The sequence below is a fragment of the Salmo salar genome, chromosome ssa07 (assembly GCF_905237065.1).
Source record: "Salmo salar chromosome ssa07, Ssal_v3.1, whole genome shotgun sequence".
Classification (NCBI taxonomy): Eukaryota; Metazoa; Chordata; class Actinopteri; order Salmoniformes; family Salmonidae; genus Salmo; species Salmo salar.
The window spans coordinates 10619817-10838861 of record NC_059448.1 but is presented as its reverse complement, the minus strand read 5'-3'; the positions used below and the strand labels follow the sequence as shown (position 1 = coordinate 10838861).

Genomic DNA, 219045 nt, shown 5'->3' with positions numbered 1-219045 from the left:
TTCAATATTCCTTTGAGCATGGTGAAGTTATTAATTATGTTTTGGATGGTGTATCAATACACTCAGTCACGACAACGATACAGGCGTTCTTCCTAACTCAGTTTCCGGAGACATTGGAAACTGCTCAGGGATTTCACCATGAGGCCAATGGTGACATTAAAACAGTTACAGAGTTTAATGGCTGTGATAGGAGAAAACAGAGGATGGATCAACAACATTGTAGTTACACCTGTCGTGTCTTTGGGGTACCATTAAACTGAAGACATGTTTATCAATTAACTACCTGTAATTATTATCACGCGATTAAACTGATTAATCGTTTAATTGTAATTAACTAGGAGATCGGGGCACCAAGGAAAATATTCAGATTACAAAGTTATAATTTTCCTAATATAACTTTGCTGTATTATAATATAGGACGATTATCTTCTGGTTTAAATGGTGTATTTTACCTCGTGTTCAGTCTCATTCCAAACGTCGTAAATTGTTGTATCTGCACGAACCCAGTCTTTACTAAAATCATCCATACATCAATTGTCTTAAAATCATTTATTTACTACAATAAGTAATTAACAGAAAACATACAAACAGTAATTATCGTCACAAAGGATTGGTATAGTAATGTGCGCTAATGGCTAACAGGCATGGCTGGTCTGTTAGACAATGGGTCATAAACGGTCAGCTGAGAAGGTACACAGAGTTCATTAATATTAACAATTGACAATTGAAGGCTCGCTCATTCGGGAACAATTGCAATCAATATATATTTACGCTCATGTGTCGTCGTTCTTTGTTGGAGCGTCGTTCTGTGGAGAATTTTGTCTCTCTCTCTCTCTCGGTTAGAATGGATCTTTCAAAGCGACATTCATTAATGTCGTCATAGAATGGATGTTTCGTTGGTCTTCGCGTTCGATGATATAATTTACTTAGCTGCAGACTAATAATGAATATCAAAGACTTGTTCTTATTCTGTCGGTCTCTATAGTCTAAAAGTTAACCACGTGGTGTAGTTCACTTTCAGTAGAGGAATTGGATGGTAAAACCTATTGGCCATGGAGTGGAGGCCTGGTCTAAAGAAATGTAAATCAGGGTGGGTTTTATAGAGACCCTTGAACAGGCTTGTCAAATGACGCCTGGTCCTGTCTGTGTCCCTTGGGGGCGTGCCGATGGCTGAGTGAAGCTTGGTACAGAAATCCAGTTCTATCACATTAACATCAGTACATAGCATCTCAATGTATTACAAATAGCTTTATCCTTATTAATACATTTTATACAACCATTATGATGCAAGTCTCAAGCTGAGGCTATTATATAAACAGTTTTATGGTAATATGGCTATATTGTCTCTTCTGAGTATCACAAAATTGTACCAAGCGGACCAGTTCGTAGCTGGATTCTTCACCAATCTTCCATACCTTCTCCAGAACACACATGTCGCTCGGTTCTCCAATTCTATGAGTTGGAAGAATTTCCTTTGTCTCTCTATGAAACATGTGGTAGGAGATTCTCCTCTTAGGGTTTTTACAACCCTTTCACACAGGGCCTGGGTTGGGGGGGAAGGTAGGTTGGGGGATGGTACAAAGGGGAGGGGGTCAACTGTCCTTCCTGTACCCAAAGAGGCCAACGTCATGACACACCACAATACTAACCTAAATGACAGAGTGAAAAGAAGGAAGCCAGTACAAAATATTCCAAAACATACATTCTGTTTGTAAATAAATGTGGTAAAGCAATTAACTTTTTTTTCCTGAATACAAAGTGTTATGTTTGGGGCAAATCCAATAGACACATTACTGAGTACCACTCTCCATTTTTTCAAGCATAATGGCAGCTGCATCATGTTATGGGTATGCATGTAATCGTTATGGACTGGGTAGTTTTCAGGATAAAAAAGAAACGGAATGGAACTAAGCACAGGCAAAATCCTAGAGGAAAACCTGGTTCTGTCTGCTTTCCAGCAGACACGGTGTCACGCCCTAACCATAGAGAGCCCTCTGGGTTCTCTATGGTATATAAGTCAGAGCGTGACTAGGGGGGTTTCTAGCATTTGTATTTCTATGTTGGTGGTTTGTATGGTTCCCAATTAGAGACAGCTAGTAATCGTTACCTCTAATTGGGGATCATATTTAGGTTGCCCTTTTTCCCACCTGCGTTTATGGGATACTGTTTGTGTTAGTGTTTTGTTGCACTACGGCTTTCACGGTCGGGTTATGTTTATTGTTTTTATGTAGTTTCACTGTGAAATAAAGTATGTGGAACTCAACTCACGCTGCGCCTTGGTCCGCTCATTACGACGAACGTGACAGAATATCCCACCAACGCAGGACCAAGCAGCGTGTTATGGAGGTAAAGGAGTTTTGGACATGGGAGGAAATCCTAGGAGGATGCGAGACCCTTCCTTGGAGGGAATCGCCAAGGAAGATGGAAGGACAACGACAACGCCGGGGTCCGCGGCCACAGAAACCCCAAGATTGTTTTGGGGGGTGGGGGGGGGGGCACAAGGGGTGGTCGGCTGAGTAGAGAAGAGAGCCAGAGACCGCCTGGCAATCGATAGAGGAGTTTAATGAGGGATACCGGAGAGAGGTGTTGGGAAGGAGTATGCTGCAGCGCAGGCGTGCTGAAGAGCGTGTCTTCAGTCCGGTGCCACCTGTGTCGGCTCCACGCACCAGGCCTCCAGTACGCCTGCCCAGTCCGGTACGTTCTGTGCCGGCTCCCCGCACCTACCCTGAAGAACGTGTCTTCAGTCCGCTGCCACAGACACCCCAATAATTTTTGGAGGGGGGGCACAAGGGGCTGTCGGTCGAGCCGAGGAGAGAGTCAGAGACCGTTGGGGAGGCAATGGAGCTGTTGGAGGAGAGAGAAAGGAGGGAAATGTTAGTTAGGTGTGTTCTGCACCGCATTTGCCCTGAAGAGCGTGTCATCAGTCCGGTGCCACCTGTGCCGGCTCCACGCACCAGGCCTCCAGTGCGCCTCCCCAGCCTGGTACATCCTGTGCCTCCCCGCCCTCGTCCACCAATGTATGTGTACGGTCCGGAGACTCCAGAGACGGTCTACAGCCCGAAACCTCCAGCGACGGTTCACAGTCCAGAGCTTCCAGCGACGGTTCACAGTCCAAAGCTTCCAGCGAAGGTTCACCGTCTGGAGATTCCAGCGACAGTTCACAGTCCGGAGCTTCCAGCGACGGTTCACAGTCCGGAGCTTCCAGCGACGGTTCACAGTCCGGAGCTTCCAGCGACGGTCAACGGCCCGGAGCCTCCAGCGACGGTCAACGGCCCGGAGCCTCCAGCGACGGTCCACAGTCCAGGCATGGCGTCCAGTCCTGCTCCATGGCTGGATCCTTCCTCTGCGCCGGTGCCCAGTCCAGGCATGGCGTCCAGTCCCGCTCCATGGCCGGAGCCTTCCTCTGCTCAGGTGCTCAGTCCAGGCCCAGCGTCCAGTCCTGCTCCATGGCCGGAGCCTTCCTCTGCTTCGGTGCTCAGTCCGGGCATGGCGTTCAGCCCGGCTTCAGGACCAGATCCACGGTCTGAGCGGGGGCTACGTCCCGCACCGGAGCCGCCACCGATGCTAGTTGCCCACCCTAACCCTCCCCATCTAGGTTCAGGCTTTTGCGGTCGGAGTCCGCACCGTTGGGGGGGGGTACTGTCATGCCCTAACCATAGAGAGCACTCTGGGTTCTCTATAGTGTATAGGTCAGAGCGTGACTAGGGGGGTTTCTAGCGTTTGCATTTCTATGTTGGTGGTTTGTATGGTTCCCTATTAGAGGCAGCTGGTAATCGTTACCTCTAATTGGGGATCATATTTAGGTTGCCCTTTTTCCCACCTGTGTTTGTGGGATATTGTTTGTGTTAGTGTTTTGTTGCACTACGGCTTTCACGGTCGGGTTATGTTTATTGTTTTTTTGTAGTTTCACTGTGAAATAAAGTATGTGGAACTCAACTCACGCTGCGCCTTGGTCCGCTCATTACGACGAACGTGACACACTGGGAGATTAATTCACCGTTCAGCAGGACAATAAACTAAAACACAAGGCCAAATCTACACTGGAATTGCTTACCAAAAAGACACTGAATGTTCAAAGTGGCCGAATTACAGTTTTGACTTAAATCTACTTGAAAATGTATGGTAAGACCTGACAATGGTTGTCTAGCAATGACCAACAACCAATTTGACAAAACTTGAAGAATTTAGAAAAGAATAATGGGGAAATGTTGCACAATCCAGGTGTGGAAAACTCTTAGAGACTTACCCAGAAACACTCCCAGCTGTAATTGCTGCCAAAGGTGCTTCTACAAAGTATGGACTCAGGGGTGTGAATCCTTAATAAATGAGCAAACATTTAAAAAAATGTTTTTATGGGGTATGTGTAGATGGTTAATTTTATTCAGGCTGTAACACAACACAATGTGGAATAAGTCCAAGGGTGTGAATACTTTCTGAAGCCTCTCTATATAGTGTTTAGGCTACTATATTATGTCACATCGGGGCCATCTGGGAAAACGGCTTCATAAGTATTCACTCTTCAGAGTTTTCCTCACGTCAGCCTTGGAGAGCGGAATCACATGGTTGTCCAGAGCAACGAGAGTCTTCCAGGTTAGTTCAGTGTTGTCCACCTCGAAGCATAAAATGTATTATGCTTGTCTGGGAGCGAAGCCTCAATGGACATCACACGGCTGGATTTTCCTCTGTAGTCCGTAATAGCCGGTAATCCTTGCCGCATGCGCCACACGTCTTAGTTGTCATACTCTGATTCCAGTTTGAGTCTATATTTTATTTGATCTTTTTGTGTCCCTAATGGATTTTCGGAGCTCGCTCCTGCTTGCCTTGTACACATCAATGTCACCGGTGATGAATGCTGCAGTACGGGCCGTCAGCACGGATCTCACTGTTAATCCAGGTGTAACGCTCTGGCCATAGAGAGGGGTTTTTTGTTCTTTATTTTGGTTAGGCCAGGGTGTTACATTGGGTGGGCGTTCTATGTTCTTTTTCTAGGTTTTGTATTTCTTTGTTTTGGACCGTGTGTGGCTCCCAATCAGGCACAGCTGAAGTTCGTTGTTGTTGATTGGGAGTCACACATAAGGAGCATGTGTTTCCTTTGGGTTTTGTGGGGGATTGTTTCTGTTTAGTGTTTTGCACCTGACAGGACTGTTTGGCTGTCGGTTTCCTTGTTTTGTTTGAATAGTGTTCTGGCTGTAATTAAATTGAAAGATGAACACTAACTCCGCTGCGTATTGGTCCACTTTCTTGGACGATGACTTCTCTGTTTCGTCTGACGAAGAAGACAGCCGTTACACCAGGATTTTTGGTTGGGGTATGTCCGGATTGTTATTGTAAGTTCAACATCAACATATTTCCTGATGAAACCTTTGACTGATGATGTCTAATCCATTGATGCTAAAGGATGAGTCCTGGGTGGATGAGTCTTTGAACATATTCCAATCAATACCATCAAAGCAATCCTGCAGCATTGAGTCCACCTCCTCCATTCAGTGCCTCACTATTCTCTCTGTTGGCTGGTCCTCTTGAGTAGCTGTTTGTAGGCGTGGAGTAGGAACAGAGATATGTGATCTGATTGGCCGAAGTGGGTGTTGGGGAGGATTGTTGCGGATGTTTATGTAAACATGGTCTAGTACACGTAGCTCTCGTGTGGGACAGGCTTATGATATTTTGGAAGGACTCGTTTTAGGTTTGCCTAGATTAAATATCCTGCGACGATAAATACTGCTTCTGGGTGAGAGGATTCTTGCTGGCTAATGGTCTCATACAGTCCGCTGAGTACCACCGTGGTGTTGGCTTGTGGCGGTATGTAAACATTGGTGTTGATAACAAACGTGAATTCCCTCGGCAGATAGTAGGCCCGGCATTTTAACATCCGAAACTCTAGATTGCGTGAGCAGGAACTTGAGATCACTTCCACATCATTACACCAAGAAGAGAAAGCTCCTCCCCTTACTCTTGCCATAGGCTGCTGTTCGATCCATGAGAAAAATGGAGAACCCATCTTTCAGTGTAGTTTCCGTCAGCCATGTTAACTTGAAGACAAAAACACAGCATTCCTTGATGTCTCGTTGTGATGTTAGCCGCACTCTGAGTTCATCCACTTTATTATCCCGTGATCGGACATTAGCCAGAATAATACCAGGAAGAGAAGGATGTTTTGCCTGACGTTTCAGCCTCGCTCGGAAGCCTGCTTTTCTTTCTCTTCTTAGCTGGCGCTTGCTTCGGTCATGTTGATCGTGTGATCACATAGCAGTTAAACCCGTTGTACAGGGGCGCTTGCTTCGGTCGCCTCGATCGTGTGATCACATAACAGTTAAACCCGTTGTACAGGGGCGCTTGCTTCGTTCATCTCGATCGTGTGATCCAGATGGCCAGAAGAGTTTGTCAGTTGTAGGAAATTTGAACAAAAGCGTCTTAACGAAGAAATACACATCAAATAGCCAAGTGGAGAGGGAGCCGGCATCATACGTTTAAATATGGAGGAATACAATTGGTTGTCTTTCATTCAGATATAAAAGGTACATGTGCAAATATACAGCACATTTGGACCCAGAAGATGGTACATGAAAGCACGATGCAACAGTGTCTAACTGTTGTGTGGTTGTAAACGTACCCTCAGGTTGCGTATTGGTTTCAAGTGGATGGTGAGGGCGTTTTCTGGGTACCTCTCTGCTGACCGGCTTCTACTGCAGTGGGACTGAATCCTGGGTTACGATTCACTGGAGATAGCTGCAGGTATGGCAGCCCTCATAGAGATATGTAATCACATATTAATAACACAATACACTTTGTGACAGTGCATTCTAGTGTTAAAAGTTAGTTCACTAGTTGCTACATAATTATTTAGATGTGTGTTATATGGTATTATCAAAGGGCTGCATTTGGCCTTAGCTGAGGTGAATGTGCCTTTCACTGATGATGAGAGGGGGGGAGAGGGGGTGGGTGACTCTCTGGTTCCAGCTCGGTCCCCTCACCACCCACCCACTGGGACGCAAGCAGGCACCCCCTCCCTCTCTCTCTCACACACGCGTGCGCACAGGGAACACACACACACACACACACACACACACACACACACACACTGGCCTCCACTCTGGCCTGGGGTGACTCAAATAGCCCGACTCCCAACCAGCACCAGTAACCCAGTCTTTTGCATGCACATGCCCTAAAAACGCTGAGTGGTCATTTCAAACCTCCTGCCCCTCAACACCCTGCTGCCCGCCCTATCCCCCAATAGCCCTGAAATGCTCACGGGTCTGTATAGAGGTTGTGTGTGTGTCTATGTGTGTGCATGAAAGAGTGAGTGTCAGATAGTCCATTAAGTGTTGTTAAATGACTTTTAATTGTATTTTTACAGACGACACGAAAACATACAAAGAACACATGTATTGAGCATTACTAAGATCCCGATCTGTACGAGCCATGAATCCACTTAAGACAGACCTTACACTGTTTCCCCATTTGACTGACAGCCATAGTAAACCTTAAACCAGGTGAACCTCCCACTGTCCCTTCTTGCCTCCCCCCTCCAGAATGTGACACACAGGCATCAGGTTGACCTAATGCTAAGATGCTGGCCCACAATATTTCCTAATTTACCACCTGATCCACTGGAGAAGGTATCATAACATGGCTTCTTATTTTTAGAGTCAGAGCCGAGGGCCTGAAATATTAGACCCTTTCTGTAAATCCCAAAAGGCCAGTGCAGGGGGAACAGCCTATTCCCTGCATGAAGCATGCGAAAAGGCAATCTGCAGCACAACAGTGTTTTTAAAAATGTGCCCCTAAAAAGAGTTTCTGAAGAGACTTTATTACATGGAACTTTTTCACTGGTTGGTTTGTGTGAGTTTGCTGTTGGTCAGAGAGTGTGTGTCTGTGTTTTGACAAAATGGCTGCTGACTAACGTGTGTTCTCTTTGACGACCACCCTCACCACAGGCTGTCCTCGCTGACCTTTCAACTATGAAGGTCATGCCCCTCATTCAGATCTTTCTGTTCGCCAATGTCATCTGAAGACGTGTGTGTGTGTGTGTGTGTGTGTGTGTGTGTGTGTGTGTGTGTGTGTGGGGGGAGGGGGCATGTTTCCATGCCAGCGATCATCCGTCAGTCAGAGATGCCAACCACACCTTGTATGAAACAGCAAAAAAAGACCTCTGAAACCGTGTATATTCATCCTGCCATATTCCTTCGACTGGGTCAAAGTTGCATTTCTGCATGCTACAGAAATAGTTATTGACATGTACCATATTATTAGATATATTATACAGTATGTAAGTCTAGCCCTCAGATAAGCTAAGCTAACCTAACCTCCTTAAGCTATGCCCTCTAAGTAAGATGATACATACAGTATGCCAAATTCTTGGAACCAGCTTGAGGAGTCCAATGAAAGATGGACTGCATGGAACAGTATTGTATTGGGTTGTAATTGGCATTGTGAGAGAGGACAGTGGTAGCTATCTACAGTGTGACCATTGATAAGTGTTAATGAAACACTGATAAGTGTTTAAATGGGGTCTTAAAAGTCCTATTTTAGTGAAGCGCACCCTACAATAATAATCCTGTGTTTGGAGCAGATGGGAAGCTGCCGTGTGCCGGTTAACTCAAACGAATTATATCAGTTAATTATCTAGGCCTTAATTACATTTCTTAATAATTAATAGGTCTTAATTAATAATTCTTAAACTAATATTATGTTTGTTTTTAATATGCAAGATATTATAATAAGACATGACTTGTGTTTATAAGTATTCCAATACTACGAGTTTTTGTCTCAGTATTGTTTGATACATAAAACAATTATGTTGTAAAAAATGTTTTATGGATTTCTTGAATTATTGCATTCACATTCTATATTTAAGCTATAAGGCATGAGGGGGTGTGGTATATGGCCAATATACCACAGCTAAGGGCTGTTCTTAGGCACGAAGCATCGTGGACTGCCTGGACACAGCCCTTAGCCGTGGTATATTGGCCATATACCAAAACCCCCCGAGGTGCCTTACTGCTATTATTTAAAAAAATATATATATCTTTAACCAGGCAAATTCTTATTTTCAATGACGGCCTAGGAACAGTGGGTTAGCTGCCTTGTTCAGGGGCAGAACAACAGATTTGTACCTTGTCAGCTCGGGGATTCAATCCACCAACCTTTCAGTTACAAGTCCAACGCTCTAACCACTAGGCTACCTGCCACCCCAACATAATTAGAGCAGTAAAAATAAAGATATAACATATGGCTCCAGGATCTCTGTTTGGCAGCCTCCTTCCATTCTGCCACAGCAGTAGCATACTCCATCGTCCAACATAATTTAATGTCAGTCTTCTTATTGGATAGGGTAAATATTTGGACGTGGCGTACTGTACTTTGGCCGCTCACTAGAGCATTGAGCCTGAGGAGTCAGTAGGCAGAATCAGTAATTGACAGCAGCACTGAGCGACTACACATGATCCTCCCCCAGTACACCCGAGCATCTGCGCTGCCTTCCCCCATCCATTCTGTACGCTCCTATCCAATTATGCTGCTCTTCTTTTTACTGCCCTCCTTCTCTCCCTCATTCCTTCTTCCATCTTTCCCTCTCTCATGCTGGTTGATGTGGTCTGGTCATGCCTGCTACATCTGCTACCTGTCTAACCCAGACTCCCACGGCCTTTCCTGCTTATCGCCGCCCTCCCCGGGGGCCGCTGGCTTCCCCTTTGGTTTCCCTTCGTCCCACCCTTCGATCTCCCTGCACTGGACAAGACACCACCTTTGGCTCCTCGCAACAGCGCCCCTTTTGGTTGAAACGATGCACTGCAGGAGCGATGTGCCATGATGACTGTCATTCCATCCGTCATCACTCTGGCTCTTCCCGTTGTTGAAAGAGTACATGTAGATGGCTCTATCAGGTTGCCTGTCTCACTCACTGAGGCACTCTCAATATAAAATGTGCAAGTACGGTCCAGTTGACAGTAATGATACAGATTTGGGAATCGTGGGCCAAATATATTCATTTCAATGTCAAACAAGCAGAGGGGCGGACAGGGACTAGAAATCGGCCATGGAATTTCTATCACGCGGTCCATTTTTTTCCTTGAGGCCCCCATAATTAGCTAGATTATTTTGCCTGCCTAGACAAAACAAGTTAGACTGGCCCATTGGGCTAACAATGAATCTGCCCATCTGGCATTTGCCCGAAATGTCAGATGGCCAGTAAGCCCCTGAAGAAGCGTCTAAGAAAGCATATTGGCATACATTTTAATTTGTTTTAGGCTATAACATAAAAATGTAGCCTATAATTTGCCACTGTTTGAATTTACAGAAGCCTATATGCATGAGTTCGAATTTACAGAAACCTATATGCATATGAGTCATTACTATTAGTCTAATGAAATGTATAGCCTAAATGGGGATATATTAGTCTACTGTAGCCTGGCTAACAATTTTCTTAAGACCATGAATGCATACTTCCCACTGGGCACACACTGGTTTAATCAACGTTGTGTCCATGTCATTTCAACGTGGAATAGACATTGAATTGACTTCTGTGCCCAAATGGGTTTATGGGCTACTGCATTAAAATCGGTCTCCTAATTTCATTTTTTAAATGTTTTAATTAAATCCGCTGTCATCTGACAGCTAATACTATGATTTGATTTTGTTGCCAATAGGCTACATTACCTCTTGTGGGTTTTTTCTCCAAACCCAGTTGTTACAGACCTGATTGTTTATTAACTAAGTATCTATTAGCATCGTGTGTGCAAGATTTTGGTTGGAGTGAAAATGTACAGGATGACTCGCCGAAAACAGGGTTAGAGAGCTCGGGGCTACAGAAATGCTGGCCAATTCATGTTTGATCTATACAGGCTGATCTGTACATGTATGAGACCCTTTCCCCCCGCGTGTTAAAAAGTGGCAAAGGGTGTCTCGATGAACCAATCACACTCTGCCATGTTGGACAGTCTGACCAATGACAGCGCTCAGCAAGGAGGAAACCGTAGATGATTCGATAGGTGTCGCACGATGGGAAGCAAAACAAAAAAGGAAGTGGCGGATGAACCTCGTCAAGGTGGCGAGAAAGCACAAGTTTATGAGAGTTCCTCTGCTTTGAAGGCAATTGAACATAGGGACAAGCCCCGGCGGGGAAGTGAGTCTTTGGCGTGGGCTTCCGCAGTGTTCAGAACACGACACTATGTAGCCGCCAAACCCACACGGCCAATTGTTACTATGTAGCCTAGCATATTATCCCCGCGTAAAAAAAACTCCTCCACACGTCAGGGAGAGAATAGGCGAGTTCGTTTTGAATCTGCCGGTGCCCCGGGTGAACGGAGTTTACTTATTTTAGACGATTCCATTCGTCCTAAAGAGAGAGATACCATGCCGGGGCAGCTTGCAATGCAAAACGAACTCGCTCAATACATTTGCTGTGGCTGATGTCAAGTGACCGACTTCCGCCCCATGTCTTCAGTTCTGCATCAACCGGCAAGCAGTTGAGATACGACGCCAGCGGAGGTAGACGGACAGATGTTGTCAAACGAAGGAATGGAAACCTGACATTAACTTTGAATAGGAAAAGAGAGTAAACGTCGTCGTGGACGCGGTGGTGAAACTGGAGGGAATAGGACGACAGGGAGAAACTGATGAATACGTTTCATTTGAGGAGGCGGACCCCTGACTGCGTCTTCGATATGCTGAAAGCAGGCCCGGTGTGTTCATACTGTATGTGGAAGTACAGATAGGCTACTGTTTTAACTGTATTCAATCATGAGGATCGGATACATTGTACTTTAAACCGCGTTGGATACACCGCATACTATTTCCTGGCAGCGAGCTAGAGCCAATTTATTTGGTCGTGTGTTTTTTTCAGATAGAAGATACCATATTCTACCCATTTGCACTTTTTTTCTGTGGAAGTTGACTTTAAAGTAGAGTATGCTACCGGTTTGTCTCATAGAGCTGGCTTTAAATCGTTCTATAAGATCTGAGTAACGCAGGAGGGGAATCGCCTGAGGTCTAGCCTACTTCATGCCACGCACTGGAGTAGGCCTATCATTTTTGGATGGAGTTTTGAAGTATTATGGCCTAATTTTTGACGTTGCGAACACTTGAATTAGATAATAATTTTTGTAGATAGGCCAAGCCTATTCATTGTCATTATCTATAGCCTATATATATATATATATATACAACTAGTGGAGCATTTCTAAACACCAACAGCTCCTAGTCTATTTCGCTGTTATCTATTCATATGTGGTATTTATCTAAACACAGCGGGTTTTTTTTAAAGGTGATGCATTTTATCTAACTGTCGTCTGACGTTTCATTCTTGTGGCTCGACATATTCGAATATTTATATCCCAAACGCAATTCTCCAGGTACTCTTGGCACCTGGCTGAATCCTTGGAGAAAGCTTTCCATTTCGGAATAGACATTATTTTTGTATTTATTCTCTCTTCACACGGAAAATAATTAGTGGCTTCCCCCACGATGAGTTACTTCTACCAAGCAGTGCTTCTATTGCTACGTGGACTCGTCATCTCTGCGGTACTGGGATTGGAAAGCAGTTACTCAGCCGATCTGTCGACCCGTGCTTCTAATGCCGCAATTGTAGCCACTACAGGTAAGTGTGCCAATTCAAGATACACTGTTAACCGATTATTCACGCGTGTTTATCGCTTCGCATTCTCACATAATGCCACCCTGACGCACAGTCCTTCTGAGAGACTGATGGTAAGCGGGAGTTGTGTCTACGTAGGCAGTCCCCCCCCCCACCCCAGCTAGCAGGTTGTAACGGGCTAATGTGATGCTTCTAGTGGTGTAGTTGTGCATGGAGAAGTCGGTATACTCTAATTTTGCCAAAACATTTCTAAAAGCCCGCCCGGCAAGGAAAGGCTTGGAACCAAAAGTGTTCTACCTGGAACAAAAAGGTTCTTCAAAGGGTTCTCTTATTGGGACAGCCAGAGAAACCTTTTAGGTTCTAGATAGCACCTTTTTTCTAAGAGTGCAACCCAATCTGTACTGTATAGGCTAATAGTATAGGCCTAATATTGAAATGGATAAATGAGGCTGTCTGCTCATTCACAGGATTTCCCATTGTTTTCAGGTTTTTGCTCTGTCACACTGTTTTAATAGGAAGAACATCCAACTTTGTTGTTTTAAGTCCACAACAATGCTTAAACCACCTCAGACAACTCTAAAGGCATTTTCACATGGTATTGTTCTTAGTCCCAGGCTATCTTGTGCTCCCGAGTAGCGCAGCGGTCTATGGCACTGCATCTCAGTGCTTGAGGCGTCACTACACCCTGGTTCGAATCCAGGCTGTATGACAACCGGACGTGATTAGGAGTCCCATAGGGCGGCGCACAATTGGCCCTGCGTCGTCCGGGTTTGGCCGATGTAGGCCGTCATTGTAAATAAGAATTTGTTCTTAACTGACATGAAGGTTAAATTATTTATTTTTTGCCCCAGGTTAGACTGGCCCTGGGCCAGCTTAGCCTGTGTTCACACAAACATTTATTTACCCTGGACTAATCTTTAGCCCTGGGCTAAGGATTCACACGTATATTCCAAAGCCCTGGGCTAACTGACAAGCACAACATGCAGCCAACATTCTATCTCTGTCACGCACCAACGTTATAAGCAATAAGACAGTTATTAACACTTTTTTTCCCCCTCTTGCTTCTGGATTAGCATTTGATTTCCAACAGTGATGGTTTGTATAAACGTTACTGTCTAACCTCGGAAACAATGTTTCACTTTTGAAGTTCGAGCTCGCCCCTGTACAGAGAATGCTGTGCAGTGCACAAACGATACATCAACTTTTCGGATTCAGGCGAAATCATGCAATAAGTATTATTTTGGATATATCCAATTAAATGTCAATATAAAAGCTATGGAAACAGAGGAAAATGTTGCTTTTGCTGTCCTTCGAGCTGCAGAGTTTGGGGGAGGTTCTACTCATGTTCAGTTTGAGAGGGAGAGTGTGAATATGAGGAGGACCAGAGGTAAGCTTGTTACTGCTTGAATTGATTTGAATAAAAACAATATGTTTCGTTGCCCATGATGAAGCTATTTATGAGAGTTACTGACCTCACAATAAGCCATATTCAAGTAATTTATATCTTCCATCACTATGATGCGGCAGCTGCGGAGATGGACAGTTCATGGGTGCTGAAAGTAGGCTAATTCGAGAAGATTTATTCATTTAACCTGTTAGTGATCCCTTCGCGCGCCAATCCCTTTAGCGGGATCGATTTGACAACATGCAGTGAAATTGCAGAGCGCCAAATTTCTACAGAAATATCAATATTCAAGATAACCGAAAATATAACTGTAATACATCAAAATAAAGCTTATCCTCCTGTTAATCCAGCCGCAGTGTCAGATTTCAAAAAGGCTTTACGGCGAAAGCAGACCATGCTATTATCTGAGGACAGCGCCCCGCATACAAACACATGAAAATCATTTTCAACCAGGTAGGTGGCGACACGATAAAAACAACGTGAAGTGCGTTCCAGTTCACGTGCACCAAACAGTAGAATCCATCTGGAGTGACACTCACTAGAACAGCCGTACTTCTTCATTTCTCAAAAGAAAAAAACATCAACCAATTTCTAAAGACAGTTGACATCTTGTGGAAGCCATAGGAACTGCAACCAGGTTCCTATTAAATGGGACTTACTATGACCTCAATTTCTTTTCCCCTGGATGGTTTGTCCTCGGGGTTTCGCCTTCCAAATCAGTTCTGTTATACTCACAGACATTATTCTAACAGTTTTAGAAACTGCAGAGTGTTTTCTATCCAAATCTACCAATTATATGCATATCCTAGCTTCTGGGCCTGAGTAACAGGCAGTTTACTTTGGGAATGCTTTTCATCCGGATGTGAAAATACTGCCTCCTATCCCTAAGAAGTTTTAATTTGACTTTAGGCTACTAACAACAAGAGGGCTTTGCGTTGGAGCCTATTTTTTCTTATTCAAGAAATAAGAGGTAAGCCTACCTGTTTGATATACAACATTATAGTCGACTATCCATAGACTTTGTCAGCCAATTCATTCAATCACGTGCACCTCTTCAATAGCTCAGTGTCAGTGAAGAGCTTTGTGTGTTAAGTTAAAACCAGGGCTTGCATTGAGGGGTGTATGTGAGGGTATTGTGGGTTTTGTTCAAGAAAATGTCTAAAAGCATAGGCATACCCTTTGTTAGATTAAAATAAAACAAAAAATATTGGACCTGATTTATATAAAGCAATCTATAACGACGCTTTAGTCCCCAATGCTTTGAACTAGAAAAAAGCTGTAAAATGTCGGTGCGGGGCGGCAGGTAGCCTAGTGGTTAGAGCGTAGTGCCAGTAACCTTAAGGTTGCTGGATCAAATCCCCAAGCTGACATGGTAAAAATCCGTCGTTCTGCCCCTGAACAAGGCACTGTTCCCCGGTAGGCCATCATTGTAAATAAGAATTTGTTCTTAACTGACGTCCCTAGTTAAATAAAAGTTAAATGTAAAGAAAAAAAAAGTGTGACTCCAGTTATGGGATATCTTTGGTTTGTCTCTGACATTTGGACCTTCAATAGCCGAGGAGGCATTTTTTTATTTTTTTTTAGAACTTTGCTTGGGAAGTAGTGTGATTCTGTCACTATCAATTGACGTTCGACATTTCAATAGGCTATTAAACAACATACTAACTCTAAATGTGACCTGTTTAAAGAAGCTAGGTGTATGTCGCAAGTCACTACTTCACAGGAGAGGCATTTTATATATATATATATATTTTTTTTAAATGTCTTTTTAATCAAAATGCATTTTTTTGGGCTGAAATACCTTCTGGAACATGTGAACTTTCAAGTGCCTTAATAACAAATATGCCATTTGTAAATATGAATAAAATTGTTCAATCACGAGCCTTGTTGGTTTAGCCACAGAAAAAGTCAGGAACCTTCCCGCTAGCTGTGATTGGATGAGAGAGTGCATGGGCTGGACCTACACCTTTTCTGGATTGGTCTGCCATGTAGCGTGCTTCTGTCTATTACATTAGCTGCTCAGTATGTGTAGATAATCTTTGCTACCGCAGCTTTTTTAAAAGATATAATGTTAGCTATGGAGAACTGCAAAAGTGTTTCTACTGCTCTCAACATCATTGCTGCCCTAAATTCAGCAGGTGCTATCGACAAAGATCAGTGGGAATAAGTTGTGATGGACAACTTTCTGCACACGGTCAGTGTAAACCAGAGTGACTTGACACAACAGTCCAAACAAGCTGTAGCTAGCTACAAACAACGCAAAAGACAGGCTGCTATGAATCGTTCATCCATGTATATGGGTAAGAGTCTAGCTACATTTTCAGATATTATACGTTAAAAATGTTCTGTCGTGTTTATTGCAAGTTAAAGCGTACTGTTACCTAGCTAGCGAACGTTAGTTTGCTGGCTCGCTTGCTAACGTTACGTGTATGATCTGTGTACTAATATTATTAGTATCTCAGAAATACATTTGCATTGCTAGTTATAGCCTATTGTTAGCTAGCTAGTTAACATTGAACCAAGTTGGTTAGCTTTAGCTACATGCTGATTCATACTACAGCATTTTATGCATGTGGCTAGCTATGACAATCCGTTTGTACTGTAGCTATGGGTTGGGATTATGGTTTATTGTTTAGCTAGCTAGCTATCTACATGTCTAAACAAAAGTCTCCACTTTGCCAGATAATTACATGACCCATTAAGTTAGCCAGATATGTCTGGGGGTGATTACAACCATCTATTGTATTTCATGAACATGTGTACATGTCTAGATAATAGTAACCCATGCACTTAGCTAGATGTGGCTGGGGGGTGGTTAGCTATAGCATTTATTTCACATGACCCATCAATTTAGACCAGTGTGTCGGGGTAAGCATAATCTAATAATTATAAAATGTCTGGACACTTTCTGGTTTTGATATTGCTATTATGCAAATGTGCACTTAACCATTTCACTGTACCGTTTACACCTGTAACCTTTGCATGTGACAAATAAACATATTTTATTTGATATAGTGTGTGTTTACCAGAGACGGTAATGTGAAGAAAAACATGACCTGCACCAAAGTCAGATTAGGATATAGGCCAAGGACTAGATAAAGTGTATTTTTACCTGGAGTTTTTCCTTATTGTAGGCTACTACTTTCAAAACCTTTTAATCTTGAAATGTTTGGTTGTTTACTACACTACCTTACTCACTCTGTTTAGCACATGGCCTCAGAGGAATTCTTAAAGAGATGGGTGGGGCTAAGGCTTAAGAGGGTGTGAACAATGCCAAATAGGTGTAGACAAAGAAAGGCTCTTCAGTAGGTGTAACAACATTTTCAAGGGCCATTTTCTCAAAGTGGCGTTACAAGTTTATCTACTTTCAAAGCAGAATTACTTTCCCATTGTTCCTCATTTGTAGTGTATGATATACTATTTTGTAGCTCTGAGTCTCTACTCTTATCCAATTTAAAAAAAATAAAACATTTTCAGGCCGAATCGAGGCGGTCGGTCCCAAATCAGTCAGGATCAAGCCAGGTAGCCTGAAAAGGAACGAAAATGAATTGTTCATGGCTATTGCCTGTCATTTAAGAAATAAATTGACGGATTTGTGACATGCTGACAGGAGCACTCAGGATTTCAACAACTCATCAACAACAGCACTTCAACATGCCTATATATTTCACATTCAGGATGTAAAAAATGTATAATGAAACAAAAAATCCCTTATTAGGCTATACATTAATTCTACAGTGCATTTAAATTCACGTTCAGAAACAAGCCTTTGGCCAGTCTTTGGTTTGAGGATCATGTGGTGAGCTATGCATGCCTAGTTTGTTAATTTAGGCTAGCAGCTGCTCTTATATCCCCATAACCTAATCACAGTCAACACATCTATTTTGTAACAACAATATCATGGAATAAAATAGAATAATTTAGAAAATGATAGTTTCCCAAATGAAAAAAGGTCACTGCATATAGACCTACCTGCTGTGTTAAACAACTAATGGCTTTTTATCCAATTCATTGTTGATCAGATGCTTCGGTTGTAACTGTTTTTGTTGTGCTCCATTTGTTCAGTTGATAGACACTTTTATCACCGTTCTAAACCTAGACTATCCTGTTTTTTAAAACAACATCCTGTATAGAAATCAAAAGGTCTCCGGTGCTGCAGCATGCGCTCATTCGTTGTCATGCTCTGTTGTGGTATTAAGAAATATTCTGCTTATCTCCAGTCATGTAAAACGACGTAGAATTGAGTAAAATGAGTCTATAAAAGGCTTTTTTTTTTTTCTCAGACCGCAAATAAGATGTTAGGTTCATGCAGTTCTTTTATTATAATATTTATATTTTCGTCCACAACCTCCTGGCTACTTTTCCATGTAATGCTTACAAAATAAAGACCAGTTTCTAAAACTGCATCTCTAAGGCTCTGGTCTGTCCTGGGAGTGAGGGTAAACGGTAGGCATGTTCTCTGCTATCAACTAATAATGAAAACAAAGTGTTCTTTCTAGTGTTCAGGTAGAGTCGTGTACAATATATATTTTACTGAAGGTAAGGCCATCCATTTTCATTTCAGAGGTTTGATTTTTCTCCAGGTATCCCTCATTATAAATAACATTTATAACACTTGGCAAAGTGAGAAGATTTTAGCCAGCCTGCGTAGTCACAATTTTTGTTAGGCATAGCGACCAATGTTTCTGCATGAATGAAAGTGTTTTGTTTTTTATCCTCAGATGGAAGGATGAAATGGTATGTTACGCTATTTATCAAAATAAGGTGCAGAACGTCTTGCAGCATATGGAAATGAAGTGACAGGGCAGATTTTGTGATTGGACAGTGAGCATTCTAGGTGTTGTTCTTGACCCTGTTTCACACTGGCAATGTGTTTCTGGGGCTAACCCTGAAAAGTCGTTGCTAACCCTGCTCCGGAACAGGGCCAGCTAGCCCACTTTAGAATGTGCAAGTGTGAACACTCGCTTAGCCCCGGGCTAAAATCTCCCTTATCCTAGGGCTAAGGAGGCCCCTAGCCCCGGGCTAAAATCTCCCTTATCCTAGGGCTAAGGAGGCCCCTAGCCCCGGGCTAAAATCTCCCTTATCCTAGGGCTAAGGAGGCTCCTAGCCCCGGGCTAAAATCTCCCTTATCCTAGGGCTAAGGAGGCTCTTAGCCCTGTGCTAAGGTTCAGTGTGAACGCATAAAGACATTTTGATTTTTGAGTGTAGTTACCCTTTAATTCAAGTGTTCAGGCACCTAGCACTGTTTGGTTCACAGTGTTTCTGTAGCACACATGGAGATGGAGTTTGCAAAAAAATAAAAATAAATGGCCACTGGATTCTGCCAGGTATTCATAGGCTACTTTGTAGCTAGTTATCATTTCATTGAGAAGTTTTTTGGGAAAGGCTTTCCATCTACCAGAAGACAGTTAGCTCTGTCATTACCATCTCAATATTTTTCCTGTTTCTAATTTGTTTGAAACCCTGACGTTTTACTTCATATTGAGGCATGTCTTACCTTGCTTCAAAGTAGCTGAGCCAAAATCACACCATTTAGAAATGTTGAGGGAAATGTTTTATGAACACTTCCTCATATGCGCTCTCCAGTATTGTTTTTCTTATTAGCTTTCTTTCATTGTCTAGCAGCCAAAGGCATTATCCTTGTCATATTAGCTCACCGTTATCGGTGTTGGAACTGTAGATCTTTCAACATTTCTAATGAATGTTGCCATCTCTGTCCATGAAATCGCTCGCATGTGCGTTTTTAGAACTGTGTTTTTTTCCCCCGCAAATTGCATTTTGGAACATTTGCGTGTAGGCAAACCGCCATGTGCACGTCGCTGCGTTTAAAATGTGAAGAAATAATGGTTTATCAACATTTAAGCTAAATATTGTGATCTGTTCCATCAGCCTTATTCATGTATATGGTCTATACCTCCACGGCACTATTTTGATACGCATGAGTGGGGATTAAGAAGTGAATATACACGCTGTCTACTGGGAAAAAGGTTGGGTGTAGTGCAGAGAATTTTCATCCAACGTTAAAGTGGCACTCGGGTCTCCTTTTTCTTTCACCTCATATAACACCTGATTTACTTAACTTTGTTTACTTCTCTATTGGTCGATGACATCACAACTTCCCATCAGGCCAAGTCCTTAACCATGACATGCAGGACTTTGGAGTCATGAGTAACTGCATACGTGGAGTGTGTCTGAAAGTGGGCATTGTGAAATAAGTGGGAGGATCAACACAAGTGGGTGTATGGAAACCTAACAGGTAACTGGGCAGATTGGTATGCATTATCTATTGTTTTTGATGGTAGACCTACATTATGATCAAATAGCCACAGTAGCATACTTGGCCACTGTTAAAACTAACTTAAAGCAGCTACAGCCTCAGTGTTCACAGTAAATGAGCGCTGGAAGTTGCACAGAATTTTCACAACGTTGAAGTTTGTGCTCAGCAGACCTGAAATTTGCTCAGTGCCCGGAGGGAATATGGCTGGTAACCCAGTATCAGGTCTAGATTGGGTTTTACAGCGGTGATGATGACGGGGGTTTGGTTTACGCCCACACAGGACAGGAGCCTGTAGGATCAGTGAGGGACAAGCAGGCAGCTCAACAAAAGGCTGTGCGACTGGGATGGGCATGGCCGTGTAGACCCCATAACCCCCAACCCCATGCCATAAATGGCTCAAACACTTTCAACCCTGTCACTTTCACACACGTCTTTATGTAAATGGGAAGGCAGATTAGGTAGTAACTGCTTATAGATGAAACATGCTCACTGGGCATGTCTTATAGATGAAACATGCTCACTGGGCATGTCTTATAGATGAAACATGCTCACTGGGCATGTCTTATAGATGAAACATGCTCACTGGGCATGTCTTATAGATGAAACATGCTCACTGGGTATGTCTTATAGATGAAACATGCTCACTGGGCATGTCTTATAGATGAAACATGCTCACTGGGCATGTCTTATAGATGAAACATGCTCACTGGGCATGTCTTATAGATGAAACATGCTCACTGGGTATGTCTTATAGATGAAACATGCTCACTGGGTATGTCTTATAGATGAAACATGCTCACTGGGTATGTCTTATAGATGAAACATGCTCACTGGGCATGTCTTATAGATGAAACATGCTCACTGGGCATGTCTTATAGATGAAACATGCTCACTGGGCATGTCTTATAGATGAAACATGCTCACTGGGCATGTCTTATAGATGAAACATGCTCACTGGGCATGTCTTATAGATGAAACATGCTCACTGGGCATGTCTTATAGATGAAACATGCTCACTGGGTATGTCTTATAGATGAAACATGCTCACTGGGCATGTCTTATAGATGAAACATGCTCACTGGGTATGTCTTATAGATGAAACATGCTCACTGGGTATGTCTTATAGATGAAACATGCTCACTGGGTATGTCTTATAGATGAAACATGCTCACTGGGTTTCACTTTTGGCACATGATTTTGAATCGTGATAGAAGTGGTCTGTGGAAGCCTCTACCATTCATGAAGTATACCCTGAACAGCATCAGAAGTGAAATGGAGCCGTATTTGGAGGCATGTCAAAATAAAGACCTGCAAGCATCAAGTGCTCTTCTCCACTGAATGGCATGAAGGTTGTCAGGTCTATTGAAAGTGCACTGGCTTGCCACACAGCTTTTAAAAATCTAAATAAATATTTGGTTGAAAGTGTTCAGGCTCCTGTGAAATATTGTGTGTTGTTATAAGCAGAATGGTTGTAGACCTACGACACAGACAGACCCAGTGTGGTTGAATATGGGTTCGACAGTAGGCATTAGAAGCCTGCTTCTCCTGTCATCCTTATCCAGAGCAAATAGATAAGGCCTCCATAAACAAGGCTCACTTTAGGTGACTTGTGTACTCAGCTGGGTATTAGCTAATGTATACGAGGTTACCTGCCCAGATATAAAGGCTCTTCTAGACATTTCCCCATTGGCTCTTAGTTGACAATAATCTGTGATGAAATAAGAGATGAAAAACACTAATTTCTGCAGAACTTCCACTTCCCGCAGTTGAAATATTTATAGACAATAATTATTCAAATGTAAAACTAGGCCATGAAATGTGTAAAAAAAGATATAAAAAATGTTTAGCCCACACTTGAAAGATAAGCCTATAAACCCAGTCTCAAAGTTTAAAACATCTCTCCTCTGTAATATCTGTTTAAGCTATTTGTGAAATAAATAAATGTACGTTTTAAAACGACAAAACCATGCCTTTAAAAAAAAGTGATATCTTAATTAAGGTGAAAGCATGCTTGTCTTTTCCACGACATCAACTGTGGAAAGGGATTTCTAACAGCATGGGAGTCAGGAGGACTGTCCGCTTTTCCTCCCAGTGGGCCTTGTACTGACCACAGGAGGTTGGTGACACTTTGATTAGGGAGGACAGACTCATGGTAATGGCTGAAGTGGAATGCTATCAAATACATCAAACTCGTGGTTTCCATGTGTTTGATCCTATTCCATTTGTTCTGTTCCAGCCATTATTATGAGCTGTCCTCCCCTCAGAAGCCTCCTGTGATGCTGATGGTGGCCTGCTGTGTGTGTGTGTGTGTGTGTCAAATTAAATGTATTGGTCGCTTACACACATTTAGCAGATGTTATCGCTCGTGTAGTGAAATGTTGTGTTCCTTCCTGTCTCCAACAATACAAAACAATACACGCAAATCCCAACAATAAAAATAAAGGAATTAAGAAGTATATGTAATAGTCCGCAATATATTTACAGTATATGATGTGTATAGACGTTATCTACAGTATGAATAGAAATGGTGTGTACAGCAGTAGTTATATAGGATGATGTGTATAGACAGTAGTTATATAGGATGGTGTGTATAGACAGTAGTTATATAGGATGGTGTGTATAGACAGTAGTTATATAGGATGGTGTGTATAGACAGTAGTTATATAGGATGGTGTGTATAGACAGTAGTTATATAGGATGGTGTGTATAGACAGTAGTTATATAGGATGGTGTGTATAGACAGTAGTTATATAGGATGGTGTGTATAGACAGTAGTTATATAGGATGATGTGTATAGACAGTAGTTATATAGGATGATGTGTATAGACAGTAGTTATATAGGATGATGTGTATAGACAGTAGTTATATAGGATGGTGTGTATAGACAGTAGTTATATTGGATGGTGTGTCTAGACAGTATGGACAGTAGTTATATAGGATGGTGTGTATAGACAGTAGTTATATAGGATGGTGTGTCTAGACAGTATGGACAGTAGTTATATAGGATGGTGTGTATAGACAGTAGTTATATAGGATGGTGTGTATAGACAGTATGGACAGTAGTTATATAGGATGATGTGTATAGACAGTAGTTATATAGGATGATGTGTATAGACAGTAGTTATACAGGATGGTGTGTATAGACAGTAGTTATATTAGGATGGTGTGTATGGACAGTAGTTATATTAGGATGGTGTGTATGGACAGTAGTTATATAGGATGGTGTGTATAGAAAGTAGTTATACAGGATGGTGTGTATAGACAGTGTGGACAGTAGTTATATAGGATGGTGTGTAAAGACAGTAGTTATATAGGATGGTGTGTGTAGACAGTAGTTATATAGGATGGTGTGTATAGACACTATGGACAGTATATGAATAGAAAAGGTATGCAGTAGTTATAGTACCTTCAGAAAGTATTCACATCCTTTCACTTTTTGTTGTGTTAAAGCCTGTATCAAAATGTATTAAATGCTGATTTTCTTTTTTGGTCAGTGGCCTACGCACAATACTCGATTAATGTCAAAGTGGGATTATGTTTTTTGAAATTTTAACAAATGAATTCAATATTTTAAAGCTGAAATGTCTTGAGTGAATAAGTATTCAACTCTTTTTGTTATGGCAAGTCTAAATAATTTCAGGGGTAAAAATGTGCTTAACAAGTCACATAATAAGTTGCATGGACTCACTCTGTTTGCAATAATGGTGTTTATGCTGATTTCTTTTCAATGACTACCTCACAGCTGTACCCCACACATACAAACATCTATAAGGTCCCTCAGTCAAGCAGTGAATTTCATACACTGGTTAAACCAACAAATCAAATGTTATTGGTCACATACACATGGTTAGCAGATGTTATTGCGTGTGTAGCGAAATGCTTGTGCTTCTAGTTCCGACAGTGCCGCAGTATCTAACAATTCCTCAACAAGTACCTAATACACACTGATCTAGTAAAGGAATGGAAAAACCACGGAGACCAGAGGTTTTCTATTGCCTCGCAAAGAAGGGCATCTATTGGAACATAGATTTTTTTTTAAAAGCAGACATTGAATATCCGTTTGAGTATTGTGAAGTTATTAATTAAACTTTGGATGGTGTATCAATACACCCAGTCACTACAAAGATACAGGCGTCCTTCCTAACTCAGTTGACGGAGAGGAAGGAAACCACTCAGGGATTTCACCATGAGGTCAATGGTGACTTTAAAACAGTTACAGAGTATGGACAGTAGTTATATAGGATGGTGTGTAGCCTAGTGGTTAGAGCGTTGGGCTAGTAACCGAAAAGTTGCAAGTTCGAATCCCCGAGCTGACAAGGTACAAATCTGTCGTTCTGCCCCTCATCAAGGCAGTTAACCTGTTAGGGCTAGGGGGCAGTATTGACACGGCTGGATAAAAAACATACCCGATTTAATCTGGTTACCACTCCTACCCAGTAACTAGAATATGCATATACTTATTACATATGGATAGAAAACACCCTACATTTTCTAAAACTGTTTGAATGGTGTCTGTGAGTATAACAGAACTCAAATGGCAGGTCAAAACCTGAGAGATTCCTTTACAGGAAGTGGCCTGTCTGACCATTTGTTGAACTTCTTTTCCATCTCTATCATTTACTAAGGATCTCTGCTCTAACGTGACACTTCCCACGTCGTCCATAGGCGCTCAGAGCCCGGGAAAAAACAGAATGTCGTCATTCCAGCCCCAGGCTGAAACACATTATCGCCTTTCTCAAGTGGCCGATCAAGGGACACTGGGCTTAGGCGCGTGACCCGACCGCCCCCGCCTTTGGGATTTTTTCCTCTGTTTGCCGAAAAGGAGATTCCCTGTCGGAATATTATCGCTTTTCTACGAGAAAAATGTCGTAAAAATTGATTTTAAACAGCGGTTGACATGCTTCGAAGTACGGTAATGGAATATTTAGAATTTTATTGTCACGAATTGCGCCATGCGCGCGACACTTCTTTACTATTTCGGATAGTGTCTGGAACGCACGAACAAAACGCCGCTATTCGGATATAACGATGGATTATTTTGGACCAAACCAACATTTGTCATTGAAGTAGCAGTCCTGGGTGTGCATTCTGACGAAGACAACAAAAGGTAATCAAACTTTTATAATAGTAAATATGATTATGGTGAGTGCTAAACTTGCCGGGTGTCTAAATAGCGAGCCCGTGATGCCTGGGCTATGTACTTAGAATATTGCAAAATGTGCTTTCACCAAAAAGCTATTTTAAAATCGGACATATCGAGTGCATAGAGGAGGTCTGTATCTATAATTCTTAAAATAATTGTTATGCTTTTTGTGAACGTTTATCGTGAGTAATTTAGTAAAATGTTAGCGAATTCCCGGAAGTTTGCGGGGGTATGCTAGTTCTGAACGTCACATGCTAATGTAAAAAGCTGGTTTTTGATATAAATATGAACTTGATTGAACAAAACATGCATGTATTGTATAACATAATGTCCTAGGGTTGTCATCTGATGAAGATCATCAAAGGTGAGTGCTGCATTTAGCTGTCTTCTGGGTTTTGGTGACATTATATGCTGGCTTGAAAAATGGGTGTCTGATTATTTCTGGCTTGGTACTCTGCTGACATAATCTAATGTTTTGCTTTCGTTGTAAAGCCTTTTTGAAATCGGACAGTGTGGTTAGATTAACGAGAGTCTTGTCTTTAAATAGCTGTAAAGTAGTCATATGTTTGAGAAATTGAAGTAATAGGATTTTTAACGTTTTGAAAATCGCGCCACAGGCTGCCAGTGGCTGTTACGCAAGCGTCCCACCTAGCCCATAGAGGTTAACCCACTGTTCCTAGGCTGTTATTGAAAATAAGAATTTGTTCTTAATTAACTGACTAGTCCAACGCTCTAACCACCTGCTTTACATTGCACTCCACGAGGAGCCTGCCTGTTACGCGAATGCAGTAAGAAGCCAAGGTAAGTTGCTAGCTAGCATTAAACTTATCTTATAAAAAACAATCAATCAATCATAATCACTAGTTAACTACACATGGTTGATGATAATACTAGTTTATCTAGCCTGTCCTGCGTTGCATATAATCACTTAGGTACACGTTGCTCCAACCATAAACATCAATGCCTTTCTTAAAATCAATACACAAGTATATATTTTTAAACCAGCATATTTAGTTAATATTGCCTGCTAACATGAATTTCTTTTAACTAGGGAGAATGTGTCACTTCTCTTGCAAACAGAGTCAGGGTATATGCAGCAGTTTGGGCCGCCTGGCTCGTTGCGAACAGTGAAGACTATTTCTTCCTAACAAAGACAGCCGACTTCGCCGAACGGGGGATGATTTAACAAAAGCGCATTTGCGAAAAAAGCACAATCGTTGCACGACTGTACCTAACCATAAATATCAATGCCTTTCTTAAAATCAAAACACAGAAGTATATATTTTTAAACCTGCATATTTATCTAAAAGAAATCCAGGTTAGCAGGCAATATTAACCAGGTGAAATTGTCATTTTATGGACAGTCCAAATCAACAAAGCTTGAAGAATTTCTGAAAGAATCTTATGCAAATATTGTTCAATCCAGGTGTGCAAAGCTCTTAGACTTACCCAGAAAGACTCACACCGTTAGTCACTGATTCTAACATGTATTGCCTTAGGGGTGTGAATACTTATGTAAGTGAGATATTTCTGTATGTCATTTTCAATACATTTGCAAACATTTCTAAAAACACGTTTTCATTTTGTCACGATGGGGTATTGTGTTTAGATGAGTGAGATAAAAAGTCAATGTAATCCATTTTGAATTCAGGCTGTAAAACAACAAAATGTGGAATAAGTCAAGGGGTATGAATACTTTCTGAAGGCATATAGGATGATCATTGACTAGAAAACCCAAACTAAAAATAGACATGAATAAATATCAGAACCAGCAAGGAGTCTGTAATGTATGTAAGGGGGTGTGTGGACAGTATATGAATAGAAAAGGTGCGTACAGCAGTAGTTATATAGGATGAGCCTTGACTAGAATACCCACGGACCCCCCCACACCCCACGCCAATCCCACCCCAACAACCAGAACAGTATCAGTTATCTACGTTTGACAAGTAGTATGAAGCTGCGGATTGGATTATTGCTTCTTCAACCTTTTTTGTAATGTATTCCCTGTGAATCTGGTGATGTTTTTTTCCCCTGTGATGTTTCGCAGTTCAAGGAAACTAAGATGGTTGAGAATTGAAGTTTGATGTGGTTATTATTAGGGTTACTAGTGTGCTAGAACTAATGATCACATGGACCGTCAGACCAAGCGAGGTTAGAGGATATGTCACGGAGCTAGCTCATGTGCTTTTATACATGGTGGGCCTACTGACATGTCTTACCACTTGGTCATTTTTATGGTTGACCATAGTGGTTTTCTGTGGTTAGTCAGTGTAAAGAGGCCTTTCTGGGATGTTCATATAGGATAGTGGTGGGTAGCTCATGCTGCACCTGCTGAATGAATGTGGTTGTTATATGGAAGTTCCACAACAGTCTAACTCTAAGAACTTGTTACAGTGGTGGAAAAAAGTATTTGATCCCCTGCTGATTTTGTACGTTTGCACACTGATAAAGAAAGGATCAGTCTATAATTTTAATGGTAGGTTTATTTGAACAGTGAGAGACAGAATAACAACAAAAATATCCAGAATAACGCATGTCAAAAATGTTATAAATTGATTTGCATTTTAATGAGGGAAATAAGTATTTGACCCCCTCTCAATCAGAAAGATTTCTGGCTCCCAGGTGTCTTTTATACAGGTAACGAGCTGAGATTAGGAGAACACTCTTAAAGGGAGTGCGCCTAATCTCAGCTTGTTACCTGTAAAAAAGACACCTGTCCACAGAAACAATCAATCAGATTCCAAACTCTCCACCATGGTCAAGACCAAAGAGCTCTCCAAGGATGTCAGGGACAAGATTGTAGACCTACACAAGGCTGGAATGGGCTACAAGACCATCGCCAAGCAGCTTGGTGAGAAGGTGACAACATTTGGTGCGATTATTCACAAATGGAAGAAACACAAAAGAACTGTCAATATCCCTCGGCCTGGGGCTCCATGCAAGATCTCACCTCGTGGATTTGCAATGATCATGAGAACGGTGAGGAATCAGCCCAGAACTACACGGGAGGATCTTGTCAATGATCTCAAGGCAGCTGGGACTATAGTCACCAAGAAAACAACTGGTAACACACTACGCCGTGAAGGACTGAAATCCTGCAGCGCCCGCAAGGTCCCCCTGCTCAAGAAAGCACATATACATGCCCGTCTGAAGTTTGCCAATGAACATCTGAATGATTCAGAGGAAAACTGGGTGAAAGTGTTGTGGTCAGATGAGACCAAAATGGAGCTCTTTGGCATCAACTCAACTCGCCGTGTTTGGAGGAGGAGGAATGCTGCCTATGACCCCAAGAACACCATCTCCACCGTCAAACATGGAGGTGGAAACATTATGCTTTGGGGGTGTTTTTCTGCTAAGGGGACAGGACAACTTCACCGCATCAAAGGGACGATGGACGGGGCCATGTACCGTCAAATCTTGGGTGAGAACCTCCTTCCCTCAGCCAGGGCATTGAAAATGGGTCGTGGATGGGTATTCCAGCATGACAATGATCCAAAACACACGTTGCCAAACGTCAGCCTCGAAACCTTAATGACTTGGAGAAAATCTGCAAAGAGGAGTGGGACAAAATCCCTCCTGAGATGTGTGCAAACCTGGTGGCCAACTACAAGAAACGTCTGACCTCTGTGATTGCCAACAAGGGTTTTGCCACCAAGTACTAAGTCATGTTTTGCAGAGGGGTCAAATACTTATTTCCCTCATTAAAATACAAATTATTTTATAACATTTTTGAAATGCGTTTTTCTGGATTTTTTTGTTGTTATTCTGCCTCTCACTGTTCAAATAAACCTACCATTAAAATTATAGACTGATCATTTCTTTGTCAGTGGGCAAATGTACAAAATCAGCAGGGGATCAAATACTTTTTTCCCCCACTGTATATGAGAAACCTCGCAATTAAGCACAACTCAGCAAATGTTTGAAGTTTATGGTGAAACTGGTGGACAAATGAGCATATACTGTACAGTACCTTCAGATAAGAGGAGAGAGGGGGTATAAGGGGGTGAGTGAATCTCTAAAGGTGGTTGGTGGCTGGGGCTTGCTTGAGTGACAATGGGTGTTTCTCAATTTGCAATGGGTGTTTCTCAAAAGTGGTCAACCGCGTTATCTTGAGTACGTTCTTGTGAGGACGAGTGTGTGGAGAATGCATAAAACAATACATTCGAGAAGCACTCACACTTCCCCTACTGTATTAGCTCACTCTTGATGCATTCACTGAACCGTCTTCCTGCCAGGACAGCAATGGCAATAGAAACAAAACAAGATGTAAACAAAGCAACTATTTTACTTCATAACTATCAGCTAGCTATATGTGAATCGTTATGTAGCTAACCAGCTAGTGAAACAGGCAAAAATGACCTAAAACAAATATTATGCAAGATGCATGTCAATTTTTCGTGGGTAGCTAGCTACCAATTCTTTGTGGCTAAAGGAAAGTGCTAGTAGCTAGCCAGTTATCCCTATTGACTTATTATGGACTTGCTATCTACGGTACGTAGGCAGGTAAACATGCCAAAATTAACACGGAATGTATTTATTAACGTATCAAGATAAAATATTCTAGTCAGGCAACATATGAGATGTGAATAGGCTACATTTCATTTCGAGGTCGGAGTGTATTTTCTCTCGCTTTAGCTCAAATAATAACTGCCGTTTTTACGTGGTTGAGTCCTATTTCTTTGCATACTTCACGTTGAAGCTTGCGTCGACGCATGATTTCAAATGTGTACAAACGGAGTACACATTCGACAAGTGCCCTCCGTGCTCCGTTTCAAATACTTTGATTTGGACTCATCCTCCGACCCTCCGATGCTGCAATTTGCGTGCTCAGAGCACGGTAGTGTGCATTTTGAGAAACACCCAATGTCTATGTGGACTTCCTCACATTTTAATGAAATGCCGCTGTTTATTTAACTTGTTTAGTCTTTCAACAAAGGCCTTGCCTCTTTCTCCCAGAGTGGAACACAGTGTTCTGAAATGATGTCTGGAAGATGACAGTCCTTACGAGAGAAGTAACTTTTTACATAAGCTTTCATTGGACTCCGAGAAATTCCTGTATTTACTGTAACAGGTTTTATGAGTGGGTTACTCAAAGATGGATGTTTAGAACATTTTGAAGAGGCTGAAATATTTTTTTGGCTATTTTTACAGTGTTCGTCCCTCAACGTTGTTAGTAACAGCCCACTAAAAGCCTGTGAGTTTGGAGAAAACCCACTCTCTCTATTGCTCTGTTATGAAGCTAAGTGCACAGCGTCCATCTCAGCATTGATATGGTTATCTCTCTGAACAGAGCGGGAATTAATGAGGTGATTTGTTTGAAAGGAAGGTGAGCATTTGCCTCTCCCCTAGGGCTTGTTGACTCGGACTCTGAAGTTCGGTGGAAGGAATTGGAATTCAGGATTTGCATTTTTAGGGACTCTCATTTTCTTCTTAGTTTCTTTGGCTGTCCTTTTTTCTTTTTCGACCAAAACCAGGTATTATCTGCTGCTGCAGGGTCAGGGGTGAATTTCAGGGTTCCACGTGACAGCGCGACCGTCAAGTGGACCGCCTCACAATTCTGTGGCTCTATGTATTTTATCTCCTTTACTGTTTCAGCAAACAAACCCATTCTGACTCTACAGAGAGGAACACACAGTTCTCAAGTCATCCATCCAGAGGAAACTAACACTTCAAACGGAATGAACATTCAGTTCAACCGAACAATGATATCAAATACATAAAAAAACGGACCTTGCCAAAGAACTCAACAGTCAAGCCACCAACCCAAACACTTTTAAACTTTAAACAGAGATTCCTTCTCCAAACTAATGTCTTGAACAACCCCTTGTCTCAATTTCCATACTGAATGCACTTATTGTTAGTCACTCTGGATAAGGGTATCTGCTAAATGACAAGATTACATACTGTAACCCTGCCCTGACCACAGAGTCCATCCACTGAGAGTTTCTTCTCTTAGGTCTTAGGTAAGGTTGGTGGGACTGTGACGTAGGCCCAGAGTTTCACGTCACTCCGTCAGACTGTGTTCTGCTGACCCTAGGCAGCTGATTCTGACCTCCATCAGGGGCTTCGGGGGTAGAGAGCCACCCTATTAGGGACAGACTCCAAGCCCAATGGAACCAGGGTGTATTTATAACCAATGTTCCCTCTAAGCTGCACGCTTGCGTGTGTGTGCAGCTCCCCGGGACTGCTGTGCAGAAGCAATATCAGCGTGTGCTGAGAACCACGAGATTGGACTCCTCTCAACGTTCTAGAGATTTCCCCGCTAACACTATCAACGTTTCTCTTCACTGTGGAAATTGCGATCGAATCAACGCAATATTAGCCACTTTCAATGCAACGTACCGAAACTAAACGAACTATGCAAGACTCAGTATGCAAAACTAACTATACAAGATATTTTTGTTGTAGGCAGAAGGCTTCGGAGTAGGATTGCATTGACTGGCACCACTCAGGCATGTGCTCTACACAGACCGAGAAAGCGAGAGCTACATGAAGTGTCATGTGCACTTGTGTTCATATCCTTTGCGAGTGAGTGAATTATTAGCCCAGTTATAGGTCATTTGTAGTCAGCAATGGGGGAGGGATTTTGCTTCCAAAAGAGCACAAAACGTGTGCATTTCTTATGGAGCCAGATTGCTGCCAAAAGGTTAAACATATGTATCGTTAGGATCGTAAAAAAATCCATATGTAAATAGTTAGGATCGTAAGAAAAACCATGCGTGAAACTTGAAACGTAACAGTTAAATTACATCTGTAGACGTACAAACCCTATAAATGAACACTTAACATTCAATTCTTACTGCATGCCTCCAGAAGGGCATCTTCTGAGGCTGAGGGGGGCTTTTCTGAAGGAGCATGGGGCTGCATGGAGATCACAAGCTATTCAACTGGGCAGCAGTACCGCGACGGCGGGAATAGCCTATCCGGAGACTACCAAAGACCACTGCAACAGAGTTATTGTAAAGTGTGGGAATAAGATTATGCCAGACTTAGCCTACGTTTAACCTCTCCCTTGTTCATTTCAATGTCTATATGTTCATGACCCGATTCATATCAAAATATTATATAAAACAAATATTTTGAGTGGCAAAGACTCCAGTGGGGTCATACATAATTCATAGATTCAACAAACATCTATTATTATGCTGATTCTTTATTCACGGTAGATACTACTGATTATGATTCATTATTCCTGGTAAATACTGCTGGTTATGATTCATTATTCCTGGTAGATACTGTTGGTTATGATCCATTATTCCTGGTAGATACTGCTGGTTATGATCCATTATTCCTGGTAGATACTGTTGGTTATGATCCATTATTCCTGGTAGATACTGCTGGTTATGATCCATTATTCCTGGTAGATACTGTTGGTTATAATCCATTATTCCTGGTAGATGCATCTAAAAAGGATGTTTACCGATTGTTAGGAAAACTTGAAATCGGCCCTAATAAATCGACCATGCCGATCGGTCGACCTCTAGTTTTGGGTGACAAGCCACATTTCTGTTGCGCCTTCTTCACCACACTGTCTGTGTGGGTGGACCATTTAAGATTGTCTGTGATGTATTCGCCCAGGAACTGACAACTTTCCACCTTCTCCACTGCTGTCCCTAGAGGTCAATGTTGTTCTCTGAGGCTGTCCGCGTGATCAAAACAATCTTGAAGCGTGGCTTCGGATTGGAAAGACCAGCGTTGAGTGGTTGTATGTTCACAGATTGAATTTTACATTTCATGTTTCATGCATGGCTTTTCTTATGATCCTAACAATTTCCGTATAGATTTTCTCAGGATCCTAACGGTTGAACCTTTTGGCAGCTATCTGGCTCCAAAATTTCTAGACATCTTTGAAAAGCTAGTCAGATGAAGTGCTTTTTTTGGTCTTAAAGGGGCAGTGTTGTATTTTGTAGGTAGGCTTGATTAAGTTAAGTAGCCAATGGGCAGAGGGTAGCATAATTTGTCTGATTCTCTGTAATAATGTAATGGGAAAAATGATGATTTTATTTTGTAAAGTGGTTTCTTACATTAAAAAACACATTTCCAGTCACCACCTTGTCTGAAGGACAAGTGGCTAAACAGGTTGATGTCCAGCCCTGCATTTCTCATGGAATGTAGTCCTACATTGAACACCACACATTGGCTGCGACTGTAGGCTGAATGATAGAACAGCTATTTCCATGTTAAAATGTTATGGGATGTATTTTCTCCACTGTTTTTGATGGTAGGCCTCTGGTAGACCTACATTATGATCAAATAGCCACAGTAGCCTACTTGGCCACTGTTAAAACTAACTTAAAGCAGCTACAGCCTCAGTGTTCACAGTAAATGAGCGCTGGAAGTTGCACAGAATTTTCACAACGTTGAAGTTTGCGCTCAGCTGACCTGAACATTTTTCAGTGATGAAAACAATTGTTTCTAACCCCGGTAATTTCTTTCCGATAAGAGAGCAGCTTTGCGTATTCCTTTCCACGGTCCGTCATTAAGTGTGCCAGCAGTATCCGGGTCGGGATGCATGGCTGACCCGACGATGATACGGACGCAGGCTCCGAGTGTTCCTCATAGCTGGGCTCTGGTATCACTACCGCGGGGCCTACTCGGCTTTCAACCTCGCTCGCCGGCCCCAGAACTAATTGGACTTTAATGGCTTACTTTGGGCCGATCTGTTTCTAATCACTCAACACTCTGCCATCAGGACAGCTTTAAATGAGACAGGACTATGTGCTTAAACATATCATTAACATGTACTGTAATGTATAATTAATATGAACTTTAATGTGTAACTAACATGTACTTTAATGTATAACTAACATGGTATTTGTTAAGCATTGATCACATTTGTAGGGCTTTAAGGGATATTGGCTATCTGAAATAGAATGTACTTGCTCTACAATATCATTGATATAGAATGCATTTGATAAAAGTGTAATCGATAATGGCATTGGCCATCCTCTCATAATAGAGGTCACATGTAAATACACTGAGTATCTCTCAGTCCCCACCTGTCGCCCAGTGTCTGGCCCCATGTGTCTGGGTCAGCCTGTCCTTTCCCATGGTGTCTCCATCAGACCATGAGGAATGACATCCTCACTCTGGTGCAACACTGCCCCGTTGAGACACCAGGTGATTTTGAGTCGTTAACCACCATTTGGTCATCGAACTGCCACCCGTTTCTTTGACGGTTGTATTCTGTATTCTGTCATGTCATGATATATTGTGGACTACATACGTGATGCATTCAGTGTTTAGTTTACTAACAACAGTCAAAATATGGATGCTAGATATGTAAAACTGTAAATGTTTTGAACTCTTTACGCGCTTATATTTACAGTATTTACACATAAACCAATGCACCATTATTATCTTCTAATAACTTTCTGGTACTCCTTCTTCCTGACAGTAAAGTAGAAACCACGACCAGCCTCCCACTGGTTGCTTAAGTGACCCCTGGATTTAGGTCACCAGCTGTACTGTACTCCACTTCCTGCTGTGAGTGGCCTGTTAGCAACAGTCAGAGCAGAGGAAACTGGCCTCTCAGCCGGCCGGCTGTCAGACAGGCCGACCCACAGGGCTTTTGTTGTTCCACGTCGCAAGGTGTTGATCCCCGAGCTGGTGTCTGCTCGGCTCCTGTCTGTCTCTCTGTCTCTCTGTCTCTCTGTCTCTCTGTCTCTCTGTCTTCCTTTGTGATGCAGATCTGTTCTCTGAAGGACACACTCATTGACTGGCATGTAAACACACACTTGTACAAGCTGTCAGTATTTGTTTTGATGGTGTGGGACACATGTTATGTAAATACTGAGATATACACATGAATGTATTTCACATGGTGTGGCATGACTATGTACGTACACTCAAACACACACACATAGGGGTGGCACAATTATTGTAGAACTGCGTAAAAAATAAAAACGACCTCATGAAGCTGGTTGCCAAGAGTGCGCAAAGCTGTCATCAAGGCAAAGGGTGGCTACTTTGAAGAATCTGAAATATATTTTGATTTGTTTAACACTTTTTTGGTTACATGACTCCATATGTGTTATTTCATAGTTTTGATGTCTTCACTATTATTCTACAATGTAGAAAATAGTAAAAATAACGTGTGTGTGTGTGTGTGTGTGTGTGTGTGTGTGTGTGTGTGTGTGTGTGTGTGTGTGTGTGTGTGTGTGTGTGTGTGTGTGTGTGTGTGTGTGTGTGTGTGTGTGTGTGTGTTTTGGAACGGAACAGCTGACCGAAGACGGGACGGCCCGACATTCGTGCGGTTGAGTCTGCTTCCGCGATAATATAGACTCTTGACGACGTGATGAAACTTTGTTTCCCCTTGCTGAAACAAGAAAGCTGTTGTAGTAAACAGTGAATAGAACGGGCTTGGAACCTTGAACACTGGCAATATGACTGGTAAACTCATGGCTGCAATGGCTGCCTGGTACTGTGATGCAGTCATTTCCATGGTAATGTAGAATGTTCATTCAAATGATAACTGATGTGGCTCATGCAATGGAAGGTCTTTTTTTGTAATGTCAGTTGAATCAACAAATCACAGCACATATTGATGGGTACACTTCCTGATTTTACATCCTGCTTTGCTCCTACAGTATGGGTACAGTCCACCCATTACGCTCTCATTGACTTGAATACGGACACCGTTCTATTCATTCTATTTCTATGGCAGCAGATACAGTCAGGAGCGGAGGAAAGGAGAAAATAAATAAACACAAAATTCTCTTTTTTTTTTTTTGGCCATTCGGATGGTTGTTATGGAGACCGGAGTCATTTGGCTGGCCAATTACCATCATCCAAAATTCCATCACATCCCATCAGACACATGCACACGACACACACGTGTCTGAGAGATAGGGGTCATAGTGGTAGCTGAAGTAAAATAAGGAGGGGATTGTGGCATGTTAATACGGAGTACAGGAACAACCCACTGTGAAGGGGTGGCGTGTTGGATGATGGCTTCATGATGACATGTCCTTCACTGTGACATGTTACTCTTGGCAGCCAGTCTTCTCATTGTGACATTACAGGCATATTTATCAATCCTAGACCAGTGACCAGGCCTCTCTTGCAGAAGAGATTTCTATCTCAATGAGACTAACCTGGATAAACACTGCAGCTGTAGAGACATATTGTAGTCTCCATTTTTCTTTTTGAATGTGTGAAGAAGAAAGCTACAGGAAGCCATTGACATCTCGCTGCTGGTGTTGCCACGCTACATATAGAGCGGGTGTGAAAAGAAACACAACACCCTACACTAACTTCACTGCTGTCTGCTGTCAACAATATTGCACAAATGGAACTCTCTTCAACCCTACAAGGGCAGAGTGTTTTGACTTCCACCAGCTCGCCATGCAAATCCAGTCAAATGACAACGGCTGTGAACATCTGGATGGGAGAGAAGAGGAGAGGTTCTGGTATGCAGGTTAGGCCATGGATGTTAAGGAATGGGGGGGTTAGAGTGGCGTGATGAATCACACTTGGTCCTCCAATACCAACAAGACCAAAGAGATGTGCATAGACTTCACGAAGAACCTACCTCTGCAACCTCTATCAGAGGTCAGACGATAGAGATCGTAGAGGAATCTGTAAATGTACAGACCTGATCTACAGAAATAGTCAACAGAGATCTTTAATGTTGACTGTACTACATTGACTCTGTTTTTACAAATCTTTCATTTGAGAATATTAAAACTTTTTGTGTTTGTTTGTTTGTTTGTTGGTTTGGCAATCCCACCGTCAGCCAGAGAAATATGCTGAGAAGGATTGTCACCACAGCAAGCAAGGTACAAGGAGTCAAACAGACAGGCTTGAATGAGATCTTTAAGGTCAGGGCCTTCAGCAAGGCTCACAAAATCATTTTTGACCAAAGCCACCCCCTGTACCCGGACTTTGAACTCCTCCCCTCGGTTTGCAGGTATGTATAGGTCCCCCCTGGCAGGAAAAGCACAACTAGATAATAATTTGTGCCAGGTGTGATATCCCTCATAAACAGCCCGGGCTAATGTTCCTATTGACCCAGTGAGGCCAGCAGGCTAGTCTTTTTAATGTATTTTTATTGCTATGTAACTTGGGAATTTTGTATTGTCAATCTGTTTTCTGCTGTGTATAAACGGCACTTTAATGTGTACATGATACTGCAACAAAATGTCCACATGGGGACAAAGTCGGTTAAGTTAGGTAGAATGTTGGATGGGGATAGCAGTGCCCTCTGATTTCAGGGACTTTCCCTTGGCAGGAGGATGTGGTGGGGTCGGCGTGTAGGGGAACGAGGCGACCGGGTGCAGATTTCTTAGGCATGCTCTCTGCCCTGGCTTCTCTGTAGCTCATATAACTCAGCTATGCATAATCACTCACTCTCCAAGACTAAGCATAAACTCTCACTCCCACACGCGGGGAGACAGAGAGGTGGACTGATGTTTTGTTATGTGTCTCTGGCATACAGTTAGTTGCATGTTGAACGCGTTAGGGATTCTATACACGTTTTCTAAGGACTGCTCTCTCACTCAGTCAACGATGAGAGGTGTGTGAAAGAGATGATGTTCCCTCAAGTCAAGGCCCACAACTACATCCAGACTCTATAGCAGTGTGGGTTCCACCCTTTAGAACTGCTGTGGGCTCGGATTCCTGTGTCACCACATAAACAATCCACTCAACCATTCAACAATGCCGTTGTCTGACTGTGGGAAGTGCTAGCAATCTATCGAGTACATCAAATACATGTGTCCTGCTGACTAACAGTAGATACTTTTGGTCATGTAGTGTATGTGGACACCTGCTCGTCGAACATCTCATTCCAAAATCATGGGCATTAATATGGAGTTGTTCCCCCCCTTTGCTGCTATAACAGCCTCCACACTTCTGGGAAGGCTTTCCACTAGATGTTAGTACATTGCTGTGGGGACTTGCTTCCATTCAGCCACAAGCATTAGTGAGGTCGGGCACTGATGTTGGGCGAGTAGGCCTGGCTCGCAGTCCGCATTCCAATTCATCACAAAGGTATTTTGATGGGGTTGTGGTCAGGGCTCTGTCCAGGCCAGTCAAGTTCTTCCACACTGATCTTGACAAGCCATTTCTGTATGGACCTTGCTTTGTTTAGATGGCATTGTCATGCTGAAACAGGAAAGTGCCTTCCTCAAACTGTTGCCACAAAGTTGGAAGCACAGAATCGTCTAGAATGTCATTGTATACTGTAGCGTTAATATTTCCCTTCACTGGAACCTAGGTGGCCTAGCCCGAACCATGAAAAACAGCCCCAGACCATTATTGGCGCTATGCATTGGGGCAGGTTGCGTTCTCCTGGCATCTGCCAAATACAGATTTGTCTGTCGGACTGCCAGATGTCAAAGCGTGATTCATCACTCCACAGAATGCATTTCCACTGCTCTGGAGTCCAATGGTGGTGAGCTTTACACCACTCCAGCCGACACTTGGCATTGCGCATGGTGATCTGTGCGGCTGCTCGGCCATGGAAACCCATTTCATGAAGTTCCCGACAAACAGTTTTTGTGCTGATGTTGCTTCCAGAGGCAGTTTGGAGCTTGGTCGTGAGTGTTGTAACCGAGGACAGACAATTTATTATGCGCTTCAGCACTTCGTGGGACCGTCCTGTGAGCTTTTGTTGCCTACCACTTCGCGGCTGAGCCATTGTTGCGCCTAGACATTTCCACTTCACAATAACAGCACTTACAGTTGACTGGGGCAGTTCTAGCAGGACGGAAATTTGACGAACTTACTTGTTGGAAAGGTGGCATCCTATGACGGGGCCACGTTGAAATTCACTGAGCTCTTCAGTTAGGCCATTCTACTGACAACATTTGTCTATGGAGATTGCATGGTGGTGTGGTCAATTTTATACACTTGTCAGCAGTGAGTGTGGCTGAAATGGCAGAATCCACTAATTTGAAGGGGGGTCCACATACTTTTGTGTATGTATGGATGGATGTATGTATGTCTGTCTTTTGACCACTTCCTCTTAGCTACATTTTGTATTGTCTTCTAGAAAGGGGGAGGAGGAAGTAGACTGGTTCCAAGGCGATTGAAAGGTCACTCAAACCCATTTCGTAACGTGGCGTTGTGGATTAAGTTGGCGGCCGAGGGTGGTAATCCATTTCAGCGCTAGAAAACAGTGGTGTGTGTCCGGGCGAAACAGGTGTGTTCTCAAGAGCTGCTTAGCCACCCCCTTGATCACTGTCTAAAACTGACTGTGGCTATTATTACACATCGAAGGAGACCCAGTAGCACTGAAAAGAATTGCCTTTAATTTAGCTTTTTCTGCCTCCCTTGACTCTTTCAAAAGGCAATGGGGTCATGTAGGCCTATGTAGGTTATGGGTTCAGTTTTTCCATCAGCACCTCATTTGTAAGGGCTACGTTTCACTTACAGTACAGTAGCTACTGCTTTCCTCTCTGTGCCCTCACTGCTGTCTCTTCCACTTATTGAGCGATCGGTCTGGTAACCTTCACAAGTGTGGTGATGCTAATAGCCTGTTTCATGTCACTTGACGGCTTGACATTTTGTCTCTCAGATTCCGCCTGTGGCGTTGGAGGCGTCTGTTTCATGTTTGTCCTTGGCATCAAATGGATGAGAGAGATGTAGGTCTTCACATCACGTGCGTAAAGAGTCACCACATTTTGCCCATGAAGCTTTGTAAATGGTACAGATGCAATTCTGAGGTAAGGTACAGTAGAAAATGAATAAAAAAAGTTTCTAATTTTAGTGTACCGTGGAATGCTGGCACCAGCTGCAGCGTTGAAGAAGCATCAGATTCACAGGAAGAGTCAGTTCTTTATTAAACAGGAAGTTCATCCAAGGTGACAGACGTGAGACAAACCAGTAGTCGTCTTCTTACTGGCTGTCGATATGGCCGGGTGCTCTGCTGTTTCTCAGGACATCTAAGCCTGGAGGTTCCCATTAAAGTCCAGCGAAGAGGAGATTATATGCTGAAATAACATTGAAAGTAGTGCTGGGTACAAAGACACACAACTTAACTCTCGTCCACCCTGCTGCTGCTTACAGGAAAAGGACATCAATATGTCAATTTGTAATTTGGGTGTACTAACCCTTTAAGACTTAACCTCTCAAAGCCATGGAACATTTTAAAGTTGCATGCAATTAAAAAAAAATCTATATATTCATTCAGGCATCACAGTTATATCTTATTATAAACTGGGTGTTAAGAGCAGTGAATGCTGATTGGTTGACAGCCGTGGTATCACAAAACATGTATTTTTACTGCTCTAATTATGTTGGTAACCAGTTTATAATAGCAATAAGGCACCTCGGGGGTTTGTGGTATAAGGCCAATATACCACGACTAAGGGCTGTATCCAGGCACTCTGCGTTGTCGTGATTAAGAACAGCCCTTAGCCGTGGTATATTGGCCATATACCACACCCCTCAGGCCTTATTGCTTAAATATAGAGTTTAGTATTTATTTGCTTATTAGTGGGCAGTATCAACTGGTGTGTGTGTGTGTGTGTGTTGGCTGCCTTGCTCACTGGACTGTTTGTGTTATTATACTACCCAGGTTAATGGGTCCAATGTGGAGGGACTGTTTGTGTTGTTATACTACCCAGGTTAATGGGTCTAATGTGGAGGGACTGTTTGTGTTGGTCTACTACCCAGGTTAATGGGTCCAATGTGGAGGGACTGTTTGTGTTGGTCTACTACCCAGGTTAATGGGTCCAATGTGGAGGGACTGTTTGTGTTGGTCTACTACCCAGGTTAATGGGTCCAATGTGGAGGGACTGTTTGTGTTGGTCTACTACCCAGGTTAATGGGTCCAATGTGGAGGGACTGTTTGTGTTATTATACTACCCAGGTTAATGGGTCCAATGTGGAGGGACTGTTTGTGTTATTATACTACCCAGGTTAATGGGTCCAATGTGGAGGGACTGTTTGTGTTGGTCTACTACCCAGGTTAATGGGTCCAATAAGTACTGGTGGAGGGACTGTTTGAGCTGTCTCTCTCTCTCTCAGCTTCATCACACAGACGTGTGTCACAGTTATAGTCTTCCCCACATTAAACACAGACGTGTGTCACAGTTATAGTCTTCCCCACATTAAACACAGACGTGTGTCACAGTTATAGTCTTCCCCACATTAAACACAGACGTGTGTCACAGTTATAGTCTTCCCCACATTAAACACAGACGTGTGTCACAGTTATAGTCTTCCCTACATTAAACACAGACGTGTGTCACAGTTATAGTCTTCCCTACATTAAACACAGACGTGTGTCACAGTTATAGTCTTCCCTACATTAAACACAGACGTGTGTCATAGTCATAGGGTGCGTTCTCGCAGATAACTTTTGTCAAGTCCGTGACCATCGTCTTTCACCGCCTTTCAAACTGTGTTGTATTATGGGGATGAAAATTGTCCGACTTGCGCCTAAAAGGCGACTGTATGATCTTTAAAAAAATCCTGTGATCAAAGGTCGTGAAGTTTTGAGTTCAGTCGACTGCAAGTTTCTGCAGTTGGTCTTTACCAGCTTCATCCTGCAGCCAAAACCTGCATTGTGGTAGGCTCTATTGTCAATCAATCATCAGCAGCTACTCTTCCTGGGGTTTATTATGGATCCCCATTAGTTCCTGCCAAGGCAGCAGCTACTCTTCCTGGGGTTTATTATGGATCCCCATTAGTTCCTGCCAAGGCAGCAGCTAGTCTTCCTGGGGTTTATTATGGATCCCCATTAGTTCCTGCCAAGGCAGCAGCTACTCTTCCTGGGGTTTATTATGGATCCCCATTAGTTCCTGCCAAGGCAGCAGCTACTCTTCCTGGGGTTTATTATGGATCCCCATTAATTCCTGCCAAGGCAGCAGCTACTCTCCCTGGGGTTTATTATGGATCCCCATTAGTTCCTGCCAAGGCAGCAGCTACTCTTCCTGGGGTTTATTATGGATCCCCATTAGTTCCTGCCAAGGCAGCAGCTAGTCTTCCTGGGGTTTATTATGGATCCCCATTAGTTCCTGCCAAGGCAGCAGCTACTCTTCCTGGGGTTTATTATGGATCCCCATTAGTTCCTGCCAAGGCAGCAGCTACTCTTCCTGGGGTTTATTATGGATCCCCATTAATTCCTGCCAAGGCAGCAGCTACTCTCCCTGGGGTTTATTATGGATCCCCATTAGTTCCTGCCAAGGCAGCAGCTACTCTTCCTGGGGTTTATTATGGATCCCCATTAGTTCCTGCCAAGGCAGCAGCTACTCTTCCTGGGGTTTATTATGGATCCCCATTAGTTCCTGCCAAGGCAGCAGCTACTCTTCCTGGGGTTTATTATGGATCCCCATTAGTTCCTGCCAAGGCAGCAGCTACTCTTCCTGGGGTTTATTATGGATCCCCATTAGTTCCTGCCAAGGCAGCAGCTACTCTTCCTGGGGTTTATTATGGATCCCCATTAGTTCCTGCCAAGGCAGCAGCTACTCTTCCTGGGGTTTATTATGGATCCCCATTAGTTCCTGCCAAGGCAGCAGCTACTCTTCCTGGGGTTTATTATGGATCCCCATTAGTTCCTGCCAAGGCAGCAGCTACTCTTCCTGGGGTTTATTATGGATCCCCATTAGTTCCTGCCAAGGCAGCAGCTACTCTTCCTGGGGTTTATTATGGATCCCCATTAGTTCCTGCCAAGGCAGCAGCTACTCTCCTGGGGTTTATTATGGATCCCCATTAGTTCCTGCCAAAGCAGCAGCTACTCTTCCTGGGGTTTATTATGGATCTCCATTAGTTCCTGCCAAGGCAGCAGCTACTCTTCCTGGGGTTTATTATGGATCCCCATTAGTTCCTGCCAAGGCAGCAGCTACTCTTCCTGGGGTTTATTATGGATCTCCATTAGTTCCTGCCAAGGCAGCAGCTACTCTTCCTGGGGTTTATTATGGATCCCCATTAGTTCCTGCCAAGGCAGCAGCTACTCTTCCTGGGGTTTATTATGGATCCCCATTAGTTCCTGCCAAGGCAGCAGCTACTCTTCCTGGGGTTTATTGTGGGTTTACAATATTTGTCTTTTTATAATTTGGTCAGATATACTTGGATGTGTAGTGTTAGTCATGACATGCCAGCCACAAACGCTAAGTTTGCTAAAGTAGTTGGCAATGTCAGTGGGTTTTGACACTGAATTGGAAACAATTGGCTTTGCATGTGTTGCTTTCTGTCACGTCACCGTTACAATGGTTATTACTATGTAGTTAAGTAATATTCTACATCATATTTTTCAGTTTGGTCTGGTGGTTGATAAAATATCAATAACAGAGCAGTGGGGACATCGTATGGACCAGTGGCTGGAAACACCATGCCATTGCTGTGGTCTCATTGGTACTGTAGTCTAAGACAGTGGTCACCAACCTTTTCTGAGTCAAGATCACTTTCGCAGTCAAAAAGCAAGCCGAGATCTACAGCTCAGATTTGTTTAAAAACATGATTTTTTTTTTACGTTAACCTAATAAAAACAGTTCTGTAGGAATGAGGTTTGTGCAGTAGGCCTAATACATTATCACAGCATGTTGGCTATATGCTTGGCCTGCCAATATTGTTCTTCTCAGACATTATATTTCAAAACTCGAGCTTTGATAACAAAATAAATCCGTTGGTATAGCACTTGCGAGGCCCAGCTGAGCATAAATTGAAATAATTTGCAAATAATTACCTATTTTATTTTACTGGATTGATGGTCATGGTGCTTTCAAGAAAACTGGGTACTTGGAAAGAACGAGGTCAAATTATGACATCAGTGACCTTCAGGTTGGAAAGTCGGAGCTCTAGAAAGATGCCAGAGTTTCTGAGTTGGATAACAGTTCAAAACTATTTTCCCCAGTCAGATCTCGTTTTTTCAGAGGGCCCAGTTGGCTTGAACACACTGAATTCGGAAGTGGGAGATTTCCAAGTTACCATTTGTTTTGAACACAGCATTAGCCTTAGCGGAGAGAGAGAGAGATCAGCAGAGGGTCCGCCTCTCACGGCCTCTGCTCTCTCCTTGCTTTCCACTGGTGAGACTGACCAGAGAGGGACGAGTCTTCCACCTGATGGTGAACCTCGAGTCACACAAGTACATGTTTTTCCTGTGACCAGAGAAAGTGAAATACTCCTCGATATTCAAATAGACATGACGAGCTGCTAATAATAATAAAAAGGCAGGGTTATTCATACACTTGGCTACTCATTCATTGCAGCTGCAGTGCGAATGGAAGTAGAGAGAAGAACATTTTGTGTGTTGAATCAAAACAGTGTTGACTCACTCAGTTATTTTCTTTTTTCTCGGACAGTTTTTCTCTGGTCATGGTTTTTAATGTTAGTCGTGGAAGGTGTAGGTAGGCATGGTGATTTGAGCTATCCGATTGGCAAGCGCAGTAGGCACACTCGATTGAGCCACCTATCTCCTGGTCCGCAGGGAAGGGAAGGTGGGGTTTGTGTTTTCAGATAAAAGGGTTCAGAATGGGAGCAGGGCTTCTGAGTCAAGTGCACCTACCGCCAGCAGCGCAACACGAACCAAAGAAGGAGCGCAAGCCTTTATTCTGATCTCAAAGTTGTCCTGTGTAGCTCTGTTGGTAGCGGATGGTGTTTGCAATGCCAGGGTTGTGGGTTGGATTCCCACGGGGGACCAGTATTAAAATGTATCCACTCACTACTGTAAGTTGCTCTGGGTAAGAGCAGCTGCTAAAGGACGTGAATGTAAATGCCATCGACCGGTTGGTGACCTCTGTTCTAAGGGGTCACTGAAGAGGAGTAGAATAGTAGCCTGGTTCCATATGTGTTTGTGCCATCTTGCCAACTCCTATATGAGAATGGTGTGACAATGATCGTAGGAGTTAGCAAGGTAACACAAACACATCTGGAACCGGGCTAGCATTATCACCCTCTGCATTAGCATTCATTATCATTCAAGGCTAGCATTATCACCCTCGGCATTAGCATTCAAGGCTAGCATTATCACCCTCGGCATTAGCATTCAAGGCTAGCATTATCACCCTCTGCCTTAGCATTCAAGGCTAGCATTATCACCCTCTGGCATTAGCATTCAAGGCTAGCATTAACACCCTCTGCATTAGTATTCAAGGCTAGGATTATCACCCTCTGCATAGCATTCAAGACTAGCATTATTACCTTCTGCATTAGCATTCAAGGCTAGCATTATCACCTCTGCATTAGTATTCAAGGCTAGCATTATCATCCTCTGCATTAGCATTCAAGGCTAGCATTATAACCCTCTGCATTAGCATTCAATGTTGTTTCTCATGAGTTCATAAGGAGAGGAGTCTGGCTCTTTGCTGCTTCACAAGGCTCTTCCTCCCCTAGGCCATGAGACACATGAGGAAACCGTTAGGCTCAGACCAGTGCTAAGTGTGTATACTCTGTTCTCTCTCTGTGTACTCTCTCTCTGTTTGTACTCGACTCTCTCTATCTTTGTGTGTATTCTCTCTGTGTGTACTCTCTCTCTGTTCTCTCTCTCTGTTCTCTCTGTTCTCTCTATTCTCTCTCTTCTCTCTCTCTCTCTCTCTCTCTCTGTTCTCTCTCTCTCTCTCTGTGTACTCTCTTTCTCTGTGTACAGTCGTGGCCAAAGGTTTTGAGAATGACACAAATATGAATTTTCACAAAGTCTGCTGCCTCAGTTTGTATGATGGCAATTTGCATACTCCAGAATGTTATGAAGAGTGATCAGAGGTATTGCAATTAATTGTGAAGTCCCTCTTTTGCCATGCAAATAAACTGAATCCCAAAAAACATTTCCAATGCATTTCAGCCCTGCCACAAAAGGACCAGCTGACATCATGTCAGTGTTTCTCTCGTTAACACAGGTGTGAGGGTTGACGAGGACAAGGCTGGAGATCACTCTGTCATGCTGATTGAGTTCGAATAACAGACTGGAAGCTTCAAAAGGAGGGTGGTGCTTGGAATCATTGTTCTTCCTCTGTCAACCACGGTTACCTGCAAGGAAACACGTGCCGTCATCATTGGTTTGCACAAAAAGGGCATCACAGGTAAGTATATTGCTGCCAGTAAGATCGCACCTAAATCAACCATTTATCAGATCATCAAGAACTTCAAGGAGAGCGGTTCAATTGTTGTGAAGAAGGCTTCAGGGCACCCAAGAAATTCCAGCAAGCGCCAGGACCGTCTCCTAAAGTTGATTCAGCTGCGGGATCTGGGAACCACCAGTACAGAGCTCAGGAATGGCAGCAGGCAGATGTGAGTGCATCTGCATGCACAGTGAGGCAAAGACTTTTGGAGGGTGGCCTGGTGTCAAGAAGGGCAGCAAAGTAGCCACTTCTCTCCAGGAAAAACATCAGGGGCAGACTGATATTCTGCAAAAGGTACAGGGATTGGACTGCTGAGGACTGGGGTAAAGTCATTTTCTCTGATGAATCCCCTTTCCGATTGTTTGGGGCATCCGGAAAAAAGCTTGTCCAGAGAATACAAGGTGAGTGCTACCATCAGTCCTGTGTCATGCCAACAGTAAAGCATCCTGAGACCATTCATGTGTGGGCTGCTTCTCATCCAAGGGTGTGGGTTCCTTCACAATTTTGCCTAAGAACACAGCCATGAATAAAGAATGGTACCAACACATCCTCCGAGAGCAACTTCTCGCAACCATCCAGGAACAGTTTGGTGATGAACAATGCCTTTTCCAACATGATGGAACACCTTGCCATAAGGCAAAAGTGATAACTAAGTGGCTCGGGGAACAAAACATCAATATTTTGGGTCCATGGCCAGGAAACTCCCCAGACCTTAATCCCATTGAGAACTTGCGGTCAATCCTCAAGAGGCGGGTGGACAAACAAAAACCCACAAATTCTGACAAACTCCAAGCATTGATTAAGCAAGAATGGGCTGCCATCAGTCAGGATGTGGCCCAGAAGTTAATTGACAGCATGCCAGGGCGGATTGCAGATGTCTTGAAAAAGAAGGGTCAACACTGCAAATATTGACTCTTTGCATCAACTTCATATAATTGTCAATAAAAGCCTTTGACACTTATGAAATGCTTGTAATTATACTTCAGTATTCCATAGTAACATCTGACAAAAATCTCTAAAGACACTGAGGCAGCAGACTTTGTGAAAATGTATATTTGTGTCATTCTCAAAGCTTTTGGCCATGACTGTACTCTCTCGCTCTCTCTATGTGTACTCTCTCTCTCTTTGTACTCTCTGTGTGTACTCTCACTCTCTCTCTGTGTGTACTCTCTCTCTGTGTGTACTCTCTCTCTGTGTACTCTCTCTGTGTGCGCTCTCTCTCTCTCTCTCTGTGTGCGCTCTCTCTCTCTCTCTCTGTGTGCGCTCTCTCTCTCTCTCTCTCTCTGTGTGCGCTCTCTCTCTCTCTCTCTGTGTGCACTCTCTCTCTCTCTGTGTGCGCTCTCTCTCTCTCTGTGTGCTCTCTCTCTCTCTGTGTGCTCTCTCTCTCTCTCTGTGTGCGCTCTCTCTCTCTCTCTCTCTGTGTGTGCGCTCTCTCTTGATCTCTCTCTGTGTTCTCTCTCTAGCTCTCACTCTGTCTCTGTGTACTTTCTCTTTTTTTTTGCTGCCCGGCTGGCTGCACACAACACATCCCATGTTCCGTCGTTGATCCAAGCATTCCAGGGACGCCAGGCCATGAGGAGTGTCTCCTTTTCTGGAAGTTTTTGGATCGGGAGGCCTCGTGTGCTGCCTGGTTGCGTTTAGCTTAATTTCCCCCCTCTCTCTCCTTTGTTTTTGCCCATCTAGGCAGATGTTGATGAGATTTATAAGGCTCCCCATTAGCGACAGCTTGTCTTACTGCGGTCCAACAGATAACAAAAAATACATTTTTACATTTTATTCAACTGGGGTTGTGTTGGCTGATAGGCGGTGGGACTGGGGTTGTGTTGGCTGATAGGCGGTGGGACTGGGGTTGTGTTGGCTGATAGGCGGTGGGACTGGGGTTGTGTTGGCTGATAGGCGGTGGGACTGGGGTTGTGTTGGCTGATAGGCGGTAGGACTGGGGTCGTGTTGGCTGATAGTCGGTGGGACTGGGGTTGTGTTGGCTGATAGTCGGTGGGACTGGGGTCGTGTTGGCTGGTGGTGGGAGGTTGATACATTGTGGGACTGGGGTCGTGTTGGCTGGTGGTGGAAGGTTGATAGATGGTGGACTGGGGTTGTGTTGGCTGGTGGTGGAAGGTTGATAGATGGTGGACTGGGGTTGTGTTGGCTGATAGATGGTGGACTGGGGTTGTGTTGGCTGGTGGTGGAAGGTTGATAGATGGTGGACTGGGGTTGTGTTGGCTGGTGGTGGAAGGTTGATAGATGGTGGACTGGGGTTGTGTTGGCTGGTGGTGGGAGGTTGATAGATGGTGGACTGGGGTTGTGTTGGCTGGTGGTGGGAGGTTGATAGATGGTGGACTGGGGTTGTGTTGGCTGGTGGTGGAAGGTTGATAGATGGTGGACTGGGGTTGTGTTGGCTGGTGGTGGAAGGTTGATAGATGGTGGACTGGGGTTGTGTTGGCTGGTGGTGGAAGGTTGATAGATGGTGGACTGGGGTTGTGTTGGCTGGTGGTGGGAGGTTGATAGATGGTGGAGTGGGGTTGTGTTGGCTGGTGGTGGAAGGTTGATAGATGGTGGACTGGGGTTGTGTTGGCTGGTGGTGGAAGGTTGATAGATGGTGGACTGGGGTTGTGTTGGCTGGTGGTGGAAGGTTGATAGATGGTGGACTGGGGTTGTGTTGTCTGGTGGTGGGAGGTTGATAGATGGTGGACTGGGGTTGTGTTGGCTGGTGGTGGAAGGTTGATAGATGGTGGACTGGGGTTGTGTTGGCTGGTGGTGGGAGGTTGATAGATGGTGGACTGGGGTTGTGTTGGCTGGTGGTGGGAGGTTGATAGATGGTGGACTGGGGTTGTGTTGGCTGGTGGTGGAAGGTTGATAGATGGTGGACTGGGGTTGTGTTGGCTGATGGTGGAAGGTTGATAGATGGTGGACTGGGGTTGTGTTGGCTGGTGGTGGGAGGTTGATAGATGGTGGACTGGGGTTGTGTTGGCTGGTGGTGGGAGGTTGATAGATGGTGGACTGGGGTTGTGTTGGCTGGTGGTGGGAGGTTGATAGATGGTGGACTGGGGTTGTGTTGGCTGGTGGTGGGAGGTTGATAGATGGTGGACTGAGGTGAAGAGACTCCTATATCACATCATGTTCTTTGGTACAAAACTTAGACTCACATGTAGCTTGTTAGCAGCTTGTAGGTTAACTTCAGTACAGGATGTTCCAGTGTTTCAACAGAGCACATTCAGACCCAAACTTCTGTAACAGCCTGTGTCAGCCTCAGCCAATCCCCTTTCTATGCAGAGGTGTGTGTGTGTGTGTGTGTGTGTGCCAGTGATTGGCAGGGCTTGTGTTTTCCAGGAGAAACTTTATCCTTTTGACTCTGTATGGGCGGCACTTGCGAAATGTGGCTTCTGTTTGCACCCGTGTGAATTTCAAAGTGTTGACCCCTGTTTTGGGAAGCAGTGTGTGTGGCGCCCCAGTACTGCGCACAATTACCATATAACAGACCGCCATGAAAATAAAATATCCTCCATAATCATTAAATAAATACAGATTCTAGACGTGACGCTTGGCATTCAGGCCAGAGAGTTCAATCTTGGTTTCATCAGACCAGAGAATCTTGTTTCTCATGGTCTGAGAGTCTTTAGGTGCCTTTTGGCAAACTCCAAGATGGCTGTCATGTGCCTTTTACGGAGGAGTGGCTTCCGTCTGGCCACTCTACCATAAAGGCCTGATTGGTGGAGTGCTGCAGAGATGGTTGTCCTTCTGGAAGGTTCTCCCTTCTCCACAGAGGAACTCTGGAGCTCTGTCAGAGTGACCATCAGGTTCTTGGTCACCTCCCTGACCAAGGCCCTTCTCCCCCGATTGCTCAGTTTTGCCCGGCGGCCAGCTCTAGGAAGAGTCTTGGTGGTTCCAAAGTTCTTCCGTATAAGAATGATGGAGGCCACTGTGTTCTTGGGGACCTTCAACGCTGCAGAAATGTTTTGGTACCCTTCCCCAGATCTGTGCCTCGACACAATCTTGTCTCTGAGCTCTACAGACAATTCCTTCGACCTTATGGCTTGGTCTTTGCTCTGACATGCACTGTCAACTGTGGGACCTGATATAGACAGGTGTGTGCCTTTCCAAATCATGTCCAATCAAGTCAATTTACCACAGGTGGACTCCAATCAAGTTGTAGAAACATCTCAAGGATGATCAATGGAAACAGGATGCAACTGAGCTCAATCTCATTGCAAATTGTCTGAATACTTATGTAAATGTATTTCTGTTTTTTATTTATAATAAATTAGCAAAAATGTCTAAACCTATTTTCGCTTTGTCATTATGGGTATTGTGATGTCATTATGGGGTATTGTGTGTAGATTGCTGAGAATTTTAGAATAAGGCTGTACCGTAACAAAATGTGGAAAAAGTCGAGGGGTCATGGTTACTTTCCGAATGCTGTGTGTGTGTTTGTGTTTGTGTTTGTGTGTGTGTGTGTGTGTGTGTGTGTGTGTGTGTGTGTGTGTGTGTGTGTGTGTGTGTAATGAATAGAACGGACTCGGAATCTCTAATCCTGGCAATTTGACTGGTAAACTCACAGGTACGCTCACAATGGCTGCCTAGTATTGTGATGCAATAATTTTCATGCTAATGTAGAATGTTCATTCAAATGATGTTAACTGATGCAGTGGAATGTATTTTTTGTATTTTCAGTTGAGTTGAATCAACAAATCACAGCATTATTGATGGGTTCACTTCCTGATTTTACTTCCTGCTTTGATCCTATGGGTACAGTCCACCCATTATGCTATCATTGACTTTGATTGACTATTCATTCTATTTCTATGGCAGCACATGCAGTCAGGAGCGGATGAGAAAAGAAAATGTGGGTCTTTAAAAAAAAAAAAAGCTATTTGAACGGTTATTACGGTGACCACGGTCATTTGGCTGGCCAATAAACATCATCCAGAATTCCATAACCATCACAGCCATAACCACAATCCCAGCTGCTTTTGTATCAGTTCAGTGAAGATTCTGCTGTAATACCACACGTCTGACAATTACTTTCGCCATGCCTCAAGGCACCATGGGTAGGAGAGTGTCCAGTTGTCACCGTTGCCACGCCGCCTCACTAACTCAAATTTGGACTCCCGTCAAACAGAAACCAAAATGTTGGCGGCAGTTCAATCATAACAAAAACTGACAGCCGGGCGAATAAACATTAGCTGTGTATTTAGACGGGGAATCAAGATACATTTCCTCACTGGCATTTCATTATTAAGGAACTTAACACAGGGACATTGAAATCTTTAACACGTTTAACAATGTGCTTTTTTGTTCCACTTATCAAGTACTGTCAAGTCCAACTTCAGTTTTATGGCCTCTGGATTTGGCTGAGTTTCTTTGGAAAATATTTCAGTTTGAAGTAATTGGAACTCAAAGAGAAACAAAGTCTGTGTGTTCCTGTGGAAGACCAGTGTCAGGTGTTTGTTCCTGTGGAAGACCAGTGTCAGGTGTTTGTGTTCCTGTGGTGATAAGTGGAAGACCAGTGTCAGGTGTTTGTGTTCCTGTGGTGATAAGTGGAACACCAGTGTCAGGTGTTTGTTCCTGTGGAAGACCAGTGTCAGGTGTTTGTTCCTGTGGTGATAAGTGGAAGACCAGTGTCAGGTGTTTGTTCCTGTGGAAGACCAGTGTCAGGTGTTTGTTCCTGTGGTGCTAAGTGGAAGACCAGTGTCAGGTGTTTGTTCCTGTGGAAGACCAGTGTCTGGTGTTTGTTCCTGTGGAAGACCAGTGTCAGGTGTTTGTTCCTGTGGAAGACCAGTGTCAGGTGTTTGTTCCTGTGGAAGACCAGTGTCAGGTGTTTGTTCCTGTGGAACACCAGTGTCAGGTGTTTGTTCCTGTGGAAGACCAGTGTCAGGTGTTTGTTCCTGTGGTGCTAAGTGGAAGACCAGTGTCAGGTGTTTGTGTTCCTGTGGTGCTAAGTGGAAGACCAGTGTCAGGTGTTTGTTCCTGTGGAAGACCAGTGTCAGGTGTTTGTTCCTGTGGTGCTAAGTGGAAGACCAGTGTCAGGTGTTTGTGTTCCTTAAGTGGAAGACCAGTGTCAGGTGTTTGTGTTCCTGTGGTGCTAAGTGGAAGACCAGTGTCAGGTGTGTGTTCCTGTGGTGCTAAGTGGAAGACCAGTGTCAGGTGTTTGTGTTCCTGTGGTGCTAAGTGGAAGACCAGTGTCAGGTGTTTGTTCCTGTGGTGCTAAGTGGAAGACCAGTGTCAGGTGTTTGTTCCTGTGGTGATAAGTGGAAGACCAGTGTCAGGTGTTTGTTCCTGTGGAAGACCAGTGTCAGGTGTTTGTTCCTGCGGAAGACCAGTGTCAGGTGTTTGTTCCTGTGGAAGACCAGTGTCAGGTGTTTGTGTTCCTGTGGTGCTAAGTGGAAGACCAGTGTCAGGTGTTTGTGTTCCTGTGGTGCTAAGTGGAAGACCAGTGTCAGGTGTTTGTTCCTGTGGAAGACCAGTGTCTGGTGTTTGTTCCTGTGGAAGACCAGTGTCAGGTGTTTGTTCCTGTGGAAGACCAGTGTCAGGTGTTTGTTCCTGTGGAACACCAGTGTCAGGTGTTTGTTCCTGTGGAAGACCAGTGTCAGGTGTTTGTTCCTGTGGAAGACCAGTGTCAGGTGTTTGTTCCTGTGGTGCTAAGTGGAAGACCAGTGTCAGGTGTTTGTGTTCCTGTGGTGCTAAGTGGAAGACCAGTGTCAGGTGTTTGTGTTCCTGTGGTGCTAAGTGGAAGACCAGTGTCAGGTGTTTGTGTTCCTGTGGTGCTAAGTGGAAGACCAGTGTCAGGTGTTTGTTCCTGTGGTGCCTAAGTGGAAGACCAGTGTCAGGTGTTTGTTCCTGTGGAAGACCAGTGTCAGGTGTGTGTTCCTGTGGAAGACCAGTGTCAGGTGTTTGTTCCTGTGGAAGACCAGTGTCAGGTGTTTGTTCCTGTGGAAGACCAGTGTCAGGTGTTTGTTCCTGTGGTGCTAAGTGGAAGACCAGTGTCAGGTGTTTGTGTTCCTGTGGTGCTAAGTGGAAGACCAGTGTCAGGTGTTTGTGTTCCTTGGTGCAGTGGAACACCAGTGTCAGGTGTTTGTTCCTGTGGAAGACCAGTGTCAGGTGTTTGTTCCTGTGGTGCTAAGTGGAAGACCAGTGTCAGGTGTTTGTGTTCCTGTGGTGCTAAGTGGAAGACCAGTGTCAGGTGTTTGTTCCTGTGGTGATAAGTGGAAGACCAGTGTCAGGTGTTTGTGTTCCTGTGGTGCTAAGTGGAAGACCAGTGTCAGGTGTTTGTTCCTGTGGTGCTAAGTGGAAGACCAGTGTCAGGTGTTTGTTCCTGTGGAAGACCAGTGTCAGGTGTTTGTTCCTGTGGTGATAAGTGGAAGACCAGTGTCAGGTGTGTGTGTTCCTGTGGTGCTAAGTGGAAGACCAGTGTCAGGTGTTTGTTCCTGTGGTGATAAGTGGAAGACCAGTGTCAGGTGTTTGTTCCTGTGGTGATAAGTGGAAGACCAGTGTCAGGTGTTTGTTCCTGTGGTGCTAAGTGGAAGACCAGTGTCAGGTGTTTGTTCCTGTGGAAGACCAGTGTCAGGTGTTTGTTCCTGTGGTGCTGAGTGGAAGACCAGTGTCAGGTGTTTGTTCCTGTGGTGCTAAGTGGAAGACCAGTGTCAGGTGTTTGTTCCTGTGGTGCTAAGTGGAAGACCAGTGTCAGGTGTTTGTTCCTGTGGAAGACCAGTGTCAGATGTTTGTTCCTGTGGTGCTAAGTGGAAGACCAGTGTCAGGTGTTTGTTCCTGTGGAAGACCAGTGTCAGGTGTTTGTGTTCCTGTGGTGCTAAGTGGAAGACCAGTGTCAGGTGTTTGTGTTCCTGTGGTGCTAAGTGGAAGACCAGTGTCAGGTGTTTGTTCCTGTGGAAGACCAGTGTCAGGTGTTTGTTCCTGTGGAAGACCAGTGTCAGATGTTTGTTCCTGTGGTGCTAAGTGGAAGACCAGTGTCAGGTGTTTGTTCCTGTGGTGCTAAGTGGAAGACCAGTGTCAGGTGTTTGTTCCTGTGGAAGACCAGTGTCAGGTGTTTGTTCCTGTGGAAGACCAGTGTCAGATGTTTGTTCCTGTGGTGCTAAGTGGAAGACCAGTGTCAGGTGTTTGTTCCTGTGGTGCTAAGTGGAAGACCAGTGTCAGGTGTTTGTTCCTGTGGTGCTAAGTGGAAGACCAGTGTCAGGTGTTTGTTCCTGTGGAAGACCAGTGTCAGGTGTTTGTTCCTGTGGAAGACCAGTGTCAGGTGTTTGTTCCTGTGGAAGACCAGTGTCAGGTGTTTGTTCCTGTGGAACACCAGTGTCAGGTGTTTGTTCCTGTGGAAGACCAGTGTCAGGTGTTTGTTCCTGTGGTGCTAAGTGGAAGACCAGTGTCAGGTGTTTGTGTTCCTGTGGTGATAAGTGGAAGACCAGTGTCAGGTGTGTGTTCCTGTGGTGATAAGTGCTAAGTGGAAGGCCAGCGTTTAATTTGACACATGCCCCTCTGGATTTTAAGCGCTTGTGCAAGTTGAGTGACAGCCATACATTTGTGAAATTTTACTCTCTCGCGCTCCCCGCTCTCTCTCGTGCTCCCATTTTTCTCTCTCGCTCCCCGCTCTCTCTCCCCCCTCTCTCTCTCCCCTCTCTCTCTCCTGCTCTCCTCCCCCTTTCTCTCCCCACTCTCTCTCTCTCCTCTCTCTCAATCTCCTCTCTGTCTCTTGGTTCCAGCTAGCCTACAGTTAACGACTAGCTGGCTAATGAAATGTGTCTTAATAGCTGTGCTGAGGACCTGAAATAGTAGACCCTTGAGAATCGTTATTTACTGTTCTTTAAGAGTGGCTGGCCTGTCCAGTTGAGTTATGACACTGCCATATGGTTACTGTTGAGAAGGAGCTAGTTTGTTCCAAGTTGGCGTCACGCCTCTTGTATACATGCGCTCACATGCTATTGTTGCCTTGATACTGTAGGATGTGTTGACACTGTAGGGGGTGTTGATACTGTAAGATGTGTTGATACAGTAGGGGGATGTTGATACAGTAGGGGGGTGTTGATACTGTAGGATGTGTTGATACTGTAGGATGTGTTGATACTGTAGGATGTGTTGATACAGTAGGGGGTGTTGATACAGTAGGGGGTGTTGATACTGTAGGGGGTGTTGATACTGTAGGATAGGTTGATACAGTAGGATGTGTTGATACTGTAGGATGTGTTGATACTGTAGGATGTGTTGATACAGTAGGGGGGTGTTGATACTGTAGGATGTGTTGATACTGTAGGATGTGTTGATACTGTAGGGGGGTGTTGATACTGTAGGATGTGCTGATACTGTAGCATGTGCTGATACTGTAGCATGTGTTGATACTGTAGGATGTGTTGATACAGTAGGGGGTGTTGATACAGTAGGGGGTGTTGATACAGTAGGGGGTGTTGATACAGTAGGATAGGTTGATACAGTAGGATGTGTTGATACTGTAGGATGTGTTGATACTGTAGGGGGGTGTTGATACAGTAGGATGTGTTGATACAGTAGGATGTGTTGATACAGTAGGGGGTGTTGATACAGTAGGATGTGTTGATACAGTAGGATGTGTTGATACAGTAGGTGGGTGTTGATACAGTAGGTGGGTGTTGATACTGTAGGATGTGTTGATACTGTAGGGGGTTTGTTGATACTGTAGGGGGTTTGTTGATACAGTAGGGGGGTGTTGATACAGTAGGGGGGTGTTGATACAGTAGGGGGGTGTTGATACTGCAGGATGTGTTGATACTGTAGGGGGGTGTTGATACTGTAGGATGTGTTGATACTGTAGGGGGGTGTTGATACAGTAGGATGTGTTGATACAGTAGGATGTGTTGATACAGTAGGGGCTGTTGATACAGTAGGATGTGTTGATACAGTAGGTGGGTGTTGATACTGTAGGATGTGTTGATACTGTAGGGGGTTTGTTGATACTGTAGGGGGTTTGTTGATACAGTAGGGGGGTGTTGATACAGTAGGGGGGTGTTGATACAGTAGGGGAGTGTTGATACTGCAGGATGTGTTGATACTGTAGGGGGGTGTTGATACTGTAGGATGTGTTGATACAGTAGGGGGGTGTTGATACTGTAGGAGGTGTTGATACAGTAGGATGTGTTGATACTGTAGGATGTGTTGATACTGTAGAATGTGTTGATACTGTAGGATGTGTTGATACTGTAGGGGGGTGTTGATACTGTAGGGGGGTGTTGATACTGTAGGGGGTGGTGATACAGTAGGGGTGTAGATACTAGGATGTGTTGATACTGTAGGATGTGTTGATACTGTAGGATGTATTGATACTGTAGGGGGGTGTTGATACAGTAGGGGGGTGTTGATACTGTAGGATGTGTAGATACTGTAGGGGGGTGTTGATACTGTAGGGGGTGTTGATACTGTAGGGGGTGTTGATACTGTAGGATGTGTTGATACTGTAGGGGGGTGTTGATACAGTTCGGGGGGTGTTGATACAGTTCGGGGGGTGTTGATACAGTTCGGGGGGTGTTGATACTGTAGGGGGGGTGTTGATACTGTAGGGGGTGTTGATACTGTAGGGGGTGTTGATACTGTAGGGGGGTGTTGATACTGTAGGGGGGTGTTGATACTGTAGGGGGGTGTTGATACAGTTCAGGGGTGTTGATACAGTTCGGGGGTGTTGATACAGTTCGGGGGGTGTTGATACTGTAGGGGGGTGTTGATACTGTAGGGGGGTGTTGATACTGTAGGGGGTGTTGATACTGTAGGGGGTGGTGATACAGTAGGGGTGTAGATACTAGGATGTGTTGATACTGTAGGAGGTGTTGATACTGTAGGATGTATTGATACTGTAGGAGGTGTTGATACAGTTCGGGGGGTGTTGATACTGTAGGGGGTGTTGATACTGTAGGATGTGTTGATACTGTAGGATGTGTTGATACTGTAGGATGTGTTGATACTGTAGGAGGTGTTGATACAGTTCAGGGGGTGTTGACACTGTAGGGGGTGTTGATACTGTAAGATGTGTTGATACAGTAGGGGGATGTTGATACAGTAGGGGGGTGTTGATACTGTAGGATGTGTTGATACTGTAGGATGTGTTGATACTGTAGGATGTGTTGATACTGTAGGATGTGTTGATACAGTAGGGGGTGTTGATACAGTAGGGGGTGTTGATACTGTAGGGGGTGTTGATACTGTAGGATAGGTTGATACAGTAGGATGTGTTGATACTGTAGGATGTGTTGATACTGTAGGATGTGTTGATACAGTAGGGGGGTGTTGATACTGTAGGATGTGTTGATACTGTAGGATGTGTTGATACTGTAGGATGTGCTGATACTGTAGCATGTGCTGATACTGTAGCATGTGTTGATACTGTAGGATGTGTTGATACAGTAGGGGGTGTTGATACAGTAGGGGGTGTTGATACAGTAGGGGGTGTTGATACAGTAGGATAGGTTGATACAGTAGGATGTGTTGATACTGTAGGATGTGTTGATACTGTAGGGGGGTGTTGATACAGTAGGATGTGTTGATACAGTAGGATGTGTTGATACAGTAGGGGGTGTTGATACAGTAGGATGTGTTGATACAGTAGGATGTGTTGATACAGTAGGTGGGTGTTGATACAGTAGGTGGGTGTTGATACTGTAGGATGTGTTGATACTGTAGGGGGTTTGTTGATACTGTAGGGGGTTTGTTGATACAGTAGGGGGGTGTTGATACAGTAGGGGGGTGTTGATACAGTAGGGGGGTGTTGATACTGCAGGATGTGTTGATACTGTAGGGGGGTGTTGATACTGTAGGATGTGTTGATACTGTAGGGGGGTGTTGATACAGTAGGATGTGTTGATACAGTAGGATGTGTTGATACAGTAGGGGGTGTTGATACAGTAGGATGTGTTGATACAGTAGGATGTGTTGATACAGTAGGTGGGTGTTGATACTGTAGGATGTGTTGATACTGTAGGGGGTTTGTTGATACTGTAGGGGGTTTGTTGATACAGTAGGGGGTGTTGATACAGTAGGGGGGTGTTGATACAGTAGGGGGGTGTTGATACTGCAGGATGTGTTGATACTGTAGGGGGTGTTGATACTGTAGGATGTGTTGATACAGTAGGGGGGTGTTGATACTGTAGGAGGTGTTGATACAGTAGGATGTGTTGATACTGTAGGATGTGTTGATACTGTAGAATGTGTTGATACTGTAGGATGTGTTGATACTGTAGGGGGGTGTTGATACTGTAGGGGGGTGTTGATACTGTAGGGGTGGTGATACAGTAGGGGTGTAGATACTAGGATGTGTTGATACTGTAGGATGTGTTGATACTGTAGGATGTATTGATACTGTAGGGGGGTGTTGATACAGTAGGGGGGTGTTGATACTGTAGGATGTGTAGATACTGTAGGGGGGTGTTGATACTGTAGGGGGTGTTGATACTGTAGGGGGTGTTGATACTGTAGGGGGTGTTGATACTGTAGGATGTGTTGATACTGTAGGGGGGTGTTGATACAGTTCGGGGGGTGTTGATACAGTTCGGGGGGTGTTGATACTGTAGGGGGGTGTTGATACTGTAGGGGGTGTTGATACTGTAGGGGGTGTTGTTACTGTAGGGGGTGTTGATACAGTTCGGGGGGTGTTGATACTGTAGGATGTGTTGATACTGTAGAATGTGTTGATACTGTAGGATGTGTTGATACTGTAGGGGGGGTGTTGATACTGTAGGGGGGTGTTCATACTGTAGGGGGTGGTGATACAGTAGGGGTGTAGATACTAGGATGTGTTGATACTGTAGGATGTGTTGATACTGTAGGATGTATTGATACTGTAGGGGGGTGTTGATAGAGTAGGGGGGTGTTGATACTGTAGGATGTGTAGATACTGTAGGGGGGTGTTGATACTGTAGGGGGTGTTGATACTGTAGGGGGTGTTGATACTGTAGGGGGTGTTGATACTGTAGGATGTGTTGATACTGTAGGGGGTGTTGATACTGTAGGGGGGTGTTGATACTGTAGGAGGTGTTGATACTGTAGGGGGTGTTGATACTGTAGGGGGCTGTTGATACTGTAGGGGGGGTGTTGATACAGTTCGGGGGTGTTGATACAGTTCGGGGGGTGTTGATACTGTAGGGGGGGTGTTGATACTGTAGGGGGTGTTGATACTGTAGGGGGTGTTGATACTGTAGGGGGTGTTGATACTGTAGGGGGTGTTGATACAGTAGGAGGTGTTGATACTGTAGGGGGGTGTTGATACAGTTCGGGGGGTGTTGATACAGTTCGGGGGGTGTTGATACAGTTCGGGGGGTGTTGATACTGTAGGGGGGGTGTTGATACTGTAGGGGGGGTGTTGATACTGTAGGGGGGGTGTTGATACTGTAGGGGGTGTTGATACTGTAGGGGGTGGTGATACAGTAGGGGTGTAGATACTAGGATGTGTTGATACTGTAGGAGGTGTTGATACTGTAGGATGTATTGATACTGTAGGAGGTGTTGATACAGTTCGGGGGGTGTTGATACTGTAGGGGGTGTTGATACTGTAGGATGTGTTGATACTGTAGGATGTGTTGATACTGTAGGATGTGTTGATACTGTAGGAGGTGTTGATACAGTTCGGGGGGTGTTGATACTGTAGGGGGTGTTGTTTTCCCAGTCCTCAGTTTGGTTTAGACCCCCTGCTTCATCTCTGCAGAACCTCCTGATCCTTACATTACTGTAGATCCAATATTGAGTTAAGGGATCAGAATGTGTTAACATAATGCGGTGATGTGTTTGAAAGTGTTCACGTACAGTTGAGAGTAAAGTAACATGTCCTCATTGGATAATGCTAGCTTGTCAATGAATGAAGCCACAGGGATTTCTGGTGAATAGTGAAATCTTTGGCCAGGGAGGAGGTCCTGGTGTGAAAGCCAGACCCATGTGTCTGCTGTAGCTGGGTAGACTCATGGCATTTTAGGGTAGCACGGCGTGTCTTTTTCTAGGTTACATGAGACTGTGTGTGTGTGACCTGACGGGTAGGAGGTCCCTTGTATTGCATGTGAGGTAATATTTGTCTGTTTCAGCATATGGCCTTTGACCTCTTTTCTCTCCTCTGACTACCACGTAACCTACACCAACCACCGGAACCCACCAGAACCCACAACCACACGCAGATCCAGTTCCCCTGCCCATAGGGACCCAGCGTCCCCGGTGTCTGTGTGTGCATGCTTGTGTGTGTGTGTGTGTGTGTGTGTGTGTGTGTGTGTGTGTGTGTGTGTGTGTGTGTATGCGAGTGATCTGTGCCTAAGGACAACTACAGAATGAGAAATAGAATGCTTTTTCAGTTAATTACTAGGTCCCAGTTAGTAACTCTGGTATTAGCTGTCTGAGTAGATGTGGTGGTTACTTACTACTGCTACTCTCTGCTTCAGCTCTTTGACGTTGATGTTTTTTTACCTTCTTATAAAGAGGTGTATTTTGATGTGCTGACTATAGCTGTTCTCTCTGTTTTGGTGGTTTATTTATATACATGGGGAGGGGAATTAGAGTGTCATGTTGATAACTTCAATAATTGATATTGTCGTTAACCTCTTGGGGCTAGGTGGGACGCTAGCGTGCCACCCGTGGTGCACTCCATCAACAGCAGGTGCATTTCAAGAGCGGCAAATTTGAATCCAAATAAATGTCAAAATTCAAATTTTTCAAAAATACAACTATGTTACACCATTTGAAAGACAAACATCTCCTTAATCTAACCACGTTTTACGATTTCAAAAAGGTTTTACGGCGAAAGCATAAATTTAGAGTATGTTAGGACAGTACATTTACAAGAGTTGTGTGTAATGTTTTGTCAAGTCAAAGACAGGGTCACCAAAACCATAAAACCAGCTAAAATGATACACTAACCTTTTACAATCTCCATCAGATGACACTCCTAGGACATTATGTTAGACAATGCATGCATTTTTAGTTCTATCAAGTTGATATTTATATCCAAAAACAGCGTTTTACTATGGCATTGATGTTGAGGAAATCGTTTCCCTCCAATAACCGGCAGTCAAGTCAGCGTCACAAATTAAATAATTAAAATTAGAAAACATTGGTAAAATATTATATTGTCATTTAAAGAATTATAGATTTACATCTTTTGAACGCAATCAACTTGCCAGATTTAAAAATAACCTTACTGGGAAATCACACTTTGCAATAATCTGAGCACTGTGCCCAGAAAAATACGCGTTGCGATACAGACTAGACGTCATGTTGGGGAGATCTAAAATCGAAAATACTATGTAAATAATCCATTACCTTTGATTCTCTTCATCAGATGTCACTTCCAGGTATCACAGGTCCATAACGAATGTAGTTTTGTTCAAAAAAGCTCATCATTTATGTCCAAAAATCTCCGTCTCGTTAGCACATGATGTAAGCCAGCCGGACTTCTCGTCATGAACGAGGGGGAAAAAATATATTTCCGTTCGTTCAAACATGTCAAACGTTGTATAGCATAAATCATTAGGGCCTTTTTAACCAGAACATGAATAATATTCAAGGTGGACGAATGCATAGTCTTTTATAACGTATTGGAACGAGGGTACCCAACATGAAGTAGCGCGCCAGGTGTCTAATGGGACATCACCGTTCCATGGCTCTTGTTCGGTCAGATCTCCCTCCAGAAGACTCAAAACACTTTGTAAAGGCTGGTGACATCTAGTGGAAGCAATAGGAAGTGCCAAAATATTCCTAAACCCCTGTGTTTTTCAATGGGATAGGTTTAAAGTCAATACAACACATCAGGTATCCACTTCCTGTCAGAAAATGTCTCAGGGTTTTGCCTGCCAAATGAGTTCTGTTATACTCACAGACACCATTCAAACAGTTTTGGAAACTTTAGAGTGTTTTCTATCCATATATAATAAGTATATGCATATTCTAGTTACTGGGTAGGATTAGTAACCAGATTAAATCGGGTACATTTTTTTTATCCAGACGTGCAAATACTGCCCCCTAGACCCAACAGGTTAAGGTAAGGAGAACCGATACATTGTATCAGTTAGAAGGCAACAAGATAACACCAGGGACAACAAACGCAACACCAATGACAACAAATGGCGCCAGCATCCAACACACATCTCACATGAATGGAAAACCTCTCTTGTTTATGTCATCTCGAAATAGACTTCCTCCTTTATTTCCATTCATCTTGCCACCCACTCACCCAGAATGCTTTGTGACCCTGCGAGCGCTGAGTTTATAGATTTTTCCTGTGAATCCAGCGACGGCACACCACCAGACGACCGCCACACACAGGAAGTTGTCTTCATAACCAACGTGTCCTCATAAACCCCCAAACAGATGTGTCGTCGTCAAACCCACATACACTTTCAAATTTGACTCAGTGTTTCACACCTTTTACAAACTGCACCAGAACCAGTTGTACCAGCTCCGTCAGCAATACTTAATACATTCAGATGTTTTCATATGCATCCAGGACATCTTTCTTCAGAAGTGCAGATGGGACATTTTACTGCAGATGTTTAGCATAGTTTCATATTAGCAGTAGATCTGCTGTAGTTGTGACAGGACTTCACAGGACTACAGTACACATTTGCTCTGAAACAAGCTGTTTCCTTCATGTTGTGAGTTTGTTCGCGTGAGAGAGAGAGGGAGAAGTTCCATTGTTGAGGTTTTGCAAGATAAGCCAACTGGTTTCCAGGGCCTATTTTTAGCTCAAATTTGACCCCTTTTGGGCCGTATTTTGACAGGTGTATTTATTAAGCATGAGTCCCCGGAACACAGCGTCACCACGGATCACTTCACTTCCTGTCACATGGGTCATTGTAGGGTCAAAACGTCACACACATACATACACTCGCGCACTGAGAATGTGACACCCACACACACACTGAAAATATGACATCTGAGAGGAAGGGAATGGGAAGGTGACTTTTGTTTTCCTGAATTGCAGCAGGTGGCCTACCCAAGTTCCATTGTTCTTTTCCAAGACTTTTGATAATAACTTAAAACACTCTTCTCCAATTGGGCTCAACTAAAACAAAATAGTAGTATTACTGTACAAGGTCCTCAGGCTTTATGTCTTCTGTACAGCGATAAAACATGAACCTTCATCACCATCTCTTTCCTCGGGTGGACAACATGACATGTCTTTGTAGAATGGATGTGCTGTAAAAAGTGGTGAGGGAGTTGGACTTGAGACCTGACCAATGGTTGTTGTCACACTGATGCAATACGGAATGCACTTAGCTAGAAGTTGTGCTTAAGATAGCATCTATTTGGCTACCTGGTGATATGTAAATATGTAGATTTCTGTGATGGAGGACGCCTGCTAAGCAAATGCATTATATGACCTTTGTAAACATCATTTAGATATGCTAATGCTCCTTCCAAAAAGTTTTGTCTTCATGACAAGTTGCATTTCATTATTTAGCTGCATTACTTTGATTATAATGTCAATGATTTACTGAACATATTTTATATTTTTTCTCCAATTAAGCGATATCGTCCAGTCACGCACCCTTGCAAATAGTTTTGCCAAGTAACATGGGTTTCTTACCCAGTGTCCTCTCACCTGAACTTAGCCGGGGCTGTGGTCCAATCAAAAGTCTCCGTTAGCTATTGCGTTGCTGCTTGGCAATGTGGCAGCTAACGTGTCAAGTCTTGTTTCAGTAAACAGATCCTACATTTAAAAAATAATCTTACCCTGCCTACGCAGTCTACACTTACTTTGAACTTCGACTTTCTAACCTAAGCAATATGTTACTAATGGTGTGCATTTTATTTTACCTTCATACATCTTGTCTCATCGCTGCAACCCCCCAACGGGCTCAGGAGAGGCGACGTTGGAATCATGCGTCCTCCGAAACATGACCCGCCTTACCGAGCTCTTCAACACCCGCCAGTTTAACCCGGAATCCAGCCGCACCAATGTGTCGGAGGAAACACTGTTCAACTGGCGACCGGGGGTCAGCCTGCAGGAGTCGCTAGGGCGTGATGGGCCAAGTAAACCCTCCCCTAACTCGAACAACGATGGGCCAATTGTGCGCCGTCTTATGGGACTCACAGCCGGGTGTGACACAGCCTGGGAATGAACCTGGGGTCTGTAGTAATGGCTCTAGCACTGTGATGCAGTGCCTTAGACCTCTGCTTCACTCAGGAGGCCCCATTTTACCTTTAATTTAACAGGGAGTCGCAAGGATTCCTGTGTCTTAAAATTACCAACAAATTACACATTGGAAATACACACACAAACAAAACAGACAATACAAAAAAAAACTATCACATTCATCAGCAAAGAGGTCCTCAATCAACACTCTGAACTGCCGAAAGGCACCAATACATCCATTTGTAGGGAACTCTGAAAATTGCACACCATGTATGGAACAAAGAAACTGAAGGTATACAGTGGAAATGCCCAGATATTTGTAAGCATGGACATGATCAATGTGGGTACCATCCAAGGTACATATGCTTAAATCATTAGAATAATTTTTGTGTGCGCAAGAAAACATTTACTTTGTTTTACCCGCATTCAATACTAATTTAAGGCCTAAGGTTTTCTGTAAAACAATGAAAGCAGACTGGAATACACAACAGTATCATCCACATACAGGTTCAGATTAATGTTATTGACAGACAAGCCAATATTGTTAATGTATAAAGTAAAAAGTACTGGACCCAGAACTGACCCCTGTGGGACACCTTTTGTTATATTCAGAAAACTTGATTTAACACCATCCGTAGACATGCATTGAGTTCGATCTGTCAAGTAGTTTCTAAACCAGTTGCATGCACCCTGGTCTAGGCCAGTTGAAGAAATCCTCTGAATTAGCAATGAGTGATCAACAGTATCGAAGTCCTTTGACAAGTCTATGAAGAGGGCAGCACAATGATGCCTTTTATCCATACAGTTAACTACATCATTTATAACATAGGGACGCAGCAGAGATAGTGCTATGACCTGGTCTAAAGCCAGACTGATGAACATTCAGAATACAATTCATAGATGAGAAGGATCTTAGCTGAGAATTAATCAAGAATTCTACACTGAACAAAAATATAAATGCAATTTTGCAACAGTTTCAAAGATTTTACTGCGTTACAGTTCATATAAGGAAATCAGTCAATTGAAATGAATTAAGCCCTGTCCTATGGATTTCACATGACTGGGAATGCAGATATGCATCTGGTCAAAGATACTTTTTTTTTTATTAAGTAGGGGAGTGGATCAGAACACCAGTCAGTATCTGGTGTGACCACCATTTGACTCATGCAGCACGACACATCTCCTTGGCATAGAGTTGATCACGCTGTTGATTGTGGCCTGGTGAATGTTGTCTCACTGCTCCTCTTCAATGTCTGTGCAAAGTTGATGGATTTTGGCAGGAACTGGAACACACTGTTGTAGACATTGATCCAGAGCATCCCAAACCTGCTCAATGGGTGACATGTCTGGTGAGTATAAAGGCCACGGAAGAACAGGGACATTTTCAGCTTCCAGGAATTGTGTACAGATCCTGGCGACATGGGGCTCAGCATTATCATCCTGACACATGAGGTGATGGAGGCGGATAAATTGCATAACAATGGGCCTCGCTCGTCACAGTATCTCTGTGCATTCAAATTGCCATCGAATAAAATGCAATTCATCCATGAAGAGCACACTTCTCCAGCGTGCCAGTGGCCATCGAAGGTCAACATTTGCCCACTGAAATTGATTACGATACCAAACTGTAGTCCAGTCAAGACCCTGGTGAGGACAACGAGCATGCAGATGAGCTTCTCTGAGACGGTTTCCAGTTTGTCCTGAAATTCTTTGGTTGTGCAAAACCCACAGTTTCATTAGCTGTCCGGGTGGCTTGTGAAGAAGCCAGGTGTGGAAGTCGGATTTAAACACATTTTAGAGAAAAAAGCTTTTTTGTGTGTATTCAATATTTCTGGGATCTTTTATTTCAGCTCATGAAACATGGGAGCAACACTTTACGTGTTGATGCAGTGTTTACGTTTCTGTGTTATTGTGTATTGTTCAACAGATAATGCCTTACTCATTGTATCCAGTGGAATATTGTTTAAAGAGAGAGTGTCTTATTCTATAGATCCCAGCTGGTTTGACACTGCACTCACTAGCCTGTCTGTCCTGACTAACAGTCTGGTTTAGAGTAATGACTGGTCCATGTGCAGTATACACTACATTATCAGCTGTGTGTAGGTTGTCAGCTGTGCATGTGTCTGCTCACAGTGTGTGTGTGCACTTTTGTGTGGTTATAGTGAATACGTAGGCATGCTTTTGTGAGTGTATGTGTTCCATTGGACTGTATAGATAATGTGTGTGGCACTCGCTCAGACAGTTTGGCGCAAGCCCAGCTCACACTGTCCTTTTGAAAGGGATACAGTGGCTTGCGAAAGTATTCACCCCCCTTGGCATATTTCCTATTTTGTTGCCTCACAACCTGCAATTAAAATAGTTATTTTTTTTGGGGGGGGGTTGTTGTATCATTTGATTTACACAACATGCCTACCACTTTGAAGATGCAAAATATTTTGTATTGTGAAACAAACAAGAAAAGACAAAAAAACTGAACTTGGGCGTGCATAACTATTCACCCCCCCAAAGTCAATACTTTGTAGAGCCACCTTTAGCAGCAATTACAACTGTCTCTTGGGGTATGTCTCTATAAGCTTGGCACATCGAGCTACTGGGATTTTTGAACATTCTTCAGGGCAAAACTGCTCCAGCTCCTTCAAGTTGGATGGGTTCCTGCTGGTGTACAGCAATCTTTAAGTCATACCACAGATTCTCAATTGGATTGAGGTCTGGGGTTTGACTAGGCCATTCCAAGACATTTAAATGTTTCCCCTTAAACCACTCGCGTGTTGCTTTAGCAGTATGCTTAGGGTCATTGTCCTGCCCCATCCCAGTCTCAAATCTCTGGAAGACTGAAACATGTTTCCCTCAAGAATATCCCTGTATTTAGAGCCATCCATCATTCCTTCAATTCTGACCAGTTTCCCAGTCCCTGCAGATGAAAAACATCCCTACAGCATGATGCTTCCACCACCATGCTTCACTGTGGGGATGGGGTACTCTGGGTGATGAGAGGTGTTGGGTTTGTGCCAGACATAGCGTTTTCCTTGATGGCCAAAAATCTAAATTTTTGTCTCATCTGACCAGAGTACCTTCTTCCATATGTTTGGGGAGTCTCCCACATGCCTTTTGACAAACACCAAACGTGTTTGCTTTTTTTTCCTTTAACCTCTTACATCTAGACGTTCCGCTAGCGGAACACCTGCTCCAATATCCAATGATGGGTGTGGCGCGAAATACAAACTCCTATAAAATCCGAAAACTTCCATTTTTGAAACGTATGACTATTTTACAGCATTTTAAAGACAAGACTCTCGTTAATCTAACCACACTGTCCGAGTTCAAAAAGGCTTTACAGCGAAAGCAAAACATTAGATTATGTCAGCAGAGTACCCAGCCAGAAATAATCAGACACCCATTTTTCAAGCTAGCATATAATGTCACAAAAAACAAAACCACAGCTAAATGCAGCACTAACCTTTGATGATCTTCATCAGATGACAACCCTAGGACATTATGTTATACAGTGCATGCATGTTTTGTTCAATCAAGTTCATATTTATATAAAAAAACAGCTTTTTTACATTAGCATGTGACATTCAGAACTAGCATACCCCCCGCAAACATCCGGTGAATTTACTAAATTACTCACGATAAACGTTCACAAAAAACATAATTATTTTAAGAATTATAGATACAGAACTCCTCTATGTACTCGATATGTCCGATTTTAAAATAGCTTTTCGGTGAAAGCACATTTTGCAATATTCTCAGTAGATAGCCCAGCCATCACGGCTAGCCATTTAGACACCGACCAAGTTTAGCCCTGACCAAACTCCGATTTACTATTACAAAAGTTTGATTACCTTTGTTGTCTTCGTCAGAATGCACTCCCAGGACTGCTACTTCAATAACAAATGTTGGTTTGGTCCAAAATAATCCATCGTTATATCCAAATAGCGGCGTTTTGTTCGTGCGTTCAAGACACTATCCGAAGTGTAAATAAGGGTCACGAGCATGGCGCAATTCATGACAAAAGATTTCTAAATATTCCATTACCGTACTTCGAAGCATGTCAACCGCTGTTTAAAATCAATTTTTATGCAATTTTTCTCGTAAAAAAGCGATAATATTCCGACCGGGAATCTGCGTTTAGGTAAACAGACGAAAGAAAACAAAGCATTCTGTCGACGCGGCACGAGCCTGAGTCTCACAGTACTGTAACCAGCCACTACCCAAACGCGATACTTTTTTTCAGCCAGAGCCTGCAAAGCCACGATTCAGCTTTTTGCCGCCTTCTGAGAGCCCATGGGAGCCGTAGGAAGTGTCACGTAACAGCAGAGATCCTCTGTAATGGATAGAGATAATCAAGAAGGGCAAGAAATTGTCAGACAGGCCACTTCCTGCATGGAATCTTCTCAGGTTTTGGCCTGCCAAATGAGTTCTGTTATACTCACAGACACCATTCAAACAGTTTTAGAAACTTTGGAGTGTTTTCTATCCAAAGCTAATAATTATATGCATATTCTAGTTTCTGGGCAGGAGTAATAATCAGATTAAATCGGGTACGTTTTTTTATCCGGCTGTGAAAATACTGCCCCCTAGCAATAACAGGTTAAGCAATGGCTTTTTTTCTGGCCACTTTTCCATAAAGCCCAGCTCTGTGGAGTGTACGGCTTAAAGTGGTCCTATGGACAGATACTCCAATCTCCGCTGTGGAGCTTTGCAGCTCCTTCAGGGTTATCTTTGGTCTCTTTGTTGTCTCTCTGATTAATGTCCTCATTGCCTGGTCTGTGAGTTTTGGTGGGCGGCCCTCTCTTGACAGGTTTGTTGTGGTGCCATATTCTTTCAATTTTTTAATAATGGATTTAATGGTGCTCTGTGGGATGTTCAAAGTTTTGGATATTTTTTTAGAATCCAACCCTGATCTGTACTTCTTGACAACTTTGTCCCTGACCTGTTTGGAGAGCTCCTTTGTCTTCATGGTGCCGCTTGCTTAGTGGTGTTGCAGACTCTGGGGCCTTCCAGACCAGGTGTGTGTATATGATGAGATCATGTGGCAGATCATGTGACACTTAGATTGCACACAGGTGGACTTCATTTAACTAATTATGTGACTTCTGAAGGTAATTAGTTGCACCAGATCTTATTTAGGGGCTTCATAGCAAAGGGAGTGAAAACATATGCACACACCACTTTTCAGTTTTAATTTTTTTGAATATTTTTAAACAAGTTTTTTTTTTTTTTCACTTCACCAATTTTGACTATTTTGTGTATGTCCATTACATGAAATCCAAATAAAAAATCGATTTAAATTACAGGTTGTAATGCAACAAAATAGGGAAAACGCTAAGGCAGATTGCAAGGCACTGTAGGCTGTACTGTTGGACTCATCTGCTGTAGGATTCTCTAGAGCACAAATGAAAACAATGTGGCCTCTTGGGATGTGAGTGGAATATCATACCAGACTGTAAAATGGAAACATTGCTGGAAGAGGGTATCTCAGAAGTGATGTTTTTGACAGGATACAATAGTGCCCATGCTGATTTTTTTCTTTATTTAACTAGGCAAGTCAGTTAAGAACAAATTCTTATTTTCAATGACAGCCTAGGAACAGTGGATTAACTGCCTTGTTCAGGGGCAGAACGACAGATTTGTACCTTGTCAGCTCAGGGATATGAACTTGCAACCTTTCGGTTACTCGTCCAATGCTCTAACCACTAGGCTATGCTGCCGCCCCAATGACACAGTTTTGCTCTCTGATGCTGTTAAATGTCTTCAATACAATCTCTAGAATGAAGTTTGAAAATTGCAGACACTCATTTTCTGAGACGTACTGTTTTTTGCGACTTGGAGTGACGTGGCCTTGTGGTACAGCCATATTCACCCATTCCATTTGCATAGCACAGTGTTTTTAAAAACAGATCATGTCAAATAAATATGTACATAATAAATTATGTAAATCTGTCTGGACGTGAATTGTGAACATCTGTCAACGTCTTGCCAAATGGATGTTTATAGATGTGATTATACCATGGCATTATGGAATTCTCATTTTTGATTGGCTTGAAGGGCATTCTAGAGCGTTCATTATTTCCTTACAGAGCACGGTTTATCTGCACGGTCAAATTCAATGGCTATAGTTCATTCTTATATGTTCTATATTTGAGCTGCTTTTGAAAGCAAAAGTGAAATGTGGCATTGTTGAATTAGATTGTCCTAATAGCAAGCTAGGACTGATGGTTTGGTTAGCTAAACGAGCAAGTCTGTGTTTGGTTATCAAGACAACTACTGTATCTATCTAGTCAACTCGCTAGCTACTTCAGTGGATGTTGAACACATTTCTAGTGCCAAATTAACACATTTCTGGCGGAAAATGTGTTAAAATATAACCATGGTATAACAGGGATAATCAAATAGGGGTTCTATGCGTTCTCTGGAAAATAATGCGGAAGGTAATTTCCACCATTTCCACGTCATTAATTATTTTGCATAAAACGCATAGGCCCTCGTTGATTATCCCTTACTTAATACACAAGACTTGACGCCTGCGACCTTTAACCTGAGTATGACATTTAACATTTGATCTTTGAACTCTCTCTCCAGACCCCTGTCTGACAGTGATGCCTCCATGCATGGGTGACGCAGACCGTTTCAGCCTGGAGGCCCTCCGGGTCATTCACAAACAGCTGGATGACGACAATGACGGGGGAATCGAGGTCAACGAGAGTGTAGAGGTGAGTAATACTAAAACTGGATTAGTCTATGTATGTGACATTCGAATGTGATCATTTGTGATACCAAGTCATTGGTGTTATCAAGTCATGTATGTGACCTGCTTATTTCTGTTACAAATCATGTGTGTAATTTGGTCATTGGTGTTATGAAGTCATCTCTGTTACGAAGTCACTGGTGTTATCAAGTCGTCATTGTTCCCTGGTCATTTCTGTTTTCCAAGTTATTTATTTTTTTATGATATTGTTTTGAGTATGCATTGTTAAGGTGGGAATGCTTTGTGGCTTTAAAGGTTGACCTGAACTTGGCCTTAAAGCCTTACAGCCTCATAAACAACGCCATAAACTAATGGAATAATGTTTGCAAGCCATTATCAGCTTAGGAAGCTAGTGGAGAGATAGTGGAGATAAGAGAGGGAGAGATAATTATAATATGATGGGCCTTTCTCAGTGTGATTGACAGTAAGACCACCATGACCTGGTCTGACCTATAACCTTTCGTAATCAGCACCCTCTTAGTTGAATAAAAAAACGCATTTATTGTGTGTGTGCTTACACATTTGTGTTTGTGTGCCCATGCATGTGTAGGATGACGGAGCAAGGTATTTCCCTGCCACTTTATAAGGGTAAAGAGAAGCTGCGTAAAAGCCCATGTTTATGGCCCCAGTAGGATTTGATAGCTCTTCTGGAGTGCACGGAGGCAAAGAGTTGCCCATTCTGCCAAGACATGAGCTGTCCTCGGATCAGCCCTTAAGAGGACGGTTGTAGTGCCACTAGAGATCCCCAGTGGTGTACGACTAGGTGTAGGGGGAAGTTGCACCTAGATGCTGATCTTGGGTGATTTCCATTTTTTCCATTTTCTCCGCTAATGGTTAAGGTTAGGATTTGGGGAGGGGATTTTGATCTTACAGTGAGGGAAAAAAGTATTTGATCCCCTGCTGATTTTGTACGTTTGCCCACTGATAAAGAAATGATCAGTCTATAATTTTAATGGTAGGTTTATTTGAACAGTGAGAGACAGAATAACAACAAAAGAATCCAGAAAAACGCATGTCAAAAATGTTATAAAATGATTTGCATTTTAACGAAGGAAATAAATATTTGACCCCTCTGCAACACATGACTTAGTACTTGGTGGCAGAACCCTTGTTGGCAATCACAGAGGTCAGACGTTGCTTGTAGTTGGCCATCAGGTTTGCACACATCTCAGGAGGGATTTTGTCCCACTCCTCTTTGCAGATTTTCTCCAAGTCATTAAGGTTTCGAGGCTGACGTTTGGCAACTCGAACCTTCAGCTCCTTCCACATATTTTCTACGGGATTAAGATCTGGAGACTGGCTAGGCCACTCCAGGACCTTAATGTGCTTCTTCTTGAGCCACTCCTTTGTTGCCTTGGCTGTGTGTTTTGGGTCATTGTCATGCTGGAATACCCATCCACGACCCATTTTCAATGCCCTGGCTGAGGGAAGGAGGTTCTCACCCAAGATTTGACGGTACATGGCCCCGTCCATCGTCCCTTTGATGCGGTGAAGTTGTCCTGTCCCCTTAGCAGAAAAACACCCCCAAAGCATAATGTTTCCACCTCCATGTTTGACGGTGGAGATGGTGTTCTTGGGGTCATAGGCAGCATTCCTCCTCCTCCAAACACGGCGAGTTGAGTTGATGCCAAAGAGCTCCATTTTGGTCTCATCTGACCACAACACTTTCACCCAGTTGTCCTCTGAATCATTCAGATGTTCATTGGCAAACTTCAGACGGGCATGTATATGTGCTTTCTTGAGCAGGGGGACCTTGCGGGCGCTGCAGGATTTCAGTCCTTCACGGCGTAGTGTGTTACCAGTTGTTTTCTTGGTGACATCGTCCCAGTTGCCTTGAGATCATTGACCAGATCCTCCCATGTAGGTCTGGGCTGATTCCTCACCGTTCTCATGATCATTGCAACTCCACGAGGTGAGATCTTGCATGGAGCCCCAGGCCGAGGGAGATTGACAGTTCTTTTGTGTTTCTTCCATTTGCGAATAATCGCACCAACTGTTGTCACCTTCTCACCAAGCTGCTTGGCGATGGTCTTGTAGCCCATTCCAGCCTTGTGTAGGTCTACAATCTTGTCCCTGACATCCTTGGAGAGCTCTTTGGTCTTGGCCATGGTGGAGAGTTTGGAATCTGATTGATTGATTGCTTTTGTGGACAGGTGTCTTTTATACAGGTAACGAGCTGAGATTAGGAGCACACTCTTAAAGGGAGTGCTCCTAATCTCAGTTTGTTACCTGTATAAAAGACACCTGGGAGCCAGAAATCTTTCTGATTGAGAGGGGGTCAAATACTTATTTCGCTCATTAAAATACAATCAATTTATAAATGTTTTTACATGCGTTTTTCTGGAATTTTTTGTTGTTATTCTGTCTCTCACTGTTCAAATAAACCTACCATTAAAATTATAGACTGATCATTTCTTTGTCAGTGGGCAAACGTACAAAATCAGCAGGGGATCAAATACTTTTTTCCCTCACTGTACATCTGTACCCCAAGCGAAACTTGACCCTGGAATGTGTGACTATTCCCAGGGAGATTGGATTGACACTCTCAGGCCTACATGTGACATGGTCTGCTCTTTTCTGTTCATGCTGCGTTAGAAGCCTAACCGTCTTAGAAAATTCACCCAATTTATACACTGAGTGCACAAAACATTAAGAACACCTGCTCTTTCCATGACATAGACCGACCAGGTGAAAGCTATGATCCCTTATTGATGTCAGTTGTTAGATGAAGGGGAGGAGAACGGTTAAAGAAGGTTTTTTAATCCTTGAAACATGGATTGTGTATGTGTGCCATTCAGAGGGTGAATAGACACAAGATTGAAGTGCCTTTAAACAGGGTATGGTAGTAGGTGCCAGGCGCACCAGTTTGTGCCAAGAACTGCAATGCTGCTGGATTTGTCACTCTCAACAGTTTCCAGTGTGCATCAAGAATGGTCCACCACCCAAAGGACATCCAGACAACTTGACACTACTGTGGGAAGCATTGGAGTCAACATGGACCAGCATCCCCGTGGAACGCTTTCAACACCTTGTAGAGTCCATGCCCCAACGAATTGAGGCTGTTCTGAGGGAAGAAGGGGGGGTTTTCCTAATGTTTAGTATACTCAGTGTATATACATAATTCCCAATAACTTGTTTGACACGCTTTGTTTGATTATTTTATTATTGATGAAAAATTGTGTTAAGGGTTAAATGCCTTTTTGGGAGTTTGTTATAAAATTTGGTGAAGTAGGTGTTGACGGTGACAGGGTTGACGGGGTTGAGGATACAAGGGTTGGGGAAAGGGGGCCACTTTAGGGATGTCCTCACCCCCTGTCACACAAATCTTGGCCCACCTCCACCCATAATGTGGGAGTGACACCAGCGTTTCCCCTCTACTTCTCTTACACACACACACTCACGCACACAACCTCAATCTCTCTTCCTGGCAGTAGGGAGGTAACGGGTGATAGTGATGCGGTAACGGGGTTGACAGTAACCTTGTCACAGAGGGACAGGGGACATAATATGGGGATTTGGACACCAGTAGTGAGGTGGCTCTAGTCTAGGGCTACTGGATAGTGACACCAGTAGTGAGGTGGTCCTAGTGTAGTGTAGGGCTACTGGATAGTGACACCAGTAGTGAGGTGGTTCTAGTGTAGTGTAGGGCTACTAGATAGTGACACCAGTAGTGAGGTGGTTCTAGTGTAGTGTAGGGCTACTGGATAGTGACACCAGTAGTGAGGTGGTTCTAGTGTAGTGTAGGGCTACTGGATAGTGACACCAGTAGTGAGGTGGTGCTAGTGTAGTGTAGGCTACTAGATAGTGACACCAGTAGTGAGGTGGTTCTAGTGTAGTGTAGGGCTACTGGATAGTGACACCAGTAGTGAGGTGGTTCTAGTGTAGTGTAGGGCTACTGGATAGTGACACCAGTAGTGAGGTGGTTCTAGTGTAGTCTAGGGCTACTGGATAGTGACACCAGTAGTGAGGTGGTTCTAGTGTAGTGTAGGGCTACTGGATAGTGACACCAGTAGTGAGGTGGTTCTAGTGTAGTATAGGGCTACTGGATAGTGACACCAGTAGTGAGGTGGTTCTAGTGTAGTGTAGGGCTACTGGATAGTGACACCAGTAGTGAGGTGGTTCTAGTCTAGGGCTACTGGATAGTGACACCAGTAGTGAGGTGGTCCTAGTGTAGTGTAGGGCTACTGGATAGTGACACCAGTAGTGAGGTGGTTCTAGTGTAGTGTAGGGCTACTGGATAGTGACACCAGTAGTGAGGTGGTTCTAGTCTAGGGCTACTGGATAGTGACACCAGTAGTGAGGTGGTTCTAGTGTAGTGTAGGGCTACTGGATAGTGACACCAGTAGTGAGGTGGTTCTAGTGTAGTGTAGGGCTACTGGATAGTGACACCAGTAGTGAGGTGGTCCTAGTGTAGTGTAGGGCTACTGTATAGTGACACCAGTAGTGAGGTGGTTCTAGTGTAGTGTAGGGCTACTGGATAGTGACACCAGTAGTGAGGTGGTTCTAGTGTAGTGTAGGGCTACTGGATAGTGACACCAGTAGTGAGGTGGTTCTAGTCTAGGGCTACTGGATAGTGACACCAGTAGTGAGGTGGTTCTAGTGTAGTGTAGGGCTACTGGATAGTGACACCAGTAGTGAGGTGGTCCTAGTGTAGTGTAGGGCTACTGGATAGTGACACCAGTAGTGAGGTGGTTCTAGTGTAGTGTAGGGCTACTGTATAGTGACACCAGTAGTGAGGTGGTCCTAGTGTAGTGTAGGGCTACTGGATAGTGACACCAGTAGTGAGGTGGTTCTAGTGTAGTGTAGGGCTACTGGATAGTGACACCAGTAGTGAGGTGGTTCTAGTGTAGTGCAGGGCTACTGGATAGTGACACCAGTAGTGAGGTGGTTCTAGTGTAGTGTAGGGCTACTGGATAGTGACACCAGTAGTGAGGTGGTCCTAGTGTAGTGTAGGGCTACTGGATAGTGACACCAGTAGTGAGGTGGTTCTAGTGTAGTGTAGGGCTACTGGATAGTGACACCAGTAGTGAGGTGGTTCTAGTGTAGTCTAGGGCTACTGGATAGTGACACCAGTAGTGAGGTGGTTCTAGTGTAGTGTAGGGCTACTGGAGAGTGACACCAGTAGTGAGGTGGTTCTAGTGTAATGTAGGGCTACTGGATAGTGACACCAGTAGTGAGGTGGTTCTAGTGTAGTCTAGGGCTACTGGATAGTGACACCAGTAGTGAGGTGGTCCTAGTGTAGTGTAGGGCTACTGGAGAGTGACACCAGTAGTGAGGTGGTTCTAGTGTAGTGTAGGGCTACTGGATAGTGACACCAGTAGTGAGGTGGTTCTAGTGTAGTCTAGGGCTACTGGATAGTGACACCAGTAGTGAGGTGGTCCTAGTGTTGTGTAGGGCTACTGGATAGTGACACCAGTAGTGAGGTGGTTCTAGTGTAGTCTAGGGCTACTGGATAGTGACACCAGTAGTGAGGTGGTTCTAGTGTAGTCTAGGGCTACTGGATAGTGACACCAGTAGTGAGGTGGTTCTAGTGTAGGGCTACTGGATAGTGACACCAGTAGTGAGGTGGTTCTAGTGTAGTGTAGGGCTACTGGATAGTGACACCAGTAGTGAGGTGGTTCTAGTGTAGTCTAGGGCTACTGGATAGTGACACCAGTGGTGAGGTGGTTCTAGTGTAGTGTAGGGCTACTGGATAGTGACACCAGTAGTGAGGTGGTTCTAATGTAGTGTAGGGCTACTAGATAGTGACACCAGTAGTGAGGTGGTCCTAGTGTTGTGTAGGGCTACTGGATAGTGGACCATCACCTGTTTGACTGAGAGCGAGTTGGACCTCAGTCAGAAAAGTTATTCGAGTAGATTAGCTATTTTTATAGATGTGGATTATTCATATTATGACCAATTTTCTTAATATTAAGTTACTTTATACTTCCGTTGGGGGTTGTTCTGCTTGCAGGGTGTATTGGGGGTTGTTCTGCTTGCAGGGTGTATTGGGGGTTGTTCTGCTTGCAGGGTGTATTGGGGGTTGTTCTGCTTGCAGGGTGTATTGGGGGTTGTTCTGCTTGCAGGGTGTATTGGGGGTTGTTCTGCTTGCAGGGTGTATTGGGGGTTGTTCTGCTTGCAGGGTGTATTGGGGTTGTTCTGCTTGCAGAGTGTATTGGGGGTTGTTCTGCTTGCAGGGTGTATTGGGGGTTGTTCTGCTTGCAGAGTGTATTGGGGGTTGTTCTGCTTGCAGGGTGTATTGGGGGTTGTTCTGCTTGCAGAGTGTATTGGGGGTTGTTCTGCTTGCAGGGTGTATTGGGGGTTGTTCTGCTTGCAGGGTGTATTGGGGGTTGTTCTGCTTGCAGGGTGTATTGGGGGTTGTTCTGCTTGCAGGGTGTATTGGGGGTTGTTCTGCTTGCAGGGTGTATTGGGGGTTGTTCTGCTTGCAGGGTGTATTGGGGGTTGTTCTGCTTGCAGGGTGTATTGGGGGTTGTTCTGCTTGCAGGGTGTATTGGGGGTTGTTCTGCTTGCAGGGTGTATTGGGGGTTGTTCTGCTTGCAGGGTGTATTGGGGTTGTTCTGCTTGCAGGGTGTATTGGGGGTTGTTCTGCTTGCAGGGTGTATTGGGGGTTGTTCTGCTTGCAGGGTGTATTGGGGGTTGTTCTGCTTGCAGGGTGTATTGGGGGTTGTTCTGCTTGCAGGGTGTATTGGGGGTTGTTCTGCTTGCAGGGTGTATTGGGGGTTGTTCTGCTTGCAGGGTGTATTGGGGGTTGTTCTGCTTGCAGGGTGTATTGGGGGTTGTTCTGCTTGCAGGGTGTATTGGGGGTTGTTCTGCTTGCAGGGTGTATTGGGGGTTGTTCTGCTTGCAGATTGTATTGGGGGTTGTTGGCTGGTCTCCAGTGTAAATCATAAGGGCTCTGTGGTAGCCATAGACATGCCTGGAAGCGTGCACACACACACACACACACACACACACACACACACACACACACACACACACACACAGGCATAATTTATTGAGGGAAGGATATTTCAGCGAGTTGTTGACATGTGCTACTGGTCACCATGGCTAGATATTCAGACCTCCTAAAAACACACACACTGCCCCCTGCCCCACCCAGCCCCTTCATCACACACACACTGCCCCCTGCCCCACCCAGCCCCTTCATCACACACACACTGCTCCCCTGCCCCACCCAGCCCCTTCATCACACACACACTGCCCCACCCAGCCCCTTCATCTCTCACACACACACTGCCCCCCTGCCCCACCCAGCCCCTTCATCTCACACACACACTGCCCCCTGCCTCACCCAGCCCCTTCATCTCTCTCACACACACTGCCCCCCTGCCCCACCCAGCCCCTTCATCTCTCACACACACTGCCCCCCTGCCCCACCCAGCCCCTTCATCTCTCTCACACACACTGCTCCCCTGCCCCACCCAGCCCCTTCATCTCTCACACACACTGCCCCCCTGCCTCACCCAGCCCCTTCATCTCTCACACACACTGCCCCCCTGCCCCACCCAGCCCTTTCATCACACACACACTGCTCCCCTGCCTCACCCAGCCCCTTCATCTCTCTCACACACACTGCTCCCCTCCCCTGCCCCACCCAGCCCCTTCATCACACACACAGACAGGGGAGCTTCAGTAGACCCCCTCATCCTCATCAAGGTGTTTTGGAAAGAGCTGAGGCCTGTTGCTGAGGAGTGGTGGGTCAGTCCCCGGGGACGACAGGTGTACTTCCTGTCTGCCCAGGAGACACTTTACAGGATCATGTTCCATCTATTTGATATGGCAGGAACAGAATCCACGTCACACCGGATGGGTCTCTGTGTGTCTCTGTGTGTCTGTGTCTGTCTGTCTGTCTGTCTGTCTGTCTGTCTGTCTGTCTGTCTGTCTGTCTGTCTGTCTGTCTGTCTGTCGCAGTAATCGATTTGCCCTTGATGAGTCATGGTTGACATCTTGAGAAAACACAGGTGTATGTCTATATATCAACACAGATGTCTTGAGGAGAGCAGTGAAAGCCTTGGAACGTTCCAGAAGGTTGACAGTGTTTAGGTGTCCCTGTCGATGGAGTGAGTGAATCGCTGCCCGTCCCAAAGACAGTCCAAACATTTCAACCCCATCACTTGGAATCAGAGCCGCAGGCCTGGGGAGAGTCTTCTTTCAGACTGCTGCACATTTGTCTGTCTGTCTCTGTCTCTGTCTCTGTCTCTGTCTCTTTCTCTGTCTCTGTGTCTGTCTGTCTACACATCCCTTTGAAGATAGTCTGTCATTATCTGGACATGGCTGGATAAGACACAGATTATAGTTATAATTCTGAATGTCTTGATCGAGAACAAGTTGCTGCTATACTCTGAACACGGGTCCAGGACAAGACAGGTTGGGGAAATCATGCTGCCAAAGAGATTAGATAGTGGTTTCCTCACTCGTTGGTTCTGCACTTTCCTCGTCAATGTCAAGTATTAAAGTGCAACGCTCGATGTTAGTAGTAGAAGTAGCAGCATCAGTAGTAGAAGGTGTAGCGGTAGTAGAAGTAGCAGCATCAGTAGTAGAAGTAGTAGTAGCGGTAGTAGCAGCATCAGTAGTAGAAGTAGTAGCGGTAGTAGCAGCATCAGTAGTAGTAGAAGTAGCGGTAGTAGTAGCAGTAGCAGCATCAGTAGTAGCAGTAGCAGCATCAGTAGTAGCAGTAGCAGTAGTAGCAGTAGTAGTAGCATCAGTAGTAGCAGTAGTAGTAGCATCAGTAGTAGCAGTAGCAGCATCAGTAGTAGCAGTAGCAGCATCAGTAGTAGCAGTAGTAGCAGTAGCAGTAGCAGCATCAGTAGTAGCAGTAGTAGCAGTAGCAGCATCAGTAGTAGTAGCAGTAGCAGCATCAGTAGTAGCAGTAGCAGCATCAGTAGTAGCAGTAGTAGCAGTAGCAGTAGCAGCATCAGTAGTAGCAGTAGTAGCAGTAGCAGCATCAGTAGTAGTAGCAGTAGCAGCATCAGTAGTAGCAGTAGTAGCGGTAGTAGCAGTAGCAGCATCAGTAGTAGCAGTAGTAGCGGTAGTAGCAGCATCAGTAGTAGCAGTAGTAGAAGTAGTAGCGGTAATAGCAGTAGTAGCAGCAGTAGTAGCAGTAGCAGCATCAGTAGTAGCAGTAGTAGCGGTAATAGCAGTAGCAGCATCAGTAGCAGCATCAGTAGTAGCAGCATCAGCATCAGTAGTAGCAGTAGTAGTAGTAGCAGTAGTAGCAGCAGTAGTAGCGGTGGTAGCAGTAGCAGCATCAGTAGTAGCAGTAGTAGCGGTAGTAGCAGTAGTAGCGGTAGTAGCAGTAGCAGCATCAGTAGTAGCGGTAGTAGCAGTAGCAGCATCAGTAGTAGCGGTAGTAGCAGTAGCAGCATCAGTAGTAGAAGTAGTAGCAGTAGTAGCAGTAGCAGCATCAGTAGTAGAAGTAGTAGCAGTAGTAGAAGTAGTAGCAGTACTAGTAGTAGCAGCATCAGTAGTAGCAGTAGTAGCAGCATCAGTAGTAGCAGTAGTAGCAGCATCAGTAGTAGCAGTAGCAGTAGCAACAGCAACAACAACAACATAGGTGGCAGTGGAAGCAGTAGAGGTAGTAGAAGCAGTTGCAGTAGCAACAGTAGAAGCAGCAGTTGAAGCAGCAGCAGTTGAAGCAGCAGCAGTTGAAGCAGCAGCAGTTGAAGCAGCAGCAGTAGGAGCAGCAGGAGCAGCAGCAGTAGGAGCAGTAGTAGAAGATTCCAGAAGTTCCGAGTGTGTTGTTTGAAAGGACAGGAGAGGCTCATGGGAAGACTCCTTCGACCCAACTGGAATCCAACTCAGACAACTAGCCCCTTTGTATTGTGTGCGTGCGTCCTGCACATTTCAGATAATGTCCTAGTCGTATGTCAGGTGACTCAGCTATTTTCAAAAACTCCCGTTGGATAACAACATCAATAGCAAACAAACTGAAGTTGTGCAACTTGTCAATGTGTTTGTTAACAAATAAACGTCCACTGTTTTAACTTTGTCATTGTGTTTGCTAGGAAACCAACTCAAGTGGAAATGGCAATAATTTCTCCAGACAGTTGTATAAGAAGATTCCGTAGATAGCAGCAATAGTAGTAATAGTAGCAGAAGAAGCAGTAGTAGTAGTAGTATAGGTGGCAGTGGAAGCAGTAGAAGTGGTGGTAGTAGAAGCAGTAGTGGTAGTAGGAGCAGCAGTAGGAACAGTTGCAGGAGCAGTAGTAGGAGCAGCAGGAGCAGTAGTAGGAGCAGCAGGAGCAGTAGTAGGAGCAGCAGGAGCAGTAGTAGGAGCAGCAGCAGTAGGAGCAGCAGCAGTAGCAGCAGCAGCAGCAGCAGCAGTAGGAGCAGCAGTTGGAGCAGTAATAGAAGCAGCAGTTGGAGCAGCAGTTGGAGCAGCAGTTGGAGCAGCAGTAGTAGAAGCAGCAGTAGAAGCAGCAGTAGGAGCAGCAGTTGGAACAGTAATAGAAGCAGCATTTGGAGCAGCAGTTGGAGCAGCAGTAGCAGTAGGAGCAGCAGTAGGAGCAGCAGTAGGAGCAGCAGTTGGAGCAGTAGTAGAAGCAGCAGTTGGAGCAGCAGTAGCAACAGTAGGAGCAGCAGTTGGAGCAGTAGTAGAAGCAACAGTTGGAGCAGCAGTAGCAACAGCAGGAGCAGCAGTTGGAGCAGCAGTAGCAGCAGCAGCAGTAGGAGCAGCAGTAGTAGGAGCAGTAGTAGAAGCAGCAGTAGCAACAGTAGTAGGAGCAGCAGCAGCAGGAGCAGCAGCAGTAGGAGCAGTAGTAGAAGATTCCAGAAGTTCCGAGTTTGTTGTTTGAAAGGACAGGAGAGGCTCATGGGAAGACTCCTTCGACCCAACTGGAATCCAACTCAGACAACTAGCCCCTTTGTATTGTGTGCGTGCGTCCTGCACATTTCAGATAATGTCCTAGTCGTATGTCAGGTGACTCAGCTATTTTCAAAAACTCCCGTTGGATAACAACATCAATAGCAAACAAACTGAAGTTGTGCAACTTGTCAATGTGTTTGTTAACAAATAAACGTCCACTGTTTTAACTTTGTCATTGTGTTTGCTAGGAAACCAACTCAAGTGGAAATGGCAATCATTTCTCTAGTTCAACCATTTAGGACAACTACAGCTGACGTACTGATAGATTTGACTAAAACACTGAATACTAACACTTCCACTTGTCTCACTAGCACTGACTTTACGGACAGTTCGTTTGAGTAAAGGTTTTACGTAATTCACATATCTAGCTACCTTGAGATAAAATCACAGGTAGTTGCTCTGGATAAGATCGTCTGCTAAATGACTAAACTATCTACAGTATCTATGACCCATATTCATTCCTGAAACATGAATAAGTAATTTATTCTCAGTATGGTAGATAGATATTGCCTTCCAGTCACTGATCTCAACCCACAGCAAGACAGCAAGACCACAAATTATCACAGCAATTAATACCGTAGACGGCCCAACCCACAAAACCCACACTGAGGACCACATTGTGCTAATCCTCAAAGGTAACCTCTGGTTTAGAACCACATGATTTAGCCTCTGTAGTCTTTATATCCTAACCTTTATGGTGTACAGCTCTGTTATTGGTCAATGCAAAAAACCTGAGTCAACATTTTCACTTCTAGCTCCACACCACACACACACACACACACGCTCCCTTCTCTCCTTCTAGCTCAACACAGAGCTTTGTAGCTATTGGTTAGTATGACAGTCACTGTTTAAAGCCCAGGTAAGGTGCAGAGTAGCAGTGCTTTATTATGGCGTAGCGACACTCGTGCCAAATCAACTCATGCTGTTCCCAAGGCGATTGGAGCTTTTTAAGGTTTTGTTGTGCTGCCCATACCTGTTTCCTTGGCAATGTCGGTTGGTGCTGTGGCTATTCAGGGGCTGCTGTGAGGGCTAGAGAAAGGCAGGTTGTTGATGGTAGGGTGTTATGGAGGAGATCTAGTGTACCAGAGAAAGACCTCCGGTGGTTAGGCTGCTATGTGGGAGGAGGACACAGTCTAGTCTGCTCAAACACCATATTCACAACACCTGTGGTCTGACCATAGAGACTGGAGGTTGACCGATTGGGATTTTTCAACGCCGATACAGATTATTGGAGGACCAAAAAAAGCTGATACCGATTAGTTGGCCGATTTTTATATATATTTGTAATAATGACAATTACAACAATACTGAATGAAAAATGAACCCTTTTATTTTAACTTAATATAATACATAAATAAAATCTATTTAGTCTCAAATAAATTATGAAACGTTCAATTTGGTTTAAATAATGCAAAAACACAGTGTTGGAGAAGAAAGTAAATGTGCAAATGTGCCATGTAAAAAAGATAACGTTTAAGTTCCTTGCTCAGAACATGAGAACATATGAAAGCTGGTGGTTCAATATTCCCAGTTAAGAAGTTTTAGGTTGTAGTTATTATAGGAATTATGACGCGTTAACTATTTCTCTCTATACCATTTGTATTTCATATACCTTAGACTATTGGATGTTCTTATAGGCACTTTATTATTTCCAGCCTAATCTCAGGAGTTGATAGGCTTGAAGTCATAAACAGCGCTGTGTAACAAGCATTGCTAAGAGCTGCTGGCAAACACAGTAAAGCGCTGTTTGAATGAATGCTTATGAGCCTGCTGCTGCCTACCATCGCTCAGTCAGACTGCTCTATCAAATATCAAATCATAGACTTAATTATAATAAACACACAGAAATCCGAGCCTTTGGTCATTAATATGGTCAAATCCGGAAACTATCATTTAGAAAACAAAACGTTTATTCTTTCAGTGAAATACGGAACCGTTCCGTATTTTGTCGAACGTGTGGCAACCCTAAATCTAAATTTTACTGTTACATTGCACAACCTTCAATGTTATGTCATAATTATGTAAAATTCTGGCAAATTAATTCCGGTCTTTGTTAGGAATAAACACTTCGCAACGAGCCAGGCGGCCCAAACTGTTGCATATACCCTGACTCTGCTTGCACTGAACGCAAGAGAAGTGACACAATTTCCCTAGTTAATATTGCCTGCGAACATGCATTTATTTTAACTAAATATGCAGTTTTAAAAATATATACTTCTGTGTATTGATTTTAAGAAAGGCATTGATGTTTATGGTTAGGTACATTTGTGCAACGAATGTGCTTTTTTCGCGAATGCGTTTTTGTTAAATCATCCCCCGTTTGGCGAAGGTGAAGTAGGCTGTGATTCGATGATAAATTAACAGGCACCGCATTGATTATATGCAACGCAGGACAAGCTAGTTAACCTAGTAATATCATCAACCATGTGTAGTTAACTAGTGATTATGTGAAGATTGATTGTTTTTTATAAGATAAGTTTAATGCTAGCTAGCAACGCACCTTGGTTCCTTGCAGCCACCAGGTCCTCTTGACGCTGCACTCGCGTAACAGGTGGTCAGCCTGCCATGCAGTTTCCTCATGGATTACAATGTAATTGGCCATAATTGGTGTACAAAAAGTCTGATTACCGATTGTTATGACAATTTGAAATCATCCCTAATTAATCGGCCAACTTCTAATAGAGACACAACTAATAGATCACACATCACACTGAGAGTCACGCCTGCTGGTATCCATGATTCTCTACAATGTCATAACTCTATACCTGTATTTAACTTCAGTTAGTTTATGTGCACACTGCGTCAGTTTTATTGCAGTCTGTAATGATAGAATAACCAGTAATATTAACCAAATGTCTTTTTGTTCTTGCAGTTTATTAGAGAAGATATGAAGCAACAACAAACCAACAAACACAGTAACCTTCACAGGGAGGACCAACACATCACTGTGGAGGAGCTGTGGAAGGGCTGGAAAACCTCAGAAGGTAGGAGAGAGATGGATGGAGGGAGGGAGGGATTGTTAAAAATAGGGAGGAAGGGAGAGAGGGTAAATCAAATCAAACGTTATTTGCCACATGCGCCGAATACAACAAGTGGAAACTTTAACGTGATACGCTTACTTACAAGCCCTTAACCAACAGTGCAGTTCAAGAAGAAGAAAATATTTACCAAGGTGTCTAAAATAAAAAGTAACACTAAGAATAACGAGGCTATATACAGGGGGCACCGGTACCGAGTCAGTGTGCAGGGGTACAGGCTAGTTCAGGTAATCTGTACATGTAGGTGGGTGGGGGCGAAGTGACTAACAGCGAGTAGCAGCAGTGTACAAGACGGGGGGGGTCAATGTAAATTGTCCAGTGGCGATTTTTATGAATTGTTCAGCAGTCTAATGGCTTGGATGGAAGGGAGAGGGGGTAAATGGAAGGGAGAGGGGGTAAATGGAAGGGAGAGGGGGTAAATGGAAGGGAGAGGGGGTAAATGAAAGGGAGAGGGGGTAAATGGAAGGGAGAGGGGGTAAATGGAAGGGAGGAAGGGAGAGGGGGTAAATGGAAGGGAGAGGGGATAAATGGAAGGGAGGAAGGGAGAGGGGGTAAATGGAAGAAGCAAATGTCAATTTCAGTCTCTCTGTCTGTAGTTCATAACTGGACGACGGAGGACACAGTGCAGTGGCTGAAGGAGTCTGTGGAGCTGCCTCAGTACGAGATGAGCTTCAGAGAGTTCCGGATCAATGGAAACACTCTGCCTCGGTGACTACATTATCACACGACACAAGACTGATGGGACACAGAATATCACAGATAGCAACAACATCCAGAACACCACTGAACTGAATCGTGTCTTCCTTGATGCGTAAACAGTGGGGATTTTGTGTGATGGTGAAGATAGCCTAGTGGTTAGAGCGTTGGACTAGTAACCGAAAGGTTGCAAGTTCAAATCCCTGAGCTGACAAGGTACAAATCTGTCATTCTGCCCCTGAACAGGCAGTTAACCCACTGTTCCTAGGCTGTCATTGTAAATAAGAATTGGTTCTTAACTGACTTGCCTAGTTAAATAAAGGTAAATAATATAGCTTTATCAAGATGTAGATATATTATGCTAAACGGTTTCAGGTTTAGTTTGAAAAGTTGAACTGCACATCATAAACACAGCTCAATTTGTTTCTCAGACCAATGCTTCCTTCTGCTGGATATGTGAGGTAGTGCAGGTGTAATGGGAAAGAAATGATTAAACATTACATTTTAGTCATTTAGCAGATGCTCTTATCCAGAGCGACTTACAGTAGTGAATGTATACATTTTTTTTTGTACTGGCCCCCCGTGGGAATCGAACCCACAACCCTGGCGTTGCACACACCATGCTCACCATGCTCTACCAACTGAGCCACAGGGAACACACACATAAGAGCCACACACACACACACACACACACACACACACACATAACATATGCCCACTTCGACTAACAAAACATCTCCCCACCCATGTAGTCAGATAGTCATGTTAGTGCAGTTTAGACATCCCAGTCAGCAGGCGATTATGCTATATCAAACCTTTAAATGATGCTATATCAAACCTTTAAATGATGCTATATCAAACCTTTAAATGATGCTATATCAAACCTTTAAATGATGCTATATCAAACCTTTAAATGATGCTATATCAAACCTTTAAATGATGCTATATCAAACCTTTAAATGATGCTATATCAAACCTTTAAATGATGCTATATCAAACCTTTAAATGGACTTGAACCTGTTTAGTTGGGACCAATAACACTGTCTTAATGACACGACGGGGAGAGTCAGAGCAGTTATATTAGAATCTCTTCAGGAATGAGACTCGCTGAGACTCCATGTACTCATGTATGGAATGACTACATGGGTTGAAGAGGAGGGTTGAAGGGGGTCATGGGTGTAGTTTTACCCCCCCCCGTACCTGTGGGGTGCTGACTCATTAAATGATGTCACAGCAGTGGATTGGGTGTCGCTGGCTGCCATGTTGTCTGATCTGGTTTAAGATGGTGGTGGTGGCACGAGTACACCAACATATTCAGACACACACAGGTGCTCATGGATACATACGCACACGCACACACTGACGCACAGAGGCGCTCACGCACACACACTGACACGCACACTGACACGCACACTGACACGCACACTGACACACACATGCACGCACACTGACACACACATGCACGCACACTGACACACACATGCACGCACACTGACACACACATGCACGCACACTGACACACACATGCACGCACACTGACACACACATGCACGCACACTGACACACACATGCACGAACACTGACACACACATGCACGAACACTGACACATGCACGCACACTGACACGCACACTGACACGCACACACACACACTGACACACACACTGACACACACACTAACACACACACTAACACACACACTAACACACAGTAACACACACACAGTAACACACACACTAACACACACACTAACACACAGTAACACACACACTAACACACAGTAACACACACACTAACACACACACTAACACACACACTAACACACACACACTAACACACACACAGTAACACACACACTGTAACACACACAGTAACACACACACTGTAACACACACACAGTAACACACACACAGTAACACACACAGTAACACACAGTAACACACACACTAACACACAGTAACACACACACTAACACACAGTAACACACACAAACACACAGTAACACACACACACTAACACACAGTAACACACACACTAACACACAGTAACACACACACTAACACACACACTAACACACAGTAACACACACACACTAACACACAGTAACACACACACACTAACACACAGTAACACACACACACTAACACACAGTAACACACACACTAACACACAGTAACACACACACTAACACACAGTAACACACACACTAACACACAGTAACACACACAGTAACACACACACTAACACACACACTAACACACACACTAACACACACAGTAACACACAGTAACACACACTAACACACACTAACACACACACTAACACACACACTAACACACACACTAACACACACACTAACACACACTAACACACACTAACACACACTAACACACACACTAACACACACACTAACACACACAGTAACACACAGTAACACACACTAACACACAGTAACACACACAGTAACACACACACTAACACACAGTAACACACACACTAACACACAGTAACACACACACTAACACACACTAACACACACACTAACACACAGTAACACACACACTAACACACAGTAACACACACACTAACACACAGTAACACACACACTAACACACAGTAACACACACACTAACACACAGTAACACACACACTAACACACACTAACACACACAGTAACACACACACTAACACACACTAACACACACACTAACACACACACTAACACACACACTAACACACACACTAACACACACACTAACACACACAGTAACACACACTAACACACACACTAACACACACTAACACACACACTAACACACACACTAACACACACACTAACACACACACTAACACACACTAACACACACACTAACACACACAGTAACACACACAGTAACACACACAGTAACACACACTAACACACACTAACACACACTAACACACACACTAACACACACACTAACACACACACTAACACACACACTAACACACACAGTAACACACAGTAACACACACAGTAACACACACACTAACACACAGTAACACACACACTAACACACAGTAACACACACACTAACACACACAGTAACACACACACTAACACACAGTAACACACACACTAACACACAGTAACACACACACTAACACACAGTAACACACACACACAGATACCAACGCCTGTTTAATACATGAATAAAGACAGACCTTGTCTTACTTGGTCATGTATCACCTGCTGTAGGTGGTTGATCAGAGTTCTATTCTAGTTCTCAGTGAAGGATATCGTTCTCAACACGTTTCATTTTCTCTCTGTTTCAGATTAGCGGCGAACGAACCGTCGTTTATGTCGGGTCAGCTAAAGATATTAGACCAGCGGCACAAACAGAAACTGAATCTAAAAGCACTTGACGCTGTGCTCTTCGGCCCTCCCTTACGTAAGTACAGTATACATACGTGTATATATATATGACAGTGTTTGGTGCCACTACGGGGGTGTCTGGGTAAAAACATAACCATGATTACTCATCATATGTCTCCTTCCATCAAGGAAATGATCAGCAATATTACTCTGATCTGCAGACCCATCTCTAGATTCACCAGGACCTTTTTACCAAACCATCAATCCAAAGATACCATACATACTATAGTATAGTTTTCCTGTAAGGTCAATAGGTCCGTAATGTTTTTTAACGTATGGGTGGTCATGGGAATTGAACCCACTATCATGGCATTGCAAGGCCCGTGCTCTACCAACTGAGCTGTGCTGGACCGCCAATAAACAATGTTACATTCCATCCCTCTCTCCCCCCAGGTCCGCAACACAACTGGTTGAAGGACTTTGTGTTGATGGTATCTATAGTGATCGGGGTGGGGGGCTGCTGGTTCGCTTACATCCAGAACAAGTCTTCCAGGGTCCACATGGGTCAGATGATGAAGGACTTGGAGAGCCTGCAGAGTGCTGAGCAGAGCCTCATGGACCTACAGGGACGGTACGTAACCTAGTAGTTTTTATTAAGGTTTTATAAAGGGTGTGTCTACTGTATATAGATGTTACAGGTATTGTACTGACCTCACTAGAACACCTAGCCACCTTGTTAAAAGATTCCTTGGTGTAACATCTTAGGCATTGGACTGGGCCCAGGGTTCGGGTATATTAAGTGAAGTTGGTTGTTTTTGGATAGTGAAGATGACCTTGTCAGGTTTTCATGGCTCTCCCCAGGTTGGAGAAGGCCCAGGAGGAGAACCGCACAGTGGCGGTGGAGAAGCAGAACCTGGAGCAGAAGATGAGAGACGAGATCAGCGGGGCCAAGAAGGAGTCGTACCGCCTCCGCGAGCTCCGCCAGGGGGCCGAGTGTGAGCTCAGCCGCCTCAAATACGCAGAGGAGGAGCTGGTGCAGGTAGGAACCATTGAGAGTGTGTTGCATGTCATTAAGGTTGCAAACCTACCAGTAATTTACCAAAGTTACCAGAATGTTAACAAATTTTGGTAACTAACAGGTAATTTATGGAAACCGGTCATTTATTTATTTTTATTTTTATTAGGATCCCCATTAGCTAACACCATAACGCTAGCTAATCTTCCTGTGGTCCAACACCAATTAACAAGACATTACAAACAACCACAATCAAGACTTCACAAACATTCAACAAGTAGATAATACAGACAATTAAAATACCTGACAGGAAACACATTTAACATTCAGTTGATGCTTTCTATTTCCTGTCCAGTCATATGGTCTATCACATTAGATGTTCTTTTATTTTTTTCTTGAAGGTGGATTTACTTTTTGCCTGAGTATGGATTGGTAAAAAGTTGCATTCAGCTATAGCTCTATATAAAACTGTAGATTTTTTTAGGCGATTTGTCCTTGGCTTGAGTTGTTTTACCTGCCTTGAATTTGCCTGTCTGGTTTGGTGGTTATGCGTGTTGCTAGTATGTACTAATTGGACTGAAAAATACTGTGTTTTTAATTTAAATATAACATTCTTAAAGAAAATCAGAAGACTAGATAGTTTTTTTTGTGAAGCCATGAGAGATTCTGATGCATTTTAGCAATATTCATTCTGTTAGAGCAATGAAGAGGTAATCTAACAGCCCTGTTTGGAGCCATTTGGAGCTTTTTTATATCTTTCTTTGCTGCAGATGACCATATAACCAGACAGTACTCTAAGTGTGATAGGACCAGGGATTGACCATATAACTGGACAGTACTCTAAGTGTGATAGGACCAGGGATTGACCATATAACCAGACAGTACTCTAAGTGTGATAGGACCAGGGATTGATCATATAACTGGACAGTACTCTAAGTGTGATAGGACCAGGGATTGACCATATAACCAGACAGTACTCTAAGTGTGATAGGACCAGGGATTGACCATATAACCAGACAGTACTCTAAGTGTGATAGGACCAGGGATTGACCATATAACTGGACAGTGCTCTAAGTGTGATTGGACCAGGGATTGAATCACATGATTCAGAATGCTAGATGTTACCTACTCTGAACATTTTCTTGTAACAGCAATTCCCTTACCCATCTTAATAACAATATTATCTATGTGTTCTGACCATGATAAAGCTGCATCCAACATGACACATAGAGGTTTGTTTTTTTTCACTTGCTCTACATGTATTCTATTCATCGACAAATTAATTTGGGTGTCATCAGCAGGCATATATCTTGAACCAAATACAATACATTTAGTTTTAGAAATGTTCAACACCAATTTGTTCATATCAACCCACTCAGACACCATTCTTAGTTCACTGCTCAGTACATCTGTTAGCTCATTACATTCTGATGCTGCACTATACATTGTAGAGTCATCAGCATACATGACCACTCTTGCTTTGTTCATTATTGAAGGTAAATCATTAGTAAAGATAGAGAAGTGGGCTTGGGCAGGTTCCTTGAGGAACACCACAATGTATATCTTTACTATTTGAAAGGCTACCGTTAAAGAACATGTTTTGCCTTCTCCTGGATAGATGGCTTTCCATCCAGGATAGAGCTGCATCCTTAAAACCATAACATTTGAGTTTTCCTAGTAACAGTTCATGATCAAATACATCAAATGCAGCACTGAAATCCAGCAACACTGAACCAACTAACTTCCTGTCATCCATACTCTTTAACCAATCATCTGTCATTTGGCCGTACTCGTAGAATGCCCTTCTTTGTATGCATGCTGGAAACCCGTTATCAGACCATTACATGAAAAATAATCCTTGATTTGTACAGATAACATTTTTTCCAACAGGCGGGGAAGCTTATAGGACGACTATTAGGACCAGTGAATGCAGATTTTTTTATCCTTAGGTAGTGGAATAACCTTTGTGTAACGGCCGTCGTTGAAGAGAGTAGACCAAGGCGCAACGTGGTTAGTGCTCATCATGAATTTATTAAAGATAGACCACTTTAAACAAAAAAAAGAAGAAACCGACAGCCAAACAGTTCTGTCAGGTGCAAAACACTAAACAGAAAATGAACTACCCACAAACCCCAAAGGAAAACAGGCTGCCTAAGTATGACTCCCAATCAGCGACAACGACGTACAGCTGTCCCTGATTGAGAGCCATACCAGGCCAAAACAAAGAAATACAAAGCATAGAAAAAAGGACATAGAATGCCCACCCAAATCACACCCTGACCAACCTAAATAGAGAAATAAAAAAGGCTCTCTCAGGTCAGGGCGTGACACTTTGACTCTTTCCAGACTTCTGGGCACACCCCATACATCAAGCACTTATTAAAAATATGAGAGATTGGTGTAGAAATTTGGTTAGCTGTAATAACTCTAAACAATTTGGCATCTAGATTATCTGTACCAGGTGACTTGTCATCCGAAAGAGACAACAGCATCCTTTCTACCTCTTCCCTTTCTACTTGAGGAAATTTGAACCTGCATTGCCTCTCCTTCATGATACAATCTTTTATAAGGGTATATGACATGGAGGCGTCAGTTGGAATCATAGCGTTCCTCAATTTGTCCACTTTGCCTGTAAAATATTAATTAAAGTAGTTTGCGATGTCATGTGGTTTTGTAATAAATATACCCTCTGATTCAACAAAAAGAGGCAGACATGTTTAAATTCCTACCCATAATTGTGTTTAACGTTCTCCACAGCTTTTTCCCATCACCCTTTACTTCATCAATTTGGTGCTGATAGAATCCCTTCTTCTTTCCTTTGTTTAGCTTGGTCACAAGAGTTCTTTATTTACAATAACTTTGCTTATCAAACAAAGTACCAGATTTATCTGCTACTTTTTTGGCATCATAACGTTGAATCATTACATTTCTCAGCTCATCATCAATCCATGGGGCACCATTTGACCTCAGTGCATTTTCTTAAAGGAGCGTGCTTATCAGCTATACTCATAAATAATTTCATAAACAAACTTAATGACATTTCAGGATCATCCTTACTACACACTTCTAACCATTGCACATTCTTAATCTCATCCACAAATGAGTCCTGATTGAACCATCTGTAGGACCTTGGGTAGATTACCGTAGGGCCAGCCTTTGGTATTTTAGTTTTCCTAGTGAGTGAGTCCTGATTGAACCCTCTGTAGGACCTTCAGTAGATTACCGTAGGGCCAGCCTTTGGTATTTTAGTTTTCCTAGTGAGTGAGTCCTGATTGAACCCTCTGTAGGACCTTCAGTAGATTACCGTAGGGCCAGCCTTTGGTATTTTAGTTTTCCTAGTGAGTGAGTCCTGATTGAACCCTCTGTAGGACCTTCAGTAGATTACCGTAGGGCCAGCCTTTGGTATTTTAGTTTTCCTAGTGAGTGAGTCCTGATTGAACCCTCTGTAGGACCTTCAGTAGATTACCGTAGGGCCAGCCTTTGGTATTTTAGTTTTCCTAGTGAGTGCAACCAAGTTATGATCACTGTAACCTAGTGCCACCGATACAGCTTTAGAACAATGTTCAGCCATGTTAGTAAAAATGTGATTGATATACAGTGGGGCAAAAAAGTATTTAGTCAGCCACCAATTGTGCAAGTTCTCCCACTTAAAAAGATGAGAGGCCTGTAATTTTCATCATAGGTACAACTCAACTATGACAGACAAAATGAGAAAAAAATGCAGAATATCACATTGTAGGATTTTTAATGAATTTATTTGCAAATTATGGTGGAAAATAAGTATTTGGTCACCTACAAACAAGCAAGATTTCTGGCTCTCACAGACCTGTAACTTCTTCTTTAAGAGGCTCCTCTGTCCTTCACTCGTTACCTGTATTAATGGCACCTGTTTGAACTTGTTATCAGTATAAAAGACACCTGTCCACAACCTCAAACAGTCACACTCCAAACTCCACTATGGCCAAGACCAAAGAGCTGTCAAAGGACACCAGAAACAAAATTGTAGACCTGCACCAGGCTGGGAAGACTGAATCTGCAATAGGTAAGCAGCTTGGTTTGAAGAAATCAACTGTGGGAGCAATTATTAGGAAATGGAAGACATACAAGACCACTGATAATCTCCCTCGGTCTGGGGCTCCACGCAAGATCTCACCCCGTGGGGTAAAAATGATCACAAGAACGGTGAGCAAAAATCCCAGAACCACACGGGGGGACCTAGTGAATGACCTGCAGAGAGCTGGGACCAAAGTAACAAAGCCTACCATCAGTAACACACTACGCCGCCAGGGACTCAAATCCTGCAGTGCCAGACGTGTCCCCCTGCTTAAGCCAGTACATGTCCAAGCCCGTCTGAAGTTTGCTAGAGAGCATTTAGATGATCCAGAAGAGGATTGGGAGAATGTCATATGGTCAGATGAAACCAAAATATAACTTTTTGGTAAAAACTCAACTTGTCGTGTTTGGAGGACAAAGAATGCTGAGTTGCATCCAAAGAACACCATACCTACTGTGAAGCATGGGGGTGGAAACATCATGCTTTGGGGCTGTTTTTCTGCAAAGGGACCAGGACGACTGATCCGTGTAAAGGAAAGAATGTATGCGGCCATGTATCGTGAGATTTTGAGTGAAAACCTCCTTCCATCAGCAAGGGCATTGAAGATGAAACGTGGCTGGGTCTTTCAGCATGACAATGATCCCAAACACACCGCCCGGGCAACGAAGGAGTGGCTTCGTAAGAAGCATTTCAAGGTCCTGGAGTGGCCTAGCCAGTCTCCAGATCTCAACCCCATAGAAAATCTTTGGAGGGAGTTGAAAGTCTGTGTTGCCCAGCGACAGCCCCAAAACATCACTGCTCTAGAGGAGATCTACATGGAGGAATGGGCCAAAATACCAGCAACAGTGTGTGAAAACCATGTGAAGACTTACAGAAAACGTTTGACCTGTGTCATTGCCAACAAAGGGTATATAACAAAGTATTGAGATAAACTTTTGTTATTGACCAAATACTTATTTTCCACCATAATTTGCAAATAAATTCATTAAAAATCCTACAAGGCCTCTCATCTTTTTAAGTGGGAGAACTTGCACAATTGGTGGCTGACTAAATACTTTTTTGCCCCACTGTAAGTTGATGATGTAATACCCAACCTATTAGTGAACGTTCTGGTTGGTAGTCATAACTTGGGTCAGGTTACATTCACTGGTAACAGAAATAACTTACTTTCTCTTTGGACAGTTTGTATTAAAAAAAATCCATATTCATATCTCCCAAAAAATATATTTCCCTATTTTCATCAGATACCTTATCCAACATTTCGCAAATGACATCAAGATATTTGACATCAGCACTAGGTGGCCTATAGCAGCAACCAACTACTATAGGTTTTAAATGTGTTAAATACACTTGTACCCATAGAGCCTCTATTCCATTCAACATTAAGTCCTTACGTTGTTTTACTGGAATATGAATCTGGATGTAAACTGCAACTCCACCTCCATATCTATTTCTGTCCCTCCTGAAAAAACTGTGTCCATGTATAGAGATCTCAGCATCCTCAAAAGAATAGTCCAAGTGAGTCTCTGATATTACCAATACATGAATATTGTTTGACTGCACTAGACAGCAAATTTCATAAATTCTGTTCCTTAAACTGCATATATTCAAGTGAGCAATTAACAGACCTTTCTTTGGTATATTTACAGTATTTACATGTCCAAACATGAATCAGTAGTTGGAATCTGAGAGAGAGAGATACTCAGTGTGTGTATGTGGGTAATGTATACTTCAATAACAGGTTTTTCTTATTTTTCATGTAAAATACTCATTTTGGTATAGTCTATGTGTCCATATTGTCCACGAGTTTTAGTGGATAGACCATTTGGTGAAAGAGAAAATAGCCTAATTTAATGAAAAAGCATATAATCAACATTTAGAAAGATTTTATAGAAATCAGATGCAACAATGTGGAGTGGCTTTATAGTTAGTTGCGTGATGACATCACGTCCCCCGAGTACCTTCAAAATTATTTGGCAAAAATAATTTATTCAAAGAATCCTCTTTTTCATCATCATTTGTCGCAAAAAAGAAAGTTAGACAAATAATAATCCATCCCTGCCAAACAGCTTTTTTTATCGTTCTTTAGAGCATTTCTCCGATCTGCTGTTTCCATTACACACGTCAAGATGTTTTTGTTTTGAGATATTGCCTTTGTCAATGGAAACCTGCCTAATTACATAATTAGCAATTAACTCTGCTACCCTTCCAACTATAGACTACTTCTGCCCCCAGTTTAGCCCCAAAACATTGACAACAAAAACATATAGACATAGTCAAATAGGTGTATAAAATATAAAGGATACTTCTTGCTGAAACCCTCATATTAAACACCAATGGTATTCACTAAGTTGATGTTTATATTTAAGATAATGTTTTAGAGCTTTGTCAATCTATTTTTCATATTTAAAACATCTTGTTTTATTATTTGATCTTTTACATGTTGTGAAAATGACCTAAAATCCTTGAAAGTTTCCGTACATCTGCTAGTTTACTGGTACATTTTCTCACCGGTAAAATTCCCTCCCTTTGAAACGCTATACAGAATACTGTCCCCCTGTGTAGCGTCAAATCCTGTCGCTCTGTGTCAAGTGAAATACTTCCCCCTAGTGGCGCATACAGTACAATGCAATCCCAATTACCATATGAATGCAGTGTGGAATTCAGATCATATGCTTACCACACATAGAATACTATTCCTCTGTGTATACTGGTATTCCACAGTAAAGCATTTGACATTGTTCCCCTGCGCATACCTTATGTGCAGTAACAGTACTGTCCCCACTTTTATGCCATGATACCGTTTTATTTCATACGCGTGCGACGCCTAAAGGTGTCCCCCCTCCTGTCTCCAGGTTCGTATGGCCCTGAAGCGGGCGGAGAAGGAGATGCAGACAGAGTGGTCGGTGCCAGACGCCCTACAGATGTGGCTACAACTCACCCACGAGGTGGAGGTCCAGTACTACAACATCAAGAAACACAGTGCGGAGCTACAGCTCACGGTCGCTAAGGAAGAGGTAACTTCCTGGAGAACAAATGACATCACTAAGACATCACTTCCTTTGAGAGAGTAGGAGCAGACTTTAGGGGGATTTTGGGGTGTAACAGGGTTTGGTCTCACATCTCACTGGGTTCTGAATTTGTAAACGAGTTAAGTGTTCAATTCTGAGGTGCAATTTGGAACAAGCGTTGCCCTTGTATAATTGAAAACTTACACGCACGCACGTAAGCACACACACAAGCATGCACACAGACACACGGACAGGCAGACGCACCCACACACACACACAAAGAAACAAAATTAAAGGTTTTTTTCCTAATGAGTTTTTTAATGACACAGCTAAATTACTTTTTAATTGCATTGTTTGTTTTTGCCTTTGTTTTTGCCTTTGCAGCGAGACTGACTCATCAGGGAATTTCAGAAGTCTATTAAACGCGGCGCTGTGACAGCACAAACCATGAGACACAGCAATATGTTGCTCTCATTAAAGTAGATGTGGCCCAATTTGAGGACTTATTGATAAACCTAGTCTCTGTAGTAAATTATATTGTATATCAGTCTGGATACCAGTCTGTTTCTTCTCTAGCCAACAGATATGTACAGTACCTTCAGAAAGTATTCATACCCCTTCACTTATTCCACATTTTGTTGTGTTACAGCCTGAATTCAAAAAATGTATTACTTTGACTTTGTATCTCACCCATCTACACACAATACCCCATAATGACAAAGTAAAAACATGTTTTTAGAAATGTTTGCAAATGTATTGAAATACAGAAATACAGTATCTCATTTACATAAGTATTCACACTTCTGAGTCAATACACGTTAGAATCACCTTTGGCAGCGATAACAGCTGTGAGTCTTTATGGGTAATTCTCGAAGAGCTTTGCGCACATGTATTAACAATTATTCAAGCTCTGTCGAGTTGGTTGTTGATCATTGCTAGCCAGTCATTTTCAAGTCAAGCCGATTTAAGACAAAAGTATAACTGGGCCACACAGGAACATTCAATGTTGTCTTGGTATGCAACTCCAGTGTATAATTGGCCTGGTGTTTCAGGTTTCCTTCCTCTCCGGAAACTGAGTTAGGAAGGACGCCTATATCGTTGTATTGATACCATCCATCCAAAGTGTAATTAATAACTTCACCATGCTCAAAGGGATATTCAGTGCCTGCTTTTTGAAATGTTTTACTCGTCTACCAATAGGTCCCCTTCTTTGCGAGGCATTGGAAAACCTTCTTAGTCTTGGTGGTTAAATCTGTTTGAAATTCACTGCTCGTCTGAGGGACCTTACAGATACTGTAATTGTATATGTAGGGAACAGAAATGAGGTAATCATAAAAAAATCATGTTAAACACTTTTATTGCACACAGAGTGAGTCCATGCAACTTATTTGACTTGTTAAGCACATTTTTACTCCTGAACATATTTAGGCTTGCCATAACGAAGGGGTTGAATACTTATTGACTCAAGATGTTTCAGCTTTTCATTTTTAATTAGTAAAAATGTCTAAAAAGATCATTCCACTTTGACATTATGGGCTTATTCTGTGTTGGCCAGTGACAAAACATCTCAGTTTAATCCATTGTAAATTCAGGCTGTAACATGACAAAATGTGGAAAAAGTCAAGGGGTGTGAATACTTTCTGAAGGCACTGTAGCAATGTTGAATTTATTCATGAACAGCTGCTACAATGGGCCGATTTTTGACAAGATAAGGCATGAACATGCATTGTAGCATAGAATGGAAATATTGAATGATAGTGGGGATAGTGGAGATCCGTCATATAGTGTTAGGTTCTAATTCTCAGAGTAAAAACTCAACCGACATTATGTAAGCTTCACCAAGTTTATTCTTCCCAGAGGGTCAATACAGCTGCATTAGACAAAAACATTTTCACACATGCACTGATATTTAACCCTTCCTCCTAGGCTGTCTCCTCCTACACATCTGTACAAACATTGTGTCTTTACTGCTCGGCAGGAAACTAAGTGATACGGGCCATAAACTTTTATTTCTCCGCTGACCTGACCTGATCTTGATGCCCCTTCATCACTAATCCATGTCTCTCTCCCCTTATCAATGCCTGCAATATGTGATCACTTCCCTGCACTCAATATTTCAATAAGACACCTGCCATAATGTAAATGTTATACATTACCCTCTCTCCCTCAGTGACATGAATAAGTATATTTCATATTCTCAGAACCCAACAGTGTCTATGTCTTTGTGTCAGGCAGAGAAAATCAAGAGAAAGAGGAGTAGTGTGTTTGGGACCCTTCACGTCGCTCACAGCTCATCACTGGACGAGGTGGACCACAAGATCCTAGAGGCCAAGTAAGAGAAGACGCATGTTCACCGTTCATTTACTCTGCTGTCAGGTCAGGGTGCTGTGCATTGTCACCCTGATCCGAATGTCTTTGTCCATTGAGCTGAATTGATGTGAGACGGTTGATGTGGAAAGGCTTGGGGATTTATGACAGATCTATTGCTTACTGACTGAGGCTAGCAGGATCCCCACATATGTCAAACTCTGCCTATCGGGTATACATATCTATTACAGTAACTTGTTGTCCATGCATTAGTGGTATCTGCTTCAAATATCAACACAGAAACCCAAGTGTCTGGATAAAGGCCAGTACTGCCAGAAGAGGTGGGTTCCTCTCTAGGTTTCTTCCTTCTAGGGAGATTCGCCACCGTGTCTCTACTTCTGCTTGCTCTTTGAGGTCTATGCCGGTTTGCTGTGAAAGCACATAGTGATAACTACTGGTATAAAAATGGCTTTCTAAATCCATTTGATTGTTTCCAGGAAGTCCCTGTCGGAGGTGACGGCCTGCCTGAGGGAGCGCCTCCACCGCTGGCAGCAGATGGAGAAGCTGTGCGGCTTCCCCCTGGTGCACAACGCTGGGCTGCCCAGCCTGACTGCCACCCTGTACTCAGACCACAGCTGGGTGGTCATGCCCCGCGTCTCCGTGCCCCCCTATCCCATCGCCGGCGGGGTGGACGACCTCGATGAGGACACGCCTCCAATCATTCCACAGTTAACCTGTAAGTGTGGAGGTTGTCATGGAAATGCAAAAATACTCCATTTAGAGTTGTAAAGTGACAGAGTGTATGGTCAGTATGACCTCAACAAGGCTCAAATAGATTTAAAATGTGTGTTTTTAATTTTTGTGTATTCAGTGTCCACTATGTATGATTATGATAGTAACCATACAAACCCCTCTCTCTGTTTTTTCCCAGCAGCCTCTATGATGCGGCCCCCTTTAACACGCAATAGCAGCATGTGCCGTTCCCGCCGGAGCCTCTACAGCACTTCAATGACGTCAGCCGACCCCGACCTGCTCTCCATGACCAGCTCACCCCTCTCCTATCATCCCGAGGGGGAAGAGGGATACATCTTCTTCATGGAGAGAAAGGGGTATGTTACCTTAAACCACTTCTGCCCTATTTTTGTGCGGGTCCGTTTATGATAATGCATTCAGAATAGAAACGGGAAAGGGAGATACCAAGTCAGTTGTATAACTTAACCTCTTGGGGCTATGTGGGACGCTAGCGTGCCACCCGTGGTGCACCCTATCAACAGCAGGTGCATTTCAAGAGCGGCAAATTTGAAACCAAATAAATGTCAAAATTCAAATTTTTCAAACATACAACTATCTTACACCCTTTGAAAGATAAACATCTCCTTAATCTAACCACGTTGTCCGATTTCAAAAAGGTTTTACGGCGAAAGCATAAAGTTAGATTATGTTAGGAGAGTACATTGACAATAGCTGTGTGTAATGTTTTGTCAATTCAAAGACAGGCGTCACCAAAACCATAAAAACGGCTAAAATGATGCACTAACCTTTTACAATCTCCATCAGATGACACTCCTAGGACATTATGTTAGACAATGCATGCATTTTTAGTTCTATCAAGTTCATATTTATATCCAAAAACAGCGTTTTACTATGGCGTTGATGTTCAGGAAATCGTTTCCCTTCAATAACCGGCAGTCAAGTCAGCACCACAAATTAAATAATTAAAATTAGAAAACATTGGTAAAATATTATATTGTCATTTAAAGAATTATAGATTTACATCTCTTGAATGCAATCGACTTGCCAGATTTAAAAATAACCTTACTGGGAAATCACACTTTGCAATAATCTGAGCACTGCGCCCAGAAAAATACGCTTTGCGATACAGACAAATGGCCATGTTGGAGAGATCTAAAATCGAAAATACTATGTAAATAATCCATTACCTTTGATTCTCTTCATCAGATGTCACTTCCAGGAATCCCAGGTCCATAACGAATGTAGTTTTGTTCAAAAAAGCTCATCATTTATGTCCAAAAAGCTCTGTGTTGTTAGCACATGATCTAAGCCCGCCGGACTTCACTTCATGAACGAGGGGAAAAAATATATTTACGTTCGTTCAAACATGTCAAACGTTGTATAGCATAAATCATTAGTGCCTTTTTTAACCAGAACATGAATAATATTCAAGGTGGACGAATGCATTCTCTTTTAAAACGTTTTGGAACGAGGGTACCCAACATGACCTCGCGCGCCAGAGTCTAATCGGCCATCACCGTTCCAAGGCTCTTGTTCGGTCAGATCTCATAGTAGAAGATTCAAAACACTTTGTAAAGGCTGGTGACATCTAGTGGAAGCAATAGGAAGTGCCAAAACATTAATCAACAACTGTGTGTTTCAATGGCATTGGCTTAAAGGTAATTCAACACATCAGGTATCCACTTCCTGTCAGAAAATGTCTCAGGGTTTTGCCTGCCAAATGAGTTCTGTTATACTCACAGACACCATTCAAACAGTTTTAGAAACTTTAGGGTGTTTTCTATCCATATATAATAAGTATATGCATATTCTAGTTACTGGGTAGGATTAGTAACCAGATTAAATCGGGTACGTTTTTTTATCCAGCCGTGAAAATACTGCCCCCTAGCCCCAAAAGGTTAATACATTCAACTGAAATGTGTCTTGTGCATCTAACCCAACCCCTCTGAATCAGAGGGGTCTGAATCGTTGAATATGTGCTGATATGACTTTCACTTTGCTTGCTCTCTGTTCTATCTCTTACTTTCTCTCTCTGCTGTCTCTCTCTACTGTCTCTCTCTGCTCTGTCTCTCTCTCTCTCTCTCTCTCTCTCTCTGCCGCTCTCTCTCTCTCTCTCTCTGCCGCTCTCTCTCTCTCTCTCTGCCGCTCTCTCTCTCTCTGCCACTCTCTGCCTCTCGCTCTGCCTCTCGCGCTCTGCTCTGTCTTTTTTTTTCTCTCTCTCGCTCTCTCTCTTGCTCTCGCTCTCTCTGTGTGTGTGTTCTGTCTCTTACTCTCTCTATCTCCCCCTCTCAGAGACAGGGATATTCAGGACACGTGTTCAGACACAGACTCTCTCAACTCCTCCATGGGGCGTAAACAGTCCTACACCAACCCCTGCACACCGGGCCCAGAGACCCCCTACCGCAAGATCTCCCGTGAGGAGCTGATGATGCTGAGCCAGCAGGAGCCTCAGTCTTATGTCCGAGACTCACCCCCTCCTCAAGGGGGATCTTCGGCCCCCTCCCCAGCCCTGGAGCACCACAGACACAAACACAAGGGTTCGCCCGACCTCACCCGTGGATCTATCCCAGAGTCCCACAGCATGTCCTTCGCCACTTCGTCGGCAGGCAATAAGGCCATGTACAACGGCATCCTGGAGAAGTCCTATAGCATGGGCCAGCTGCCCGCGAGCATGACAGGGGCAGGGGGGGTGGCGGTCGGGCGCTACCCGTCCCTCACCTCAATGGACAGTGAGGGCAGAGGGGTGGGGGCCAAGGAGCAGAAGCAACCGAGTACCTCCTCCCAGGACTCCAGTGGCAACGGAGACAAGGCCAAGAGGTCCTCGTCCAAAATCAAGAGCTTGTTCAAGAAGAAAAAATAGTCCTACACACATAGAGAGATTCTAGCCTTAATAAAAAATGGCTGTCATCAAAGGAAGCCACAACATTATTTTTGTTCCTTTTTTTTTCTTCCAAGATGGAATGTATCTCTGGCTGGACCCCTCAGACCTCTTCCAGATCGGTAGCCTTATTTTTCAATAATGCCTTTTTTTTTTCACTCATAGGGCGTTGCTGATGCATACCAGATCTTACAACACCTGGATAGGTATTTTACTTATCAGCTAACCACATCATATGTTGTAGCAATCTGTCAGTCGATGATGTGGCGCGCAAACATTGGTTGATGCATGCAACGTATGAGTAGGGGAACGCGACCATAGCCTCACATTTAAGCCTTCAAAGGTCACAGAAAAGTCAAAAGGTCAAGGGTCGTGCCAGCTGCCGTCGCCCAGGCAATCGTGAAGAGCATTAGCCTGGTCACTTCTCTTGTCTTCTCTTGTTCTTTTTGAGTTAAAGAACCAAAAAATAAATAACACTTGTTCTATCTGGAAACTGAGGGGGTTTACATGGTGGGCTTGTTAGCTTGACATCACTTCCTGTCTGACAGAGGCTCCTGAGCTCTGGACTCATTTCCTTTGAGAAATAAAAATCCTGCTGAGTTTGTTGCACTACTGCCTTCCTGGTTTCTGGGAAAGGACCGCCGCTGCGTGCGGAGTAAATATTGATGTGTAGAAGAGAATGATGTATGTATAGAGGCCTTGGGGAGATGCAACACGTGGTAGACTATTGCAGCCAGAACCAGTTGGTGCGTTTTCCAATGTCTCTCGTTATGGATTGTTCGATACACACACACACACACACACACACACACACACACACACAGAGTGAGGTTCGAAATTATTGACACCCTTGATGATGAGCAATAATGACTGTATAAAATAATTAATGAGCTATATTCTATTCTAAAAATAATTTTACTATACTAAACAAAATATAAACACAGCAATTTCTAAGATTTTACTGAGTTACAGTTAAGGAATTCTTATAAGGAATTGTCAATTTAAATAAATGCATTAGGCCCTAATTTCACATGATTGGGAAATACAGATATGAATCTGCTGGTCACAAATACCTTTAAAAAAATGTAGGGGTGTGGATCAGAAAACCTGTCAGTATCTGGTATGACCACCGTTTGACTCATGCATTGTGGCACATCTCCTTCGTATAGAGTTGATCAGGCTGTTGATTGTGGCCTGTGGAATGTTGTCCCACTCCTCTTCAATGGCTGTGCGAAGTTGCTGGATATTGGCGGGAACTGAAACACGTTATCGAACATGTCGATCCAGAGCATCCCAAACATGCTCAATGGAAGACATTTCTGGTGAGTATGCAAGCCATGGAAGAACTGGGACATTTTCACCTTCCAGAAATTGTGTACAGATCCTTGCGACATGGGGCCGGGCATTATCATGCTGAAACATGAGGTAATGGCTGCGGATGAATGACATGACAACGGGCCTTAGGATCTTGACACGGTATCTCTGTGCATTCAAATTGCCATCGATAAAATGCAATGTGTTCGTTGTCTGTAGCTTATGCCTGCCCATACCATAACCCCACCTCCATCATGGGGCACTCTGTTCACAACGTTGTTCTCAGAAAACCGCTCGCCCACACGACGCCATGCAACAGCTCTGGTGGACATTCCTGGACACCCCTAAAGTTTCTTATAAATAAATAGTCAAAAGTGTAGTATTTGGTCCCATATTCCTGCCACGTAACAACTACATCAAGCTTGTTACTCTACAAACTTGTTGGATGTATTTGCAGTTTATTTGGTTATTTCTCACTCTTTTTCTTTTTTTTCCCAGGAGAAATTAATGGTAATTAATGTATTCTGTCATTTTGGAGTCACTTCTCTTATAAATAAGAATATAATAATTTCTTAAAAACTTCTATTGAGTTTTGGTTCTGAACACTTAATGAGTCAAAGACGAACTCCACCCTACACATCCTCAATGTAACGTAACAATCAAAACGCTTTCATCCTATGATGTAATTCCTTTGAAGCATGCCTCTTTGAGTGACAAATACTGGAGAAAAAAGTCAAAGTAATTCACTGAAGACAGCATTGTTATAGAATATGTTTCTAAACATTTCTACATTAATGTGGATGCACAATTCTGAATTTTCCATAATCACGATACCAAGTGTTTAGAAACATATTCTATTTTAGCAATGAGGCCCGAGGGGGTGTGGTATATGGCCAATATACCACGGCTAAGGGCTGTTCTTAGGCACGATGCGATGTGGAGTGCCTGGATACAGCCCTTAGCCGTGGTATATTGGCCATATACCACAAACCCCCGAAGTGCCTTATTACTATTATAAACTGGTTACCAACGTAATTAGAGCAGTAAAAATACATGTTTTGTCATACCTGTGGTATACGGCTGTTAGCCAATCAGCATTCAGGGCTCGAACCACCTTGTTTATAATCTTATTTCTAATAAAAGTGACTCCAAAATGACAATACATTATTTACCAATCATTTCTACTGGGCACAAAATAATCTGAAACGCAACCAAAACAAACAGCAAATGCATCCAACAAGCTTGACGTAGTCGTTACGTGGCAGGAATATGGAACCAAATACAAAAATGTTGACTCATTTCTTTTTTATGAAGAATCTTTAGGGGTGCCAATAATTCTGACCCTTTTTGCGGGGAAAAAATAATTACTTGTTAAACAAAATCTAATTCGTATAAAAAAAGCATAATTTTCCTTTATTTATTTGTTTTTGCAATATTGCTCAGTGTTTGAATTATTTATTGCTCATCTTTATTGAGGTCAATAATGTCAGACCTCACTGTTTATACGCTTTGTTTTGACATTATTATGTTCTTGTAGATGTTTTGTAGACAATGTGATTTCTATTGGTGGGGGTTCACAAGGACTGACTGGTTTTTACTGAAGAGAGCTAAACAATATCCAGATTTGACCTGTACCCTTGTTACTTGTCGTTGTAAACTTTCGTAAGCTCTTCCCGAATATTTTACCATTACTTTCACCTGTTACCTCTCAACTTCCTTTTCCATCATTTACATACTCTATGATAGGGACTGGTCACTAGCAACATACATAGCAGGAGACAAGCTAAACCGAAGAGTAAAGTTAATTGTTGCTATTTTACGATATGCATTTGTAATATCAGAAGTCTGCAGATGTGACAAATTAGCTTTCATAGCACATCCCTACAGTCACCCATTTACCCCTACAGTCACCCATTTACCCCTACAGTCACCCATTTACCCCTACAGTCACCCATTTACCCCTACAGTCACCCATTTACCTCTACAGTCACCCATTTACCCCTAGTTACCCATTTACCCATCTACCCCTACCTTTACCCATCTACCCCTACCATTACCCATCTACCCCTACCGTCACCCATCTACCCCTACCGTCAACCATCTACCCCTACCGTCACCCATCTACCCCTACCATCACCCATCTACCCCTATCTTCCCATTTACCCTGTCTGTCCATCAAATCCCTGCCTCACCCCTGTCCCCTCTAAACCTCCCAGTCTGTCCATCAAATCCCTGCCTCACCCCTGTTCCCTCTAAACCTCCCTGTCTGTCCATCAAATCCCTGCCTCACCCCTGTTCCCTCTAAACCTCCCAGTCTGTCCATCAAATCCCTGCCTCACCCCTGTCCCCTCTAAACCTCCCTGTCTGTCCATCAAATCCCTGCCTCACCCCTGTCCCCTCTAAACCTCCCTGTCTGTCCATCAAATCCCTGCCTCAACCCCTGTCCCCTCTAAACCTCCCTGTCTGTCCATCAAATCCCTGCCTCACCCCTGTCCCCTCTAAACCTCCCAGTCTGTCCATCAAATCCCTGCCTCAAGCCCTGTCCCCTCTAAACCTCCCTGTCTGTCCATCAAATCCCTGCCTCACCCCTGTCCCCTCTAAACCTCCCTGTCTGTCCATCAAATCCCTGCCTCAAGCCCTGTCCTCTCTCATTGTTCTGTGTTTGCTCACCTCTGGGCCTATAGACTGAGTGCTCTGTTTCAAGGGTTCTCTGTTCTCACTGTGATTATACTGCCCTCACCCCTTCATCCCGGACAAGCCGTCATTACTGTCACATCATCCCTGTAACCCAAGACGGAGCTGATGTTGCTGCCTGGTACGGTGATGACGCGAATGGGATGACACAAAGGTTGTAGGTGGCGGCATTCCCGCCAGGAAGGAGAGTTCACGTGCTGTTACGGCACACGGACCCCAAAATAACGACTTATAGATGAGCAGAACATATGAATGTTTACGTGACTTTAGGGGATTTTTGAACATTTGGTGTGTGACTATTTGTATACCGTAGACAAATTAATAAAAAAACATTGCTGTCTTCAGTGAATTACTTTTTCCCAGTATTTGCCACCCAAAGACGCATTCTTTAAACAAATAACGTCACAGTATGAAAGCATATTTTATATTTACTTTACATTGAGGATGTGTAGGGTGGGGTTTGTCTTCGACGCGTTAGGTGTTCAGAACCAAAACTGACTCTGCATGGACGACTCACTCCCCACAGTGAAGAAACGTTTATGATTCCCAATTGTCTTCACAGGATAGTAGAAACAGAAGAAGAAGAAACAACATTTTGATGCTCCCGTTTGTCTTGAGAGTGGAGGAACAGTGACACGTCGAAGAAAGCAATGCATGATTGCTTTATCAATATGAATTGAATGTGATGAAAATTGAGCTGATGGTTCATCAATTCCACACACAGCAGGAAAGACCCGGGGCCGTCGGGCTCGGTGATGAATGTGTTGTTTGGCTGCCTCTGTACACAACATCCCAGCCTTCCACACATGTACACAAGCCCATTGGCTTGTCCCTCTCAGGGCGCAGTTCCAGAGACGACCACTGGGTTGCGGTAATATATTGGAGAAATCATAACTACTACCAAACACCTAAGGTGGTGCACCAGTGGAGGCTGGTGGGAGAATGGGCTCATTGTAATGGCTGGAATGGAATAAATGAAAAGGTATCAAACATATCCATTACATTGATTCTATTCCAGTCATTACAATGAGCCCATTCCCCCTAAAGCTCCTTCCACCAGCCGCCTCTGTGGCACATCATTTTACATTTTTACATTTTTAGTCATTTAGCAGACGCTCTTATCCAGAGCGACTTACAGTAGTGAATGCATACATTTCATTTCATTTTTTCTGTGCTGGCCCCCCGTGGGAATCGAACCCACAACCCTGGCGTTGCGAACACCATGTGTTGCAAACACCATGCTCTACCAACTGAGCTACAGGGAAGGCTATCATGTTTCTGCTGCAGGAGAGACATCTTCAGAAGGAACAAATGTAGGCTACAAACTGCACTTTGACATACAAGCTGATTCACCTGATTCTTAGTTGTGAGAATATGAGAGATGTCATTTCGTCTGCAGCCAAATGATTTGCTTGTTATCACTGAACCAAGATGACAGCACCTCGTCCTCCTGCGGTGTGTCCACTACTATCAGGGACCATTATATGCTTTAGGTTTAGTCTTATTTCAGAGGTTATTTACCTGGTATTCTCTGAGGAATGATGTGTTACCAATATATCAAATCTCAAGGAAACAAACATGTAAACATTAGCATGTACTTATGTGTGGTAATTATTTCATACTATCTCAAAGTAAACGCCAAAGTAAACAGCGGACTGTAAAACGCATCATTCCTCAAGTCAACACCAGCTGAAAGCTGAACCATTAAATCCCTACCGACGTGAAAGGGGGGGAAGGGTTAACACTAGCCCCCATAGTACTACTATCTACCCCCTCTCTCTCTCCTAGTGATAGTGATGATGGGTTAACTCTAGCCCCCATAGTACTACTATCTACCCCCTCTCTCTCTCCTAGTGGTGGTGATGATGGGTTAACACTAGCCCACATAGTACTACTATCTACCCCCTCTCTCTCTCCTAGTGGTGGTGATGGGTTAACACTAGCCCCCATAGTACTACTATCTACCCCCTCTCTCTCCTAGTGGTGGTGATGATGGGTTAACACTAGCCCACATAGTACTACTATCTACCCCCTCTCTCTCTCCTAGTGGTGGTGATGATAGGTTAACACTAGCCCCCATAGTACTACTATCTACCCTCTCTCTCTCCTAGTGGTGGTGATGGGTTAACACTAGCCCACATAGTACTACTATCTACCCCATCTCTCTCTCCTAGTGGTGGTGTGATGGGTTAACACTAGCCCACATAGTACTACTATCTACCCCTCTCTCTCTCCTAGTGGTGGTGATGATGGGTTAACACTAGCCCCCATAGTACTACTATCTACCCCCTCTCTCTCTCCTAGTGGTGGGTGATGGGTTAACACTAGCCCCCATAGTACTACTATCTACCCCCTCTCTCTCTCCTAGTGGTGGTGATGATGGGTTAACACTAGCCCACATAGTACTACTATCTACCCCCTCTCTCTCTCCTAGTGGTGATGATGGGTTAACACTAGCCCACATAGTACTACTATCTACCCCCTCTCTCTCTCCTAGTGGTGATGATGGGTTAACACTAGCCCACATAGTACTACTATCTACCCCCCTCTCTCTCCTAGTGGTGGTGATGATGGGTTAACACTAGCCCACATAGTACTACTATCTACCCCCTCTCTCTCCTAGTGGTGATGATGGGTTAACACTAGCCCCCATAGTACTACTATCTACCCTCTCTCTCTCCTAGTGGTGATGATGGGTTAACACTAGCCCCCATAGTACTACTATCTACCCCCTCGCTCTCTCCTAGTGGTGGTGATGATGGGTTAACACTAGCCCACATAGTACTACTATCTACCCTCTCTCTCTCCTAGTGGTGATGATGGGTTAACACTAGCCCCCATAGTACTACTATCTACCCCCTCTCTCTCTCCTAGTGGTGGTGATGGGTTAACACTAGCCCACATAGTACTACTATCTACCCCCTCTCTCTCTCCTAGTGGTGGTGATGATGGGCTAACACTAGCCCCCATAGTACTACTATCTACCCCCTCTCTCTCTCCTAGTGGTGGTGATGATGGGTTAACACTAGCCCCCATAGTACTACTATCTACCCCCTCTCTCTGTCCTAGTGGTGATGATGGGTTAACACTAGCCCCCATAGTACTACTATCTACCCCCTCTCTCTCTCCTAGTGGTGGTGGTGATGGGTTAACACTAGCCCACATAGTACTACTATCTACCCTCTCTCTCTCCTAGTGGTGATGATGGGTTAACACTAGCCCCCATAGTACTACTATCTACCCCCTCTCTCTCTCCTAGTGGTGGTGATGATGGGTTAACACTAGCCCACATAGTACTACTATCTACCCCCTCTCTCTCTCCTAGTGGTGGTGATGATGGGCTAACACTAGCCCCCATAGTACTACTATCTACCCACTCTCTCTCCTAGTGGTGGTGATGGGTTAACACTAGCCCACATAGTACTACTATCTACCCCCTCTCTCTCTCCTAGTGGTGGTGATGGGTTAACACTAGCCCACATAGTACTACTATCTACCCCCTCTCTCTCTCCTAGTGGTGGTGATGGGTTAACACTAGCCCACATAGTACTACTATCTACCCCCTCTCTCTCTCCTAGTGGTGATGATGGGTTAACACTAGCCCACATAGTACTACTATCTACCCCCTCTCTCTTTCCTAGTGGTGGTGATGATGGGTTAACACTAGCCCCCATAGTACTACTATCTACCCCCTCTCTCTCTCCTAGTGGTGGTGATGGGTTAACACTAGCCCACATAGTACTACTATCTACCCACTCTCTCTCTCCTAGTGGTGATGATGGGTTAACACTAGCCCACATAGTACTACTATCTACCCCCTCTCTCTCTCTCCTAGTGGTAGTGATGATGGGTTAACACTAGCCCACATAGTACTACTATCTACCCCCTCTCTCTCTCCTAGTGGTAGTGATGGGTTAACACTAGCCCACATAGTACTACTATCTACCCCCTCTCTCTCTCCTAGTGGTGGTGATGGGTTAACACTAGCCCACATAGTACTACTATCTACCCCCTCTCTCTCTCCTAGTGGTGGTGATGATGGGTTAACACTAGCCCACATAGTACTACTATCTACCCCCTCTCTCTCTCCTAGTGGTAGTGATGATGGGTTAACTCTAGCCCCCATAGTACTACTATCTACCCCCTCTCTCTCTCCTAGTGGTGATGATGATGGGTTAACACTAGCCCACATAGTACTACTATCTACCCCCTCTCTCTCTCTCCTAGTGGTGATGATGGGTTAACACTAGCCCACATAGTACTACTATCTACCCCCTCTCTCTCTCCTAGTGGTGGTGATGATGGGTTAACACTAGCCCCCATAGTACTACTATCTACCCCCTCTCTCTCTCCTAGTGGTGGTGATGATGGGTTAACACTAGCCCCCATAGTACTACTATCTACCCCCTCTCTCTCTCCTAGTGGTGATGATGGGTTAACACTAGCCCCCATAGTACTACTATCTACCCCCTCTCTCTCTCCTAGTGGTAGTGATGATGGGTTAACACTAGCCCACATAGTACTACTATCTACCCTCTCTCTCTCTCCTAGTGGTGGTGATGATGGGTTAACACTAGCCCACATAGTACTACTATCTACCCCCTCTCTCCTAGTGGTGGTGATGGGTTAACACTAGCCCCCATAGTACTACTATCTACCCTCTCTCTCCTAGTGGTGGTGATGATGGGTTAACACTAGCCCCCATAGTACTACTATCTACCCCCTCTCTCTCTCCTAGTGGTGGTGATGATGGGTTAACACTAGCCCACATAGTACTACTATCTACCCCCTCTCTCTCCTAGTGGTAGTGATGATGGGTTAACTCTAGCCCCCATAGTACTACTATCTACCCCCTCTCTCTCTCCTAGTGGTGGTGATGATGGGTTAACACTAGCCCACATAGTACTACTATCTACCCCTCTCTCTCTCCTAGTGGTGGTGTGATGGGTTAACACTAGCCCCCATAGTACTACTATCTACCCCCCTCTCTCTCCTAGTGGTGGTGATGATGGGTTAACACTAGCCCCCATAGTACTACTATCTACCCCCTCTCTCTCTCCTAGTGGTGGTGATGATGGGTTAACACTAGCCCCCATAGTACTACTATCTACCCTCTCTCTCTCCTAGTGGTGGTGATGGGTTAACACTAGCCCACATAGTACTACTATCTACCCCATCTCTCTCTCCTAGTGGTGGTGATGGGTTAACACTAGCCCACATAGTACTACTATCTACCCCCTCTCTCTCTCCTAGTGGTGGTGATGATGGGTTAACACTAGCCCCCATAGTACTACTATCTACCCCCTCTCTCTCTCCTAGTGGTGGTGATGGGTTAACACTAGCCCCCATAGTACTACTATCTACCCCCTCTCTCTCTCCTAGTGGTGGTGATGATGGGTTAACACTAGCCCACATAGTACTACTATCTACCCCTCTCTCTCTCCTAGTGGTGATGATGGGTTAACACTAGCCCACATAGTACTACTATCTACCCCCTCTCTCTCTCCTATTGGTGATGATGGGTTAACACTAGCCCACATAGTACTACTATCTACCCCCTCTCTCTCTCCTAGTGGTGATGATGATGGGTTAACACTAGCCCACATAGTACTACTATCTACCCCCCTCTCTCTCCTAGTGGTGATGATGGGTTAACACTAGCCCACATAGTACTACTATCTACCCCTCTCTCTCTCCTAGTGGTGATGATGGGTTAACACTAGCCCCCATAGTACTACTATCTACCCCTCTCTCTCTCCTAGTGGTGGTGATGATGGGTTAACACTAGCCCACATAGTACTACTATCTACCCCCTCTCTCTCTCCTAGTGGTGATGATGGGTTAACACTAGCCCCACATAGTACTACTATCTACCCCCTCTCTCTCTCCTAGTGGTGGTGATGGGTTAACACTAGCCCACATAGTACTACTATCTACCCCCTCTCTCTCTCCTAGTGGTGGTTGATGGGCTAACACTAGCCCCCATAGTACTACTATCTACCCCCTCTCTCTCTCCTAGTGGTGGTGATGATGGGTTAACACTAGCCCACATAGTACTACTATCTACCCCCTCTCTCTGTCCTAGTGGTGATGATGGGTTAACACTAGCCCCCATAGTACTACTATCTACCCCCTCTCTCTCTCCTAGTGGTGGTGGTGATGGGTTAACACTAGCCCCCATAGTACTACTATCTACCCCCTCTCTCTCTCCTAGTGGTGGTGATGGGTTAACACTAGCCCCCATAGTACTACTATCTACCCCCTCTCTCTCTCCTAGTGGTGGTGATGATGGGTTAACACTAGCCCACATAGTACTACTATCTACCCCCTCTCTCTCTCCTAGTGGTGGTGATGATGGGCTAACACTAGCCCCCATAGTACTACTATCTACCCCCTCTCTCTCTCCTAGTGGTGGTGATGGGTTAACACTAGCCCACATAGTACTACTATCTACCCCCTCTCTCTCTCCTAGTGGTGATGATGGGTTAACACTAGCCCACATAGTACTACTATCTACCCCTCTCTCTCTCCTAGTGGTGGTGATGGGTTAACACTAGCCCACATAGTACTACTATCTACCCCCTCTCTCTCTCCTAGTGGTGGTGATGGGTTAACACTAGCCCACATAGTACTACTATCTACCCCCTCTCTCTCTCCTAGTGGTAGTGATGATGGGTTAACACTAGCCCACATAGTACTACTATCTACCCCCTCTCTCTCTCCTAGTGGTGGTGATGGGTTAACACTAGCCCACATAGTACTACTATCTACCCACTCTCTCTCTCCTAGTGGTGGTGATGGGTTAACACTAGCCCACATAGTACTACTATCTACCCCCTCTCTCTCTCCTAGTGGTGGTGATGATGGGTTAACACTAGCCCACATAGTACTACTATCTACCCCCTCTCTCTCTCCTAGTGGTGGTGATGGGTTAACACTAGCCCCCATAGTACTACTATCTACCCCCTCTCTCTCTCCTAGTGGTGGTGATGATGGGTTAACACTAGCCCACATAGTACTACTATCTACCCCCTCTCTCTCTCCTAGTGGTGGTGATGATGGGTTAACACTAGCCCACATAGTACTACTATCTACCCCCTCTCTCTCTCCTAGTGGTGGTGATGATGGGTTAACTCTAGCCCCCATAGTACTACTATCTACCCCCTCTCTCTCTCCTAGTGGGTGATGATGGGTTAACACTAGCCCCCATAGTACTACTATCTACCCCCCCTCTCTCTCCTAGTGGTGGTGATGATGGGTTAACACTAGCCCCACATAGTACTACTATCTACCCCTCTCTCTCTCCTAGTGGTGGTGATGGGTTAACACTAGCCCCCATAGTACTACTATCTACCCCTCTCTCTCTCCTAGTGGTGGTGATGATGGGTTAACACTAGCCCACATAGTACTACTATCTACCCCCTCTCTCTCTCCTAGTGGTGGTGATGATGGGTTAACACTAGCCCACATAGTACTACTATCTACCCCTCTCTCTCTCCTAGTGGTGGTGATGGGTTAACACTAGCCCACATAGTACTACTATCTACCCCTCTCTCTCTCCTAGTGGTGGTGATGATGGGTTAACACTAGCCCACATAGTACTACTATCTACCCCCTCTCTCTCTCCTAGTGGTGGTGATGATGGGTTAACACTAGCCCCCATAGTACTACTATCTACCCCTCTCTCTCTCCTAGGTGGTGGTGATGGGTTAACACTAGCCCCACATAGTACTACTATCTACCCCCTCTCTCTCTCCTAGTGGTGGTGATGATGGGTTAACACTAGCCCACATAGTACTACTATCTACCCCTCTCTCTCTCCTAGTGGTGGTGATGATGGGTTAACACTAGCCCACATAGTACTACTATCTACCCCCTCTCTCTCTCCTAGTGGTGATGATGGGTTAACACTAGCCCACATAGTACTACTATCTACCCCCTCTCTCTCTCCTAGTGGTGGTGATGATGGGTTAACACTAGCCCACATAGTACTACTATCTACCCCCTCTCTCTCTCCTAGTGGTGGTGGTGATGGGTTAACACTAGCCCACATAGTACTACTATCTACCCCTCTCTCTCTCCTAGTGGTGGTGATGATGGGTTAACACTAGCCCACATAGTACTACTATCTACCCCTCTCTCTCTCCTAGTGGTGGTTGATGGGTTAACACTAGCCCCCATAGTACTACTATCTACCCCTCTCTCTCTCCTAGGGTGGTGATGATGGGTTAACACTAGCCCACATAGTACTACTATCTACCCCCTCTCTCTCTCCTAGTGGTGGTGATGATGGGTTAACACTAGCCCACATAGTACTACTATCTACCCCTCTCTCTCTCCTAGTGGTGGTGATGGGTTAACACTAGCCCCCATAGTACTACTATCTACCCCCTCTCTCTCTCCTAGTGGGTGATGATGGGTTAACACTAGCCCACATAGTACTACTATCTACCCCCTCTCTCTCTCCTAGTGGTGGTGATGATGGGTTAACACTAGCCCCCATAGTACTACTATCTACCCCCTCTCTCTCTCCTAGTGGTGGTGATGGGTTAACACTAGCCCACATAGTACTACTATCTACCCCTCTCTCTCTCCTAGTGGTGGTGATGGGTTAACACTAGCCCCCATAGTACTACTATCTACCCCCCTCTCTCTCCTAGTGGTGGTGATGATGGGTTAACACTAGCCCACATAGTACTACTATCTACCCCCCTCTCTCTCTCCTAGTGGTGAGGTGATGGGTTAACACTAGCCCACATAGTACTACTATCTACCCCTCTCTCTCTCCTAGTGGTGATGATGGGTTAACACTAGCCCCCATAGTACTACTATCTACCCCCTCTCTCTCTCCTAGTGGTGGTGATGGGTTAACACTAGCCCCCATAGTACTACTATCTACCCCCTCTCTCTCTCCTAGTGGTGGTGATGATGGGTTAACACTAGCCCACATAGTACTACTATCTACCCCTCTCTCTCTCCTAGTGGTGGTGATGATGGGTTAACACTAGCCCCACATAGTACTACTATCTACCCCCCTCTCTCTCCTAGTGGTGATGATGGGTTAACACTAGCCCACATAGTACTACTATCTACCCCTCTCTCTCTCCTAGTGGTGGTGATGATGGGTTAACACTAGCCCACATAGTACTACTATCTACCCCTCTCTCTCTCCTAGTGGTAGTGATGATGGGTTAACACTAGCCCACATAGTACTACTATCTACCCCCTCTCTCTCTCCTAGTGGTGGTGATGATGGGTTAACACTAGCCCACATAGTACTACTATCTACCCCCTCTCTCTCTCCTAGTGGTGGTGATGATGGGTTAACACTAGCCCCCATAGTACTACTATCTACCCCCTCTCTCTCTCCTAGTGGTGGTGATGGGTTAACACTAGCCCACATAGTACTACTATCTACCCCCTCTCTCTCTCCTAGTGGTGGTGATGATGGGTTAACACTAGCCCACATAGTACTACTATCTACCCCCTCTCTCTCTCCTAGTGGTGGTGATGGGTTAACACTAGCCCACATAGTACTACTATCTACCCCCTCTCTCTCCTCGTGGTGATGATGGGTTAACACTAGCCCACATAGTACTACTATCTACCCCCTCTCTCTCTCCTAGTGGTGGTGATGATGGGTTAACACTAGCCCACATAGTACTACTATCTACCCCCTCTCTCTCTCCTAGTGGTGGTGATGATGGGTTAACACTAGCCCCCATAGTACTACTATCTACCCCCTCTCTCTCTCCTAGTGGTGATGATGGGTTAACACTAGCCCACATAGTACTACTATCTACCCCCTCTCTCTCTCCTAGTGGTGGTGATGGGTTAACACTAGCCCACATAGTACTACTATCTACCCTCTCTCTCCTAGTGGTGGTGATGATGGGTTAACACTAGCCCACATAGTACTACTATCTACCCCCTCTCTCTCTCCTAGTGGTGGTGATGATGGGTTAACACTAGCCCACATAGTACTACTATCTACCCCCTCTCTCTCCTAGTGGTGGTGATGATGGGTTAACACTAGCCCACATAGTACTACTATCTACCCCTCTCTCTCTCCTAGTGGTGATGATGGGTTAACACTAGCCCACATAGTACTACTATCTACCCCCTCTCTCTCTCCTAGTGGTGGTGATGATGGGTTAACACTAGCCCACATAGTACTACTATCTACCCCCTCTCTCTCTCCTAGTGGTGATGATGGGTTAACACTAGCCCCCATAGTACTACTATCTACCCCCTCTCTCTCTCCTAGTGGTGGTGATGGGTTAACACTAGCCCACATAGTACTACTATCTACCCTCTCTCTCCTAGTGGTGGTGATGATGGGTTAACACTAGCCCCCATAGTACTACTATCTACCCCCTCTCTCTCTCCTAGTGGTGGTGATGGGTTAACACTAGCCCACATAGTACTACTATCTACCCCCTCTCTCTCTCCTAGTGGTGGTGATGATGGGTTAACACTAGCCCCCATAGTACTACTATCTACCCCCTCTCTCTCTCCTAGTGGTGGTGATGATAGGTTAACACTAGCCCCCATAGTACTACTATCTACCCCCCTCTCTCTCTCCTAGTGGTGATGATGGGTTAACACTAGCCCACATAGTACTACTATCTACCCCCCCTCTCTCTCCTAGTGGTGGTGATGGGTTAACACTAGCCCCCATAGTACTACTATCTACCCCCTCTCTCTCTCCTAGTGGTGTGATGATGGGTTAACACTAGCCCACATAGTACTACTATCTACCCCTCTCTCTCTCCTAGTGGTGGTGATGATGGGTTAACACTAGCCCACATAGTACTACTATCTACCCCCTCTCTCTCTCCTAGTGGTGATGATGGGTTAACACTAGCCCACATAGTACTACTATCTACCCCTCTCTCTCTCCTAGTGGTGGTGATGATGGGTTAACACTAGCCCACATAGTACTACTATCTACCCCCTCTCTCTCTCCTAGTGGTGGTGATGATGGGTTAACTCTAGCCCCCATAGTACTACTATCTACCCCCTCTCTCTCTCCTAGTGGTAGTGATGATGGGTTAACACTAGCCCACATAGTACTACTATCTACCCCCTCTCTCTCTCCTAGTGGTGATGATGATGGGTTAACACTAGCCCCCATAGTACTACTATCTACCCCCTCTCTCTCTCCTAGTGGTGGTGATGATGGGTTAACACTAGCCCACATAGTACTACTATCTACCCCCTCTCTCTCTCCTAGTGGTGGTGATGATGGGTTAACACTAGCCCACATAGTACTACTATCTACCCCCTCTCTCTCTCCTAGTGGTGGTGATGATGGGCTAACACTAGCCCACATAGTACTACTATCTACCCCCTCTCTCTCTCCTAGTGGTGGTGATGGGTTAACACTAGCCCACATAGTACTACTATCTACCCCCTCTCTCTCTCCTAGTGGTGATGATGGGTTAACACTAGCCCACATAGTACTACTATCTACCCCCTCTCTCTCTCCTAGTGGTGGTGATGATGGGTTAACACTAGCCCCCATAGTACTACTATCTACCCCCTCTCTCTCTCCTAGTGGTGATGATGATGGGTTAACACTAGCCCCCATAGTACTACTATCTACCCCCTCTCTCTCTCCTAGTGGTGGTGATGATGGGTTAACACTAGCCCACATAGTACTACTATCTACCCCCCTCTCTCTCCTAGTGGGTGATGATGGGTTAACACTAGCCCACATAGTACTACTATCTACCCCTCTCTCTCTCCTAGTGGTGGTGATGATGGGTTAACACTAGCCCACATAGTACTACTATCTACCCCCTCTCTCTCTCCTAGTGGTGGTGATGATGGGTTAACACTAGCCCACATAGTACTACTATCTACCCCCTCTCTCTCTCCTAGTGGTAGTGATGATGGGTTAACACTAGCCCCCATAGTACTACTATCTACCCCCTCTCTCTCTCCTAGTGGTGGTGATGGGTTAACACTAGCCCCCATAGTACTACTATCTACCCACTCTCTCTCTCCTATTGGTAGTGATGATGGGTTAACACTAGCCCACATAGTACTACTATCTACCCCCTCTCTCTCTCCTAGTGGTAGTGATGATGGGTTAACACTAGCCCACATAGTACTACTATCTACCCCCTCTCTCTCTCCTATTGGTAGTGATGATGGGTTAACACTAGCCCACATAGTACTACTATCTACCCCCTCTCTCTCTCCTAGTGGTGGTGATGATGGGTTAACACTAGCCCACATAGTACTACTATCTACCCCCTCTCTCTCTCCTAGTGGTGATGGTGATGGGTTAACACTAGCCCCCATAGTACTACTATCTACCCCCTCTCTCTCTCCTAGTGGTGGTGATGATGGGTTAACACTAGCCCCCATAGTACTACTATCTACCCCCTCTCTCTCTCCTAGTGGTGGTGATGATGGGTTAACACTAGCCCCCATAGTACTACTATCTACCCCCTCTCTCTCTCCTAGTGGTGGTGATGATGGGTTAACACTAGCCCACATAGTACTACTATCTACCCCCTCTCTCTCTCCTAGTGGTGGTGATGATGGGTTAACACTAGCCCCCATAGTACTACTATCTACCCCCTCTCTCTCTCCTAGTGGTGGTGATGATGGGTTAACACTAGCCCCCATAGTACTACTATCTACCCCTCTCTCTCTCCTAGTGGTGGGTGATGGGTTAACACTAGCCCCCATAGTACTACTATCTACCCCTCTCTCTCCTAGTGGTGGTGATGATGGGTTAACACTAGCCCCCATAGTACTACTATCTACCCCCTCTCTCTCTCCTAGTGGTGGTGATGATGGGTTAACACTAGCCCCCATAGTACTACTATCTACCCCTCTCTCTCCTAGTGGTGATGATGATGGGTTAACACTAGCCCCCATAGTACTACTATCTACCCCCTCTCGCTCTCCTAGTGGTGGTGATGATGGGTTAACACTAGCCCCCATAGTACTACTATCTACCCCTCTCTCTCTCCTAGTGGTGATGATGATGGGTTAACACTAGCCCACATAGTACTACTATCTACCCCCTCTCTCTCTCCTAGTGGTGATGATGATGGGTTAACACTAGCCCACATAGTACTACTATCTACCCCCCTCTCTCTCTCCTAGTGTGGTGATGATGGGTTAACACTAGCCCACATAGTACTACTATCTACCCCCTCTCTCTCTCCTAGTGGTGGTGGTGATGGGTTAACACTAGCCCACATAGTACTACTATCTACCCCCCTCTCTCTCCTAGTGGTGGTGATGATGGGTTAACACTAGCCCCCATAGTACTACTATCTACCCCCTCTCTCTCTCCTAGTGGTGGTGGTGATGGGTTAACACTAGCCCACATAGTACTACTATCTACCCTCTCTCTCTCCTAGTGGTGGTGATGGGTTAACACTAGCCCCCATAGTACTACTATCTACCCCCTCTCTCTCTCCTAGTGGTGGTGATGATGGTTTAACACTAGCCCACATAGTACTACTATCTACCCCCTCTCTCTCTCCTAGTGGTGGTGATGATGGGTTAACACTAGCCCCCATAGTACTACTATCTACCCCCTCTCTCCTAGTGGTGGTGATGGGTTAACACTAGCCCACATAGTACTACTATCTACCCCCTCTCTCTCTCCTAGTGGTAGTGATGATGGGTTAACACTAGCCCACATAGTACTACTATCTACCCACTCTCTCTCTCCTAGTGGTGATGGTGATGGGTTAACACTAGCCCACATAGTACTACTATCTACCCCCTCTCTCTCTCTCCTAGTGGTAGTGATGATGGGTTAACACTAGCCCACATAGTACTACTATCTACCCCCTCTCTCTCTCCTAGGTGGTGATGATGGGTTAACACTAGCCCCCATAGTACTACTATCTACCCCCTCTCTCTCTCCTAGTGGGTGGTGATGGGTTAACACTAGCCCACATAGTACTACTATCTACCCCCTCTCTCTCTCCTAGTGGTGGTGATGATGGGTTAACACTAGCCCCCATAGTACTACTATCTACCCCCTCTCTCTCTCCTAGTGGTGATTGATGGGTTAACACTAGCCCACATAGTACTACTATCTACCCCCTCTCTCTCTCCTAGGGTGGTGATGATGGGTTAACACTAGCCCCCATAGTACTACTATCTACCCCTCTCTCTCTCCTAGTGGTGGTGATGGGTTAACACTAGCCCACATAGTACTACTATCTACCCCCTCTCTCTCTCCTAGTGGTGGTGATGATGGGTTAACACTAGCCCCCATAGTACTACTATCTACCCCCTCTCTCTCTCCTAGTGGTGGTGATGATGGGTTAACACTAGCCCACATAGTAGTACTATCTACCCCCCTCTCTCTCCTAGTGGTGGTGATGATGGGTTAACACTAGCCCACATAGTACTACTATCTACCCCTCTCTCTCTCCTAGTGGATGATGATGGGTTAACACTAGCCCACATAGTACTACTATCTACCCCTCTCTCTCTCCTAGTGGTGATGATGATGGGTTAACACTAGCCCACATAGTACTACTATCTACCCCCTCTCTCTCTCCTAGTGGTGGTGATGGGTTAACACTAGCCCACATAGTAGTACTATCTACCCCCTCTCTCTCTCCTAGTGGTGATGATGATGGGTTAACACTAGCCCACATAGTACTACTATCTACCCCCTCTCTCTCTCCTAGTGGTGATGATGATGGGTTAACACTAGCCCACATAGTACTACTATCTACCCCCTCTCTCTGTCCTAGTGGTGATGATGGGTTAACACTAGCCCACATAGTACTACTATCTACCCCCTCTCTCTCTCCTAGTGGTGGTGATGATGGGCTAACACTAGCCCACATAGTACTACTATCTACCCCCTCTCTCTCTCCTAGTGGTGGTGATGGGTTAACACCAGCCCACATAGTACTACTATCTACCCCCTCTCTCTCTCCTAGTGGTGGTGATGATGGGTTAACACTAGCCCCCATAGTACTACTATCTACCCCCTCTCTCTCTCCTAGTGGTGATGATGGGTTAACACTAGCCCACATAGTACTACTATCTACCCCCTCTCTCTCTCCTAGTGGTGGTGATGATGGGTTAACACTAGCCCACATAGTACTACTATCTACCCCCTCTCTCTCCTAGTGGTGGTGATGGGTTAACACTAGCCCCCATAGTACTACTATCTACCCCCTCTCTCTCTCCTAGTGGTGGTGATGATGGGTTAACACTAGCCCCCATAGTACTACTATCTACCCCCTCTCTCTCTCCTAGTGGTGGTGATGATGGGTTAACACTAGCCCACATAGTACTACTATCTACCCCCTCTCTCTCTCCTAGTGGTGGTGATGATGGGTTAACACTAGCCCACATAGTACTACTATCTACCCCCTCTCTCTCTCCTAGTGGTGATGATGGGTTAACACTAGCCCCACATAGTACTACTATCTACCCCTCTCTCTCTCCTAGTGGTGGTGATGGGTTAACACTAGCCCACATAGTACTACTATCTACCCCTCTCTCTCTCCTAGTGGTGGTGATGATGGGCTAACACTAGCCCACATAGTACTACTATCTACCCCCTCTCTCTCTCCTAGTGGTGATGATGATGGGTTAACACTAGCCCACATAGTACTACTATCTACCCCTCTCTCTCTGTCCTATTGGTGATGATGGGTTAACACTAGCCCACATAGTACTACTATCTACCCCCTCTCTCTCTCCTAGTGGTGGTGATGGGCTAACACTAGCCCACATAGTACTACTATCTACCCCCTCTCTCTCTCCTAGTGGTGGTGATGGGTTAACACCAGCCCACATAGTACTACTATCTACCCCCTCTCTCTCTCCTAGTGGTGGTGATGATGGGTTAACACTAGCCCTCATAGTACTACTATCTACCCCCTCTCTCTCTCCTAGTGGTGATGATGATGGGTTAACACTAGCCCACATAGTACTACTATCTACCCCCTCTCTCTCTCTCCTAGTGGTAGTGATGATGGGTTAACACTAGCCCACATAGTACTACTATCTACCCCCTCTCTCTCTCCTAGTGGTGGTGATGGGTTAACACTAGCCCACATAGTACTACTATCTACCCTCTCTCTCCTAGTGGTGGTGATGATGGGTTAACACTAGCCCACATAGTACTACTATCTACCCCCTCTCTCTCTCCTAGTGGTAGTGATGAGTTAACAACCTGTTGAGGCTATTTAGTGAAGCACCCGGTACTCTAATTGGCTGCAATATGTTACCCTAAAGAGATGCGTATCTCAAGAGGACAGGAGATATAGGATTGCTACGGCAACAGTCTGACGATGGCACGTTCATTCTTTAATGAATAGGAGTGAAGGTAATGAATAGAGGCCCTAAATATATGTAGTAGTGCTGAGGCTTTAACGTGTGTGTGTGTGTGTGTGTGTGTGTGTGTGTGTGTGTGTGTGTGTGTGTGTGTGTGTGTGTGTGTGTGTGTACGTAGATAGAGAGAGTGGGTCTACTGGTCTAGTTATGTCCCAGTTGGATTCCATTCTACCTTGTCTGCTGCTCCCATCTCAGTGTTAATTAGTGGGGTTAATGAACTGGGACCCTGGTGGCCAGTCCCTGTACCTTTCTCCTCACATGGAGGGAAGGAAGGGGGTGTTTTTGAAAGGGTGAAAGGACTGGGGAGGGGCCGAACAGAGAGAGAGAAGAGAAACAGTGATTGCCTACATGAAAACCCACCGGTTTCCTCCGTTACTAAACACGAGGGCCTTTTCCAAGTGGCTTTCCCACCTTGGCAACAGACACACTCCTTAACGTTTGATTCAGTCCCAACCCCATTGTAAATAGACAGGAACAGCCAAGGTCGATTAGGAGCGATGTTTATCCACGCGAGGCAAGACAAAGTCAGCTTTGGCAAAGACAGACCGGGTGCAAACAGACTGATGCTACTGTAGCATCTTATGACTTGTCTGACTCTGAGGCACATTAGGAGACTAAATACTGTAGGGTTGGCTGGGATATTAGTAGGATACTGAATACTGTAGGGTTGGCTAGGATATTAGTAGGAGACTGAATACTGTAGGGTTGGGTGGGATATTAGTAGGATACTGAATACTGTAGGGTTGGCTAGGATATTAGTAGGAGACTGAATACTGTAGGGTTGGCTGGGATATTAGTAGGAGACTGAATACTGTAGGGTTGGCTGGGATATTAGTAGGATACTGAATACTGTAGGGTTGGCTGGGATATTAGTAGGATACTGCATACTGTAGGGTTGGCTGGGATATTAGTAGGAGACTGAATACTGGAGGGTTGGCTGGGATATTAGTAGGAGACTGAATACTGTAGGGTTGGCTGGGATATTAGCAGGAGACTGAATACTGTAGGGTTGGCTAGGATATTAGTAGGATACTGAATACTGTAGGGTTGGCTGGGATATTAGTAGGATACTGAATACTGTAGGGTTGGCTGGGATATTAGCAGGAGACTGAATACTGTAGGGTTGGCTGGGATATTAGTAGGATACTGAATACTGTAGGGTTGGCTGGGATATTAGCAGGAGACTGAATACTGTAGGGTTGGATAGGATATTAGTAGGAGACTGAATACTGTAGGGTTGGCTGGGATATTAGTAGGAGACTGAATACTGTAGGGTTGGCTGGGATATTTGTAGGAGACTGAATACTGTAGGGTTGGCTGGGATATTAGTAGGCGACTGAATACTGTAGGGTTGGCTGGGATATTCAAATTAAAAGTGTCTATATTTGTATTACAGGAACAAGACAATACACTTGGTTATGGTTGAGTCTGACATGACATCTAGGTCAGGAGGGTTGCTGCTTTACTTTGCTGCTAATTGATTGATTAACATCATTGAGTCCACTGCACTCACCTGGGGACCCAGGTCTGAATCAGTCCCTGGTTAGAAGGAGAGGGTGAACTGTCCACATGCTGTCGAAGGCCAGATTTGAATACTGCTGATTTAGACTCTGTCTTCCTGATTCGAATCCCACCGCACCCTCTCCGCTTTGCAATCTGGTTTCAGAGCTGGTCATGGGTGCACCTCAGCCACGCTCAAGGTCCTAAACGACATCGTAACCGCCATCGATAAGAAACAATACTGTGCTGCCGTATTCATTGACCTGGCCAAAGCTTTTGACTCTGTTAATCACCACATCCTCATCGGCAGACTCAGTAGCCTTGTTTTCTCAAACGATTGCGTCGCCTGGTTCACCAACTACTTCTCTGACAGAGTTCAGTGTGTCAAATCGGAGGGCCTACTGTCTGGACCTCTGGCAGTCTCTATGGGGGTACCACAGGGTTCAATTCTTGGGCCAACTCTTTTCTCTGTATACATAAATGATGTCGCTCTTGCTGCTGGTGAATCTCTGATCCACCTCTACGCAGACGACACCATTCTGTACACTTCTGGACCTTCTTTGGACACTGTGTTAACAACCCTCCAGACGAGCTTCAATGCCATTCAACTCTCCTTCCGTGGTCTCCAACTGCTCCTAAACACAAGTAAAACTAAATGCATGCTCTTCAACCGATCGCTGCCTGCACCTGCCCGCCTGTCCAGCATCACTTCTCTGGACGGTTCTAACTTAGAATTTGTGGACAACTACAAATACCTAGGTGTCTGGTTAGACTGTAAACTCTCCTTCCAGACTCACATCAATCATCTCCAATCCAAAGTGAAATCTCGAATTGGCTTCCTATTTCGCAACAAAGCATCCTTCACTCATGCTGCCAAACATACCCTCGTAAAACTGACCATCCTACCAATCCTCGACTTCGGCGATGTCATTTACAAAATAGCTTCCAATACCCTACTCAACAAGCTGGATGCAGTCTATCACAGTGCCATCCGTTTTGTCACCAAAGCCCCATATACTACCCACCACTGCGACCTGTACGCTCTCGTTGGCTGGCCTTCGCTTCATAATCGTCGCCAAACACATTGGCTCCAGGTCATCTACAAGACCCTGCTAGGTAAAGTCCCCCCTTATCTCCGCTCACTGGTCACCATAGCAGCACCCACCTGTAGCACGTGCTCCAGCAGGTATATCTCTCTGGTCACCCCTAAAGCCAACTCCTCCTTTGGTCGTCTCTCCTTCCAGTTCTCTGCTGCCAATGACTGGAACGAACTACAAAAATCTCTGAAACTGGAAACACTTATCTCCCTCACTAGCTTTAAGCACCAGCTGTCAGAGCAGCTCACAGATCACTGCACCTGTACATAGCCCATCTATAATTTAGCCCAAACTACTACCTCTTCCCCTACTGTATTTATTTATTTTATTTATTTTGCTCCTTTGCACCATATTATTTATATTTTATCTTTGAACTTTCTTCAAACTACAAATCTACCATTCCAGTGTTTTTCTTGCTATTCTTTATTTACTTTAAAAAAAAAAAATTTTATTCTACTGCATCATTTATTGTATGTTGTTTTACTCCATGTGTAACTCTGTGTTTTTGTATGTTGTCGAACTGCTTTGCTTTATCTTGGCCAGGTCGCAATTGTAAATGAGAACTTGTTCTCAACTTGCCTACCTGGTTAAATAAAGGTGAAATAAAAAAATATATATAAAAAATTCTTCAACAGCGTGGCAAGCTGTCTCCCGAATGGCAGTCAAATGACAGTGTTTTGAATGTAGGTGCTGTTGATGACTGTGTTTTGAAATGACACACCGTTGAATGATGGTCTTTGGAATGAGCTCAGTGACCGCCTTTCTGAATCACAGAGAAGGGTTGACAGTTGTCAGGCTTCAACAGACCAAGATGGCTGGTGTTTTAACAACACGATCCTGAACCCCGAGGGTCAACCTTTTCGCTTGAAATAATAATGTCTCATCATATCAGCTGTGTACTGTACAGACCTGCCTGAAGATGGAGAGAGAATGCTGTGTACAGACCTGCCTGAAGATGGAGAGAGAATGCTGTGTACTGTACAGACCTACCTAAAGATGGAGAGATGCACACTGTATGTGCACACTGTATATGCACACTGTATGTACATTTGCAGTAAAATCCTTTCTCGTTGAATTGGAGTGGTGTTTCACTTGCATTTGTAGGCCTATTGAGCAGGCAAATGAGCAGGCAACACACAGTCCCAGCACAAGCCTTTCGCCCGCAAAAACGAATACTATCAGCATATGCAAATACCATGATGTCATCATCATTAGCCATAAATTGGGGAGGGGCCAGTGCTGTCTAAGAGTACCAGCTGTGGTTAGGGTGCTTGCGCTCTCGCCTTGCCCGGCTAGGAGTAATGCGTGGTGGGGTTAAAACGAACGTGACACCCCCCTGACTGACTGGAGCTCCCATGAGTTAGAGTTGAGCTTCCGCTTCGAGTTTCCAACGAGAGAGAGAGACGTAATCAGAGCTGCTACCCAGAGACTACAGCCAAGGACATCTGGACCTGTGCTTATTGACTGGAAAAGATATGTGTTTGTGTCAGAGAATAGTCTCTCTCTCTGTCTCTCTGTTATGTGCGTTTGACAACAATGACACTTTTATTCAGATAAAGCCTGTTGTACATTCTGCCTCACCAGACAGAGGGAGAGAGACAACAGCCGTTAGAGCTCAGATGGAAAAACCTGCCCCAGGCCTCACTAGACGGCGAGAGAACAGCCTTTTAGAGGTCAGAGGGAAAGACCTGGTCCTCACACATACAGTAAGCTTCTGACTGTGCTTTTCACATGCCTCCATAGAATGGGAGGGAGAGGTTTTCAATCTGGATCATAAATTCTCCCTCAGTTCACTGGCTCCCCTGCTGACTGCACGTCTCCTCCTCCCTCAATGTATATATTCACACCACCCACAACTTTCCCCTTTCCTCACCTCTCTCGATCAAATAAATTCAATCAAACCACAGACTTGATCTCTCAAACAAAGGCGGACAAATTTGATTTGAGTGAATTCAGGAGATGTCTGCCAATGAATAATACATGGCTTTCTCCTTGAAGTTACTCTGACTTATTAAGTCCCAGGTTCCCCCTGAGCTCAGCTAGCTGGAGCGTGTATGTGCCGAGAGCTGTCGCTGAGCTGGATGGAGCGTGTATGTGCTGAGAGCTGTCTCTGAGCTGGCTGGAGCGTGTATGTGCTGAGAGCTGTCGCTGAGCTGGCTGGAGCGTGTATGTGCTGAGAGCTGTCGCTGAGCTGGATGGAGCGTGTATGTGCTGAGAGCTGTCGCTGAGCTGGCTGGAGCGTGTATGTGCCGAGAGCTGTCGCTGAGCTGGATGGAGCGTGTATGTGCTGAGAGCTGTCGCTGAGCTGGCTGGAGCGTGTATGTGCTGAGAGCTGTCTCTGAGCTGGCTGGAGCTTGTATGTGCTGAGAGCTGTCTCTGAGCTGGCTGGAGCGTGTATGTGCTGAGAGCTGTCGCTGAGCTGGCTGGAGCGTGTATGTGCCGAGAGCTGTCGCTGAGCTGGATGGAGCGTGTATGTGCTGAGAGCTGTCGCTGAGCTGGCTGGAGCGTGTATGTGCCGAGAGCTGTCGCTGAGCTGGATGGAGCGTGTATGTGCTGAGAGCTGTCGCTGAGCTGGCTGGAGCGTGTATGTGCCGAGAGCTGTCGCTGAGCTGGATGGAGCGTGTATGTGCCGAGAGCTGTCGCTGAGCTAGCTGGAGCGTGTATGTACTGAGAGCTGTCGCTGAGCTGGATGGAGCGTGTATGTGCTGAGAGCTGTCACTGAGCTGGCTGGAGCGTGTATGTACTGAGAGCTGTCTCTGAGCTAGCTGGAGCGTGTATGTGCCGAGAGCTGTCACTGAGCTAGCTGGAGCGTGTATGTGCTGAGAGCTGTCGCTGAGCTGGCTGGAGCGTGTATGTACTGAGAGCTGTCACTGAGCTAGCTGGAGCGTGTACGTGCTGAGAGCTGTCACTGAGCTAGCTGGAGCGTGTATGTGCTGAGAGCTGTTGCTGAGCTAGCTGGAGCGTGTATGTACTGAGAGCTGTCACTGAGCTAGCTGGAGCGTGTACCTGCTGAGAGCTGTCACTGAGCTAGCTGCAGCGTGTATGTACTGAGAGCTGTCTCTGAGCTGGCTGGAGCATGTATGTACTGAGAGCTGTCTCTGAGCTAGCTGGAGCGTGTACCTGCTGAGAGCTGTCACTGAGCTAGCTGGAGCGTGTATGTACTGAGAGCTGTCTTTGAGCTGGCTGGAGCGTGTATGTACTGAGAGCTGTCTCTGAGCTAGCTGGAGCGTGTATGTACTGAGAGCTGTCTCTGAGCTAGCTGGAGCGTGTATGTACTGAGTGCTGTTTCTGAGGTGTAGCATGGGGAGAGAAAGAGGAAGCTTTCTCTCCACTCCCTGCTGTCCCAGTGCGCAGTCGCTCGCACATACAGTACACGGATGTGTGTAGGCAGACATATCAATTCACTCACACAGATACACACAAACGCACGTGCAAGCACATACACACGTATGCAGACACACACACCTACACTCTTTCCCCCCTCCACACCAACTATACATGTATGCCTCCCTCCCCAGCAAGAAAGATAGAGGTATTCAAATAAGATCACATGAAAAGAAACCGTAATCCAGGTAGGACTGAAGAGCGGGTTAATTTTGATGTCTGGTGATTTTTCAGAGAATGGTCTTTGATGTGTAACCATGGTGATGAGAGGACTGCTGTTGCATGTGTTTGACTTCACTGTTCCTCCTATGCAGAGAGAGAAGAGACAGAGGGGGAGAGACAGACAGACAGAGAGAGAGAGCCGGAGAGCCGGGGCCAAGGACATTCAATGCCAGATGAAGTGATGACTGTCAGGAGTCTCCTTTGAAGACAATGAGGGTGATAGGGCCTTGAGAGATCAAGACGCTCCTCTCTCTTTTTCCCTTTACTGTATGTCTCAGCACTGACTGTACTGTCCAGAGATACATGCAAGCTTACCTGAGAGGGAATGAGGGGAGGAGAGAATGAGGGACAGGGGGTGTGTGTGTGTGTGTGTGTGTGTGTGTGTGTGTGTTCCTCCACAATGCCCTAGCAAGCCACTAGCCTACTTGATAGTAATAGCACTCACCGTTGCCCCCAGTGGTGGCTTGAAGGCATGTCCTGATGTTCTGGGAACCTGGACGGACGTTGAATTTTTACATAGCAACATAGCAGAATTCAGACACAGCAATGGCGAGAGACTTTCTGGCTGAACACGATACACAGGGGAACCAAGCAGGGGAGGGGTTAACATTTGTCTACAGCATTGCTCTCCAACCCTGTTCCTGGAGAGCTACCATCCTGTAGGTTTTCACTCCAACCCTGTTCCTGGAGAGCTACCATCCTGTAGGTTCTCACTCCAACCCTAATCTAGCACAACTGATTAAAAAAATGAGCTGGTTGATAAACTGAGTCAGGTTAGTTACAACTGAGGTTGGAGCAAAAAACTACAGGAGGGTAGCTCTCCAGGAAGAGGGTTGGAGATACTGCACACCATGCTACTATAGTACTACACAACATGTCACTATACACCATGTGACTATACTACTACACACCATGTTACTATAGTACTATACACCATTTCACAATACTACACACCGTGCTACTACACACCATGCGACCACAGCACTACACCCCGTATTACTACAGTACTACACACCATGCTACTATACTGCACACCATGCGACTACTACTATACACCATGTGACTATGCTACTACACACCATGCTACTATACTATACACCGTGCTGCAATACTACTACACACCATGCTAAACTATTTCACACATTGCTACTATTCTACTACACACCTTGCTACTATACTACTACACACTGTGCTACTATACTTCTACACACCGTGCTACTTTACTTCTACACACCGTGCTACTATACTGCTACACACCGTATTACAACACTACTACACACCATAGTACAATCCAATACACACCATGCTACTATACTACTACACACCATGCTACTATACTACTACACACCATGCTACTATACTACTACACACCATGCTACACTACTGCACACCATGCTACACTGCTACACACCATGCTACAGTACTACACACCATGCTACAGTACTACACACCATGCTACAGTACTACACACCGTGCTACTCTACTACTACACAACATGCTACACTAATGCACTCCATGCTACAGTACTGCACACCATGCTAAAATACTACGTACCATGCTACAGTACTACATACCATGCTAAAATACCATACACTGTGCTACTCTACTACTACACACCATGCTACACTACTACACACCATGCTACTATACTATTACACACCATGCTACTACACTACTACACACCATGCTACACTACTCCACACATTGCTACTATACTACTACACACTGTGCTACTTTACTGCTACACACCGTGCTACTATACTGCTACACACCGTGCTACTATACTGCTACACACCGTATTACAACACTACTACACACCGTGCTACAATCCAATACACACCATGCTACACTACTACACACCGTGCTACTATACTTCTACACACCATGCTACTATACTACTACACACCATGCTACACTACTGCACACCAGGCTACAGTACTACACCCCATGCTAAAATACTACACACCATGCTACAGTACTGCACACCATGCTAAAATACTACACACTGTGCTACTACACCACTACACACCATGCTACTCTACTACTACACACCATGCTACTCTACTACCACACACCATGCTACTCTACTACTACACACCATGCTACTCTACTGCTACACACCATGTTACAATACTACTACACACCATACTACACACCATGCTACACTACTACACACCATGCTACAGTACTACACACCGTGCTACTACACTGCTACATATCAAGCTACACTACTACACACCATGCTACGACACTACACAACATGCTACAACACTACTACACACCGTGCTACACTACTACACACTATGATACTATACTACTACACACTGTGCTACTATACTTCTACACACTGTGCTACTACACTACTAAACACCATGCTACTATACAAATACACACCACACTACTATACTGCTACACACCGTCTGACTACCGTACTACACACCGTATTACAATACTACTACACACCATGCTACTCTACTACACACCATGCTACTATACTACACACCATTCTACACTACTGCACACTGTGCTACTATACTACCACACACCGTGCTACAGTACTACACACCGTGCTAATACACTACTACACACCATGCTACTACATTACTACACACCATACTACACTACTACACACCATGCTACAATACTACTACACACCCTGCTACTACACACCATGCTACAATACTACAAACCATGCTACTACACTACTACACACAATACTGCACTGCTACACACCGTGCATCAATACTACTAAACACCATGCTCTACTACTACACACCAAGCTACTCTACTACTACACACCATGCTACTCTACTACTACACACCATGTTACAATACTACTACACACCATACTACACACCATGCTACACTACTACACACCATGCTACAGTACTACTACACACCATGCTACTCTACTGCTACACACCATGCTACTCTACTGCTACACACCGTGTTACAATACTACTACACACCATACTACACACCATGCTACACTACTACACACCATGCTACAGTACTACACACCGTGCTACTACACTGCTACATATCAAGCTACACTACTACACACCATGCTACGACACTACACAACATGCTACAACACTACTACACACCGTGCTACACTACTACACACTATGATACTATACTACTACACACTGTGCTACTATACTTCTACACACTGTGCTACTACACTACTAAACACCATGCTACTATACAAATACACACCATACTACTATACTGCTACACACCGTCTGACTACCGTACTACACACCGTATTACAATACTACTACACACCATGCTACTCTACTACACACCATGCTACTCTACTACACACCATGCTACTATACTACACACCATTCTACACTACTGCACACTGTGCTACTATACTACCACACCGTGCTACAGTACTACACACCGTGCTAATACACTACTACACACCATGCTACTACATTACTACACACCATACTACACTACTACACACTGTGCTACTACACTACTAAACACCATGCTACTATACAAATACACACCACACTACTATACTGCTACACACCGTCTGACTACCGTACTACACACGTACAATACTACTACACAAGTACTACTACACACCATGCTACTCTACTACACACCATGCTACTATACTACACACCATTCTACACTACTGCACACTGTGCTACTATACTACCACACCGTGCTACAGTACTACACACCGTGCTAATACACTACTACACACCATGCTACTACATTACTACACACCATACTACACTACTACACACCATGCTACAATACTACTACACACCCTGCTACTACACACCATGCTACAATACTACACACCATGCTACTACACTACTACACACAATACTACACTGCTACACACAATGCATCGATACTACTAAACACCATGCAACACTACTATACACCATGCTACACTACTTCACACCATGCTACAGTACTGTACAACATGCTAAAATACTACGTACCATGCTACATACTATGCTAAAATACTACACACTGTGCTACTACACTACTACACACCATGCTACACTACTACACACCATGCTACTATACTGTTACACACCATGCTACTATACTATTACACACCATTATACTACACTACAACACACCATACTACACTACTACACACCATGCTACAATACTACTACACACACTGCTACTACACACCATGCTACAATACTACACACCATGCTACACTATTTCACACCATGCCATACTACTACACACCGTGCTAATATACTGCTACACACCATGCGACTACAGTACTACACACCGTATTACAACACAACTACACACCGTGCTACAATCCAATACACACCATGCTACACTACTACACACTGTGCTACTACACTTCTACACACCGTGCTGCTATACTACACACCATTCTACTATACTACTACACACCATGCTACACTACTACACACCATGCTGCTATACTACACACCATGCTACTCTACTACTACAGACCATGCTACACTACTACACACCATGCTACACTACTGCACACCATGCTACACTACTGCACACCATGCTACACTACTACACTACTACACACCATGCTACAATACTGCACTCCATGCTACAATACTGCACACCATGCTAAAATACTACGTACCATGCTACAGTACTACATACTATGCTAAAATACTACACACTGTGCTACTACACTACTACACACCATGCTACTATACTGTTACACACCATGCTACTACACTACTACACACCATGCTACTATACTATTACACACCATTATACTACACTACTACACACCATGCTACAATACTACTACACACACTGCTACTACACACCATGCTACAATACTACACACCATGCTACACTATTTCACACCATGCTATACTACTACACACCGTGCTACTATACTGCTACACACCATGCGACTACAGTACTACACACCGTATTACAACACAACTACACACCGTGCTACAATCCAATACACACCATGCTACACTACTACACACTGTGCTACTACACTTCTACACACCGTGCTGCTATACTACACACCATTCTACTACACTACTGCACACCATGCTACACTACTACACACCATGCTACAATACTGCACACCATGCTACAATACTGCACACCATGCTAAAATACTACACACCATGCAACAGTACTGCACACCATGCTAAAATACTACACACTGTGCTACTACACACCATGCTACAATACTACAGCACACCATGCTACAATACTACTACACACCATGCTACAATACTACAGCACACCATGCTACAATACTACTACACACCATGCTAAACCACTACACACTATGCTAAACTACTACATACCATGCTACTATACTACACATACCATGCTACTATACTACACATACCATGATACTATACTACACATACCGTGCTACAATACTACTACACACCAGGCTACTCTACTACTACACACCAGGCTAGTCTACTACTACACGCCATGCTACTCTACTGCTACACACCATGCTACACTACTACACACCATGCTAAAATGCTACACACCATGCTGCAAATCAACACACGTTCTACACTACTACACACCATGCTACACTACTACACACCAAGCTACTGTACTACTACACAGCATGCTGCTATACTACTACACACCATGCTAAACTACTACACACCATGCTAAACTACTACACACCATGCTAAACTACTACACACCATGCTACACTGCTACACACCATGCTAAACTACTACATACCATGCTACTATACTACTACACACCAGGCTACTCTACTGCTACACACCATGCTATAATACTACTACTCACCATACTACACACCATGCTAAACTCCTACATACCATGTTACAATGCTACACACCATGCTGCAAATCAACACGCGTTCTACACTACTACACACCATGCTAAACTACTACATACCATGCTACTATACTACTACACACCGTGCTGCTATACTACTACACACCATGCTAAACTACTACATACCATGCTGCTATACTACTACACACCGTGCTGCTATACTACTACACACCGTGCTGCTATACTACTACACAACGTGCTGCTATACTACTACACACTGTGCTGCTATACTACTTACTACACACCGTGCAACTATGCTACTTACTACACACCATGCTACTATGCTACTACACACCATGCTAAACTACTACACACCATGCTAAACTACTACACACCATGCTACACTACTACACACCATGCTACACACCGTGTTACAGTACTACACACCATGCTACACACCGTGTTACAGTGCTACTCTACTATTACACACCTTGCTACAGTACTACACATCATGCTAAAATGCTACACACCATGCTAAAATGCTACACACCATGCTAAAATACTACACACCATGCTACAATACTACACACCATGCTACAATACTACACACCATGCTACTATACTACTACACACCATGCTACACTACTACACACCATGTTACTATACTACTACTCACCATGCTACTATACTACACATCGTGTTACACTACTACACACCATGCTAAAATACTACACACCGTGCTACTATACTACTACACACCGTGCTGCTATACTACCACACACCGTGCTACAACACTACTACACACCATGCCACTCTACTACACACCACTCTGCTATACTACTACACACCATGCTACAATATTACTACACACCGTGCCACTCTACTACAGACCATGCTACAATACTACTACACACCATGCTACTATACTACTCCACACATACTACACTACTACACACCATGCTAAACTACTACACACCATGCTAAACTACTACACACCATGCTAAACTACTACACACCATGCTACTATACTACTCCACATATGCTACACTACTACACACCATGCTAAACTACTACACACCATGCTACACTACTACACACCATGCTAAACTACTACACACCATGCTAAACTACTACACACTGTGCTACTACACTACTACACACCGTGCTACTACACTACTACACACCGTGCTACAACACTACTACACAACATCCCACTCTACTACACACCATGCTAAACTACTACACACCATGCTACACACCATGTTACAGTACTACACACTGTGCTACTCTACTACTACACACCATGCTACAGTACTACACACCATGCTACTATACTACACACACCGTGCTACAACACTACTACACACCATGCCACTCTACTACACACCGTGCTGCTATACTACTACACACCATGCTGCTATACACCATGCTACTATACTACTACACACCATGCCACTCTACTACACACCGTGCTGCTATACTACTACACACCGTGCTACAACACGACTACATACCATGCCACTCTACTACACACCGTGCTGCTATACTACTACACACCATGCTGCTATACACCATGCTACTATACTACCACCCACCATGCTACAATATTACTACACACCGTGCCACTCTACTACAGGCCCTGCTACTATACACCATGCTACTATACTACTACACACCATGCTACAATACTACTACACACCATACTACACTACTACACACCATGCTAAACTCCTACATACCATGCTACAATGCTACACACCATGCTGCAAATCAACACATGTTCTACACTACTACACACCGTTCTGTACTACTACACACCATGCTATACTACTACACACCATGCTAAACTACTACACACCGTGCTACTATACTACTACACACTGTGCTACAATACTACTACACACTGTGCTGCTAAACTACTACAGACGTGCTACTATACTACTACACACTGTGCTACTATACTACTACACACCATGCTAAACTACTACACACCGTGCTGCTATACTACTACACACCATGCTAAACTACTACACACCATGCTAAACTACTACACACCATGTTACATTACTACACACCATGCTACACACCATGTTACAGTACTACACACTGTGCTACTCTACTACTACACACCATGCTACAGTATTACACATCATACTACAGTACTACGCACCATGCTACTATACTACTACACATCGTGCTACAATACTGCACACCGTGTTATAGTACTACACACCGTGCTACTCTACTACTACACACCATGCTACAGTACTACACACCGTGTTACAGTACTACACACCATGCTAAACTACTACACACCATGCTACAATACTACACACCGTGCTGCTATACTACTACACACCGTGCTGCTATACTACTACACACTGTGCTACAACACTACTACACATCATGCCACTCTACTACACACCGTGCTGCTATACTACTACACACCGTGCTGCTATACTACTACACACCGTGCTACAATATTACTACACACCGTGCTACAACACTACTACACACCGTGCTACAACACTACTACACACCATGCTACTATACACCATGCTACTATACTACCACCCACCATGCTACAATATTACTACACACCGTGCCACTCTACTACAGGCCATGCTACTATACACCATGCTACTATACTACTACACACCATGCTACAATACTACTACACACTGTGCTACTATACTACTACACACCATGCTACTATACTACCACACACCATGCTACAATATTACTATACACCATGCCACTCTACTACACACCATGCTACTATACACCATGTTGCTATACTACTACACACCATAAGTATAAGTATATTTCAAGGTAGAATCCAAAATCTATACAGCCAATACATCTCTGTTGCTAGGCATGTGGTGTCATCGTCCCAGTTCCAGCCCAGAAACATTGTACTCCTCCACACATCTTCCAGTCTTCTTATCAGTCAGGAGAAACCTTGAGATTAACAAATGCACATTCTTGCAGCCTGCCGCAGTCCACTAGTTTCAGAAACAGGCCCCCTTTGTACTTTGCCTCTGGCCACAAATACATTTGCACATAAATCATTCAATCTAACCCATAACACATTACTTACCACTGCTAGACCTCTTGACTTTTCCACATTTTGTTACATTACACCCTTATTCTGAAATGGATAAAAAAAAAAAATCTTAGCAATCTATGCACTTTATTTTTAATACCCAGAGAAAATATACAAAATAAAAACTTGAATGAGTAGGTATATCCAAACTTTTGACTGGTACTCTATGTAAATAAGCTATTTCTGTTTTTAGTTGTTATACATTTGCAAACATTTCTAAAAACCTGTTTTCACATTGTCATTATGGGGTATTGTGTGTAGATTGCTGATAATTTCAAAAATGGAATCCATTTTAGAATAAGGCTGTAACGTATTTTTTTGGTTGAAAAAGTCAAAGGGTCCGAATACTTTCCAAATGCACTGTATAGTTTTAAACATACTAAAACTTTCAAGTAATTTAGTCAGTTTCCAACAATACTCTTATTCACTTCCTGGTACTGTAACTTCCTATCTCTACCGGTATCTTAGTGACACTACCGGACAACAGTAAACCGTAGGTGCTAGTACACCACAAACCCAACAACTTATAGTAAAAAATAGCAACGGCAAAGCTCAATAAAGAACAACAGGCCAATGCTACGGTAGGCTATGTGCGTCATTAAAGCACATGTCAGTGAACAGTTGTTTAGCATAGGCAAACGAGAAACAAAGTAGCCTTCCATGGAAGCATTGCTACATCACAACCAAAAACTGTGGTGTGATGACCACAATTGCAATGGCACCTGTAAATTCATAGCGACTGTGTTTACATGCAAGGAATCACTAAGAGAGATTTTTTTACTGGGTCATCAAAAATGAACATTTTGATTAAAATAAAACCTTGTTGATGAATGAGAGATTATTTCTTTAAATCTAAATGCACTTCCAGTACAGAAATACAGAGCTGTTAGGATGGTAATCTGACATGAGATCTGTGGTTGCAACTGGGACTTTCACCTGAGTCATTCATGTCAATGCACATAAATTCCAGTGATCAGATCTCAAGTCTGAATAGTGTCTATAATGACTGAGGAAAAAGAGCATCTCTCACTACCACACATCATGTTATTTATTAACATTCCAAATGAACCATCAAGTCTACAGTTGAAGAAAAACTAGGTTCTAATATATAAACTAACAAAAGAGATTCAAACAATGATTGATGTTAAAGATTTGAAACTTAAAATCACATACTATTGTAAAACAATATTAATATATTATACAACTATGAATAGATGATACAACAGTATTAATATAGAGTAAAACAAAATTAATATATGATAAAACAATATTCTGTATCTCAGATAAAGACCTGTTTCAGTTAAACTGGGACAATCTCGACCAGTACAGATTATTAATGTAAATATAAAGAGAAATGTTAGGAGAACATTTAACATAATTAGAGTTCTCTCTTTGTCATCTTCTTCATCTTCTTCTCCTCCTCTTCTTTATTAGGAGACTCCTCTTCCTCCTTGTGGAAGACCTTCCCATCAGGCTGCTTTTTCCATGTCACTTTGGTGTCTGCAGGTAACCCCTGATCCTTCAGCTTGTTCCTTATCTGGAGAAACACAAAGACACACAGAGACCACACTTTTATAGCATCTATTGCATCTCGTCTATACTGGTCGGTCATGGCCCATCCATAAATGTATATGTACATATTCTTATTCCATCAATTTACTTAGATGTGTGTGTATTAGGTAGTTGTTGTGGAATTGTTAAATTACTTGTTAGATATTGTTGCGTGTTTTAATATGCATGTGTGAATTGGAAATGTGTTTTTTGCATATCCCACTCTCCCTGAGACACCCACAGAGAGCGAGGTCACGGTCAGGAGAAAAGGTGATCTACAGACTAGGCCCAGACCAGAGAGGAGGTCATCCACAACAGACTAGGTCTCAGACCAGAGAGGAGGTCATCCACAACAGACTAGGACCCAGACCAGAGAGGAGGTCATCCACAACAGACTAGGTCTCAGACCAGAGAGGAGGTCATCCACAACAGACTAGGGCCCAGACCAGAGAGGAGGTCATCCACAACAGACTAGGTCTCAGACCAGAGAGGAGGTCATCCACAACAGACTAGGTCTCAGACCAGAGAGGAGGTCATCCACAACAGACTAGGACCCAGACCAGAGAGGAGGTCATCCACAACAGACTAGGACGCAGACCAGAGAGGAGGTCATCCACAACAGACTTGGACCCAGATCAGAGAGGAGGGGATCTACAACAGACTGGGACTCAGACCAGAGAGGAGACCATCCACAACAGACTCGAACCCAGACCAGAGAAGAGGTCATCCACAACAGACTAGGACCCAGATCAGAGAGGAGACCATCCACAATAGACTGGGACCCAGACCAGAGAGGAGGCCATCCACAACAGACTAGGACCCAGACCAGAGAGGAGGTCATCCACAACAGACTAGGAAGTCATCCACAACAGACTAGGACCCAGATCAGAGAGGAGACCATCCACAACAGACTAGAACCCAAATCAGAGACGAGGGTCACCCATAACAGACTAGGACCCAGACCAGAAAAGAGGTCTGTACAGTTTGTATTATTAATGAGTTGGTTCTTCATGAACAGGGTGAAACTCACCTCTTGTAAGATGGCGTCCTGAACAGAAGGATCTCTGAGGTTCAGATGTTGATCTCTTTGTGTCATCTTCACTCTCACCACCTGTCTCTTCAGTTGAAGAGTCTCTTCAGAGTCTCTTCCACCTGTTTCTTCAGTCTTGGTCATTATTGTGATTGTGGGTGTGGTTGGTGAGAAAGTCGTGCTTGTGTTTGTTGATGTGGGCAGCGGGCCAGTCGTGGTCTCCACAGCTGGGCCTACAAGATAATAAAATCCCACAATGACAGTAGTGAATCATGGGGGCAACATTAGAGTTCTCCTGTCATCATAATATCAGGTAGATTAGGTGGAGAATATGGTAACTTACCATGGCAGATGAAAGGCTCGTAGTTGTCACAGGGACTACTTATCCATTTAGTATAATAAGTAGAGGGATCAGTAGACATCCAAGTACAGTTGTATCTCTGATCTGTTGAATGCCTTACTGGCCACCAGTTTCTGAATGAGGAGTCACTCTGGTCTGACCATATCCAGGAGTCTAGAAACAGACCGATCCACACAGGAAGTCCCCTCAGTGATATCTTCTGATCTATCTCTGTGTTCTCAGTCTGGTTCCTCACACTGACCAGGTCTGTGTGATGCTGTCTGCAGTAACTCTGAGCATCTCTCCAGGTCTTGTTCTCCTGAATTAAGACATATGTCAGGTTGGTGTCTTGTTTTCCTGCAAAAGTCAAATGTAATAATCAATACAAATATCCAGTGAAATATCATCTACTGATCATCTATAGTACATGTTGTCATTGATTTGATAACAGATCAATAACTGATTAACAACTTAAAGCTATCATGAGTCTGTTTCAGCTCAATGGCAGCCCCAGCACTTAGAACAGGCTTCATCATTAGTATGTAAACACTCACCATCATAACAGATGAAGTGATGCTGGTCATCACAGGAGGTGTTGTTCCACAGCCCAGCTGTACTCATGAAAGCACAGTTGCCATTTTGTGGCATCCCTGTGTCCCAGTTTCTGAACTCAGTCTCCCCCTCTCTGTAGAAACATCTGTCTGCCAGAGACCAGTGCCACTTCAAGGAGTCTCCCTTCTTCAGTCCGATCCAGAACCAATCATAAACACTGCCACTGGTAATCAGCCTGTTCAGGTCCTCCATGTCATCTACTGTAGCCAGATCAGTATATTTCTCTCTGCAGTAACTCTGGGCATCAGTCCAGTTCATATAGTTGGTAATGAGGTGATACTGATGAAGACATGAGGAAGGTGTGTAGAATCCTGTTAACAGAATAATGATTAATGAGGGACATTTTCTCCATCAACTTCTCACCCCCAACCACACCATCTATGGATCTGTTAACATATAGTACACCTTAGTGTGCAAAACACACACACACACACACACACACACACACACACACACACACACACACACACACACACACACACACACACACACACACACACACACACACACACACACACACACACACACACACACGTGGCGCACACACACACAAACTCACATCTTGAACTGACCTGAGATTAGGAGGGTGAGGTACAAAGAAGTTTCCATCAGTGTGAAATTCAAAGGAAATATGATTAAAGTATTGAACAGAGACTCCTACACTCAGTTTAGAGTTGTGTTCCAAGAGGTTTGAAAATGTACCATTACATCTGAAATGTAACCAGAATGATTAGAAAAAACTGGGTTACATACATTTCTCTACATTAATGCTAAAATTACTATACATTTTAAAATGGCCTCACCTGTTGTTTGTAGGAAACTCTGTCTCGCTCCATCTATCTTGCTCTCTCCAGCTCTCTCTCCTTCTGTGTGTCTGTCCCTCCCTGCTTGGCCCTATATACATCTTAAACTGATACCATAATGATCATTTGCTATTCATGTTTCCAAATAGGGGTATGCAAAAAGGAGTAGACATTCTCATCAAGTTATTATCTTACTCAAACAAACAGGTGGCACGTAACATATATCACTATGGCAACAGGGTTGGACAAAGCCAGGGACACCAGCTGAGCATTTTGTCAAAGTTTAGAAACAGTTTTTTTGAAGGAAGAATTCATGAAAATAAATGTATTCTAATTAGTCACAGTACCAACTGAACCTAGGTCGTCAGCTCACCTCAAAACTGTATTAGCCCACTGAGCCATAGCACAAGCTCGGATCGTCACCAGTTACCATAGCCACAGTCAGAAACTCTGACAATTTCTCTATTAATATCTGATTTTAACCCTAACCTTAACCACACTGCCAACCTTATGTCTAAGCCTAACCTTAAACAAGTCAAAAGTCAACTTTTCATCCCACACGAATGATGCAGTGCCCCCCATTGGACCAAATGAGATATCACATGACTAACACATTTTAGTTAATTACTATAGCTCCCAGCTTGGGTCAATCAGTGTAATTCATTAAATGCCAGATCTCACTGGCAAGACCAATCATTCCCCCAAGTTAAGTCAATGCCGGGCCAGTGCTGTCTGATATATCGCGTGTGACTAACGTACGAATTAAATGACCGAAAGAGACTGATCCACATTTCTTCCCCGATTTAATTATGTTCTCAGGCACGGTCGGATATGGTCTGTGCTGTGTCGGAGGTGGAACTGGGTTAGAGCTGTCAAATCAAAACTTAGCTCCAGGCATTATACCAATAGCCGACATTGTCATTGGCTGCACGGAGTCGCATTAACAGAAATCCAATGCAGCCTTGTTTATACATTTGAACACTGCAATGTGAGATGTAATCTACACCTCCATTAGGAACACTGGAATGTGAGATGTAATCTACACCTCCATTAGGAACACTGGAATGTGAGATGTAATCTACACCTCCAATAGGAACACTGGAATGTGAGATGTAATCTACACCTCCATTAGGAACACTGGAATGTGAGATGTAATCTACACCTCCATTAGGAACACTGGAATGTGAGATGTAATCTACACCTCCATTAGGAACACTGGAATGTGAGATGTAATCTACACCTCCATTAGGAACACTGGAATGTGAGATGTAATCTACACCTCCATTAGGAACACTGGAATGTGAGATGTAATCTACACCTCCATTAGGAACACTGGAATGTGAGATGTAATCTACACCTCCATTAGGAACACTGGAATGTGAGATGTAATCTACACCTCCATTAGGAACACTGGAATGTGAGATGTAATCTACACCTCCATTAGGAACACTGGAATGTGAGATGTAATCTACACCTCCATTAGGAACACTGGAATGTGAGATGTAATCTACACCTCCATTAGGAACACTGGAATGTGAGATGTAATCTACACCTCCATTAGGAACACTGGAATGTGAGATGTAATCTACACCTTCATTATGATGATAGAACCCCTCATTATTTTGTTGAATGATTTTCAAATTGAGGTCATTATGTTTACATAGAACGTGTAGGCTATCTCTGATTTTCTGACCCCAGTGGTGTGGGTGGGGCTTCCTGACAATGATCACGGATTTGCTCACGGATTTGATGGCTCTAATGCAGTTCCACCTCCAACACTGCCAAAACATCTGCTATTCACTCTCATGGGATGGGTGGCCAAAAAGAACTAACTGAAAGCCACAAATATGTCTGCACTGAGGCATACAGTATGTCACTGTGCTTCTATCACTATATGCACCATTATATATGAACCATGTCATTGCTTCTATGGCTATATGAACCATTATATATGCACCATTATATATGCACCCTGTCACTGTGCTTCCATGGCTATATGAACCATTATATATGCACCCTGTCACTGTGCTTCCATGGCTATATGAACCATTATATATGCACCATTATATATGCACCATGTCACTGTGCTTCCATGGCTATATGAACCATTATATATGCACCATTATATATGCACCCTGTCACTGTGCTTCCATGGCTATATGAACCATTATATATGCACCCTGTCACTGTGCTTCCATGGCTATATGAACCATTATATATGCACCATTATATATGCACCATGTCACTGTGCTTCTATGGCTATATGCACAATTATATATGCACCATGTCACTGTGCTTGTATGGCTATATGCACCATTATATATGCACCATGTCACTGCCTACTTCATTAGTTCATATAGCACACTAGACAGCTCATGATCCAGTGCCTTTTTCATATTCAATGCACCTTTATCTTAGCTTTAATTCGATTTTAAAATGCAACAAAATGTGTGGATTGTATGAAATGAGCTACAAAACTGCAGATTTCCAAACGTGTAGAATTGTAGGAAACTGGCTTTAAAACAGAGGGAGAAAGAGAGAGTGGGGTATATGAGGTAAGTTGACCGAAAGTGGTGGCGGGGCATAGAGTTGGGAGAAGGGAAGGGGGGAAAGGGGGAGGGTGAGTGAATGTGGCCTAAATTGAGTTTGACACTCCCAGGTAAAGACACTTGACTGGAACAGGACTGGAGGTACACCACAGAGACAGGCAGGAACCCAGCGGCCCTGGTCTCAGCTCCCTGACCAGCACTGCTCCCCCTATATTAGCAGTAAATAACATTCACCCACTGCATCTGTACTGATGAAATATGCTCCGTTTCTCCATACTCTCTCTCTCGCTCCCACACTCTCACTTTCGTTCTCTCTCATCTGGTCCCTCTTTATTTATGTCCCTCTCCTTCCCTTTCACACACTCTTTATATGTCCCTCTGTGTTCTCCCTCTCTCTTTTTCTCCCTCTCCATCTCTCTCAGAAAGACGTGGCATCTTCATCTCACATTGCCCCTGTTTGTTTATGTCATTTAATAGTGCTACACTCATTCACTCTTCTATTTCAGTCCAGTTCTGTGTTTTTTTTGTTTAACTATCCTTGTGGGAACCAGAAGTCCTCACAAGGATAGTTAAACTTGGATAATGTAGGTAGGTGGGGACATTTTGCCAGTCCCCACGTGGAAAAAAGCTATTTTAGGCTTAGGGGTTAGGTCTAGGGTTAGGGTTACAATTAGGGTTATAATTAAGGTTTGGGGTTATGTTGCTGGACCCCAGGAAGAGTAGCAGCAGCTATTTGGGATCGTTAATAAATACACATAAATACAAATACGGTTAGGTATAGTTTCAGTGTTTGGGGTTAGGCATAGGGTTAGGTTAAGGGTTAAGGTTAGGGTTGGATTTAGGGTTAGGGCTTAGGGAAAATGGGATTTTGGATTTGGTTCCCACAAGGACAGCAATACAACATTTTCTGTAATAATAAATAGCTTGTAAATGGGTTTATGGAGGTCATGACCCCAATACTCTATCTATACTGCTACTGTTGGTGCTAGTCTCTTATCACATTTAGTGGTGAGCATCGCTGTCCGTAAAGTACAAAAGGCCCTTTCAGGTTTCTATTACCATGATCTCTTCCATTGAGGCCGAAATAGTTTGCATAAAGTTAGTGAAGGAACATACAGCATATGGATAGATGGAGAGATCCAGATTAAAGCTACAAACAATGCACGCAGGGCAGAATTAGGCCAATATCCACTAATAATAAAAACTCAAAGAGAAATTAAGTTTTAGAAACATCTCAAATACAGTGACCCCATCTCATATCATTACGAAGCCCTGCAATGCCAAGAGCAGAGCAAATGAGAGTCCCCTCATTCAGCTGGTTCACAAACCTGTTAAACGAACACACTGAAGCCTCAGGATCAGAACATCCAATCAACCAAATTACAACACAGTCAAAACAAAACTACATTACCTACTGGGAAACACAAGCACAAAACAATATTCAGTTCTATCTGGCCCTAAATCGACAGTACACTGTGGCTAACTATTTAACCATGGTTATTGATCAAAACCTAAGAAGAAAATTGACAAAGTACAGGCTCAGTGAGCACAGCCTTGCCATTGAGAAGGGTAGACACAGGAAAACCTGGGTCCCTGTAGAGGAAAGGCTGTGCAACCACTGTACCACAGCAGAACCTGACACAGAGCTGCAATTCGTGACAAAGGTCAAAAATATAAAACAATTAAGTGTCATTTCCCCAAATTTGAAACCCTTATTCAAGGTTTCAAAGACCTCTCTGATGACAATAGGCTACCCGTCCTGTTGGGGGAGGACGCAGAGCGCTGTGGGTTGGCAGCGCACTACATTGCTGCCTGCCATAAGATGAGGGACAGTGTCTGACAGACCAACCAACCTGCACATGTCCTCTATGCTTATTGTTATTGTTCAATGTGTGGTTATTTTGATCCTTGATTATTGTTGTCACTGTAGTCCCACTGACAATATTGATTATTATTATTAATTATGTTAATATTGTAAATATCCAAAGTAAGCTTTGGCAATGTGTACATCATACTGATAAAGCACATTGAACTGAATTGAGAGAGAGTTCTACTTTCTATGTTCAACTACTACTTTGTATTGAATGACTATAAAAGCTATATCAACAGCATCGAATCAAATTCACCATCCCTTTGTTACTGGTTTTTACAGGTCTGTAGCTGAACATGGGGAGGTTGAGAGGCAGGTAGGAGTGAGATGAGCAGGTTCTCATGGGGTCAATGCTTAGGGCCCTAAATCACCTAAATGATGTCACTACTGGAAATGAATGGGATTCCTTAGTGCTTTGAGAGTTGCTTTGTGGTTTGACTGGAGAGCAGGATATGACATGCACCGAAGGAACATAAAAACAGGAACAGACTCAATACCAATCAGACAGCCACACACACTGGATGTGTAATGCACCAACACACAAGTAGCAGATGCAAACACACTCACTCACTTATTCAGACACACACACACACACACACACACACACACACACACACACACACACACACACACACACACACACACACACACACACACACACACACAGAGTAGTATGCAAGTAACATGCAGATACACCTATTCACAACAAACTCTCTTATGTTGGATGTTACCTGACAAAAACACTTATATGGTTTCTTATTTGGAGGTTATCATGTATCTGACAATACACCGTTTAATCAGATTCAAATTCAATCAATTCCTGTGTTTTGTTTGTAGTTTTGATGTCCTCTAAATAATTGCTCAGTAATTGGTCACCCAAAAGTGTTACATTATCTTTTAATTCTGTCCTTTTCAGGTTTAGTCAGATTCAGCTGCTGTCTGAATTTCTTACTCGTTTATTTCATTAGTGACTTAAGAAAAGTGTTTTTCCCATCTCTTCCCTGTGAGGGCAGCCCGTATCTAGTGAGGGCAGCCCGTATCTAGTGAGGGCAGCCCGTATCTAGTGAGGGCAGCCCGTATCTAGTGAGGGCAGCCCGTATCAGACCTCACTTTGTCTGAAATAAGACCATCTTTTTCCAGCACACATGCCCACGTTGGGGTGATTCACCTTTGCTCAGCATCTCCATATTGGCCCCAGGGCAGGTGGCCCCAAGGGCAGTCTTCACTTGGTCTGAAATCAGCCCACTCTTTTGGATTGACTTCCTGTTACATTGTATCACAAAAACAACCAAGTTGTTGCTATCATATATATACAGTAAATACTGAAACTACACTGAGCAACATGCAGCAATTTCAAAGATTTTACTGACTTACAGTTCAAATAAGTTTTTGTACAGCACTTTGACATCAGCTGATGTAAGAAGGGCTTTATAAATAAATTTGATTCGAATTTGATTTGAAAGAAGAAAATCAGTCAATTTAAATAAATTCATTAGGCCCTAATCTTTGGATTTCACGACTCGGGAATACAGATATGTATCTATTTGTCACAGATGCCTTAAAAAAAAGGTAGGGGCATGGATCAGAAAACTAGTCAGTATCTGGTGTGACCACAATTTGGCTCAGGCAGCGAGACATATATCCTTCACATAGTTGATCAGGTTGTTGATTGTGGCCTGTGGAATGTTGTCCCACTGCTCTTAAATGGCTGTGCGAAGTTGGTGGATATTGGTGGGAACTAGAACACACTGTCGTACACGTCGATCCAGAGCATCCCAAACATGCTCAATAGGTGACATGTCTGGTGAGTATGCAAGCCATAAAAGAACTGGGACATTTTCAGCTTCCAGGAATTGTGTACAGATCCTTGCTACTCGTGCCTGTGCATTATCATGCTGAAACATGAGGTGTTGGCGGTAGATGAATGGCATGACAATGGGCCTCCAGGATCTCATCACAGTATTGCCATAGATAAAATGCAATTGTGTTCATTGTCCTAGCTTATGCCTGCTCATGTCATAACCCCACCGCCACCATGGAGCACTCTGTTCACAATGTTGACATCAGGGAACCGCTTGCCTCAGCTACACCAACACGCTGTCTGCCATCTGCCCGGTACAGTTTAAACCGGGATTCATCCGTGAAAAGCATCCCTCTCCAGCGTACCAGTGGCCATCGAAGGTGAGCATTTGCCAACTGAGATTGGTTACGACGCCGAACTGCAGTGAAGTTGATACCCTGGTGAGGACGAAGAGCATGAAGATGAGCTTACCTGAGATTGTTTCTGACAGTTTGTGTAGAAATTCTTCAGTTCTGCCAACTACAGTTTCATCAGCTGTCCAGGTGACTGGTGTCAGTGTAACCGATGTGAAATGGCTAGTTAGTTAGCGGTGGTGCGCGCTAATAGCGTTTCAATCAGTGACGTCACTCGCTCTGCGACCTGAAGTGGTTGTTCCCCTTGCGTTGCAAGGGCCGCGGCTTTTGTGGCGCGATGGGTAACGATGCTTCGTGGGTGTCAGTTGTTGATGTGTGCAAGGGTCCCTGGTTCGAGCCCAGGTTGGGGTGAAGAGAGGGACGGAACCTACACTGTTACATTGATGCTGTTGACCCGGATCATTGGTTGCTGCGGAAAAGGAGGAGGTCAAAAGGGGGGTGAGTGTAACCGATGTGAAATGGCTAGTTAGTGGTGGTGCGCGCTAATAGCGTTTCAATCAGTGACGTCACTCGCTCTGAGACCTGAAGTGATTGTTCCCTTTGTGTTGCAAGGGCCGTGGCTTTTGTGGGTAACGATGCTTCGTGGGTGTCAGTTGTTGATGTGTGCAAGGGTCCCTGGTTCAAGCCCAGGTTGGGGCGAAGAGAGGGACGGAGCCTACACTGTTACATCAGACAATCCCGCAGGTGAAGAAGCCGGATGTGGAAGTTCTGGGTTGGCATGGTTACACATGGTCAACGGTTGTGAGGCCGGTTGGACGTACTGCCAAATTCTCTTAAACTATGTTGGAGGCGGCTTATGGTAGAGAAAATAACATTCAATTCTCTGGCAACAGGGCTGGTGGACATTCCTGCAGTCAGCATGCCAATTGCACGCTCCCTTAAACTTCAGACATCTGTGGCATTGTGTTGTGTGATAAAACTGCACATTTTAGAGTGGCTTTTTATTGTCCCGAGCATAAGATGCGCCTGTGTAATGATCATGCTGTTTGATCAGTTTCTTGATATGCCACACCTGTCAGTTGGATGGATTTCTGTATGGTACCGGAGCGCCAAGTCTAGGTCCAAAAGTTTACTTAACAGCTTCTACCCCCAAGCCATAATACTGCTGAACAATTCATCAAATGGCCACCCGGACTATGTCCCCCCACCCCCCCCCACCCCCCTTTGTTTTTACACTGCTGCTACTCGCTGTTTATTATCTATGCATAGTCACTTTACCCCTACCTACATGTACAAACTACCCCGACTAACCTGTACCCCCACACATTGATTCGGTACCGGTACCCCCTGTATGTGACCTCGGTATTGTTATTTTATTTAGTTACTTTTGTTTTATTTAATAAATATTTTCTTAACTCTTTCTTGAACTACATTGTAGGTTAAGGGCTTGTAAGTAAGCATTTCACATGTAGGCTTGGTGTGGGGTAGCCTGTGCTGGGCTTGGTGTGGGATAACCTGTGTTTGGCTGGTTAGGGCTTGTGGGCAAATACCCACATGGGGCTAATGGTGTCATGTTTGCTGGTAGTCTCTCTGGTGAGAGAGAGGTTTCTGTTCTTCCTTAAATTATTCAGTTTCTGTAAATGGAATGGGATCAGGAATAGAGTTTTCATTTTCATCCCAAACCAGACGGGCTCAGGCCGGGCAGGGCCTGAATTTCTGAGTATTGAATGGGGCCAGGCAGGTTTTGAGCTTGAACAAAGAACAGGGCAATGCTACAGTATGCGTGTCACTAAAGCCACGTTAGCATACAGTTGCTTAGCATACGCAAATGACAAAGTAGCCTTCCACCACCTTCCATGTTACGTCACAACCACAGTACAATGCCACCTTCTGTAGACAACATCTGGGTAGGTGCAAGGAGTCACTAGGCTCTCTGGTGAGAGAGAGGTGTCCGTTCTTACCTTAAATTATTCATTTTCTGTAAATGGCTTGGAATCATGAATAAATGCCACCTCACTGGTTGCCCATGGTAAAATAAAGCACATTGGACTGAAAAAGAAAGTTGACATGAATAAGACTTTTCAGGAGGATTTAGGGGATGTCTTGGAAGTTTTTAATGTACAAGCACCTAAATGATTGTCTTGTTAGTTTTGGTTGATTTCCAACATGGTGGCTCACTGTCTGGCTCGGAACTGTGTGGAAAGAGCCTTTTCCATCTCCTTAGAAAAACCTCATAGACACTCACATGCAAACGCACACATGAAGGCTGGCAGACTGGCAGGCCAGCAGGCAAACACACGTGCATACACGCACGCACACACAAACACACAATCTGAAAAGCTTCATTGTGGCCTGCACAATAGGGAGGTGTCTTCATCATTTAGTAATATAGCAGAATCAAAGGAAGAGATGGGAAATACACTTTTCTTAACTTTTCAGGGGTATGTGGGACGCTACGTGGGACACAGCCAGTGAAATATCAGGGCGGCAAATTCAAAAACAACAATGTCATAATTCAACTTTCTCAAACATACAACTATTTTACACCATTTTAAAGATACACTTCTCCTTGATGTAACCACATAGTCCTATTTCAAAAAGGCTTTACAGTGAAAGCAAAACATTAGATTATGTTAGGAGAGTACATAGACAACAATAATCACACAGCCATTTTCCAAGCAAGGACATGTGTCAATAAAACCCAAAACACAGCTAAATGAAGCACTAACCTTTGATGATCTTCATCAGATGACACTCCTAGGACATTATGTTACACAATACATGTATGTTTTGTTCGATAAAGTTCATGTTTTTCTCCAAAAACAGCATTTTACATTGGCGCGTGATGTTCAGAAAATGTATTCCCACCAAAACCTCCGGTTAATGTGCACATCAATTTACAAAAATACTCATCATAAACGTTGACAAAATATATAAGAATTATTTAAAGAATTATAGATAGACTACTCCTGGATTTAAAATAGCTTTACGGAGAAAGCACATTTTTCAATATTCTGAGTACATAGCTAAGCCATCACAGCGAGCTATACAGACACCCACGTCTTTCTGAGAGAGATGGAGAAAAAAAGAGAGGGAGAACACAGAGAGAGGAACAGATGAAGAGAGCGTGAAAGGGATGGAGAGGGTCCTAATTAAAGAGGGACCAGACGAGAGAGAAAAAAAGAGAGAGAGGGAGAGGGAGAGAGATGGGGGGATGGAGAGAGAGCATATTTCATCATTACAGTTGCAGTGGGTGAATGTTATTTACTGCTAATTTAAAGGAAGTAGTGCTGGTCAGGGGAGCTGATTATGATATTTACTGTTGGGTTATGATATTTACTGTTGGTTATGATATTTACTGTTGGATTATGATATTTACTACTTGGTTATAATATTTACTGTTGGGTTATGATATTTACTGCTGGGTTATGATATTTACTGTTGGGTTATGATATTTACTGTTGGTTATGATATTTACTGTTGGGTTATGATATTTACTGTTGGTTATGATATTTACTGTTGGGTTATGATATTTACTGTTGGGTTATGATATTTACTGTTGGGTTATGATATTTACTGTTGGGTTATGATATTTACTGCTGGGTTATGATATTTACTGTTGGGTTATGATATTTACTGTTGGTTATGATATTTACTGTTGGGTTATGATATTTACTGTTGGGTTATGATATTTACTGCTGGGTTATGATATTTACTGTTGGTTATGATATTTACTGTTGGGTTATGATATTTACTGCTGGGTTATGATATTTACTGTTGGGTTATGATATTTACTGTTGGGTTATGATATTTACTGTTGGGTTATGATATTTACTGCTGGGTTATGATATTTACTGCTGGGTTATGATATTTACTGCTGGGTTATGATATTTACTGTTGGGTTATGATATTTACTGTTGGGTTATGATATTTACTGTTGGTTATGATATGTACTGTTGGTTATGATATTTACTGCTGGGTTATGATATTTACTGTTGGGTTATGATATTTACTGTTGGGTTATGATATTTACTGTTGGTTATGATATGTACTGTTGGTTATGATATTTACTGCTGGGTTATGATATTTACTGTTGGGTTATGATATTTACTGTTGGGTTATGATATTTACTGTTGGTTATGATATGTACTGTTGGTTATGATATTTACTGCTGGGTTATGATATTTACTGTTGGGTTATGATATTTACTGTTGGGTTATGATATTTACTGTTGGTTATGATATTTACTGTTGGGTTATGATATTTACTGTTGGTTATGATATTTACTGTTGGGTTATGATATTTACTGTTGGGTTATGATATTTACTGTTGGTTATGATATTTACTGTTGGGTTATGATATTTACTGTTGGGTTATGATATTTACTGTTGGGTTATGATATTTACTGTTGGGTTATGATATTTACTGTTGGGTTATGATATTTACTGTTGGGTTATGATATTTACTGTTGGGTTATGATATTTACTGTTGGGTTATGATATTTACTGTTGGGTTATGATATTTACTGTTGGGTTATGATATTTACTGTTGGGTTATGATATTTACTGTTGGGTTATGATATTTACTGTTGGGTTATGATATTTACTGTTGGGTTATGATATTTACTGTTGGTTATGATATTTACTGTTGGGTTATGATATTTACTGTTGGGTTATGATATTTACTGTTGGGTTATGATATTTACTGTTGGGTTATGATATTTACTGTTGGGTTATGATATTTACTGTTGGGTTATGATATTTACTGTTGGGTTATGATATTTACTGTTGGGTTATGATATTTACTGCTGGGTTATGATATTTACTGTTGGGTTATGATATTTACTGTTGGGTTATGATATTTACTGTTGGGTTATGATATTTACTGTTGGGTTATGATATTTACTGTTGGGTTATGATATTTACTGTTGGGTTATGATATTTACTGTTGGGTTATGATATTTACTGTTGGTTATGATATTTACTGTTGGTTATGATATTTACTGTTGGGTTATGATATTTACTGTTGGGTTATGATATTTACTGTTGGGTTATGATATTTACTGTTGGGTTATGATATTTACTGTTGGGTTATGATATTTACTGTTGGTTATGATATTTACTGTTGGGTTATGATATTTACTGTTGGGTTATGATATTTACTGTTGGGTTATGATATTTACTGTTGGGTTATGATATTTACTGTTGGGTTATGATATTTACTGTTGGGTTATAATATTTACTGTTGGGTTATGATATTTACTGTTGGGTTATGATATTTACTGTTGGGTTATGATATTTACTGTTGGGTTATGATATTTACTGTTGGGTTATGATATTTACTGTTGGGTTATGATATTTACTGTTGGGTTATGATATTTACTGTTGGGTTATGATATTTACTGTTGGGTTATGATATTTACTGTTGGGTTATGATATTTACTGTTGGTTATGATATTTACTGTTGGTTATGATATTTACTGTTGGTTATGATATTTACTGCTGGGTTATGATATTTACTGTTGGGTTATGATATTTACTGTTGGGTTATGATATTTACTGTTGGGTTATGATATTTACTGTTGGGTTATGATATTTACTGTTGGGTTATGATATTTACTGTTGGGTTATGATATTTACTGTTGGTTATTATATTTACTGTTGGTTATTATATTTACTGTTGGGTTATGATATTTACTGTTGGTTATGATATTTACTGTTGGTTATGATATTTACTGTTGGTTATGATATGTACTGCTGGGTTATGATATTTACTGTTGGGTTATGATATTTACTGCTGGGTTATGATATTTACTGCTGGGTTATGATATTTACTGCTGGGTTATGATATTTACTGTTGGTTATAATATTTACTGTTGGGTTATGATATTTACTGTTGGTTATGATATTTACTGTTGGTTATGATATTTACTGTTGGGTTATGATATTTACTGTTGGGTTATGATATTTACTGTTGGTTATGATATATACTGTTGGGTTATGATATTTACTGCTGGGTTATGATATTTACTGTTGGGTTATGATATTTACTGTTGGGTTATGATATTTACTGCTGGGTTATGATATTTACTGTTGGGTTATGATATTTACTGTTGGTTATGATATTTACTGTTGGTTATGATATATACTGTTGGGTTATGATATTTACTGCTGGGTTATGATATTTACTGTTGGGTTATGATATTTACTGTTGGTTATGATATTTACTGTTGGTTATGATATTTACTGTTGGGTTATGATATTTACTGTTGGTTATTATATTTACTGTTGGGTTATGATATTTACTGTTGGTTATGATATTTACTGTTGGTTATTATATTTACTGTGGGTTATGATATTTACTGTTGGGTTATGATATTTACTGTTGGTTATAATATTTACTACTTGGTTATGATATTTACTGTTGGGTTATGATATTTACTGTGGGTTATGATATTTACTGTTGGTTATGATATTTACTGTTGGTTATGATATTTACTGTTGGGTTATGATATTTACTGTTGGGTTATGATATTTACTGTTGGTTATGATATTTACTGTTGGGTTATGATATTTACTGTTGGTTATAATATTTACTGTTGGGTTATGATATTTACTGTTGGGTTATGATATTTACTGTTGGGTTATGATATTTACTGTTGGGTTATGATATTTACTGTTGGGTTATGATATTTACTGTTGGTTATGATATTTACTGTTGGGTTATGATATTTACTGTTGGTTATGATATTTACTGTTGGTTATAATATTTACTGTTGGGTTATGATATTTACTGTTGGGTTATGATATTTACTGTTGGGTTATGATATTTACTGTTGGGTTATGATATTTACTGTTGGTTATAATATTTACTGTTGGTTATGATATTTACTGTTGGTTATGATATTTACTGTTGGGTTATGATATTTACTGTTGGGTTATGATATTTACTGTTGGGTTATGATATTTACTGTTGGGTTATGATATTTACTGTTGGTTATGATATTTACTGTTGGGTTATGATATTTACTGTTGGGTTATGATATTTACTGCTGGGTTATGATATTTACTGTTGGGTTATGATATTTACTGTTGGGTTATGATATTTACTGTTGGTTATGATATTTACTGTTGGGTTATGATATTTACTGTTGGTTATGATATTTACTGTTGGGTTATGATATTTACTGTTGGGTTATTATATTTACTGTTGGTTATGATATTTACTGTTGGTTATGATATTTACTGTTGGGTTATGATATTTACTGTTGGGTTATGATATTTACTGTTGGGTTATGATATTTACTGTTGGGTTATGATATTTACTGTTGGGTTATGATATTTACTGTTGGTTATGATATTTACTGTTGGGTTATGATATTTACTGTTGGTTATGATATTTACTGTTGGGTTATGATATTTACTGTTGGTTATGATATTTACTGTTGGGTTATGATATTTACTGTTGGTTATGATATTTACTGCTGGGTTATGATATTTACTGTTGGTTATGATATTTACTGTTGGGTTATGATATTTACTGTTGGTTATGATATTTACTGTTGGGTTATGATATTTACTGTTGGTTATGATATTTACTGTTGGTTATGATATTTACTGTTGGGTTATGATATTTACTGTTGGTTATGATATTTACTGTTGGGTTATGATATTTACTGTTGGGTTATGATATTTACTGCTGGGTTATGATATTTACTGTTGGGTTATGATATTTACTGTTGGTTATGATATTTACTGTTGGGTTATGATATTTACTGTTGGGTTATGATATTTACTGCTGGGTTATGATATTTACTGTTGGGTTATGATATTTACTGTTGGTTATTATATTTACTGTTGGTTATGATATTTACTGTTGGGTTATGATATTTACTGTTGGGTTATGATATTTACTGTTGGGTTATGATATTTACTGCTGGGTTATGATATCTACTGTTGGGTTATGATATTTACTGTTGGGTTATAATATTTACTGTTGGGTTATGATATTTACTGTTGGGTTATGATATTTACTGCTGGGTTATGATATTTACTGTTGGGTTATGATATTTACTGTTGGTTATAATATTTACTGTTGGGTTATGATATTTACTGTTGGGTTATGTTATTTACTGTTGGGTTATGATATTTACTGTTGGGTTATGATATTTACTGTTGGGTTATGATATTTACTGTTGGTTATGATATTTACTGTTGGGTTATGATATTTACTGTTGGGTTATGATATTTACTGTTGGGTTATAATATTTACTGTTGGGTTATGATATTTACTGTTGGGTTATAATATTTACTGTTGGGTTATGATATTTACTGTTGGGTTATGTTATTTACTGTTGGGTTATGATATTTACTGTTGGGTTATGATATTTACTGTTGGGTTATGATATTTACTGTTGGTTATGATATTTACTGTTGGGTTATGATATTTACTGTTGGTTATGATATTTACTGTTGGGTTATGATATTTACTGTTGGGTTATGATATTTACTGTTGGGTTATGATATTTACTGCTGGGTTATGATATTTACTGTTGGGTTATGATATTTACTGTTGGGTTATGATATTTACTGTTGGGTTATGATATTTACTGCTGGGTTATGATATTTACTGCTGGGTTATGATATTTACTGCTGGGTTATGATATTTACTGTTGGGTTATGATATTTACTGTTGGGTTATGATATTTACTGTTGGTTATGATATGTACTGTTGGTTATGATATTTACTGCTGGGTTATGATATTTACTGTTGGGTTATGATATTTACTGTTGGTTATGATATTTACTGCTGGGTTATGATATTTACTGTTGGTTATGATATTTACTGTTGGGTTATGATATTTACTGTTGGGTTATGATATTTACTGTTGGTTATAATATTTACTGTTGGGTTATGATATTTACTGTTGGTTATGATATTTACTGTTGGGTTATGATATTTACTGTTGGTTATGATATTTACTGTTGGGTTATGATATTTACTGTTGGGTTATGATATTTACTGTTGGTTATGATATTTACTGTTGGGTTATGATATTTACTGTTGGTTATTATATTTACTACTTGGTTATGATATTTACTGTTGGTTATGATATTTACTGTTGGTTATGATATTTACTGTTGGGTTATGATATTTACTGCTGGGTTATGATATTTACTGTTGGGTTATGATATTTACTGCTGGGTTATGATATTTACTGTTGGGTTATGATATTTACTGTTGGTTATGATATTTACTGTTGGGTTATGATATTTACTGTTGGTTATGATATTTACTGTTGGGTTATGATATTTACTGTTGGGTTATGATATTTACTGCTGGGTTATGATATTTACTGTTGGTTATTATATTTACTACTTGGTTATGATATTTACTGTTGGGTTATGATATTTACTGTTGGGTTATGATATTTACTGTTGGTTATGATATTTACTGTTGGTTATTATATTTACTGTTGGGTTATGATATTTACTGTTGGGTTGTTATATTTACTGTTGGTTATGATATTTACTGTTGGGTTATGATATTTACTGTTGGTTATGATATTTACTGTTGGTTATGATATTTACTGTTGGGTTATGATATTTACTGTTGGTTATGATATTTACTGTTGGGTTATGATATTTACTGTTGGGTTATGATATTTACTGCTGGGTTATGATATTTACTGTTGGGTTATGATATTTACTGTTGGGTTATGATATTTACTGTTGGTTATGATATTTACTACTTGGTTATGATATTTACTGTTGGGTTATGATATTTACTGCTGGGTTATTATATTTACTGTTGGGTTATGATATTTACTGTTGGGTTATGATATTTACTGCTGGTTATGATATTTACTGTTGGTTATGATATTTACTGTTGGGTTATGATATTTACTGTTGGTTTATGATATTTACTGTTGGTTATTATATTTACTGTTGGGTTATGATATTTACTGTTGGTTATTATATTTACTACTTGGTTATGATATTTACTGTTGGGTTATGATATTTACTGTTGGGTTATGATATTTACTGTTGGGTTATTATATTTACTGTTGGGTTATGATATTTACTGTTGGGTTATTATATTTTCTGTTGGTTATGATATTTACTGTTGGTTATGATATTTACTGTTGGGTTATGATATTTACTGTTGGGTTATGATATTTACTGTTGGTTATGATATTTACTGTTGGGTTATGATATTTACTGTTGGGTTATGATATTTACTGTTGGGTTATGATATTTACTGTTGGGTTATGATATTTACTGTTGGGTTATGATATTTACTGTTGGTTATGATATTTACTGTTGGGTTATGATATTTACTGTTGGGTTATGATATTTACTGTTGGGTTATGATATTTACTGTTGGGTTATGATATTTACTGTTGGGTTATGATATTTAATGTTGGGTTATGATATTTACTGTTGGGTTAGGATATTTACTGCTGGGTTATGATATTTACTGTTGGTGTAGGGCCAGTAACCAAAAGGTTGCTGGATTGTATCCCTGAGCTGACATGGTAAAAATATGTAGTTCTGCCCCTGAACAAGGCAGTTAACCCACTGTACCCCGGGTAGGCCGTCATTGTAAATAAGAATTTCTTCTTAATTGACTTGCCTAGTTAAATAAAGGTTAAACAAAAAAATACCAGACAAGTGATAACTGCAGTTCCGTTTACTTGTTTCTCTACCAAGCTAGCCTCCGTTCTCCTCTATTTCCCCACAGCTGGGCCCTTGGAAGATAGTAAAAGAACAGGATGAGCTGAAGAACTGTACTCACTTCTCAGAGGCTCTTTGTCTTTTGCCGTGTGACTAGGTTACTCATTGGAAACAATACAGGTGTATCTGTTCCTCAAGTTTATCTCTATCCCATGTCCTTGACAACACGCCTAGACCAGCGCCTAGACCAGCTACGGGGAGTGAACATGGAAGAGATGAACCATCCTTTTTCAGAAGAAGAAATGACTCTACTATTGTTAAGGATATGAATTGTTATCTATTAATATTAAACAAATCAGGGAAATACGTGATTTTTCTCTCACAACAGACCATATCCAGAGGTGGTTCGGGGAACCATGCCTGAAACCTGGAGACTTGAGTCAGCTTCCCAAGCTTATGGTTGACACTAGTTACCACAGCTACATTCCAAATTGTCTATATAATCGAAATTCAAAAAACTAAAATTTGCTTTTTGGTCTTAATTGTCCCACTCCCACATGATGAAATCGAGGAGGGAACGTGGATATGTCTCCGTCGGTCCGTCCGTTTGTACGTTAGTCACACGTGATATCTCAGACAGTAATGGCTTTGACAAAACTTGGGTGAATGGCGCATCTTGCCAAAGAGATCTGGCATTTAAAAAAGTACACTGATTGTCACGAGGCCAGAGCTGTAGTAATTAAATGAAATGTGTTAGTCAAGTGATATCTCAATGGGCCCAAAGGGGGGATGACATGTTTACTGTTGCCTTGTTTAAGGTTAAGGTTAGGCATAAGGTTGGCAGTGTGGTTAAGGTTAGGGTTAAAATCTGATTTTAATAAGAGAAATGATAGAAATTGGCAGGGTTTATGACTGTGGCTATGGTAACTGGTGACGATCCGAGCTTGTGCCATGGCTCAGTGGGATAAGACAGTTTTGAGGTGAGCTGACGACCCAGGTTCAGTTGGTACTGTGACTAATTAGAATACATTTATTTTCATGAATTCTTCCTTCAAAAAAACTGTTTCTAAACTTTCACAAAATGCTCAGCTGGTGTCCCTGGCTTTGTCCAACCCTGTTGCCATAGTGATATATGTTAAATGTTTGTTTGAGTAAGATAATAACTTGATGAGAATGTCTACTCCTTTTTGCATACTCCTTTTTGGAAACAAAGAATATGAAAAACAAATTCAAATCAATGGGTATCAGTTTAAGACGTATTTAGGGCCAAGCAGGGGGGGACAGACACACAGAAGGAGAGAGAGCTGGAGAGAGCAAGATAGATGGAGTGAGACAGAGTTTCCTACAAACAACAGGTGAGGCCATTTATAAAATGTATAATAATTTTAGCATTAATGTAGAGAAATGTATGTAACCCAGTTTCTTTTCCAATCATTCTGGTTACATTTCAGATGTAATGGTACATTTTCAAACCTCTTGGAACACAACTCTAAACTGAGTGTAGGAGTCTCTGTTCAATACTTTAATCATATTTCCTTTGAATTTCACACTGATGGAAACTTCTTTGTACCTCACCCTCCTAATCTCAGGTCAGTTCAAGATGTGTGTGTGTGTGTGTGTGTGTGTGTGTGTGTCTGTGTGTGTCTGTGTGTGTGTGTCTGTGTGTGTGTGTGTGTGTGTGTGTGTGTGTGTGTGTGTGTGTGTGTGTGTGTGTGTGTGTGTGTCTGTGTTTACATGTGTGTTTGGTTGCACAATTTGGTGTACAAAGTGCAAAGGTGCATAGATGAGTGTGGTTGGGGGTGAACGGTTGCTGGATAAAATGTCTGTCATGAATCATTATTCTCTTCACAGGTTTCTACACACCTTCCTCATGTCTTCATCAGTATCACTCCATTACCAACTCTATGACCTGGACTGATGCCCAGAGTTACAGCAGAGCACACTACACTGATCTGTCTACAGTAGATGACATGGAGGACCTGAACAGGCTGATTACCAGTGTCAATGATTATAAATTATGGTACTGGATCGGACTGAAGAAGGGAGACTCAATGAAATGGCACTGGTCTCTGGCAGACAGACGTTTCTACAGAGAGGGAGAGACTGAGTTCAGAAACTGGGACACTGGGACACCCCAAAATGGTAACTGTGCTTTTATGAGTACAGCTGGGCTGTGGAACAACACCTCCTGTGATGACCAGCATCACTTCATCTGTTATGATGGTGAGTGTTTACATACTAATGATGAAGCCTGTTCTAAGTGCTGGGGCTGCCATTGAGTTGAAACAGACTAATGTTAGAGGTTGACATTCAGTTATTGATCTGTTATCAAATCAATGACAACATGTACTATAGATGATCAGTAGATGATATTTCACTGGATATTTGTATTGATTATTAAATTTGACTTTTGCAGGAAAACAAGACACCAACCTAACATACGTCTTAATTCAGGAAAACAAGACCTGGATAGATGCTCAGAGTTACTGCAGACAGCATCACACAGACCTGGTCAGTGTGAGGAACCAGACTGAGAACACAGAGATAGATCAGAAGATATCACTGAGGGGACTTCCTGTGTGGATCGGTCTGTTTCAAGACTCCTGGATATGGTCAGACCAGAGTGACTCCTCATTCAGAAACTGGTGGCCAGGATGGCTTTCAACTGAACAGAGATACAACTGCACTATGGTGCATTCTAATCCTTCTTCTCCAAATCATGCTAAATTGAGAAATTATCCCTGTGATAACACCTTTCCTTTCATCTGCTATGGTAAGTTACCGTATTCTCCACCTAATCAACCTGATATAATGATGACAGGAGAACTCTAATGTTGCCCCAATGATTCACTACTGTCATTGTGGGATTTTATTCTCTTCTTGGCATAGCTGTGGAGACCACAACTGCCCCCCTGCCCACACCCACAACAACGACTACCCCCCTGCCCACAACTACCCCCCTGCCCACGACCACGACTACCCCCCTGCCCACAACCACGACTACCCCCCTGCCCACAACCACGACTATCCCCCTGCCCACAACCACGACTACCCCCCTGCCCACAACCACGACTACCCCCCACGACCACGACTACCCCCCTGCCCACGACCACGACTACCCCCCTGCCCACCACCACGACTACCCCCCTGCCCACCACCACGACTACCCCCTGCCCAAAACCACGACTACCCCCTGCCCACAACCACGGCTACCCCCCTGCCCACAACCACGACTACCCCCCTGCCCACAACCACGACTACCCCCCCTGCCCACAACTACCCCCTGCCCACAACCACGGCTACCCCCCTGCCCACAACCACGACTACCCCCCTGCCCACAACCACGGCTACCCCTCTGCCCACAACAACGACTACCCCCCCCTGCCCACAACTACCCCCTGCCCACAACCACGACTACCCCCCTGCCCACAACCACGACTACCCCCTGCCCACAACCACGACTACCCCCTGCCCACAACCACGACTCACGACTACCCCCCTGCCCACAACTACCCCCCTGCCCACAACCACGACTACCCCCTGCCCACAACCACGACTACCCCCCTGCCCACAACCACGACTACCCCCCTGCCCACAACCACGACTACCCCCCTGCCCACAACCATGACTACGACTACCCCCTGCCCACAACTACCCCCCTGCACCCTGCCCACAACCACGACTACCCCCTGCCCACAACCACGACTACCCCCCTGCCCACAACCACGACTACCCCCCTGCCCACAACCACGACTACCCCCCTGCCCACAACCACGACTACCCCCCCGATTATACACCAGAATGCCTCCCCGACCCCTGAGAAACCTCAACTGAAGAGACAGGTGGTGAGAGTGAAGATGACGCCAAAGGATCAATATCTGAACATCAGAGATCTTGCTGTTCAGGACGCCATCTTAAAAGAGGTCAGTTTCCCCCTGTTCATGAAGAACCAACTCATTAATGATACAAACTGTACAGACCTCTTTTCTGGTCTGGATAAATGTATTTTGTGGATGACCTCCTCTCTGGTCTGGGTTCTAGTCTGTTGTGGCTGACCTCCTCTCTGATCTGGGTTCTAGTCTGTTGTGGCTGACCTCCTCTCTGATCTGGGTTCTAGTCCGTTGTGGATTACTTTTTCTCCTGGCTGTGACCCCACTCTCAGAAGGTGTCTCAGGGAGAGTGGGATATTGAAAAACACATTTCCAATTCACACACTTGTCCATGTGTTAAATTGTTACAACTGCTCCTGCTCTTTCCCCCTGGTGCTCGAGGGCGCTAGTATCCCCAACATTACGCACTCCTGCCACCATCATTCCGCACACCTGCCTTCCCCCATCACGAGCAATCAGTGATTTTTGGACTCACCTGGACTCAATCACATCTGTCATCTCCCCTATATCTGTCTGTTCCCCTGCTCTCAGCATTGATTGTCGTCTGTCTTTGTATACCAGTGTGCTGACGCTGTTCCTGTCTTGTTCCATGTTTGTTCCTAATTAAATGTTGACTCCCGGTACCTGCTTCTCGACTCCAGCGTCGGTCCATACAGAAACAGGACAAATATAAGCCTCATCTCCTCATAGAGTCAAAGGGTTGAAGTGAAGAATGTCTCAGTATAGCAGGAAGAAATGGTAGTTGTAGATCTTCAGAATGACTATTACAGAGTGAAATATTGTGGGTTTCTGTATATGTGTGTTTCTCCAGATAAGGAACAAGCTAAAGGATCAGGGGTTACCTGCAGACACCAAAGTGATGTGGAAAAAGCAGCATGATGGGAAGGTCTTCCACAAGGAGAAAGAGGGTTCTCCCAAGACAGAAGAGGAGGAGAAGAAGATGAAGAAGATGAAGAAGAGGATGATGACAAAGAGAGAACTCTAATTATGTTAAATGTTCTCCTTACATGTATCTTTTTATTTACATTAATAATCTGTACTGGTCTAGATTTATATTGTTTTTTCATATATACTATTGTTTTATCATTTATTAATATTGTTTTATCATTTATTAATATTGTTTTATCATTCATGAATATTGTTTAATCATTTATTATTATTGTTTTATCATTTATGAATTTAGTTTAATTTTATATTAGTATTGTTTTATCATAGGATGTGATCTTAAGTTACAAATCTTTAACATTGTTCATTGTTTGAATCTCTTTTGTTAGTTTATATATTAGAACCTAGTATTTCTTCAACTGTAGACTTGATGGTTCATTTGGAATGTTAATAAATAACATGATGTGTGGTAGTGAGAGATGCTCTTTTTCCTCAGTCATTATAGACACTATTCAGACTTGAGATCTGATCACTGGAATTTATGTGCATTGACATGAATGACTCAGGTGAAAGTCCCAGTTGCAAGCACAGATCTCATGTCAGATTACCATCCTAACAGCTCTGTATTTCTGTACTGGACATTAATTTAGATTTCAAGAAATCAACTCTCATTTATCAACAAGGTTTTATATTAATTAAACTACAAATTTATTATGACCAAATAAACGTTTAAAATGTTGTAGGGTGTGTGTTATATGTGGTTCATATTTCATTTACATGATAGTCATTAAGACCCATCACAACCACCAAACAGGTGTCAACTGTAACCATGACCTGCTGACCAATGGTTTGCATTTGAGAAAGACAGAAGTTTTGCATTAATTCACAGTAAACAAAAGAGGAGAGAGAGAGTGCAGAACACCCAATGACAGAGGAGAGTGAGGTCAGAGCACCCAATGACAGAGGGGAGGGAGGGAAGATTACCCAATGACAGAGGAGAAGGAGGGCAGAGCCCCCAATGACAGAGGAAAAGGGGTGAAGAGCACCCAATGACAGAGAAGAGTGATGGCTTATCATCCAATAACAGAGGAGAGTGAGCATAGAGCACCAAAAGACAGAGGAGAGGGAGCATAGAGCACCCAATGACAGAGGAGAGAGAGGTGTGAGCACCCAATGACAGAGGAGAGGGAGGGCAGAGCACCCAATGACAGAGGAGAGGGTTATCTCCTTTGAATCAAGAGCACCATCACATGAACATGTTCTGTATAGCCTCTCTAACTGTTGCATCTCTAGTTCTGTGAAACCCCTTATCCAGTGGGATGAACGTCACGTCACAGTTTTGTTTTGTTTTGAGATGAATAACAAATTCAAGCAAATGAGGAGCAGTGTAAGGTTTAAATAGGGATAAACATGGGATGACAGACACATATTAGGAGAGACAGAGATATAGAAAGGGGAGAGAGTAATATAGCGGGAGAGAGATAGAGAGACATAGAGAGACAGAGAGAGACAGAAAGAGACAGAGAGAGAGAGACAGAGAGAGACAGAGAGAGAATAAGAGAGTTTTCTTCAAACAACAGGTAAGGCCATTTTGCGTTGTAGAATCATGTTGTAATTCTAACATATTTTATTGCAGAGAAATGTTTATGATATTTATTAGATGCTTTATTTATTCCCAGTTTTGAAGGTTCCAATGTAGAATAATCAACCATGTGTTCTAACCCTCTGGAAACGTTATGTTGAGGTTTTTCACCACTACCCACTTCCAATACTTTAGCAACCTAACCTAACAATCACCGATTGTTCCTGTCTCTGAACAGGTGATAACCCTCTATGTGGGGAGCATTATCTTCACCTGTCCTGTCACGTCATATCAGTAAAGAAGGAGAAAGACAGTTTGCATTGGTAAAGTGTTGCAGCCTTGAAGTGCATTCATTTTAATCATATATCCTTTAAATTTCACAGTGATGGAAACGTTGTGGTATCTCACCCTGCTAATCACAGGTCAGTTTACTGTGTGTGTGTCTCAGCAATACGTCCTTGCTAATCGGCTCCATATTATCCCCAAGACATTGTCCCAGTGCTGGCAGCTCATATCTGATGAGGACAGCCTTCACTGTTCCTGTAATAAACTGACTTCTTGGATCGGCTGTCCGTATTGGGCCCATTTGGTCCCCAAAATGATCTTGATGACAAACTTATGGCAATTTATCAGTTATATCTCTTATGTATAGGTATTTTTTTATATATCATTTATTTAGTACAAGTTAAATCAAATATTCCTAAAGTAATGAATAAATTGTAACATTTATGAGCCCTAATTTCTGTTAGGTGTTTTCACACATTTTGGGGTGGCAGGTAGCCTAGTGGGAATACCCACGCAGTGTAAGTGCGGTCATGTATGCTGGGTGTGTGTGTGATCATGGCTGAAGGTGTGTGTGTGTGTTTATGGATGTCGTTGGTGTGTGTATGTCTGCACACCAAGGAGTACTGTACTGTATGTAACAGATCCATAGATAGTGTGGTTGGGGTTGAGCATTTTCTGGAGATAATGTACCTCATGAATCATTATTCTGTTAACAGGATTCTACACACCTTCCTCATGTCTTCATCAGTATCACCTCATTACCAACAATATGAACTGGACTGATGCCCAGAGTTACTGTAGAGCACATTACACTGATCTGGCTACAGTAGATGACATGGAGGACCAGAACAGGCTGATTACCAGTGTCAGTAGTTATAACTACTGGTTCTGGATTGGACTGAATATGGGAGACTCCATGAAGTGGCACTGGTCTCTGGCAGACAAACGTTTCTACAGAGAGGGGGAGACTGAGTTCAGAAACTGGGACACTGCGACACCCCAAAATGGTAACTGTGCTTTAATGAGTACATCTGGGCTGTGGAACAACACCTCCTGTGATGACCAGCATCACTTCATCTGTTATGATGGTGAGTGTTTACATACTAATGATGAAGCCTGTTCTAAGTGCTGGGGCTGCCATTGAGTTGAAACATAGACTCATGATATCTTTAAGTTGTTAATCAGTTATTGATTTGTTACCAAATCAACGAGAACATGTACTATAGATGATCAGTAGACGATATTTCACTGGATATTTGTATTGATTATTAAATTTGACTTTTGCAGGAAAACAAGTCACCAACCTAACACACATCTTAATTCAGGAGTACAAGACCTGGATAGATGCTCAGAGTTACTGCAGACAGCATCACACAGATCTGGTCAGTGTGAGGAACCAGACTGAGAACACAGAGATAGAGAAGAAGATATCACTGAGGGGACTTCCTGTGTGGATCGGCCTGTTTCAAGACTCCTGGATATGGTCAGACCAGAGTGACTCCTCATTCAGAAACTGGTGGTCAAAATGGATTTCAACAGATCAGTATTTCAACTGCACTCTGGTGTCTTCCAATCGTTCTTATTATTACACCGAATGGGTATATGATCCCTGTGACTTATTCTTTCCTTTCATCTGCTACAGTAAGTTTACATTTTTTTCAAGCTGATCTACAGTACCTGATATTATGATGACAGGGGAACACTATTGTTTCCCTCATGATTCACTACTGTCATCGTGTGATTGTATTATCTTGTAGGCCCAGCTGTGGAGACTTCTGAGAAACCCCAACTGAAGAGACAGGTGGTGAGAGTGAAGATGACACCAAAGGATCGAAATCTGAACCTCAGTGATCCTACTGTTCAGGATGCCATCTTACAAGAGGTGAGTTTCACCTTGATCATGAAGAACCAACTCAGTAATGATACAAACTGTAGAGACCTCTTCTCTGGTCTGGGTCCAAGTCTGTTGTGGATGACCTCTTCTCTGGTCTGGGTCCTAGTCTGTTGTGAATGACCTCCTCTCTGGTCTGGGTCCTAGTCTGTTGTGGATGACCTCCTCTCTGGTCTGGGTCCTAGTCTGTTGTGGATGACCTCCTCTCTGGTCTGAGTTCGAGTCTGTTGTGGATGACCTCATCTCTGGTCTGGGTCCTAGTCTGTTGTGGATGACCTCCTCTCTGGTCTGGGTCCTAGTCTGTTGTGAATGACCTCCTCTCTGGTCTGGGTCCTAGTCTGTTGTGGATGACCTCCTCTCTGGTCTTGGTCCTAGTCTGCTGTGGATGACCTCCTCTCTGGTCTGGGTTCTAGTCTGTTGTGGATGACCTCCTGTCTGGTCTGGGTCCTTGTCTGTTGTGGATGACCTCATCTCTGGTCTGGGTCCTAGTTGGTTGTGGATGATCTCCTAGTCTGTTGTGGATGACCTCCTCTCTGGTCTGGGCCTAGTCTGTTGTGGATGACCTCCTAGTCTGTTGTGGATGACCTCCTTTCTGGTCTGGGTCCTAGTTGGTTGTGGATGGCCTCCTCTCTGGTCTGGGTCCTAGTCGGTTGTGGATGACCTCCTAGTCTGTTGTGGATGACCTCCTCTCTGGTCTGGGCCTCGTCTGTTGTGGATGACCTCCTAGTTTGTTGTGGATGACCTCCTCTCTGGTCTGGGTCCTAGTCTGGCGTGGATGTCCTCCTCTCTGGTCTGCGTCCTAGTCTGTTGTGGATGACCTCCTCTCTGGTCTGGTTCCTAGTCTATTGTGGATGACCTCCTCTCTGGTCTGGGTTCTAGTCAGTTGTGGATGACCTCCTAGTCTGTTGTGGATGACCTCCTCTCTGGTCTGGGTCCTAGTCTGTTGTGGATGACCTCCTCTTTGGTCTGGGTCCTTATCTGTTGTGGATGACCTGATCTCAGGTCTGGGTCCTAGTCTGTTGTGGATGACCTCCTCTCTGGTCTGGGTCCTAGTCTGTTGTGGATGACATTCTCTCCTGGCAGTGATCAAACTCTCTGAGGGTGTTTCAAGGGGAGTGGGTATGCCAAATCACATTTCCAATTTACACATGTATATTAAAACACACTTGTACATGTGTGAAATAGGACAAATATAAGCTTCATCTCCTCATAGAGTCAAAGGTTTGAAGTGAAGAACGTCTCAGTACAGCAGGAAGGAAAGGTAGTTGTAGATCTTTGGATTGACTAATACAAAATTAAATATTGTGGGTTCTGTATGTGTGTGTTTCTCCAGATAAGGAACAAGCTGAAGGAGCAGGGGTTACCTGCAGACACCAAAGTGACATGGAAAAAGCAGCCTGATGGGAAGGTCTTCCACAAGGATGAAGAGGGGTCTCCCAATAAAGAAGAGGATTAGAAGAAGATGAAGAGGATAATGACAAAGAGAGAACTCTAATTATGTCAAATTTTCTCCTTACATTTCTCATTTTATTTGGATTAATTATTTGTACTTGTATGTATTTTCTCATCCTAATTAAATGTGTTTTATTAAGAAAATTGTTTAATTATAAACATTAATAGTGCTTTATCTTCAGATGTTTTTCTTGATAATTTTCTTGACTTGGTTGTTTTATTTCCGGGTTTGTTCTCAAGATAGACCTTTAATACATCATGTCTATAAATGAGTTATCTGTAGTTATATTAATATATATGCAGCTCTGCTTGGCGGCCTCTTCCAGCTCCTCCATCTTCAACTCATCGTCCTCTTGGTAGGGGGCTCGTTTATCACCCTGACTGCTCTCACCTGTATACACCATACAGTGCTGTGAACAAAATATTTTCCCCCATTCTAATTTTCTCTACCTACTTTTGCATATTTTTCATACTGAATGTTATCAGATCTTCAAAGAAAACATAATATTAGATAAAGGGAACCTGAGTGAACAAATAACATAATTACATACTTATTTAATTTATTTCATGAACAAAGTTATGCAATGTTCATGTGTGAAAAATGAATTGCCCCATTATACTCAATAACTGGTTGTCCCACCTTTAGCTGCAATGGCTCCAACCAAACGCTTCCTGAAGTTGTTGATCAGTATTTCACGTCGCTATGGAGGAATTTTGGCCCACTCTTCCACTTAGAACTGCTTAAACTCAGCGACATTTGTGAGTTTTCAAGGATGAACTTTCAAGTCCTGCCACAATTGGGATTAGGTCTGGACTTTGTCTAGGTAATTCCAAAACTTCAAATGTGTTGCTTTTTAACCATTTTCATGTAGACTTGATTGTGTGTTTTGGATCAATGTCTTGCTGCATGACCCAGCTGTGCTTCAGCTTCAGATCACAGACAGATGGCCTGACATTCTCCTGTAGAATTCTCTGATACAGAGCAGAATTCATGGTTCCTTCTATTAAGGCAAGGCGTCCAGGTCCTGAGGCAGCAAAGCATCCCCATTACTGATGAATGCAGTGTTTGGTTTTTGCCAGGCGTAATGGGACCCCTGTAATCTAAATAGTTATAGTTTTGACTCACCTGTCGATAAAACCTTCTTCCAAGAGTCTTGATGATCATCCAGTAGCTTCCAGGTGATTTTTCGGAAACTTTAGTCAACTTTTTTGGGCTAGATCAAATCAAATCAAATGTATTTATATAGCCCTTCTTACATCAGCTGATATCTCAATGTGCTTTACAGAAACCCAGCCTAAAACCCCAAACAGCAAGTAATGCAGGTGTAGATGGGTCCCATTATATCTGATAACAACCAAACACTGCATTCCACAGTGAAACACTTCATATCAATTGTCAAGCATGGTGGTGGTAGTGTGATGATTTGAGGATGCTTTGCTGAGTTAAAGTAGTTCTGCATGCAAGAGTGGGCCAAAATTCCTCCACAGCAATGTGAGAGACTGATCAACAACTACAGGAAGCCTTTGGTTGCAGTCATTAGAGCTAAAGGTGGAACAACCAGTTATTGAGTGTAAGGGGACAATTACTTTTCCACACAGAGGAATTGGGTGTTGCATAACTTTGTTAATTAAATAGATAAAATAAGTATAAATATGTTTTGTTATTTTGTAAACTCAGGTTCACTTCATCTAATTTCAGGTTTTGGTTGAAGATCTAATAACATTCAGTATCAAAAATTTGCAAAGATAGAGAAAATCAGAAAGGGGGCAAATACTTTTTCACAGCACTGTAAGTATCAATGTGTTTTTCTAATTGGAATGTAACTTTCTTTAATTGAAAATGTATTTAGACCATAGTTTACATACTGCATAGCCAATGTAGTCTCAGCATGTTTTTTATTGGTTAATGAAGATGTCTTTTCTGATGATCAAATAAATACTTGTTGCAGATTGACAGTAAAGGTCTAGAGTTGGGATTCTTCAAGTTTCAACTTAATATTATTTTAATGTTTATTTTACACATTTTACCTTAGTGATAAAGACATCTAGACATAATGTGTAATCAACTCCTCTCTTCAGGACTCTGATACACTGGTACCAGTTAGAACCATGTCCTGCTGACCAGAGATTTAGTTACGTTTTACATCACTTCCTCAAATTAGACAGAGGAGAACTTTACCACATCAAGCCAGATACAGGATATTTCCTAGAACAAACAATGATGTGACATCAGTAATGAACCTGGTCTCAGATCAGTACTTTGTTGAAGCACCTTTAGCAGTGATTACAGCCTCGAGTCTTCTTGGAATTGATGCTACAAGCTTGGCACACCTGTATTTGGGGAGTTTCTCCCATTCTTCTCTGCAGATCCTCTAAAATCTCTGTCAGGTTGGACGGAAGCGTCGCTGCACAAGTATTTCAAGTTTCTCCAGAGATGTTTGATCGGTTTGAGTTCCGGCATCGTGACGGTTGGCATTCAGGCCAAAGAGCTCAATCTTGGTTTCATCAGACCAGAGAATCTTGTTTCTCATGGTCTGAGAGTCTTTATGTGCCTTTTGGCAAACTTCAAGCATGCTGTCATGTGCATTTTGCAGAGGAGTGGCTTCCGTCTGGCCACTCTACCATAAAGGCCTGATTGGTGGAGTGCTGCAGAGATGGTTGTCCTTCTCGAATTTTCTCCCATCTCCACAGAGGAACTCTAGAGCTCTGTCAGAGTGACCATCGGGTTCTTGGTCACCTCCCTGACCAAGGCCCTTCTCTCCCGATTGCTCAGTTTTGCCCGGCGGCCAGCTCTAGGAAGAGTCTTGGTGGTTCAAAACTTCTTCCATTTAAGAATAATTGAGGCCACTGTGTTCTTGAGGACCTTAAATGCTGCAGAAATATTTTGGTACCCTTCCCCAGATCTGTGCCTCAAGATAATCCTGGCTAAGAGTTCTACTGATAATTCCTTCGACCCCATGACCTGTTTTTTTGCTCTGACATGCACTGCCAATTGTGGGACCTTATATAGACAGGTGTGTGCTTTTCCAAATCATGTCCAATTTATTGAATTTACCACAGTTGAACTCCAATCATTACTGTAGTAGAAACATCAAGGATGATCAATTGAAACAGGATTAACCTGAGCTCAGTGTCGAGTCTTATAGCAAAGGGTCTGAATACTTATGTAAATATGGTATTTTTTAAATATTTATTTTTATACATTTGTAGAAATGTCTAAAAACCTTTTTATGCTTTGTCATTATGGGGTATTGTGTGTAGATTGATGAGGATAAAAAATACCCATTTTAGAATGAAGATGTAACATAACAAAATGAGGAAAAGTTGAAGATGTCTTAATACTTTCCCCGAATACACTGAACATAAATTAATTAGGTCCTAATCTATGGTTTTCACATGACCGGGAATACAGATATGCAACTGTTAAGTCACAGATAACTGTTAGTCACAGATAACTGTTAGTTACAGATAACTGTTAGTCACAGATAACTATTAGTCACAGATAACTGTTAGTCACAGATAACTGTTAGTCACAGATAACTGTTAGTCACAGATAACTGTTAGTCACAGATAACTGTTAGTTACAGATAACTGTTAGTCACAGATAACTGTTAGTCACAGATAACTGTTAGTCACAGATAACTGTTAGTCACAGATAACTGTTAGTCACTGATAACTGTTAGTTACAGATAACTGTTAGTCACAGATAACTGTTAGTCACAGATAACTATTAGTCACAGATAACTGTCAGTCACAGATAACTATTAGTCACAGAAACTGTCAGTCACAGATAACTGTTAGTCACAGATAGGACTTAGGACCTCGTCACAGTATTTTCATGGACTCAAATTAACATAAAAAAAAATACAATTGAATTCACTGTCCGTAGATTATGCCTGTCCATACCATAACCCTACCTCCACCATGGGGTCACTCTGTTCACAATGTTGCAAACCGCTCGTCCACACCACACCATACATGGTGTCTGTGGTTGTGAGGCTGGTTGGACGTAGTGCTAAAATCTCTAAAACAATGTTGGAGGCAGCTTATGGTAGATAAATTAACATTTAATTCTCTGGCAACAGCTCTGGTGGACAGTGTCAATGTCAATTGCACGCTCCTTCAAAACTTGAGACATCTTTGGAGTTGTTTTGTGTGACAAAACGACACACTTTAGAGTGGCCTTTTATTGTCCCCAGCACAAGGTGGACCTGTGTAATGATCATGCTGTTTAGTCAGCTTCTTGATATGCCACACCTGTCAGGTGGATGGTTTATCTTGGCAAAGGAGAAATTCTCACTAACAGGTTTGTAAATAAATAAATATTTTTTAGAAATAAGCTTCTTTGTGCTTATGAAGAATTTCTGGGATCTTTTATTTCAGCTCATGAAACATGGGATCAAAAACTTTACGTGTTGCATTCATATATTTGTTCATATTTTTGTTCAGTGTAGTTTGGTTATTATCAAGCTAGAAATGACAATGACCATAGGAGTTGCCAGACAGCACAACAGATCTGGGACCTGCAAGCTACATACTGTAACTACCACACCATTCCACAAGCATCTTAGGTGTGCTGATCTAGGATCAGTTTTGCCTTTCAGAACATAATGAATGAAATGACATGGACACTGGGGAACGGATCCTACATTCAGAAAAAAAGGTTCCAAAAGGGTTCTTCGACTGTATCCATATGACAACACTTTGAATAATAACCATTTCTGGTTCCATGCAGAACCCTTTTTAACACAGGTAGAACCCTTTTGGGTTCCATGTAGAACCCTGTGTGGAAAGGGTTTTACATGACAGTGCAATGACAGAGGAGAGGGAGAACAGAGCACCCAATGACAGAGGAGAGGGAGAACAGAGCACCCAATGACAGAGGAGAGGGATGGCAGAGCACCCAATGACAGAGGAGAGGGAGGTCAGAGAACCCAATGACAGAAGAGATGGAGGTCAGAGAACCCAATGACAGAGGAGAGGGAGGGTAGAGCACCCAATGACAGAAGAGAGGGAGGGTAGAGCACCCAATGACAGAGGAGAGGGAAGGTAGAACACCCAATGACAGAAGAGAGGGAGGGTAGAGCACCCAATGACAGAGGAGAGGGAAGGCACAGCAACCAATGAAAGGGGAGAGGGAGGTCAGAACACCCAATGAGAGAGGAGAGGGAGGACAGAGAACCCCATGACAGAAGAGAGGGAGGGCAGAACACCCAATGACAGAGAAGAGAGAGGGTAGAGCACCCAATGACAGAGGAGAGGGAGGGTAGAGCCCCCAATGACAGAGGAGAGGGAGATCAGAGCAACCAATGACAGAGGAGAGGGAGGGCAGAGCACCCAATGACAGAGGAGAGGGAGGGTAGAGCACCCAATGACAGAAGAGAGGGAGGCCGTGCTGCTGCTCCCTTTTCAACTGTTCAACTGTTCTGCCTGCGGCTATGGAACCCTGACCTGTTCACCGGACGTGCTACCTGTCCCGGACCTGCTGTTTTCAACTCTCTAGAGACAGCAGGAGCGGTAGAGATACTCTCAATGATCGGCTATGAAAAGCCAACTGACATTTACTCTTGAGGTGCTGACCTGTTACACCCTCGACAACTGTGAGTATTATTATTTGACCATGCTGGTCATTTATGAACATTTGAACATCTTGGCCATGTGCTGTTATAATCTCCACCCGGCACAGCCAGAAGAGGACTGGCCACCCCTCATAGCCTGGTTCCTCTCTAGGTATCTTCCTAGGTTTTGGCCTTTCTAGGGAGTTTTTCCTAGCCACCGTGCTTCTACACCTGCATTGCTTGCTGTTTGGGATTTTAGGCTGGGTTTCTGTACAGCACTTTGAGATATCAGCTGATGTTAGAAGGGCTATATAAATACATTTGATTTGATTTGATACATGTATGAGCTGAGATCAGTGAGAGCTGAGACCAGGGCCACTGGGTTCCTGCCTGTCTCTGTGGTGTACCTCCATTCCTGTTCCAGTCAAGTGGCTTTACTTGGGAGTGTCACTCTCAGTTCAGGCCTCACTCACTCACCTGAACAATACTTGAAACCACACAACCCTTCATTTTTGGACGTAAGGAGTTGGGTCCTTTTCTGTACAATTAGACCGTTTCTGTGCAATATGTCTGTCTAGAGGAGTGGGTTATCTCCTTTTGATCAAGAGCAACATCACATGCAAATATTCTGTGCCGACTCCCTAACTGTTTCCTTCTCTAGTTCTGTCCAACCCCTTATCCAGTGTGATGAATGTCACGTCACAGTTGATTTGTTTATAAATAACACATTCAAAGAAATTAGGAACAGTATAAGGTTTATAAGGCAAAACTGGAGAGACGTGGAGAGAGAGAGAGAGAGAGAGAGAGAGAGACAGTTACCTTCAAACAACAGCTGAGGCCATTTTGGAATTTATAATCATGTTGAAAATGTATCAAGTTTATTGTAGATAAATGTATGAATAATTTTTTTTCATTGTTTTTGTGCACATTTCAGATGAAATCAACCATGTGTTTTAACTCTCTGGAAACGTTGAGGTTTTTCACCACTACCCACTTCCAATTCTTTAGGAACCTAACCTAACAATCACTGATTGTTCCTGTCTCTGAACAGGTGATAACCCTCTATGTGGGGAGCATTACCTTCACCTGTCCTGTCACGTCATATCAGTAAAGAAGGAAAAAGACAGTTTGCATTGGTAAAGTGTTGCAGCCTTGAAGTGCATTCATTTTAATCATATATCCTTTAAATTTCACAGTGATGGAAACGTTGTGGTATCTCTCCATGCTAATCTCAGGTCAGTTTACTGTGTGTGTGTCCCAGCAAACATGCCCACATTGGGCCGATACGTCCTTGCTAATCGACTACATATTGGCCCCCAAGACACTGGCCCAGTGTGACCCAGCGTGGGCAGCTGATATCTGGTGAGGACAGCCTTCACTATTCCTGAAATAAGCCCACCCTTTGGGGCTAATTTTGGTCCCCAAGATGAGTCTATGTATTGGTCCTATATGTATTGTCCACCCTATGGCAATTCATCAGTTTATTATATATAGTTTCTAAGTATATAAACTCAGCAAAAAAGGAAACGTTCCTTTTTCAGTACCCTGTCTTTAAAAGATAATTCGTAAAAGAAACAAATAACTTCACAGATCTTCATTGTAAAGGGTTTAAACTGTTTCCCATGCTTGTTCAATGAACCATAAACAATTAATGAACATGCACCCGTGGAACGGTCGTTAAGACACTAACAGCTTACAGACAGACGGCAGGCAATTAAGGTCACAGTTATGAGAACTTAGGACAATAAAGAGGCATTTCTACTGACTCTGAAAAACACCAAAAGAAAGATGCCCAGGGTCCCTGCTCATCTGCGTGAACGTGCCTTAGGCATGCTGCAAGGAGGCATGAGGACTGCAGATGTGACCAGGGCAATAAACTGCAATGTCCGTACTGTGACGCCTAAGACAGCGCTACAGGGAGACAGAACGGACAGATGATCGTCCTCGCAGTGGCAGACCACGTGTAACAACACCTGCACAGGATTGGTACATCCGAACATCACACCTGCGGGACAGGTACAGGATGGCAACAACAACTGCCCGAGTTACACCAGGAATGCACAATCCCTCCATCAGTGCTCAGACTGTCCGCAATAGGCTAAGAGAGGCTGGACTGAGGGCTTGTAGGCCTGTTGTAAGGCAGGTCCTCACCAGACATCACCGGCAACAACGTCGCCTATGGGCACAAACCCACCGTCGCTGGACCAGACAGGACTGGCAAAAAGTGCTCTTCACTGACGAGTCGCGGTTTTGTCTCATCAGGGGTGATCGTCGGATTCGCGTTCATGGTCGAAGGCATGAGCGTTACACCGAGGCCTGTACTCTGGAGCAGGATCGATTTGGAGGTGGAGGGTCCGTCATGGTCTGGGGCGGTGTGTCACAGCATCATCGGACTTAGCTTGTTGTCATTGCAGGCAATCTCAACACTGTGCGTTACAGGGAAGACATCCTCCTCCCTCATGTGGTTCCCTTCCTGCAGGCTCATCCTGACATGACCCTCCAGTATGACAATGCCACCAGCCATACTGCTCGTTCTTTGAGTGATTTCCTGCAAGACAGGAATGTCAGTGTTCTGCCATGGCCAGAGAAGTGCCCGGATCTCAATCCCATTGAGCACATCTGGGACCTGTTGGATCGGAGGGTGAGGGCTAGGGCCATTCCCCTCAGAACTATCCGGGAACTTGCAGGTGCCTTGGAGGAAGAGTGGGGTAACATCTCACAGCAAGAACTGGCAAATCTGGTGCAGTCCATGAGGAGGAGATGCACTGCAGTACTTAATGTAGCTGAGCTGGTGGCCACACCAGATACTGACTGTTACTTTTGATTATGACCCCCCCTTTGCTCATGGACACATTATTCAATTTCTGTTAGTCACATGTCTGTGGAACTTGTCCAGTTTATGTCTCAGTTGTTGAATCGTGTTATGTTCATACAAATATTTACACATCTTAAGTTTGCTGAAAATAAACACAGTTGACAGTGAGAGGACATTTCTTTTTTCCTGAGATTATAATTTATTTTATACAGGTTAAATCAAATATTGTCAATGTAATATATAACCTGTATTCATAAATTCTGTTATTTATGAAATGTGTCATTCATTGAGTTGTTTCTGCTGGACTTTGTGTTGATTAGCCTGTGTTGGTTTGGTGTGGGTGTCACGTCCTGACCAGTAAAGGGGTCATTTTGTTATTGTAGTTGGTCAGGACGTGGCAGGGGTGTGTTTGTTTTGTGTGTTTCGGGGTTTTGGTTTATGTTCTATGGTTTCTATTTCTATGTGGGTTTTCTAGTTGTTCTATTTCTATGTTCAGGGTTTTGGTTTGGCCTTCAATTGGAGGCAGCTGTTCTTCGTTGCGTCTAATTGGAGGCCATATTTAAGTAGGGGTTTTCAGCTTGTGTTTTGTGGGTGGTTGTCTCCGTATATTGTCAATGTAACTTACAGGACTGTTTTCGTCGGTCTTTTGGTCAGTGTTCATTTTCTTTCAATAAAACAAGAAGATGTTTCATCTACCCGCTGCAGTTTGGTCCGATCATTACGACGATTATGACAGTGGGCTTGCTCTGGGCTAGCCCTGGATGGGTTTGTGTCGGCTCGCCCTAGTTGAACGCTGTGGGCTTGCTGTGGGGTAGCCCTTGTTGAGCTGCTGTGGGCTTGCTGTGGGGTAGCCCTTGTTGAGCTGCTGTGGGCTTGCTGTGGGGTAACCCTTGTTGAGCTGCTGTGGGCTTGCTGTGGGGTAACCCTTGTTGAGCTGCTGTGGGCTTGCTGTGGGGTAACCCTTGTTGAGCTGCTGTGGGCTTGCTGTGGGGTAACCCTTGTTGAGCTGCTGTGGGTTTGCTGTGGGGTAGCCCTTGTTGAGCTGCTGTGGGCTTGCTGTGGGGTAACCCTTGTTGAGCTGCTGTGGGCTTGCTGTGGGGTAACCCTTGTTGAGCTGCTGTGGGCTTGCTGTGGGGTAACCCTTGTTGAGCTGCTGTGGGCTTGCTGTGGGGTAGCCCTTGTTGAGCTGCTGTGGGTTTGCTGTGGGGTAGCCCTTGAGGAGCTGGTGTGGGCTTGCTGTAGGGCAGCCCTTGTTGATCTGGTATGGGCTTGCTGTCGGGTGGCTTTTGTTGAGCCGTTGAAGGCTTGCTGTGGGCTAAGCCTTGTTGAGATGATGTGGGCTTGCTGTGGGTTAGCCCTTTATGGGTTGGTGTGGACTAGCCGTGCCCGCCTTGCCCACTGAATACCCACACAGGGCCCATGTGGTCATGTTTGCTGGGTGTGTGTGTTGATGTATGTTGCTGGTGTGTCTACAAACCAGGGTGTACTGCATGTTAACAGATCCATAGATAGTGTGGTTGGGGTTGATGGAGTAAATGTACCTCATGAATCATTATTCTGTTAACTGGGTTTTACACAACTTCCTCATGTCTTCATCAGTATCACTTCATTACCAACTATATGACCTGGACTGATGCCCAGAGTTACTGCAGAGAGAAATACACTGATCTGGCTACAGTAGATGATATGGAGGACCTGAACAAGCTGATAACTTGTGTCAATGATTATAAATTATGGTACTGGATTGGACTGAAGAAGGGAGACTCAATGAAGTGGCACTGGTCTCTGGCAGACAGATGTTTCTACAGAAACGGGGAGACTGAGTTCAGAAACTGGGACACTGGGACACCCCAAAATGGTAACTGTGCTTTAATGAGTACAGCTGGGCTGTGGAACAACACCTCCTGTGATGACCAGCATCACTTCATCTGTTATGATGGTGAATGTTTACATACTAATGATGAAGCCCGTTCCAAGTGCTGGGGCTGCCATTGAGTTGAAACATAGACTCATGATAGCTTTAAGTTGTTAATCAGTTATTGATCTGTTATGAAATCAATGACAACATGTACTATAGATGATCAGTAGATGATATTTCACTGGATATTTGTATTGATTATTACATTTGACTTTTGCAGGAAAACAAGTCACCAACCTAACATACGTCTTAATTCAGGAGAACAAGACCTGGATAGATGCTCAGAGTTACTGCAGACAGCATCACACAGACCTGGTCAGTGTGAGGAACCAGACTGAGAACACAGAGATAGAGAAGAAGATATCACTGAGGGGACTTCCTGTGTGGAACGGTCTGTTTCTAGACTCCTGGATATGGTCAGACCAGAGTGACTCTCATTCAGAAAATGGCAGTCAGGATATCCTGTAAGAAATGAGGAAGACCTGTGGTGGCCATAATTTTTTTGTATATGAGAGAAGAGGAAACTGCTCTCTGGTGAATTCTTATCCTAATCGTTATGATCCTACTAAATGGATGAATCATCCCTGTGAGTTAACTCACCCTTTCATCTGCTATGGTAAATTACCGTATTCTCCACCTGATCTACCTGATATTATGATGACAGGAGAACTCTAATGTTGCCCTGCTCTACTGTCATTGTGGGATTGTATTCTCTTGTAGGACCAGCTGTGGAGACCCCTGAGAAACTCCAACTGAAGAGACAGTTGGTGAGAGTGAAGATGACCCCAACGGATCAATATCTGAACCTCAGTGATCCTGCTCTTCAGGACTCCATCTTACAACAGCTGAGTTTCACCCTGTTCATGAATAACCAACTCAGTAATAATACAAACTGTAGAGATCTCTTCTCTGGTCTGGGTCCTAGTCTGTTGTGGATGATCTCCTCTCTGATCTGGGTCCTAGTCTGTTGTGGATGACCTTCTCTCATGGCCATTACCCTGCTCTCCGAGGGTTCTCAGGGAGAGTGGGTTGTCCAATTCACACATGCTTATTAAAACACAGTTTTACATATGTGAAATAGGACAAATATAAGCATCATCTCCTCATAGAGTCATATGATTGAAGTGAAGAATGTCTCAGTACAGCAGGAAGGAATGGTAGTTGTAGATCTTCAGAATAACTAATACAGAGTGAAATATTGTGGGTCTTTGTATGTGTGTGTTTCTATAGATAAGGAACAAGCTGAAGGATCAGGGGTTACCTGCATGCACCAAAGTGATGTGGAAAAAACAGAAAGATGGGAAGGTCTTCCTCAAGGAGAAAGTGGGGTCTCACAAGAAAGAAGAAGAGGAGGAGAAGATGATGAAGAAGAGGATGAGAGAACTCTTGTTATGTTAAATGTTCTTATTACATTTCTATTTTTATTTAGATTAAAAATCTTTACTGGTCTAGATTGTCTCTGTTTAACTGAAACAGGTCTTTATCTGAGATGCTTTAAATTGTTTTATCATGAATTAATATTGTTTTATCATATATTAATATTCATTTTTACAGTATATATTAATATAGTTTTATCATATGTTAATATTCTTTATTACAGTAAATATGAATATTGTTTTATATATTCATATTCTTTATTACAGTAAATATTAATATAGTTTTATCATATCTTAATATTCTTTATTACAGTATATATTAATATTGTTTTATCATATATTTGTCAATCCTGACCAGTAAAGGGGTTATTTGTTATCATAGTTTGGTCAGGACGTGGCAGGTGGTATTTGTTTAATATGGTTCTGTGTGTGTGTGTGTGTGTGTGTAGAGGGATGTTTGATTTATGTATTCCGGGGTTTTGGTCATTGTTTTATGTTTGTATATTTCTATGTCTGTTCTAGGGTGTTTAGATCTGTTTTTAGGTAATTGGGATTGGGGCCTTCAATTGGAGGCTGCTGTCTATCGTTTCCTCTGATTGAAGGTCCTATAATTAGGAATGTGTTTGTCAGGGGAATTGTGGGAGATTGTTCTTAGCACTGCTGTATTGAGCCTGCAAGACTGTTAGTTAGTTAGTTTCTTATTTTGTTTAAGTGTTCACAAATAAAAGTTAAGATGAGCACTCGACCCGCTTCGCCTTGGTCCATTTACTACGACGAATGTGACAATATTAATATTGTTTTATCATATATTAATGTTTGATTACAGTATACATTAATATTGTTTAATCATATATTGATTTATAATGTATTAATATTGTGTTATCGGCCTCTCGAGTTGCGCAGGGATCTAAGGCACTGCATCTCAGTGCTAGAGGCGTCACTACAGACACGCTGGTTTGAATCCAGGCTGTCTCACAACCGGCTGTGATTGGGAGTCACATAGGGCGGCGCACAATTGGCCCAGCGTCGTCCCGGTTTGGCCGGTGTAGGTCAACATTGTAAATAAGAATTTGTTCTTAACTGACTTGCCTAGTTAAATAAAGGTTAGATAAAATTCAATGTTTATCATATATTAATATTGTTTTATCATACATAATATTATTTTATCATATATAATATTGGTTTATCATAGGATGTGATCATATATTACAAATCTTTAAAATTGTGCTTTTTTTAAATCTCTTTTGTTTGTTTATAAATTAGAACACAGTTCTTATTCAACTGTACACTTGATGGTTCATTTGGAATGTTAACGACATGAATTCAGGTATTTGCAAAACACGCCTCCAAATATTAAAATTAGCCCTTCCTCTACATTATGAAGCAGCTGGGCTTGGTGTGGGGTAACCCGTGTTGAGCTTGGTGTGGGATAACATGTGTTGGGCTTGGTGTGGGCTAACCTGTATTGGGCTTGGTGTGGGGTAACCTGTGTTGGGATTGGTGTGGGGTAACATGTGTTGGGCTTGGTGTGGGCTAACCTGTGCTGGGCTGATGTGGGTTAGCCTGTATTGGGCTGTTGTGGGCTATTCATGGCTGGGCTTGGTGTGGCCTAGCCTTCATGGCTGGGCTTGGTGCATGGCTAGCCTGTGTTGGGCTTGGTGTGGGCTAACTCCTGACCACCTTGCCCACCAAATACCCAGATGAGGCCAATGGGGTCATGTTTTCTGCGTAGGCTGAAGTCAAATGTAATTGTATTGGTCACATACACGTGTTTCTCTCTGGTGAGAGAGAGGTTTCTGTTCTTCCTTAAATTATTCAGTTTCTGTAAATGGCATGGGATCAGGAATAGAGTTTTCATTTTCATCCCAAACCAGACGGGCTCAGGCCGGGCAGGGCCTGAATTTCTGAGTATTGAATGGGGCCAGGCAGGTTTTGAGCTTGAACAAAGAACAGGGCAATGCTACAGTATGCGTGTCACTAAAGCCACATGTTAGCAGACAGTTGCTTAGCATACGCAAATGACAAACAAAGTAGCCTTCCACCACCTTCCATGTTACGTCACAACCACAGTACAATGCCACCTTCTGTAGACAACATCTGTGTAGGTGAAAGGAGTCACTAGGCTCTCTGGTGAGAGAGAGGTGTTCCTTCTTACCTTAAATTATTCATTTTCTGTAAATGGCTTGGAATCATGAATAAATGCCATCTCACTGGTTGCCCATGGTAAAATAAAGCACATTGGACTGAAAAAGGAATTTGACATGAATAATACTTTTCAGGAGGATTTAGGGGATGTCTTGAAAGTTTTTAATGCATAAGCACCCAAATGATTGTCTTGTTAGTTTTGGTTGATTTCCAACATGGTGGCTCACTGTCTGGCTCGGAACTGTGTGGAAAGAGCCTTTTCCCTCTCCTTAGAAAAACCTCATAGACACTCACACGCACATGCACATGCACATGCACATGCACACACACACTCACACACACACACACACACACACACACACACACACACACACACACACACACACACACACACACACACACACACACACACACACACACACACACACAGACACATGAAGGCTGACAGGCTTCTACTTGTGTAATGGTGGCTAACACATCTGATTGGCTGTCTGATTGGTATTGAGTCTGTTCCTGTTTTTATGTTCCTTCGGTGCATGTTATTTCCTGCTCTCCAGTCAAACCACAAAGCAACCCTCAAAGCACTAAGGAATCCCTTTCATTTCCAGTAGTGACATCATTTAGGTGATTTAGGGCCCTAAGCATTGACCCCATGAGAACCTGCTCATCTCACTCCTACCTGCCTCTCAACCTCCCCATGTTCAGCTACAGACCTGTAAAAAACAGTAACAAAGGGATGGAGAATTTGATACGATGCTATTGATATAGCTTTTATAGTCATTCAATACAAAGTAGTAGTTTTTTCAAAAGGAAATGAACATAGAAAGTAGAACTCTCTCTCTCTTTCTCTCTCTCTCTCTTTCTCTCTCTCTCTTTCTATCCATATGCTGTATTGTCCTTCACTATCTTTATGCAAACTATTTTGACCTCAATGGAAGAGATCATGATAACAGAAACCTGACAGGACCTATTTAACATCACGGACAGCGATGCTCACCACTAAAGGGACTGTTAGCCTAACAACAACAACAACAACAACATAGACAGAGTTCAGGCTATTTATTATGAAAGCAAAAGAGACACACACACACACACACACACACACACACACACACACACACACACACACACACACACACACACACACACACACACACACACACACACACACACACACACACACACACACACACACAGTTTTGTATTGCTATCCTTGTGGAGACCAAATAATTGTTTCCCATCCAAAATCCTATTCTCCCCTAACCCTAAATCTAACCCTACATTCTAACCATAACCCTAAACCTAATAGTAACCTCTATGCTGCACCCCAAACCCATAACCCTAAAACTATACCTAACCCTAACTCCTAGCTCTAAACCTAACCGTAACCCCTAACCCTAACCTTAATCCTAACCCTTACTCCTAACCCTAAACCTAACTCGAACCTTAATCCTAACCCTAACTCTAAACCTAACCCTAACCTTAATCCCAACCCTAACTCCTTACCCTAAACCGAACTGTAACCCTTAACCATTTACATTTACATTTAAGTCATTTAGCAGACGCTCTTATCCGGGGGGGTTAGAAGGATTACTTTATCCTATCCTAGGTATTCCTTAAAGAGGTGGGGTTTCAGGTGTCTCCGGAAGGTGGTGATTGACTAACCCTAACCTTAATCCTAACCCTAACTCCTAACCCTAAACCTAACCGTAACCCCTAACCTTAATCCTAACCCTATCTCCTAACCCTAAAGCTAACCATAACCCCTAACCCTAACCTTAATCCTAATCCTAAACCCTAATTTCTAACCCTAACTGTAACCCCTAACCCTAACCTTAATCCTAACCCTAACTCCTAACCCTAAACCTAACTGTAAACCCTAACCTTAATCCTAACCATAATTGTAACCCTAACCCCAAATCTAACCCCGATACCTAAAATAGCATTTTTCCTTGTGGGGATGGGCAAAATGTCCCCAATTGTCTGAATGATCCTTGTTTAACTATCCTTGTGAGGGTTTCTGGTTCCCTACAAGGATAGTTTAGCAAAAACACACATACACAGAACTGGACTGAAACAAAATGAATGAGTGATAGAGTGTAGCACTAGTAAAGTGACAGAAACAAACACGGGCAAGGTGAGAGAAAGATGCCATGTCTTTCTGAGAGAGATGGAGAGGGAGAACAAAGAGAGGGAGAACACAGAGAGAGGAACAGATGAAGAGAGCGTGAAAGGGATGGAGAGGGTCCTAATTAAAGAGGGACCAGACGAGAGAGAAAAAAAGAGAGAGAGGGAGAGGGAGAGAGATGGGGGGATGGAGAGAGAGCATATTTCATCATTACAGTTGCAGTGGGTGAATGTTATTTACTGCTAATTTAAAGGAAGTAGTGCTGGTCAGGGGAGCTGATTATGATATTTACTGTTGGGTTATGATATTTACTGTTGGTTATGATATTTACTGTTGGGTTATGATATTTACTGTTGGGTTATGATATTTACTGTTGGGTTATGATATTTACTGTTGGGTTATGATATTTACTGTTGGTTATGATATTTACTGTTGGGTTATGATATTTACTGTTGGTTATGATATTTACTGCTGGGTTATGATATTTACTGTTGGGTTATGATATTTACTGTTGGTTATGATATTTACTGTTGGGTTATGATATCTACTGTTGGGTTATGATATTTACTGTTGGGTTATGATATTTACTGTTGGGTTATGATATTTACTGTTGGGTTATGATATTTACTGTTGGTTATGATATTTACTGTTGGGTTATGATATTTACTGTTGGGTTATGATATTTACTGTTGGGTTATGATATTTACTGTTGGGTTATGATATTTACTGTTGGTTATAATATTTACTGCTGGGTTATGATATTTACTGTTGGTTATGATATATACTGTTGGGTTATGATATTTACTGTTGGGTTATGATATTTACTGTTGGTTATGATATTTACTGTTGGTTATGATATTTACTGTTGGTTATGATATTTACTGTTGGGTTATGATATTTACTGTTGGTTATGATATTTACTGTTGGTTATGATATCTACTGTTGGGTTATGATATTTACTGTTGGGTTATGATATTTACTGTTGGGTTATGATATTTACTGTTGGGTTATGATATTTACTGTTGGGTTATGATATCTACTGCTGGGTTATGATATTTACTGTTGGTTATAATATTTACTGTTGGTTATGATATTTACTGTTGGTTATGATATTTACTGTTGGTTATGATATTTACTGTTGGTTATAATATTTACTGCTTGGTTATGATATTTACTGTTGGTTATGATATTTACTGTTGGTTATGATATTTACTGTTGGTTATGATATTTACTGTTGGTTATAATATTTACTGCTGGGTTATGATATTTACTGTTGGGTTATGATATTTACTGTTGGTTATGATATTTACTGTTGGGTTATGATATTTACTGTTGGGTTATGATATTTACTGTTGGGTTATGATATTTACTGTTGGTTATGATATTTACTGTTGGTTATGATATTTACTGTTGGGTTATGATATTTACTGCTGGGTTATGATATTTACTGTTGGTTATGATATTTACTGTTGGTTATGATATTTACTGTTGGGTTATGATATTTACTGCTGGGTTATGATATTTACTGCTGGGTTATGATATTTACTGTTGGGTTATGATATTTACTGCTGGGTTATGATATTTACTGCTGGGTTATGATATTTACTGTTGGGTTATGATATTTACTGTTGGGTTATGATATTTACTGTTGGGTTATGATATTTACTGCTGGGTTATGATATTTACTGTTGGTTATGATATTTACTGTTGGGTTATGATATTTACTGCTGGGTTATGATATTTACTGTTGGGTTATGATATTTACTGTTGGTTATGATATTTACTGTTGGGTTATGATATTTACTGTTGGTTATGATATTTACTGTTGGGTTATGATATTTACTGTTGGTTATGATATTTACTGTTGGTTATGATATTTACTGTTGGTTATGATATTTACTGTTGGTTATGATATTTACTGTTGGTTATGATATTTACTGTTGGTTATGATATTTACTACTGGGTTATGATATTTACTGTTGGTTATGATATTTACTGTTGGTTATGATATTTACTGTTGGTTATGATATTTACTGTTGGTTATGATATTTACTGCTGGGTTATGATATTTACTGTTGGTTATGATATTTACTGTTGGTTATGATATTTACTGTTGGTTATGATATTTACTGTTGGGTTATGATATTTACTGTTGGTTATGATATTTACTGTTGGGTTATGATATTTACTGCTGGGTTATGATATTTACTGTTGGTTATGATATTTACTGTTGGGTTATGATATTTACTGTTGGGTTATGATATTTACTGCTGGGTTATGATATTTACTGCTGGGTTATGATATTTACTGTTGGTTATGATATTTACTGTTGGTTATGATATTTACTGTTGGTTATTATATTTACTGTTGGGTTATGATATTTACTGTTGGGTTGTTATATTTACTGTTGGTTATGATATTTACTGTTGGGTTATGATATTTACTGTTGGGTTATGATATTTACTGTTGGTTATGATATTTACTGTTGGTTATGATATTTACTGTTGGTTATAATATTTACTGTTGGGTTATGATATTTACTGTTGGTTATAATATTTACTGTTGGTTATGATATTTACTGTTGGGTTATGATATCTACTGTTGGTTATTATATTTACTGTTGGGTTATGATATTTACTGTTGGGTTATGATATTTACTGTTGGTTATGATATTTACTGTTGGGTTATGATATTTACTGTTGGGTTATGATATTTACTGTTGGGTTATGATATTTACTGTTGGTTATGATATTTACTGTTGGGTTATGATATTTACTGTTGGTTATGATATTTACTGTTGGTTATGATATTTACTGTTGGGTTATGATATTTACTGTTGGGTTATGATATTTACTGTTGGTTATAATATTTACTGTTGGTTATGATATTTACTGTTGGGTTATGATATTTACTGTTGGTTATGATATTTACTGTTGGGTTATGATATTTACTGTTGGTTATGATATTTACTGTTGGTTATGATATATACTGTTGGTTATGATATATACTGTTGGGTTATGATATTTACTGCTGGGTTATGATATTTACTGTTGGGTTATGATATTTACTGTTGGTTATGATATTTACTGTTGGTTATGATATTTACTGTTGGGTTATGATATTTACTGTTGGGTTATGATATTTACTGTTGGTTATTATATTTACTGTGGGTTATGATATTTACTGTTGGTTATTATATTTACTGTGGGTTATGATATTTACTGTTGGGTTATGATATTTACTGTTGGGTTATGATATATACTGTTGGGTTATGATATTTACTGTTGGTTATGATATTTACTGCTGGGTTATGATATTTACTGTTGGTTATAATATTTACTGCTGGGTTATGATATTTACTGTTGGTTATGATATTTACTGTTGGGTTATGATATTTACTGTTGGTTATGATATTTACTGTTGGGTTATTATATTTACTGTTGGTTATGATATTTACTGTTGGGTTATGATATTTACTGTTGGGTTATGATATTTACTGTTGGGTTATGATATTTACTGTTGGTTATGATATTTACTGTTGGGTTATGATATTTACTGCTGGGTTATGATATTTACTGTTGGGTTATGATATTTACTGTTGGTTATAATATTTACTGTTGGGTTATGATATTTACTGTTGGTTATGATATTTACTGTTGGGTTATGATATTTACTGTTGGGTTATGATATTTACTGCTGGGTTATGATATTTACTGTTGGGTTATGATATTTACTGTTGGGTTATGATATTTACTGCTGGGTTATGATATTTACTGTTGGGTTATGATATTTACTGTTGGTTATGATATTTACTGTTGGGTTATGATATTTACTGTTGGTTATGATATTTACTGTTGGGTTATGATATTTACTGTTGGTTATGATATTTACTGTTGGTTATGATATTTACTGCTGGGTTATGATATTTACTGCTGGGTTATGATATTTACTGTTGGGTTATGATATTTACTGCTGGGTTATGATATTTACTGTTGGGTTATGATATTTACTGTTGGGTTATGATATTTACTGTTGGGTTATGATATTTACTGTTGGGTTATGATATTTACTGCTGGGTTATGATATTTACTGTTGGGTTATGATATTTACTGTTGGGTTATGATATTTACTGTTGGTTATAATATTTACTACTTGGTTATGATATTTACTGTTGGGTTATGATATTTACTGTTGGTTATGATATTTACTGTTGGGTTATGATATTTACTGTTGGGTTATGATATTTACTGTTGGGTTATGATATTTACTGCTGGGTTATGATATCTACTGTTGGGTTATGATATTTACTGTTGGGTTATAATATTTACTGTTGGGTTATGATATTTACTGTTGGGTTATGATATTTAATGTTGGGTTATGATATTTACTGTTGGGTTAGGATATTTACTGCTGGGTTATGATATTTACTGTTGGTGTAGGGCCAGTAACCAAAAGGTTGCTGGATTGTATCCCTGAGCTGACATGGTAAAAATATGTAGTTCTGCCCCTGAACAAGGCAGTTAACCCACTGTACCCCGGGTAGGCCGTCATTGTAAATAAGAATTTCTTCTTAATTGACTTGCCTAGTTAAATAAAGGTTAAACAAAAAATACCAGACAAGTGATAACTGCAGTTCCGTTTACTTGTTTCTCTACCAAGCTAGCCTCCGTTCTCCTCTATTTCCCCACAGCTGGGCCCTTGGAAGATAGTAAAAGAACAGGATGAGCTGAAGAACTGTACTCACTTCTCAGAGGCTCTTTGTCTTTTGCCGTGTGACTAGGTTACTCATTGGAAACAATACAGGTGTATCTGTTCCTCAAGTTTATCTCTATCCCATGTCCTTGACAACACGCCTAGACCAGCGCCTAGACCAGCTACGGGGAGTGAACATGGAAGAGATGAACCATCCTTTTTCAGAAGAAGAAATGACTCTACTATTGTTAAGGATATGAATTGTTATCTATTAATATTAAACAAATCAGGGAAATACGTGATTTTTCTCTCACAACAGACCATATCCAGAGGTGGTTCGGGGAACCATGCCTGAAACCTGGAGACTTGAGTCAGCTTCCCAAGCTTATGGTTGACACTAGTTACCACAGCTACATTCCAAATTGTCTATATAATCGAAATTCAAAAAACTAAAATTTGCTTTTTGGTCTTAATTGTCCCACTCCCACATGATGAAATCGAGGAGGGAACGTGGATATGTCTCCGTCGGTCCGTCCGTTTGTACGTTAGTCACACGTGATATCTCAGACAGTAATGGCTTTGACAAAACTTGGGTGAATGGCGCATCTTGCCAAAGAGATCTGGCATTTAAAAAAGTACACTGATTGTCACGAGGCCAGAGCTGTAGTAATTAAATGAAATGTGTTAGTCAAGTGATATCTCAATGGGCCCAAAGGGGGGATGACATGTTTACTGTTGCCTTGTTTAAGGTTAAGGTTAGGCATAAGGTTGGCAGTGTGGTTAAGGTTAGGGTTAAAATCTGATTTTAATAAGAGAAATGATAGAAATTGGCAGGGTTTATGACTGTGGCTATGGTAACTGGTGACGATCCGAGCTTGTGCCATGGCTCAGTGGGATAAGACAGTTTTGAGGTGAGCTGACGACCCAGGTTCAGTTGGTACTGTGACTAATTAGAATACATTTATTTTCATGAATTCTTCCTTCAAAAAAACTGTTTCTAAACTTTCACAAAATGCTCAGCTGGTGTCCCTGGCTTTGTCCAACCCTGTTGCCATAGTGATATATGTTAAATGTTTGTTTGAGTAAGATAATAACTTGATGAGAATGTCTACTCCTTTTTGCATACTCCTTTTTGGAAACAAAGAATATGAAAAACAAATTCAAATCAATGGGTATCAGTTTAAGACGTATTTAGGGCCAAGCAGGGGGGGACAGACACACAGAAGGAGAGAGAGCTGGAGAGAGCAAGATAGATGGAGTGAGACAGAGTTTCCTACAAACAACAGGTGAGGCCATTTATAAAATGTATAATAATTTTAGCATTAATGTAGAGAAATGTATGTAACCCAGTTTCTTTTCCAATCATTCTGGTTACATTTCAGATGTAATGGTACATTTTCAAACCTCTTGGAACACAACTCTAAACTGAGTGTAGGAGTCTCTGTTCAATACTTTAATCATATTTCCTTTGAATTTCACACTGATGGAAACTTCTTTGTACCTCACCCTCCTAATCTCAGGTCAGTTCAAGATGTGTGTGTGTGTGTGTGTGTGTGTGTGTGTGTCTGTGTGTGTCTGTGTGTGTGTGTCTGTGTGTGTGTGTGTGTGTGTGTGTGTGTGTGTGTGTGTGTGTGTGTGTGTGTGTGTGTCTGTGTTTACATGTGTGTTTGGTTGCACAATTTGGTGTACAAAGTGCAAAGGTGCATAGATGAGTGTGGTTGGGGGTGAACGGTTGCTGGATAAAATGTCTGTCATGAATCATTATTCTCTTCACAGGTTTCTACACACCTTCCTCATGTCTTCATCAGTATCACTCCATTACCAACTCTATGACCTGGACTGATGCCCAGAGTTACAGCAGAGCACACTACACTGATCTGTCTACAGTAGATGACATGGAGGACCTGAACAGGCTGATTACCAGTGTCAATGATTATAAATTATGGTACTGGATCGGACTGAAGAAGGGAGACTCAATGAAATGGCACTGGTCTCTGGCAGACAGACGTTTCTACAGAGAGGGAGAGACTGAGTTCAGAAACTGGGACACTGGGACACCCCAAAATGGTAACTGTGCTTTTATGAGTACAGCTGGGCTGTGGAACAACACCTCCTGTGATGACCAGCATCACTTCATCTGTTATGATGGTGAGTGTTTACATACTAATGATGAAGCCTGTTCTAAGTGCTGGGGCTGCCATTGAGTTGAAACAGACTAATGTTAGAGGTTGACATTCAGTTATTGATCTGTTATCAAATCAATGACAACATGTACTATAGATGATCAGTAGATGATATTTCACTGGATATTTGTATTGATTATTAAATTTGACTTTTGCAGGAAAACAAGACACCAACCTAACATACGTCTTAATTCAGGAAAACAAGACCTGGATAGATGCTCAGAGTTACTGCAGACAGCATCACACAGACCTGGTCAGTGTGAGGAACCAGACTGAGAACACAGAGATAGATCAGAAGATATCACTGAGGGGACTTCCTGTGTGGATCGGTCTGTTTCAAGACTCCTGGATATGGTCAGACCAGAGTGACTCCTCATTCAGAAACTGGTGGCCAGGATGGCTTTCAACTGAACAGAGATACAACTGCACTATGGTGCATTCTAATCCTTCTTCTCCAAATCATGCTAAATTGAGAAATTATCCCTGTGATAACACCTTTCCTTTCATCTGCTATGGTAAGTTACCGTATTCTCCACCTAATCAACCTGATATAATGATGACAGGAGAACTCTAATGTTGCCCCAATGATTCACTACTGTCATTGTGGGATTTTATTCTCTTCTTGGCATAGCTGTGGAGACCACAACTGCCCCCCTGCCCACACCCACAACAACGACTACCCCCCTGCCCACAACTACCCCCCTGCCCACGACCACGACTACCCCCCTGCCCACAACCACGACTACCCCCCTGCCCACAACCACGACTATCCCCCTGCCCACAACCACGACTACCCCCCTGCCCACAACCACGACTACCCCCCACGACCACGACTACCCCCCTGCCCACGACCACGACTACCCCCTGCCCACCACCACGACTACCCCCCTGCCCACCACCACGACTACCCCCCTGCCCAAAACCACGACTACCCCCCTGCCCACAACCACGGCTACCCCCTGCCCACAACCACGACTACCCCCCTGCCCACAACCACGACTACCCCCCTGCCCACAACTACCCCCTGCCCACAACCACGGCTACCCCCCTGCCCACAACCACGACTACCCCCCTGCCCACAACCACGGCTACCCCTCTGCCCACAACAACGACTACCCCCCTGCCCACAACTACCCCCTGCCCACAACCACGACTCCCCCCTGCCCACAACCACGACTACCCCCCTGCCCACAACCACGACTACCCCCCTGCCCACAACCACGACTACGACTACCCCCCTGCCCACAACTACCCCCCTGCCCACAACCACGACTACCCCCTGCCCACAACCACGACTACCCCCCTGCCCACAACCACGACTACCCCCTGCCCACAACCACGACTACCCCCTGCCCACAACCACGACTACGACTACCCCCCTGCCCACAACTACCCCCCTGCACCCTGCCCACAACCACGACTACCCCCTGCCCACAACCACGACTACCCCCCTGCCCACAACCACGACTACCCCCCTGCCCACAACCACGACTACCCCCCTGCCCACAACCACGACTACCCCCCGATTATACACCAGAATGCCTCCCCGACCCCTGAGAAACCTCAACTGAAGAGACAGGTGGTGAGAGTGAAGATGACGCCAAAGGATCAATATCTGAACATCAGAGATCTTGCTGTTCAGGACGCCATCTTAAAAGAGGTCAGTTTCCCCCTGTTCATGAAGAACCAACTCATTAATGATACAAACTGTACAGACCTCTTTTCTGGTCTGGATAAATGTATTTTGTGGATGACCTCCTCTCTGGTCTGGGTTCTAGTCTGTTGTGGCTGACCTCCTCTCTGATCTGGGTTCTAGTCTGTTGTGGCTGACCTCCTCTCTGATCTGGGTTCTAGTCCGTTGTGGATTACTTTTTCTCCTGGCTGTGACCCCACTCTCAGAAGGTGTCTCAGGGAGAGTGGGATATTGAAAAACACATTTCCAATTCACACACTTGTCCATGTGTTAAATTGTTACAACTGCTCCTGCTCTTTCCCCCTGGTGCTCGAGGGCGCTAGTATCCCCAACATTACGCACTCCTGCCACCATCATTCCGCACACCTGCCTTCCCCCATCACGAGCAATCAGTGATTTTTGGACTCACCTGGACTCAATCACATCTGTCATCTCCCCTATATCTGTCTGTTCCCCTGCTCTCAGCATTGATTGTCGTCTGTCTTTGTATACCAGTGTGCTGACGCTGTTCCTGTCTTGTTCCATGTTTGTTCCTAATTAAATGTTGACTCCCGGTACCTGCTTCTCGACTCCAGCGTCGGTCCATACAGAAACAGGACAAATATAAGCCTCATCTCCTCATAGAGTCAAAGGGTTGAAGTGAAGAATGTCTCAGTATAGCAGGAAGAAATGGTAGTTGTAGATCTTCAGAATGACTATTACAGAGTGAAATATTGTGGGTTTCTGTATATGTGTGTTTCTCCAGATAAGGAACAAGCTAAAGGATCAGGGGTTACCTGCAGACACCAAAGTGATGTGGAAAAAGCAGCATGATGGGAAGGTCTTCCACAAGGAGAAAGAGGGTTCTCCCAAGACAGAAGAGGAGGAGAAGAAGATGAAGAAGATGAAGAAGAGGATGATGACAAAGAGAGAACTCTAATTATGTTAAATGTTCTCCTTACATGTATCTTTTTATTTACATTAATAATCTGTACTGGTCTAGATTTATATTGTTTTTTCATATATACTATTGTTTTATCATTTATTAATATTGTTTTATCATTTATTAATATTGTTTTATCATTCATGAATATTGTTTAATCATTTATTATTATTGTTTTATCATTTATGAATTTAGTTTAATTTTATATTAGTATTGTTTTATCATAGGATGTGATCTTAAGTTACAAATCTTTAACATTGTTCATTGTTTGAATCTCTTTTGTTAGTTTATATATTAGAACCTAGTATTTCTTCAACTGTAGACTTGATGGTTCATTTGGAATGTTAATAAATAACATGATGTGTGGTAGTGAGAGATGCTCTTTTTCCTCAGTCATTATAGACACTATTCAGACTTGAGATCTGATCACTGGAATTTATGTGCATTGACATGAATGACTCAGGTGAAAGTCCCAGTTGCAAGCACAGATCTCATGTCAGATTACCATCCTAACAGCTCTGTATTTCTGTACTGGACATTAATTTAGATTTCAAGAAATCAACTCTCATTTATCAACAAGGTTTTATATTAATTAAACTACAAATTTATTATGACCAAATAAACGTTTAAAATGTTGTAGGGTGTGTGTTATATGTGGTTCATATTTCATTTACATGATAGTCATTAAGACCCATCACAACCACCAAACAGGTGTCAACTGTAACCATGACCTGCTGACCAATGGTTTGCATTTGAGAAAGACAGAAGTTTTGCATTAATTCACAGTAAACAAAAGAGGAGAGAGAGAGTGCAGAACACCCAATGACAGAGGAGAGTGAGGTCAGAGCACCCAATGACAGAGGGGAGGGAGGGAAGATTACCCAATGACAGAGGAGAAGGAGGGCAGAGCCCCCAATGACAGAGGAAAAGGGGTGAAGAGCACCCAATGACAGAGAAGAGTGATGGCTGATCATCCAATAACAGAGGAGAGTGAGCATAGAGCACCAAAAGACAGAGGAGAGGGAGCATAGAGCACCCAATGACAGAGGAGAGAGAGGTGTGAGCACCCAATGACAGAGGAGAGGGAGGGCAGAGCACCCAATGACAGAGGAGAGGGTTATCTCCTTTGAATCAAGAGCACCATCACATGAACATGTTCTGTATAGCCTCTCTAACTGTTGCATCTCTAGTTCTGTGAAACCCCTTATCCATTGGGATGAACGTCACGTCACAGTTTTGTTTTGTTTTGAGATGAATAACAAATTCAAGCAAATGAGGAGCAGTGTAAGGTTTAAATAGGGATAAACATGGGATGACAGACACATATTAGGAGAGACAGAGATATAGAAAGGGGAGAGAGTAATATAGCGGGAGAGAGATAGAGAGACATAGAGAGACAGAGAGAGACAGAAAGAGACAGAGAGAGAGAGACAGAGAGAGACAGAGAGAGAATAAGAGAGTTTTCTTCAAACAACAGGTAAGGCCATTTTTGCGTTGTAGAATCATGTTGTAATTCTAACATATTTTATTGCAGAGAAATGTTTATGATATTTATTAGATGCTTTATTTATTCCCAGTTTTGAAGGTTCCAATGTAGAATAATCAACCATGTGTTCTAACCCTCTGGAAACGTTATGTTGAGGTTTTTCACCACTACCCACTTCCAATACTTTAGCAACCTAACCTAACAATCACCGATTGTTCCTGTCTCTGAACAGGTGATAACCCTCTATGTGGGGAGCATTATCTTCACCTGTCCTGTCACGTCATATCAGTAAAGAAGGAGAAAGACAGTTTGCATTGGTAAAGTGTTGCAGCCTTGAAGTGCATTCATTTTAATCATATATCCTTTAAATTTCACAGTGATGGAAACGTTGTGGTATCTCACCCTGCTAATCACAGGTCAGTTTACTGTGTGTGTGTCTCAGCAATACGTCCTTGCTAATCGGCTCCATATTATCCCCAAGACATTGTCCCAGTGCTGGCAGCTCATATCTGATGAGGACAGCCTTCACTGTTCCTGTAATAAACTGACTTCTTGGATCGGCTGTCCGTATTGGGCCCATTTGGTCCCCAAAATGATCTTGATGACAAACTTATGGCAATTTATCAGTTATATCTCTTATGTATAGGTATTTTTTTATATATCATTTATTTAGTACAAGTTAAATCAAATATTCCTAAAGTAATGAATAAATTGTAACATTTATGAGCCCTAATTTCTGTTAGGTGTTTTCACACATTTTGGGGTGGCAGGTAGCCTAGTGGGAATACCCACGCAGTGTAAGTGCGGTCATGTATGCTGGGTGTGTGTGTGATCATGGCTGAAGGTGTGTGTGTGTGTTTATGGATGTCGTTGGTGTGTGTATGTCTGCACACCAAGGAGTACTGTACTGTATGTAACAGATCCATAGATAGTGTGGTTGGGGTTGAGCATTTTCTGGAGATAATGTACCTCATGAATCATTATTCTGTTAACAGGATTCTACACACCTTCCTCATGTCTTCATCAGTATCACCTCATTACCAACAATATGAACTGGACTGATGCCCAGAGTTACTGTAGAGCACATTACACTGATCTGGCTACAGTAGATGACATGGAGGACCAGAACAGGCTGATTACCAGTGTCAGTAGTTATAACTACTGGTTCTGGATTGGACTGAATATGGGAGACTCCATGAAGTGGCACTGGTCTCTGGCAGACAAACGTTTCTACAGAGAGGGGGAGACTGAGTTCAGAAACTGGGACACTGCGACACCCCAAAATGGTAACTGTGCTTTAATGAGTACATCTGGGCTGTGGAACAACACCTCCTGTGATGACCAGCATCACTTCATCTGTTATGATGGTGAGTGTTTACATACTAATGATGAAGCCTGTTCTAAGTGCTGGGGCTGCCATTGAGTTGAAACATAGACTCATGATATCTTTAAGTTGTTAATCAGTTATTGATTTGTTACCAAATCAACGAGAACATGTACTATAGATGATCAGTAGACGATATTTCACTGGATATTTGTATTGATTATTAAATTTGACTTTTGCAGGAAAACAAGTCACCAACCTAACACACATCTTAATTCAGGAGTACAAGACCTGGATAGATGCTCAGAGTTACTGCAGACAGCATCACACAGATCTGGTCAGTGTGAGGAACCAGACTGAGAACACAGAGATAGAGAAGAAGATATCACTGAGGGGACTTCCTGTGTGGATCGGCCTGTTTCAAGACTCCTGGATATGGTCAGACCAGAGTGACTCCTCATTCAGAAACTGGTGGTCAAAATGGATTTCAACAGATCAGTATTTCAACTGCACTCTGGTGTCTTCCAATCGTTCTTATTATTACACCGAATGGGTATATGATCCCTGTGACTTATTCTTTCCTTTCATCTGCTACAGTAAGTTTACATTTTTTTCAAGCTGATCTACAGTACCTGATATTATGATGACAGGGGAACACTATTGTTTCCCTCATGATTCACTACTGTCATCGTGTGATTGTATTATCTTGTAGGCCCAGCTGTGGAGACTTCTGAGAAACCCCAACTGAAGAGACAGGTGGTGAGAGTGAAGATGACACCAAAGGATCGAAATCTGAACCTCAGTGATCCTACTGTTCAGGATGCCATCTTACAAGAGGTGAGTTTCACCTTGATCATGAAGAACCAACTCAGTAATGATACAAACTGTAGAGACCTCTTCTCTGGTCTGGGTCCAAGTCTGTTGTGGATGACCTCTTCTCTGGTCTGGGTCCTAGTCTGTTGTGAATGACCTCCTCTCTGGTCTGGGTCCTAGTCTGTTGTGGATGACCTCCTCTCTGGTCTGGGTCCTAGTCTGTTGTGGATGACCTCCTCTCTGGTCTGAGTTCGAGTCTGTTGTGGATGACCTCATCTCTGGTCTGGGTCCTAGTCTGTTGTGGATGACCTCCTCTCTGGTCTGGGTCCTAGTCTGTTGTGAATGACCTCCTCTCTGGTCTGGGTCCTAGTCTGTTGTGGATGACCTCCTCTCTGGTCTTGGTCCTAGTCTGCTGTGGATGACCTCCTCTCTGGTCTGGGTTCTAGTCTGTTGTGGATGACCTCCTGTCTGGTCTGGGTCCTTGTCTGTTGTGGATGACCTCATCTCTGGTCTGGGTCCTAGTTGGTTGTGGATGATCTCCTAGTCTGTTGTGGATGACCTCCTCTCTGGTCTGGGCCTAGTCTGTTGTGGATGACCTCCTAGTCTGTTGTGGATGACCTCCTTTCTGGTCTGGGTCCTAGTTGGTTGTGGATGGCCTCCTCTCTGGTCTGGGTCCTAGTCGGTTGTGGATGACCTCCTAGTCTGTTGTGGATGACCTCCTCTCTGGTCTGGGCCTCGTCTGTTGTGGATGACCTCCTAGTTTGTTGTGGATGACCTCCTCTCTGGTCTGGGTCCTAGTCTGGCGTGGATGTCCTCCTCTCTGGTCTGCGTCCTAGTCTGTTGTGGATGACCTCCTCTCTGGTCTGGTTCCTAGTCTATTGTGGATGACCTCCTCTCTGGTCTGGGTTCTAGTCAGTTGTGGATGACCTCCTAGTCTGTTGTGGATGACCTCCTCTCTGGTCTGGGTCCTAGTCTGTTGTGGATGACCTCCTCTTTGGTCTGGGTCCTTATCTGTTGTGGATGACCTGATCTCAGGTCTGGGTCCTAGTCTGTTGTGGATGACCTCCTCTCTGGTCTGGGTCCTAGTCTGTTGTGGATGACATTCTCTCCTGGCAGTGATCAAACTCTCTGAGGGTGTTTCAAGGGGAGTGGGTATGCCAAATCACATTTCCAATTTACACATGTATATTAAAACACACTTGTACATGTGTGAAATAGGACAAATATAAGCTTCATCTCCTCATAGAGTCAAAGGTTTGAAGTGAAGAACGTCTCAGTACAGCAGGAAGGAAAGGTAGTTGTAGATCTTTGGATTGACTAATACAAAATTAAATATTGTGGGTTCTGTATGTGTGTGTTTCTCCAGATAAGGAACAAGCTGAAGGAGCAGGGGTTACCTGCAGACACCAAAGTGACATGGAAAAAGCAGCCTGATGGGAAGGTCTTCCACAAGGATGAAGAGGGGTCTCCCAATAAAGAAGAGGATTAGAAGAAGATGAAGAGGATAATGACAAAGAGAGAACTCTAATTATGTCAAATTTTCTCCTTACATTTCTCATTTTATTTGGATTAATTATTTGTACTTGTATGTATTTTCTCATCCTAATTAAATGTGTTTTATTAAGAAAATTGTTTAATTATAAACATTAATAGTGCTTTATCTTCAGATGTTTTTCTTGATAATTTTCTTGACTTGGTTGTTTTATTTCCGGGTTTGTTCTCAAGATAGACCTTTAATACATCATGTCTATAAATGAGTTATCTGTAGTTATATTAATATATATGGAGCTCTGCTTGGCGGCCTCTTCCAGCTCCTCCATCTTCAACTCATCGTCCTCTTGGTAGGGGGGCTCGTTTATCACCCTGACTGCTCTCACCTGTATACACCATACAGTGCTGTGAACAAAATATTTTCCCCCATTCTAATTTTCTCTACCTACTTTTGCATATTTTTCATACTGAATGTTATCAGATCTTCAAAGAAAACATAATATTAGATAAAGGGAACCTGAGTGAACAAATAACATAATTACATACTTATTTAATTTATTTCATGAACAAAGTTATGCAATGTTCATGTGTGAAAAATGAATTGCCCCATTATACTCAATAACTGGTTGTCCCACCTTTAGCTGCAATGGCTCCAACCAAACGCTTCCTGAAGTTGTTGATCAGTATTTCACGTCGCTATGGAGGAATTTTGGCCCACTCTTCCACTTAGAACTGCTTAAACTCAGCGACATTTGTGAGTTTTCAAGGATGAACTTTCAAGTCCTGCCACAATTGGGATTAGGTCTGGACTTTGTCTAGGTAATTCCAAAACTTCAAATGTGTTGCTTTTTAACCATTTTCATGTAGACTTGATTGTGTGTTTTGGATCAATGTCTTGCTGCATGACCCAGCTGTGCTTCAGCTTCAGATCACAGACAGATGGCCTGACATTCTCCTGTAGAATTCTCTGATACAGAGCAGAATTCATGGTTCCTTCTATTAAGGCAAGGCGTCCAGGTCCTGAGGCAGCAAAGCATCCCCATTACTGATGAATGCAGTGTTTGGTTTTTGCCAGGCGTAATGGGACCCCTGTAATCTAAATAGTTATAGTTTTGACTCACCTGTCGATAAAACCTTCTTCCAGGAGTCTTGATGATCATCCAGTAGCTTCCAGGTGATTTTTCGGAAACTTTAGTCAACTTTTTTGGGCTAGATCAAATCAAATCAAATGTATTTATATAGCCCTTCTTACATCAGCTGATATCTCAATGTGCTTTACAGAAACCCAGCCTAAAACCCCAAACAGCAAGTAATGCAGGTGTAGATGGGTCCCATTATATCTGATAACAACCAAACACTGCATTCCACAGTGAAACACTTCATATCAATTGTCAAGCATGGTGGTGGTAGTGTGATGATTTGAGGATGCTTTGCTGAGTTAAAGTAGTTCTGCATGCAAGAGTGGGCCAAAATTCCTCCACAGCAATGTGAGAGACTGATCAACAACTACAGGAAGCCTTTGGTTGCAGTCATTAGAGCTAAAGGTGGAACAACCAGTTATTGAGTGTAAGGGGACAATTACTTTTTCACACAGAGGAATTGGGTGTTGCATAACTTTGTTAATTAAATAGATAAAATAAGTATAAATATGTTTTGTTATTTTGTAAACTCAGGTTCACTTCATCTAATTTCAGGTTTTGGTTGAAGATCTAATAACATTCAGTATCAAAAATTTGCAAAGATAGAGAAAATCAGAAAGGGGGCAAATACTTTTTCACAGCACTGTAAGTATCAATGTGTTTTTCTAATTGGAATGTAACTTTCTTTAATTGAAAATGTATTTAGACCATAGTTTACATACTGCATAGCCAATGTAGTCTCAGCATGTTTTTTATTGGTTAATGAAGATGTCTTTTCTGATGATCAAATAAATACTTGTTGCAGATTGACAGTAAAGGTCTAGAGTTGGGATTCTTCAAGTTTCAACTTAATATTATTTTAATGTTTATTTTACACATTTTACCTTAGTGATAAAGACATCTAGACATAATGTGTAATCAACTCCTCTCTTCAGGACTCTGATACACTGGTACCAGTTAGAACCATGTCCTGCTGACCAGAGATTTAGTTACGTTTTACATCACTTCCTCAAATTAGACAGAGGAGAACTTTACCACATCAAGCCAGATACAGGATATTTCCTAGAACAAACAATGATGTGACATCAGTAATGAACCTGGTCTCAGATCAGTACTTTGTTGAAGCACCTTTAGCAGTGATTACAGCCTCGAGTCTTCTTGGAATTGATGCTACAAGCTTGGCACACCTGTATTTGGGGAGTTTCTCCCATTCTTCTCTGCAGATCCTCTAAAATCTCTGTCAGGTTGGACGGAAGCGTCGCTGCACAAGTATTTCAAGTTTCTCCAGAGATGTTTGATCGGTTTGAGTTCCGGCATCGTGACGGTTGGCATTCAGGCCAAAGAGCTCAATCTTGGTTTCATCAGACCAGAGAATCTTGTTTCTCATGGTCTGAGAGTCTTTATGTGCCTTTTGGCAAACTTCAAGCATGCTGTCATGTGCATTTTGCAGAGGAGTGGCTTCCGTCTGGCCACTCTACCATAAAGGCCTGATTGGTGGAGTGCTGCAGAGATGGTTGTCCTTCTCGAATTTTCTCCCATCTCCACAGAGGAACTCTAGAGCTCTGTCAGAGTGACCATCGGGTTCTTGGTCACCTCCCTGACCAAGGCCCTTCTCTCCCGATTGCTCAGTTTTGCCCGGCGGCCAGCTCTAGGAAGAGTCTTGGTGGTTCAAAACTTCTTCCATTTAAGAATAATTGAGGCCACTGTGTTCTTGAGGACCTTAAATGCTGCAGAAATATTTTGGTACCCTTCCCCAGATCTGTGCCTCAAGATAATCCTGGCTAAGAGTTCTACTGATAATTCCTTCGACCCCATGACCTGTTTTTTTGCTCTGACATGCACTGCCAATTGTGGGACCTTATATAGACAGGTGTGTGCTTTTCCAAATCATGTCCAATTTATTGAATTTACCACAGTTGAACTCCAATCATTACTGTAGTAGAAACATCAAGGATGATCAATTGAAACAGGATTAACCTGAGCTCAGTGTCGAGTCTTATAGCAAAGGGTCTGAATACTTATGTAAATATGGTATTTTTTAAATATTTATTTTTATACATTTGTAGAAATGTCTAAAAACCTTTTTATGCTTTGTCATTATGGGGTATTGTGTGTAGATTGATGAGGATAAAAAATACCCATTTTAGAATGAAGATGTAACATAACAAAATGAGGAAAAGTTGAAGATGTCTTAATACTTTCCCCGAATACACTGAACATAAATTAATTAGGTCCTAATCTATGGTTTTCACATGACCGGGAATACAGATATGCAACTGTTAAGTCACAGATAACTGTTAGTCACAGATAACTGTTAGTTACAGATAACTGTTAGTCACAGATAACTATTAGTCACAGATAACTGTTAGTCACAGATAACTGTTAGTCACAGATAACTGTTAGTCACAGATAACTGTTAGTCACTGATAACTGTTAGTTACAGATAACTGTTAGTCACAGATAACTGTTAGTCACAGATAACTGTTAGTCACAGATAACTATTAGTCACAGATAGGACTTAGGACCTCGTCACAGTATTTTCATGGACTCAAATTAACATTAAAAAAAATACAATTGAATTCACTGTCCGTAGATTATGCCTGTCCATACCATAACCCTACCTCCACCATGGGGTCACTCTGTTCACAATGTTGCAAACCGCTCGTCCACACCACACCATACATGGTGTCTGTGGTTGTGAGGCTGGTTGGACGTAGTGCTAAAATCTCTAAAACAATGTTGGAGGCAGCTTATGGTAGACAAATTAACATTTAATTCTCTGGCAACAGCTCTGGTGGACAGTGTCAATGTCAATTGCACGCTCCTTCAAAACTTGAGACATCTGTGGAGTTGTTTTGTGTGACAAAACGGCACACTTTAGAGTGGCCTTTTATTGTCCCCAGCACAAGGTGGACCTGTGTAATGATCATGCTGTTTAGTCAGCTTCTTGATATGCCACACCTGTCAGGTGGATGGTTTATCTTGGCAAAGGAGAAATTCTCACTAACAGGTTTGTAAATAAATAAATATTTTTTAGAAATAAGCTTCTTTGTGCTTATGAAGAATTTCTGGGATCTTTTATTTCAGCTCATGAAACATGGGATCAAAAACTTTACGTGTTGCATTCATATATTTGTTCATATTTTTGTTCAGTGTAGTTTGGTTATTATCAAGCTAGAAATGACAATGACCATAGGAGTTGCCAGACAGCACAACAGATCTGGGACCTGCAAGCTACATACTGTAACTACCACACCATTCCACAAGCATCTTAGGTGTGCTGATCTAGGATCAGTTTTGCCTTTCAGAACATAATGAATGAAATGACATGGACACTGGGGAGTGGATCCTACATTCAGAAAAAAAGGTTATTCGACTGTATCCATATGACAACAATTTGAATAATAACCATTTCTGGTTCCATGCAGAACCCTTTTTAACACAGGTAGAACCCTTTTGGGTTCCATGTAGAACCCTGTGTGGAAAGGGGTTTACATGACAGTGCAATGACAGAGGAGAGGGAGAACAGAGCACCCAATGACAGAGGAGAGGGATGGCAGAGCACCCAATGACAGAGGAGAGGGAGGTCAGAGAACCCAATGACAGAAGAGATGGAGGTCAGAGAACCCAATGACAGAGGAGAGGGAGGTCAGAGAACCCAATGACAGAGGAGAGGGAGGGTAGAGCACCCAAGGACAGAAGAGAGGGAGGTCAGAACACCCAATGACAGAGCAGAGGGAGGGTAGAGCACCCAATGACAGAGGAGAGGGAGGGTAGAGCACCCAATGACAGAAGAGAGGGAGGGTAGAGCACCCAATGACAGAGGAGAGGGAAGGTAGAACACCCAATGACAGAAGAGAGGGAGGGTAGAGCACCCAATGACAGAGGAGAGGGAAGGCACAGCAACCAATGAAAGGGGAGAGGGAGGTCAGAACACCCAATGAGAGAGGAGAGGGAGGTCAGAACACCCCATGACAGAAGAGAGGGAGGGCAGAACACCCAATGACAGAGGAGAGGGAGGGTAGAGCCCCCAATGACAGAGGAGAGGGAGGGCAGAGCACCCAATGACAGAGGAGAGGGAGGGTAGAGCACCCAATGACAGAGGAGAGGGAGGTCAGAGCACCCAATGACAGAGGAGAGGGAGGGTAGAGCACCCAATGACAGAGGAGAGGGAGGTCAGAACACCCAATGACAGAGGAGAGGGAGGTCAGAACACCCATTGACAGAGGAGAGGGAGGGTAGAGCACCCAATGACAGAGAAGAGGGAGGTCAGAGAACCCAATGACAGAGGAGAGGGAGGGTAGAGCACCCACTGACAGAGGAGAGGGAGGTTAGAGAACCCAATGACAGAGGAGAGGGAGAACAGAGCACCCAGTGACAGAGGAGAGGGAGAACAGAGCACCCAATGACAGAGGAGAGGGATGGCAGAGCACCCAATGACAGAGGAGAGGGAGGTCAGAGAACCCAATGACAGAAGAGATGGAGGTCAGAGAACCCAATGACAGAGGAGAGGGAGGTCAGAGAACCCAATGACAGAGGAGAGGGAGGGTAGAGCACCCAATGACAGAGCAGAGGGAGGGTAGAGCACCCAATGACAGAGACAAAGTAGTATTTTTTTTCAAAAGGAATTGAACATAGAAAGTAGAACTCTCTCTCTCTTTCTCTCTCTCTCTCTTTCTCTCTCACTCTTTCTATCCATATGCTGTATTGTTCTTCACTATCTTTATGCAAACTATTTTGACCTCAGTGGAAGAGATCATGATAACAGAAACCTGAAAGGACCTATTTAACATCACGGACAGCGATGCTCACCACTAAAGGGACTGTTAGCCTAACAACAACAACATAGACAGAGTTCAGGATATTCATTATGAAAGCTAAAGACACACAGACACATACACAGTTTTGTATTGCTATCCTTGTGGGGAAGAAATAATTGGTTCCCATCCAAAATCCTATTCTCCCCAAACCCTAAATCTAACCCTACATTTTAACAGTAACCCTAAACCTAATTGTAAACTCTAAACTGAACCCCAAACCCATAACCCTAAAACTATACCAAACCCTAACTCCTAATCTCAGGTTAGTTCAAGATGTGAGTGTGTGTATGTGTGTGTGTGTGTGTGTGTGTGTGTGTGTGTGTGTGTGTGTGTGTGTCTGCTTACACAATTGGGTGTACCACGTGCAAAGGTGCATAGATGAGTGTGGTTGGGGGTGAACGGTTGCTGGATAAAATGTCGGTCATGAATCATTATTCTCTTCACAGGGTTCTACACACCTTCCTCATGTCTTCATCAGTTTCACTCCATTACCAACTCTATGACCTGGACTGATGCCCAGAGTTACTGCAGAGAGAAATACACTGATCTGGCTACAGTAGATGACATGGAGGACCTGAACAGGCTGATTACCAGTCCCAATGATTATAAATTATGTTACTGGATTGGACTGAAGAAGAGAGACTCCATGAAGTGGCACTGGTCTCTGGCAGGCAGATGTATCTACAGAGAGGGGGAGACTGAGTTCAGAAACTGGGACACCCCAAAATGGTAACTGTGCTTTAATGAGTACATCTGGGCTGTGGAACAACACCTCCTGTGATGACCAGCATCACTTCATCTGTTATGATGGTGAGTGTTTACATACTAATGATGAAGCCTGTTCTAAGTGCTGGGGCTGCCATTGAGTTGAAACATAGACTCATGATATCTTTAAGTTGTTAATCAGTTATTGATCTGTTATCAAACCAATGACAACATGTACTATAGATGATCACAAGATTATGTTTCATTGGACTTTTATATTGATTATTACATTTGACTTTTGCAGGAAAACAAGTCAGCAAGCTAACATACGTCTTAATTCAGGAGAACAAGACCTGGATAGATGCTCAGAGTTACTGCAGACAGCATCACACAGACTTGGTCAGTGTGAGGAACCAAACTGAGAACACAGAGATAGATCAGAAGATATCACTGAGGGGACTTCCTGTGTGGATCGGTCTGTTTCTAGACTCCTGGATATGGTCAGACCAGAGTGACTCCTCATTCAGAAACTGGTGGCCAGGATGGCTTTCAACTGAACAGAGATACAACTGCACTATGGTGCATTCTAATCCATCTTCTCCTTACCATGCTAAATTGAGAAATTATCCCTGTGAGAACACCTTTCCTTTCATCTGCTATGGTAAATTGCCATATTCTCCACCTAATCTACCTGATATTGTGATGACAGAAGAACTCTAATGTTGCCCCCATGATTAACTACTGCCATTGTGGGATTTTATTCTCTTCTTGGCATTGCTGTGGAGACCACAACTGCCCCCCTGCCCACACCCACAACCACGACTACACCCCTGCCCACAACTACCTCCCTGCCCACAACCACGACTACCCCCCTGCCCACAACCACGACTACCCCCCTGCCCCCTGCCCACAACCACGACTACCCCCCTGCCCACCACCACGACTACCCCCCTGCTCACAACCACGACTACCCCCCTGCCCACAACCACGACTACCCCCCTGCCCACAACCACGACTACCCCCCTGCCCACAACCACGACTACCCCCTGCTCACAACCACGACTACCCCCCTGCCCACAACCACGACTACCCCCCTGCCCACAACCACGACTACCTCAAATGAAGAGACTGGTGGTGAGAGTGAAGATGACCCCAAAGGATCAAAATCTGAACCTCAGTGATCCTGCTGTTCAGGACGCCATCTTAAAAGAGGTGAGTTTTACCCTGTTCATGAAGAACAAACTCAGTAATAATACAAACAGTACAGACCTCCTCTCTGGTCTGGGTCCTAGTCTGTTATGGTGACCCTCCTCCTGATCTGGGTTCTAGTCTGTTGTGGATTACTTTTTCTCCTGGCTGTGACCCCACTCTCCGAAGGTGTCTCAGGGAGAGGGGGATATGCAAAAAAGACATTTCCAATTCACACACTTGTCCATGTGTTAAATTGTCACAACTGCTCCCATTCTTCTCCCCTGCCGCTCGAGGGCGCCTGTATCCCCAGCATTACGCACTCTTGCCACCATCATTACGCACTCCTGCCACCATCATTACGCACACCTGCCTTCCCCAGTCAGGCGCATCAGCAATTATTAGACTCACCTGGACTTATGTCACCTCTGTCATTACCTCCCCTATATCTGTCTGTTCCCCTGCTCTGTTCCCTGCTTCAGCATTGATTGTCGTCTGTCTTTGTATACCAGTGTGCTGACACTGTTCCTTTCTTGTTCCATGTTTGTTCCTAATTAAATGTTGACTCCCGGTACCTGCTTCTCGACTCCAGCGTCGGTCCTTACAGAAACAGGACAAATATAAGCCTCATCTCCTCATAGAGTCAAAGGGTTGAAGTGAAGAACGTCTCAGTATAGCAGGAAGAAATGGTGGTTGTTGATCTTCAGAATAACTAATACAGAGTGAAATATTGTGGGTTCTGTATGCGTGAGTTTCTCCAGATAAGGAACAAGCTAAAGGAGCAGGGGTTACCTGCAGACACCAAAGTGATGTGGAAAAAGCAGCCTGATGGGAAGGAGGAAGAGGAGCCTCCCAAGACAGAAGAGGAGGAGAAGAAGATGAAGAAGAGGATGATGACGAAGAGAGAACTCTAATTATGTAAAATGTTCTCCTTACATTTCTCTTTTTATTTACATGAATTATCTGTACTGGTCCAGATTTATATTGTTTTATCTTATATACTATTGTTTTATCATTTATTAATATTGTTTTAGCATTTATTAATATTGTTTAATCATATTTAATATTGTTTAATCATATATGAAATTTGTTTTATTGTATATTAGTATTGTTTTATCATAGGATGTGATCTTAAGTTACAAATTTAATTTAATTTAATTTATATTTCAAGAAATAATCTCTCATTTATCAACAAGGTTTTATATTAATTAAACTACACATTTATTATGACCAAATAAAGGTTTAAAATGTTGAAGGGTGTGTTTGTTATATTTGGTACATATTTAATTTACATGTTAGTCATTAAGACCCATCACAACCACCAAACAGGTGTCAACTGTAACCATGACCTGCTGACCAATGGTTTGCATTTGAAAAAGACTGAAGTTTTGCATTAATTCACTGTCAATTACAGAGGAGAGAGAGAGTGCAGAACACCCAATGACAGACGAGAGGGAGGTGGGAGCACCCAATGACAGAGGAGAGGTAGGGCAGAAAACCCAATGACAGAGGAGAGGGAGGGCAGAAAACCCAATGACAGAGGAGAGGGAGGTCAGAGAACCCAATGACAGAGGAGAGGGAGGTCAGAGCACCCAATGACAGAGGAGAGGGAGGGCAGAAAACCCAATGCTGGAGGTTTTTATCTAGACACTGAGAGGACAAAACATCAGGACCACCTGCTCTCTCCATGACAATTACCAGTCATTCACCAGTCACCAGATATCAATCCAATTTATCATGAGGGATGAGATGGAACAAGCTATTTGGTGTAGAGATCCACTACCAGCCTACTTGACACAACTGAGTGAAGCATTGGTGTTGACTTTGGGCAGCATCCCTGTGGAACGCTTTTAACACCTTGTAGAGTTTATGCCTCGAATAATTGAGGCTGTGTTGAGGGCAACTGAAGGTGTTCCTAATGTTTTGTACACTCAGTGTATATTTTTACCATAACATCACCATTTCCCCTGAATAACATTCAAATATAAACAGGGTGAAAAATCCCAATTTGTCTTAAAAAACACATTTTCAGAGAGTGAGAGCTGAGACCAGGTCCACTGGGTTCCTGCCTGTCTCTGTGGTGTACCTCCAGTACTGTTACAGTCAAGTGGCTTTACCTGGGAGAGTCACTATCAAATCAGGCCTCACTCTCTCACCTGAACAATTCTTGAACCACTCAATCCTTTTCGGTACAATGAGGCAGTTTCTGGGTAATAGACTAGACTAGAGGAGTGGGTTATCTACTTTGAATCAAGAACACCATCACATGCAAATGTTCTGTATAGCCTCTAACTGTTTCCTTCTCTGGTTCTGTCCAACCCCTTATCCAGTGTGATGAATGTCATGTCACAGTTTTGTTTAATGAGTACAGCTGGGCTGTGGAACAACACCTCCTGTGATGACCAGCATCACTTCATCTGTTATGATGGTGAGTGTTTACATACTAATGATGAAGCCTGTTATAAGTGCTGGGGCTGCCATTGAGTTGAAACATAGACTCATGATATCTTTAATTGTTAATCAGTTATTGATCTGTTATCAAATCAATGACAACATGTACTATAGATGATCAGTAGATTATATTTCAATGGATATTTGTATTGATTATTACAATTGACTTTTGCAGGAAAACAAGACACCAACCTAACATACATCTTAATTCAGGAGAACAAGACCTGGATAGATGCTCAGAGTTACTGCAGACAGCATCACACAGACCTGGTCAGTGTGAGGAACCAGACTGAGAACACAGAGATAGATCAGAAGATATCACTGAGGGGACTTCCTGTGTGGATCGGTCTGTTTCAAGACTCCTGGATATGGTCAGACCAGAGTGACTCCTCAATCAGAAACTGGTGGTCAGGATGGCCTTCAACAGATCAGGCATACAACTGCACTATGGTGTCTTTTGATCCAAATCAATCTTATTATTCTAAATGGATAAATATTCCCTGTGACAACATCTTACCTTTCATCTGCTATGGTATATTACAAAATTCTCCTCCTGAACTACATGATATTATGATGACAAGGGAACTCTAATGTTGCCCCCTGATTCACTACTGTCATTGGGGGATTTTATTGTCTTGTAGTACCAGCTGTGGAGACAACGACTGGCCCCCTGCCCACACCCACAATCACAATAATGACCACGACTAGCCCCCCGACCCCTGAGAAACCACAACTGAAGAGACAGGTGGTGAGAGTGAAGATGACACCAAAGGATCAAAATCTGAACATCAGCGATCCTGCTGTTCAGGACGCCATCTTAAAAGAGGTGAGTTTTACCCTGTTCATGAAGAACAAACTCATTAATGATACAAACTGTAGAGACCTGTTCTCTGGTCCGGGTCATAGTCTGTTCTGGATGACACCTTCTCTGTTCTGGGTCCTAGTCTGTTGTGGATGACCTCCTCTCTGGTCTGGGTTCTAGTCTGTTGTGGATGACATTCTCTCCTGCCAGTGACCAAACTCTCTGAGGGTGTTTCAGGGAGAGAGGGTATGCAGAAAACACATTTCCAATGTACACATGTATACTAAAACAAACTTGAACATGTGTGAAATAGGACAGATATAATCATCATCTCCTCATAGAGTCAAAGGGTTGAAGTGAAGAACGTCTCAGTATAGCAGGAAGGAATGGTAGTTGTAGATCTTTAGAATGACTATTAGAGTGAAATATTGTGGGTTTCTGTGTGTCTTTGTGTTTCTCCAGTTAAGGAACAAGCTGAAGGAGCAGGGGTTACCTGCAGACATCAAAGTGACATGGACAAAGCAGCCTGATGGGAAGGTCTTCCACAAGGAGAAAGAGGGGTCTCCCAAGAAAGAAGAGGAGGAGAAGAAGATGAAGAGAATGATGACAAAGAGAGAACTCTAATTATGTAAAATGTTCTCCTAACATTACTATTTTTTATTTGGATGAAATGGTTCCTTCTATTATGGCAAGTCGTCCAGGTCCTGAGGCAGCAAAGCATCCCCATTACTGATGAATTCAGTGTTTGGTTTTCGCCAGGCGTAATGGGACCATGTCGTCTGAAAAGTTATACTTTTGACTCATCTGTCGATAAAACCTTCCAAGAGTCTTGATGATCATCCAGTTGCTTCCAGGTGCTTTTTTGAAAACTTTAGTCAACTTTTTGAGCTAGATTGGTCCCATTATGTTTAATGAAAACAAAACACTGCATTCCACAGTATAAAACTTCATATCAATTGTCAAGCATGGTGGTGGTAGTGTGATGGTTTGGGTTAAAGCAGTTCTGCATGCAAGAGGGGGCCAAAACTCATCCACAGCAATGTGAGAGGCTGATCAACAACTACAGGAAGTGTTTGGTTGCAGTCACTATAGCTAAAGGTGGAACAACCAGTTATTGAGTGTAAACGGGCAATTTCTTTTCACACAGGGGGATTGGGTGTTGCATACCTTTGTTAATTAAATAGATAAAATAAGTACAAATATTTTTTGTTATTTGTAAACTCGGGTTTACTTCATCTAATTTCAGGTTTTGGTTGAAGATCTAATAACATTCAGTATCAAAAATATGCAAAAATAAATAAAATCAGAAAGGGGGCAGATACTTTTTCACAGCACTGTAAGTATCAATGTGTTTTTCTAATAGGAATGTAACTTTCTTTAATTGAAAATATATTTAGACCATAGTTTACATACTGCATAGCCAATGTAGTCTCAGCATGTTTTTTATTGGTTAATGAAGATGTCTTTTCTGATGATCAAATAAATACTTGTTGCAGATTGACAGTATAGGTCTAGAGTTGTGATTCTTCAAGTTTCAACTTTATATTATTTTAATGTTTATTTGACACATTTTACCTTAGTGATAAAGACATCTAGACATAATGTGTAATCAACTCCTCTCTTCAGGACTCTGATACACTGGTACCAGTTAGAACCATGTCCTGCTGACCAGAGATTTAGTTACGTTTTACATAACTTCCTCAAATTAGACAGAGGAGAACTTTACCACATCAAGCCAGACCCTGGATATTTCCTGGAACACACAATGATGTGACATCAGTAATGAACCTGGTCTCAGATCTGTTTGAGGCATCTTGCCAACTCTCATGTGTGTTGTGGTGCTGTGTGGCTCAGGTTGTAGAGCATGGTGCTTTCAACACCAGGATTGTTGGTTTGTTTTCCCCTGAGGCCGCCAATATAGAAAGTATATGCTTGATTACTTCTCGATGAAAGGTTATATTATATTTTATATTATGGTCTGCAGTGCATTTGGGAAAGAATTCAGACCCCTTGACTTTTTCCCCATTTTTTTTACGTTACAGCCTTATTCTAAAATTCGATTAAATCGTTTTTTGCCCTCATCAATCTACACACAATACCACATAATGTCAAAGCAAAAACAGCTTTTTAGAATGTTTTGCAAATGTATTGCAAATAAAAATTGAAAAATTAGATTTACATAAGTATTCAGACATGTTCAATCGGTTTGAAGTCCGCCATCTGGCTGGGTCACTCAAGTACATTCAGAGACTTGTCCCGAAGCCTCTCCTGCGTTGTCTTGGCTGTCTGCTTAGGGTTGTTGACCTGTTGGAAGATGAACTTTCACCCCACTCTGAGGTCTTGAGCGTTCTGGAGCAGTTTTTCATTAAGGATCTCTCCGTAATTTGCTCCGTTCATCTTTCCCTCAGTCCTGACTAGTCTCTCACAGTCCCTGCCGCTGAAAAACAACCCCACAGCATGATGCTGCCACCACCATGCTTCACCATAGGTATGATGTCAGGTTTAGCTTGCTAGTAAATAAATAATCAACTAAGATTGGTGTGGTAAACTCATTGGTGGGACCCGGGTCCGTGCAGATTCCCGGATTATGCGACGTTCAGACATGAGACAAGAGGTTGATTAATTTAGCAACTGTTGTAAAATCGATATTCTGATATCCTTTGAGTTAATTTGGGAAATAGAAACTCAATCAAAATAATGTTCCCATGGTGCCCCAGGTTAATGAGTTAATAATTACTTGATTCATTGCTTAATTCATTTAATCACGCAATTATAAACCGTTAATCATTCGATGAGCAACAGTCGTCACATTAACTAATACAACGTCACGACACATATCTCTACCGCCACCATGGGGCACTGTTCACTACGTTGCAAACCGCTCCCCCACACAGCACCATAAACTTGGTCTGCGGTTGTGAGGCCGATTGGACATACTGCCAAATTCTCTAAAACAATGTTGGAGGCAGTTTATGGTAGATAAATGAACATTCGATTCTCTGGCAACAGCTCTGGTGGACATTCCTACAGTCAGCAAGCCAATTGCACGCTCCTTCAAAACTTGAGACATCTGTGGAATTGTGTTGTGTGACAAAACATTTTAGAGTGGCCTTTTATTGTCCCCAGCACAAAGTGGACCTGTGTAATGATCATGCTGTTTAGTCAGCTTCTTGATATTATAAACCTGTCAGGTGGATGGTTTATAAAAGAGAAATGCTCACTAACAGCTATGTAAATTAATTTGCGCACAACAGCTTGGAGAAATAAGCTATTCTGTGCATATTGTTTGGTTCTTTTTTCCCTTTATTTAACTTGGCAAGTCAGTTAAGAACAAATTCTTATTTTTACTTTGTCAGCTCGGGGAATCAATCCAGCAACATTCCGGTTACTAGTCCAACGCTCTAACCACTAGGTCACCTGCTGTATGAAGAATCCCTGGGATCTTTAATTTCAACTCATGAAACATGGGACCAAAAACTTTATATGTTGCATTCATATTTTTGTTCAGTGTAGTTTGGTTATTATCAAGCTAGAAATGACAATGACCATAGGAGTTGCCAGACAGCACAACAGATCTGGGACCTGCAAGCTACATACTGTAACTACCACACCATACCACAAGCATCTTAGGTGTGCTCATCTAGGATCAGTTTTGCCTTTCAGATTATAATGAATGAAATGACATGGACACTGGGGAGCGGATCCTACATTCAGAAAAAAAGGTTCCAAAAGGTTTCGTCGACTGTCCATATGAAAACCCTTTGAATAATATCCCTTTATGGCTCCATGTAGAACCCTTTATATCACAGGTTGAACCCTTTTGGGTTCCATGTAGAACCCTCCGTGGAAAGGGTTTTACATGACAGAGCAAAGACAGAGGAGAGAGAGGGCAGAAAACCAAATGAAATAGGAGAGGGAGAGAAGATCACCCAGTGACAGAGGAGAGGGGGGTCAGAACACCCAATGACAGAGGAGAGGGAGGTCAGAACACCCAATGACAGAGGAGAGGGAAGTCAGAGAACCCAATGACAGAGGAGAGGGAGGTCAGAGAACCCAATGACAGAGGAGAGGGAGGTCAGAGTACCCAATGACAGAGGAGAGGGAGAGCAGAGAACCCATGACAGAGGAGAGGGAGGTCAGAGTACCCAATGACAGAGGAGAGGGGGGTCAGAACACCCAATGACAGAGGAGAGTGAGGTCAGAACACCCAATGACAGAGGAGAGGGAAGTCAGAGAACCCAATGACAGAGGAGAGGGAGGGCAGAGCACCCAATGACAGAGGAGAGGGAGGTCAGAGAACCCAATGACAGAGGAGAGGGAGGGCAGAGCACCCAATGACAGAGGAGAGGGATTGCAGAGCACCCATTGACAGAGGAAAGGGAGGTCAGAACACCCAATGACAGAGGAGAGGGATTGCAGAGCACCCAATGACAGAGGGGAGTGAGGGCAGAGACTATAGATGATCAGTAGAGTATATTTCACTGGATATTTGTATTGATGATAACATTTGACTTTTGCAGGAAAACAAGTCACCAACCTAACATACGTCTTAATTCAGGAGAACAAGAACTGGATAGATGCTCAGAGTTACTGCAGACAGCATCACACAGACCTGGTCAGTGTGAGGAACCAGACTGAGAACACAGAGATAGATCAGAAGATATCACTGAGGGGACTTCCTGTGTGGATCGGTCTGTTTCTAGACTCCTGGAGATGGTCAGACCAGAGTGACTCCTCATTCAGAAACTGGCAGTCAGGGTATCCTGTAAGTAATGAGGAAGACCTGTGGTGTCCATATTTTTTATATATATGAGAGAAGAGGAATCTGCTCTCTGGTGAATTCTTATCCTAATCGCTATGATCCTAGTAAATGGATGAATCATCCCTGTGAGTTAACTCATCCTTTCATCTGCTATGGTAAGTTACCATATTCTCCACTTGATCTACCTGATATTATGATGACAGGAGAACTCTAATGTTGCCCCATGATTCACTAATGTCATTGTGGGAATGTATTATCTTGTAGGCCCAGCTGTGGAGACCCCTGAGAATCTCCAACTGAAGAGACAGGTGATGAGAGTGAAGATGATCAAAATCTGAACCTCAGTGATCCTGCTGTTCAGGACACCATCTTACAGGAGGTGAATTTTATGCTGTTCATGAAGAACCAATTCAATAATAATACAAACTGTACAGACCTCTTCTCTGGTCTGGTTCCTAGTCTGTTGTGGATGACCTCTCTGGTCTGGGTCCTAGTCTGTTGTGGATGATCTGCTCTCTGGTCTGGGTCCTAGTCTGTTGTGGATGACCTTCTCTCATGGCAATTACCCCGCTCTCCGAGGGTTGTCAGGGAGAGTGGGTTGTCCAATTCACACATGTATATTAAAACACACTTGAACATGTGTGAAATAGGACAAATGTAATCATCATCTCCTCATAGAGTCAAATGATTGAAGTGAAGAATGTCTCAGTACAGCAGGAAGGAATGGTAGTAGATCTTCAGAATAACTATTACAGTGTGAAATATTGTGTGTCTTTGTATGTGTGTGTTTCTATAGATAAGGAACAAGCTGAAGGAGCAGGGGTTACCTGCAGGCACCAAAGTGATGTGGAAAAAGCAGCCTGATGGGAAGGTCTTCTTCAAGGTGAAAGTGGGGTCTCACAAGAAAGAAGAGGAGGAGGAGAAGATGATGAAGAAGAGGAAGAAGAGGATGACGACAAAGAGAGAACTCATGTTATGTTAAATGTTCTCCTTACATTTCTATTTTTATTTAGATAAAAAATCTGAACTGGTCTAGATTGTCTCTGTTTAACTGAAACTGGTCTTTATCTGTGATACTTTAAATTGTTTTATCATGTATTAATATTGTTTTATCATATATTAATATTCATTTTTACAGCATATATTAATATTGTTTTTTCATGTATTAATATTTTTCATTACAGTATATATTAATATTGTTTAATCATATATTAATATTTTTCATTACAGTATATATTAATATTGTTTAATCATATATTAATAATGTTTTATCATATAGTAATATTTTTCATTACAGTATATATTAATATTGTTTTATCATGAATTAATATTGTTTTATCATATATTAATATTATTTTATCATATATAGTATTGTTTTATCGTATATTAATATTGTTTTATCATTTATGAATAATATTTTATCGTATATAATATTGGTTTATCATATGTCACGATTCTCTAAAGCAGAACCCAGAAGCAGACCAGGACAAGGTGAGTGGAACAAAGGTGAGTATTTATTTACAGACTCAAATGTGAAAGCAGAATAATCCAGGAGACGGAGCTTGCAGCGGAGGTGAGTTGGTGAGAGTGAATAGGCAGATCCAATGATGTCACAGAAGCCACCGACGACCAGGCAGGGGTGGGGTGAATGTTCCGGGAGAATGATGTTCATTGCTAACGATCCGGCAGGGAATGGATGTCAGGTCAGAGCTTATGAAGTGAAGAGGTGATGATCAGGACCAGGTGTGCAGATAGCTGATGAGATGCAGGTGCGGGTAAGATGCAGGTGCGGGTAATCGAGAGATCTCCCGCCTAGCTTCGTCGCCCGGCAACCAGACAGGGTGCGTTCAGGAACCTCAGCAAACAGACTCCAAGACAGTAAACAGGCAACTCAGGCAGAAAACAGACTCAGGATGTGGGATTCATGACAGTACCCCCCCCTCCGACGAACACCACCGGGCGGACTACCCATGAGCGCCAGGATGGAGGCGGAAGAAGTCACGAAGGAGGTCAGCATCAAGGATCTGACGCCGAGGAATCCAACTCCTCTCCTCAGGACCATACCCCTCCCAGTCCACGAGATACAGGAAACCCCGACCCCGCCGTCTGGAATCCATGATGCGGCGCACCGTGTAGACAGGACCACCTCCGATCATCCGGAGGAAGAGGAGGAGGAGGCGGAGGGGGCAGCAGAGGACTGAGGAGCACAGGCTTGAGGCAGGAGACATGAAAGGTGGGATGGACTCTGAGCATTCTAGGCAACTTGAGTCGAACCACAACAGGATTAATCACTGTCTCCACTACAAACGGACCAATGAACTTAGACTCAGTCCGCAGAGGAAGATCCCGTGTAGCAAATCAGACCTTATCTCTGATGACATAAGCGGGGGCTGGAATTCGGCGACGATTCGC

The 219045-nt window shown here is 43.0% G+C and overlaps 5 protein-coding genes across 8 annotated transcripts; 4 read left to right on the top strand and 1 right to left on the bottom strand.

Moving 5' to 3' along the window:
• The first annotated feature begins 10996 nt into the window (after positions 1-10996).
• LOC106608537 (stromal interaction molecule 2) lies at positions 10997-107555 on the top strand. Of its 2 annotated transcripts, none has more exons than XM_045721489.1 (12): positions 10997-12592; positions 71072-71202; positions 84974-85085; positions 85736-85847; positions 89150-89265; positions 89643-89820; positions 90051-90228; positions 97114-97275; positions 99501-99601; positions 100074-100312; positions 100511-100685; positions 102622-107555. In XM_045721489.1, exons 1-12 carry the CDS (start codon positions 12460-12462, stop codon positions 103187-103189), a joined length of 2205 nt encoding a protein of 734 aa, XP_045577445.1. In that variant the 5' UTR covers positions 10997-12459; the 3' UTR covers positions 103190-107555. The 2 variants fall into 2 exon arrangements, with proteins under 2 accessions (XP_045577445.1, XP_045577444.1); XM_045721488.1 differs by having other exon boundaries at positions 100508-100685.
• Positions 107556-139676: 32121 nt separating this feature from the next.
• Positions 139677-143135, bottom strand: LOC106608540 (macrophage mannose receptor 1). The gene is made up of 6 exons (XM_014206497.2): positions 142989-143135; positions 142758-142895; positions 142128-142496; positions 141577-141930; positions 141234-141466; positions 139677-140189 (listed from the first exon to the last, which is right to left on the bottom strand). The coding sequence occupies exons 2-6, from the start codon at positions 142792-142794 to the stop codon at positions 140031-140033; spliced, it is 1152 nt and encodes a 383-aa protein (XP_014061972.1). The 5' UTR covers positions 142795-142895; positions 142989-143135; the 3' UTR covers positions 139677-140030.
• An 18497-nt stretch (positions 143136-161632) lies between these two features.
• LOC123743735 (putative C-type lectin domain family 20 member A) lies at positions 161633-172178 on the top strand. Of its 2 annotated transcripts, XM_045721486.1 has the most exons (6): positions 166329-166592; positions 166978-167016; positions 167596-167967; positions 168167-168520; positions 168637-168761; positions 170104-172178. In XM_045721486.1, exons 2-6 carry the CDS (start codon positions 166980-166982, stop codon positions 170224-170226), a joined length of 1011 nt encoding a protein of 336 aa, XP_045577442.1. In that variant the 5' UTR covers positions 166329-166592; positions 166978-166979; the 3' UTR covers positions 170227-172178. The 2 variants fall into 2 exon arrangements, with proteins under 2 accessions (XP_045577443.1, XP_045577442.1); XM_045721487.1 differs by lacking the exons at positions 166329-166592; positions 166978-167016 and adding an exon at positions 161633-161826.
• A 7976-nt stretch (positions 172179-180154) lies between these two features.
• LOC123743734 (E-selectin) lies at positions 180155-181860 on the top strand. Its single transcript, XM_045721485.1, has 2 exons — positions 180155-180534; positions 180734-181860. Exons 1-2 carry the CDS (start codon positions 180216-180218, stop codon positions 180979-180981), a joined length of 567 nt encoding a protein of 188 aa, XP_045577441.1. The 5' UTR covers positions 180155-180215; the 3' UTR covers positions 180982-181860.
• Positions 181861-192180: 10320 nt separating this feature from the next.
• LOC106608541 (putative C-type lectin domain family 20 member A) lies at positions 192181-201105 on the top strand. Of its 2 annotated transcripts, XM_014206498.2 has the most exons (6): positions 196872-197129; positions 197516-197554; positions 198134-198505; positions 198705-199058; positions 199175-199299; positions 200642-201103. In XM_014206498.2, the coding sequence occupies exons 2-6, from the start codon at positions 197518-197520 to the stop codon at positions 200762-200764; spliced, it is 1011 nt and encodes a 336-aa protein (XP_014061973.1). In that variant the 5' UTR covers positions 196872-197129; positions 197516-197517; the 3' UTR covers positions 200765-201103. The 2 variants fall into 2 exon arrangements, with proteins under 2 accessions (XP_045577440.1, XP_014061973.1); XM_045721484.1 differs by lacking the exons at positions 196872-197129; positions 197516-197554 and adding an exon at positions 192181-192374 and having other exon boundaries at positions 200642-201105.
• The last annotated feature ends 17940 nt before the right edge of the window (positions 201106-219045 follow it).

Coding starts and splice junctions, on each gene's coding strand:
- LOC106608537 (XM_045721488.1), top strand. CDS start 12,460: ATGAGTTACTTCTACCAAGCAGTGCTTCTATTGCTACGTGGACTCGTC. Junction 85,848..89,149: donor AATGGAAACACTCTGCCTCG/GTGACTACATTA, acceptor TCTCTGTTTCAG/ATTAGCGGCGAACGAACCGT. Junction 97,276..99,500: donor TCACGGTCGCTAAGGAAGAG/GTAACTTCCTGG, acceptor TCTTTGTGTCAG/GCAGAGAAAATCAAGAGAAA.
- LOC106608540 (XM_014206497.2), bottom strand. CDS start 142,794: ATGGAAACTTCTTTGTACCTCACCCTCCTAATCTCAG. Junction 141,467..141,576: donor CGAGCCTTTCATCTGCCATG/GTAAGTTACCAT, acceptor ATTATCTTGTAG/GCCCAGCTGTGGAGACCACG. Junction 140,190..141,233: donor AGGACGCCATCTTACAAGAG/GTGAGTTTCACC, acceptor GTGTTTCTCCAG/ATAAGGAACAAGCTGAAGGA.
- LOC123743735 (XM_045721487.1), top strand. CDS start 161,790: ATGGAAACTTCTTTGTACCTCACCCTCCTAATCTCAG. Junction 161,827..167,595: donor CCTCACCCTCCTAATCTCAG/GTCAGTTCAAGA, acceptor TTCTGTTAACAG/GATTCTACACACCTTCCTCA. Junction 167,968..168,166: donor TCACTTCATCTGTTATGATG/GTGAGTGTTTAC, acceptor TGACTTTTGCAG/GAAAACAAGTCACCAACCTA.
- LOC123743734 (XM_045721485.1), top strand. CDS start 180,216: ATGACCTGGACTGATGCCCAGAGTTACTGCAGAGAGAAATACACTGAT. Junction 180,535..180,733: donor TCACTTCATCTGTTATGATG/GTGAATGTTTAC, acceptor TGACTTTTGCAG/GAAAACAAGTCACCAACCTA.
- LOC106608541 (XM_045721484.1), top strand. CDS start 192,338: ATGGAAACTTCTTTGTACCTCACCCTCCTAATCTCAG. Junction 199,059..199,174: donor CTTTCCTTTCATCTGCTACA/GTAAGTTTACAT, acceptor ATTATCTTGTAG/GCCCAGCTGTGGAGACTTCT. Junction 199,300..200,641: donor AGGATGCCATCTTACAAGAG/GTGAGTTTCACC, acceptor GTGTTTCTCCAG/ATAAGGAACAAGCTGAAGGA.